The sequence below is a fragment of the Brachyistius frenatus genome, unplaced genomic scaffold, assembly GCF_029030835.1.
Source record: "Brachyistius frenatus isolate BFR_SWC_R1_liver_20210118 unplaced genomic scaffold, ASM2903083v1 Contig_32, whole genome shotgun sequence".
NCBI classification, from domain to species: Eukaryota; Metazoa; Chordata; class Actinopteri; family Embiotocidae; genus Brachyistius; species Brachyistius frenatus.
Window position 1 is genome coordinate 2,287,681 of NW_027210631.1, and position 288,358 is coordinate 2,576,038.

The 288,358-nt window shown below is 42.4% G+C and overlaps 6 protein-coding genes across 11 annotated transcripts in view; 2 read left to right on the forward strand and 4 right to left on the reverse strand.

Annotated features, from left to right (window-relative positions):
* Positions 1-4,785: 4,785 nt before the first annotated feature.
* Positions 4,786-69,868, reverse strand: LOC138621780 (chemokine-like protein TAFA-2). 3 transcript variants are annotated; one of them, XR_011310963.1, is made up of 7 exons: positions 69,316-69,860; positions 31,081-31,184; positions 18,667-18,822; positions 12,408-12,532; positions 11,747-11,803; positions 5,638-6,000; positions 4,786-5,258 (listed from the first exon to the last, which is right to left on the reverse strand). XR_011310963.1 is itself a non-coding variant. In XM_069700088.1 (6 exons), exons 2-5 carry the CDS (start codon positions 31,181-31,183, stop codon positions 11,774-11,776), a joined length of 411 nt encoding a protein of 136 aa, XP_069556189.1. In that variant the 5' UTR covers position 31,184; positions 69,316-69,868; the 3' UTR covers positions 4,787-6,000; positions 11,747-11,773. The 3 variants fall into 3 exon arrangements, 2 of the variants coding, with proteins under 2 accessions (XP_069556189.1, XP_069556188.1); XM_069700088.1 differs by having other exon boundaries at positions 4,787-6,000; positions 18,667-18,819; positions 69,316-69,868; XM_069700087.1 differs by having other exon boundaries at positions 4,789-6,000.
* Positions 69,869-71,300: 1,432 nt separating this feature from the next.
* etv6 (ETS variant transcription factor 6) lies at positions 71,301-99,077 on the reverse strand. Of its 2 annotated transcripts, none has more exons than XM_069700090.1 (8): positions 98,857-99,077; positions 94,894-95,020; positions 79,155-79,319; positions 76,041-76,175; positions 73,444-74,019; positions 72,832-72,974; positions 72,010-72,110; positions 71,301-71,873 (listed from the first exon to the last, which is right to left on the reverse strand). In XM_069700090.1, exons 1-8 carry the CDS (start codon positions 98,884-98,886, stop codon positions 71,771-71,773), a joined length of 1,380 nt encoding a protein of 459 aa, XP_069556191.1. In that variant the 5' UTR covers positions 98,887-99,077; the 3' UTR covers positions 71,301-71,770. The 2 variants fall into 2 exon arrangements, with proteins under 2 accessions (XP_069556191.1, XP_069556190.1); XM_069700089.1 differs by having other exon boundaries at positions 94,894-95,023.
* Positions 99,078-101,941: 2,864 nt separating this feature from the next.
* On the forward strand, positions 101,942-115,419 carry LOC138621700 (protein mono-ADP-ribosyltransferase PARP12). The gene is made up of 12 exons (XM_069699935.1): positions 101,942-102,442; positions 103,338-103,473; positions 104,443-105,280; positions 105,393-105,443; positions 105,541-105,667; positions 106,237-106,402; positions 108,519-108,639; positions 108,734-108,830; positions 108,995-109,070; positions 113,893-114,023; positions 114,452-114,603; positions 114,740-115,419. The coding sequence occupies exons 1-12, from the start codon at positions 102,174-102,176 to the stop codon at positions 115,417-115,419; spliced, it is 2,844 nt and encodes a 947-aa protein (XP_069556036.1). The 5' UTR covers positions 101,942-102,173.
* A 6,386-nt stretch (positions 115,420-121,805) lies between these two features.
* syn3 (synapsin III) lies at positions 121,806-234,227 on the forward strand. The gene is made up of 14 exons (XM_069700093.1): positions 121,806-121,934; positions 132,665-133,176; positions 143,088-143,145; positions 153,868-153,959; positions 168,365-168,521; positions 169,490-169,579; positions 212,742-212,804; positions 218,482-218,624; positions 220,136-220,210; positions 220,484-220,586; positions 226,896-227,027; positions 227,817-227,835; positions 227,926-228,076; positions 228,219-234,227. The coding sequence occupies exons 2-14, from the start codon at positions 132,725-132,727 to the stop codon at positions 228,340-228,342; spliced, it is 1,659 nt and encodes a 552-aa protein (XP_069556194.1). The 5' UTR covers positions 121,806-121,934; positions 132,665-132,724; the 3' UTR covers positions 228,343-234,227.
* LOC138621788 (metalloproteinase inhibitor 3) lies at positions 169,710-190,427 on the reverse strand. The gene is made up of 5 exons (XM_069700095.1): positions 190,041-190,427; positions 180,025-180,107; positions 177,861-177,972; positions 174,797-174,918; positions 169,710-172,659 (listed from the first exon to the last, which is right to left on the reverse strand). The coding sequence occupies exons 1-5, from the start codon at positions 190,168-190,170 to the stop codon at positions 172,462-172,464; spliced, it is 645 nt and encodes a 214-aa protein (XP_069556196.1). The 5' UTR covers positions 190,171-190,427; the 3' UTR covers positions 169,710-172,461.
* Positions 234,228-247,020: 12,793 nt separating the features above from the next.
* rerg (RAS-like, estrogen-regulated, growth inhibitor) overlaps positions 247,021-288,358 on the reverse strand; it is a 42,279-nt gene continuing 941 nt past the window's right edge. For all 3 annotated transcript variants that reach the window (XM_069700109.1, XM_069700108.1, XM_069700107.1), the window contains 4 exons: positions 280,106-280,253; positions 260,303-260,359; positions 252,339-252,412; positions 247,021-248,954 (listed from right to left, as the gene is read on the reverse strand). In XM_069700109.1, the coding sequence (XP_069556210.1) occupies positions 248,544-248,954; positions 252,339-252,412; positions 260,303-260,359; positions 280,106-280,166 (603 nt within the window). In that variant the 5' untranslated portion in view covers positions 280,167-280,253 and the 3' untranslated portion in view covers positions 247,021-248,543. The remainder of the gene's footprint in view (positions 248,955-252,338; positions 252,413-260,302; positions 260,360-280,105; positions 280,254-288,358) is intronic.

Consider the following 288,358-nt stretch of genomic DNA (forward strand, 5'->3'; position numbering starts at 1 on the left):
CACATAAATAATTCCACTACAGCGACTGTCTTGTTTGTCATTTGATGGCTTGATGAATGCAACAGAGGAATTTCTATTGCTGGATGCGAGGCACATCTATGAAAAAAAAAAAAGCTGCATTCATTAGTTGTATATATGAGGCAGTCACTGAAATGTCACACAGACTACGACGCTGCACCGGGAAAACAAATTACACGATCAGATGAAATGTTTCCTCTACATTGGTGCTTTGGCAAGTTACACTTTCAACTTTTCAACATGTGTCCTCCTGCCCCGGAAGTTTAGGATGATCTCGTGTCAGCGGATTCACATCTGTAATTCTCCCTCCAACATGTAATTATGACAAGTCCTTTTGTTATGTAAAAAGATTTAACGAAATTAAAGTGTAAAGCTGTTGATAGCATCGACGGTTTACAGCGGGTCTGCGTAATGAAATTTCTTTTCCCAGAGAATCGATGAGCTCCATTCCCCTGGTGGACTGTGTAATTACAAAACCCTCATTAGATTATGAAACTATACAGCATATGGTGAGAGGAGGAGATTCCTTTGATGTGCTCTTGTAATGACTGCAGCAAAAAAAAAAGAAAAGAAAAAAGGGTTGGAATTGCCTTCCTTTTACTTCATTTGAATCTCTTGAAAGAAATCAAAGCTTTGAAAGTGAGGTTGTTGTTTTTTTCCTGTGTTGTGCAGCTGCCTCACCCCTGGACATTATTCCATCTCCTCTGAACTGCCTCAGATACCAACCAGGAGTCTGGGATTGACCCTGGAAAGTGTTTTGACAGGCCGAGGCCAGCGGTGTCACGGCCTTTTGATTCACAGAGAACGTTTGTCGTCTTGCCAAAGGATGCGTTTGCTAAAGAAGAATGAAGCTTGATGTTTGAAGGAAGCACTCCCTCCTCGTAGAACATGAGAAAGACGCTTGAGGCGGCACTCGTCTTGTGTTCTTGGCACAACACATTTCACAGGCTCACTGTTTGGAAATGGATAGCAGGCTGGGAAACACAGTCATTCAGTGTAACTGTGTTTGACAGCCAGAGACGAGCAACAGCGTCTACAGCGAGCGCAGAGCGTGTTACAAAATGAAAACCAAGGTCCATTTAAAAACCTGAAGAAACAAGCAATATGCCTTTTTTAATATTTGATTTTATTCTCCAATGTGTCTGTTAGGTAAACATCTGCAGCTGAATACCCTCTTGATTACACTAACCTCTCTGCTGTGGAAACACGTTTCTGCAATTGCCTGTAAGAGAAGCATTTAAGAATAGAGAGGTGTCAGCAAGGCATAAAAAAAAAAAAAGGGTTAAAATCCTTAACAGCTATCTGAAGCAGTGGGTTGAGATCCAAATTGACTTAGAGGCTTGTTGCTTATGAGTCCCTTTATGACAAGGATATGAAATTCTTTAATAAGTCAGTTTCCCAGAGCGGGGAAAACTAATTTCTCACTGGGGTCCGAGGCTAAAAACATCTGAGGACCTCTCGTGTAGACAAACAGATTTCTGCATAATGTTGGAAAATTTATGGCCGATGTAGAGTCATGTTAAGGATGGATTTTGACAGTCGTATAGGGATACATTTAATATTTACTTTATTTTAACAATCTAAGCACACGGGCTAAAACTCATGGCACGAAGACATTAAGGGCGTGTTTAACGTCAGATAGTCTGAACACAGAGTAAAGTGCATGGTTCAAAGAGGTTGTATTTACTGCCCTAATTAACCATAGATGAGTTTTGGGCATAATGGGAAATACAACTAGTGTCATCTCCCCCTGCGTTTAGAAACCAGGTGTGCTTTCACCCTGATGGATTGCTATTAAAACTAAGGAGTTGCCAAATGGCAGGAAAGGACACTTCTTTGCAGAGGAAACCGATCTGCTCGTGTGCAGATTGACGCACACAATCGTGTTTTACGTTGTAATCTTTTCATAACAAGCAGAGTATACAAGCATTGTCACCACCTGTGTAGGCGCATATTACTGTCTGTGTGCTCGTTGAATATCAGACCACGTGGCGTAATCAGGAATATTCTGCGAATCCTCTCGGAGTTCCTAATTTAGCCGAACAATTACTATCCAGGAAAGCTGAGGAGGGATTCAGGAAAATTCTCTGAGCAAGGAATGAACAGAAACTTGGCTCATAGTGAGGAGGTGGGGTTGACCCTGTTGCTAGGTGTTACGCATCCTTTTAAAAGGTGTGATTGGTTGATCAAAAACAAATTGCACTCTTTGTGATAATGGGCACAGAAGAGCAGTGACCTCTACTGGAAGTGAAAGGAACTGTGTCCCAGTATGAGGCCATGAAAGCGCTGAAGCTATTTGTGCGATCTCTCTGCTGATGGAAGGGTGCGACAGACCTGAGTCAACACTGTTGTATTTGTGCAGTTTCTGGACATCTTAGTGCTGTGATCAGTTTCATTTATGTTGACCTCAACGCTGTGTTACAGGAGATGTAAAGCACGTCTATTATAAGATGTGACCACAAACATCATCATTACCTACTGTATTGATTTTTTTCCACTCAGTGTCAACTGGCCGTAAACAATAAACTGACACAATATCACTTTATATAGTTGATATAAAAGGTGTATTAGTTGATAGTTGCCTGTTTATGCATTGAGCAGACACATATCAATATCATTATTCATTTGTAATTAGTGTTTCTGGTTAGCCAACAATTAAAGTCCAATATTTAGTGTCCTTTTTCTTAAGTTTTAGTCTAAACAAACTCTTTGCATTTTTTTAAAAGCAGTTTACCAGTTCATTGTGTATTGCGGGGTGGTGTACAGTGGGTTGTGCCATCAAACCAAAACAATGACCTGAAAGATGCTAAAATGCTCTTTATAGCTGAGGGGAGTTGCAGAGTCTGTATGGGTTTATCACTAAAACGGACACCTTTCACATCACACAGTCATTTGATCCATTGTTGATTTAAAATTTAGATTATAGCAGTTTTGTGAGAATCCTTTTTGGGTTTCTGCTGCCGGGGCAGCAGCTTGAAAACTGCTGCTAAACCCAATTAATGTGTTTCTGCGTTGAAGCATCAAAGCAGGATTTTGGACCGCTCTCAGGAAGAGCAAGTTGCAACTTTTCCCCTCAAAGGACAAACATGAAGTCATTATTCACAGGATGGTTTCATTTTTCAAAGAAAAAAGGATTGGACTCGGAATGGGTCAACAGGATGATAACAGATGGAATTCTTGTTGTGGAAGGCAGGGTGAGATAAATAAGACCATCATTTTAACAACTGAACAAAAAATACAAAACAGGATTAAACTATGGCTCGGCTGCACGCTTCAAAATAAACTGACCGTTTTTCCTGCTGATTTACATCAAAACATTTCACTTCTTGAAACTGTGTGATTTCCCCCACTGTGATCGTAGGAGTCATGACGGGTTTCTGTTGAAGTGCTGAATACCGACTTTGGCTGTTGATTGCAGAACTTCAGCATTCGCTCTGAGGTGATAAGTTTGTAAAGGACCTTTGATGTTCTTGGGAAGTTTGAACTGACAGCAGAGCCGCTGATTGAACTCGAGTGAGCTCGCATTCACTTGGCCAGATGACTGTTTGGGTCTAAAAGTTTGGGATTGTCCATCCTGCACAGTCAAGTAAAGTTAGTTCACAGGTGTTGGAATCAAAAGGTCCAGTTGGACAAAGTCGTAACAATCAGTCAGCGTACTAATACTGAGACTAATACTGTGACATTTCTGTTTATTTAGCACACATCGCTAAGCATAGAGTCATAGCGCCTTGCTAAACCGTTATCAAGGCTTTCACATTCATGCTTTGATGACACTGTTTCTATTCTTTATTGACAGTCAATCAATCATATTAGAGCAAAACCTTCAGTACAAATCAGTTCTGTCCACACTTCCTCTGAGTATAGCTTCTACAATTAGCAGCTGAATCAACACCTCATGGACACGGTAGCATCGAAACCTGAACGATAATACACTCTAGAAAAGGAATTTATTGCAGGGCTGTATTGGATCAGGACAAGATTCAGTAGATGTGACTAATAACCTAGCAACTGAGTGTCGACTACGTCAGTAATACTTCTGCATTGTTCAAGATGAATAAAAGCAGTAATAATAGAAAACATAAAAGCAGTCCTTTAATAACAAGAAATTTTGAAATAAGTGGCCCCTCAGCTGGTAATGAGTGCTTCATTTGAAACGAGGGGAATTTACCTTTTTCATCCAGTGAAAAATATAATTCATTTCTGTTACGTGTCTCAGTAAACCATGACAGTGAACGTCACCTGAGTGGAAAGCAGCCATCATTGACACACCTATGCTTTTCCTATTATGACATGTCAAAATGTCTGCTGGGAAAATAGTCACCAGCCCCAGCATTTTGAATCAAGTCCACCATTGCGCTCACTGACTCTCCTTTAGGTAAAAGTGGGTGTTAAACACACATTTTAAGTGAGACTAAAGTCAATTTGGGGTGTGTCAAATCCTCACAATAAGAATACTAACATACTGACATTTAACAGGTATGATGGTTTTCTTTCTCACCATTTTAACCTATTGTACAGTTAAAGTAAATACCTCTGAGGTTAATAGTAATGTTGGTTTTGCAGGAATTAGTTCATAAACCAAAGTGTTGGAAGAACTACACATTTGACCCGGTGATTGTGCGCGACACATTTTTTTTTAAATATTTGTCTCGATTTTGAAAAGACTGTGAATAGCTGTACCAAATTCCATAACCAATACATACATTGAAACATTTCACTAAAATGTCTAAAGGTCAGCCTCATGGTGGCACTGGAGGAAAGGTCAGAGGATTTAGATTACTCCTCTGGGAACCATGAATGTCCAAAATATTTTACTGATTCATTCAGTAGACCTTAAGATATTTCACAGGATAAGTGAAAGGTTTGGCCACGGCTGGACTGGGAAAATTCAGGGGGATCACCAAAGACAGTGAAATTCATCTTCGAGGGACCTTCATATTTAATTTCATGAGAAAAATAAATCCCGATGTTGTGGGCACAAATTGGCAAAAATTCACCATTGTAAGCATAGAAATGGTTAAAAGACACAAGACTTTAGTTACACAACCATATTTTATTACTGATTTCATCACTTACACAGACAAAGGAAGTGTCAGCGATACCTACTGAAAGGTGATCAGCAAATCATACTTGAGTAACTGGTTGAAAACCGTTTTGGGAACGTCGCTGTCATCACCCAGCCGGCGGCCAGATGCTGCGATTCATTTACACTGCTCTTGTCAACAACCTCAACTCCAGAGCTGCAATACAAAACAAAACAAAACAAAAAAGTCTGACAGAAGTGGCAGGAGACGGCAGAGGGATTTTCAGAAGAAAAATAAAACCATGATTGGATTCAACTTGGTGTCTTTGGAGCGCTGGGAGGTTTGATCAGTTTATGCCTCTTTATATTTTCAGCAGTGTCTGGGTTGAATGAAACACTTAATGCACAGCTAATGATGAATGTGGTTGTGTTTTCCTTTTGAAAATCACCCTGAATGTCTGCTGCTCGGCCACACATTTTCACCTATATTTGAACTTTTTAAACTACACTTTGTTAGAGAAGTAAGCCACAACCAACTGATAAAACAGAGTCACATTTTGTGTTCAACATTTGCAATGCTTATACAACATACTGACCTGCTGTTCACGCCGGACAACTCGCGAGGCAAAATCCCCTGTAAAGGACATATTACTCTATAAATAAACACGTAGGCAATGTTCACCGTTGTCTTCCACTACAAGCAGTACGATGTCAGAGATTAAATCCTGTTGTCCGGTAAGGCTAATCATATGGAGTCCTTCAAAAAGAAGCGCTGAATGATCAGTACTTTGAAGAGGATCTGCTCCTCTTTTTTGATGTCCAGAGTTCAAGAAGAAGCATTCCGAGTTTTCCAAAGATTAATTGCAGTCCAGAAGAAAGGATATCTCTATTTACAGGAAGGTCCTTTGCATTACTCTCCACTCCTCAGATGAGCCGACAAACCGGAAGAGTTGGTTCACCTGCATCATCAGAGGGACATAAAGATAAAACAAAAAAATCAGAGCGCTGAAAGCCTCATTAACATCAAAACACCATAAAAGAAAAGTAACCCCACAAGCAGAACTGAATATATTTCAGTCTGATGGTTCACTTCATTTTCATATATGTTGTACATAAATGTATGAGAGGTATAACATAACCAAAGAGCACAGTAGGAATGCACACTTAACATAGGCAGACACCGATACCGCAGCTGAACAGAAAAACAGCGGTGCACGGCCCACGGTAAAAAAAGTGAACTCTATCAACAGAAAACTCCCACCTACACTGATCGACATGTCAAAGATGTCGGCAAAGCAACTACAAATTGGATGCATTTTTGTTTTACCTTGAAGCCCATTTTGATCGTTCTTGCTGTTTCCTTTTTTTTTATTTTCCACTGTGAGAAAACTCATTATCTTCAGAGGAAAAGTATGACTAAAGGTCTAAAAGCCCCACAAGTGACCCTCAGAGGAGAAACACCGTGGAGGTGTTGATGAAACAAACAGCACGTTGGCAGCTATTTGACGAGCCATAAAAGTGGTTTAAAGCTGACATTTATCAAAAGGGTTCCAGTGTGATGACAATCTCTCCAGTAAATATCTTGTGTTAAGTTGGTGATCTGAAGGTGGCACTAAAAGAAAGCCCACTTAGGTGGTGGGCATATAGAAATCATAGTCTGAAAAGTGAAGCCAATGCAGAAGTGCTTCAAATTCAGTACCACTGATGGCCACTAGAGGCTGGTTCCAAAGAAACTCTGGATCCAATAGACTCCCCTTCAAAAAGCGTCAACGTCTCTCAAGAAATACAACGTCAATACATGTTTTAAGTCATTATGGTGTCATTATCTAAATTCATTCCTTCAGATCAGTGTTCCTTCTGAAAATACTTCCATAATTAATTAGATATAGGGCCTCAGGGGGATACTTTTGGGGACGTGCTAGTTTGATTGACGCCTTGGTTGCAGTCAGGTTGCCTTTATAAGTGGGCGAACGTTGTAGTCTCAGATTCTCAGTCAGATCGAGGCAGATTCATCGCTCGCCACCCAAATATGGTCAATTTTAGTCCCCTAAAATATAAGATGATGACAGCCAAAAACCAGACTGGAGGCTTCAAGACAGCTGCTCACCAACAAGTGGGTGACCTCACTGTCTATTGCGAACTTTGTTACAGGCCATAAAACCAAAACTGGGAGCTGAAAGCAGTTAAAAGAGCACTTGGAGCAGAGGGGAACTTCAAGGTTGGTTGGTATTTCTCTGTGGGTTCATCGCTAACAACAAACATGTCATGTTTGTTTCATGTGATCAGTGCTATATGAAAACACTGAATGCTCACAGAAATTTTCCTGAAAAATAATAGTGATTATCGACCTGACAGATATTACCAGTGCTTCAACGAACAAAAAACAGTAGCTCCCTCTGACAGACTGAAAGACAGCAGTCAAGTCTAAGGGTCAAGTTTTAGAAAACGCCTGTGGAGTTCTTTCAGGTTTAATATCATTTCCATACATAATAAGTAACAGCTTTATATATCTGCATATTTTCTATCAGAATGTCGTACATTATTTAGGATAAAGCATGCTGACGTGTTGAGAGGTTTTTTTTCTCTCCTGGTTCGCCGCTGTCAGATACTCTGAAGACCTCCATTCTCCTTGAGATTAAATTGGCTGTCATGAAGCTCGGTGGCTGACTGGCAGCTCCTCTGCTCCTCTAAAAGTACATTCTGGAAAAGACTCTCGAGGAGCATAACATAACAACCTTCATAACGACGTCCGCTATTGATTCCGAGCGTCTGTCAGCCACCACGTAGGTTTTGACGGACTGAGGGGAAGCCGGACTTGTAAGGCCCCATTATTGATGCTGAACTTTTGATAGAAAACAGGCAGCGCTGACAGCCTGGTTAGATTAATTCTAAAATGGTCTGTTTGACACAGACCGGGGCAGAGCAGCCGCAGTGCATAGCCTCATATAAATCATCCTCAATTATGCAGAAAAGCAAAACAATCCAGGAACCATCAGGCGATCACTCGTCAAAAAAAACAACCTGCATAATCACATCAAACACGGGGTGAACAGTTTCCATAGATTTGAGTTGTTTGTGCGCTTTTGCTGGTCGCCGAAGAGGCGGCGATAAATTCCTCCCTTTACAGAGTCATTTACATTCGGAGCTGTCGCTGTGATTAATGTGGTACTAATTTGAGAATAATTTCAGGCTGAAAAGACAAAGAGCAGAGCTGCTTCCTGTCAGAGGAGAAAATGTCTTCAGAGATGGATCTAAACTGTGTCTCAGTTCAGGAGGGGTAAGGGTGGGATGGGGGGGGGGGATTTAACAGTATTTGAGTGTCTGTCTGAGGCAATGCTAAAAATACTGCGAGGGAAAAGTCAGTCTTCCCTGGGTGTTGCGTTCGTTTATTTGGTGGCTGACAAGCACTAATTTAACTGGCAAAGGATTCATTTCCATTTAGTGCCTGAAGTAAAGTTGGCTGAAAGATTTAACGCAGCAGGTGCAGGGCTTGTGTTTGTGTAATTCAGCTGTGTAATTGGCACACCGCGGTGTCCTTCTCAGCAATATGTTTTCTGTTATAACTGCCATGACTGGGCTTTTCATAGCATGGGCTTTTTTCAAGATGCACAGGGCGAGTCTGGCAGTAAAATCAGCAAAAAACAGGAAGCGTGAGCGTGATGATCCACCTTTCCCCGCATTACGTTTTACCGTCTGGACTAATGGGCGATTTTTGCCACAAATCAAAACTTAAAGTCACTTTTCTTGTGGGAAATTGATATAGCTGAGATGTTGCCCCGTATTCATTTGATAGTAGTGTAGGAACACAGCAGATTAGCGTCGAGGGAGGACGAGAAAACATTCAGCATTCATCTGTTGGTATGACATCTGCTACCAACACATCCAAAAACTGGACCAAATATACAGTATTACATCCACATGAAGGTTCAGTACCCGAGGTTGGGTTCCTACCGGTGGCAGATGAATCTTCACGGTATACAGAGCTCTTAAATCGGGTGCCTGGTGACATATTGCCGCTGGATGACCTGCTACTGGTCGTGCTCCATGGTCAGAGGATGCACGCTAGATACTTCTGCTGGTTGTACTAGTTAACCTCCATTTTAGCCCGGTTGATGCTAACTTGAATCGGGATAAAAGAACTGAATCATGCAGCTCTTCTAGACTTTTTACATGTAAACGGACTCGGTGTCTCAAATTCAGGTCGTGAAATAATAATAATAATAATAATAATCATCATCATCATCATCATCATCCACTGTTTTACAGCCACAACTGTAGTGGTAGAGTAGGCTATGACGTAATCACATACCAGCAAGGATTTTCTAATTACTCTCACTGGCGGAGGGGGGAGACAAAAGCTCCTCACTGCAGGTTTAAAATACAGTGAACCCTCGCTATAACGCGGTTCACCTTTCACGGTCTCGCTGCTTCACGGATTTGCATCGTGCATTGTGTTCTGCATTCTGATTGGCTAAACAGTCTCTCCGCTTCTTCTCTACCTGTTTGTCAATAACGTTGCGGTTTAATATGTACACGTACGTAAAACAGCTTGCCAAATTAAAAATAATCGATGGTGGCATGTCGGTTTATAAGAATCTTTTTGCCCAGAAGAAAAAAGAGCGACAACAACTACCGATAACTATGTTCTTCTCTCGAAAAACCACACCTGCACCGCCGGCTTTAGAAGAAAGAACCGCTGCAGAGCGGAGTCAGGATGCAGCGGCTCAGTCAGAAGAGCAGTGAAATACACGAGTCACTATTTGTCCTACTGTACTTTGTATTTGTTTTCATAATCATTTTTCATTTCCTCCCGTTCTAATCCAATGACTCGGGTCGCAGTGGGGCGGTGCCGATCTCAGCAATTTGAAGCCTTCAGTTCGTATTGATGATTAAAATTATTATTTTACAGTACAGTAGTTATTTGTAAAAAAAAAACATTTATACAGTACTTTTATTTGTTAAACAAATGCTTGGGCCTGTAAAAAGGTTTTGTTCTTTGGTTTCAATGTATTATGGAGTATTTCATTGTATAATAATTGTAAAAAAAATAAAGGTTACTACTTCACGGATTTCACCTATCACGGTTTCTATTTGGAACGTAACCCCCGCGATAAACGAGGGTTCACTGTATATACACTGATCTTAATTAAAAATTTTGACTAGTAAGAAATGCAAATGGAAAAAGCTCCAGATCCTGCCAAAAGGGCTCGCTATAGAAAAGATAATAAAGACGTTTTATTAAGTGCCAATCATAGACATTGATAAGACCATGGTGCAGTGTGCTGTGCTTCTGTTCTCAGTCAACAAAGCATGATTTAAGACCCTTCAGTTATTTATAACATTGACTCCCTGCAAATGTTTAAATTCCAAACCATCAGCTTTAATAAGGTTTCCAGTCGGTCGATTACAGTGCTGGATTCAGTTTTGATAAAATACTATTGAACCCCGACCCTTCACATCCCATCTGAAATAAATGAATGCAAACAGGGCTTCCTCTGTTTTATACTGAAGAAGGCCATCTTTGTTTTTGGAGGATTACACCGAGGTTGCAGTGTGTTCTGTGCTCTGCCAGCCACAGTGGTCGTATTAAAAAGACACAGCGGCAGAAAGCAGCAGAGCCCTCGGGTCAGATCCACGGGAGAAAATGAATGATCAGAAACCTTCCACTGACAAAGCGCGCTTCTTCCCGGGGACCATCTCATTTTTCTACAAGTTGCCGTCAGAATAATTTGGAAGATTCAGTAACAACAGCTTCATTTATTAGCTTTAAAATCCCAGAGTGCAACTTCAAGAGCCGAACACAAACATTTCTGACACACTGGAGACGTCTGCTCAGAAATGAATTGCGAGTGTAGTTTGTGGAGGATGAGCACTGATCGAAAAATATATAAGTACAAGTATAAACAGTGTAATAGAAAGCAGGTTTCTGTGGACAGAAAGCTGCACAAACATAAAGTTTATAGTCTGTCATCCCTCTGGTATAAAGCAACACAGACAGCAGGTTACTGATGTCACCTGTTCGGATTTCTGTATTTATCACTCTAGAAAATGCAATCGAAACTGTTTCCTCTTTTGGGGCTTTAAAATGTAAAAAAAAAAAAATTCCGCTCTGCAGCTCAACACTGTTCATCACACTGAGACGTGCTGTTCACTGACTGCATCCCCCTGCTGCATCCCACGCTTTGTAGTAGCCAGTCGCCACTTTGTTTACATGGTGAATTCTCACTGTGTTTCCGTTATCATATGGAGCCCTAGAGGTCAGTGTAGCTGGGGATTCCAGCTTCGTTTGCACTGTTTTTCCAAAAGCTCAGCAGAAGTAAAGAAGAAAGTGTGACACCCCCACACCCCACACACCCCACCCCACCACCACCACCACCCCCACCCCACCCAGCCTGCAGAAAGATGTGAAACTTAAGGAACTTGTTTCTCTGGCTGAGTTCAAAGGTGTGCAGGAGAAGTCATGCTGATGCTTTGAACAGGTTGTTGTTGTGCATTTGGATCGCAGCCTCTTCTCGCTCCTCGCTCTATCTCTGGTGTGGTTACACCACTGGGAGATGTGGTTAATAACACTGCTTGACAATGAAGTAATGATAAGCCACATTAATGATTCATGCCGGTCTCTATTGTTTTAATGGAGGTTAGGACCACGTCGTTAAAGGCAAGTAAAGCCTTCAAATGTGCAAATATTAATAACAGATAAATCACCTGGACTCCGCCGTGAAGCCTCTGACGTTACCAGAGCTGGTCTTTGTCAGCGGAAATCTTTCCAGGTGTCCACATTAAAAAAGACAAGAAAAGAAAAGAAAGGTTAGGTTTCTTATTTCGAGGTCTTCCCAAGATCTGATAATTACCAAACACATCACAAGACATTCCCGCTGGTCTCAGAACCCCGGACCTCTAAAACAAAAAGATGATTATATGGCTATATGTATCCCATTTTGAGGTCCCGACAAATCCCTGAATCAATAGCCCCAGGCTCCAGGCTCCCGGCTCCAGGCAGGTGTGGTGCAGGCGGTTTAAATAATTAAGTACATGGAGAGAGACAGAACTGAAGTCTACGGGTCGTCATAACACAGTGAAGGATATGGGCATCATGTTACGACGTTAAAAGCAGGTAATTGGAGTGAGTAATTGGCCAGTTTGGGTGCTCAAAGTGGCCTGAAAGTGCTAAGGAGACACAGCAGCCCATTGATCACAGCCCCCCAGGGTCCGAGCACCGACTGCAAACATGAGTTTTTAGGTAAAGGGAGGGGACACGACCGTAACAGAAGCCCCAGCCTGTTGACCTTGAAGTGCTGAAGGGCGTTAGGTCAGATTCAACAGGCTTGAACATCATGCAAGCGGCCGGATCGCTTCTTCCACTCACCTTAGTCGTTTTGATCTTGTTCCCCGTAGCGCAGCTCCAGCCCTTCAGATCAGGAAGAACTTTACATTCCTCCCCGTCAAGGCACGGATGCATCTGACACCACCACTTCTGCTCCACTATCGAGGCTAGCAAACACACGTCGAAGAGCAAATGGTCAGAAATATATTTGTTCACACTATCTGTGGTTGTAGCTTTCTCAAGGCATCTGTAAATTTGACGTCCTTTTATTTCACAAAACAACCAAATTCAAATGATTTACTCTTAAATTGAATTTTGAAAATAAGTGATGACAATGACAAGTAATTGTTAAATTATTTATTAGTAAAGCCAAAATAACTTGATAACATTGATAACTTATTATTATTTTATTGCAAAGCCGATGTAGGTTAAATGCATCTGTGACATCCCACATTGTAGCTTCACAGTTAAATAGTTTCCCAACACAACCTCAACTTAAAGCTGATGTAGCTACTGAGTTGACGCACTTTAAGCAACATGTCGCCCTTCAGTAACATTGTGTCTCGGCACGTAATGTCGGCTAAACTAACTGCTCATTCAAAAGGTGAAGAGGAACACTTTAAAGAACTAAAGTCATCCACAGTCCTGCTGAAAATTAGGATGAGTATATTAGTATGTTATTATGGTGTTTAGAGCAGCATTTGTTTTTCTCTCAGAAAGTGAGTTTGGCATTTTGTGTTTTTTTTCCAAGCTGAATTTTGTATTTTGACCAAATTACAATCAAGTGCTCTCCTCCCCACCTGTCTGCTACACCATTTGTATTTTTTTTTCCACATTTGTTTTTATCTTTGTTTGTTATTTAATGAGTGATGATGCCTTCATTTCCAGTAATTGGTCCAAAAGTCTGAACCATCCAAAAAACGTTTTCACAATGCAAATGAACCCAACCATGGTTCAGTTTGGTCTCGGACTGAGTCCCGCTCTCCTTTTTTTTTTTTTTTTTTTTAACCAAATCTTGGACAGCGATCTGATGCACCTTTCACACCTGATTATTTTAGTTCAAACCAAACTGAAAAGTCTGATGGTCCAGAACAAACAAGGCTGGTTTGAAAACACCCTAAAACTAAACTGAGCCAAACAACAATCACGGCTTAACTTTGACTAAAACAAACCATTTTAACTGAAGAGGGTTCAGGTCCCAAAATGAACACGGATTCACTCTGAACTACTGCAGAAATATGCATTTAGAGGTCCTTTTTTTATTCATGTGTGGACTGAGGTTAACAATAATTGTCATTAGTGGTTAATTCTCAGATTATTTTATTGATTTACCAATCAATGGTTTCATCTTTGAAATGTAGAAAACATGCCACAGTTGCCACAGAAGAAAAGCAGCATCTTTATCACGCAGCATCTGGAACCAGTGAATCTTTACAGTGTTTGCATAAAAAAAGTGACAGATAGATTTTTCACCTTGTGATTTAATCTCTCCACCGCTTGTGTTTATGTTTCAAACACATTTCCACATGACGTCATGAACCTGAAATATCAATCAAATCAGTGTGTCTGTGTCTCATCAGGCCATGTCATATTTTGACAGCTGTCTCGGGGAAAATGATGTAAGATTTGCTTTTTGACTGGTAACACATCTATTTTGAGTATTCTTACACACAAGACTCACGATCCAAGCGATACATGTCCATCACGCGTCAGGGATGGGAACTAGAAACGGATGCGACTGCAGTCATGTGAAGGTAAGACCTTCAGCTGCAGCGATAGCACCTCCGCTGCCTCCACAACAAAGAGCATTAAGCGTCTGCTCTCGTGACGTACAAGACATCATTTAAATCATCATCCACGTTCCACATCCCCCCCTCCACCGGCATCAGTGCTCTTCTTAATGAAAAGGACGGTTGTTACAATCCACACATGACACCGCAGCCTCACTGGAGTAAATGGCACAGAATATGGAGACTTTATGATAAGAATGAATCCATTTGTGTTACACAGTCACGGTTATAGCAGCAGCGCGGTGTAGAAGTGCATCAGGTCAACTGCCAGCAGATGGTGGTTGGGTAACAGCTGCTATTAAAAAGCCACAAAGGTTCCTCATGAAATGAAATGGGAGTATTAATGGCCAAACACAAAAAGAGTGTGGGATACATTTCACTTAACAGTTAATGATGCTTTAAAAACATGAGGGCAGCTCAGACCGAAAACATCTGGGAGCAAGAATTAGAGTTATTCTTTTTATTGGAGCTGTAAAAAAAAAAAAAAAAATATGTCGATGAGTCTTTGCTTTGACCTTGAACTCCTATTCAGAAATGATCAAGAGCTTGCAACTCTATTCTGATGTGGCCAGTGGTCGATGAGTGGTGTGAGCTTTGGGATTAAAGAAAATGATCTGTTCATTATTCATAAAAAACAGCTGCAGTTAAATTTACCCTTGTGCTACCAAGGAAGTGTGGCCACATCTCATAGTTACGGCAAGAGTGAGAGACCAGGAAGTTCAAACAGTGTATCGGATAGTAAGTTGTAATTGCGCTGCTCAGTGCTCAGACACCAAACCTGGAAACTCTGACTGACTGACAACATGTGACCTTCCAAAGGTTCTTCAACAAAGGTTGTGTTAAGCTTGTGGGTAAATATTGAGGCTCAGTATTAGCCTGGGTCCTCCTGAGTGGTGCTCAGACATTCAGTCTTTGTTGTGATTATAGTCTGGAAAGCCTGTTCGTATTCAGGTTTGCTCAACCGCACTGAAGGATGGACCAGTCATCGACCAGTGATTAGTCCCCACTTGAACAGTTCAATTGCGATGATGTTGAAGTTGTTCAAACGATGGCGGCGATGGCACAGTTTCGGCGGACAACATGTGTTATTTGGTGGCCAATGCCAGTTGGTTGAAGGCTGCTCCAATGGTTTTAAATTTGACCCCAAGGTCTATGTCCATTAGGATGCAACTAATGGAAACAATCCTCAGTGGAGGGTGGCAGACCCGTATATTCAGTGAATTTGGGTCTGGTGGCACCAAGATAGCTCGGCATACCTTTCTAATCTATTTTTAACCTGCTGTGCCTTACACAGACTAATTATGTAGGAGTTTGAACAATTAGCACTAAATGAGGTTAATGTTCAAACAGTGTAGAGTGTCAACTGTAAATCTCAAATTACAGTCGCGAACATGAAATTTCAGTTGTCATCCAAACAAGTTAGTTGTCAATTTTGTTGGTTTTATATCACTATTATAGTGTAAGCATGATAATTTATTTTATTAATAAATATGCACCTTGTGAAGAATAACAGCCATTTATTGGCTGTGGAGGTTTGCTTTTCTCCTGAATCCACATTGTTAATGTCAATAGATGCTCATGGAAATGCAGTCTGTTGAAAATTAGAAGTTAAGCACTGAGATAAACAGGTGGTGGAGAATTCTTAATCCATGTGCCATTAAACCACATCTTATGACAGCTTCATGTCAATCTAAGTCTCTACAAGAAAGCAACATTGAATTTCCCTCAAATCCTAATGTCACTCAACTAAAGACTCAACTGAGTCTCCAATATTGATAAACTGATATCACTATTATTCATAGAATGCATTAGGGTGAAATTCATCCAGACCTGTACTCTTCCACAACTATACAGTTCTTTGAATGACTAATGCTGATTTGACATTGAGTTCAGAGGTGAGACTGGAAGTCTTTGCCATCTGTTACACCCAATTAGTGATTCTTTAAAGTGAGTCTGCTAAGCTTTGCTGCTCTGCATAAAAACAATAGCAGAGTTTAGCATTCATAATGTGGTAATAGTTTAGGATTCATTTTAATTCTTTATCAACAGGAGACATAGAAACTGAAACTCCTATTTGTTTCTTGTTTTTTAGCTATTATCACATGTCGTGTTTTGACTCATCACCACTAATTAAAAGTGTTTAATTCAAAAGTCATCATAGAATCACATGAATGTACAAAACCCTTATTAGAAAATTCTCTCAAGTTTTCTGGTGTTTTCTGTAGCCGCCTCTAAATTACACCTTCAGATCTGCTCAAGTTTTCTCAGATGTCTGGAGGTGCATTTATCTTCATAAAGAGGAGATTGTCTCACTGAGTGGAGCTAAAGGTAAACCCTGCTTGCAGAAGAAAGAATAATTAAAAGGTTAAGTGCTGATCATTTTTTTCTGGGATCACCCGTCGAGCGTTAAACTGGCTCACAGCTCTAATTTGCAGAAAATGTCAGTAGTAAAATGTCAAGGAATAGGTCAAACACGACCTGGTCCAGAGTTTAGCCAGAAACCCGAGCTTTTCAGACCAAAGTGAAGCAGCCACTTCAGCCGAGTCGGGGGTCTGAACAATTAGCATGCTGAGAGACTTTCGAGGTCACGGAGTGCTGCGGACAGCGTCACATTCATTTATCCGCAACTTAAAAAAAGCCGCCAGAAGCGTCTTTGTATTCATCGCTGTCGGTATTCTGTGTTCAGATCTAACAACGCTAACACGGGTCAAAGTGTCCTTTAATCCCATATTATAGTGATGGCTGTTGCGCAATAATACAACACATCAGTTATGATCCCAGTTTATTGGTATCATCACTGATGTGACCACTACTGAGGGATACTTCACTTCCATGACTACAAGAGCTATTATTGTTACTGTACTACAATATTAGCCTACGACTACTTCCACTGCTACTGTACAGGATTAAACACATGATTGTACATTTTAAAAGGACAGTAGATGAATTAAACCTTTTAGTGGGCAATTAACAATCTATTGAGTTTATATAAATTGGAGCCTGACTGATACTGAATTTTTAGGGCTGATGCTGTGATCGATATTAGGAAGTAAAGAAGTTTTTCTATCGATATATCGGCCAATATTCCTGATATATTTTCTGTACATACAGCATATATATATATATATATATATACCCTTTTTGGAATCTTCAAATGTGGTTATCAAACACTTGTGATACTTGTGACACAAATATTTAATGCAGGCAGAACATTTTACAGTTTATTGTCCACACTGGCGTCAGTGCATTAAAATGTTGATACCAATATATCTGTAATAGGCCGATATCAGCCGATATACATCACTTGGGCTGTAATATATGTATCTTTAAAAAAAAAAATAAAAAAAAATGTAAGAACTTTTTAATACTTTTGTTGAAATAGATTTTTGAAGTCAGACAGATGTTTAAAGAAAACTAGAAATTGTGACTAATTTTGGAAAACTACACTCTATAGGCAGAGTTTGGGAGTTTACTTCAAAATGATTTTGGCTATGAATTTCTAACAATTTTATTCACACATATAGTGTATCGTGCACAGGAGCCATCCAGCTCAGAAACAATTATTGATTAAATCATTTAATATGTAAAAATAACGATCACTCTCTGGTTCCAGACTCTACTATTTTTACATTTGCTGTTGTTTTTAGTCTTTTGTGACAGTAACCAAAGTATTTTGGGAGGTTTTTGGTCAGACAAAACAAGCATTATGAAGGGTTTTATTCACCATTCTCCATTATGTAAAAAGATATTTATTTATCTAATCATTATTCTGTGACATCCTGTCCTCCAACAGTTTTCATGGCATCAAGTATGTTGAGCCTGAAAGTTTTTTTTTTCTTGAAAGGCGAGTTTATTTTGAGTGTAACGGTGAACACACTGAGGTGTGACGACATTTACACTCAATAGTGTTCATCACAGTATCCTATTGAATGTCTGTTTCCCTTTGTATTGTCTCGCACATTGCAAATATTATCCTCCATCTTTTGAGCGTGATCTTGTGTCTGTGATACACAAATGTTTTACACTCTGGATCTTCTTCAGCAGTTTGTGAATATGCATAAAGTTTTCCTTCTCTTCTGTGACTCTTTTTGTTGCATCTCCGGCACCTTTAAGTCACATGAGCAGTGAACAGTTTCGCCTTAACAGATTTAGACCAAGCAAACAGTAGTCGATCCGAACCCACAGGATGTGAAGATTTTAAAGTGTAATTTAAATTTAGAAATCTTTAACTAGACTGGCATCCTCGTGCAGTTATTATCTGTCCCTTGCTTATATTTGTCAAGCAAATCTCCCTTTTCCTTATGAGGATTTGTTCATGTGTGGTCGAACATGTAATTCCATGCAGTTGTAATCATAAGGCAAGTAAAAGTATTCTTAGAGCATCTCTTGAGATATGAATTCAACACTCAGCAAATGTATTCTTAAAGATGTGGAAAGCAGTATCATTAAAAAAAAAAAAAAAGACCACACACTCAACATAGTCAGTGAAATATCCAGTTAATGGAGCGTACCATCTACACACGACGGGGCGGCTCTGGTGGTGCCGGCCACTTGCCCGGGAAAGCAGGAGCACTTCACAGTTTGTGACCGCTCCTCGATTTTGTTCTTGTTGCAGCAGCGGTGCAGCGCCACCACCTCGCAGGTGCCTGTTCGGACATGGTGTGCTGCTGGAGAAATGAAAAGGAACACATTTTATTATCGTCGGTAGTGAATAATAAACTGTAGTTGTAACCCTCATTTCCACCCACAGTCGGCCTTGTATCGAGTCCCAAAAGAATGTCTTTCTTTGGTCTGTGTTGTGAGGTTTTTTTTTTTAATTTTTTACTTTCATCAGTTTCGGTAGTGAACAAAATTGCCAGGCAAAGCAGACCAATTTTCTACAACAGCCCATTCATGACACTAAGTTCCTCTCTCAACATGCAAAATCGCCCCCAATGGAAGCAGCAGAGACCAAAGTATACAGATTTGTATTCTCTCGTATGAGCCAAGCTCCAAGTTCTGGATCCTACATTTCCGAACTTTCTGTTTTCAATATGACATCAGTATTATAGTCTGAGCACTTTAAAAGTATTCATAATTGCGTTTCCTTCAGAATTTTCCCCTTACCAGGATGTAAAACCTTTCAAACAATGGAACATACAATTCCCACAATGCAACTGACTGATGACACCCAATTTGAAATGTGTTTTCTTAAAGGTACCCTGTGGAGTTTTTGAGTGCCAGCATCTCTTTTGAGATTCTTTTGATGTGGCAGCCTGCTGCAGCATCTCCCCCCTGAGAGCCCCCCTGCTGTAGTGAAGAAATTTCCCCTCGGGGATTAATAAAGTGTATAAAATAAATAAAAATAAATAAAAAAAATTGACTTGTAGGATGCACATGTAAAAGTGGTGGCACATTAACATAAACAAAACGGGAGTTCAAATATTCTAAGAATGTGAATAAAACATATTGTTAGTGAAGGATATCACACAATGTCTCACAATGTGTTTTGGTGATAAACACTGAATGTAAACATTACTTTTGTGTGTTTACATGAAAACTCCACGAGGCAATTTTAAACTTAATCCAGGAAAAATCCCGATGATGTCATCAGGGTCATGGTCCCTTTAAAGCCGTTGTAGAATAATGAATCCTGACACTGAAACCAAACTGCAGAAATGTACTAGCAACTCTTTAAAGCGGAATAGATAAGATAACCAATCAGGACCTGACGTCATAAAAACCATTAAGATCACCATTTGTATCATTATCACTGTATTTGAAAATGAATCGGTAACTTTTAAATGAATAAATACTCGAGTACGATACTCACAACAAGCAGCAGCCTTTTAAAAAACAAAATTGAGATGTGTGAAGGGGAAAGTGCGGCTCTGCAGTATTTGGAACCAATTTCCAGATCACGCTCCATTGTCTGAATTATTTAGAGCCCGAGCTGCTCCATTCTCTTTTAATTGCATGTGACATTTTCATGAGGTGCGTTTCTGCAGCGCTCCGCACATCTGCAGTAAACAGTAAATCTGAAACGAGTGCCTGAAACTGGCCCGGACTGTCTGCCCTAAACTTAATTTAATTCTCACTCCAGCTGGTTATACTGGTGAACAGCAACAGCTTCCAGCTGCTGTAGCAAGCAGCTACTGACACTTTGCAGCTTTGCTGAGGCTGATGAATATTGAATCTGATGTTTAACACATATACACCTCTGGGATCTGTGTTATTCTGTTTGAACAGTGTTGCTCAGAAAACACGACTTTTACATTAAAAAATAACCGAGAACCAGAAAAGTCCTAACACCATGTTTTATGTGATTGGACAGCATCAAACGTTTCACTGATGGCTGCTGCTGGAAAATATCAGTGAGCAGCAGGTAGAAAAGGACAATAAGTCAAATAAAAAAAAAAAAAAGCAAAGAAACTGCAAAGGAAAGTTCAGTTTTCATTATGAACCCTTTTGCAACTTTTGATAGCGTGTCTGCTCGAACAATCACCCCCTCCCTCTCCGTCCCTCTTCATACATCAGATATAATGCGGGTCGTCACCCAAAAGTAGCGGCACGCTTACTCACACTCTGCTTCCAAACAAGGAAAGATATGAAAGACAAACACACCGCGAGCCGAACTGCTTCAGATGTTTGTAAGCGAAGTGCTGCCAGTAGCGTCACACTGAGCGCCTTCGGTGTTTCTGACTGGATTTGGATTTTGGATGCCTGCTCTGCTTCTCCTGCTAGCAGATACAGAAAAAGGCATTTTCACTCAGGAATCAGCGTGTCCTGCAAACTCGGATTCCATCTTTCGGTCTACCGTTCAAAGTTTTATACGACGAGCACGATGCCATGACATTTAGATAACGGGACGCAGTGGCTAAACATGGCATAAAGCTGTCATGTCCCCAGTTGTATTCTCTCTGGGGATGTTTGTTAGATGCTGTAGCTTCGTCTTTTTACACGTTTACTGTCAGTTTAGTGTCTTCTCACTCCAAAGAAACGCAAGCCTGACATTAGAGAAAGGTTTTGGAGGACAATTAACTGGAGATTATAAATAGCTGTATAAATGGTGTAAAATATTTTGAATATTTACTGTGCTTTAACTTAAATGATAGCGTTTCATTGACAACAGGTTTTGAACACTTTTAAAAAAGATAACCAGGACTAAAACCAAACTTATGGACGTTTGTGTATTCTTTTCCATTGATTATTCCGTGTTTAACTCTCATTTGTTCTTCAAACATCAGGAAGACATGATGAGTTTATTTATTTTCAGTTCAGATAAGGAGGGTCAGGGAACTTTCTCGTGTTGTAATTAAAAATCACAACACAATCAATGTAATTGAAAATCACAACACAATCAGAAGAATCTACTGCAGTCTAATTCCAGTTACACAGAAAGCCCTCAGGTGGTTGACATGGCCTTGCCTGCAGATAAAAACCAAAATCATACATAGTAAAGTTGGACTTCAATAAAATATTAAGCAAACCAAAGAAGAAAGTGTTTTCGATATGAAACATGACATTAAAAACGAATGTGTGCACGGCCCATTTGCTCCCAACACAAAGGCTTTTGTATCGCAAACTGAGCCGGGGACTTGTCGTCGTGGCCGTTCACAAGCATCATTTACATTTATTTTTGAGTCAAAACTTGTCAGTTAGTGTGATTTTGGGAAACGTGGTTTTATTGAGTGAAAGATAGAGCTGTGAATAGGACAGCTGAACACTTACAGACTGAGCAGCCTGATGCTTTCACACAGTGAAGATATCCACTATTGTGAAGGTTGACTCCGATGCACTGATGGATCGATGTTTCTGTTTTCATGACATTTATCAAGTTTGTAAAAAAATAAGACACACATCATGTTTGCGTCAGATGTGTGACCTTTCACAACCCAGAACCAATGAGCTCACCTCACCAGAAAAGAGATAAACCCGACAGTGTACAAACACCTTTTCATGGCAAAACAGTACAAAATGCATCATCATAATTTAAAAATAGTACTAAGGACATAGCAGGAGACACTGCCAGATGTAGATTCAGTGAGTGCACAGGACGTGACGACTTTGACACGTCTACTGATTTGTAGTAAAATCGAAGAAAAGACCAGAAAACAACAGACTCCCAGTCTTCCTGCGTACAATGTGCTGCACTGGCTGCTGCACAGACTAGTCACATGACACGTTATTTCTCACATCAGGCGTTGTATAGCCTCAAAGCTGACAGTTTCTCCTTCTTCCTTCCAACACAACTAAAAGTCAAAGCTGACGCGTTATTACTTTCAAACATCCGAGACAAAGGATGAAATGCCATCGTCCTCTAAACTGTTAATTAAGTACTTGGTAAATCCATACCTTTTAAACGAGTAAGGATAACAATGTTTTGGTCATTTTCGACACGCCTCATTACAAAGATTACTGTTATATCTGATGATAGATCAACACCAGGGACTCGGTGATTTCTTGAAAAGGTGCCAATCCAAGTGACACGACTCTCACCGTCAACAACTCCTGAGACTTTGTGTCCACATATGAGGATGTTACATTTTGGGTGCGCTGCATCTTAATCTTAATCTTAATTCGACTCAGTTTTGGCCTGTCCTTCTCATTAGTGGACACGTTTTCCTGCAATTTAGTGGCAGCAACAACACAATACACTCATCAGAATAAACAGCTGAAATATCCATCCAAACGTTCCACAGCTGAGACCGAGATGGAAATGGAAAGGATACAAAACGTCATCAAATGTATAGTTAATAACGACTGTAGTTTGATATAGAAGACAAAATTTGACAATTTCTTTGCAATAGTAGCAAACTTGGACGCTGCTAATCAGGACCTACTCCGTTGAGGACTTTGGGACTTTATTTTTGCCCAGTAAAGTTGTAACAGTGAGGTAACAGCCCGGGAAGGTTTTAGAAGACACCAACAGTTTGCATGAGTATAAATAGTTATTGCATATATTACAAATAAATCTACATCAACTGATTGTCTTTTTTATGTTGATGATACATTTTTCAGGCCATATTTGTCTGTCAGGAGCAGAGAGACTGGAGTACAGAGTGAAAACATTTTTTTCACAGATGTACGAAACTTTGAAAAATCACAAAGCTTTTAGTTGTGTTGCTCGGATTGAAATTTTGTTTTTGAACAGCCACGTTTAGGCGTCGTTACAAACTCTTTTATACTGTGTTACACACACGGGACTTGAGTATTTTATGCAGTAAAATAAACCCATTGTTCCCGTATGAGGACTTAAAAAAAAAAAAAAAAAAGGTTTCATATGGGGAGTCAAAACTACAAAGATGAGGTTCGGTTTTTATACTTGTATGGCGTCACTGATCCCAAATAAAAAGGAAAAAAGCATATCAAATTAAAACTGGAGTCTTAGCAGGTTAAACTTCATTTCAAAACCCAGTACATTATTAAACATGTAAGGGAAAACGTCTGAAATGAAGTGAGGCAGAGAAAAGATGAGACGTTTCATAAATGATCTATAATTGCAGCATCTTCCTCTACTTCTTTTAAACCGTGCTTTATCTTTTAAAAAAAAGTCCTTTCACTTCTGTCCTTAACTCTCATTTCTGTCATTTCCTTTGAAAGCACCTCTCTGTTACCTGATCATAATGTACTCGCATGAATAGCAGGAATATTACCCAGGTAACCATGATTTTGATTCTCCTTTCTGATTCTAGTTTGTAGAGTCAATGCTCTGAGACTTTCAGCTAATTGTAGTCTCCTCTGCCATTCATATAGAAGAAGCAACATGTTGTTTAATTGTTGGTTGAAGCAGATGGTTCATCTGAAGTGGAAGGTGACAATGAGAGAAGTAAAGGATCAGATGTTATTGTTGCTCAATCTCATTTACTAGTGCATTAGATGGGAGGTAGCCAATGTTCCACAATATTCTTCATATAACTGTAAAGGCATACGATTTATACAGTATGTGAGTCCTTGCAGAGGAGGTGTAGCTAGAACTTTGTTGAACCATTAACTCCATGAAGGACTAGTTAATGCAAACTTGGCAAAATAACATATTTTAATCCAGTTTAACAGCTCTTCTGCGAATATGTCAAATTAGCTTTCTGAGCTAGCAGCTCTCCAGAAGCTTGTCTGACTGGTCGCTAGAAGGGAAACAGTTTTATTCAAGAGGCCATCAAATCCTGTCTGGGAACTATAGACTCTGTAAAGGAATTTACATTTTTGAGTCTGAAAAGTGAAGCCTGTGCAGATGAGCCTAAAAATGCAATACCTCTCAGGGCCACCAGGAGCTGGCTCTAAAAACAACAACAACAACAACAACTCTGACTCCGATAGACTCCCTTTCAAAAAGCATCAACTTCTATCTCTGCAACACAAAGTCCATATTTTTTTTTTTCCACAAGTTGGCTTGGTTTTATTTGCTAAACTCTCTCCTTCTGGTCAGTATTCTGGAGGTCCTTCTGAAAAGGTTTCCATCATTATTTAGATATTAGGCCTCAAAGAGAGAGTTTGATTGACATGGCTGACCCTGATAGTATCCTCGGGATCTCAGCCAGATCCAAACTCCTTCCCAGCTCCACCCTTTGGTCCAAATATGCTCACTTTTTTTGTTGCCAAGAAAACAAGATGGAGACGGCCAAGATACCAGACTGAAGACCTCTAAATGGGGGGTGAAGGAGAGTTACCACTTGCATGTAATATATTCCAAACCCTTCCTCCTTTCGTGCATTATATTTCACCAAAGTTGACAAATGCTGAAGTTACAGCCGGCGGCTTGTTAGTTTAAAGACTAGCTACCGTTAGCGTGACACTGTGCTGGTTAGCAGGCAATTCTCACAGCAGACAGACTCGATGAAGTCGCTGCTCCTGGTCGATGAGAAGTGCCGCACTTTAAACCACAAGGTGTTGTTTAAGGTGAGGGAAACAGCTCGGGGTCAAAATTAGCTTCAACCCTGTGAAGCAACTCCCGACACTCGATGCAGACCATCAGACAGTATTATGTTTTTCACCAGCCATTTGTTCCTTGCAGTCGATCCTTTGAACCGAAGCTGCCCTCGCTCAGAAGTGATGGGCTTTTTCTCCCTGTTGCTCTGCTGAAAGGAATTTGCTTGAGAAGCTTTTATACATCGATCTCTGGAGACAGGGAGGAAACTCCATACTTTGGATCATTGACGAAGCTGTTGTGAATGATAATGTCATCATTGCGTTGCTTTACATGCAGCGTTGTGTGCAGCCAAAAACACACGCCTCTCATATAAAGAAATTATCTGTGACAATGAGCTCACTCAGTGCAATTCCCTCTTTGCAAACCTTCGTACTGACGAGCATTGTGTTAACAGTGATGAACAGATTTTCCTCTCAAACCATTTGTTACTTTGTTTGGAGCAGTTTGAGGAGTGACAGATGACAAACCACTTCAGTCGATCTCTCGGCCACGTTCAGGGAGCCAAACTGCTCCGATGATGTCTCGTACTGTTAGTTACTGCTCCCTCAAGGGTGCAAACAGTGTTGCCCTTTCTTGCCAAGATGCTTCTTATGCAACATATAACTCATTTTTATTACAAAGTGCAGATAGTGGAAGGTGCAGAACAAGCAACAATCCTCGACGCAGATGACAGGATGTAAGTCAGACACCGAGGTCATACGTCAGTGTAACATTCAGTGTGGAAAACACCTTAATATACTGCAAAGCCAATTTGCACCTGTGCCACCTGTGCACTGCCTGAGTGCTACAGATGTCTAAAAATACTGAGTGCCAACCGTCCAAAATATTTCATTGCGCTCAGGTTCAAGTTCCCCCTCAGCAACCTGTGTGCTTTGATTCTTGCTAAGTGGTTTCCCATTGTGGACGCTGAAATTCAAGGCTGTAATGTGTCTGCAGGGATCAAACTAGCACCATTTGAAGGTCAGAATTTAAAACTCTCTACACCCACTTGGGCAGCCAGAGTTGCCGTGTGCAGAGATCCAAGGCAGTATAAGATTCAGGTGGAGGTGTATCCCTGCATCCCCGCCTCAGTCAGGAAGTTGTTTTTATTGAACAGATTGATGTGATTAATTCTCACATCGCAGCCCCATAACGTAGCTTAGTATTGTAAGGAAGTGCCAATGCAGGAAGTCGTGTGTCTTATCAGCCTGGTGTCACGTTTGGCCCGCAACTTCTTTGTTTTGGCTTCTTCTCATTATTCTTAAGTGCTGTAAAATCCTAACTAATGAACACGAATCGTGATTTTTATGCAGCTTAAAAAGGACATATGTTTTACGCCACTATACAGTATAGTGCTTGTAGGCTGAAATATCATTGGCCTATGTCTTATCTATGAAGCATTATGGTGTTGTCTCCTGCTCATGCTCAATAGAGTCTGATTCAAAAAGCGTCTTCTTCTCTCATGAAACACAAAGTCAGTCATTTTTTCCACAGGTCCTCATCATGTTATTTGCTGAATTCCCTCCTGATCAGTGTTCTGGTGGTTCTTCTGGAAATAATTCCACAGTTAATGAGATATTAGGCCTCAAAGAGATGTATGTTTGGGGGGGGGGGGTGTCTGGTTTGATTGACACCTGTATATTTGGACGGGCGTAGTGTCCTCGGGTTCTCAGTCAGATCCACCCCTCACTCCTCTTCAGCTCGTCCAAATATGGCCACTTCTGGCTCCAAAAAAAAAACAAGACGGATACGACCTGAGTGCCACACTTGAGGCTTCAGGGTGGGTGACGCCACTTGGTTTAGATAGATTATGGTACTTTTGGACAAAGCCCAAAGGTAACCATTTCAACTAACCTCTTATTCAGCTTTGGAAATGTTTTACTTGATAAATCTAAACTCCCCGACAAATCATGTATGCATACATCATTAAAATGTATCCAATAAATCTAGTTTCACTCTTTGCAAAGAGACACAATGCAAAAGACAAGAACCAGTTGAATTTGGAAAGGGTGTGTGTAGAAGCAAATAACTGAAAGGATCAATTCTAATAGATGCTTATTAAAATAAATCTCCCACATCTTTAGAGCAAAGACGGCCTAATTCCTGCCGGACTCCTCTTCCTGGTCGATAAAGGACAATTACAAAGATGCGCAGAATGACCACAGACACTTATTGCGTCATCAACTCGGTATTAAAGTACAGACTCCTCTGTTGCAGGCTGGCAGTGTCACTGTCTGACGAGAGTGCGAAGGCAAACCGTCTTTCTTCATTAATCAGAGGGAAAAATAAACTGCATTTACATAACTGGCAGAGAGTAGCATGTTTGATGGTGCAAACATGATCCCGTCTTTGCCGACACAAACCGGTTATTTAAAGAAGTGGAGTCTCATATGTGTATTAGTAAATCAACTTGTCTCCTTGTAGAAATGTACTAAATTTGCCCTGCTTCTCGGAGATTAGGCTTAGTTCTCTCTGAAGAAATACATTTCCTCTGTTTTGGATGTGTTCAGTTCATTTCATCTCTTGAATGATAACAGGTTTACAGCAACAGCAATAACACCCAGGGGAAATTAGGGGGCTGCGGTGGCTATCGGAGAGAAATTGAATGCGGGCGAGATTATTCTGATCCAGTTCCTGCTGAAAATGATGAGCGCCTTGAGTGGGGGGATCGCTGCCAATCAAAACCTAGCGCATCAAGGCGCCGCGTTCCTATCTAATTGGTGGACAAAGCGAAGGAGAGGTATGCGTGATTTCTATCATGCTCACAAATGGACATCCTGTCTGGTTGCACGACAGCCTGTGCACCGCCAATTACCTGAGACTGTGCATTGTCAGTGGGACTCCCGATGATGAAACATGTGGGTCGGCCTCTGCTCGTAATGTGCTGAGTCGCCATAATTGACCTCGGTGGGTTTACGAGCGACGACTCAACAACACTTTTAATTAGGCGAGAGGAGACGAGCTTTCAAAATAGCTGTTTCAATCCGATTACTCCTCCATTTATCACGGTGACATTTGGTGATGCAGAATAGTGAGAAATCCCTCTCCGAACTCCTCGCACAAGAAGTGGCAGCACTCCTCGATGCGTTGGTTCCGTGTGCTGCCTCGCATTGTGCAGCAGGTTACTCTGATTTTGGGCGAATTAAAGCGAGCCTCCAGAGTTCCCACAGAGCCGAGCGAGCAGATGGAATGAAACTCACCAAACTTGTTGACAGAGAAAATTAGTTTGTCGTGGCACGGTCGTGAACATTGACTTTATGTTGAGTGTCTTTGGTCCACCTGGCTGATTAATCACATTGAGCTCATAATGGGACCAAGCAGCGACCCACCGTGACGTCACCCATTGGTTTGTAAACTGCCCTTTCTTAAGCCTACGGTCTGGCATTTTTTTCTGTCATTATTAACATTTTTAGGGAATTAGAAGTGGCCATATTTGGATTAGCCAAAGAGGAGCGTGAGGTGGCGCTCACTGAGAACCCGAGGACACTCTGCCCGCCCACCTATATCAGAATCCTGACTGCACCACGGGCATGTCAATCAAACTGAACATATCTCCCTTTGAGGTCTTATTTCTAATTAATTAAGGAATTATTTTCAGAAGGAGCACCAGAACACTGATCAAAAGGAGGGAATTTAATTTATGACAACATAATTACATTTGGAAAAACTATACTGACTTATTGACGTATTCCATGAGAGAAGTTGATGTTTTTTGAATGGGAGCCTATTGGAGTAAGGTTTTTTGGAGTCAGCTCCTAGTGGCCCTCAGTGGTATTGCACTTTAACGCACTTCTTCATTTAGTTAACTTTTCAGATCCGGAGACTATGTCCATTTTCATATATAGGATGAAACTGAGACACCTGATAAACCTGCGTCTTGTTCACACTGCCAGCCCAAATCTATTTTTGTCATATCCAGATTGATTTTAGAAAATCTGGACAGCAAAAAAACAAATCAAATCAGTTCCAGACCACATATGGAGGTGGTTTGAAATGCAATTTCAATCAGATTTCTTAGTCCGGACGCTCTGGTGGCTCAAAAACATTTCTTGCATCACTCGTGACACGACACACAATAACGATGTAATTTTCTGAGTGACAGCGTGAGCTCAATCTATGCTCCCACGAGCAGAGCTATCAGAGAGTCCGGGTTTTGGTGCTGTGAAAGCGAGGGAGAGCAAAAGTCCGCGGACAGACGCAGAAATAAATGATCTGCTGGCAATTTGCTTCCGTGCGTATGTCGTTGCCACAGCAACCCATGCAGATAGATTGGGAAAGTGTGGACACACCAAATCCGATGCGCTCACTTGTAAATAACAGTTCTGAAAGCCTGTCCTAAAGATCTCATTTGAGAAGCAAATCAGATTTACCTGCAGTGTGAAAAAAGCAGAAACCTCTTTGTGTTGCTTTGCTCTTTATTGAATCTCTGGAGCAGTCGTCTCACATTTTGTACCTCCAGAAGGAGATGAATTATAGTCTTTGAATGACATCAGATTTTTCTGCTTCTTTCTCTGCCTCACCAATAGCAGCATGTCATCCTTACACATCTATGTCAATTTACTAGGCATGATGAGTCAGACTCAGCCTGATAAAAGCTGCATGATACCTTCTGTGGCCCTGCAGGAGCTTTGTCAAATCTAAAAAAAATACCATCTGATCATGTCATCATTATCTGAGGATGTTAGGTTCATTTTCATCTTTAATAGTTTGGTAAACCTGAGTTGAAAAACTGTGTACATTGAGTGTCACAGATATAGATGTTTACCAAACATGGAAAACAAAAATTGAGCTGCATTATGTGAAAATCTTCCATGAAAAGACTAAAAGCAACAATACTGTTACCTTCCTCCTTCTGTCTGTGGCTCAGACCAAACCACTTTGTTCCTACTGCAGACTTGGATCATAAAAACACTTTTATAGCTTAATTTTTAAATCAATAATTTCTTACGACAGCTGGGAAGCTTTTTAAACTAGCTTTTCCCAAATAGGAGTGAATAATGCGTTTGTTTGGGACTACTTTCAGCTGCGGATTAATACGCATTTTGGTGAACAGTGTATCCTCAAGGTAATCACCTCTCTCTTTCCCTTTATCCATCCTCCTGATCCTGTCAACAGTTCGGCCACATTCATTGTTAATATTTAATGTTGCAAAATCACTGAACTAACATATGAAGGGAAAGTAAATAAATTAGCTTTTTTATAAAATATTTTTTATAAATCTAGTTCTACCAATATAACTTGATTAAATGCATCTGTTTGTTAAAATCCCTCTCCGGTCAGAAACGTATCTTCATGTTGCCGCCGTTCACTTCAGTGTGCAGAATGTGCAGGTTTGTTTTCACATTTATCTGATGAAGAGGAAAAGTTTGTCGGTGACCCCCCCAAAACCTCAGCCATTTAAACAAGTGTGATGTGGGAACTTAAAGCCTTGAGGTCACACACACACTGAAAATCTGGATTTCTTTTAATTGAGGAACATTAATGAGAAGCCCGTGTCCGAGACATCATTTTATTCTGAACACATTAGTTTGTGTTTGTCTTTAAAACCTGTCAGGAACGGACCTTTTAAATTAGACTCGGTCTGGTCGGACCATCAACCTCACCACATTCACAATAGAGGAAAACGCTTTCAGGTATAACGCCGGCAATGGAAAATACATAATTTCATGTAAACGTGTTGTTTGTCTAGCTGCACACGTCTACATATAGAGATTGAATCATAACTGTTGTCACTGTCAAAATCAAGATAAAACATGGCACACAGTGAGCCGCTCACACGATAAGCAATAACTTCATCAGCATAGCCTGTCAGGCAGTATGCTAATAATGCTACTAAAACACAGAGGAGGTGACAGCTTCGTCCTTGTGTTAGGTCTTCTGACTGATACGCATTTTGTACCGACAGGACACATTTTTATCGATGAAGGCGTCCAGATGTTGACAGAAGCAGTTGTTGCCACACCTCCGACGTCACGGCAACGAAAACCTGTAGGAGACACTTCTGAAACCGGATGTTGGTTTTGTGTCCGTGCTCTCTCACCTGTCGCTCCCTCCGTGGGCACGGACATCTCCCAGACACTGATCACGAGCGCCATTAGAAGAAGAGCCACTTTGCTTCTGATCGACGTGTATCGCTCACTCATCCTGGAAAAGAAGAGGAGACGAAACGCATTACAGCAGTAGTTTTAACCATCTGAGGTGCACCTAGAAAAAGCGTACAACTGCAACAGAGGTCGGTTTATTTACGTTGACCGAACGACGCCATTTCTTAGCATCTCTGTCAGACTGCACTCTGACATTTTTCAGTGTTGGATTTGACGGTTTTATGGCCCAGAGCAGGAAGCCTTTGCTCCTCCACTAATTTAACCTCCCAACAGCTTAGCCTATCTGACGGCATGTTTGCTCTTTATACAGCACAGATGCAGACAATTATCCTCCCTCTTGCGTTCCAAAACAAACTACAGCTGTTAGATCACTGCAGAAAATCCTCTTCTTCTGCCCCTCCCGAGCTCTTACAGTGGCAGAAATGAACAGCAGGTGAAGACCCTCTGCCGCCCCACCAGGCTTCAGTAAGGCCCTCTCGGCTCTACAGCAGAGTGGAGAGCCGGCCGGCTGCAGTTAATCCATCCCCTCCGCAGTGGCTTTTTTCCCCCTGCGCTCTCTCTCCCTAATGAAGTGTGGTGGATCCAAGGCCGCGCTGCATAAACCATCTGGCACAGTGTGTTATCACCGACAGACAACGATCAAGTTTCAAACAGGGGATGCAGGAGCGGTACGGTAATTACTGGAAGAGGCGCGGTATCGTATGGCGGCAGCATACAATGTTACAAGCTGCGTTTACGCCTTATTTACAGCCTCTTATCTGCCTGCTGCATTGACATATAGATTGGCTAAACCTCATTGGGGAGCTCAGATTATTTGTGTAATTAAGTTTATTTTTGCAAAGCAAACATGACCTTTATCAAGGTTTTGTTATTCCTCGCAGTGCCACACAGGAATTAGAATTGAATGACGGGATGAAATAACGCAGGCAGGACTCGCATGTTTAGTGTGCCCTCTAAAAATTATAAATTGATGTCTATCATCAAGACTTGCAGGCAGTGACAACAGGAACACAAGGGGAAGCATTTCTCCGTTTTCCTGTCAACATATACACGATCTCTCGTGTATGTTTAAATTATGTTTTTTTTGTGTTTTTTTTACATTTAACATTTAATCCTCTTGGGTCAGTGCCTACAGAAAGAGGTGGTATGCTAAAAAATATCAAAGTAGATTTTTCAATCATTTACTCAACAAAATTATCATTAGATATAATTTTCTTCCATGGATAAAGTGAGTACACCTTTGGCATCAGAAGCTGTTGTTGTTCCCTTTTGTAGAAATAACTTCCTTTAAGTGTTCGGCATCATTGTCCACCACACGTTGCCTTGGTGTGATTGCGTGTCCGCTCTTCCATGACAAATTCTTTCAGTTGAAAAAATGTCTAGCTTTTTTCTTTTTTTTTTTGCATGTTTTTCTTGCAGTCATTGATATGATGCAGAATTCATAGTTGAATTAATGACTGCATGCGAAGCAACCGCAAACCATAATGCGACCACCACAGCGCTTCACAGTTGCTACGAGGTTCTTCTCCTGAAAAGTCTTCGGTCTGAACCCAACATATCTACCGTCTACTCAACCAAGGCCAAACAGCTCAATCTTTGATCCGCCCGTCCAGAGCACATTATTTCAAACGCTCTGGTCTTTGGCTGTATGTTCACTGACAAACTGACGTTTCTATAACGTCAAACAGTCTGCTCTTGGTTTGATTTTGCTGGAGCAGCCAGTCCAGGACAAACCGGCAGACGTTTAAAATCTACACCGCTGGTGTCACATTGAAAGGACTCTTTTCAAATGATTTGGCAATCTTTTATTCCAGATTTACCAACTTTGTTTCTGAAGGCCTTAGAGAGCTCTTCAGATCTCTGCATGACGACGCCACACACTTCAATAGCAAAGACAACAGCTGACCCTGAATTTAAGATGTTTAAATAAGAGGTTTTTACACGTCAATCCCTGAGGAGGTTAAATCATTTGCGGATTATACATGTTTGATTGACACCATATTTCTCTTATGAATATGCCTGATAGAATAAGCACAATCCACCTGAAGTATCTAAAGAGCACCTGGACTAATACCTATCCCACAAGAAAACCCAGCAGCACTTCTAGTCCATTGTCTATTTTTACAATCTTCATTTTCCCAGCCTGCCTTGCTTCCATTAGGTATTCTGTTTCCCAGCACGCTTGCTGCGTTTGCGGGAAATATCTGAACGTCGGGTCATTTGGCCACTTATCCACGAGACGAAGAGTAATACATCAAACAACTAAATGGACCTGAGCGATCCTTTATAGTTTCATGGTGGATTTTTCCATCACCAATATGACATACGGCCATGACTGCCAGCGTCATGACACTTAACTGGGAATTCAAGGTAGCCGGAGAGACACATGGAGGGAAATTTACAGAAACATTGAGTGTGATCGCCATGTAATGGCGAGGTTTATGTACTTTCTCAACCGGACCTCAAATTGGACACGTAGGCACTTGTATAAAAGCGGTGAGTGGTAATGTTCACCTTCGTGGCGACAGATTTATCGTTGACGGTTTGCCGAACATTTGGAGGCTGGGTTGAAATGGTGGGCAGTTGACGTTACTGTGCAGTTCACAGCGACGAGTGTGTGTGTGTGTGTGTGTGAAAAGGGTCAGTGTTGATAGAGTGCAGGGCAGAGCGCCGCGGCGTCATTTGTTGGGCGCTGTCTGAGTGTGCAATTCCATAAATGACATCTCATTGTCCCCGAATGTGCCGTGGTGTCATTGGCGCAGCAGTTTGCTCGACCGAGCGAGTCGCTTAAGATTTGTTACAGTTTGAGGCCGTTTCACGTCTCGACCTTGACTTTAGCAACTTCGGAAAAATACAAAGAGCGCTTATCGGTGATGTAACGCAACGATGTGATCCAGCCTGTATTCTGTCCATAGAGTTCATCTAACGTTATAAACACTACGTGGTAACTCTTTCACGCCTTTCAAAACTCTTACTGTATATCTATGTGTTGTGAAATTGATTCATGGGAAAGTTTTCTGATCTGCCTCCTCTCTGCTTGTTTACAATTATTGAACTTTATTTTAAGAAAAGAAACATGGACAACCGACTTTATCAGAGAGAATAATTGTGTAATTCAAAGCAGCACAAATTCACAATTTTATCTCAACAATGCATCAAAAAGTGAATCATAATCACACACCCATGGAGAATTATCCTCCGACCATCATTTGTCTGCAGAGAATTTTAACATTCGCTCGTTGTTGTGTTGTACGGCCCGCAATCTGACTGTTTGGGTTCAGTCTCTCGGCTCTCATCAACCTCGTTGCTAGACGCAGCTGGATGAACATTGCAAGCAAATGTACTATTTGATATTCGCTTGATACTTTTTGACAATTATTCCAAGACATGCCCAACATCAAACCGTGTCAGCTCGACATTGATTGTAGATCTGTGGAGGGACCGTCTGCTCAATCCTTTGTTCTCCTTTGCATAGCTGTGAACTTACAAAATGTGTTTGAGTTTCCACGACACCTCATCTTTGTTTATTTCTTTGAAGCAGTTCAATACAGAACTTTTTGACCGACGTTGTAGTCTCTGCATGTTTTACCTGTTAGTACCGTAACATCTAATCTCGTACCACCATACAAAGCCTGGTAGCAATGGGCTCTTCTTCTCTTTTCTTTTGCTGTTTAATGGCAGTTCCCAAACAGTTTGAGGTGCATTACTGCCCCCTTCCGGTGGTAGAAACACATTTCTACCAGACACCAGTAGGGAAAGGGGAATTAAAACAAGACGACGGTCGCATAAACAATTTTTTTTGTAGCGATTATTCGAAAAAATTTAAAATCGTGAGACATTGCACCAAAGGTAAAAACACTCAATGTTGCTTCATATCTGCTGGATGTGTAATTGGGCAATTATTTGTTAACATGAACAAAATAACGATTTTATACAATGATAATGTGTCAGAATTGTAAAATAGAAGTACATTTAAACCAATTAGTACCTACTTGTAATTAATGCAGACAGTCCAGACAGATGCATTAACTTCCTTTTCATAGTGGAGACCGAAACACTTCCACGATACATAAATGCTCGAATGCATTGCATCCACACGTAGCTACCCGTTTTCTTATTTACATCATGTAAATAATGTTACATAATGTAAATAAGGAGACTTAAGAGGCTCATTTTTTTTTCACTTTGGGCTGCCACTTCCTCCAGTCTTGAAGCTGTTGGCTAACTGTGTTCTGACAGCTCTGTACTTAATGCTCAAACATGAAATTGACTTCAATCTTAAATCTCATACCGCAAAAAGGAAAAGTGCATTTCCAAAGAAGTGGAATTATTTCTTCAGGTATAATCAGCTTTTGCATCATCCTTGAATGTTCCCTAGAATTTCATTAAGCTGAAACAATAAAGATAATTCTCTTGGCAGTAATTGCCCTCAGGTTTTATTCTTTCATTTTGTACATGTTCGACTAGTGGCGCTTTTATTAGCGGAGGAGACCTCATAATGCATCTTATAACAAACATTCTAAAGAATAAACAAATTCAAAGTTAGACTCAGAGACAGTAGTTGGAAGTTGGTTATCATTTAAGTCTGACAATATTTTATGTATAATGTATGCCTTTTACCACAGAATAAGCCCTGCAGTGAAGCACATAATATATGCAGATGATTGCCATAAGCATGAAATATGAACTGCATAATGAAGTTAGGAGGATAGCATATGAAAAAACAAATACTACTAAACTGAAGCTTAAATTAAATGTGTAATAATCCTCTCTGTATGGACTGCTTTAATTCTCCTCTTGCCAGCAGAGATGTTTTCCTGTCTGCAGTATATTGTGCCCTAAATTTGAGGACACTTTCAAATGCAAATGCAAATCTTTATGGAGGAATAATGCATATACTTTTCAGCGGCGCCACCTCAGTAGTTCTCCAGGACTTGTGTGTTCAAATTTATCCGGAGATTAGACTTTTATCCTTTTGTTGTGCGGCACATGAGCCCGCGGCGTAGATCATCGGATTTCCTTTCAAGAGTACAAAGTGAATTTGTTTAAAACCGAACGAAGCACGAATTCCTCGTCTCTGACCAAACCTCTGATGGCCTCAGTCGTCACCGTTCTGCCCTCCCACTCCTTTCCTCTCTGCGAAACCAATTGAATGGCAGCAGCTCAACGAGCCCGCTTCATAGAGACTCCACTTGAGGCTCTGACCTTGGCGGGATGACACTAGAAGTGTAGCTCGCGCAAGACTCGCACAAAGAGGAAAACACAACAATCGCGGCAAACTTCCACCTTAGTTCAGTCAAAGAAATCACAAGAATAGCACATCGCGGTCATGTTGTCAACCTTATCTCTGTTGCATTGTGGGATTAGTGTCCCTGCACTGCACACACATCAATAAACCCCAAACGGAAAAAATCCACATAAATTGTGAACAAAGCAAATTAGATATACGAACATGATTTCTTATTAGTAATGCAAATGCATTCATTTTATTTGACCATTTTAAGGACAGTTACAGTATAGATTAAATTCCCCTCAGTAGGCAGGTCCTGTTGTCACTGAGTTTTATTTTGAACTTGAACAGGGAAAGTGCTGCGCTGCCTCCACTTTATTGTCGTTAGTGGAGAAATAATAACATTTGGTATACTGTTGCTTGGAGACACAGTGAACAACCCCAAACTGGACACTTTGCCCAATCATTTTCTTTTCCCTGTACTGACAGTTTGGCTGAACAATGCATCGTAATGTTTCAGGTTCTGTTCCCTTCTCATGCTACAGTGTCATTAGCATGTTGACGAACATTTTGTCTCCCTTCTGCTGGTGAGAGTCATCACAAAAACCCTGTCAGCACGGGTTTACTCCGTAGCCACTGTTGTAACTGTAGATAAATGGTGGATAAATTAAATGAACGGTACCACAGACTCGGTTTCATTGTCGGAATCGGATCCATTTGGCGTGATAACATTTGGAAAGTCTAGAAGAGTGGCTTGATTGAATTGTGTCGCCTCCGTTCAGGTCAGCATCGGGCTGAACCAGATGTCAGCCGTCTCAGCCGGCGGAGGTCTTCTGGTGCGCTTGCTGACTTTCCATTCACACGGCTACCGCGGGAATGTCACCCGAGACGGATGTAAAAACGCCCAACTGTGAAATACAGAGAAGTCGTTATGGCAGTAGATTTAATCAGCACTGTGTAACTCGTTTAGCAAGAGTTTGATTGTAGCCGACGTTCATTATTATGTCAAAGTCCTACACTAAAGCTTTAAGCTCCAAAAAAAGTATTTCAGCAAAGACCAGAATAATGACTTTTAACTTGAATATAGAAACCTGAAATAAAGTCTTGGCTCACTTCGCTGGCTTAGACAGTTCAGACACACCATGACTTCAGCTAACTTTATGTTTCTAATGTCATTAAGCAGCCATTTTTACACGCCTGTTTCGTAACAGGGACGGTGGCAGATTTCTGATGTCTGCAAGGTCTGTATTTGTATTCACACTTTCAACATATTCAGTATCTTCAGCACTGCTAATAAGAGTGTGGAGAATACTGTTATACTATTATGCAGACATAACTTGATAGTGTTAAGACGCATAAGGAAAACTGACTGTAAAGCGTATTTGAGTTGGCAGAACAAAGCTGAACTTTAGTGAAGGACTGCGAGTAGATTCTGACCTGTTTTCTCCCTGTTGTCCCATTTGTGTCACTTGTTTTTTTAATTTGATGGGCTTGCGCAAAGCCACAGTACTTGTCATTAGTGAGTGAAGGACTCGACCGACCTTGGCCTACTAATAGCAAACATTATTTGTAAAGCAGGAAAAAAGAAAGAAAAAAACTGCGTAATTAATTCTTCACCTGCTCTGTGCACACTGGGGGGAAGTTGTATTTGCAGTGCTGAAGAATTCCTGGAAAAAAAAACGTGACGAAATAAATATCTGTTGACAAAAAGGGGCTTGATAAATGATACAGATCAGTTTTGTCCATTTTTTTCCACCATAAGTAAACATAATACACGCGATTGATTAATCTGTGTAGGCAACAAAAGGTGTACTGAATGTCTATAATTAAGCAGATTATTTTATGAAAAAATGAAGTCTCATCAGTCACCTTCTACTGAGAAACAACTTCTGAATTAGACACTGTAGATCCTCTTTATTTGATGCTCAATACAGAAACAATAACATTATAATTATGCTTTCAAATATTATGATTCTACAATTGACTATTTTTTAACACAGATAACACTGAATATGTTGTGTCTCGGTCCACAGTTTGCACGAAGGGCTGAATTTATGTTTTGACCACAACCTCATTAGGTTATAAACGTGAGCAGTTAATTAGTGAATTTATTGTTTGTCTTCTCAGGATGTGACGGAGGGAGGTGGTAAAGACGCTGGAGAGCTCGTGTGTCTTTGGAAAGAGAGTTTAATGAGGTGTTCTGGGTAGTTGTTTGAATATTTCTCTTTCCCATCAGTAAGCCAGTACTTGATACGTCAAGATTTCACATACTTTGCTTTCAAATGTTCAGTGCCAAACAGTTCGTTTACAACAAATAGGCAGAGCGGAGTAGACACATTTTAAAGGACAACAATATATTGTCAGTTAAAGGAAATCAAATCAAATAAATTTCATGTCCCTACTAATGACAACTGTGTGAGATTTCGCTGATTAGAAAAATATCCTATACGAAAAACGCGGAATAATGTTGTTGTATAAAACAACCAAAATGTAATAGATCATTTTTTGCCACTGGTTTGATGTGTTACCAACTTTCCCTCCAACTTCCAGCCTCTTTGTCGCCTCCTCGTTGGCCAGCTCAGCTGTATCACGGGTTTCTGTATTCCCACCGGAGCTCGTCACCTTTCTCAGCTCGGCTGCCTGCCTGGTCAGCTGCCCCTGTCATGACAGACCACTAACATCATGTTCATCTTAAACCTAGACTCCAGGTGTGCATGAGATTCAACAGGTGAATGTGACATCCGTCCGCCTGACATCATTCAGCACAGTGAAGGTCAAACATCACCGGAAAGTCACACATTTGTGAGCGGAGGGGCCTCATGTTTGGCACAATAGGAGCTTCTTTCCTGTTTCAGACACTTTAAGGCTCATAAGCCCGGTGTATTTTTGTAATAATATCCTGCCTGTAAGCAGCTTTAACAGTAAAATGTAAAGCGGCTTCCTTTCATGGCAATAATCATTTCGAAAGTGGAAGATTCAATTTTCACTTTGTCCGGTTGGAGCAGGATGCACAAGGCGAGTGTGTAATCCACAGTATCACAGAGATTGCACGGCGGGCGGAGGGAGTGTTACTAAACCAGAAAAGAGCTGGACTTTCCCGCTCTGTTTCTGCAGCTGGATTCGATACAGGGATTACCCCCCCACACACACACACACCCTCCCTCCCTCCCCCATCTCTATCTCGGTCTTTACTTGGACCGTGACAGAGACTGTCACCTCGGACGGCTGCAGGGAGCCGATTTCTCCGTCGCAGAACAAACATCGCTCATTCGCCAAAACACAGATGTTCCCTTCTGACAGTTGAGGAGGGACGCTCTCAACCCTGTCAAGCCAAACAAGGGAGTTTGCCCACTCTTTGTCACGCGTTGTGTGAAGCATCTGCCACAAATCCTGCTCAGTTCACTTCATAAACAAGACAAGACAGCTGTCAGGGCCGCGTTGAAGTTGATGTACGAACTTAGGGCTATAAAAGGAGCCCGGCTTCAGCACATTGTCCTGACGACTCGCTAATCAAATCATGATACACCAGCCTGCAGCACAAACCGAGATACTCCACTGTGCGATTCTCAATCCAAATTCTGTCATGAGAGACTGTAAGTGGCTCGGTTCACTCCTCAGGCCTTCATGCGCACTTCTGATTATTTCGGGATGACGGTTCATATCAAGTCTGGGATGTAATCCATATCAGGAACCAGGAGCCGACAGCTCTGTGAAAAATCCACATGCGATAAAGATAAATATATCAGTCCCTCCAGGATTTCACCCTGTTTGCATGTGATTGTTGGAATCAGAAATCAACAGCAGCTTTTCTCAACAATTTAGATGCTATTGACGGAGTTTTAAGGGATTTTTTTTTTTTTTAACATATATAATTGTCAGGATCGTAAAAAAACATATGTAATCACTTCCTATGATAATAAGCTTCCTGCATATCACAGAAATAGCTGGAAATGTTTTAGTTCTCATCTTATTTTATTTTAAGAATCACAGAGCTCAATGTTCCTACAAAATTGAGTAGCTTTACGAAATTAATATACACAGGGTGCATCTTCTGTGGAAATAGATGCTTTAAATGCTTTTTAAATAATCTTTGTTTTTGTGCACACAGTATTTGTTAAACAAAGTCTTACAACTGGAAGGGCACATAACTCATAATTTAACATACCGTGTGATTAAACTGACCCTGTCTCAGCTGCGATGTGGTTTGTTTTGATAATGAGAGGACAGGTTGAAGAGACTTGCCGACTATAAATGAGAAGTTATTTTTGTTGCTAAAGCGACGTTTTGTTCGGAGAGGCTTGGGTTGTGACTACTTGCCTTCGATCGAGTGCTTTTACTGCGGAAGCATTGTGGGAATTATGCTAATTTCCAAGCTCCTGCAAATAGTGTGGACATTGGTTGAATTTGCATTTAGTTGCGTCAAGCTTTGAGCTTTTTAAAAAAAATTTTTTTATTGCTTTTAATTGCAGTGTCTAGTAGTCTTCCACGCTGTTGTTTCTTCTGCTTCACAGATTCTGACTTTGTGATGACACCTTCGTCTTATGACACAAATCAGCTGATTCCATCTGCTTCTAAACTGCTAAAAGCCTCAGATCACAGCTTTCTGCTGCTGCTGATGACAGACTGTAATTTCTGAGTCACGTGTGAGGGAGGTGTGTGGGGGAGGGGGGGGGACAACGACGACTGGGCCTTGACTTCAAATTTCACCAAAGAAGAAGACTAGGCAGAGCAAATATCAGCGCTGTTACCCGACACTGACGCTGAGTGCCCTTTCAGAGAGTTAACCACCAGGACGACCTTCCGTAACGACACGTCGAGATGCTATCTGAGAGGCCGCGCTCATCAAAACCGCAACAGCCAAATGGTCTCAACCTTAGTTTTCCTTTGATCAAAGTGTCTGCGCATCACCGCCTCATGATCCAGTGTGCTATTTCAGTCCGTCCCTCCCTCGGATATCGCCGGGCACCGTCGGCAGGTAGGAGCATCCACACAGATCACAGTGTACCTCTCCTTTCTTTTTATAGTCAGGAGCTCAGAACACAACAGCGTGTTTGCCTCCCTGTAATTGCTCTCTTAGCTGAGACTTTATGAATTATCAATGAGCACAGTCTCAACATTTTAGTGAAAATAAACACGTTTGCGGCACATTAGAGAACAAGTGGATGATATCCAAAGTTTTGAGCAGCAGTTAAGGAACGTGTTGTGGAAACTTAAGTACTTTTATTTGATGAATTGTATTTCAGTTTGAGACACAAGTACTTTACTGTAATATGTAGTCAGTATTTAGGCTATCTTACAGTTTTACTCCACAACGGTTCGTGGGGAAATACTCTACTTTCTACTCCACAACATTTATTTAAAGACTTTTCAGGCAAACGTAGACTTAATCTATCTCAGTTTAGAATTAAAGTGAACTAACAAAATAGGATCTTGACCAAAAACATAGTAGTAAAATGCTGTTTGTACAGTTATACATCATTATAAACAAGCCAATAATATAATATATAATGCAGTACTAACAGGTGTTTTCAAAAGTTTAATTAGGCTACATTTTGCTAATAACATTTAGCACGTTTACTTAAAACGAGTTGCATATTTTGTAGAAATGTTGTCACTTTCTTTCCTGTAACCACTCTCATGTCCTTATGATAAATATATAGGTAGACCCAGCAGGTGGTCCCGAGCGCTTTCCTCCTTTTTCCCCAGAGGAAGCAGCCGGCTAGCAAAATCTGTGAGACCGTGTTGGGTTCACGTGTGATGTGTGCGACGAAACATCTTCATCGGTTGCACCGGTGCGTCTGAAATGTCTGAACAGCCAGGTGGCGGGTGTTTATGGACAAATATTGTAAACATGTTTTCTGACCTCAAGTTAAAGCAGTATGATTTGACTGAAGTCAGTCAACACGCAGTTTTGCATTATTTTCGTGTCATACGTGTGTGTGTGTGTGTGTGTGTGTGTGTGTGTGTGTGTGTGTGTGTGTGTGTGTGTGTGTGTGTGTGTGTGTGTGTGTGTGTGTGTGTGTGAGAGTGAGAGATCAACCCTTACTTGAATATTATTATCCACATTTTGTGATAAAAATAAAGTTTTGTGACTTTTTGACACTTGCTTGTTCTTCTGCCCTGCTTCAAGTGTTTTAGTTCAGATAAGCTGATCAGCTGCTAAAACGGAAAAAAAAAAACTGACTTTAAGGGAGTTTCAGGACTAAGAAAAGTAATGATCACACTTTTAATACACTGTGCTGACAGTACTTTTGTACTTTTACTTTACTCAAATTTGAATGCAGGATTTTCACTTTTGCAGGAGTAATATTACACACACTGTTACTTACTTAGAAACTTGAAACTGTAGATTTAAAGAGCAATAGTTGCAGTCGTCTTTCAATTAATAGACATTTCCACATTAAACTTGGAAGGGGAATTACGACACCCACTGAAATAGAAACCGTCAAAAAGTCTGTACCAGATAAAAAAATAAATCTCCATTACGAAGATAAAAGCAAGATTCCTCTGAGCGTAGCATTTTCATAATACAAGTGTCAGATTTCATAAACCAAACCAATTTCATGAAGGACACGCAGGAAATGAAGTCCAACTGTCAAAACGACATCGGGGTCCACAGTTGGTTAAATCACCAAGCGGCGTTTTTGTCAGTTCTTTAAAAAAAAAAGTGTGTTAATGTGACATTGAGGCGTCACTCAGAGTCGCTCCGACACTGGAAGGACGCGGGTTTGACCCCTGTGACAGCCTGCTGTCCTTGCACGAGACGCCAAATCCCCCCCGTCAGTGTGCATGAGTGTGTCAGCTCAATGACCGCCGAACAACACGGAGGACGATAAATAAATGATGTACGAAAAATTATATTTATCCCCGACAGCCGCTCAGGTGTGTGGGAGTCGGCAGGAAGCTCTCGGTCTGATTTAATTTCAGTTTTGTGGGTCACAGTTTCATACGGAGGCAGTTTCTTAATGTGTGCAGATGTTTGATTTGATTCAATCCAATTGTCTGTATTGTTTTTCTGCCGTCTCACTAACACCTCAAAGAAAATCATTAAAGTATTTATGCCATTTGATATTGTTCCTGTGGGCATTAAAAGGGGGATAACAGGACATGGCAACCTGAGTTTGAGCCTTGTTTCTGTCCCTCGGCTCAGTCAGTCCAGAGTTGAATCGCCAGCTTTGATTTTACATTCATTACAATATTAAATGCAGTTTTCTTTCGCCCAGTATGATAACAGTGGAAGCATTACGTTCTGTTTAAATTCATAGTTACTCCAGTTAAATACGACATGTTAGGTTTTTTGAAAATACATTTGAAGATATACTATATTTATTAAATGGTTGATAACGATAGAAAATGAAAAGGTGACTGACATGTAATGAATCTCTTCTGCCAGCTCGTTACTCACCTCGCAAGAATAATCAAAGAACACAAAGTACTCTATTTAGTTTCATTATTTCACATGTATTAATTTAAATAAGAAATAGGAAGAAAATCCAGTTGTGAATAAATGCTTATATTTGCTTAGAAAAACATTATAGTGTGTTATAAACCCGTTTTTATTACATGTTTAACGTCTGTTCATACTATAAAAAAATATTTTTTTATTTTAGGAAACATTCCTGCAAACCATGTGCTTATACTTACACAGACTGACCTACAAATAAAATAATGTTAAATGTTAACTTTTATATTCATTTGTAATCACAATACTAGTCTATTACAGCTGTGTTGTTTGATGTATTTTTAAAGAACCTAAAAACATGGTGTTAAATCTTAGTAGTTGTAATTAAATAGTTCCGATTTTTTTTTTAAATTTTTAAATTTTTTATTTCTTTCACTCTGCTACTTCTGCTCTGTTAATAAGTCTGTGTGAATGCGGTTTGATCAGAACTGATTGACAGTAATAAGTCAGCGAACCAGAAAATCACAACAATCAGGTTGAGACGCTGGGGTGCACAGACGGAGATGAGGAGCTTTAGTGGGAGTTTGAATGCAACACAATATCCTTCTGTCAGCTGATTTGTGTCTTGGTGCAACAACAAAAAAAGAAAAATAACAAAAGGAAGTCCCTTTTTCTTTAAGAGAAAATGTACTTTTGTTTCGAACAAATGAGAATCTGATGAGATTAGTTTTGTTTAGGAGCAGCTTTACGTTTTCTTTCTGTTTGCATAAACAAGCAAAACACAATCAAATTACAGCTAAATCATGACTCACACTGTGGAGGGAGCGATCGCTGCTTCTGTATCAGAACCGCTATTCATTTCAAATTCACAGCGGGGCCGGAGAATAGGAATATGTTACACTGAGGTAGCCCCGCCATTTATCATCATTATTAACCAAACAGCTGGTGACTGAGTCGTGCACCTGTGCGGATGGTCCCTCTCTCTCTCTCTCTCTCTGCCCCTTCTTACCCTTCATCCCCGACAACTTAAAGCTCTTAAAAACTTTTTTTCCCTCTGTAAAATGATACGTTTTCTAGTTAACAGTCCTAGCTGGAATAATTGGCTTTACTTTCACTGAGGAGGTATGCAGGAGCTTTTGCACTCGGCATGGAAGTAAAAGCAAAGTCAAGAAGCACCTCGCAACAGAGCCACATAATAGCAGAGTGCCAATCAAAACCAGATATTCATATACGCAGCTGTCGGCGCGAAACCGGCAAATAAACAGATACGAACAAGGAGCGAATGTGCGTCTAAATTCAGATGAGATCTGCGTAGTTGTGAAGACTACAGCAGAAGACAAGGTGCTACATGAGAAGCAGTTTTTTTAGCCACGTTTAAAAGCTTCTTTTTTTTTTCTTCCCCTCCTTCCTGACTCCGTCTCACTCGCGACTATAAATGCCTTCTTTGGTGACTGACTCGGCGCGCCCCAGACCCGCCGCGCTTCCTTCAGCGTGTGCGATCAGAAACCCCAAAATTCCCACCTCGGATTAGTTGCAGCCAATAAGCGGAGGGAGGAAACACGAAGAGAGTCGTCTGTCTTTGACGAGAAGAAAAGGTGAGCAGTGAGCCGTCGGGAGCGCGGGGGAAATCTATTTCTGGGCGCCTAATGAAAGTTCTCGGTGCCTCCCCGACAACAGCAGAGGAGTTGACAGGCGATTATGATGCTCTTTAATTAGCTCCCGCGCTCGGGAAGATGTGTTGGCCAATTATCATCGCTCAGCACCACGTTTGAGCCCTCCTCCGCAGGGCCGACGTCGAAAGGGCCGAAGAAATACGCGACAAACGTTGTGACGCACCGCGCGTCTGCGGGAGTTTCCATGTCGGGACCTCGTGACGAAGCGCGGTGGAATGAACAGAGTTATCAAAAGTAGGAGTCTTCATTATCTCTCCCACCGCTATCGCTGTCGACACACAAGGCAGACGTCTGCCGTGTGCTGTAAATGATGGTTTCCCGGACTAACGGGGGAAAGTGCAGCCAGTATGACATCCAGATATTTTCAGCAGCTACAGAGGAGTTGGAACAAATATTAAAAAGTGTGAAGGCCAACGGTATCTTTCTATAGCCGCCGCCTTTCAAGGCTGCTCAACATTCATGCAGAGAAATCCATCGTGGCAGAGGCAGAGAGGCCGGTTTTTTTTTTTCTTTCTTTCTGTACAGCCACAGAAGCAGAAAAAGACCAGCATGCAATGCAGCAGCCAAACAGGTGGAGTTGTGATCGGGGTCAGCTCCCGAAATCTCTTCACTGTCACCGTCTTTTATTCTCCACAAACCCGCAACAACTGAGCTTCACTTCGCCGATGCTGCAATTGCAATTTTCACTTTTAACTGATCTGTCAATCATTTTGTCAATTAATAGATTATTGTTCAGTCTCTGAAAATGTCAGAATACGTTTCCTGTGTCCGTGGCGACATCTTCACATGTTTTGTTTTGTCCAATCAGCAGTTTAAATCCCACTGATTTTCAGTTTGTAAAGATGCACAACAGAGAAAATCGGCAAATCCTCCTGTTTGAAGAGCTGCAACCATCAGAGGAGGTTTTGTCTTTCTCGGCTTGAAAAATGTTCTGGCAGACGATCGATGGAAGTTGTTTTGATTGGTGACAACAAAAAAGCTATAAATTCTCTGAAGAAAATGGATGTGTGCTCCCTGATAGAAATGTGTTAACACCTTTGAAATACTTTCACTTAATATTGAAAGAAGTTAAAGTGGGAGTTACAGTTATTTAATGAAACTGAGGAGTTGATTTGAAGTGTGAGTGAAGGTGTGAAAAGAAGTTGAAGTGTCATTTCAAGTGCACGTGACGAATGAGGCCGGAAGGGTCAGTTGAAATGGAAGTTTTGAAAGAAATTAGTGTCCGTGTTAAAACTGAAAGAAAAAGTCATTTGAAGATCTGATATTTTTCACATGTTGGTTATTGGCAAATTTATTTTGTCTTATTTTTTGAATTTCCGTAGTTCCGTGCGCGCTGCACATGGACAATTTGAACCCATGTTTTGGATGCGCTGAGTTTTGAATTTGCCGCAGAATAAAGTGGTTCTTATTATGGAGCCATGCTCATTGCTTATTTACAATTTAATCATCTGACCTCTTGTGTTTATTGGTAAATGCGCTTATATAGTGTGTATCACCTTAGCAGGTCTCAAAGCGCTTTACACCGTTTCCCATTCATGCACACATCCGCACACCAACGGTACGCCATCCGGACCGACTTGGGATTCAGTGTCTTACCCAAGGAAACTTCCATCTCATAGCCTGGTGTTTCCAGCCCGAAATACTCAGCGCGAATATACGGGTCTGGCGTCGCTCTGCAGGGAACTGTTCGCGGTTGTTGCATCCTAACGGGCGTAGACCTCTGGTTAACCTTGAAACTATTGGAGCAGCCTTCAACCGATCAGCATTCACCACCAAAACTGGACGATTCTCTGTCACTGCTGCAAACTACATTTTGACTTCATCACATCTCTGATCGGTCCGACCTTCAGGGTGGCAAACCCATGTTTCCAGACCGCAATCACAGTGAAGAAAACTGAAGCTGCGAGCAACAGTCTGGTGGAGCCGGACTAGAAATGTAACGATGTTTTGGCTCAAAAAAACAACTTAATATGATCCGAAAATCTCAACCTATGAAGTAACATTTTGTGACCTCGTTAACTCGTAACTTTAAGCGACCTTGCTGCAGTGACGAGGAAGTGTAACCCGGGTGTGTCAGTACGCCGTGACATCACTGCCGGGTGCGGTCACGGTGCAGCAAACCACAACCATGAGTCAGAGGTGAGTCAGACTGAACTTTAAAGAGACTAACCGCTCTTTGGATTTAGATTTGGTCTCGTCAGAGCTTCACTTGAGGTCTTTCAAACTTAATGGTTTTGTAAGTGTAGAATAATGTGTGAGTAAAACAGAGCCAGACAGAGAGGCCGGCTTATCAAAACTGATCCCCAGCACTCCTGCTCAGGTCGCATTCACATTCCGACAGTCTTTACACCAACGAGGGTCACGAACGCGTCTCGAATGACGAGCTCTGCCGACACAGACCATAAATCAACAACGCCTCGCGTCACTCTTATCTCCTGCTTTCCCGTGTCAGCCTCTCTCGCACGCGGAAAAGCGAGAACGCGGCGCCGGAGGCAGCGCCGCGCTGGCTCTGATTAGCGCCGCTCCGTTCTCCAAAACGCCGGCGGGGGCCAGCTGGGACAGAACGGGCGGGCCGAGGGGCAAAGGGAAGGTAAAAAAAAAAAAAGAATGAATTACACAAAAGTGATTGAGCAGAGCACACAAGCTTTACCTTTTTTTTTTAAATTGTACCTGTTTTTTTGGTCACGCTTCTCTTTCCGCTTTTTTTTTTTTTTTACATTTTTTGTGTGTGTGTGTGTGTGTGTGTGTGTGTTTTTTTTTTTTTTTTTACATCACAGACCAGCGAGGCTCAAGTTATTTTAGCCGTGGCCCTCGTGAGGCTCATAATCCAGGCTAAGTGACAGGCTAATTTGTGGTATTAGATTGCTTTCATCGGGTCGTTCGGGGCCCTCTTTGAACGTTAGCGGTATGAAAAGGCTCCTTTGCCTCAGCGGTCACATTGACTTGTATGCTTGTCGGGTTAGAAGTGGGAGTGGAGGAGGAGGGGGCGGCGGGGGGAGGGGGAGTGTTTGAGTCACAGCGGCTCTCGGAGGCCATATTTCCACAGTCGTGTTCAATCTTCTCGCTGCAGATAGAGAACAAGCGAGAGGGATTGAGCCGAAGGTAAGAAACCGGAGCGGCGCGGAGTCGGGGACGCTTCCAACCAGCCGAGATCAGTCGAGTGTTCAGTCTAATCATAGTGTGAATTTAGTCTGTTTATAATGAGTGCAGAGAGTTAAATTGAACTAAAGGTCCATGGAATGAGAAAATAGGTTTTTCTGCAAGAGTGGAAATCCATCAAAAGGGACAAGAGGCGACTCCAGTGGTGTTAACACAGCTCAGTTGAGACAAAAACATCCAGTTGAATAGGAAGAAATCAAAGAAAGAGTGTGTGTGTGTGTGTGTGTGTGTGTGTGTGTGTGTGTGTGTGTGTGTGTGTGTGTGTGTGTGTTAATTCCAGGCTAAAGCCGCAAGATATACCCTTAAGCACAGATACAAGACTGTTTTCTTTAACAATAAGATGGGACCCTTGCTAAGTCAACTTAATGCTGATGGCCATTCACGGTGTCAGAGGCCGGAACAAGTAATTAAAGGCAATAGAAAAATAGAGGATTAACTCGAATTAATCCTCAACTTTTCCCATTTTCCTGCAGAAAACGCTGAAATGGAAGGATATGGAAATCTAGCAGAGCATAGCAGAACTAATGGGTTGGCAGCTCTCCCCCTGAAATGAGAAGGGACTAATGGATCCGTGGCCCTGGCTAAGATGGCTGAGCCAGATTGCATGTGGATTTAAGTGATTAAGAACATGGTACCCCCCCCCCCCCCGGTCCTCCCTTTGTCAGAGAAAACCTAATATATATGAGAATGAATGCTAAAATATGACATTCTGTATTTAGATTCGGGAAAGATGTGCCATTTGAATGCATGCGGTTGCTGGAAACGACATGGATGCAGAGGGGCGTGGTGTCCGCAGATTTGTTCATCCATGGACAAACCTAAATAATAGTTTTGGGCTTGTTTGGTTTTCGATCAGAGGAGTTTCTCCGCAGCAACACAGCTTTTGCTCAGTTAAATATTTTCCTCAAGTTTCACATCATTCACACACGTTTAAGAACTAAAAACACTCGCACACAATCGCTTCGTCCTGTTAGCAGAATTTGTGTTTCAAGTTTAGTTTCGAAGGAAATTAAAAGCTGTTACTGGCAGTTTTCTGACATAAAGATAGACTTGATTCATTTCAGTTATTTAAAGGAGATTAAAGAGCGATTTCAACTGCGCTCTGCTAAAAATTGATTATTGATTAATGGTGCTAATTAAATCAGAGTTGGTGCACATTCCTGACTGAAGGTCCGATCGTAATACTGAATAGAATGTGTCAAGCTGTAAGACAAGAAGGAGCCCGTATTATTACTTTTAATATTATTGGATCATCATTTAACATGGTGTTACGTCTCACACGGAGATATGATAGCAGATAATGTAATACTGTGATGTTATGTTATCTGAGAATTGATTGCCTGACGAAACGTTATTGCATTTTGAAGCCATGTAAAGACACAATTTATTACACTGCACCAAGTTATGACATAATCTATCAACAAGTAATGGAACACCAGAGGCCTGTGTGTGTGTGTGTGTGTGTGTGTGTGTGTGTGTGTGTGTGTGTGTGTGTGTGTGTGTGTGTGTGTGTGTGTGTGTGTGTGTGTGTGTGTGTGTGTGTGTGTGTGTGTGTGTGTGTGTGTCTCGATCCGACGTATTTGGGAAACAGAACTCAAGTGTACAAAGTTAACAGGACAAAGTTAGAGCCAGGATTTATTTTACAGTTGTACAATATTTTGGCGACGAAAACTACCCGGTTTGAGAAAAATCATTTCATACGTCCTCCTCATAACTGCTCTACTGAAATGCGGAGAGCAGAGAAGATGTGATGTCATTGAAATGTTGGGGTAACGGCACAGATCGTCTCTCCTGGAAGAAATCGTGCAAAGTGTGGGGACGATAATTAGTCGTAGATAAGTTCAAACGCAGGAAGTGCGCGTGAATCTCAGATGGCCGGTTCGGGAAAAATAAGCAAATGATGGATGTGGAAACGAGGTGTCTGTAGCGATTGGACCGTCCAGCAAGCAGCTCTGAAGAAAGCAAGCCATCGAAGTGACCTTGTTTAGTGTGAACCTCCGCTGGCCAGTCATCAGGTTTCTCACCAATGTCCGCTCTTACTTTGTTATTCGGGGCGTCTTCGCACCTGAAAGTCCGGATGGATCCAGATTTGTTCCATTGTAAACATTCGCGTTCGTTCAAGTTTCACGTTGCGATTTTTTGCGAGCGCGCTGGAGAACTTTGCAGGACATGCGTACGTCCTGTCGTCATCACCTTTGTGGACAACGCCTCCCTCCACTGGACATTGATTGGCTGATCGACGCTTTGCGTCTGACATTGCCGTGTTGTCAATTCGGTTCAAGTTTTTCTGCTCGAATGGAGAGTGATGACTAAACATCTATGTTGTTGCCTCTGTACTGTTAATATCATCGCACTACTACAAGCACTTACTTTCTTCTGAGAAAATAACATTATTAATATAAGTATTGGCAACTTGACTTCTGAATTCTTTGTCGTACCAAATTATTTTTAAATCCTTTGTCTCTGCCTCTCCTCGTGTGCTACTGCAGCTAAATTTGAATTCCCATCTGGTCCTTTTTCTCCTGTTGTTTAAAGGGAGACGATAGGCTGCCTCAGCTTACTGTACTTGGTCTGAAAGTCCGAAGCATCTAAAAAAAAAAAAAGTGTCTCCGCTCTGCAACCGAACCGAACCGAACCGTGGTTTAGTTTGATCCGGACCGAGACCACCTCTGTTGGTCGGACCAAAACGTTGCTCCGTCGGTCCGGACTGTCGCAACCTTTTTCTTTTTGTTTGGACCGAACTGAAAAGTTCAAAGGTCCGAACCAAACACGGTTGTCGCTCATGCGCCCTCAGTAGCAACACAACAAACTGCATCTGTGTTAAAAGGCTGCAGGCACAGTGAGATCACTGCAGCTTCTCCTTTCAGCAACATATTCAGACTTCCTCAGGTTCATTTGTACTCACTCGGTTTAACTGCATATCTCTCCTTTTATTTTCTGCCCAGCTGCCGCACTGATACTTTACCTACCTCAAGTTTGTATCGTGCTTAAATGTAAAGAGCTGACTAGAAACCCGGTTCCTTGTAGACACGGTCAGAAACGGACTTCAGGCACGAGGAATCTAGTTGAGGTATCTTTAATCTTGAAACCAGGTTTGTTGTTGAAATGATGTTTAAGAAATCAGCTTCCTGTAGATAAGAGCGTCACTTAAGTATACGTATACACACACACACACACACACACACACACACACACGCTGTATTTTAAGGAAGATGTGTAGAAATTGACTGTATTAATTAGTCATTTAAGTTCAAATCTGTGTTCCCATTAGTGGTCGTCATCGTTTGTTCCTCTGTATGTGAATATATCGCTGTTCGGCAGCTGCCGTCTAATTAGAAGAGCTCTTCTAATTTAGATCAAGTAAACCTGCAGAGTGAAAGTCCTAAAAAAAAAACATGTGTTCAGTTCCGAATCGGACGTTCAACTACGGCTGCTAGAAAAAGAAGGGCAATTCAGAAATAAGCCAAAGTCTTTCAAAGAGCCTCTTTAAAATATACAATTCAGCAGTGTGCTTGTCCCATAGCACCCCCCTCCCCGCCCCCACACCAACACCCCCCCTCCCCACCTACCCCCTTCTCATTATAAGAGCGTGGAGGATATAGCGGAGGGGTGGGACTACACGCGTGCCGTTTTGAAAGCGCCACTCGGAGCCACGGCCGACTTCGACAGGTGTTGGTGGATAATTGGGCATCGAGCCGACTTCCAACCGCAGCGCTGCTGTCTCCGAGAGCTCATTACGATCACTCAGAAGTTCCCCTTAAAAACCTCCGCACCCACATGACTGCGCGTTCGGTAAACCGGCGACTGAAATCTCTTCAAATGCTGACATTAAAGGACCCGTCACTCCGCGATTTGTTGACGCGCTGTTTGGACGGGTAAATGATTGCGCTCAGCGTGGCGTCAGCCTGGAAAGCCGCAGAGCTCGACGCGCCGGTTCAAATGCGTGCAGATCCAACACATACGGAAACATAGCCCGTCCATTTAGGAAGCTGGCGATCACAGGTTTAAAGCAGGACTTTAGGCGCCCTCCCCCCTCTCCCCTCTCCCCCCGAGACGTAACACGAACCCGAAGCACAGGATCTATTATCGTGAGCAGATATTATGAACCCGGCAGTCCAGTTTAAAAGCTCGTCGGACGACGTGACGCTGCGTGAGTTTGTCGTACATTGACGCTGGTTTGTGCAGAAACTAGCAATATTTTGTTCCTCCGTTTTGATGCTCATAAATTAATGGTCAGATTAGGAGGAAGAAAAAAAAACACTACAAGCTAGGAATCGGCCTTTCGAGCAAAAATATTATTCGATAATCACTCTGAACTATTCAACTATTATTCCCCCCCAACTGCCACCACCACCTGCACGCACACACACGCACACACACACACACACACACACACACACACACACACACACACACACACACACACACCGAGAGGAAGAGAGACTCACTTGCTGGTGCAACAGATAACCGTCCACCTTCTGAAATCCTCACCTCGGACAGAGCCAGTGTTTGCGCTGCACATCCAACATCAAACTGACTTCGTGCGGCCACTGATGATTGATCGGTGGACGGACCGTGTGCTCGGGGCTTCACTCTAATGATCTGCTGGCTTTTCCTGCTGAGTTTGTACTGCCCCTCATCTTCGTTTCTGTTTTTTGAAGAAGTTCCACACCGAACCTTCGGGGCGCCGCACAGTTTTACCTGCAAAGCTCTTCAGCCTCCTCGCGTTTATCAGTGTCGTGTTTTCGTCGCCTCGTGTTGTTTAATGACAGCTTTCAGGTGTGTTACCACCTGCTGATGGGAGTAACTTATTACAACCAGGTGGCTGTAAAAACAGAGGAACGACACATGCACTATTCCATTTTTTTTTTAAATATATATATATATGTATATATATATATATATATATATTTGAATGACTATTCTAGTCTTGACCCATCCCTACACACCACCAGCTGACCTACCCAGCATGTAGGCCTGCACATTACTGAACGGCTGCTTGGCCAACGCAGCATCTTCATAAATGTCATCATTTTGCAGCAGAAGTTGGATCAACTTTTTTGTGGATGACCCTGGAGTTTTTTTCTTGTTGTTACCAGACCAAATGCAGCCAAAGTGTAACCGTATGAGCTTTTTTTTTTAAGCAGAAAGTGAACTTGTGTCACTTATACTGTTCCCAAGGTAAAAAAAAACAACAAAAAACATCCATGCCCACATGACCGTTATCCAGGAATGAAGGACGTTGCAACTAGTTATAGAATAGAAAGCAGTTATTTCTCCTTTTATCTCTCATTGCCTTTCTCACTTGGTTACAAAAGAGCCTTTCTGTGTCCAGCCACTGTAGCCCAAGGTAATGAGAGGAGGTTGTGGTAGTGGTTTAGTGTTTCACAGACTTTCCCCGGAAGAGATGAGCTTTTATCAATGTCACTGCAGCTCCCACTGCTTCCTCGAGCGGTGAATAAAATCTGTAATTACTCGGTGGCACGATGACATCAGAGTTGTGTCCTTCTATTGCGTCATGCTGTTATGACGGCTAATTTGATTTCTGTACACAACACTGTGTGACTCGGAGGCATCGTTAAGCTTTCGGACGGACACAAAGCGCGGTCAGAGAACAGTCGTGCACTTTGGCAGCGATTGTTTGCTCCGTGGACAGAAGCCAAAGTCTGGAGGGGAAAGTCCAACAACGTCCAAGTGAGCTGTCACACTGTGGGATGGAAGAAGCGCTGAATGTATTCTGACGGGTGGCCATCTTAAAATGTTTCCCATAATGCAGAGCGACCCATGCGAAGCTGTATAATATTCCATTTCTTGTAGTAACCAGGAGCTCTTTATGTATCGATTTACATTTTCAAAAGATCTCTCTGACAAGAAAACCTCTCCGCAGAGCAGAGCAGAGTTCCACTTACACCCCAGAAATACTTTTTGTCAGAGCAGATGTATTTTTTGATTTCTGTTTTTTTTTTTTTTTTTGCAAATCTGTTTAAATTCAAACCAGGATAGTGAATCAAAAATCAGTGGAACTTTTTCTAAGCAGGTTGGAAATGGTTTGAATCCTCTGGAGAACAATGTGTTCTTATTAACAGAGACTCTCATGCACAGCCCTCAGTCTCTTTACAAATAGAGACTGCTACGCCGAGCAGATGTAACGGTGTGAAAGCTCATACATCCTGACAACAGTATGTTTCACATCTCCCACCGTCGCATAAGACCTGGCGAAGAAAACCAACACCTCAGGAAGTGACTGCAAATTGTTAGAGTGCCGATCCCCAGCCTGCTTTCATGAAGCGGAAGCTGTGAGAACATTTATACTTTAAATTAATAAGCTTTTAATCTTTTCTGTCTCTGCTCGTGAAGGTTGATGTCAAATTTAAGTGTCTTTGTGAGCGGTGATGTTTCTTGGTTAAATTCATATTTCCACAAATGGAGAAATTGCATGTTCATAAGTGGTATTCATGCAGTTTAGAATAAAAGGGATATATTTAATTATGCTAGCCTAATTGTCATTTTAAGTTAACATTGTCAGCATACCATTGTGTCCTTTTTGTATTGTGTAATTGGTGAAATTCAATTCCAAATCCTACCCAGTTCATCTATTTTGTCAAACATTGTTTTGATGGGTCAACCTAATCACCATTACTGAGTTTAAAGGGGTCACGAACCAAATGGAGTTCAGGAGGTCGATATTATCTGTACACTATATTTCTACATGCCTTAATGTTTCGTTGTTTTTAATATTCAACACAGCAATTTCACTAATTTCACCTAATCTTCAGAGGCGTCCTTTCAACACAGACTTTGCCATGTCGAGTAAAGTCAAACCTTCTTCTTGAAGCTGTCAAAAAAGCTCTCATCTTCCTCGGCGGATATTCAAAGTTCAGGGATATTTTCCCACTCGGACGTCAGAATTATCCCAGCTGCTCGAGGACACAGTATAATCTCTACCGAAGAAGTTTTTGTGAGGTACAAGCGACACAACCTTCCACTGAATTCGAGATGTCTAGTTGTTCACACTGTTTGCAGAGAAGTTCAACAGCAAGACAAAAGTAAAGTTGGTTTCATTCCTCCGTGTCAGCAGAGAAGCTCACAGACGGCACCCGTCAGCGAAATACAGTTTGGACTAATGTGGTGAGCCTGTAGCGGTTCACCTGGTCACAATACAACAGTGTCCTCCGTTGTAATTCAGACTGATAAGAGGGGTGTGCTTTCCCACGCAGCTCTGCCCGAATGTGACGGCTCTCGGCAGTCAGCTGGGCCGTCTGAGAAAGAGAGAATGCTCATTGTGAGTGTTTCCTCACTCCGGGTTTTTGTAATTAGCTGTCAGCGCCTTGAGATGTAATTGGTTCAAACGCTGCTTTCGACTCATTAAAGCTGACTGTTTGAAAACTTGATTTACGGCGTGTCCTTCAGAGTGACTGAAAAGGAAACATTCGGCTCACAGCGGCGTTCCTGACATCGGAGAGGTTTACTGGCGTCTCCGGCAGACGGATCCACGACTGACTGCTCAGTTTGTTGCACTGCATTTCAACGTGGCGCTGATAAATATGACGTCCTGCAGCTGTGCAGTAAATCATTTATTTAGGACTGAAACTTCACCCCAGCCTGTCCAGAGATGGCATCTGCTGTGCCAGATAAATGAAATGGTTGACAGTAATTAAAGGGTGGTACCTTTTTCAAAGTCGAAGTCAAAGTTGACTTTTTTGTCAATTCAGCTTGTGCAAGACATACAGAGATCGAAATATTGTTTCTCACCGTCCCACGGTGTGCAAAATAACAAGGTGAAACAAGAAAAGTATAAATATGTAACAATAAAAACTATAAAAACAGACAACCACAGTGACGCTTAACTGCTATATATATATATATATATATATATATATATATATATATATATATATATATATATATATATATAGGGAAGAGGGGAGAGAGTTCAGCATCCCTAACCCTTTAGTTTGTTACCATCTGCCACTTTGCTTCGTTTCACCAGACCTGCATGAATTCCTGCATGAATATATCGGCATGTCCACGCTCCAGTGAGGATTGTTTCCAGTCATCGCATCCTAACGGGCTTCGACCTCGAGTTATTTTCAAACTTTTGGAGCCGCCATTAACCAACTGGTGGCATTGACCACCACGTGCTGTATGCTGTATGCCGCCACTCTACCGCCGCCACCGTTGTTACTTTCACGCCGTCGTACTTAACCACTCCCACTCGTCTCTGATTGGCCACCCTTCAGAGTGACGATGCCAACCTTAATGCGAACAGGGTTTCTAGAGTCTAACCGCAGTTTAGATAGATGCTGTGAGCAGTAGTCGCGTAGAGCCGGGCTCTCTGTCACTGCTGTCTGTATTGTTTGCTCTTGAAGAAAGGTGCCTTCTTCCTGTTTTGTGCTTTAAAACAATCAAAAACATTTCCCTTCGAATGCAACCTGGTGGTGGAGACGGTAATCACAAATCTCCCTGCTGAGTTTTTCATTTCGATCCAGACAGCCAGAGTTTTTTTTTACTTCCTCTGTGGTATAGTATAACATTATAAGTTAGATATAGTAAACAGGTTGACAAACAGTTACTTATTTACAAATCCAGCAGATACTGAGAAACGTTATTAGCTCATTTGGACTTTTGTTTTTGGCCGCTTGATGACTGTAAGACCAGTATTCTTCTTTTAGCTCCTTTTTGGTCTCCACCAGCTGCTGTGGAAACTCTCTTTCTTTCACTAGCAGCGAAATGCTCCATGAAGTTCACCAGCTGAGTTTGTCTGCAGTTTGGTGACGAACAGTTAGCACACGCTGGGTTCGTCAGAAGGTTTCTGTCAGAAACAGCAGCCAGCTGTGGTTGCGAACACTGTGGGTTTGAGCAGGGAACGCGCAGGCGAAGCGCTGCCGAAGCGCACCAGAATGACGCTCCACCAATTTCTTTGTCCAAGTGAGGAAATAAGGTGTCGGCAGTTTTCTTGTTCTGCTTCGATTTGCCCTATTAAGGTTACAGCATTACGCTGTTGTTACAAAATCAACACTTCCTGAATCCCTTTCAAATTATAAAGGCCTGATAGCATTTCAGTGTACAGAAGCCTTTCATTTCTTAACGAGGCTTTTATTTTGAAACATTTGTGGGAATACGTGACTGAAATTTGCCAAAAACCAAAACAACGAGCTGAAAGACGCTACAACTCTTCTTAAAGCTGGAAGGAACTACGGGCTTGTCGCCATAAAACCTTTCATGTCATTTGACCCATTGTTGATGTAAGAATATTGATTAGAGCAACACTCACTGTGGTTTAAACAGTGATTGCATCATTCTGTAATATTTCTGATACTCTACGGGCTAAAACACATTGCTAATTGAACAATTTGAGCATTAATCTGTCCAGCAACTGTAACAAATTGGCAGCCGTCTCATGTGGCAGCTGGAACATCTGGCTTGTACATCAACCGATCAACAGATCCCAGAGCCTTGAGACCAGAGCTCAGTGGGCTCTGCAGTCTGGAGGCTCGCCGTTACTCATTTTTGGCATGTTACTGTACTAGCGAGCCAATGCAACTCCCATCTCCCTGGGTTTTTTGGTTTTTTTTTTCCTTCTCTCCCACGAGTGTACGCTAGCCTGACGTTCAGCCAGAGCGGACGGGGAGCTTACATCGACGCCTCCACTGCTTCTTCTTCTCCATCAGTGATCCTTTTCTTTCCCCTCAGATTGAAAGAAAGGCAGCTGATGCAAGACGACAGTATCGCACTTAGATAGCGAAGACGTTCTGCGGAACGTTTCATTTTACGCTTCGGGCCTGCGGTGGAGCAGATTTGAAACGGTGCAACGTGAAGAAAGAAACGCCTTCCCATCGTGAAAGACGAGCGTTGAAGCGACCAGGTAAACCCAAGTTAACGTATGTGTAAAAATAGAATGACTTCCGTGATGGGTCTTTTCGGTGCTGACATCAGCGTTACATAACACTTTCACAGACGCAGTCTGGAAGAAGAGTATCACCTGAAGTTTGTTTCACACGGAGAATCGTACAAATACATGCTTAAAAGAATAGTGGAGCATTTTGGGAGATTTGCTTGCCTCTCTCGTGTCTGTGTTGTACACACAGTGACAAAAAAATGCATTTGGAGGCCGACAACACGTTGGGAAAAGAAAAACTCGCCCGCCCGCTGCCATCAAATATACTCGGTTTTAATGACGTGATCGAGTTTTCTGTCGGCGATCTCTGGAACTTTCAGTACGACATGATGATTGTAAATTACTTTTACTGATTAAGAGGCAGTGTTAGTATTATATTTGTGGTGTTGGCTGTGATATTTTCTATCAGATCATCTTTAGATTAATCTAAATTGACTTAAGCCTGTAGTCAGATATTTACCTATTTTTTGTCAAGTTTGAATCATTTATGTATAATTTATGTATAATAATCCCCCATATAAAGGTGGGATGGGCATTACAAGCAAAAATACTATTCTAAATGTACTCACAACTATTTGATTATTAATGAACAACCTGGGTTTCCATTCATTTGTTCTGAAGGAGCTCCGAGTGAAACGTTTTGACGGCCGTATTCGTCTTTGCGTGTTTCTCCTGTTTGCAGCGTGGCATCGAATCTCACAGTGATCTTCTTCTGATGTTGTTAAAGACTGGCAGACAGCTTTTAGGTGCATTACCGCCACCTTCTGACAGGAGTAACGCATTACAACCAGGCGCCGGTAAAAAAATGCGGGAAATAAGGAAGGATGGTAGTTGCGTATAATAACTGATTTTTTTTTTTATATATATACTTTAACGACTATTCGAATATTTGAAAATGATGTCCCATCCCTAATAAAAAGCTGATATTGAACAAACAGTACTGTACATATTCAGCGGAGCATCATTGGTTTCTGGCCACTTGATTGTAAATCCAACATTTCCTTTTGATCTCCAGCAACTTGTGAAAGAAAAATCTGACTCTCAGCTTGGTGGTAACTGTATTTTCTGTTTGGAGGTGGGCGTGGATCCTGCAGTTGGTTCATCAGAGCTGAAAGCAGCAGCCTGTTGCTGCAGGGAAACCAGCTTGATGAGAGAAGTGAGACTAAAGCGAAGTATTAAAGCGGCAGACGTAAAAACCAAAACAACGAGCTCCAAGACACTAAAACTCCACACAGGCCCGAGGAGAAGCGCATCCTGGTCATAATTTCCTGTGGGTCTTTCAATATGAGCGCAAGAAGTTTCATTGCATGTTGTTATTTTTTTTTTTATCTATTTTTTAATATAGAAATATTACTTAGTGCTGCTTTAACCAGAAGGAAATCAGTCTGTGGCCCCACCCTCTGAGGTTTAACTCCACCAGTGAGATCATTTCTGCTTCTGAGAAATGTTTGCAGACCTAAAACCAATATGTTTTTTTTTCTCCCGCTGCCTCATTTCTCCAGCTCTCGCTCCCTGCCTCTCTGCTTCCACCCCCCCCCCCTTCATATCTCCAGCTGTCGCCTAGTATAATGTAAATGAGCCTCTCAGCACAGAGCCTATGATGGTGTCAGGCCTCTCCTTAGTCTCTGGTCTCATTACAAGCCTAGTGTAGCTGACATTTACCCAGCTTCTGTGTTGACTAGCTCTAGATGTGGGGCACACGGGTCAAAACAATACACAGGGAAATTTCAACAATCCAAATCCACTCGGAGGGGAAGTTTGCCGGAGTCTCTGAGATGACGGGGTGTTGACTAAAAACACAAAAAAGGCCAAAGGTAAGTTTTGAAATGTTAAAAAAATAAATAAATTAAAAAAAAATCGTCACGTTTTCCAGTTGTTCTAATTTCAAGTTAAAATTTTGAATTGTCTCTGTTTTCACAGCTGGACTAATCAAGAATCTCAATTAACAGCATTTCTTTCACATCCCCCCCCCCCCCACCCCCTGGATTGTTTTGCCTGCTGATTGATAACGTCAGCGCGCTGCCGTCTTCATTTTGAAATTTGCTTTGATTTGGGTGGACAACAGCCGTCTCCTTCTCCCCTCGCCCTACGGTGAGGTGGGGCAACGGCTCCGTGAGTTTGAAATTAATAGGATGGCCAGAGCTATTTCCTGACTCCTCTTCCTCTCGGGACCCCGCAGCTCTGTTTTTCTGCGGTCCTCTCATCCTGTTACTAATGCCTGACTCTGTGTAACCCTTATCTCCATGCTCACTACACGGCCTGATAGGGCTCTGTGTGTAAGCAATTAAAACAGCTTATTTGCCAGATAAGTGGGGGAGAGCGGTCAGATTGAAAGCCACAGGCTGCCAGTATCGGGTCTTTAGGTTACAGCCCCCGGGTTAGATAGCCCGGGGGCGCAGAGAGAGCCGGGCGAGGCGTACGGCTCAGCGAGAGTGCGCGTAGAGGGAATAAAACTCTGCCAGAGGGAAAGACACACACACACTCTTGTGTTTTCCACATAACCAACATACACCGAACTGGATATTTAACCACCATCGTAAATAAAGATGCGTAGATGCACCGAGAGGATACCTTTTTCAGTTTCAAAAAGCTGCTCACGTCTGTGTGGATTTTGCAGTTAGGAAAAAAAAAATATATATATATATATATATATTCATAGTGTATGTTCATATTTAATGAGTGTTAAAAATTCTCAGCGAAGCAGTTTATTTCTGTGCATCGAAGCATGTTTCCAACTCATACCGACGGCTGCAATACGATCGCTCTTCGGCGACCGCAGTAAATGAAGCTTGCTTTAATATCACAGTAAAACTAATCACCACAGAGACATTAACTTTGGACTCTGGCGGCCATGCCGGAGGTCTTTAGCTCTAAATGTTACACAGTAGCTGGCAGCTGCGAAGTTCGCCCTCCCCTCCCTGCTGTGCCGTTTACTTCCCAGTGGGCCTAAATTCTGTTTTTACAACGTGTTCGGGATGAGCGGTCTCGAGCAAAAACACTTCGCTTTGAACTAATCTACTGTAAACAGGTTTTAGGTGCATTACCGCCACCTTCTGACGGGAGTGACGCAATACAACCAGAAAAAACAGGAGAAATACAGAAGATATATATATATATATATATTTTAACGACTATTGGAATATTTAAAAATCATGACCCATCATGGAAAGATCCTCAGGGAACAAAATTACAGCCTTCAAAGTGTTACAGTATCTTTTTAACAAACTTTTGACAACACCAAGCTTTGCCACCATCTTTACAGTATATCCTGTGTTGTTGTTGCACAGGCCGACATGTTCCTTCATTACCGCTACTGTGGTGTATTTACAGTTAACCTGCTGTCAGACGCACTAGTGCACCGAGCAACAAGAGCACCAAGTGTGTCTCTGAGTAACAGCTGCTAATATAAATACGTCTTCAGCAGGACAGAAATAACTGTGGTTAAGTGGCGTGCATTGGGATGACCCCTGCAAGAGCTGGGTCACATGACCAACGATAATTAGCAAAAAAATCCACACTGGTGGGCTTATTTGCTTTTTGAAAGGTGCCACTGTTGAAAGCGTTGCATTTCTGGTCTACTGAGTCGAATTAGTGACAGAGGATCTTCCCAGTGCGTTATGCAATGTGTGTATCTGCCAGGCACTCAGACATGCATATTACTTACAGCACTTTCCCCTACAAATGAAAGGATTTAGAGAAATATTTCTGTGGGATGACAAACTCACAGAACAATAATCGAACACATCATTACACAGTACCTCGTGTGTCCTTGTTATTGGGGTTCCTGTGTATTTCAATTTTCTTTTTTAGCCATATTTGTGTTGCCATTTTTTGGAGGGAATTTGGTTCTTAAGCTCTTTATAACGTACAATAACATATAATCATTGTTTTACACTTTTTTTTTGTATTAACATTTTAAATCATAGAAATAAATCACTGATTTTATTTAATAGTCTTTACCTCAGTTTAAAAATAAATACAAGCTATCACCTAAAATCTTTATGGAAAACGGTGCAAATCAATGTTTTGTATTGAATTATAATTGATACTAGCAGTTTGTTTTTTTTACTTTTATTTTTTATCATTCATCAACAATTATTTTGTCCACTTCTGCCATTTGCTTCTGACATTAAGTGTTGTCTGGTGGAAGTTGCTATAGGATACAACAAACTGGACTGTAATTGTTTAATATTGATTATTTGGGGAGAAAAAAAGAAAGTAAGTATAAGTGGTTTGTTCGCCTCCATTTGTACTGAACACACCAGCTAATCACAATAACACTGACTTTAATTAGGCTCTTGTCATCTCTACAAACGTTGTTTGACTACTTAGCCAGCAGTTTGTTCAGGTAACTCTGTTCTTTTGCTCTGTTCGGTTCATTTACCTGCGGTCTGATTTGATTGTCCTATCAAACAAAATAATCACTGCTATGACTAAAAATAAATATATAGCTGAAAATACTGCTCTACAAATCTAAAACATGATAACTTCATATTTGGTCAGAGCTGATATATGACCAGAAACTGAATTTTTCACATTTTATCTTTCCATAAAAAAAATTAAAATGTAAATCTGGGTTTAATCCGGGCTCAAAGCCAGCTGTTCCCTTTAGCTAAAGCTAATGTAGCCACTTTTTTTCCCCCCATTTCATGAAATGTTGACATTCAATTTTGAAGCTGTAAAACTTTCAAATGTTATTCTTTATAATCACACAAATGAGACAACAAAATATAACGTCTAAGTAGCACTAACCACTTTGACGAGTGGAATTCGTGCGATTGGTTGTGGCTAAGCACCTTTAAATCAACTTTTGTTTTTGTTCGATTCATTTATTAATTGAGTTCATTATAATAAAAAAAAAAAGCTGAGGAGAAATCGAAGACATAAAAAAAAAAAAAAAAAGCTCCTATCTGTTCCACTGTACGGCCGAGAGCCTCCAACCTAACCCCCCTACCTAACTGTTGTGCAGATGCTGCTGTGTAAGTCCTTCTGAAGGTACAATAGCCTCAATAACAATATAATGGAGCACTGTTGAGAGACATTCAGGGTGACACAAGAAATTACTAACCGAGATGGATTTTTTTTGTGTGTGTGTGTGTGTGAGTGAAGCGGGGCGCTGTAACTTTAAGATATCTGGGTCACAGTAAATCTACCACATCGGATTTATTTATTTTTTACAACGAAGTTCTGAATCAATCTACAAGCCACATCCGGCGGCTCCCTTTTGCTCGGGCTCGCTCACACGTCCAGCGCGACGGCCGTGGAGTCTTCGGACGTGGCTGCCGGGAGATTTGCCCCTCGAAGCACGACAAGAAAACATGTACATGTGGATGTTGAAAGGGAAACAAAAAACCAACACACAGCAGCGCGGTCCGCTTTCTGTCCACGACCCGGCAGAGCGACGGAGTCGGAGACGACTTCGACCTTGGCCGTGACCTGAACAAACTGTAATGAGTTCTGAACTTCTGACTCAGCTCAGTATTGTTGTGGTTTTCAGAGTGCTGAGAGCTGGTAAACAGGATATTGAGTCCCAGATGGGTTTTTGGCTCACATCATGAAAGTACTGCGAGGCCCACAGCTCTGCACACACCATCAGCCATCGCAGGGAAGGCGGATGGGAGGAGGGAGGAAGGGGACGGGTGGGTGGGTGTGGGGGGAGGGGGGGGATGTTTCTGCTGTCCAAAGTATGTGTTGGTGTGTTTGTTCGGAGGCTTTCGGGGGTGCTGGAGTTATCCCGCGTGACGGGCACATGTTTATAAGCCACCGGGCCACACAGAGCAACAGTCAGACGCCGCCGAAGAGATAACGCGGCCACGCGGGCCGGGAAAAACCTGGACACGGTCCAACGGATCTCCCTCGACGTCTTCTCTCGGTCTTCTTCTGGAGGAGGACGGCGCCAAAGTGGAAAGACCAGGACTTTCCGTGCAGAGTGGGTGAGGGAGGGAGGGGGGGTATTCTGGGACGACGGGGAAAATTAAGACCGTCGAGAAACAGGGAGCTCCTCTCTGGAACCACAACGGCTCCGTACGTCAACTCGCACCGCGATCACATCCGACGGCGGACAACCCTGACGTCACGCTTTGGCTTGTGAGCCTCCGGTTAGTATTTCGGCCGTCGCCGTCTTGCCGTTTTTGGACCCAGGAGGTGACCGTATTTGGACGAGCCGGGGAGGCACAAGTGAGGAACCTGACTCGACCTGATCGGGAACCCGAGGAGACGACGCGCGCCCATCTATAGGGGGAAAACCTGACTGCACCACAGGTCTGTCAATCAAACAGACACCTCCCCCCCCCCCCAAAACATGCCGCTTTTTGAGTCCTGATATCTAATCAATGACGGGATTATTTTCAGACGGACCGCCAGAAATCTAATAAGAAGGAGCGACTTTAGCTGATAACACCAAAGTAACTCCTGGGGACATTTTATTGACTCCGAATTTTATGCGCCGTCAAATGGGAGTTTGAGTCTTTGTGCAGCCTGCCCCTAGTGGACCGCGGCGGTGCTGCACTTTGTGGGACTTCTGCCTCACTTGTCCGACCCGGAAGCGACATCCATTTCATTTTCAGTCTTCAAATTATTCGAAGTGATTTTGTTCTATTTTTGTCATCTTATCATATCACAGGAGGAACCGAATGCGTGTGCATGTTTTTATAGAGGAGACCGTGTAAAGTTTCACTCCTGCGTTTTTAAGGCTTAAAGGGATATTCTGTATATTTGCCGTCCTTCTAATTAACGATTGACGTCACAAGTGCAACATTCAGTGGTCCAGCAGGAGGTAATGTGCTGCTTTAAAAGTGCGGAGCACCTCTGACTTTCATGGGGGAAGACTTTGCTGAAAATCTGTACTCGTTTCTTTCTTTTAAAACCGGTCTGCAACCACAGTGTTTACTCGACCTTAACCGAATGGTTTAGTACCCTGACCTCAACCGTTAACCGGAGACTTTATTTTCACTCAGCCTTACAGCAGCAACAAAGCAAATCTTAAGTGTCGACATCGAATGACGAAACAAACAACAACAAAACAAAATCCCAAAAGTTAAGAAAATGAAAACATCTGTTATTTGTCTTAATTTAAAACTAAGGTTAATATGTTGTGTCTTTGTAAACGTGACAGATATTTCAAATGTGAGTTCAGGACCTTCCTGCATTTCATCCCTCCTCTCTCTGCCGTCTCTTCCTGTCTTTTATCAAAAGAAAAGTAAAAAAAATTCCCCCAAGGAACAATTAAACCTATTGAGCAGAGAGAGGATGGTCAACGCTCGAAAAATGGGACCACGGTGCAGTTTTCCATTCAGTGTGTGTGTGTGTGTGTGTGTGTGTGTGTGTGTGTGTGTGTGTGTGTGTGTGGCAGGTTAGGTTGACTAGCCCTTAGTTTCATCCCTGTGATTGACAGGCAGCCTGTCCGTATGTCAGCTGGGAATCAGCCCGCGGTAATGGATCATTTTTCATTATCTGCTGTTATTTTATCAATGCTGGCTGCTGAAGATTGATCTTCATCATCATTTCTCTTAACGGGCCTATTTTCTAGTCTATAAATCATGTTAAAAAAAAAAAAAAAAAAAATACATTGAGAACATTTCAAGCACCGAATCTGAAAATTATTGAAGGGAACGGAGAAAATAAAGTCCTGTCAAAAACCGTCTGCAGGCGAGCGTGGAAAAAAAAAAAAAAATCAAATCAGAAGAAGACAACGGAGGTCAAAGTGAAAAACGTACAGGAACCTTTATGCTGTTTTTTTTGTTGTTTTTTTTAATCACTTCTTCAGAGCTGCTGTTTATTCAGCGGCTGCTGAATTTGTTTTACTTCAAATGAAACGAAGAGCGAGGAACACGCACATCAAATAGAATGTGAAAGAGGAGAGAAAGAAGAGGAGCTCGTACGTACATCAAACGCCCGCGCGGTCGTTGCCAATCAGCCGCCGATATTGTACACAAATTCCAATCATTTTCGGGACAGGAGAGCACAAACCGTCCGACCGAGGGGGGGGGGGGGGGGGCGCAGCCGAACACCTGAAACCGCTCGCGGGGCTTTCACTCGGACCGGCCGGGACGGAGATCGCAGCGCAGTTTGCTCACAAGCTCGTACGTTCCTGAAGCGGCTTTTTCTTCAGAAGAATGAAATACTTCTGTCCCTATTTTCAAAGGCTTCAAAAATCAATACTTACAGCTCTCGTATCTCAGGTCGGTCAGCTAAATGGGATTCAGCCGTCATTCATTATTATATTATTTACATCTGTGCTGCGACATGTCGACACGGCTCCCGTGAAAAAGGCCTTGCGGTCGGTCGCCTTCTGGCAGGACGACGTGTCCAGAACAGAACAAACTGTTTGGATTTAATGCTGTTGAGAATTTGTTTGTGTGTTTTTATGTTGTTGTTGTTGTTGTTTTTTTTTAGAGCAATAACTTCCATCGTGGTGCCTTTGATTTGCTTCTGTTGACTTTTCCCGAGCACCGGGCTGCACGTCTGGGTCCAAAATGTGTGCTGCGTTACTGGGGAGAAAAAAAAAGAGAGAAAACCTCCAAAAGCAGCGTGAAGTTTCTGTGAAAAGACCTGCGCTGCCCACAAAGTCAGACTAATTCAAAGACCCCCCCCCCCCCCCCTTCCCCCTCCCTGCTGCTTGTGTGTTGCCCGTCCCAGCTGTTGGGCGGCAGTCGGCCTAGTTGGCGAGGAGCAGCGGACCGCGAAGCCTCGGTGTCACCGCCTCGGATCGATGGCGAGGCTGCGCCAGGACGAGGTCACGTGACCCGCCGGGGAGGGGAGGAAAAAAAAAGAAGAAAAAAAAGGTGACATTGGCTGATCCGCCGGCGCCGGCCAGACGGTCGGCACCGGGTCGGCCCAGCTGGATGGTCTGACCCGAGCCAGGCGGCCCCGAGCCGTTCAACGCCGATCATTCACGGCGGAGGAGCTGCTGCTAACGCTTCCAGCCGGTTGGGGACCGCCACGGCTGCCAGTTCTTTTTCTGAGGGAAGCGGCGACTGGCTGCTAGAAAGTTGCCGCAAGTTGCCAGATGATGTCATGGTGTGGTTTTGCTGCATCCATCGGCTCGGTGCTGGCCCGGAGAGGGGGGGATGGGAGGGGGGAATATCCAAGACTGCATAAGGTGTTTGAAGTATTCTATGTACAGTTACGTTTAGTTTAGTGGTTCCCAACCTCGTGGTCGGGTTCCTCCAAAGACTGACACACACGTCTGAGAGGGTTCTTTAGAAAGTAAGAAAAAACATTTAGTCTGAGAGGTTTTTTTTTGTTTTTGTTCGTGATATATAATTATTCCTCTTAAAGGGGAAATGTCTCTTAACAGGAAGCCCTAAAGTACACACTGCTTCGTGTGTGCAGTGTGTCTTTAAAACTCACCGTGTATTTCATATGAAACGTAGGCGTGCAGTAGCTCTAGTTGTCAAATGAGGTAGTGCACAATATGTCCTGTTGAACATCAGCGAGCGGCTGAATCAGACATGAAAACATGAAGCCGGTGATGATATTTGGAGCTTCAGTTGTAAAAACCGTTGTTTCACGAGGAGTTTTGGAAAGTAGAACTGTTGAGTCGACTGACGATCGAGAAGACGAGGAGAAAGGACGACGCTGCTGCTCTGAAGCAACTGAAGGAGGACACGTTGAAAAACAAAATGATCTGGACTATTCTGATGAAAGACCGTTGCATTATGAGAGTTGCATTATGGGAAACGTAGGATCCCGTGGTTTTGGAGCTTTTCTGTCAAACGTCCGCAGGATGTGGCAACTTAAACACCAGTGAGTGAGTGGAAGTCAACGGCATTCACATCTTCCATTTCTATTTCACGCAGTTTCCTCGCAGCTGTTCAGGCTTGCTGATAACTCGTGTGTTCAGTCCATCGGTGTGCCGATTACAGACTGCACCTGAACACAGCCACGGTGTCCTCAGGAGTCTGCGGTCTAATATCTCAGCATGTCAGACTCTTTGTGTTGCTGCTGTACATTGAAGCCGCGTCTGTCTGTGTCAGCAGGCGGAGGCGGGAGAGTCGGGATCGGCCCGTCTCGACGTCGCCCCGCCGTGTCGCTGCATTTCATCGTCAGAGGATCCCCCGATACTGACTCCAGGTGAGCAGGAGGTCAGACTGCTGCCATCACCGCCACGCCTAACCGTAACCCACAAGATGCGTTTGGACATCCGGTGTGAACGCAAATACAACATACTGAGACTTGGGTCCAGAGTCACCTGCTCCAGACTCCGGTGCAGACTTTCTTGAACTCTACCGACTCCAGAAATACCCCTGATCTCCGTCGGCGTACAACCAGGAGTGCCTGGAGGGCAGCACTGATTTTCCCAGTGAATTAAAGTCAAGTAAATCGGTTGCCGAGGAGCTCAACGATGGGGACTGAAAATTAAAAAACAAAATCTGAGATCCTTGTGATTTTACAATAAAAAAAAAAAAAAAAATATGGGGTGTTTTGTCAAAAGATGACAGCAGTGGAAAATCATGTATATTAATATGAGCGAGTGAAATGAGTACATGATGTTTATTTTAAAACAGATTACCAGATGAAGGAATTTTTTTTGTTGTTTTTTTGCACTGCACTTTGCTCTGCAGGAGATGAAGGAGTGCCTGTCAGTGAAATTAGGCCCACACTCGTTATTGCGGTAATTGCTCCAGCCTTGATTGGATATCGACGCGGCGCTGATGCTCTACAAATGTGGCTGACCGGGCGCACTCACCGGCACACACACACACACACACACACACCACCCACCCACACACACCACACACCCACACACCCCCCCGAAAGAGGGCAAAAAAACAAACAAAACAAAAAAGAAGACCGCCGGGGTCTTACCTGTAATTGTCCCACTCCCTTCCCGCACCTTAACGCCCTTTTAAACCATCGGCGGGGCTGCTGCTGCTACAATCCAGTGGCGTGTCTGTGATGTGGAGACATTTGTGTCCTGGACCGGCGAGGGAAAAAAAAAAAAAAAAGAAAAGAAAAGAAAACCGGGAGTGGTGGCTGATTTTACTCCACCCGGATCAACCCAAACGGGCTTATCACGCTCGGTTATTCGTCTTCTAACACATAAGCTCGGGCATGTCCTCCACCGCGCAGCCGAGAGTGTCCTGCATCCAGACCTCCCGTCTTTTTCTTTTTTTTTTTTTTTTTATTCCGATAGTCCACAAAGCAAACAGATGCCTGTCACACTCATAATAAAGCTCGAACTGCGTCCCGTTGGCGCGCCTTCGGCGGGTGACAGTCAACCCGGAGGACCGGATCACACTGTTCAAATGAATGGAGTGAGATGTTCAAAGTGAGAGGGATCCCGATCGATCACTTCAGCCCCCCCAGTCTTCGCTCCGCCGCGTCTCTTCGCAGTCTGACAGCTCTGCTCTGTGCGCACCAACTTTTATGGAGACTCCGGAGCGCACGGCGCACCGCCGCTACCTCTGCTGGCAGCAGCGTTACAGTAATCCGATTACTGTCATGGATCTGTGGCCTATTTAGATACATTCGATTTGAATGTCACAGTTATCATCTCCAAACGAATAGCGGTGTCGTAGTCGATCATTATTACATTAGGATGAGCACAAGTTCAAATACTGATATTTTAAAAACGAAATAGCGCGCGATCAGACTCATTTTTGATTTCTCTGATTCACAATAGGGAAAACTAAATTGTTTTGTTATTGTTGTTGTTCTTAACAAAAAAAAAAAAAAAATCGGCCAAGTAGGAATATTATATCTTGTACCCTAGCCCTTTAATTGCGGTATATAGGACGTAAAAACGATGAGTAATCAGTGATAAGTTCTATTAATAAATACAAATCAGAGCCAGTGATTTCCCAGAAAGACATCAATGATGCCACCAAAAGCAAAAAAAAAAAAAATTCCAAGTCTGTGCTCCTTGTTTACATCCTCCACCCGTTCAGTCTGAACTGTAAGCACACATTAAAGAGGCTTTAATCGGGGAGGTGTTCAGTGAACAGTTGAACTGCAGCACGCATCCAAATGGCGAGTCCTCTCATCAAAAGTTGTCCACTACTGCCATCATGTGGAGACCGGATGTATTTCACTTACCGGCACAAACAATCAGTCTTCATCCGTATGAAGGGAGATTTGTGTCTCTTTATTGCAGCATAAAAAAAATAAAGTTTTAAGAGCTCATTTCTCACACTTGGTAATCAAAAAAAAAAATTTAAAAACGATAAGTATAACTATACGAACTGAAAATAAAATTATTAGGGTTGCAAACACATATTTTCCCTTGAAACTTTGTTATATTTCAGTCACAGACTCACAAAGCCTCTTTATTGTGTCACAAAAAGTTTAGATTGCAAATCAAGACCTCGTTAGTTGCGAGTCGAAACCTTTTCCCCGCGAGTTGAATTTGGATGTAACGGGCTGATGGAGAAACCGTCAAACCGAGTGTAGGTCCGGCCCATCGCGTCTAATTCAACTTGCAAGCAAAAGGTTTTGACTCGGAATTAAAGGTTTTAAAATGCGGCAAACGTTTTCACTCATAAAAAAACAAAAACAAAAAAAAAACAACCGTTTTTTACAAACAAAATGTTTTAATTCACATTCAGAGGCCTGATTTGGATCCAAACGTTGTTGTGATGCAAAACAAGGCTTCATCAGCAAACCTCTGAAGTCTGTGACTGAAACCAGCAAAACTGTAAGCGATCATTTGTTTGCTTTTTTTTTTTGCTGCATAAAAAGACACAAAACCTTCACACAACCAGAGAGATCATTAATACCAAGAAAAAAAAAAAGATGAATAATGTTCAGTTAAATCGGTTCCATTTGAAGTAATGCACACAAAGAACATCCAGTTTGATCAAAAATGTTTATTCCAGGGTGAAAACATTCCTGTCACACGCACACACCCAATTTTCTTTTTATAAACAGCAAAATTCCATATTATAATGCATGAGACGAAAAAAAAATAAAAAATCATAAAAGTGACTTAAGCACGAAGTGATTGGCTTTTGCAGCTCGGAAATAAACAGGAACACTAAAAAAAAAAAAAAAAAAAGTCCTTTCAGCTCTGTCCATGAGAAAAATCCAAACAACTGATGCTGTTTTTTTTTTGTTTTGTTTTTTTTTGTGTTTTTTTTTTACTTCAGGAAAACATCCAAAGCAAAGATAAGAGAAATCAGATTTCACGTCTCTCCCCGTCGGACTCAAACGAGCGAACGTCCACGCGCTCCGGATTCGATTTTTCTAGCTGCTTCTGAAAGGCATCAGCGGCTGTAGTAGTAGTAGTAGTAAGTAGTTCATGGACTCCGTTTCCCAGAGTTCCTCAGCACTCCTCTTTGATGTAGATTTGTTCGTCTGTGTCGGACTCCAGGTGCTCCAGCCGGTCCGTCTGTCCGTTCATGATCTCGTCGGGGGTTTTCATGAACCTGGGCGACGGGACGCAGACAAGTTTAACAACGTTTAGTCTCCTTCTCTTTCGTTTCGTCAGAAATTCAAAGGAAGGGATGATTTCGAAATGAACAAAGAAGACCTGCACAGATTAAGACGGGACGGCGTTGGTACCTGAAGAGGAGTCTTTGTCCAGGCTCTTTCCTGATAATGTTCAGTTTGTAGTAGTGTCTCAGTGCTCGTGACATCTTCTCGTACGTCATATTAGTCCTGTTCTGTAAGAGTTCAAACACAGCAAGACTCGTCAGCGATAATAATGTTGTCATACTGATGTGCAGTATATATTTGTGTCCCTTTACTTCTCACTAACAACGCGTCTCATCCCGACTTCTCCTCGACGCCTCGGCGATATCCAAAGAGCCGAAAACGTAAGTCGTCGCCGGACGAGGCGGAAGGAAGCCGCGCGGGCGACCGTTGACTACGTCCGCGGAGGACGGCTCTCTCCGTCCTCGTCGGCGCACTCGGCGGGCGGCCTCGGTGTCTTTGCGCGGTGCGGCTCTGCCGTCCTGCGTCCTCACATATCTGTGTCGACCGCGCAACTTCGGCCAATCGTCTTCTCGCTTTCTGAGCAGCGGCCCGTTTGTACTCGTGTCTTGGCCGATATCGTCGCATAAAAAAAAACAACAACAACGAGCATAAACGGGCACGGTCCCGATCGTTTTTGTTTTACGTCCTGATTGACAGCTGCCCGTCAGAAAGGAGGAACTTCTTGCTCCCTGTCTGACATCTTGTCTGCAGCTCAGGAAACAGATTTCACTTCACAGGTTTATCGTTTCTTTTGATATGAGAAAAACAAATATATATATAGATATATATATATATATCGGTCCGTGCAGATGGAAAGTGTGAAGAAATGACCAGCACAAGTCAGACGTTCATGCGTGTGTGTTGTGTGTGTGTGTGTGTGTGTGTGTGTGTGTGTGTGTGTGTGTGTACCTTGTGATTGCCCCACAGTCGGGCCAGGCCGTTGGGGTCCATGATGCGGAAGACTTTGCTGTCGGGGTCCTCCCAGCGGATGTAGTTCTCGTACCTGCTGTCTGACAGGAGCTGGTAGACGTAGTCCCACAGCAGCCTGCAGTCTGCGGGGAGCCGACATGAAAACGCGGTTCCGTGAAAAACGGTCTCGTGGGAAGTTTCTGTCACGGGGCAGCTCCGAAGGACGGAGGAGGAGGAGTCGCACGGGGGGTCATTTTTTCGACGGAGCGGCCTGCCGTCCCCGGAATAATCTGCTCGCTTCGCGACTAAAGAAACGCGTTTCGCCAGACGACGGGCGCGGCGGCTTCGACCGAGCCGGGGGGGAGGGGGACGCTTGACGGTCCATAAAATAAACAAGTCGATTTAAATGACGGTCAATTTCAATAAACACGTTTGTAATCTGAAAACACAATTTGTGGTTCAAACGGGTCGAATAACGTCTCGTTTGTGAGCAGATCTGAAGATCTGAAGCTGTTCCCTTTCTAGCGTGGTTCTGAAGGCTCGGTGGAGACGCTTTCCCACACGAGGGGGGCGACCCCACGGTGGGAAATGGGGGCGGGGCCTAAATCTCACCTGCTATCCGCCCGATGGGCATTTGCTGGTCCTCCAGAGGAGACACGGGCATGATGACGTGGTTCCTGTAGAGCGCCTCCTCCTGCAGCAGGTGCTGCTGCTGGACCAGCTGGTGATGGTGTCCGTGGACCTTCCCCTCTCGCCCGTTCTCCTGGGACGGGTTTCCTCCACGGCCGTGCCTGAAGTCCACGCCGGCCCCCGGGCCGCTCCTGCCCGGGCTGAGCAGCAGCGGGTTCATGATGGTGCTGGGCATGAGCTGGATGATGCGAGGAGGGCCCGCCTCCTGGCCGCCGGGGCTGCCCGGGCAGGGGGCCTCCCGGGGGGTCGCGCAGCGGCCGTTGGGCGCGGCGGGGGACACCGACAGAGGGTACATCTCCTCCGGCAGGTGGTGGTTGCTGTCGGGCAGCTGGGAGAAGGTCTGGAGGGGGTCGTCGGCGGCCGGGCGAGTGTGGTTGGGCTCGGGAGGGGACCGCCGTGGGGCCGGGTGGTGGGGGGAGCGGGAGCGGTGCCGCAGCTCGATGGTGGGTGGGTGCTGGGGGAGGGGCTCTGTACCGCGTGGCCCCCGCCGTACCGTTTCTGAGGACACAAAGGATACGACACGCGATGACTATCTGCAGCTACCGGACAGTTGTTGTTGTTTTTTGTTTGTTTTTTATAAATCAAAGTTGACATTTTGTCAGGAGGTGAGAGACATTTATTTACTTTTTATTCGTTTATATTTACTCTTTTATTGTCTCGCCAATCGCTTGAGTAATGAAAAAAAAAAAAAAAATCCAGCAGGTGAATCAAGAATGAAAATAATAATCTGTAAATTTGTGCGTTCAGCCCAGAATCTAGTGCTGTGAGTTGGTGTACATCATACGCTGTATACCGTCGCCACTGTTCGCCATATCGGTGTGTCAACAGTAAAGTAAATATTGACTGTCTGTGAGAGACTTTCAGCCACTGAGCAAAGAACGGGGGAAAAAAAATCCGGCCTCAAATATGACCGAAGAACTGAAGCAACATCCGTCTCTGGCCGTCAGCTGAGACTCGGCATTAAAAGTGATATTGGCTTTGCAGTTAAAAAAAAACAAACAAAAAAAACAAACACCCGATAATGTTCCTATTATTTTGTCCACCCACTGTAAGTGTATTGAACTTGTCTTTCCCTGAAAATCCAGCAGCCTGAATAGAAACGAGCAACAGAGCCTGAAATACTTTTCATCGTTTCCTTGTAGGAAGTGAAGCGGCGCTCATGACTGGAAGTTCCTCACTCCTTGGTACGACTTGCTGCGCGTGAAACAAACACCAGGTGGCACTAATATCCCACAGTCACATTCCTCATTATTTTGGATTCATTTATTAATGCAGAAGTTTTCTGGTTAATGTCAGGTGGTCATAAAAGTTAAAGGAGTAAAGGAGGCCAGAGTGGAACCCCAGAACAAGGAAGACGGTAGTAATAATAAGCAGCTTGTGGTTCGCTGTATTGTTTAAATAAAGCTGCGTTTCCTTGTCGAGCAGGTTTTACTGTCAACGTTTTGAAGTATCTAAAGTTAGCGCTCCGTCCCATCTGGTTGCTGTTGAGTCACATTTCCTCAGATCAGAGCCAGAGAAGTGTCGGGTATTTCACTGAACCTTATCATTACTTCCTTGTTGACAATAAACGAGCGTGCCAAGTAAACCTGTGACTCTGAGACAGACAGACAGGTTGCTGCCTCGCGGCTTTCATTTTAAGTTCCAGCCGTTCACATTCCTCGAATATCTATTTATTTATTTATTTTTTTTTTTTAATGTTTTATTCACTTTTTAAAAGACAGAAAGTTTTGTATTAAGATGAAATTTCAAATTGGACATTTGCGGGAAACGTCCGTCGTCACTGTGTCGGTGGTTTCGGTTGGTGGATATAAATATTATGGACTACGCCCAAACTTTACATTATTTTAAAAAGGATTTTACATTTGACACATTTAATTCTATGTTGTGTTTTTATTTTTTATTTATTTACCCCAGAAAAAAAGGATGTGGCAAAATCAACGGTCGAAAAGAGTTCGAGGGACTCCAAATTTTCTAGCAGCCTCGAGTCCACGAGCTGTGATGTGTCTGCTGACGTTTATGGAAATGACAGAGGTCATGAAAGGTCAAATATATCGTCATTTGAATCATGTAGAGTTTCTTTACAACTTCTTCGCCAGAGTTTCTTCCCTCCGTGTCTCTGTGTTTCCCGCATCGCGTCACCCACCTGTTGGCTTGCTAAACTGTGTTTTTACCACTTAACCACTTGAACGCAAAACGTACGGCGATGCATCGCAACACGATGTGCACGCGTTCGTCCTAGATGACTTGCTAATCGTAGCGCGGACGCTTGCTGTAAAAACGTGACGTCGTGGCTGCGTGTGAATCGCTTCGGGAAACATCCGAAACCTTCTCTTCATTTTTGTCTTTCTCACACCTCAACACGGCCGCTTTACACAGCCCAGAAAACCAATGAAGATCAAATACCCGCTGTCCCTTAAATCAAACAAAGGCCCTGTTGAAGACGGACTCGTGGGTCCAATGAAAATTCTCTCGTTGGTGAAAAGGCCCGAGAGCGGGGAAACGCGGCTTTCTGGACTGACCTTCGAGCTTCAGGTGCGGCACGGCGCCTTCGGGCAGCGAGTGGAAGGAGTTCCCGGGGAAGTAAGCCGACGGGTAAAACACGTGCGACTTCCTCTGCTTCAGGATGTGCTGCAGCAGCTCGTACAGGACATCACCTGCAGGGACGCAAAGGTCAGAGGTTACCGCGCGGCTCTCGGTGGCGTCTTACGTCTGCGTGAATCGGGGGGGGGGGGGGGGGGGTTGTCAGCGGGCGTCATCCACGGGACCGGGTTCCTGTTGTTCTTCCCTCTGCTTTCCAGGCAGCAGGGAGCTCGAGCAACAATGGAAGAATTACTGCAGAGGCGGCAGCCTCTACGTTCGTGTGATGCTGGCGAATCGAGACCTGTTTGTTAATAGAAAATATTTCCTGGATATTCAACACTTAACATGGATTAGGACGAAAAGGTCTGCTTATTGTTTGCCACAGGCCTGGATTTGTCAAACAAGAATAGAAGAAATGTAAATTCCTGCATATATCCGGCCCTGCAGGGCCGTGCAACTGAAAACGTGACCTACCTGTTGACACAGGTAAATGAACCGTAGCGCTATCTGACCCTGGTTAGTCTCCTTTAAGTGGTTATATAGTAGTGGTTCCTCAGCAGGAAGTTCACTGAATGATTTACAGCTGTCCGTTTGGCCTCAACACCGACACGCCAACGGCTCCGCTGCTGGCGTGATAAAACATTTACACTGTTAACTGATGACTGCAGCCACACTGGATGGGGTTTTAACAAAGACTGCCAATCACACTTTATCTCAAAGGCTTTATTACAGGCTTACCATAAGAAGGACATGGTTCTCATAAAGGAAGTGATGGGACACACACACACACACACACACACACACCTTTCAGTTCTCACTTTCTCAGTTTCACTGTGGGGAAAATTCCTGCTTCCTGGTGTTTGCTTTGTGTTTCAAAGTTACAAATTTAGAGCTTCACATTTTGTCTCAAACCTGCATCCAAAATGATATGTTGAAACGTATTCATCACAATTTCTAGAAGGTAACATTAGAAAGTGCCCCTAGAGTTTGTGGTAGCCGATACCTGCTTTACGTTTCCCGTTGCACATGTTGAAGTCTGAACGTGCAGCTTCAAACTGCAGCTGACTGTTGGACGTGAGGCAAAAGACGTTCCAGGAAAGAAAACGTGGTCTATTATTTCAAATTATTATTCCCCTGCTGTGTTTCCACGAAGGAAAATACGACACACAGCAGGGGCCGATGGGAACTGCAACGCTTATAATCACGCAAAGGAGGAAACATCAGAAGCCAGAAAACTGTTCGGTTCCCTAAAAACTGACGACGTCCACTGACAGCGGAGCCCGAAAAACCAGTGATACTGAAATATCATCAAGGGTATCATCGAGGCACGTTTTATCACTTCAAACATCAAATATCTGAAGCAGCTGATGCAGGAAACCACCCTACAACAAGATGCCCTCAGTGTCACGCAAGAGAAAAAGAAAACACCAAACAACAACTAATGAAACCTGTGATGATTAATCACATTTTCCATATTCTTCCCAGACTGCAAATTTCTTTACAGGATGTGAAAATCCTGCGCAGAGTTGAAATGGAAACATCCCGATATGAGAACAGCTGTCAGCTGGGTCACATCACTCTGTCGCTCCAGATTAGTCCTGACATGTAAAGTGATTCATAAAGACATGTAATATACACCCAACTGAACAGAGCAGCTTCAACACATTTACTGCACAGCTGTACGGAGGATGGAAAAATGACTGGATGAATCCATTTGTAAATCTATAGATATATAAGCGGGTGCTAAGATACATATTTTCGGAGTAAGACAGATTGAACACATACATTCAAAAGAAATAATGCTTAATCAAATGAATGAATAAATAGAAGCTGGCAATCAGTTTAGTTCTATTTATTTAAGTAGAGGAGCGCACACAGTTAAGCTGTGACTTGTCTCTACGGTGACAAGTTTACACACAATAATCAATCATGTTTATTTCCGTTACTTTAATTTAACTCAACAATCTAATCCTGCTATTTCCAATGGTTGTTTTTCACTACTCATCTGTTGTCCAATTTCCGTCATAACGCATAACTGCAAATGTTTCACAATAAAAGTCTCGTTAAGAATATTTCTGCCTTCTGAAATGCAACAAGGCTTTTAATGTGAAAGGGAAGTGTTGGATTTGTATAAACAGCGTAATGCAGTAACGTCAACAGGGCAAACGGGAGCGCAGCCAGACGAGGCTTTGTAGTAATTACATTAACTAAGTATACTTGTCATTTCTGCGACAATTGATCTGCAAAAATCATTTTTTTTTTTCTTATTTCATAAAACTGATCATTCATTTCATCCCAGTCATGTGACATCGTGGTCATCCTGCCCCCACACCCCGCAGCATGACTTCACCCTCGGCCGACTGTGTACACTGTAAACTTTCCCGGCGGCGACGTGCAGTCATCAAATCCTCTTTCATCTTTAGATCAGAAATCCAAAACTCGGTGCGGGAAAACACTTCGTTTTGTTAGGTTGTTGTTTTTTTTTCTTCCATTTCATTTCCATGCGCCTGACCGCTGGCGTTGCCGGGGTGACACATGAGGTTGCTTTGTACTTCCTGATCAACCGTCTCCTACTTCCTCCCCCGGCAGCCTCGCTGTAACGGTTGCCTCACTCGCACCGCCACCTCCCCTCTTCTGCTCCAGCTGACTTCATTGATTTGTGTTTTGTTTTGCTGTAAACAGATTTTAAAGCCGCCCCAGCTCCAGTTTACCAATACTGGTCTGAATGACAAAGCGTTGCCGATCAAAGGTCACATTTTTGGCCTCTTTAACAACTGTTTCGCTCATCTCAGTCATTTTGCGAGGGCAGATGCCCGTTTTTTGCCCTCGATTGTAAGCCATTTTTCCGATTCTTTTTCTGCAGCCAGTCCAGTGTTTCCATGATCTGAAACACCTCTTCCTACCGACTTTATAAATCTTGTTTTCCAGTCTGGGTTGGACAACAGAAATATCTAACGCAATCAATTGAAGTGACTCATTTGGGAAACATTTCACGAATGTCTCCAGTTTTCCCTGTCTGGAAATGAAACCAAGAAATGTATGTCGAGGAGTACCGGAGTGAGGGGATCGGTAGCGGAAGTCCTCCTTGGTGAGCAGCAGCAGGGCTTTGCCGTTCATCTGGAAAGAGCCGCTGGTGATCGTCCGCAGGGCAAACTCCTTCTCGGCCCATCGCAGCCACTGGGCCACGTCCTCCCTGCTCCAAAAGACTGGCTGCAAACCTGGAGGTGGAAGGGATTTGGGGGGGGGGGGGAGGGAAGGGAGAGGGAGAGGGGGAGGAGAGGATGGAAAATAAGTTGAGACCAGGTTTTTTTTTTGGTGAAGAAGCAACAAAATGGAGGTGAAAGGAAAAAGGAAGGAAGAAAAGAGAAGGATGAGCTCAGTTGAAGGAGAAGCAGAAGGACGTGGGTGGTGGTGGTGGTGGTGGGGGGGTGTTGGAGGCGAGGAAGGAAGAAAGAAGGAAAGGCAGGAAGGAGGTGAAGGGGGAAGGGGAGGGAGGAAAGGAAGAGGGGGGAGGAGGGTGTGTGTGTGTGTGGGGGGGGGGGGTGTGGGGAGGAAGGAGGCAGAGGCAGTAAAAAGGATATTGAGGAAGTGGAGATAAAAGCCAAAAGGAGGGAGTGATTACGGGGAAGGCAGCAGAGATAAAGGAAAAAGATGAAGGAGGAGACCGAGTCAGAAAAGCGAGAGGAGGTTAGAATAAAAGATTAGAAGATGATAGGTTGAGGAGAAGAATAAAGAGTGAATCATAGGGATCAAAAAAAGAAGGTAGTTCTTGGAGAAAGACGGTCAGACTGTTATTTTATTTGATCTGTTATGATCTGCTCTTTGCTCTCTGAACTCCAGACAGGGACATCAGAGGACAGACATTTCATTACTATTTGTATAAAAGGACCAGGACGCACAGAGGGAGCAGAGGACAGAGGAAACGGGAGTGAATAACTCTTTTTTTTTTTTTTTCCCTCCCTCGCACTCTGAAATGTTTCGTGGGAACAGAAGTGTAAAACATCTGCACTAGTGGCCGACAAGCGTTCTGAGGAAACAGAAAGATGACTGTGGAAAGTAAAAAAAAAACTAATAATCTGACCAGAAGCTCTGTCTCACTTCAATGTTGTGCAAAAAGGGAATTTTAGTCCGAGAAACATTTTTCACAACTTCCGTGGAGGCGGCATGAATCTCTGGACATCTGCTGACAGCTTTTCTTCGGGGCATAAGTCAGCTCAGGGGCAGCTAGAAAAGTCCAAAGTCAAAATACGAATTGAACCATGAATGGAAATACATTTTATTCCTGTCATTTATGATGCTGGAAGACAACTGACTGAACTTTCTTCGAGAGCGACGTGACGAACTTTATACCGCCGCCTAATGCTACGGCCATTTTATGGTGCAGCTGCCAACACGCTGGCCTTCAGAAAGCTCCTAATGTCCTGAAGGAACTGGAAACAAAACGCAAATGTATTTCATTTATTTATGAGGTATGAAGTCTCTAAAACGTAGAAGCGGTGGCAGCATTTACAGCTAACTTGACCCCAGGTACAACCCAAGCAGCTGAATGCTGAAGCTAACAATTAAACGCTGTTCCTGTAAAGGCCTCAAAGTACATGGTGCACGATGGCGGGGGGAAAACTGAGACTGCCGTAAGACAACTGAAAAGATGTCACGTTTTCTAGATGATCCTATTTCTATTCCTCTTTTTTTTTCCGATGAACGCCAGGATTCAACACACCAGCCTGCTCCTCACGTGACAGTTTTTAATTTTTTGTTTATCGAGAATCAATCAATTGTAATCACACCAAATGACTTCAGTCATTTTAGCCACCGTGCTTATTTCCAACATGTTTTTTTTAAAATTATTATTATTGTCAAACACAACAGGATGCACACATTTAGCGATCCACTTGTTTTTTTGTTCCAGTCAACACAGATCCTGCCACCTCGGCGCATCATTTTGTGCTCTCGGTGTAACCGAAGGATTTACTGTAGGCTGATGACTCAGGCTCACCTCCTTTTCTTTTTTTTTTTATATATCTTCTGTCTTTCACACGCATACACAAGACACACACACACACGCACACACACGCACAGAAAACCAGAAAACCAGACTTGCAACAGTGTGTAGCTCCGATCACAACCTCCCTGACACCCACACGGAGCCTAACTACTCATTTCTTACATCTCACTTATCGCCGGCCTCAAACACTTCCTCTGGGAGTCGGACAGCTGTTATCTTTGGCCGCCAATGTCACTGTCACGCAAGTAATAGGAACCTTGTGCTCACTTTCAGCCTCCCCCCGCCCGTCAAACAAAGGAAATTTTCAGCGAGCAATCAATATGAAATGAAACCCTGTCCAGATATTCAGCTTCTCATTTCTTCCCTTCGAGTCCTCTACGTTCAGATAGCGCCGCGAGCGCCGCCGATAAGCGCGGGAAGGCCGAGGTTATCTGGAGAGCAGCTCGCCGGCTGTCTCGCTCTGACCTTCGGCTCGTCAACACGCATCCCAAGAAAGTGTCAGGGAAAACGGGATACAGGTGTTTCACCACCGCAGGAACTGGTGGTGGGCAGATAAGATACTATATTTCTTCACATTTTCTTCCCAGAGTTTCTACTTTTTCTCCCAGGATCAGCCTCCAGGCCAAACCTGTGAACCCAGTCCAGATGATAACGAGGCCACGTTATCTGTAGCCTCTGGTACGCTGGACGTCACCGAGTCCTTCTCACCCTCTGATGATTAAAGGTTATTTTCAACATCGGTGAATGGGAGAACCCTTTTTTTTTTTTTTTTTTTTTTTTTTTTTTTTGCAGTTTGTACGAACTTCGACAAAATTCGACGAGACAACACGGAGAAGATCTGGAACCGACTGGAAGACGACCGACCGACGACGTCATCGACTTTCCGTCAATATTGAATCAAGCTGCCATCTGCACAGCGTGCAGCAGCTGTACGTTTGTCTCTCGTGGCTGACTTGAGAGCGGCGAGGCCGGGGCGGGCAGCAGTGCAGCCCGGGTCGCGAGGTCATGGCTCCGGTATGCTCTCTCCCGGGCCGGAGAGAGACGCAGCGCTGCCAAAACCCCTCCGAGATCCGGTCTGCCGGCCTCAGCCATCTGCACAGAGCCCGACGGAGGAAGCAACAAGAGGAGCAGAAGGGAGGAGGAGGAGGAGGAGGAGGAGGAGGAGGAGGAGGAGGAGGAAGGGGGCCCAAACAAACGTGTCCCACAACGCACTTTGGCAGGAAGCAATCCAGCGTGGGCTCCGTTTCAGGACAGGAAACTTCCTGCGGGAAGGTTAGAGAGCGACGCCGGGAGGCTTATTAACAGACAGCAGCGACGCACAGAAGAAGAAAGGAAGAGTGGAAACAGAAAGAAAAGAAAAAAAACAACAACAGCAGGACGGAGCAGCGAGAGCGGCGGCGGATGAAGACGTGAAGGCAGAGCAGGTTAACCAGCGAGAACGAGAGGACCAAATAAAGACGTGAGAAGAGGAAGGAAAGGCGAACAGGAAGGGAAACAGATACCAAGTCTTGTATACAGAGACGACGTTCACAGAGCAGGACATCACGCCGACGCCTGAATCCCTCTCCGACCCGATTTTCTTCTCACTTCTTTATATTTATTGTGGATGCGATCCATAAAGTACATAAAGCAAAGCCAAAGTCAGCTGGCGTCTCGTGACATAGTGACATCACAACATGAAGTGTAACCAGAGCAGCTGCTGCTGCTGCTTCACCTGGAAACGCGTGTCGTCGCCAAAATGATGCTTCGACACTTCTTGTTCTCCGAGTGAGGAAATAGAAAGCTCACAGTTCTCTCGATCTGGTTGAAATTAATTCGCATTTCTGTTTTGCTTGAAGATCCAATCACCTCTAAAGCAAGTATGCGAAACAAGAGAGCCAATGAAAACTTAAGTAGTCACGTTTACATCTGAGGTGTGTCGATTGATTCACAACTTCAACTTGAAGCTTTGTTTTGATCCGCTACCGTTTGCCCTGTTAAGAGTGACCGTCTTACGCGCGAACACAAACTCAACACTTCCTGTATCCATTTCAAATTAAAAGCCCTGAAGCGTTTCAGTAGACAAGAGACCCCTCGTTTGGTAAACAAGGCTTTTATTCTGAAACATTTGCGGGAACATGTGACCGGAATCGACACAATCCCACTTTAGATGAGAACAACCGATGAGAAAACAGCATGATTAAGTCGGTGGCTTTATTAAATTAAATATCTCGGCTACATTATTGATTATTGTGTGTAAACTTACCACCACAGCGGTTACACAACCTCAGCCACAACTCGACAGTGCGGGCGGCCACCGCGGTACGTCAACACTACGCCTCTGCCCATCGTGACGACCCCCCCCCCCCCCCCCCGTTACGCGGCGCTCGGTGCTTCCCTTCGGGGGAGCGATGACGCCAAAGTCAACAATGAGTTGGCTGACTGACCAAAGGTTGTGGTATTAATAGGCCGACGCTGTTCCTTTAACACATCCACACACCGACTGGAGCTCAGACATTTCTCCCTTTTTAGTTGTTTTTCTGTCAAAGAGTCTCATACAGATTTGTCGCAGGTTAAAGGAAGGAAATCAATTTGTGTGTGTGTGTGTGCGTTTCTGAGCATGGGTGTGTGTTTACATTGAATCAAACCCTCAAGCACGACAGCAGCAGGATCCCAAACCCCTGACTAAACCGTGGGCTCCTAATCCTCTCTGATGACACATAATTTTCACTCTCTGGTTTCTCAGGCCCCCGCTAATGCTCACCAACACACATGCATACGCGCCGCGCACAAGTTGCCACGGCAACTCATAAGCGCTCGGGATGAATGAAGGGAAGGGGAGGATGAGATCACTGGTATCTTGTTTCGTTGTTGCGATACAGAAGCCCTCGACTTCCCCTCGCAGCCTGACGAGTTAATGAGGTCCGTCGTGCTGCGCAGCCGAAAGGTCCCGTCCCACAATCACAGGTCCCGCTTATCACGTCTCGCCAACACTCACGCCGCCGCTCCGCTGCTCATGTTTCTGTCGCTCAACTGAAAACTTCCAACAGCTGCCTCCTGATTCTTGACTGACAAAAACTGGCTTCAGAAACCACCATCAATAGATGCGCAGCTCGCAGCTCAGCGAGGAAGAACTCTTAATTCCTCGGTGACCGTTTTTGAATTGGGAACTGATCATTTTGTCACCGATTGATTTTGGGTTCGATTATTTTGCTCGTGTAGATCTTCATCCAGGCATTTCGATTAGCACGAGTAGGACAGCTGCATCCCAGCTCAGATGTTCTGGATTACTAATCTAAAGCGTTATGGTCCGATTTCAGACACAACACATTCCTCTGAATGTTTCAGAATAAAAGCCTCGTTAAGGAATGGAGGGTTTCCGATGACTAATATATTAGAGGGCATTTACTTTGAAATCCTACAGGAAGTGTTGAGTTGGGTTTAATGCCTAATAGAGTGACTTCAGCGTGGCAAACTTTACAGATATAAACAAAGCTTCAAGTTCGATATCAATCAATCAATTAATCAATCAATTAATCAATCCAACTTAAACGTCTTTTCCATTCCATTTATTTATATCGGCTGTCTTGCATGACATCCACTTAAAAGATAATTGGGTCTTCAAACACTCAAAAATGTAAATGAATTTCAACTGGATCCGGAGAACTGTGAACATTTTATTTCCTCATTTGGCGGAAAAAAAGAAGAAGTGTTTTTAAATTTTTCAAGTGGTATTTGTTCTTGAAGTGCCCGTCCCCGAACCAGCCACACAACAAACTGTTTTCACCGAGTTGCTCATTTCTAGCCAGTTAGGTTGATAAACTTACACTAACTTTACATTAGCACTGGTTGATGAAACAGTTAAAGGTCCAGTGTGCAGGATTTAGTGGTGTCGATTGGCAGAAATGAAACATTATATTCATATTATTATATTATAAGCATTTAATGTCCTGAAACTAAGAATTGTTGTGTTTTTCATAACCTTAAAATGAGCTCTTCATACCTACAGGTGTGCGGGCGCTGTGTTCTTCCACCATGTTTCTATGGTAGCCCTGAAGGGACAAACCAAACCAGATCCAGAGGGAGCTTTTTACATGGTTCAGTGTTTTGTGCAGCCGCGGGTCAGGCGAGGGTTGTTCAGTTGGTTGCAATCCGCAACCGGAGGCCACTAAATCCTACGTACTGCTCCTTTAAGTCTCAGTTTCAGTTAACTTTTTAATTAGCAAACTATTCTAGACAACTGTGCTAAAAGGAATGAATTCAAAAAGCACCGTAGGTTTCCTATTGTTATTTCGTAGCATGACGAGGTGAAACAATATACATCTATATTCATATCTAATCGCTCCAAACAGCCGCTGATTGAACGTATTCAAGCTTTTTCTCGTGCGTCATACGTTTCTGAGCGGCCTGCTTTCTTTCTCATGTCTGTAAAACTGGAACCAAACAGCACACACGATGTATTTTGAGCCATAGTGAGATCCAAAGGACCGATCCAGACATTATTTTCTGTCAGCAACCGACTTTCAACAGTCTAAATTTACCCAAAGACACGATGGATGCACCATACTGTACATCTCAGACCGAGAGTTCCAGTGTGGCCTGACCTGCATGAACCAAAACGAAATAAATAAGAACACGGCTGCATCAGTAAAGCTGGGACTGAAAACTCGGAGCTCCTTAGTCACTCAGTTCTTCAGTAAATGTTTGCCTTTCCTCTCAAAGCAGAAGTAGGCGGATATTGGTCTTGCTATCTCAATAGAGAAAAAGTTTTTCTTTCTCCAGACAGAGGGGCAGGAGGAGGAGGAGGGGGAAGAAGAAGAAGGAAGGAAGGAGGAAGGAGGAGGAGGAGGAGGAGGAGGGTTATTCGTGACCTTCCGACACGCTGACTCAGGGACATGTGGGTATGAGAGCGACACATTTCCTCAGTTCGGCCTCGGGCCCGGCTCGCCTCCCCTCGCTCTGCATCAGTCTCTCTGCGCATCCATCCTCTGCCAGGTGGGTGTGTCAGGGGAAAATCCGCCCGCGCCGCCGACACCACACACACACTTTTACTTTTCTACCAGGAGAACCACCGTCTCTCTGCACAGGCCGCTCACTCTCCCGCTTCCTCCGCCGGCATGCACGTGCCCGTCCCCGTCCGGCAAAACTGGACCTCGTCCAGTTAAAACAAACATAAAACGGCTCGTCAATCACACAAAGGGCAAACAGACGTTTTATGGCCAGGAAGCAGCGCGACCTGTTTTTGATAGTTTGTTGTTGCTTGCGGGAGCAAGCCGGCTCTTGTAGGTTAGTTCCTGAATCCAGCGTCAACTGCCACTCTTCCTTTTGTTCGGGGGCCAAGATTTTCTCTCTCTCTCTCTCTCTCTCTCTCTCTCTCTTTTTTTTTTTTCTTTTGAAAATGCAGAAGCTTCAAAGACATTTGTTAACGAAATGAAAAAGCCCCCACTTGTCTGGAACACACACACACACATAAACGCACACACACGCGCGCACACACACACACACACACACACACACACACACTGTGCGAAGCCTAAACTCATTTTCTTCCTTCCAAGTGGAGGGTTTGACTGAAGTGATCATATCTAATGCAAACTGAAGTGAAACGTCTGCTTACTTTAAGTCTGCGTCTCCTGAAATCAGTTCAACTAATGACAGATTGTTTGATTTAAATAAATACAGGCGACAACTACACACAAGACAAGATACGATTACGTTTTGGGTGACCTAAAATGTTGGATTGATTTATCTTTCTTAATATTTCCCATGTTGGGAGCCACTGCTGACTGACTTCTTTTTTTCTACACCGCCGGGCTCAAAGACTTCCAGCGGCGCCATCTTCCCTGCAGAGTGTAAGTTTGTGTAAGAAGCATTCATAAAAAGCTGAGGACTAATTCGTAGACTAAAATGACTTGGTTTCTTTGTCCCCCATTGAAATGCATAAGAAGGTATACAAGCTGCTAAATGACTCATTAATTGCAGAAAATGAGAAGACCGCAGAATCCGGTGACGTTTGAAAAGTTTCATGGCGTTGGAAACCTGGAAACTGCGATCGGCTCAAAGTCTGACCCAACAAGGAAGAGGAGATTCGTATCCTTATTGTCGAGCTTTGACCTGCTGAACCAGTGGTACTTCATTAATTTCCAGAGGAGGTGCTCTCTTTTGTATCGGACACTAAACTACCAGACCATTCACGACAAAGATTTTTATACAGTAAATATTATCTATAATTAGCAGGCAGTAAGTGATGGGGACAAACGAATGATGTTTGACAGACATAAAGAGGCTCAAACAAAAAACGTGCTACAAATAGATTTTAAGGAAAATATTTGCCGGCGAGTATTTCACATTTCTGTCATTTTTTTCATCGCATACGGTGTTTAACGGCCGTAAAACTGAATCTATAGTGTATCAGACTCTCTCAGTTCTGACCATTAAGTAGCTTTACGAAAATGCTAAACCAAATTTCAAGATGATTGTTTTCCCAAGTTGTTTGTGTCGGTGGTCGTGGTCAACATTTCTTCTTCTTTGACTCATTCCAAACATGCATGAGGACACGTGAAGGAAAAGCGACTAAACCACGTGTTGTTTATAAATGACATGGAAACAATTCCATGAACTGGACATTCAGGAAGAGGAAGAGTATTTACAGCTTCTGTGACTTTTCCTACAACTTATAATATTCATTGTCATGTTTTGAGTACAGCAACTAACCCCCCCCTCCCCTCCCCATCCTCTACCCCCCCAACGCCGCCGCCCCCTCGTTAGAAACGCCATGTGGAGTGTGTCGCGAACAGGAAGAGAAGGGGGCTATGCTCAGCTCATTCGCTGGCATGTGAAAACAGTTTCCCTTTCAGAGGAGAAAAGAGTGAGTTCAAACACACACACACACACACAGAGACACACACACACACACACACACACACACACACACACACACACACACACACACACACACACACACACACACACACAACAACAACAACAACATTTATTCAGGAAGCGCCGTCTGCCCACTCAGGAAATTCCTGAGGACAAGAGCTGCTTCCAGGGGCAGGAAATTTCCCCTCAAAACGACCAAACACACACACGACATACAAAAACACACATATGCACACACACAGCAAAGAGAAAGAAAACACACACACACACACACACACACACACACACACACACATACTTTAACACCAATCCCCCTCACAGTAAAATGGGTAATGTACCACAAAGGGAGAGAGAAAGACCAAAGGAAGGAGGATCATGTACTGTAACGCGCGCGCGCGCACACACACACACACACACACACACACACACACACACACACACACACACACACACACACACACACACACACACGCGCGCGCGCACACGCACACAGTATACACCTACACTACCTCTGGCAAGCTTTGCACAAAGACACAAGATTCACACACTCATCCACCCACTCATACAAGCATGCATAGTGCAAAGCCAGCTGTGAGCGTGCGCGCGCACACACACACACACACACACACACACACACACACACACACACACACACACACACACACACACACACACACACACACACACACACACCAAGGAAACCAGCCAGTCTTGTTTCCATGGACATAAGATTTATTAATTTTTTTTTTTTTTATAAATCATCCTGGAAGATATTTCTAGTCGCAGCCACAGTGATCTTTTGTGTTTCACGCGTGTTTATTATAAAATAAAACACCGTCGACCTTTAAATAATTGACTGTTTTCCCACCGAGTATGTAGGCGCCATGTTGGCCGACGCTTCCTGGATTGCGATTGAATTAAAAATCCGACAAATCCAGTTCATCCGTTACCGTCGGCACTGCTTTGCGGTGTGCGTGCGCGCGTGTGCGTGCGTGCGTGTGCGCGCGTGTGTGTAGTCTTTAAAGAACTTGTCTCGTCTTTCACACAAACGGCTAAACAAAACAAAATGACATGGATGGTTGACAGCACTCCTCCCGAGCTGTTTGAAGCTGCACGTTTGTCTCCCGGCACACGAACACTGCTGCACGATTCCTGTTATGAGCGCACTTTTCTTTTTTTTCTTTTTTTTTGGTACAACATAAGAATAAAACCATTGAAGGCCGCGTATCTTGAAAACCCCCTTTAACGAAAACATCTAAGCAAACAGTTGAGACGTGCCTCGATACAACATTTCTGTTTCAGCCGTTCCCTGAAAAACTTTCAACTTCAAAACTCAAAAATGAAGCAAAGTATTGATTCTTTTTCCTCAAATAATCGATTTATCGTTTGTCTATAAAATGTCAGAAAATACACACCAAAAAAAAAAAATTGCCTGTGGCGATTTCCTGCAGCCGCAGTTTATGTCATCAGATTATTTATTAGTCCGACCGACATTTCCGGATATTTTCATCTTTCTTACCGTATAAAAAAACCCGAAAGTCTTGTCTAATGACTGGAGATAGGAATTCAAATCTGTACAGCAGGACGCCAGGAAATTGATCCTGTGACTCACAGGAGGGGTCCAGGGCCCCATGTTGACATCCGACCATCACTCACATCAAACTAAGATGAGCTGGAGAGTATTTGGCTGAATGACAGGAACGCATGATCGAGTTTTGAAAATAGCTGCAGGTTATTTGTTGATTGGTTAATAATTCTAGCTCCAAAAACAAAGTAACGAGAGGACAAAACACCGTAAGGAAATATCTAAACATTTGGGGATGTTGGGAAATACACAAAATCTTTTTTTGTGAAAGGAAAATACGGCTGTTGTGTGCTAAATACAAAGCTGCACATGGGAGATGGCGAGTTTAGCTTAGCATGAGGAAACGGGGGGGGGGGGGGGGCAGCCCGGTTGGGTCCAAATGCCAGAAAACGCACCAGTACTCATAAACTTCATACATTACGTCTCAAAAAGCGAAACATTAAAAATTAAATAAGTAGTTGTTTTGTGAGCATTTGGCTGGGTGCAATAATTTAGGGAAATGCTGTTACCACATTGAAGCTACCAGGAAACCAAAAACGGCCTCCAGGAAGTCACAGAGACAAACAAGATAGAGCATGTTGATTGGTTTAGAGGTTTACATGTGTTGATACGTGCATTATTTTAACTGGTCGAACAAAACCAGCTGTTTCCCCTTGTTTAGAGTCTCTGTGCTAAGCTAAGCTAACTCGCTGCTGGCTTTAGCCTCGAAGACACAGATATGAGAGGTTGTAATTTTCTCGTCCAGCTGTCGATTAGAAAAAAAACATTTCTTATTTAAATGAATAACTGAATTAATTAAATCAGCCCAGGGCTGGTTTTCAGTTTTTAAATGAAGCATCTCTGTTTTATTTTGAATAAGCATCATGCTATAAGAATGAGATATCAAATACCAAATATAATTACATGTAACATGTAGGTGTTTTTTTTACATTGTAACAAATGTTATTTACTTAAATGCACTATTGTTTATACTTATCTTTTTTTTTTAATTTATTTAATTCTATTTTGCTATAATATGTTTGTGTTTCATTATGTATATACACATCGTGTATTCATTGTGTGTATTTATTTTATCAGAACTTTAATGCATCTTGAGGCTCACAATGTCTTCAGAATGAATCAAAATCTACCTGGTCTGACGTCTTAGGTAGATATACGTTTTAATACCCTGCACAAAATCTGAGGTCTTCCTGTTGAAAAGTCTTTTTTGATGAATGGAAGAAAAAAAAATGACAGTGCTTTACTGCCAGTGCAAGTACAAAGAAAACAGCATAAAATCCTGCTCGAAAGACAAAAGAAATGACAAAAGACGGCGCAAGAGACCTAAAAGCAAGTGAACAAGAGATATTTTAAGGAGAAATCGCAAAGGAAGAGAATTTACTCCTAAGAAACCTTCACTGGGTTAGTGCTTGCAGTGTGCTCCACTGATGGAAAGGGTTAAAAATGGAGCCTGGTAGCATTCTTTGGTGTGAGGAGCAGGCTGCAACTCTCCCCGATCTAATCCACTTCCTCCCCAGGAAATGGAGAAGGCGGATTTCTGCCCACACTGCAATTTCCTCCCTCATTCTTTTTCTTTCTGTCTTTTTTTTTTTTTTTTCCACCCTCTCCTCCTCCTCCTCCTCTTCCTCCTCCTCCTCCTCCTCTGTCTCTCTTCCTTCACTCCCCCCCCCCTCCCAGGACAAATCTCCCTCTGAGAGCGGGTTAATGGACGGCTTGTTTTCCAGCACGTGTGTTTAGATAGCGAGGAGGAGAAAGGCCGATCGGAGGTGTTTTGGACTGTGTGACAAAGCAGCAGATCTAAACTAAACACTAAAAAGAAAAGACACCACATTTTCCGGACCTGCAGATGCTTGAGAGTCGAGTGACTGCTGCGTTTCACATCTGATTAAAATAAAGTGGGACTTCCACATGTCTGCGGATGTGACCTGACCCATCGGTTTGCTCGACAGGAAACTCGACGCGGACCTGTTGAGCGCTCTTCCTTTTTTTATGCAACAATACAAAAGAGGAAGTGGTCTGAGGAAGTGGGCTGAGGAAGTGAGTTTCCTGCCCGTCTCATTCAGCCCCCGCCTGTGCAGCCGCCCCGGCCCGACGCCCCACTGAAAGCCCTGAATTTCACACTTCAGACGCTCCAAAAAAAAAAAAAAAAACGGCTTAAATATTGACAGGCGCATGGACGAAGCAGCTCACGGTTAATCTTTGAACCGTGAGCGTATATATTGGCACCGCTCCAGCCCCGCCTCCTCTGTGATTGGGTAAGCGATGAGTGAGCCGATGCAACTGAACCTAAGTCCCACAGAGCTGCGAGTGTCACCGCGTTGCTCCATCTTGTTCTCCCAAACATTTTTCCCTCGCTGACTCACCTGCAGACTTCTCCTCACCCTGCTCTGTCTTCAGTTACCTCTACGGAGGGCAGGTCGTGTCAAACGCTGATCACGTACACTTCATCTAAGGCCTGCGCTTGCCTGTCATTGGTCGACAAGCTGCCCATGTTGCATTTCTACTGTTTGGTGTGTTTGGATTTGAAGCAGCTAATTAATAAGACAATAAAAGAAACGTATATATATATATAAAATGGAGAAAAGTCACATGATTTCCAACTGTTGACTGACTCATCAAAAACAAGTCTGAGTGCAGCGCCTGCAGTTTCCTCTCTTCTCTGAGGCGACAAAACAAACACACCTGAAATTAAAGACCCTCTGTGGAGTTTTCTCGTTAAAAACTGAATTTACATAATTCCAGTTTTATGCCGTCCTTCCTTGTTAAACAGTTGCAAATCAAATCTATTTGAATCCATGTGCTTGCGAACACTCTTCTTCCTCCCTGACTTTGTCGGAGCATTAACGTTCGATCAACAGAGAGGGCAAGAATGAGAATTGCGTCATGCGTGTACCCGCACGTCTTTATGGACAATAAAAACAAAACAGGGTCCCACAATGTAAAACAATCCTTCATAGTGCTACGAGTGGTCAACGACTCCTCTGGGGACCTTGAATGTGGACCATTTTAAGACTGATACTCAGACTCGATCGATGTTCATGACAACGATTTTCTCTCCGTGTCATCAGTAACTTTTGCAGGGTACTGCTAGAAGCCACCACAAGATACTGGTAATACCAGACCAAAGAGGGCGGGATCAACAAAACTCCTGGACTACTATTCATTCATATTCAGACAAGGATGTTTTTTTTTTTTTTTTTGATCCTTTCTAAAATTATTTTGCTTTACTTTAAGAATCATTACTTTAGTAAGTGAGCTCCAACAACCTGATGACCTTCTCGGGGTTATTCCCTCCTACTGTTTTCCAGCCTCCGGCTCGGGAAGGTGTCTGTTCATACCTCTGACTGGCTCGGGTGCTATTGAGGAGGGGAACGGTAGCCAATGAGTTTGTGATCTATTTAAATCATTGAAAGAAAAAAAAAAAAAAAAAAAAAAAAATCGGAGATGTCGGAAACAATTGAGACCTAATTTTGTAACATTTCACTGCCTCTATTTTTCCAATCATTCAATTACACTAGGAAATTAAATTAAAATTCCTTTTTGTCCTACCAACTGAGATAGGCCAACCTTATTGTACTTTTTAGGGGGAGTTAAAGTCAGTTTGTAGAATTATTCTATCAGGCATTGTTTTAGGTAACAGAGTATGTTACTTATTCATCAATAAGGCTGTTGTTACACTTCAAGTATGTACACAATTACTTCTAAAAGTTCAGATTTGAAGAGTTTTGCATATATTTAGCCCATCAGTCCACTAGAGGACACCGTGTCAGGGTCACCTGAGCCGGGCTGAAGAAGGAGGTCACGTGACAAAGTTCAAAAAATGATCAAGTTTGAGTAGAAAGTTTAGAAACCAGGACTTTCCCCCCGGAGAGCAGGGTTCAAGTCCATACGGACTTCTTTTAAGTAGCGTAAATAAGTTACTAAAGTAATGTACATTAAGTAACTCAACCAACATAATGTTACAGAACATTACTCTTTTAAACCTAACTGCGTTTTTTTTGTTTTTTTTTCCTAAACTTGGTGCCTAAACCTCCGGCACTACTGTTCACGCCTAGCAGACGTAAAACGTTACACGATAACCTGTAGGCGAAGGAACATCTCCCTTTCATATCCAGCAACAGTCTACCGCCATTTCGGGGCTCCACTTTCCTCTGAACCACTATTGCGTGTCAGTGTGAGGATACAGGAACAGACACTACGGGGCATTTAGCAATTCTGGAAACCTATTTGGATTCAGCACGAAAAGGACAAAGTCTCTGTTAACCAGTGTCATTTATATTCATGCTGAAAGCAGCGACAGACTTATGGTGTCGGTTCATTCAGAGATGTTCAAGTACGCCTCGAATTCACGTCATGTGAAGGTAACATCGTATCTACTGGATTAAAAATCACATTAAAACATGATCCTCGAAGAAGAAACATGCCGAAACGGATGACTATAAACATCTTCATTTTGCTGTATTTTTTGGTCTTCCACTTACGATGAGCTGCATCGGTGTTACTTAACTTGCAGGCGTCACACCTTCTTCTTCTTCTTCTTCTACCAGTTCCCCGCCCCTCTGCGTTCTCTGCTCCGTGTTATCTCTACCTGACTGCTGTGTAATTCTTATTTATTCCAGTGCAGTCGGTCTGTCAGCTCTGGTCCAGTGGAGGCGATATCCACAAGTCTGACTCCAGATCTGGTTCAACGCCTCCTCAGCTCGAAGGTACAGTGTGACTGGGCCGGCACTCATGCACTGCTAACAGGTGTGTGTGTGTGTGTGTGTGTGTGTGTGTGTGTGTGTGTGTGTGTGTGTGTGTGTGTGTGCGTGTGTGTGTGTGTGTGTGTGTGTGTGTGTGCCTTGATTGGATGTGATGGGTTTTAACTGTTAAAGTCGTCCTCCACATCATTTTTTGTTGCTCATCTTCCAACTTTGATAGCACTGCATCTGTTTGCTGTTGTAAACTCTCTGATATCACCGCCTGCGCAACCTCAAACTGTGTCAGCAGGAGCACCTGAAGATGTCACCGCCGCGCCCACACCGCTTGATCGACAGGCGAGTGCAGAGACAAATAAAACTCTTCATTTCCCCGATCAACGTTTAGGCCGAGCAGAAACATTCACAGAGCGAGATGCTTAAAAAAAAAAACAAACAAAAAAAAAAAACGCTGATACAAATCAATCTTATCGTGTTCAAACAAGCGACTGATCGATGTGTGGAGGAGTCACTGGTCATCTGTGTGTGTGTGTGTGTGTGTGTGTGTGTGTGTGTGTGTGTGTGTGTGTGTGTGTGTGTGTGTGTGTGTGTGTGTGAGAGAGAGAGAGAGAGAGAGAGAGAGAGAGAGAGTGCGTGTGACTCACGCAGGTGCGCAGGCAGCCTGGCAGGCTCGTCCTCCATTCGGCTGGCTGGCCTCGCGGCGGGAGCATGGACGGGGGAGGAAGTGGAGTTTGGCAGCGGGTTCGCGGAAGGACTGAAAGAGCTCCTCTCCTGCTATGAATAGACACAGAGACACAAAGCTTGGCTCACAAAGCTCCACGATGCACCGGCCCTGAACCCAAACAGCCCGCACGCCGACTCGCCTCACCTCGCCGTGCACCCACGGCGTCGGCCGCCCTTCGATTACGCGGAGAGGTACGCGCCTCTAATAAACCGACGCGTGGGCCGAGTCACCTTCTGGAGACCCGAATACGCAGAACGCCGCGCGCGCCTCGGCACACGTGTCGCCACGCAGCGCAGGAAAGTCCTGAGCTAAGCAACGCACCGGCGGGCAACATGTTAAAAGCGACGGCAGATCTGAAATCACAAAATCAGCCATTTATTCTGTTAAATGTCAGAACATTTTATAAAAATTTTTTTTTTTTTTTATAAAATGTTGCCACAATTTCACAGATCGGTCGAAAAACCTTTGAGTATTAAATTCAGCATGACATTAAACAGATTTGAGAAGCTGGAACCGGAAAATATTTGTTGTTCCTACAGATGACTAAAACATTTCATCTCCAATCAAGTTAACGGCTAAATTTGTCAGCAGTCTACATGCAAGTCTGAAACGACTTTCTTTCGCTGATATGCGTCTCCTTTAAATGTTTCACTGGATCGGTTCATGTCTGAGATGAACGGGGAACGAGGATCGTTGCCAGCTTCCCGCCGCCTGATATTTTATCCATAAGTAGCCCAGAAGAAATTGAACCTCCAAGATGACAACACACCAAAGGTTTCTTTTTTGTTGTTTTTCATTTTTACTTGAAAAGTCAAAATGTAAACATTATTTTCTGCTGCTTATTTTTGCTGATCGACACGTAGGTAAATTGACTAATCGGGAGCTGAAAGAATTAAGTCGTGAAATCAGCCGTTTGGTTCATTTACAAGTTATTTTTCCGAGGCAAATACACCGAATATTTGATGGTTACAAACACCAGACACTTGATTTTCTCTTCCAGTATGTTGAAGTCTGGGATCTCTGGGTTTGCGAGAAAGAAGAGCAACCTGAAGATGTCACTCTCACCGCTTTTTCATCTTTTCTGATGTTTTAAATCACTCAATAATTAGCTGATACATTTAGAACAACAACAAGCAGACAAGTTGATAATTAAAAAAGTAACTGTTAGGTGCAGCCCCAGACTGAAGAGATAGGGATGCAAATATTTGTTTCATCTTTTTTCCTTCAGATGTTTTTCAGGCTGAAAAAGCTTTGAAGTTATAATAAAAGATAAGTTTAGTTTTTCTTTAAAAAAAAAAAAAAAAAAAAGTGGAAGATCAATACATTGTTTTTTTTTTATCAGGGCGGGAATTTTAATGATCAATCAGATGCGATTCAATTCACTGTTTAACTGCGATCGCGTGTTTCTGGAATCTGTCATAATGCTGTTGTTCGCTTCAGGAAGGAAAATTCCACTTGTAAATGAAATAAATCTTTTTTTTATTATTATTATTAAAATGTATCAGTGTTATGCGAAAGGTCACGTGACCAGATGAGTTTTCACCTCCGGAAGAACACGTCTTCCTCGCACTTCCACCGAAAGTAAATAAAACACTTTAATCACTGACAGAGTATAAAACATAATAAAGCCTAATATAACTTTACTTCAAATTTAAAAAAAAAAAAAAAAAAAACAGCGTGAAGTGTGTGTGCTGAGGAGGTCCAAGTGTTCACGCGAAGAATAACAAAAAAAAAAAAAACACCAAAGTCTTCATCTTGTTAAAACTGAGGATTTCTCTGCTTATATCTGCAGCGTTTAGACTGACGCTCAGACAAACCCTGCAGTATAAATATGTCACTGTGGCCTCCTGGATCCTGGAACCGTCTGTTTTAAACAAATGAGCTCCTCCATGATGGAAACAGACGCTCGGAGATTTAAGACTCCGCGACCGTCCGGCACAGGAACTGCCTTTCACTTCAGGTATGAGCTTTTCCAGTTTGCGGTCGTTCTCTGTTCACTTCCTTTCCTGCAAACGAAAGCGGAGCGTGAAGCCTCCGAAGCTTCTTGAGGAAATGAAGCTCGGTGTTTTTCTGTTTTTTTTGTCCCTCCGGTTTCAAGCCCCGCTGTCACCGCCAACCCGGCCGCTCGCAGACCTGCACACCAACTGCATGTAGCAGGAATTTCCTGTGGAAGCCCAGCAATAATCTCTCAGCTGTCTATTTCCTCCTCTCAGAGCTGACGGCTTCTCTCCCTTCTCCTCTCTCGCCGCTGCGTCTTCGCTCGACGGGGTCGCCGTTTGTGCAAAGGCGACAGTTTGGACGAAGCTTGTGATGAAGACGAACGCTGGAAAAGGGAAAGTGATTTTTGACAGAACTGGGCTGCGGGATGAAGGTTTCTCTCTCTGCCTCTCTCTGCCTCTCTCTATCTCTGTCTTTCTGTCTTTCTGTCTTTCTCTCTGTCTCCCTGTCTCTGTCTCACTGCTCTCGGCGGCTGCGATGAGGAAACTTCTCCGAGTGAAGTGCTGATCCTTCTACAGCAATCGTGCACTGACATCAGACTCGGTAATGAGCCGACATCCCCCATTAAACAAAACACCATATTTCACTTTCAGTCGCTGAGCAGCTTGAGTTGCTTTCAGCTGTTTCAAGCTGACTCAGACACCCTGAATATCATTATAAGGCCCGATTAGGGCTGAAACTATCCATCAACCTGCTTTTTGCTTGATACATTTTTTTTTTTTTTAAAAAGGACAAACTGACACGTTTAAATGTCTTGTTTTTGTCTGACCAACAGTCCAGAAACAGGAGAGGATAAGTGAGGCAGTGTGAGGATAAATCTTCACACTGTGTGAACATTGCTTGTGTTTTGTTGGACGAATGCAAAATAATCGAATATGAAAATTGTTGCTAATCAACTAAAAAGAATTATAGCACTTAGAGGAAGTGTGCGCTGATCAATACTGACTCCAGCTGTTTCCCTTTCTTTGTCCCTTGGACTGCCACTATGGATTGTTTTCATTACTGATTAATGAATTGATCCCTCAGATTAGGACATGTCAAACATGGAGAGCACAAAGTGTCTCCAAAGTGTTTACAGTCTCACCAACAGCCACCAGAACCAAAAGATTCACGTATTAATTACATTGTTTTTGTTTATGATTAATTATTAGTCTGTAAAATGTTGCAAATTCACTATTTACTCCAAGAAGATGTCTTGAAATGTCTTATTTTGAAGTTAAAACAAAGCAAGGAGCTGACTGTCACAAACAATCAATCACCGGATTTCATTTTTCCATCAATCGACTAATCGATTCAGCTCAATAACAAGACAGGTGGAGCATTTTTTTTTTTTTTTTTCTTTCCCAGCTGTTGTAGCACTCGGTTCCGCCACAGTGAGTGTGTCGGTGTGCAGCAGCATATATCCCAATATATGATCCCCTACGGAGTGAGTTCAGCGGCTCCATTGTTCTGGTAAAAGCCGTATTTGTGTACGTTCACGTGTAGGCTTCACCACGCTCGTCACGCTTTTGGTCACTTTTTTTTTTTTTTTTTTCCTAAGAGGGCTTAAATCAAAGAGCCACACGCAGTCACGACTTGTTCTTCCCGTCATCGGCGGGAGTGGAGGCGAACTCGAAGCGTGGAGCCGTGAGCAACAGATGACGAGCAAAACAAACGCGCCTCCGCTTGAATGGCGCTCCGGTGCCGTCTGCGCGTCCTGCACGAGCCGCTCCGCAAACCCCGCGGAGCGACACATTGACGGGGCAACGCCGGGACCGGGACCGGGACCGGGCTTCGACACCGGAATGTGGTGGGGTAACAAAAAGTGTGTTCACACACACACACACACACACAAAAAAAAAAAAAAAAAAAAAAAAAAAAAAAGAGAAGAGGAGAAAGTAGTTACCTTTGTCGCAGCGGAGGAGGATTCAGACATGATCTCCCGTCAACTTCTCTCCGTCCACTTTTCCGTTGTGCTCGGCTCTTTCTCTCCTTTCCTTCCCGACACAAACCCGCACAGCTGCAGCACGAGAAGCGCCAGTCCGACTGCTCGGCGTCTTATTGTGGGACAAGTTGGTTTTTTTTTTTTTTCATGTAGCCCGCTTCTTTTCCTCTGGGGTTTTTTTTGTTGTTGTTGTTGTTGTTTTGTTTGTTGTTTGTTTCTGTCCGCTCGTGCTCTTTATCTGCTGGCCGCGTCCATCGCGCGCCTGTCGGTGTGAAAACTTCTTTTGTCTGCGTGTGTTTTCCTTCACATGTCGGCAGCGCGCTGGTTAATAATCCCTTCCTGGAAGAGCGACACAGAAGAGAGAGAGAGAGAGAGACGGACGCACGCACACACGCGCGCGCACACACACACACACACACACACACACACACTCTCGCTCTCTCTCTCTCTCATTGATCTGGATGTGTGTAAAACGGCGAAATGACGTGAATTCCCAGCACTGAGCCTTGCCCCCTTTTAAAGGGAAACCCGAAGCAGGAAATCGCAGCAGCGGCTCTCGTTGCAGACACAACTTGCACGTACAGACGGCTTTTCTGTTTATTTATTTTTTAAATCAGAGCTTCATGCAAATGTGGTTACACAACAGACAAAAAAGCAGCATACTTTAATTAGACAGCCCGCAGTGCAAAACGCGACGGTGTAGAAGAAATATCCTCCTATATAGGCTAATGTGTGTAGGGACTCCATATGAATTAACATGTTATGTAACTGGATTAAGGATCGTTGTAAAGTCCCCTCTATTATTAGCCTGCGAGGCCTATCATACAAAAGGCGTGTAGGAATACTGCAAGAGGAAAAAAATAAGATCACTTAAAACAAAAAGGATCCGTCTTTCAAGATATTTGTTGTGAACCAGGACTGTGTGATATGAAAAGAAAAAGAAAAAATCTAACATTGTAAATGTTTATGACCAAATATCTCGATATTGCGACAGTATTGTAGGGATTACTGTTGCACCCGTAACATTAAAACCATTCAACAGCCCAGCAGGAACTGCTGCCTTCATACGGAGTATAACATGAAGTGATTATGAATCTGACTGAGAGGTGTTGGTTATTTGAATGATCATCTCTGTAGCTGTCTCTAATATTTTCTCCCTCCCATGTAAGTGAGCTGGGTTGACAAAATATTAGGAACACCTCAGTGTGGTTCAACAGCACTGCAGATTAAAACCCGTATTACAAAGAGAGGGTTTATTTTTTTTTTAGCTGTTTCATACTTAATGCTTTAATGGTTTTAAGGTTGTAGCTGATCGGTGTATTTGCACAATGAGATTTTTGATCATTAATCGCTAGTAATGTGAATATAATGACTAAGTGGGTCAAGGCAAATAATATAACGGGGAGAAATTACATCACTTTACTGTAATAAATGAGGCCTTTAAAACCAGGTTAAAACAACAATTACCCCACATCCCGATATTCAGAGTCAAAGATGACATTGTCTCAAATTATGATATTAATGTAATATTCATATATTGTCATGTGACTCGAGATCATTACACCACACTACATTGAACAATTTCAGCTTTTATTATATATATATAGGCAATTAGGTATAATGTGGTTGTCAAAGTGAGGTCTGTGAACCTTATGGGGTCCTTCAGCGGGGTCCAGTTTTCTACAAGGGTGAAAAATGTAAAGATGGCTGTAACATTTACGCTTTTACTGATTAAGGAATGCAGTCGTATCTGAATGACTATACGCTGGGAGAAATAATAAACTATTTTTATATTAACAGTGAATGAAATGACTGTGTGTATGTGCTCACACTGACCGACCCGCAGGTCAATGTCGCCACTTTGCAGTCCTCCTCGTTTCAGCTTCTTTTAGCCATTTATTTTGATTTTACAGCTGGTAACGTTCCTGTTTTGGTTCACAGTCATCGCTGTCGTTGTGAAAACACTGTAAGCTACCTGCCAAACAGCAAACAGCACAGGTTAAGTTCGCAGCTTGCTGGTTAGCACAGTGGAGCTTTTAGCAGCTAAAGACAGCCAAATATCTACCTCGTAGTTGGTGGAGACCAAAACAGACCTAAAAAAAAGGAGGAAATGCTGGATTTATATTGTATTTACAGATTATTGAGTCTGAATTTATATCAGTCAATGTGATGGGATGTTAACGTGTCAGTTTGTTGTATTTACAGCTTGTTCTGCTGCCCCCAAATGGGCATCACGTTTTAAACAGACTTCTCAGCTGCACAATTAGCCCTTTGGACAAATTAATTCCCACTGAAACAACTATATGCAAGCAGCGTGATAGAAAGTGTGGCTCTAAGCATCTTATATACTGCTTGACCGAAATAATAACCCCATACATTTGTACGTAACTTGGATTTTGTGATCCTGCAGGTCCGGTTTGTCTGTGAATGTGGATTTCCTTTTTTTACGCCACAAAACCGAAAAAAACATGAATGTTGTTCTTTGACGGCAATGAAATCGAAAGCTTCTGAGTTTCTGGTGGCAGCAGATGGTGGAAGTAGTGACAAACAAACACTGGGGCGATTTGGTAAAGAAATTGTAATTCATATGTGGGAATAAAACTATAAATGTATTGGATTTAATGTTTCCACTCAAACACGAGGAGCTGTGGGCAGGACCCCTTCTGTTCCAGTTTTCTAGCGGGTGGGTCTGATAGATGAAGATTACAGTAATCGGATTTTTTAAAAAGTGGTGAGTGTAATCTCACACACCCACTGTAAAAACACAGTGATCAGATTACAGACACGTACGGGGAGGTGTGCATGCAGAGAGCTTTCAGATGAATGAATAAGAATAATTATTGTGTCATTTGAAGTTTATAATCATTACCAGTTAATATGACCACAAATGATTTTTGCTGTTATTTCTATTTCATTTTATCTGTAATATTTTAGTGTTTTATTAATTGTCACTATTTGTAGAAAACGTCTGCTATCAAATTATACTTTGACTCTATAGATATATTTTCCTGTCGTGTATTGTGTTGTGCGTTTCAGGTGTAGCAGAAACCTCTCCCGTCATATGAATCGAGGCCTGTGTGAAGTCATACAACACGGTGACGCCCCCAAGCGGAGAAGAGCAGCGTTGCAGCATTAAACCGGTTAAAAATAGTTAAGTTTCGGTTTCCAAACATCAGAAATGAAACTGAACGGTTCCTCCTCCCGTGATCTCAACAAGCCCTTCGTCAGCCGCTGTATCGCCTCGCAACTGGACGGAAGGAGGAACAGCCTGGAAAACAATGGACTCCGAAATCTTAAAGTTCATCTGCGCCAATCATGGAGCCGTCGATACCATTGAATTGATGTGTAATCTCTTCCCAGGCGGTACCGGGGACGTGTCGGAGGTCATTTCTGACCAAGAAAGGTTTGTGTCGTGTTTTCCAAACGGACAGCCGAAGGTGGTGGCCCGGATCAAGCTGAGGCTGTGCCGGCACAAAGACTGCGAGGGAACATGCAGAGGGCTACACCTGTGCAAAAACTACCTGTTCAGTGGATTCTGTCGCTACAGGTAAATAAATACGCTGGTTTATAGTAAAGTGAATTGTGCAACTGGCCCGCCAGCCTGAGGCCGAAGTTTGACAGGTCCTACAGAAATATGTTCCAGTTGACATTTATTGTTTGAAATTTTAATTATTTATCCCTTTCTAATTTGTTTACAAAGTACCGGAACAGTTTGTTATTTGAATAGACTGTAGTTTAAATAGATGTAGTTTAAATGTCCGATTTAAAGGCCTTGGCACACACGGGTGCGTTCAAGCACTGTTGGGAATGTCGGACGTGTCACTGGCGCTTCCGTCATAAAAAACTAACCCGGATGAAATATGGACTCTCTATCTTCACGGGTTAATTTAACAACAGCCGAAGTCTGGTTTCCCTGTATGTGGCTTCAGAGTGAGAATAAAACTGTTGTAAGGAGGAACATGCTCTGGTTTATATTGAGTGGAGAGTTAGCTGCCGCTTAGCTTAGCACAAACACTTAATAACATTATTTTATATGATATTTGTGCTGTTACAAATGTATTCATACATACATGTTGTTTATATCAGGCTACATTCATACAAACATGAAAGTGTAATTTAGCTCCTACTGCCCTTACTATAGGCAGGAAAGCATTTAAACACCCCCCCCTCCAAACTCCAAACAATTACTTAAAGCTGGACATTTATCACGTTTTTTTTTTATATAAATACTGTATTCTGTCTTTTACAATCATTTGCGTCACCGATTTCTGTTTTAAAACAGTGGCACTATGTAAGAATTGATTTTTGTACAAGTAAACCTTTTGTATTTATTTTACAAAGTGTCCTTTAAACTAATCTGAAATGGACTATATCAATATTTGTATTTGCGTGTGACCAATCAAAGTCCCGACTGAGCTCTGTGGATTGTTTTTTTTTAACAGGGGAAACTGCAGCTTCTGTCATGACCTGAACTCTGACTACAATCAAAGCAGACTGAGAGAGCACAATCTGGAGAGCCTGAGCCGGGCCGAGCTGTGCACGCTGCTGCTGCAGAGCGACTTCTCACTGCTGCCTGCTGTAAGTCTGACAAAGTAGTCGGGTAGTTTTCATTTGACTTCTTTTGTTACCACTTTTGCACTTATTGAGGATGTAAACAGCAAAAATAAAGCCGCATTTGCTACAATCACTCATCTATACACCTACATTTTGTATGATTGTTCTTCCGATATTTGTAATTGACCATACCTGCACGACCCTCAACCTTCATCATCATACACGGATCTGTGTGTTTAGAATTTTGGTCTTGCGTTACCCAAGTTGCCAGATCGTCTTTGAAACACGGCATACACTCGCAATCCGCACACCACATGTAATTTCAATCTAAATGTCATTACAACATGGCAATCCACAACCCGGTCCAAATGCAGCTTCTCTCTGTGCAGGCAGTTTCCACAAACAGAGACGATGTGAGAAAGATGTCCTGTCAATTCTAACTTTCTCTCTGACAGATCGTTTGTCTGACTGCTGGTTAACGTGTCGTCTTAATGGGCCGTGTTTTAGTCATCACAAACAGAAAAATATGTAAAAGAGAACAGCTTTATTGGGAATTTGGCTGCATAATGCAGAACACGCGAGCCCCCACCGCCCCGAAAAAAAAATCTTCCGAAATTGAAATATTGGCAGGTGCGTTCATCTACTAGCACCTAACTTTCTGACTGTGAAATATGTTTTGGCAGAAAAATATCTGCGAAAAGAAAAGGAATGAAAAAATGTAATTACTTTAGAGCTGTTTTAGATCTTACTATTAAAACCTTTACTCCAAAGTTGGCTATTATGAGCACTTTCAGTTTATTAAATACAGGTCCGACCAGATCAGACAAACAACATAGGTGTGTCTTCTCATTTGGCACATTTTCTATCACGTGTTTCAATCAATGCACACTGATGTCAAGTTTGGTCTGTCGTTCTCCCTCACTACACATTACTGGTTTGACTAACGAACATCTCAACATGTCGGGGTTTTTTCCCCCTTCCTCCCTCTTCCAGATATGCAATGATTACAACAACGGTGACGGAGAGTTCGGTCGGTGTAAGGAGGGTCACGATTGTGAGAGACTCCACATTTGTGAAAAGGTCGTGGTCTGCGACTGCAGCTGCTTCCGGAACCACAACTTCACTGCTCCACAGCTCTTAAGAAACCTGCGAAAGAAAGCCATTCCCAACAACCTCTTTCACACCTTGAGGTTTATTTACGCCAACAGACAGGCTTTGAGGGTCGCCGGCATCGGGGACGGCCGGGCCCACCGGGGCAACCGGGGTGGCCGGGGCGGCCGGGGCGGCCGGGGCAACCGGGGCGGCCGAGGCGGCCGGGGCGGCCGGGGCGGCCAGGGCAACCACTACCACGAGTACTACAACTCCTCCACCGGTGAAGGAGAGCAGTGCAACAGAGGGAGAGGAAGAGGTGGTTACCGGGGCAACAGAGGCAACAGCGGAACCACAGAGGAGTCACACGGCCTTATGCCAGAGCAACGAGCCTCTTCCCTCAGTGACTTCCTCGCCAACATCGACAACTTGGATCTGTACAGCAGCGGCGGACCGAGCGCGGGCGACGATTGGCAGCAGCAACTGAACTCTTCCAACAGCGACGTCTCCACTGCTGCCAACGACACCGACGCGAGCAGCGAGAGCGGTGACGTCAGGAAACGGGTACGGCATCGGAATAGGAATAAATCTTCAGAGGCCGTCAGAGGGAGAAGCGGCTCCAGGGGAAATCGAGACAACTACCAACACCGAGAAAGAACCCGTTCCCCCAGTGACATTTTTGCTGCTGTCAATGGTGCAACCGGTGACGACGGGTCATACAGGAGACAAAGACCTGTCAGAGGTAGATCACAGCAGCACTGACAGCTTTCATGGGAGGATCAAATATAACCGTTGTCTCTTAAAAACTGTACAAAATGTGAACAAAAACTGTTCTCTTCTTCTGTTCCTTTTAGATAAAAACGAGATATGCATGTACTTCATCAAAGGATATTGTAAACACGAGGGTGAGTAATTAGTCATATATCTTTGTTCAAAACAGCAGTCAGGAAACATTTTGTGTGATCAGGTGTCATTATTATTATTTCTTCCATGTGTTCTCAGAAAAATGTTTTAGAGCTCACGACAAGATGCCGTACAGGTGGCAGGTCCAGGAGGGGGACCAGTGGACCGCCCTGCCTGGTAACGAGACAATTGAGAAGGACTACTGTGACCCCAGCAACACCTACAGGTGACACCAGGCGGGATTGTAATTCTGTGAAGAGTTTGTTCCTCAACCCAATCAGATCCAGGTTTTTGCTTTAACATAACTAATCTTAATCTGAGACCTACATTTAAAGCTTCTGCTTTGGTCGATTACAGCACTTCTGCTCACGTATAAGGAGTTAGTGTTGTATTCCTTGAATGCTGCTCACAAGAGGAAGAGTCATCAGCAGTGAGCCACTAGAGCCCGAAATACCTGGAAACACTGGATCCTGTCATAGACCGGATAATAAAATGGACATGTAGTATTCAGGTCTGAGGACTGAAGCTAATACGGAAACAACTTAAAGTTCAATACCACCGAGTGCCACTGTGGGCGGGCTCACCTCTAATAACGACCCAGTTAGATTGAATTCAGGAGCATTTTGTTATGTTTCCATCCAGAACTGGTTTGTAGGTCAGCACATAAACCAGAGAGGTATGAAATATTCATCTGGTGTTTCAGCCATCTGATGTTTTGGTAGAACCCAACAGATGACTTGCTTCTTACATGACATGAGATTGAATTGTGTGTGTTTCTCTTTTTGGGCTCTTCAGTAGCGGCAGCCTTCGCGTGCATTTCGACACGATGACCAGCGGGCCGAACAAAGTGCGACGACTCTCCACCCTGAACTCTTTGATTCAGCCGAACTACATCCAAACCACCGAGTGGGTCTGGTACTGGGAGGATGAGTCTGGAAAGTGGAACATGTACGCTTCAGATGTGAGTAACTTCAGACATGATTGTACTCGTGTTTATTTTGTATATTGGACATGAGACAACGCCAGGAATCTTCACTGAATATGTCACTTTAGAGCACAACTCAAAATGCACAGTTCACTCTACATTCATATTCAAAATATTATCAATTGGAGACAGAGCAGCAAAACAAAACACCCGTAACTAATGTGGGAAATTAAACAAATATTTGAGGGGCAACTTTTGCCTCCACTTTCTAAAAAATTAGGGTGTTTCCAAAATCTTTGTGCGCCGTTTATATTTATCTAACATCATTTTTCAGTCACATATTTTGCACTTTGTTTAAAGAAAACTGCTTGTGACATGTCACGTGACTTTGACCAACAAAGGAAATTTTAGCCAACTGCATAGAAGATATCAAGATGTATATTGTGAATCGGCGTTCACCCTAAAAGTCTAAAAATATTGCATCACGCAGTCCGAGTCAGCGCTCTCTAATAAAAAAAAAATTATTTATGAGGAATTGATGTCTTAACTCTGCAGCTGAACTCCACAAAGCATGTTTGCTGTTACAGAAGCTAATCAAGGCATTTTTTTATTGACCTTTGTGACACGATCAAAGTTTCAAGTCTTTGATCCCAGCAACGCCTGTCACAAAACTCGTGTAACAGTAAAATAATTCCTAACACTGGAGATAGCAGCGTGAATTCACGAACAGTGGACCAGCCTGAAAAAAACGGCAGCAGCAGACTTTCATTGAAAATATGCACACTGACAGCATGTCTCAGCAAGCAAAGCTGGTGGAGCTGATTCGGTCTAAAAATGGCCGCTGTACCTCCGATTCAGTGACATTTAGGAGGCTTATAAACACTTTGAAATCTCACCCTGCTCCGATGACAACTGTTTTTAAATTCTAATACATGTTGCTCATGATAAGAGGGAAGGGAGGCTGTCAGATATTTACTCTGACGGGAAATTAACAATGTGATATTGGTCTTCTGATGCCATGCTCCGCTGTGTCAGCAGCAGTAGTTTCGGAGCAGTCGCCGATTCTGCTTTTAATTTAAAGGGACAGAAGTTTTAAAACACTCGCATCACACCATGACTGAACTTCCCACTTCATTCTTCCCACTCACGGTCTACTGAACCTGCGCTGAACTGACGACTGCATGTTTACATAACACTCCTTTATATTCTGTTTTATGTTTTTTTAGTTTCTTTTTCGCCGCTGTACTGTGTTGCTTAAGCTGCTAGGCATACAGCTCATCATTAAAGTTTAAATCTGATCTTTCATGGGTGTATGTCCACACACACACACACACACACACAAATCTAAAGAGACAGCGAGGACGCCACGCAGCCTTTGCACACAGCTCGGGCATCTCTGAGAAAAGATTACCTGCTGTGGTGATTTTATCCAGAGCGCACAAATCTGAGTTTGTCACGCTTGTATTGGACTGTTGATTTTTCTTTTTTTTTTTTTTTAAGTTGAAAGGCTTCACTCTTTAACTTTAAAAGCTGAACCCTCCTTAACAGTTTATCTTTTGTCCCCAAGGTTTACACTTTCAGATCGTTGAAGTTACAGATTTCAGACTTTCAGAGCAGCATGTGAGCACAGAGGCAGTGCTTGAAGTGGAAGAAGTAATCCCCTTATTCAAGTGTTGATGTATATATCCTTATCAGAAGTATTACTCTGAATTTCTGCAGTACATAAAAGATACTAAGAGATATTTCTGAAGTTCACAACATAAATGTATTTAATCAAGGGGACAATCATTTCAATTATTAGAGTAAAAAATGAGGTCAAAACCTAGTATGTGGCTGTAGTGTATAAAACACTAGAGGGCTTTTGATTTGACATTACAGCTTTTAATTTGAAACGGATACAGGAAGTTACATCATTTGACCGGTAATAGTGACTTCAGCCATTTTCTCATGTGAACTCATAAGAAACAATAGACAATTAGAATGTATAATGTGACTGGATATTTGATGGTAGTATAACTTTAGTAGATTTAAAGCTTCTGTTGCCAATCATTTTTTTGCATATCAACTAGCCGGCTTGAGGATGCTCATTGGTCGTCCGACACTGTAGATTTGATGTGAGGCTAAAAATACATTTACTTGTCTTGTGTTGCAGATTGGTGTACACAGTCCGGCCGACATGAACAGTGCAAAGCTGGAGCAAAAGTTTCTGGACAATGATAAAGATGTGGTGGAGTTCACTGCTGGTTCTCAATCATATTCACTCAGTTTCCAGGGTAAACAAACACTATCGAAATGATTTCATTTTACAGCCTTCTCCATTTTGAAATAGAAAGTGGTATCATGAAGTTCAACTTTCTTTCCCCTTAGACATGATACAAATAAACAATCACTACACTACTAAGAGGCTTGTGAGAAGACGGCCTCGCTTTGCCTCTGCTGCTGATGTTAAAACAAGGAAAGTGAGGTACGGTATCCCAAACACAGGCGCTTCAGAAAGTAATCAGTAATCAACAATGACAAAGTGAAAACGTGTTTTTAGAAATTTTATGATATTAAAAGTAAAAAACGGAACTTATATTTACTAATTAATCACCATATATTTCTCCCAACTCTTCCTCTCACCGGAAGGCCTCTGGGTCAGCAGAATACCACCCCTATACCAGAGCACTGGGACAAGACACGGCTCCCTCAAACTGGATTCTCGGTATTGTGAATACACCACGCACTCAAACTGCATGATAAAAATAATTTAAGAGTCTCTGCTTTTTTTTTTTTTTTTTTTTTTTTTTTTTTTTTAAGCATACCTCATGTTTAGCTCAGTTATGGCTCTCCCCAATGAAGCCACTGTCCCTGAGTGCTCCACCGTGGTGTACTGGCCATTGGGCAGACTAGGACAAGTACAAGTGAGCTGTGGACCGTCCAGAAAGTCCATGAAGTTTGTTTTGGCCCTCCGTGTGCCTTTCATTCAGGGTGCACATGAGAGTGTGCTGCATGCGGTATGGTCCCAGCTCATGAGTCCTGGACTGACTGTCTTTCCCAGTACACTTCTGGTACCCCATAACGACTGCTTGCTGTATTAAGTTCGAGCAAGTACATGTGTATCCCAGAGGATTACTGGTACCTGTGAACGTGTATTGTGAAGTGATGTCACCATGTTTCTAGGATGGCCTATGTTTTGTCACTAACTTTCCTGCCAAGTACTACATTTTAGCATGTACGGCATTTAGGAGGCCAAACGCCCTCTCCCAATGCTAATAAAAGGGAAAAATAATTTGTGGATCCGGCATGTGATTCGGATCTACTCCAAAATGATATGGGTTCTTCCAGGACCTGTACAGCAACCTGCCACCAACATTCATGGAAATTGGACTGTCTCAGTTTTCTTATAATCCTGCTGACTAACAAACAAACCGCACCAAATTTAAAACCTCCTTCACGGTTGGTATTAAAGAAGTTAACTAAATTCACATCATCCTCACTGTCCATATTTGTTTAGCGTTTGTCTTCCCACTATCATTTTCTAACAAAAGCAAAAAAAAATGAATGCAGTTTTTTTTTCAATCCGTTTTCCAAACGTATAGTAATCTACTTCATATACGACTTCACATAATCAAAACAAACAAAAGAAAACATAATCTAAATAATGACTACCACATTAAATGCCACCACAAAATTTACCAAAACAAAATTTACCAAACAGACAAGCTCAACTTATTCTTGATATAAACGTTCATACTAACTTCAACTTTAGCAGAAACACAGCTCGATCCTCAGTAAATATGAAAGCAAAAACTTAAAAGGGATGAAGATTCTGACTTCATAGTTTCTATATAAATTACTTTACTTTCTATATATACATGGATATATAGTGCTTAAGGATACCTTTCTTACATGCAATTGGTTATAAATAGGTTATGATTTGTTAAACATGGATGGTCCCGTGTTCATATGAGAAATATATCACCATTGACTACTTCTATTTTCTGTTTATCCATGCAGTTCAACTTAGTGGAAAGTTCTGAAGAGCTCCCCAACAACTGTTTCACCAAGTTGTACTTCCTGTACTTCCTGTTTTACTTTAGGAAGTTTGTTTTTCCCATAATATTCCTTTTTTTGCTTTTTTTTTTTTTTACGGTGGAAACAGAACAGCAGAAAATTTGAATTGTATATTTAATATCTGACAAGGATTCATCCATTACCTTAAGTCTGCTGGCATAATATTAAGTAATGGACAAAATAATCTATATAAATCTTTAAAAAAATTGATTTCTTGCTCATGTTAATGTTTGTTTGCATGCATGTCTTGTTTTTGTGTTTTCCTACTGACATTATTTTTTAAATTTTATAACCACTAATTATTATGGAGAAATAAATAGCGTGGGTTGTATTGATTTTAATTTTTTTTCAGAATGGGTGATGTACATTAAAATATCATCAAATACCTGAAGTTTATGTTGATATTTACCAAAACATTCAGTGGCGGTCATAGAGGGATGTTACAGAGGGACACGTCTTTCACTCAGAAATAAACTTTGGCAGAACTCTAGACAAACATGCAAAAGTTTCCGTGTAGTTGTTTTCTTCAGCTGATTTCATCGCCCACCGCTGGAGGTCAGAGAAAACAAGTCAGTCGGCTGCTAATTAGAAGTGTGCTAGCGTCACCTGGACGTTTTTGTCTTTGCTAACAGAACAAACAAAAAAAGACAAGTAAAAGGTTTGATGAGAGAATCTGAAGCTTGTCAGAGCTCAACAAATCAGACTATTTTACCAACCAGGAAACGAATCCAAAATGTGCCAGTTATCAGACGCCAGCCAGAGGCAGTCCTCTCTTCTGTCTCTTTCCAAAGTAAATTCCTCACTCGGCTATGAAATTATGCTTTTCTGAAAATGTTTAAGAAAAAAAAAACACTGAAGGGAACTAAAAGCTTTTTTTCTGCACCTACATCCATCACTGATGAATCAATCCTTTGGGTTTTTGCACCTTGTTTAATACTAAAGTGTCTTGTGTTTTATGAATCTGCAGAGCCTCTGCTAATTTATTACTCTGTTCATACGAAATTATCACAATTTATCAAACTTATTGGTCTAATTTCTGAAGTAGGCTCCTCGGGTTTATAGTTTGATACATATAGTTACAAAGGATTCAGTTATATGACAAATGAAATCTATCCATACCTGGAGCTTTTTTAGATGCAAATGCTTAGGTTTTTTTTTCCTCAGATACGTCTGAACCTTAAATTTGTTTTCTTTCGTCGGAAAGTTGTTTGGATTTGATTGCGTCCAAAAAAAATAGAAGTTGGATCTTACAACTATATTTTTTTTTTCTAATTTATATAGATTGAATGATTTAACTGTTTTAATCATTAGTAATCACATTTATTCCCTTGCCTTTGTAAATGTTTGTTGATTTCACTAGTAAAACTGCTCAGCTCTTACCCGACCTCAATGCCATCCAATAATATACTTTGTTTGAATTAGATCTTTAATTACTGGCTCTCTCAGACAAGATCCATTCTAACTCATAAGGATTTTTATCAGACTTCTAAAAGCCGGCAATATTTCTTTGTTTTGGCCCAATCTTACAGTCTAATTCAATTGTGTCTTTGCTCTTTGCTACTATCGTTCTTCTAATGTTCCCCCTAATGCATCCCAAACCAAATATCAGGAGATGGTTAGTCCATGCTTCCTCCTCACACATAAATATCCTCTTTTCTCTCCTTTTCTAAGCTTTTCTATCTCGACTTCATCTCCTTAACTCAAATTTATGAAATCTCCATACATCCAACTCTCAAAACCACACACTCCCTCACACACCGTTTCCGCTTCTTATCACGGACACGCGCGTTAACCTACGCACTCCCGCACAGCTGGAAGTATTCATCAAACACTTCAGAGGCGTTTTATCAAACAAAATAAGAGTCGACCTAATGGTAAATATTTAACTGGTTCCTCTATATGAAGACTTTTAAACAAAAAGCGCTCCACCTTGTGGATGATGTGCAGCTATTAAATTTGTCAGTAGCAAAGAAGTACAATGAGGATCCTTGCAAACCAGGAGCAATATGGTTTGTTTTGGAAAAAAGTGAAATATTTGGTTATCGTTCGATGTTATGTACTTGTGCATTAGAGACAGATTATATCCTTATCCATTAGTAACAGGGACACTTGTTCATGGCTTATGTGAGGATAGCTGCAGGGAGAAACAGTTTCATAGGCTGCTATTGTATAACCAAGGTTGCCTCACCTTTCTGCTTTCCTTTAATGGAGGGGAGGGATACATTTTGACCTTGCTCTTTATTCTTTGTCCTGTCTGTTTTGACGGTGACATTTTGGTCCCACTTGCAAGTGGGAATATTTACAAAGGGCAATCAAAAAATTCAGACTGTTCCTGTTGCTCACAAACTGAACGTAGCACAGTGATGTGGATGGAGCAGGGTGCAGCTATGACCTTCGTGAGGAAGTGACGTAGCTTGATCAGCACCTGGGTTGCACGTTGTTGTGATTTCACCATGGACTGGAAACTTGAGCAGGGAGCACACATCAAATTTGGTGTCAAACTTGGGAAATCATTAATGCAGGAACTTGAAATTCTTTAGAAACGTTCCTCTCCAGTACCAGTAGAAGTGGCACCAGGTTAGAAGCACAACTAGGTGGGTTTTCTCTGACATACGTGGGATTGTGCACCATGAATTCCTCCACTAGGGTCAGACTGTCAGCACTGAGTTCCACTGTGATGTTCTGAGGCATTTGAAGGGACAAAAATGTGCACAAACAACTTGAACAGTGGCGTGATGGTACTTGGGTTCTCCCAACGTGACGATGCTCCCGCCGACAGCACCATCAAAACCACTTATACTCCCTGTGACTTCTTTCTGCTCCCCAAAAATGTAACGCAAAAACCCGATGTGACTCTCTGCGCAGGTTTCAGATCCATTGTGAAATCACAAATGCGCATGAACCAATGGTCACGACAATGCGTGTTACTCAGGTGACGTTGATAAAGCGACAGAATTGAAATTCTCAAAGGTTATGACTTCCCCCTCCGTCTACGTCACGGTGCTGCACTTCGTTCGCATGCAACAAAAACAGTCTCTGAACTTTTTTGATCGCCCCTCGTATTGTGGACTTCCAACGGCATTGGTAAAGTAACAGTGCATTCAAATAAATAAATGATTTCTATTAACTCAAAGAGGCTGTAATTAAATATCCCTTAGCTATGAACTGGTGATCACAGTGAGCTATGAAGCACTTCAGACAAGTATTTCCCTCGGCGGTTGGTCGACACCAAAACAAAGCAAAAAAAAAAAAGGGGGTGTTTTAAAACAAAATGAATACTAATGTTGCTCCCTCGCTTCTGGTTGTTTGGATCTGCAACCAGTTTCCATATCACCTCAAAAAATGATGATACATCAACGCTGACGATCACAACTTGTTACCGCTGCCTCCAAGTAACACAAAAAAAAGAAGAAAATCAGCTTCTGCAGGTGATTGTGACTGAATATGTTCAATGTTTTTGTGTTTTCCAGCAAATTTCCCTCCAGCGCACCTCAGAAGAATTCAAGCAGCTTGAAGCTCTTTTCCGTAAAACAACGATGGGCTTTGATGTCGTCAAAATTGAGAGGATTCAGAACAAACCTCTGTGGGAAGTCTTTCAGTGGTACGTATAAGATTTTCATGTGTTTGGTCTGGAAACTTTTCATTCAATCACTTATTCGTCTGACAGGTTGTGTGATTAACTCATAGATCGTTAACTTGATTATCATTAGATCAGTGCAGGTAACCACCACTGTCTGATTAATAACTTAGACTATGTCACTTTTTTTTTTAGATCAAAGTAACACATTCCTATTCTTGGATAAGGAATTTTTGGTGGTTTTGTTGCTATAAGTAGCTTTTTGCAGTTAATAAAAACAAACTTTATGACTTTTCTCTACTTTTTTTTCGACTGCTATGCAACATTTTAGTATTTAGCATTACCCAGCAGTTACCACTTTTAGCCACAGAAACTCGTACAGCGACATAGTTTCATGACATCTGCACACATAGCTGTCAGTTTGATCGCAGTTTTCTAATTTCTTTCTGAAGGCAGAAGAATCAGATGAAGAACAAGAATGGAGGTCGCGAGGTGACTGAAAAGAAGCTTTTTCATGGCACTGATTCCAAATATTTAGACGCCATCTGCCTCAACAACTTTGACTGGAGAATCTGTGGAACTCATGGAACCGCTTATGGCAAAGGTGAGCTGAAGAAATATTCCTCCTGCGCTACTTAGTGTATTAAATTTAGACCGGCAACAACAAGTCAATTAATCATTTAGTTGATTGACAAAAAAAAATAACTATTTTAATTATTCGTTTTTGTTTTCAAATCCAGGTAGTTACTTTGCCCGGGATGCCAAATACTCCCACAACTACACCGGTGACAGTGTTGTCAAAACCATGTTCATCTCACGGGTGCTGGTGGGAAGCTACACCAAAGGATCCCCCGACTACCGGCGACCGCCTTCCAAGGACGGCGGAGACATAAACTTCTTCGACAGCTGCGTTGACAACACTTTGGACCCCTCCATATTCGTTGTGTTTGAGAAGCACCAGATCTACCCCGAGTACCTGCTGCACTACAAGACCACACAGCTGATCGTGGACTTGCACAGTGCTGCACCAGTACCGGCACCGAGACCGGTACCGGCAACAATAACCACACTGCCACCGAAACCAGCCATAGCACCGAAACCAGTTATCCAACACAGCACATCATCTTATCCATACAGCACAGTATCCTCCCGATCCAGCTCATCACTTTATCAAAGCAGATCATCGTCTTACCAACCCAGCACCGCTTCGTACTCGTCCCAACCCAGCACCCCTTCGTACTCGTCCCGACCCAGCACCGCTTCGTACTCGTCCCAACCCAGCACCCTTTCGTACTCGTCCCGACCCAGCACCGCTTCGTACTCGTCCCAACCCAGCACCCCTTCGTACTCGTCCCAACCCAGCCAGTCCTCACCAAGACCAGCAGCAAAGAAGCAGTCTGATTCCTGTGTCATTGCTTGATGATGGTTTCATAATATAACAGTTGATGGCGCTAACACACCGGTCAGGTACTTTTAAATCTTTTCACGTTTAATTTGAACAAAAACAATGAAAAAAAACAATGTTCAAGTCACACGTTTCCATTTGTCGACTTTAGTTTTTCTTGATTGACAGGGTGCTGAAGAACAGACTTACGGAATCACAGATGTTGAAGTGTAACATTAATAGATTTTAGAAACGGTCCGTGTCGTAGAAAAAAGTAAAGATGAAGGTCTCTGTGTCAGTTTAGATGATTAAAAAGCCATAAAAGTGTCGTAGTGACTTGACCGAGATGCTGACGGTCTACACGGTGCTGCCAAACCAGTACCAATACCAATACTACAGCTTGTAGTTTTTAACAAGCTGGACTTCTTCGGAAGGTGGTCGCAGGGACTAACGAATGGAAACGGGAACATAAGCATACAATGGTATCCAGAGCAGTGTGTATGACACAGGCTGCCTTGTGTTTGCAAAAGCCTGAAAAAAATAAAGGGAAAAAACAACAACTCCGGGTTGCACAAAGGTGACGGTATGGTGGGTTGTCAACTTCAACCTATCTTTTACTTCACCAAGTTGTGCACTGAAGAGCTCTCTAAGACTCTTTTTGGTCAGAGTTACTGACACCTTGTGGAAGTTATGATATAACGTAAAATAATGTCAAATAAATTCGACGGCAGAACCAGATGTGGCATCAGTTTGTCGTGAAATATGATACAAAACAATATAAATCGACAAATTGTCTTTACCGATTTTCATCACCAACCTGTAGGGGGCGACAACAGATCTTGTGGACATTCTGGTATGAAAAGCTTCATTCACAAAATGTAAACAAGGCTTCAGAGTGTGTGATGGCTTATTTGTTTTACACGATGTTTAGGGAGGGGAGTTATTGATCATTTAAATCACCACTTGCATATTTTGTGTTGAGTATCATTCATTGTTAGAAAACAGAAAGAAAAAAAAACGCTGCATTCATTTGTAAGCACCATTGATTTTATGCTTTCAAAATAAAAGTAAGATCCACTTTAAATGCAGATTAACGCTGTTTTATGTTCAAATTCACATTTCATTGCTTTTTAGTGTCGAAGCTGCAATTCTCTCTGTTTCTCTGCAGGTCTCTTAAGTGAATTGAAAATACCACCAGCAGTCAGGTGGGACCTCTTAGTGAAATGAGGCAGGGCATGAAAAATTATCAATATGGCTGCTGGTGCTTCCTGTGACATCATACATTAGGCCTGCATTTAACCCCCCCCTCCCACACACACACACACACACACACACACAAGCAGCTCTTGTGTTTCCTGCAGTATAAATGTGAATATGTTTGCATGTTAAAGTGGGATTTCACTGGAGTGATGTCATGCACATCATTTTTTTTTCCTGTGAGTTGTACTGTTGTATATTCAACCTTAATTCAACCTTAATTTCTTCAAAACCTTTATTTGTACCAAATAGACTTTTTGCACAATTACAAAACTATTTATCGTTATGTTATGCTTTTTTTTTTTATGTTCTCTGATCTCTGATGAAGAAATTTCCCCTCGGGGATTAATAAAGTGTATAAAATCACACACAAAAAAAAATCAAAAATCTGGCAACCTGTCATGGCCTCACCTATTTCTTTGTGAACTACTATTTTGAAGCGTTGAGTTTTACCTTTTGGCAGTTTTTTGGAGCCAGAAGTGACCACACTGGGGAGGAGCGAGGTCTGGATCTGAGAAGCCAGTGACGCTACGCCCGCCCACCTTTACTGGAGACCTGACTGCATCCCACACATGTCAATCAAACCAGGTACACGTTCACAAAGGTGGGGCAGGTGTTAAGTCACAGTAACCCTAACCTCTGACCCTTGACCTTCTGGCTGTAGCTATCACCGTCATGGGGGCATAACAATCACTAAAAATAAATTGGCTTGGTTCAGACCAAATTTTGAAAATGAAAGAGTTTCATATTAAGCGTTATCACATGTGCTCTGAACAGGTGACAGAGAATTATTAACTGACTCTGCAGTTGCCCTTATTTTCCATTGAGCGTTTTAGCTTCTTTTAGCTTATTGTTTTGGATTTTCCTCACCATCTTTTGTACACTTGTTTGCTTTAATCTCACAATATGACATTTTTCCAGAGTTTTATGGCTCCATTGTGTCCAGCCAGAACACCCTGGGTGACAGTTACCCGCTCAGCACTAAATGTCAGACGGACAAAGCTGCCAGCTCGCTGTGGAACATAGTGAAGCAGTTTACGACTGAAGAAACAGACGTTTCCCTCAGAACTTGTTGGAGATCAAAACGTGGAGATAAAAGGTGAGTGAATGTCAGACTTACAGTCTCATGCTGCCAGTTCTGTAAATGAGCTGGAACCTGGTGGCGCCTACAGTTTCTGGTGACAGTGGTGTTTTGGTGAAGTTGTTCATGTTCTGAATGAATTGAAAAAAAAAATGGTTTAACCTGATGCCAGCTGATTTTATATGTTTTTAATTCATTCAATGTTACATCAGCTAAAACTTCTGTATAATTTGAGTTTAGAGCAGTTAGTATAAATGATAACAAGACCAATATGAGAGGATTCAGTCGTGGTGGACTGACAGGTTTGCTGCACATTATTAATTAAAAGCACTTATTGCCCTTTGGTTTAAAACATGTCTTTTTTTTTTTTGTTACACTATAAAAAAGACAAACACCTCTGACTGTACATTAGATCACAAAGAGACGGTTCCCAGGGCGAGAATAGATTCCTCTTGTCACCGCCGCTGCATCCATTTAACCGCCGCCCGTGCTTCATTACGCGTCGGCTGCCCATTAAGCTGGAGCTGTCCAATGGGAAATGCAGCTGTGCCCTGCAGGATGCAACAGCCCACCCGGTGACAGTAAATATCCACTGACATTAAGCAGCCTAAGCAGCCACTTCCTGTCTGATGCGTGCCCGCGGCAGGCTGCTGTGGCTGTTATTTCCTGGTAGGCTGTAGCTGCATCCTCCAAAGCCGGCTGCCGGGAGCTTCCGCCCTCCGTATATGGGGAAATCTGGTTTTCCTGCATTGTACGAGCTTATGAATTAAACATGACTCCCTTTGTTCATGTGCACCCCTCCTGGTGTTGGAGATGTTTATGTTTCTGCTGAGTCACGGTGGTTTCGCTCCAGCCGATGCGAGAACGCCATGGCTGCAAAACCCCAGGGTGAGTGGAAGTGAGTCAGATCTTTATTTGGCCCGAAGCAAGAGAAGTTTTTGTTGAGTTTCAGAAAATGTTTGTGGTGAATTCAGTAACAGCTGCGGTCAGCAGATTTACTGTACGTGCAGCCTCAATAGATCAATAACGAACCTATTGATCAGCTGCCTATCAAAGGTGTATGATAGCAGCTTGTAAGTCTGTGTCTCTTCTATGGTCTTTGTTACTGTGTTTGTCTTTTTAAAGCTTTCAGAGATCCTGCTGGGTCGAGAGTTCAAGGTCAAGTATTCCCATTATGTTTATCCTCCGCCTTCTGACCAAGCGGCAGCCGACAGCGACGTCACCCATCCGTCTGCCCGTTCTGAAGCCTCGAAGTTCGCCCGTCACCATCTTACAATTTTGGAGCCAGAAGTGAGCATATTTTGGGCGAGCCGGGGAGGAGCGAGCAACCTGACTGCACTACAGGCCTGTCACTCAAACAGACACGCCCCCAAAAACACGGCTTTTGAAGATTATTTTATAATACTTGACGGGATTATTTTCAGATGGACGGCCAGAAAACGAACAACAAAGTGACTTTAACCAACAATACCGAAATAACTTTATTGACTTCAAATTCCATGAGAGAAGTTGAATGGGAGTCTATGGAGCCGGAGGCTTTTTGGAGCAAACGTCTAGTGGCCCTCGGTGGTATTGGAGCTGAAAGGCACTTCCACATCGGCCTCATTCATCAGAGCCGGAAGCTACGAACACTTTTATATAAAGTCTACGTGCAGGACGCATGTTCACGGTGTGAACAGGCCAAAGAGAGCCGCACTAACAATACCACTGCTGTCAGATAAGAGACTACAATCCTCTGAGGCTGCACCCTCCTGCCAGGGTCTGCTCTTGTGCAGCTGCTGCATGCAGATGTGTGATGAGGTAACAATCCTAGTACTGCACTTTGGGGATGCAGTCTTTTCTTTTCTCATTTTTTTTTTTCTTCGCATAAACAGCTGTTAGATTGATGCGGGATGTTCCCGGGCCGATAAATGGATCCTCAGCAGGAGGAGACACGGCATGAATTCTCACCGACACGTTCACATGAAGCTGAAATGAATCAATGAATAAAATATACATCCAAAAGTTAATTCATGTATGTGTCTATAAATAATCGTCACACCAATGACGGGTTTTTTTTTTTTTACCGCAGTGCAACATAAACAGTGGAATTAATTAGTTGGCATCGCAGCATCTGTGTGTGTTTGCATCCAGAGGGCTGCGAGCTGGACCACAGCTTCTCATTAAAGTGGAATTAGCCCCCACACGATGCATTCATTCACCGTTATCCATGAATTCATTAAAAGCTGTCTTAATCCGGCTTTGTGCTAATGATGCTGCTGTCTGAGACACCGACCGGAGAGTGCAAAGTCATAATTAGACTCCTCGTGTTCCTGTTATTCAGCGGACATTCTGACAGATGAACTTTTGAAGTGAAGACATGATCGAGCATTTTTTTTTTATGAGATCCTGCACCTTTACGTCATCGGCCTACAGTTTAAAGAAACTGACTTTTGACTCCACAGAAGCAAACTGTGAACAAACAGCGACTCGTGATGTTGTTGTTGCCCTTGGTTACGTCAGCGACAGCCGCGATTTGTTCTTCTTTTCCACCTGAACGCCTTCATCAGATATTCAGCTCTGCTGATAATCGGCACGACAGATTCCTCAATCTTTTCACTTTCTTCATCTGTTACTTTGGGACGAGGGTTTTACGTGGACGATTTGTCGGACACCTTTCGTTCAAGCGTTACCAGCTTGGTTAGTTTGCCAAGCTGGTAACCTTCGTTGCCACGGTAACCATAATAAAACGTGAAACGTTGTGACGCGGTTGCAGGTCGGTGAGGCTCGGGGACTAAAACTATTTGGGTACATGACTGATGTTTTACATGTTTGGTAACTTAAAAACTTTACCTACAATTTACACACAAAGAAGTGTATGTTGTGTTTTGTTTTTACGTGTTACACTTCATGGGTCACTTCACTTTCTCCTAATTAAACACCACTTTTGAGTTTGATTTTCCTTTTACGAACCTGCATAATTTATTATTATTATTATTATTATTATTGGCCACAACAAGCAGTAAACTTAACTTTGGCACTATATTAACTTTGATCTAAACAGTTGATTTATTGGTTGTGTTACCAAACAGCGTCTTGGTCACATAATCAGTTGGTGCACTACATTTATCTGACAGCTTTGGTTACTCATATCAAAGATTTTTCCATACCAAACATTCCAGCGCATAAAATAATAAGATAATCTTTCATTAATTGAACAACCCAATATTAAATACTGGTGCAGCTGAAACAATTAACTGACCACTTCATTGACATAAATTGGGATGAAAATATTTAGATGATCATTGTTTTTCATGCAAAAATGTCAAACAGCTTCTTAAATGTGAGGATTCATTTGTTTTAATTTATTTATCTCAGGCATTGGGAGGGTGATCAAACAATAAATCAATAATCCACATAATAATCTATCGATTAATCCTCTTTTTTTTTTTTAAATTCCTGCTATTTGTTTTCCATTATTGAGTACTTTGAAGTACATTTTGCTGACTGTAGGCCAGTTTTACATGAGTACAACTTTCACTGCAGAACTGTAACTTGTCATGGAGTATTGTTGTAGTCCCAGTAACGGTACTTTTAATAAGTAAAGGATCTGAAAGCTCTTCACACCATGAAATCACGGAGTTGGTCACTGCTTGTGCTCTTTTCACATTCCACATTTGATAATAATATAAAAAAATATTGACGAGCGTGGCTTTAAACAAAATGTTTAAATATTCGTTTTAAGAAAGCAAATTATACACATGAATCAGCCAATATATAGTCTACATAGATCATATATATTTTCAGTTTGATAGGAATATATTTAAGAGATCTTTCAGATAAATCACAGAAGTACGGAATTTTATTGATATCATTTTTTTGCGGGTTTTTTTTCTTTTGTTTTTTAGATGGTTAATTATCCTGTCGGCCAATGAGCTGCGTTGACCGACTGCGGTAATGAATCCACTACACCCCTCACGTTCCCAGCATGCATTGTGGAGAGAGAGAGAGAGAGAGAGAGAGAGAGAGAGAGAGAGAGAGAGAGAGAGAGAGAGAGAGAGAGAGAGAGAGAGAGAGAGAGAGGAGAAGGAGGAGGGGAGGGGGGACTTGGCTGGGAGGCTGAGGAGGACCTGAGCGCAGAAGAAGAAGGAGCAGCAGCATCAGAAGAAGAAGAAGAAGAAGAAGAAGGGTCATCCTCCGCCACTTGCTCATCACCCCACTGACAACTGTTCAGGTAAATTTGCGCATATTTGCGCATTTCTTCCCAGCATCATTCCCACCTTTTGTTTCCAGCCTTCTGTCGGTGTGCGCGCGCGCGTGTGTGTGTGTGTGTGTGTGTGTGTGTGTGTGTGTGTGTGTGTGTGTGTTTTTTTCCTGCTGCTATCGGTGCCTTATGCAGGAAAAAAAAAAAAAAAAAAAAAAAGAGCATCTGCTTCTCACTATCAAGCGTTTCTTTTTTCCGGGTCTTCGCCCCTCTGCACCCTCCCCGGGATGAGACGTGTTGCGAGTTGTTTGTCCGCAGCAGCTCTGTGATGTGTGTGCAGGGATTCCCCCCGCCGAGTCTCTGCAGCCTCCAGCCGGTCACTCCTCCGCTCAGGGGAGGAGGTGGAGGTGGAGGATGGAGGAGAAAGGGGGGGGGGAGGGGGGTCCATGTCATGACTGTGCAGCTGGATCATAAAAGTCAGTTGCACGTCGGCGCAGACGTCAGCCTTCATCGGACGAACTGTCTCATGTCGGAGACGTCAAACTGTTGCTCTGTAGTCCCGATGAAGCTCATGCACGCTAATAAGACACGTTTGAAAACAGTCACCACTTTGAATATAAATGAACGTCCTGTTCGTATGGGAATGTCAGAAAGTAAACAAAAAAATAGTATTAGAAAATGTTTTGTACTCCCAGTCAGCTGAAACATGCACTTACTCGTGTTTTTGACTCAAGGCAGTCTAAGCGGTATGAAATAGGACTACGAACCCCGTTTAATGGACTTTTATTTATTTATTTTTTAAAGCATGTCGTTACTTATTTACACACCCAGTATTTCAACATAAGCTGTCATTTGTACAATATTCTCTGTTTCACCTTTACAAACACAAACGAGGACAATCTCTTTAGCTGCGAGCTAATTGATCCCCCTACGCTAACTTGCAGTTTGTCGCTAAATGGATAATAAACAGTGAATTTTTAGAGGTTTGTCTCTAGTAAATGCTCCAAAAACACGTTTTATTAACCAGAGTCTCGCTAAAATCAACAGCTGTTGCTGTTTCACTCTCTTTGTTTTCCTTCTTCTACGTCACCTAAAGCAGCTGAGCGGTGACGGTTGATTGGTTAACAGCTTTCTGTCAACCAATCAGAATTCAGCAATATATTCCGATAGAATCTGATGACGGCGGTTGTTCGTTTACGTTACCTGGCTGCTGTCAGTCAAATCTAACCAAACCACGCCCACACAAAATAATTGAGCATATTAGCTGAGTTTTTATTGTACTTAACAATATTTCTAATATTTTAACTTTTTTTAATTTTATTTAATTTTATTTTTATTTCGATCGCTGCAAATATTGAATGTTGTCAACAGAACTTATCATGTGATGTCAAGTTTTTAGAGGCTTAACATTTTTTACACAAACACACTTACTGCATCTCAGTATTTAGCTATGGATAGACAGCGGGTGCGGTGTTGCAGCTGAGCTCTGAATATTGATTGATAATTATGCTATACTCCCAAATACACAGCCTGAAATATTAATGAGGCCATCAGGAGTCAGACACGAGTGTTGTGTCCGTAACCAGTTACCTACCTTTCTACCAACAGATGCTCCTCAGCATGAAAGGCTGGCGGCAGCCTCTAATGATCCCCGCTTTCTGGCTAAACGATGAATATCAAAATACCAGTGACCTTTTTGTCCTTAATTAGCCGCTTCTCCTTGATGTGCACCAGACTTTGTAAAGGGAGGAAGCTACGCCGTAGAAACAAGTTGTAGTGATGTGGGGGCTGGTTTGTTTTGAATGAAACGACACGCTGCTGATGCTGTTTATATGGTAATGATTCATCGACAGCCCGTTAGTCATAACTAAGACACGAAGGGAATAGATTGCCGTGTGGTCTTTATTTGAAGTGCTGAGAGGCAACATTTTGTAGGTCAGACCTTTTACACTTCTGGCATTTTCCCATTAAATGCTAAAACATACGGTTGTATGAGCTTGTTCTATCGATTCATTCATTGAGCTTCAGTCTAAAGACAAATATCTCTTGTCTGGGTCAGAAATTGTTGCTTTGCTTCCTGTGAAGGTTTTCTGAGAGTGTTTCAAATGAACGTGTCTCTCTGCAGTGGTCCAGCTGGTGTAGGCAGAGAGGAAGGTCTGCCCTGTGTCTTCTTGTGTGTGTGTGTGTGTGTGTGTGAGCGTGAGCTAATGTGGCGTCTGCAGTGAGAAGCGCGGTGAGGTCACTGCGTGGTGACTGGCCCGTGACTCCTCGGCTCAGCAGCTCGTCGCGGCTGCTCCGGACACTCACAGCGAACCGAGACCGTCGTGTCGCCGAACACGTTCTGGCTGTGCAGTCGTCGCGAGTCACAGCTCAAGGAGGACTTTCGCGTTCCTGCTGGCGACACAGGAAGAGTTTCACGTCAGCTGTTGAGCTTCATGGTTTTTAAATTATCATTGGATCTGGTGTTGCTCACGTCGCCTCGAGACGTTCGGGCTTGCTCGTCTTTGTTTCAAAATACCAGTACAAGCAAAACAGAAGCGGCGAAAGCGTTTCACAGCATGTTTGCATTTTGGTGCACTGAAATCAACAGTGCAGGTCTAATAGTGTCTTCACAAGCTGCCGTTTTACTAGTTTTGGAAAGGCTGATTAAACTTAGCACCAGGAGTCCACGCACCCTCCCACGGCAAGTCAACAGCGTCTCTGCTGTGGACGTCTCGTACAGACGAAAACATGCAGGACGCGCTGAGGCATCACGCTGAGTTCTGTTGACCAGTGACATAATGAATCTTGTGGATCAACGGTCTGGAAAAGATGTTGCAAAACTATATTTTCACATTTGATGAGTTTGTTTTGTGTTTTTTTTCTTCTTTTTTTTTTTTTAAGTTAAATTGAATTATAATACCATCATTAAATATCAATTTTGTATAGAAATCCTAGTAGTGGCTTCCAAAACTTAAAAGAGGTTCACGTAAGACAGCACAATACAATCGTCTCAACTGATTACACACACACACACACACACACACACACACACACACACACACACACACACACACACACACACACACACACACACACACACACATTATATAATCTAACTTCTTTATTACCTTGCATTAAATATAACAGAGTAAAAAAAATGTCTAATGTTTTCTGACTTCAATCATTGGTTTGTTTAAGTGGGGAGCCTTATTTTCTGTATTATTAATCCCTGGTGACAGTCGGTTGGAGCAGAGCTACAGATGCTGCTTCCGTCGGGGTTTTCAGCCTCTTTGTGTGCTCCTCGTATCAACATGAAGAAGGTGGAAGAGCGCTCGGCACACAATGATGAGTCATAATGTCAGCATCGCTGTTCCCTTAAAAGTAAGCGCCGTGTGTTACTTAAACGGGCCAGTGCCCCACATGTAGGACTGAAAGTTAAAAAAAAAAAAAAAAAAAGGTTCGGGTTGCTAGGCGACTGCAGAAACGCTGTAGCTCGTCTGATGCTGTTTTATTGTTACAGTCTGAATTGCTTTCATGTGTAAGGAACAGTGTGCGTATCGGAGAGCGTACGATACACAACAACCAGCAGCCCAGTCTGTGTTTGGTATACGTGACAAATATTATCAACAAGTACGTTGCAATTGACCATTATACCGTTTGTTGATATTTAGAAAATGACGGTAGTTCCTCAAGCGGTGAAAAACAAAGCGGAAGTTAATTGGAGCCGCAGCTTCACAAACTTCACTCGAAGGCAGAAACGGTCTCGTTGGTTGAGTTCATGTTTTGTTAGTCGAGTCAAGATCCCGTGAAAAGCTGCAACTGACCGTCGAGCTGAAGTTCATAAAAGAGCAATACGTGTATTCAATTTGACAATCAAGTAAATGTTTAAGCGGAACTGATCAAAGTTGACAGTGGAGATATTTCAGTCTGATTTAAAATGGAGGACCGAATGAGAAACCGACTGACGTTACGAGATGCTTCCATGGCTGAAAGCTAGCGTGGACGAGTTACTGAAAAATAACAGAAGAATCATTTTACAAACAGTCTAACTAACCTGAAGCTGCTTTCGTCCTGCAGATGCAGAAACGCTGGCAAGTTTGAGTTCACTGTTTGTACGTGAATTCATTTATATTACGGTTAAGAAGCATCATACTAAAAAAAAAAAAAGAAAAAGAAAGAGGAAGCCTGAAACAATTCGTAGTTTTAAACCCAATTACATTCATGTGAAAGTCCTGGACCGAAGCAAAAACAGATATGATGTCGTTATTCTTCGAGCCTGAAGGCAGCATGGTACTGCAGGAGGTAGACAATTAAAAAGGATCTGAGCAATCAAATGTATACTTCATGGCAGTCTGACCTTTAGATTTAGATTTATCTGTCTCTGTATCTTGTGGTTGCTCCTGAAATGTTAAACAAACTGTTTCTCACAAACAGGGAAAGGCAGGAACTACTTGGTTACCGTCCTCCGGTTGTGTCGCAGGTCACTCCAATCACGACAGACGGACTGACTGACCGCTACGATTGATAAATATAATCTATGGTAACCATGACAACAGTGCAGGAATTTTTCACTGTAAATCTCCGGGATAGAGCTCGTCACGAGCGTCCATCTGGCAGCGAGTCCCACACGTTTATTCATGATCCCCCAGAATGCCTCGGGGCAGGTTACCTCCACCTCCTCGTTCCTGCTCTCTCGCCTCTCCTCAAATCGCTCCGCCTCCCTCCGATCGGAGTCCAGCCGGCGACCCTCCGCTCCGACTGGTTGCGCCCCCGGCCCCTCAGCTTAGACCGTCATGAATAATAAAGGCCGTGCTCGGCCGCTCGCGGTGACACGCTGCACAGCGGGGAGGCGCACGCTGATCCCTCTAAGCTCGTTCCGGTTTATCCGTGTTGCACAATGACTGCGCAAGTGTTTCTGTGTGGGGCGCGAAGAGGCTCGTATGTTTTAGAGCCCGGGAGGGGACGCTGAAGGCAGCTATCATTTTAGATACATGTCGATATATTCGGATAAACCCGTCCATCCTTTTTCTGGAGCTTATCCAAGGTTGGCTCGTGGTGGCAGCACGTTAGAGGGAGATATCCCAGATGTCTTTCTCCGCGGGCAGGTTTTCCAGCTCTTCTTGGGGGATCGTAAGTCATTCCCGGAGCTGTTGAGAGTTGTAGTCTCTCCAGCATGTTGTGGGGTCTACAACAGCGTCTCCTGCTAATTTGACATGCCCGGAAAACGTCTAATAGAAGGCACCCCGAATGCGTCCTCATCAAACCAGCTCCCAAACCAGCTCGCGTAGATCCTCTCAATGCAAAGGAGCAGCAGCTCAGAGCTCGTTACCAGGAGCCTTTCTATCTGGGATCAGATCTTTTAAGTTTAAAACTAGCTCACAACCATACGTAAGAGTCAGAACGTAGATCGACTGGTAAATTGAAGGCTCGGCCTTCCAGCTCAACGACGGGACACCGCGTACTTCACCACGTAGATCTGCCTGACAGTCTCCTGCTCCATCTTAACTTCACCCGTGAATAAAAAAAAAAAACCCGAAATACTTAAGCTCCCTCACTCCGTCCTAACCAAGCGAGCCACCGTTTTCTGGCCTCAGACCTCGAGGTGCCGACTCTCATCTGAGCCCCTTCACACTCGGCTGCGAACCGACCCAGCACACGCTGAAGGTCACGGTCTGACGAAGCCTTTCGGCTTCCATCCACTTCATCTGAAAAGAGCGCGGACGCAGTACGGTTCCCCCAAAACTGGATATCTGCCTCTTTGATTGCGATGATCAATAACAATAGCCAATTATAAACTCCGTGCTTTTTAGTTTATGTCTAACATAAGCAGAAATACAAAATAGTGGAGGTTCTCTGCGGGCATCTGTGCTCCTCTTCACCAATACCCAACACTTCTATTTATAAACTCACACGAGCTGCATGTATTTTCAGGCTGAGACGGTGTTAAGTAGAGACACTTCAAAACCTCCGCGAGGAGCACTTGTTTCAGATTGCAGTCGTAACGATCAAGTTAGCCGCTCGTCATCAAGAAAATAAACATCCGGCCAGTGTTCGTCATGTGATGGTGAGAACGTGAGCAGGAGTATCGGCTGGTCGAAGAGGACGGCACAAAGCGTTTGTGTCGGGCTCTGATGCGTAACTTCGCAGTTCAGCCATTCAGGATATGTGCTGCATTCAACAGATTCACACACAGGATGTGAAAAGTGACAGAACAAGAGGGAGCTGCTGTGTCTCCTCGTGCTCTTGTTGAAGACCAATTACACCATTTTTTTTTAAGATAGAAAAAAACCCACACAGTGTACATCAGCAGGGGGTCCGAGAGTCTGCTGTGGTATTATCTTGCCCTCCCCCGTCATTACAGAGCCAAGCCTGTGATTACTGCTGAGCCGCAGTCCTGTTTGCTGCTGGAGTTTCAGATCTCCTCTCAACGCTGCTCACTGAGCCACTCGTTGGCTTTCAATCAGAGGATGCTGAGCGCAGTCTGGAAATATTGAGCTTCAAATATGATTTGACCACGACGGCCACACGGTTGCCGCAATATGTGCGGGAGCTTGCAATTTTTTTTAGACTCCCGGGATATTTCCGCTATAAAGGTCTTCAACAGAAGCCGTGCTGAAAGTCACAAAGTAGTCGTTTCAGACAAATAACACAAATAACTGAGGAAAAGCAGAAAACCCGGACGTGACGGGGTTTGCGGAAATGTGGTCTTAAAATTAAAATGATCGAATTCAATGCTTCTCATCAAAGGAAGTGATGTCATATTACTGTATGGTTCAAGTTGTCAGACACTGCACTTTGTTTTTGTACGTACAGCAGGCCTATGTGTCCAATTACAACTAAAGAAACAGCATCTGAAGCTCTTATTTTGACAGCAGATGTATCCTTTGTATTCTGTATTAGTCACAGTTTGTCTCTGAGCCCTGTGGTTCTGTAAGTTCATTAAAAGATTCAAATAAAAATGTTTCTGTGATGTGCAGCATGATTATTATCACAGGAATTGATTACAATCGGCCCAGAAAAAAAAAAAACCTTTTTTTGTTTTCTTCCACTTTTTCCTTATTCCTGCAATTTTACCATGAAAAACTCACCTAAAAATCTGCAAATTTCATCGCAAATTTTTAAGAAACTCCGCCACAAAATCAAACATTTTTGATCACGAAAAAAACCTCAACGAAATCCTGGAGGAACTGTATATGATTAGCATGATATAAACTTGAGATTTGTTGTGTCCATCTGGCACCCTGTCTGCCCTTCGTACTCGTCACTCTTTCTTAACAAAGCCTTATCAGCAGGTCAGCAGTAATACAGCACGGGGATCCTGTGGATTCCTCCCAGTGTGGGTCCACATGCAGAGAGAACCAAAGCCTTCAAGGGTTTAATAGCTTCAGATACAGAGATGAAAGCAGCTTATGGGGTGTAGAGAGAGTGGGGAATGTGCCAGTGGTGTAAAGATAGTGATTTTCAGCAGACAGCTCCTTATCTGTCTGATGGGATCAAGCGGTTACCAAGAGGACAGAGCCGGCGATCTGTGGCTGTGTGGCTGTAATTGCCACTGTTTGTTGTTCATCTCTATTCTTTCTGTTTTCCAGCAGTGTTATGTAATTTGGCGTAACCCCTGCTTGTTCGCTCCCTATGAGCCTTGTGTTGGTTGACACCCAAAGATAGTTCGCTGAGGAATTCCCCTTCGCTCTGTGATGGGATGCTCGGTTCAGGCTGGAAGGCGTCTTCCATCTCCCGTGTTGGTGTTGTTCCTCGTGACAACAAACATCTCTGCTTGTGAAATGCCTCGGGGCGAAACACTGAATCCCCAAACTCAAGAATTAAAGGATTAGTCTGATCATTTTCTGTATTTGCATTACTGTCAACTCACCCCGTGTAAAGATAACTAATTACGAAGTGATACCACTGAGCGTTGTTGCCTGCGGAGCCAAAACTGATGGAGCTAATTGTTCTGTGGCACGGTGCTCCATTGTTGTCCAACAATGTGCCTTCATTAGTCTGAACACGAACTACTTCTGCATCCGATGGAAATTTCAATCTGTTTATTTTGACTGAGGTGTTTATATTGAATTTTTTTTTTTTCTGTTGGAGCTTTTAAACCATTTTAATTAAAATGGTAGGTGAATGATCGGCTTATCTCCTCCACAGTGATCTTCAGTAGATGTGGTGAGGGGTTTTCTTTACCCAGGAAAGCATTCAACGATCATCCACTCAAGTTGTTTTTCTTGGTCATTCAGGCCATTTGATCACCAGTGCATTGCTTCATTCTAAAAATGTACCAAAAGTTTGATTAGTTCACCTGAACGGTGGCCAATCATGGAGAGCTGCCACATACCAAATACAAATTCAACAATTGAACTGCTTGTCAGTCAACTGTCCAATTACGTTAAAACGGAGGGACTCAGAAATGCCTGTAATTCCTAAACAGTTCATGCAATATCAGTTCGACTTCTTGAATTAAAGATGAAAGTCTGCTCTTCAGTCACACCTTGATTGCTTCATTTCAAACATTGTAGGATTGTAAAGAGGCAAAATTACAAGAATTGTGGCACTGTTGAAGTGCTTATGTAAACCGGCTGTATTTCCTTCAGGAGATGGTAGAGACCAAAAAAAAACCCAACTTGTTCAGAAGCAGGTCCAGTTGCCTTTGGATGACACCAACGATCTGGATGATTGACGAGCTTCAGATGTCCCAGTTGGAGAGGGAATGTTGGACTGCTCATGAGAACATAGCTTAAGTCTAACATTTGTGCACCCCATGTAGACATGCGATGCAGACCTCCTGAGTGACATTTGGTCTTCGTGTTGGTTTATGTAGATGATGATGAGGTCGTTTCTCTCTTCTCTGTTTCCTGACAGCTGAAACAGAGCAGATTTTCTGGCAGCTTTTTCTGAACACCCTCAATGATGAAATGTTTCAGTTCCCACTTTGGGAACTTTCTCAGTTCTCGAGCTGCCTGAAGGCACAATTATATTTACCACGTGGCCCCGAACTCGACTCCAAACGAATACTAATGCTGTGACTGCCGGATGTGTTCGCTCAGTTACCTGTGAAGTGCGAACGCCGAGCTCAGGCGAAGGCGCTTGTTATTGTCTGGAGCTGTTGTGGAAAGGTGTCGATTCAACTTCAAGGTCACTTTTTGTGTCCCTGCTGAACTGCATTGTGTTACACTCACAGGCGTTGCTGATATTTCGCCGACCTCACTGAAATAGAACGAGGTGTATTTCACGGCTCGCTGTCTTTCCGTCTGGAGAGAGTCCGTGCTCACAGCTAAGATCAGCACGGCCGCCAACAGCAACAGCAGCATACAGTTTCTAATGGCTCTGATGTCATGTTTTTCAGCTCAGTTTCTTGCCTGCAGATGATCAGGCAGCAGCTACAACACTCCCTCCGTTCAGAGGCTTCCTGATGGTGATCGCCCCGCTACATTAACTTGTCAAGATGAAACATTTGCCTCGCATCCCCTTTCTCCTGCTGAGGGCGCGTTACACCCCTCCTCACCCTCTAACTACAAAAACGCAGCCCCAAACATCGGGCACATCCGCCTGAGACACGACTCCTCAATAACCGAGGCACTTTCATCTCATCCGAGCTCCATTCACTATGAGCGCGGCCTACTTTTAATCAGGTTTAAAGGTTCCTTTCCCCTCCTCTGCTAGTACGCTCGCGTCATTGCAGTTTTATAGCTCATCTGTTTGAATGTTTCCTCCCTGCCACGCTGGGCTCCATGTGTTATATAACCGTTTCCTTTCTTCCAGCGGCAGATATCTGCTTCACAAAGATGTGAGCTGTGAATCTCATCCAACTTTGCATCATCACTGCTGCGTCACTGAACTATTTGCCAGCGGTTGTCGTCCCCCTTTTCCCTGCCTGGGTACATTGATCTTATGCAAATCAGGTTTTAGGAGATTCATAGCCGTGATAAAAATCTCCTTTTTTTTTTTTAACATTTACTGACACCTCAGTGTTTTCCACATCTGATTGATTTTTTTTTTTTTTCCACCTGAGATCTGATGTTTGTTAATTGGTGTGAAGATGAGAAAGTGGGAAAGCATCATATTTTTAACAACTTCCATCTGTTCCATAAAATCCAAGCTGTGCAGTAATGCACTGTAATGTAGTCTGCTGAAAGCCCTGAAGAAAATTCTGCCGTTATTGTGACGATGTAATAATCTCATTTCACTCACTTTAAGAACTAAAATCTATAACGTAGCTGCATTTTTCCGAGTGTTTATCTTCTCCTGCGTTTGTATATTTTTTGGCCACTTGGCGGCAGCGCAGCAAACCGTAAACCCAACTCTGACATAAAGTATTATCTTGTTAAAAATGTAACTGACCAGTGCTGGATTTCTGGGGCAGATGTCGATATAAGGCGGTAAAAAAGATTTCGATATCGATACATCAGCCGATATTCTTTATATATCGGCCTGTACTTTATCTACACATCATTACTTTTGACAAAGATATGTAATGGCGGCAGGGTACTTTACATCTGCCTGGATGGTTGGAAACTCTGCTGATTGGAGAGGATAGAATGAACCAAAATATGAAAGTTGATGGCTGTAAAAGCCAAACAATCAGTCAGAAGAATGTAAAATGCTCCTTAGAGGTAACCGATTGACTGTGAGCTCAACGCTGTACAATAACTTCCTTCAACATCTTTCCATTGATTCATGCAGATTTAATATGTTTTATAAAAAAAAAAAAAAAGTTCAAATAGATACTGGGGTGAGATAAAATCTTAGTGTGAACGAACCCTTTCTGTCTCCCTTCGCAGGACTTCAGGCGTTCTTCCCCTTCACCTCCTCTGGCCTGACCGACCCACCAGCCCATCACCATGAACTACCTTCGCCGGCGCCTGTCAGACAGCAGCTTTGTGGCCAACCTCCCCAACGGCTACATGATGGACCTGCAGAGGCCGACGCCTCCGGGTTCGTCCACTTCCTCTCCTGCCTCCCCGGCCACAGAGAGGCGGCAGCCCCCGAGCATGCCGATCCCGACCCAGGGCTCGGGCTCGGGCTCGGCTTCCGGCCCGACCTCCGGCCCGACCTCCGGCCCGGCCCCAGGCCCGGCCCCAGGCCTGGCCTCGGGCACGGGGAGCTTCCTCAGCTCCTTCTCCAGCGTGGTGAAGAGCGCACAGATGGCTCAGAACGCCGCCGCCGCCGCACACGCTAAATCAGCGGCGGCAACAGCCGCTGAAGGCGCCTCTGCGGGAAGCAGTCAGCCGGCCAAGCCTGTGATCCGCAAACCCAAAGTCCTGCTGGTGATCGATGATCAGCACACAGACTGGTGAGCGGAAGCTTTTATGGTTGGAGCACATGTGTAGTACTTTCACATTACGCTGCATGTTTCCTAAAGAAATAAGTCGGATCGGCCCTTAGTTCAACAAACACTGAACTGAGCTGAGTTATTTGTTTCTGAGTGTCACGGTGAAAAAAAAAAAAACAGCTCCAGTTCATTTCAACTTCTGTTCCCTTGAAAATCTCCTCAAACGCCTGTGATCATCTTTTCTCACCTGTTGTTCCTACTGAGTGGAAGTTACACCTCCAGCAGTAGATGACAGATCAAACTCTCTTCTCTAAAGGAAGCTGTGTTTAAACAGAATAAGTTTTCAACAGAATAAGTTTGCCCTTCTTTGGACATGTCTTTGAGTTGTCTTTAGTTGAACCTGTGGAAGGTAGGTCAGCACAAACAAATTTACACGTACTCTATTTTTGTTCATTAAATTGAACCAGCTTGTTGTTGTTTTTTGTTTTTTTTTTAATCATTAGACCCATAGTTTGATTTTTGGGAATACATGTATTTGTTGTAGGTGAAAGGATCCTTTTTTCTTTCACAAAATATTTAAGTCCCCAGGCATTATTGTTTTTTTTTACATTTTGTTCAGTGTATTTTTGAAGCTTGGACAGAGCCGTGCTAGCAGCCTCCACTCTGGATGCCACGTTAGGTTTACTGCTTCTTGCTCAATATATAATTCACAGACTTTAAAGTGATATTAATATTCTCTTCTAACTCTTAAGAAAGAAAGTTGGTGAATTTAACAAAAATACCAAAGTATTGCTATAATTTGCTAGTTTGGAAGAAGTAAACAAATGAGTCTTTCATTGGCTTGCCTTTGTTTGTTAGCTCGTGCTAAGTCCAAAAATGATTTGGGTTGAGTTTTGTAAGGAGTGAGACTTCTTATTGTCCGTGAGGGACGCATACGTCCTTTGCTTGAGCAGGCTTGTTGCTCTGGAAAGCTGCTGGAATAAAAGCTGTATTGCCAACTAGAGGAAAGTACTTTGATGTGGAGATGACATGACAATAAAACTGCTTTTATGAGGACAGATGTGTTCATCTCTCACCAGCAGTTCATGAATGTGAGAGATGGATATGAGCTGCCTTTTGCTCCACACCGTGGAGGTATTGATTTCCAGAGCTGCAGTCACGACACGCAGCTGCAGTTTATCATGTTTGTCTTCGTGGATCAATAAACCACTCTTGTATTTCACGAATTGTTATTCTTGTTGCCTGGCATTTGCCGGTAGACCGACCTCAGCGAGGCTGTTATTAGCCGGTTCCAGCCCTTTGAATTTATCTGCAGAATTAGCTGGGATCATTACGTACAGAAACGTGTCTCTCTGCGGGGGGGAGGGGGTCAGGTCGGGGTCTAAAAATGATCACCGAATTAAAGCGCAGCGCTGACGGCCGTGTCTAAAGCACCAACATTGCTCTCAATTTTCTCAAAAGCTTGGGTGGCCTCTTTTTCTTTTAAGCCCGCTGGCTGAAATCCCCAAAAGGACCGATTTCTCTTCCCTTCTGAAATGAGTCGTCGGGGGATGATCCACCCTCAGAGCTCCTCTGAAGAAGCCTCCTCTCTCCTGAGAGAGCAGCCGCGGTTTTGATGTTTACCGCAACAAACTCCGTTACATAAATAAAGACAGAATTATGGAGGCTTTGACAAGTGCTTTTTTGTGTGTGTGTGTGCGCACGCCAGGAGAAGTTATTTCTGTCAATGACTTGACGACGATATACTGCAATCTAGTGCAACATCCCTGCAATATGTGAAATTTGTAATGCTGCGTTTTTCATCATATTTTGACGAGCGGATTTGATTCGCAGCTCGTGGTTTTGTTGTCGAGGAATTGCATTATCTTGTGATGGGTGGCAGATTGTCTTCGTTGGCACTTCCTGTTCTTGTGAACACCAAAAGTGTCCCTCCAGTCAAAAACGCGCTCTGCTTCTTGTTACTTCGCTCGGTTTGAGACTAGAAAGCTGAGTCTGAGGTGGTGAGATTACTGGAGGTAGAAGTAGGATGTTGTGACATCACAACTCGTCTGTTGAAGAAATAATTCAGGAGGGGAACCATTTAAAAAAAGCCTTTAATGTCTCATTGTCTATGTATTTCAGCCATAAGGCCTTCACCAGGTCAAGTGCAAAATGGTTGCTTTTAGACTGTTTTTTATACCTGTTGGCAAGTAGTCATGTGATCAGTATGGACCAATCAGCAGCCTGTAAACCAGTCGCTTTCCAGTGTGTGATGTGAAAAATTATCTCTTCAGACATATTTCTGTGCAGGTCTGGAGGGAATGTTTGACATTTTTTTCCCCATTTAAAGCAAGACTCCAAACAACACTGCTTATCTGTCTGTCTTAATTACAGTTTTCTTTTTTTTTTCTCAGAGCAGTTTTCAGAAAAGAAGATAAACACGTGGCATTTGATAGGACAGGCGTTCCTGTTGCTTTATCCGCTGACAGATAACTTCGCTTGTTTTAGTAGAAATGTAATCTGAATGGGAGATAAGTGGATGTTTGTTTTACAGAGCTGCTTGTTTGGCTTTTTACTCCCTAATTCACCAGAACTTTAAACATCTTAAACACAAAAGAATATTACAGACTGCATGAAATAATCCTGACAGTTTATATTGTTTTGTTTTTACTGGTAAAAGAATTCAGACTCAGAAAATGGACCTGAAAAGTGAGTTCCAACCCGGTGCTTATATTATCGAATGGTTGTTCCTATAAACTGTGAACTCCACGGCTCGGTTTATGATTTTAGGGAGCGGTCCTCTGACAGTCTGTGTTCCACATCATTATCGTCTAGTTTTAAAACTATACATATTTCAAATCAGATCAGATTTGATAACAATTTCCCTTTATTTAACTTATATCTGTTCCATGAGTAGCCAGCAGGTGGCACTGTAGTTCAGTCACAGCCTCATAGAGAACTACTCATCTGTTCATCTCAGGCTTTGAGGTTTGGACGTAGAAGTGAAGCGCTTCAACCAGCAGATGGTGATATCTGATTACCTCTGAGGTTCTTGTGAGACAGTCTTCCTCTGCTGATGGACCAGGCCGCTCAAGCAAAGCAGGATATCAGTCACAAACAGATTGAAATACTCACCCTCAGATGATTTCTCTAAAAAAAAATATATGTTAGGTGGATTTAGGAGATCTTTTTATGATGAATTATGCGCTGACAGGAGAGGATGTCCCATACTGCTGTAACTTAATTCTTCACTCTGGAAGAGACGAGTGAAAGCTGCTCTCAGCAGTGTTTTTGTTTCTCATTACTTTGATTTCATTCCAAACCAACCTGGACTGTGTGAGACATCATCCTGCACGTCTCATCTTCGAGCTGTAAGTAATAATCAGTCAGTATCCAGTTCAAGGTTTAAACCTCGGACGTGTGCAATGAGAAACACGAGGCGATGATAGTGAGAGGTGCAAAGGGGAAGTTAGTTATTGTCGTCGCTCACTGACGTGGTCAGCAGCTGCAGCAGCCGTTTTTTTGTGGTTATTAACTTGGTGCTTCATTTCTGCACTTTGCATCAAAAATGGAGCTTCTTCTCAGAGATTAAATCAATCAGATATCAACACACTGAAATAATGTGATTACACTTTCAGACAATATAATGTTAATTCCTGATATCCATCACAATCTGCTCAGAAATCAAAGAAACTTCTTTAAAGTGCAGAACTTAACTGAGAATCATCACAGTTTCTTCAGCATCAAAGTGATGGTTGTCCACATCCAAAGATACATTGGAAACAGGATCAAGGGATCTGCGTTGGAATAAAATGAAGAATTTGACTTTACTGCCTCGTCAGAGTTATATGAAAGAAGCCCTTTGTATTTTCTTTCATCTCCAGAGCCATCCTTTCTCTGATGACTCATTTCAAAGATCTCATCATTGGTAAATGTCAGCTTTGAGAGTGTCTGTGATTCTGCGGCTGCTTTAACATCACTGAGGTCACAACTCTCAATGTTCTCATGTCCACACTGACATCATTAAAAAAAAAAAAAAAAAAAAGAAGCTCAAAATGTGACTGTAAATCTGCGACCTTTCTCTGCCTGTTAATATGAGAAATGCCACGGAGTCTCAGAGGCCATTTCAGATGTTACAGGTAGATCCTGAAGCAGCAGCTGAACAGTTAATGCTCAAATAAAACCAGTAAAAAAAGCCGACTATTTGGCTGCTGCTTTGGCAACGTGTCTGTGACATGGTGGGTGTTTAGGACACCTTGAAACCTTCTGTTTGGCAGCGAAGTCCAGTCACTGCGGCTGATTTATGAACATTAGGGAACAGGTCCACTCTATGCTGCTTTGCTTTTGAAATCTTTGTGTTGAGTTGCTCAAAGAAAAAAAGTTTCAATCGCACCGGCCAAATTTCTGACTTGCTTTATGACCCTGTAGTGATTTCCAGATGCAATCGTGGTTTTATTTTTTGAAGCCACACGCGTCCAAAAGTCTTCCAGCGGCCACTCTGAACAGATGTGTTGTGTTTTTCATACATTTCCATATATCAACATTGATTTGATTCTATCTGCCTGTCACCAGCAGAGCTGCTTTATCTGGAGCAAAACCTGTGACAGCACAACTTTGTTATACTGGCAGATGTTCAGCAGAAAAGTAATCTCAATAAACTGAAACCGTCCACCACCTTTTCTCTCACCATCCAGTGCAGCCGGGCGTTAAGTACATGATTTCAGGCTGCACTCATCCCCAGACAGAAGCTCTTCTGTACTCTGACAGTTTAAGCATCTGTCATCAATGTTTTTAAAATCAATGAACACATGACTAAACGTAAGGTGTGACGTGTTTCTCTACGAGGGGCAAGTCGTCTTCTGGTGCAGCTCCTACCACCTCTCTTTGTTCACTCCCTCAAAGCCCCGTTTCTGTAAACACGTCAAGCATCGTCTGTGATTCACCCCGGATCTCCTCCACGGTGTCCAACAGCGCCACTTCAGCTTGAATTCATTTTGAGGAAATGCAGACGTCTAACTGGTCAAAAAAAAAAGAAATCGGTGTAACACAGATGCTGATGTTGATCAAGTGACTTAACCTGTAATCTTTACTCATGACGGCTGTTGTTTTACCCTCCGCGCTCTGATCTGTTCACGCGCAACAGGGACAGTTTCCAAACCCTTCAATCGCTCCTCGTACTGTTTTGGATATCACTCACTGCTCCCGTCAACCTTGATAACAGCAGCAGGCAGTTTGTGAACGCTGTGATGCATTTATTAATTTCCTCAAGAGTTGGTTGAGACCAAAAATTTGCAAACAGTGTGGTGGCTACAAACTCGGCTCCGCATGAAAACAAATGTCGAAAATCTAATAAAATGGAAACGGTTTGCTCAGGTTTGCCTTGTAATCTTAAAAGGAAACTTAAAACCAATCAAAGCAGTCTACAGTTAAAAGTGTGTCCCTCTAAATGATCCAACCTAGAACGGGCACCGAAATGAAAAGGCATGACTTTTTTCCCACCCACATTTCTTTAAGACTCGCGCCTGCTCAGACTCTGATTGGCTCTGATCCCGATATGCTTTATCTAACCATCCCACTGCTAATGCCTAAACGTAACCCTCGAAGAAAACAAGAACTTGCCATTCACAGCTCTAAAAGGAATATAGGTGAGAAAAAAACAAACTTGGAAGTACTTGAATTTTGATGAACGTATTGTATTGATTTTTGCGAAGCTGTTAATATATTAAATATGATGCCAGGTTCTCAGCTTGATATAATTAAAAATCTTTTTTCAAGTTTGTACAAGTTCAACTCTATTTAATTTTTTTTTTTTTAACATTTAGACCTTGAAGTATATATTTTTTCTCATTCATTGGACCATGAATGAAATAAAACATGTTTTTTTTTTTTCATCTTCAGAAGCTTAAGAAGTCAACTTCAAATCTTTTGCCACAAACTCAAACCTTTTCCAAAATATCTTAGAAAATGAGAAAAAAAAAAAAAACATATCTTCACGTTTGAGAAGATGGAATTTATTATTAAATAAATACCAAAAAGCTGCTGATTAATTGTCTGATGTTGTCATGTCAGCCTCAGGAACCTTTCCTTGAGCTGTTGTGGTGATGTCATACAGGTTACTCATCAGTTAGTCCCGTGTCTCTGAGTAGCCCTGACTAGAGAGTACAGTGAACGCATCAGAGTGTGAGGTGAGGCTGTCCGTGCGTCCGTCGTGCGTGCGTCCGTCCGTGCGTCCGTCCCTCGCTCGCTCCCCGGGGCTGAATTTCCTCCTGGGCATTCCAGCGGAGAGGGTGAGGTCTCCGGGGAAACCCTGCTCTGCCCTGACAGACTTGGCCTCCAGCAATGACTGATGCACAATAGCAGTACACAGCACTGAGAGCATCACCGCAACCACCAACACTCCCTCCTTTTCTGCCTCCATGTCTCTCTCTCTCCTTCTTTCCCTCTCTTTCAGGCTGACGTGAAGGACCATTTGCCAAGTAGCTGTCAGTCTATTTGCACTCCGTTCTGAATGATATGAGCATCTAATTGCTCAATTCGGCCCGGCTCCAGCAAAAATGTTTACTTCTTCATGTATGCAGCAGAGTACTGTGAGATTCCCGGGTTGCCCTGAGCCATAGGAAGAGAGGTTTTCATTTCATATTTTGTCTCCAGACAAAGCAGGGAGCCTACACGCTGGCAAGAAGAAGCAGAAAATCCTCTCGCGGCATTTGTTAATCCATGCTGCGTTGCACGAAGAGGGCAAAAGTTCACAAACTGCAGAGTGCATGCTCTAGCAGGCCAACATCACAAAATGCTGAAACTATTTCAAAGAGTACTTAAAAGGTGAAGACAATAATGTACATATGTATGGAAACTTAATCCCGTTATCTCAGATTTGAAGGTCCAGCGGTCCATACACCGTGACTCTGAGACGGCTGCGGTCAGATTTTGAAGAAACCGACCGGGATGATGCATCTTCTTCCTTTGACAAAATCTAACAGGAAGATTCTGATGGTTTAAAAACAGTTCACACTTTAGACTATCCCAGCTAATAATTTACTCTATGCCCCTAGTTTTTACGCCTTGCCTCTTCATTGAGGATTGACCAATTCCCCTGGACTGTGGCCAACTCCATTGTTAGTGTAGGCAGAGCAGACCGTCATGCGCCTTCATCTATCCTCATCGATACTAGCTGCGTCTCTTTAACTCACCGGGAGAGTCTAAAAGTCTCGGTGTGCTTAGAATAAAGTATTTGTTGGAAATCCAATATAGTCCCAAAACTCCTGTCTAGTGTTGAAATCTGAGCAATAAGCTGGGCCTGTGGATGGGAAGGGAAACGTTAGCCCTTTTATCACTGTCGGTACCGCCTTCACTCTCCTCGTTTCTTTTGTTGTCCATCGGGTAAAAGCTGTCGAAGGCACCCGGTAGTATTTTTGAAATCACTTCTATGGAGGTTCCAAGGGAGCTGAGTCGATAGTAAAAGGTGTCGTGAAGACACCACGACTGGTCAGAGAGGATCATCAGAATCACAGGACCTCCTCCACAAACCGGCCGTAGTTATCAGCCAAGCTACTTTAGCACCTAGAATCGTTTTATTTCTGGACTATTTGATTGATGGCAACCTGCAAAACCTGCTGCGGTCAATTGAAGACATGTCTGGTTGCTGATGAAAGGATCCAGGGAGCGTGTGTTGTGTTGAACATGATGTCATGGCGGTGTGGTGCGGCGTTGCCATAGTAACGAAGCCGCATTGAGGCGGTGCAATCCGCTCTGGACAACGAAATCTATTACCTGGCACCGAAAGCAAGTAGAGTTGAGGCGGTACTGGAAGTGGAAAAGGGGCTCCTGTCGTTTGGGTTAAAATGACGAATGAATTAAGTTTAGGGGTCATTACAATTATACTCATGCAGATAACGTACTGAACAATTGTGTTCGTGCTTACGCAAAAGTAATGTTGGCTATCGGTAGGGGACTGAGAACAAATAACGGTTTCCCGTGTTTTGTTGATGTGTATACAGTATGTTGTTTTGGGACACATGCTTGTACAATTGACAACCTGGTTCGCATCAAGTACTCGAAGAAGTACCCCCGATTTTTTTTTTTCATAAGTATGTGACCCTTTGTAAACGCAGCAGTTTTCACATAACATGAGGTTCGGTGGAGCGGACACAAATAGAAACAGTGATAACTGTTCAAAAATGAAGCCCAGAGGGGCCGTTTGGTCTTGTCCCCATTGCATGACTCATCCGCGTCCTATTAGTGGTACACAAAAGAAGTCACATATTCTCATGGTAAAAAAAAAAACAAAGAAAGGAATTCAGCTTCACGGTGTTTATGTAGTGGGTGTGTGCAGAGACGGAAAACCCAGAACCTCTTAGCGGAGCTGAAAGTTTACATTTGAACACGTGTAAAGCTCTTGTTCAAACCAGACAGCCCAGCGGCCCGTAAATTAAAATCGATCACCCGAAGTGACAACATGTTTTGCAATACCTTGAAACGCATAACAGTCATTTTTAACCGGTGAGCCTGCGGGTCCTCCTTCATGCTCTGCGGCAGCGGAGGTCCCGAGTGACGGGGCATTGCTGTCTAGTATGTAGGTCAGCCATCCTGAAGATTCACGGCTTTTAAAATTACAGAGAACGAGACGGCAAAGGACCCGAAACAGCTGGGACATGTTAAGAGCAAGATCCTCCTCAGTGACCGTAATGAACGTTAATGAACGGACCTAAAAGGACAGATGTCGGCAGATGGAAAAACAAAGGAGGCCGGCGTGGGGAAGTCGGGCGGAGGAGGACAGCGGCCTTGTTTAGTCAGAGGCTTTGAGAAAAATGGTGCAAAAGGGAACTGCTGTATGTTTTTGTGCGTCGAAAGGGACTGAAACTCCCAAACAGCCTGTCCCAGTAACCGAAGGCCTCCAGCATGTAGCCTACATCCTGAGCTACTCACGGCTCCACCCTGGAGCCGTTGACAGATTGTGAACTGTCCCACGCCTGCGAGGGGTGAGAGTTCAACGCCGAGGCCCATGCAACACTGGGACATGGCTGAGAAGACCAAAGAAAATAGACGGTCAAAAATATGATCTTGAGAATGAAAATCTGAAGTATGCCACCTAATAATGCTCTTCAGTTTTAGATATGTAGTGTCAAATTTACACTCATCAATAATGGTGAGTTGTATGTTTAGTGTTTTCCTGAAAATAAAACCACAAAAAGTAGAATGAAACAACTTTGTGAGTCTAATAAACCGATCTTGGCATCAACAGGATACAGATTTTGAAATAAAGTTTGTCATCACCATGACTGAAGATAATTCATCTGCATCACCTGCTTAGTTACTCCTATTACTTCCTACCATACTGCTGCTGCAAATCGGTAACACAATAAAGATAGAAATTCAGTGGTGCACACACACACACACACACACACACACACACACACACACACACACACACACACACACACACACACACACACACACACACAATCAACAGAATATTTCAAGGAAAGAAATCGGCACAGAGGACTATCCCTCAATCAGTGAGTTCTCTTTATTAAAGGCACTTTATTTCACTAGACTCTCTTTGCCAAGAGATTCTGTTTATTTGAAGCGTTGCAAGGTCAGATTCTGTAATCTTGGAAAATGTGAGTCATTATTTTGCCTACTTGCAAGGTATTTTGGAAGGTCTGTTGAAATTTCAGTTCTCCTTCCATCAAATAAACAAAAAGATATTTTAAGGTTGTTTTGACTGTTGGGAGAGTTTGGAGCACGTACGCTGCACTGCAGGGCAGGAATCCACATATTGAAGTGCACACATGACCTGAAGACACACAAATCAATCAGCATTGTGATTTATGCTCTCGTTTCCACTGCAGAAATGCCACATGTGCAGAGCACACACTGTTTAAAATACTCCAGTGTGTTTGAAAAGCATATTTTTGTCCGCTTTTTCACGGTTTGTCTCCTTTTTCATGCAGGGCCAAGTATTTCCGAGGGAAGAAGCTGAACGGAGAGTACGAGATCCGAGTGGAGCAGGTACAGCATTGCTTTTTATGAAATATTTGAATTGATCATTTTAAAGCTGCAACATTTCCTTTTCGTTTCATGTTTAAGTCAGCCTTAAAATTTGTATAATTATTTTTGGATTATCTTCACACGTTTTTAGTCAGAGTGCAGAAGACTTGCCAATGACATTGATCAAACACAATCATTTTAATAAATAATTTGAATTTATTAGAGAAATGCTGTGGTTGGCTAACTGACAAGTTCAGAAATGAAGAATCGACAACAGTCTGTACCAAATCAAAAATAATGTCCGCTTCCCTTGCCGAGCTCTTAATTTGTCTTCATTAGAACAGAGTGTATTATCATTATATATATTATTTATACCATGTATATATCAAACACTATCCCGCTGATGAGTCTCCTCGTGAAACTCTGTCATAGACAAACTGAAAATGGAGGCTTAGACTCCGTCCTGACTCTTCAAACCAACAAGCTACATTTACAGAAATGCTTTAGGAATATGTTTATTGACCTCCTTGCTAAGAGTTGAAAGATAGCATTGGTCCCACTCGCACGTCTGTGCATTAAGCATGCAGCTAATAGCCAGGAGGTCTTAAGCTCACGGATTCAAACATTATATCGCATTTCTTTAGTGGAGTGGAGAACCTATAATTAGTGGTTTTGTGAGGAGTTATGTGGTGTAACGGAGTGTACTTTCATTTATTACCGTTCGCCACACAATGAAATTTGCTCGGTTCAGTACACGATGTGATGCAAACATCTGCTGCCAGTAGTCTTTACATGCCCACATACGCTGCAAGAACAAAACCAGAGTTTCGTTTAAGTTCGGGAAGCTGCACTTTTCTTAATGGACATTTTTTGATTTGATTTCTTTTATACTTTGCTTCTTTTATACTACAGCTCTTTTCTTACTGACAGTTTACAACATTTTGGTGTCTGAACTGTTACAGTAAGAATCAAGGCCAAGTAAGAACTTTTCAATATTAAAATTCTTTGAAAATATTTTTTTTTTTTAAGTTATACATTATTATCGTTTTCTCTGCTGTACCAAGAAAATTACAGAATTGCAACTCAAAAGCCGAGATTCATATTGAACCGTAAATGATGAGTATTGTTACACCCCTGATATCATTGAACTGTTTCCTCCTGAACTATTAACTCCTTCTTGTTAGCTGTTTCTGCCGTCTTCCAATTTCTTACGCCAATATTGGCCTAACTAACCACTTCCTTGCTGTAGCTCCAGTTTTAAGGAGTAGAAGTATCAATCTTCTTATTCAACTTTTGGCAAGAAAGCAAAGGAGCCAGGCTCCCCAAAATGTCGACCTATTCTTTTAAAAGAGCTGCCTAATTTTAATTCGATGCAGTTGTGACAATATTTCATACAGTGTGCACAGAAATATGTTTATGTGTCTAGACGTCCCGTATTTACGGTGTTTAGATAGCATCTAATTTACCTCAAAGAAGTCTTCCATCAGACTGTACATGTGCAAGCCATTGTTGAGACTGACGCTGCCTTTGAAATGGAGTGGTGGGTTTTTATGGGAGAAGGAAAAGGGACCACAAAAAGCTGGACGGGTGATTTTATAGCCTGTTTGCTCGACTCTCTACTGTTGTGGTCACATCGTCTTTCTGGGATGGTGTTGGAGCTGGAGGGGGGCGAGACTTTTCTATGATACGTGATTTCTTTTTTTTTTTTTTGTTAAACCTTGCGGTGTCATAGCTATTGAACCCCAATAAAATCTCGACAGAGTTAATTAGGCATCTTAAGTTGAGCCCCCACAAAGCTCAGCAACAGCTTCAGCTGACCTACTTAGATCTTGTTGGACCTTCCACTCTTTCCCAGAAGCCCCTCTGCATTGATGATAACAAGCCAGTCGCTAATTGCCTTCAGCAGCCAGACTCTTCATAGGCTGTTTGCGCACCTCGCTGAGAGCCTCGGGACGATGGAAACTCGATCTCTGTGTGAAAAGTTAGCGACATGCTGAGATGAACCCTTTTACGGCGTGACAATAAAAGCAGAGGGGCCCGTTGCACCCTCCTCCTCTCTCCAACCCCGCTCTTGTTTGGCTTTTAACATCGGCACCCAGCGAACATTTTGACATTGAATAGTCTTTTTACAACGTGCCTGCGCCAGTATTGAAACATAAGGTCAACTTTAAGCCGATACCAAACAGCTCCTAGGGCTGACTTTCTCACATCTTTGTCCCTCTCATATTGTGATTCGACTGTATTTGGATGGACGCTCGTCTTGGCCAACGCACGCTCGTTGTCATCTGTCATGTTAAGCTCTCTGAAGCAGAGCTCAGAAGCCCCAAACCGACAGAACTTGCCTGCTGCCATATAAGGTACGATCTTTAGACTGAAGCACAGGCTCACCACAGCATGTGATGCTGCAGTGGGGAGACCTGATGGCAGCCGGGATGAGACCAAGAACAAGACTTTGATTGTAACTATGATATCTCTCATCCACCTCTCCCTCCCTCAGCCGCTGCCCCCGTGGCACATTTGTGGCCGTTATTGTGGATTATTATTCCCTCTTATTTACGTGACCCACTTTTAAGTTACATTTCATAGACGCCTCAGGTCCTGTGTCCACTGGGTAACCCTTTTTTATTAATTTTTTTATTTTGTATTGCTAAACAGTTGCTTGTGGGAGCGCCGGTGGTGGTTTTCTTTGTGCTCCTAAGTGACGAATAAAAACATGCTCTTTCTTAAAATCACAACATATGCTTAGCAGTACTTCTTGAAGCTCTGGGTGCCAAAAACATGCCAAGCATTGCTCACGGTTTGATCTGTAAGACACCTTTGGCACCTTTTGGATGCCAAATGAAAAACAGCCAGAAGTGTGGAGGGAGGTTTCCTTCTGTGTGTATCTGTAACTTCAGGGTCTCTCGTATACTTAACGTGGAAAGAGCTGGGAGTTGTATATTCATTCGCCTCTGTCAGTTAGTCCCGGGTGGGCTGAAAGCAAAGTTAATGTGCACTTACATCAGGTCAGTGCTCGTACATTACGAGTCTCTTGAGTCACTGAAATCACGAGGTGCAGAAAAACCGACAACACCGAAGCGGCATTAATCACTGTCACACAGTTTCCTCTCATCTTCTTTATCTTCTCATAATATCACATTTCTGGTTATATTTGATCAAGATTAGTAGCAACTGTGCGAGGCTTGTCTCAGGCGTGGCTGTGCTTTGAACTAAATGCTGAGTGCGTGTAATGTTTACCCTGATAGTTTACCCCGCTATCAGCTTGTTAGCATTAGTGTCGCGTTTTACTTCGATTAGGCATGACGGGTACGGTGCCTTATGTTTAGGTACCAATGATCACTTGGTTAGGTTTAGAGAAAGGTCATAGTTTGGATTAAAGTAGGTCATTTTACCTAAGTGACGAAAATGACTGAACATACGTTATGCAATTTCCATGTGTTACATTATATAAGTCATTTGCTGATGCTACTTAAACGTTGAAATCCACATTGACTTTTGCTGCCTTATGAACTCAAACGCCTGTTTCTCAGGTGGAAATCCTTTGTTTGTTCCACCTCACCACCCCTGACCTCCACCCCACGCAAACTTTATCACTCTTTGTAATTCATCACATGACCTCCTTCTTCGACAGTCGGCGAGGCAAAGCGTAACACCTACACGGTATTCTGGATGGCGCTGACACACGATACGGTGCTGCAAAACCTCTCAGTTCAACAAATTAATCCAACAAGTATTTTATTGTTTTCAACTTGTCCTTTGCAAGAGAAAACTTGTACTGTTTGTCCTTTAAAGTTTACATAGTCTCACTTTCAAGGTTGACCCCAGCCCCTGACCTCCCTGCATGTTATTTCCTTTGCAGATATTTCGTCAGGGAGTTTTATCTCATTATAAATACCGGAAGATAATTCCTCCCATTGACACAACTGATTTGTTACCTGAGCACATACAGTATGCCTGCTGCTTCCATTTTGGACTCCGAGTTGTTGGGTTCATTCAGAAGAATGCATTCCACAGATCTCTGGAGCTTACAGGATTAGGCATCGCCTACAATGCCTTCTGTAAGCCTTTGAAGTATCTTGGATGTGTGCTGCCTGGTGGCAGTGCCAAGCTAAGAGCCTCCACATCTGACATATACGTATTGCTTATTGGCATTTTAAAACATTATGACAGTCGACAGTAAAAAATTTGAAAATGTTCACCAACTGCATTGAAAGTCGATCACCGACATAATGACGCCCAAGAAAAAGCTGGCAGATAAACTGCCTGTTTACTACCCACAAGTCATAAACACTGCAATTTACACAATTGGACAAATTAAACAGAGCTGAGGAGGTCTGTTGTTTGTAAAGGAACAAGAGAGCAGTTCTTTTGGGTTCCCGGCCCATGTGTGGTGCAACATCTGCTCAGCAGGCGTATGACCTCAGCGCTGTCCACGCTCCTCTCTGCTGTAGTCATGGCAGCTCACAGGCTGTTGGCTGCATGTTATCCGTACCCTTTTTTTGGCCGGTATTCGTCCATGTCATAGGGCATGTGGGCCGAGCTCGCTCACGACGGATGATTTCATTTGTTGCCGATCCAGCTGCTCTCATGCCTTCTGTCGCTCCATTACATTTAGCATCTGTGTTACATTTCAGCATTTAGTGCCACAATGGATTATTTCACTGTTGTACAAGGTGGTAGTGATTAGTGGCAAATACTTTCTCTGTGGTGCAGATGAATAGTCCACTGGACTTCAGACTTCTCAATTGCATCAATATGTGATTGAAACAAAACTTATCGAGAATTACAAACAATTCAGATGTAGTCAACACAAAAGTATCTGCCCTGTAACTACTGTGTGTTCCCCATGTGCTGAAGCAAATCACTGCAGTCTGTCCTCTCAAACTGAATAGCCCTCAGTCATGTAACTATAATGTGTCAACTCACCACAGGCCAGACAGCGTGGGACTAATGTAACAGGTACATTTATGTAATCATTTATACTCAAAGTTGTGTTTCATGCAGGCCTTGGCTGGTCAAGGTTTTTCCCATTAGAGCAATAAAAGAAGCAGAAAAAAATTATATTTTCACGTGAAAGGAAACCACACAATAACCGCCATGGGGAGGAAAGATTTTTGTCAACAGCTTTCCCAATTTGGATGTCCACTGAGGACCAGAAAAATAACAACTGTAATTGGAACCAGGTCAGCGTTAAAGGGAATATACTAGGCATTTGTTGGGAGGACAAATGCAAGTTCAGTTCGGCTAATTATAGTTTAGATCTGCGTAAACATTTCAGGGAACATCCTTTTTTCTTATTTGGCCTTCCTGGCCTCCCTGTAATACCTGAATGTGGAGCTGCTCTTTTTCATAAGCATATCATAAAGTATACTTTGATTTAAGTTATTTGATGTTTATTATTTTTAATGTCAATTTGTTTTTGTATATGACTTATATTTGTATACATACCTCCACAATATAATATTAGTATAATGATGTATTTCCATCTAGTGTAGAATTATCTAGAACGTCAGTCCCACTGACAGTTTCACTGCCTTCATTCTTACACTTAAGATGACACTTCAATTGTTTTTATATCTTTTCATTTCACATTCAAATAATTTATTTTATGATTTCATTTGTTTTGACCTTTTTTTTTTTTTTACTTTTTTTTCTGCTGCAATTGTAAACACAAGCAAACACACTGTTGGTCATTAAATTCAGCCTTTTCTTTTTGTTTTTGTCTTTGCGGCCATGACAAAGTTGCAAAGCAAAGTTTGGGTGCAGCGTGACTGCTACTTTCAAGTTGTTTTTGCCAAAGGACAGAAGGTCCTGTTCACAATTTGACTCATGACCAAACAAAAGGCACCTTAACCACCTGAACCTCGGTGACACGGGTTAGTCCGACTCTAAAAATACTCGCAAAAATTCCAGATAGGCTGCTGTCAAGCCGTGTTTACTGTTCTGTCCACAGGTTCACGTGGCTTGGCAGGAAGGACAGAGTGTAAACAACACTGCAGAAATAACTGACACTTGCCCGTAAATTGCTGTTTCCTTGTTCCAATATTGCCTTTCATCACAATACTGCCCGTCAGGTATGAGTTATTGTCCATTAAAATAGCAGCTAGTGTTGATTTAAATGCCATTTTGAAATGGATAAATGCTTTTCCATTACCTGATCTTATGTGGTAGAAAAAAAGAAATATGTTGGATATTCCCAGTTTGCTTTGTTTACTGTAAATAAACAAATTATGTAGCAGTGGGAGTGGCTGTAGCTGGCAGAAACTCAAAACCTCAAAACCTCAAACAATGGAGAAAAAAAAAAAAAACGTCGTTAAAGAGGACTCGTTGAGTTCAGCTTGATCCACAGTTGAACTTAATCCTACTCTCCAGAAACTAACTCTGTCCTTACAAGCAGCTCGGCGGAGAATCCATTCTTAATTCAGCCTGAATGCAGGTCAACAGATGAGAAGAATCAGCTCTGGGGGCAGTTGTCCCATGTATCACTTCCTGTTTTCCTTTCCCAGGGCAAGAGCTGCTCCAAGACAACAAGTGTCTGAATGTGTTACCGTGATGGTAACCATGGTGCTGTGAAAAGCCTCCTGTCCTGGCTTCTGGGCCTGTGCCCCGCACCAGCCACTTCATCCATTTACTGCCCAATGACATCGGCTGTTAGCACTGCTCTTACCCTTAACCAGCCAATCAGAGATGGTGTGGAGTGCCGAGCTTTTGCCAAAATGTTTGCCCGCTCTCTGGGTTTGTCTTCGTTGGCCTCCGTGGTTGGGATGGGATTTGTTTGGAAGGTGTGGTGATGTGTACATGTAAAGGGAGTGTCATGAGTCCAGGGTGTGTTACGCTGTTTTGGCACGGCATGCGCTGCTGAGCACACAGATGGTTCTGTAGGGGGACAAGTATCAGTAGAGAAGAGCTGAGCAACGGACTGGAGCCAAGTACATGTCCTTGAGGCACACTGAGCGTGAGTGGTGCCTTGTTGTCTCTTAAATAAGATTATGTCATTTACTCGCCCCCTGCTCTTCCTCTGAGAGTGCAAAACAATAAATAAAAGAGGTGGGTGTTTTTTCTTTCTGTGTCTTGGCAAAAAAAAAAAAGAAAAAAGAAAAACAGTTTTGTTATGTTGGCACATTCTTTCAAAGACTCCCCCGTACAGAGTTTACATGGGCCGCAGCACTGGATGAAAGGGAAATTCATATCTGAGAGTAACGCTGATAATATTCCCTTTTTATGTAGATGAAAGCCCATGTAAAGCTCAGTAAAGCAGGCTTAAAGTCTCAAATGACGATCACAGCATGAGAATGCGTAGATAGAAATTGATTTAACTTGCTATGCAAATGATCAGGAGCTGGGTTGAGTAAAGGGTCAGCTGCAGGATTTGCTTCAGTCTTCATCCATGTTGGCGTTTATGAGGGCTGATCTAAGCCGTCGCTCTGCCTGTTCATTGAAGCACACGAAGAAAAAGCAGCTTATTTCAGTTGTATATTGTTGTGAGGCTGTCACATTATCTGCTGTACTCTTTATTGCCCGAGAAATAAAGTTTCAGGAAAAATCGAGCATAGTTTTAAATTCTTACTATTTCTGGTTTAAGACTGGCTGATCTGGTTTGCACTCATTGGTTTAAAATAGATATGGTTAATTTGTAAGCAAACTCTTTCCTGTTTATAATATTTATAGTGACGTTGACACTTGATATTTGACAGCCAAAGTTTTGTAAGTTCATTCTTGGGACCAAGTAAACATTTGTGCCAAATTTGTAGAAGTCCCTCAAGGTGTTCCTGAGATGTTGCAGTCCCAGGAATGGGAGGACCATGCCCTTTGACCTTTCACCCCCAAAATGTTATCAGTCCACCAACTGAAAGTTTGTGCCAGATTTGAAGAAATCTCATCAAGACGTTCTTGAGATAACGCAATAAAACAGACGGCCAACTTAAAATACGTAATGCCTCCAGCTGTGGCTATCGCCGTTACGGAGGCATTAAACATTTGACTTGAGAAGCTCTGAAGCTCTTGGTTGATCCACCACATCAGCTATCAAGAAAACGAAGTCATCGCGCTCCGTTGGGTGTTAGCAGTATAAAAGACTGATCTTGACCATCTTTGCAGTCCAAAGAAAACTCTCCCAAAGTCTCGACAAATGCTTCATGCAAATATTTCAAATACAAACCAGCAACGAAGGGTTTCTTGCTCTTACATTTCTTTATCCAGCCAGTCCAGGATTTAATCCATCAACTCTCCAGTCACAAACCTATTTCTTCGATTAGTTGACTGCCACATACCATCAGCCATGTGCTGTACATGTGTGCAGGGCTCAAGTCCAAAAGGAAGTATATCCTTTTCAGAAGTTTTTCTACCCCTCTGTGTTCTTGGGAAATGTTTTCACATCAAATTGGGTCTTTAAAATCACTTTTTCTTAGATATAAAAACACCCTCTTCATCTTCAGATGTAGCCTGTTTGGTGATACACATTGATGCACTTCCCTCTGAGGGATTAATAAAAGTATCTGTCTATCTACCTACCTACCTACCTATTTCCAGTCATTTGGGTCAAGGCTCTCCAGCTGTGCTGACACACATGACAACTGAGTTTTTCTGTGTCCTCAGTAGCAGCAGGCAGCAGTCATGTGACATTACCAGCAGAGCTGATAAACAAACTGGCCTCTTTGCTCTAAGTTTAACACCTATGTTCCACTTTCACATTATTTCCCCTCTGAGTAAAGTGTAATCGTTACACACGGCGAAACGAAGCAGTGAGTGACTGGATCTGGTCCACAGCTGACTCAAGATTAGAGACCTCACAGACCAATGAGACGCAGCCAGGCTCTCTGTGTAGTGTTGTGTTTGGTAGTCGATCACGTCACGTCAAATTGAATTTTAGTTTTTCCACAGAGAGTCAGCAGGCTACTTGTTTAGGGCCCATTAAAGCCACTGCATTAGTGTCATGTCTCATACTTGAAGGCGATGTGAAGACTAACAAATGGCAGCGTTTCATGTCTGAGGTCAAACCGGCTGCTGTTTCACGTCCCTGCAGGGCGTCCTGTACCTGCAGCAGATGGAAGTTTACGATGACGCAGCCTGACCTCGACACAGACCAACTCCTGTCGGGGAACATGGGATACGTGTGATCAAACAGCGCGTTCGACTGACTGAAAGCGTTCTCTGTGAGCACTCGGCAATCCCCCCCCTCCTCTGAGGTAGCCTGCTATTACCAGGCCCAAATTCAGAAAGACGGGTCTGGCTACGGTTCATTGGGGAGTGTTTCCAGTCATTGCATGATAATGGACCTGGAGATAAATTTAAAGCTATCGGAGCAGCCTTTAACTAATCAGAACACCATATGACGTATGTTGCGCACAGAAATTCACCGAGTAGTACAACAGAGACCCCAATAACAGCAGAGTGCAATGCAGTGGCAGTAAATTATTATTGCTGACTCTGCAGACTCCAATTCCTGGATATTTGCTAGCGTTGTTGTAACTGTTTGTATCTCTTCACCTGGTTCAACCACCGCCGCCATTGTTGGAACTACATTTAGAAACAAACACTTTGACTTTTTGGGAATCATTCCCAGTCGTTGCATCCTTCTGTGCGTACAGTTCAGGTTAATTTTAAACTATTGTAGCGGTCTCAGCTGATCAACATTGACCACCACATGCGACAGACTGGCCGAAACGCTACCACCACCACTTATAAAAGAATGCTTGGCCTCAACTTCTTTAGCTGTTTGGTCCGCCTTTCCAAGTGGGCGAGCGAACCTTCATGCAAACAGGATTTCCAGACTATAATCACAGCAAACATGAAGCTGTGAGCAACAGGTGGGCGGAGCCAGACTACCTGTGAAGACTAGGTTGAAACCTAGAGTGTAGCTGGAATGTGTGTCAAACCTACATGGCTTTTAATTTGAAAAGAGGGCTTTTAATTTGATATGGATACAGGAAGACGCGGCATTCGGCCAACCAATCAGTGGCAGACATTCACGTTCACAGCTCTCGCACTGCAGCTGCCGTGCAGCCAAAGAGCATGAGAGCATGTTCACAGTGTAGCAGGGGGGTTTGACAGAAGAATTTGGTTCTTGTCAAACCTTTACAGAAAGTCAAGCCCTTTTTCTTCTTCCACATCATTTTCACTGTTACATAAAAACGATTTTTTTTGAAACTGTGATCATCGATGTGACACAATAATTCCTTTCAGGAATGCTAAAATTGGTCAATAGTGTTGACATCAGAGTATGTCTGGACCGCGGTAACAATCATTACAAGGAGAATAGAAGTGTCCCTCTCTGGTCCCATCCATCCAAAAAGTCCATTCCCAGAAGTCGGCCCCTCCCCTCTAGTGTCTCTGGGAGTTTGACTGAGTCATTAGGTAGCCGGGTTACGGCCTTTCACAAGGCCCTCACTGTCCAGGAGGCCACAGACTGGGGATAACTTGATTTGCCTTCTCTCACCAGCTCGCTCTGTCTCTCTGACCCCTGTCTTCTCCTCGATTCTGTTCAAAAGCAAAAATGTAAAATGACTCGTATAGAAGATGTACTGAAGCTCGCATCTGCAGCTTCATCTCATGACTTTCAGGAGTCAGAGGCACGACAGTAGAACACATTTTACCTTCACTTTTAAATAAAAAATATTTCTGTCAGGAAGCCAGGAGAAATAAGAGCACCGAGTCGGGTAGTTCAGTGACTGTACGCGAATACTGTGTGTTGTTGTAGGATGGAAGATATAATCTAAGTTTGTCTTTTGTCTTTGTCATCCCCAGGCGGAGTTCTCCGAGATCAACCTGGCCTCCTACGTCAACTCGGGGTGTATGGTGGACATGCAGGTCAACAAAAGCGGCACCAAAGTGGTCAGGTGAGACGCTGGAGGAGAAGCGCTGCTCCTTTGAGGCACGGGCCCACACAGTGTGTTATCTGCCACAGTGAGCCGGCACAGAGGCTTCGGCTCTCCTCTCTCTCTGTGGTGATGAGCTCGGCTCTGGGTAAAAACACAGCGCCTGCACTCAGAGGAATGAGGGCTGTAATGTGATTATGCCGGTGCAGAACCTAAAAACAGCTTCGTGACTCGGTTTTAACCTTGCTGGGAAATTTGCATGACAGTGATTAAAAAAAGGACGGTTTCAAAATATTTAATCTCGTTACCCCTGACACTGTTTTCATTTGCTTCTGAGTGCTCTCGTAGCTCTTGTTCTCACAGTGTCATCGTGATGTTATTCTGTGTTGCAAAATTCACGTTATACAACCAGTTGTTGCTGAGTGGTCTGTTCAGTGCTCTGGCTGAACTAACGGGTCCCGTTAGGCCACCGGTTCTGCTGTCGACCTGCTGTGGTAACAAATAAGATAGTTAGGAGATAGTTCATCTAGATTTTGCAGACTAATCAGTCTGTAGACATCAGGGTTGCTTTTAAGACGTGAAACCCTTAATTGCAGGTATTGTGGACTGACGCCAATGAGAGCACCTTGCACATACTGGCTGTGAATGTGCACGGTGCAGGGGAAAGCTCCGTGAGTCAGTATGATCAACATCAGCACCTGTGTTCAATACTTTGTGCCCACTGGAACGTTTGCATTTCTGATTCCACCATCCACCTAAAACTTGAGCAGAGAGCACACGTCAAGTTTAGTGTCGTCAAAGAAAATCCACCTGGTTGCACTCCTGAACCGATCTGATGACAGTGTTCTAACCTCCTGAACTCCTGAATGCCACTCAAACACCTCGCCTTTCTAACTGATTAATTGCTGCAGGCTTTCTGAAACATTTCAAGGGTCTCCATTGTCGATTTCCTGAGTTTGGCACAAACGTTGCTGTGTACTCTCAAAGTTTGTGGTGAAATTGCAAATGTTCACGTACCAGTGGTCACAATGACACGTGTGTGACGGGCTGATTTTGATCGAGTGACGTAGCTTGAAAAACGTACTCATGAATCTTATTGCTTCCTCCTGCTCCATTGTGCATCTCTGTCCTGCGTCTTGGAGCTTTTTGATTGCATCTCGTGGATCACGTGCATACCAATGATAACAGCGGAGCGTGAGATATCTCCACCAGCTGAACACACGAGTCACATCTTTGTGTCAGGAATTGAATTAAAATCAATACGTTTTCATTTCTGCTTTTTTATTATCAACACGAGTGTACAACAGTCAGACATCCCAGCTGTAAAACAGCTATGATCAACATTTTATATCAAGGATGTAAAAGTGGTCTTTCAGAGTGATGATGCTACAGTTGCTGCTCACCAGCTGACTTCCTCTCAGCCTTTTGGTTCATTCTCACCACTCTTTGGCTCATTGTTTCCAGCCTCAGCTGACTGCTATATTTAGAGAAAAAACCCTGACGGTTTACCACCTGCCGAGCGCCACACCGCACACACAAAGCGTTAGCAACTGGCTAAAGTCTCCAGGGCGAGATCGGGGTTGGTGGAGACCCAAACAGAGCTAAAATGAGAGTAAATGTTTCAGGTGGCCAGAAACATGACCTCAAATGAATGCTAACGTTGCTAAATATATCTGTTGGACCAATGAATAAGCAGCTGTTTCGTAACATGTAATAATAATAATAAGTAACATTTTTAAGGTGTCAAGGAAATGAGACACTTTGTCACATATGTACCATTTGACAATATGATAAATTCCCCAGCAGTGTTATAAAAGGAACGACATCTTTTAAAATATTAATCAAATTAAGCTGTAACCGTATGCTGTAATATCTAGATATGTGTGCATGCGCATGCCACTCAGTGTCAGCCCACCAGTGCTCATTCTATCCTTATAATAATCAGATAATCTGTGTTTCTGGCCACGACTCCGCTCAGTTACGGGAAATGGTCCGAGCGTGCACCACAAATCAAGTGAGAATAATCGCCGACACAGGGGCACTAATGCGCCCGACGTCACAATGCAACCTGTTGTCAGCACCGACACTGAGGTTATTGTGTGGGCTGAATATTTACGGCGATATTGCTGTAATGATAGAGAGGCCAAATTGGATGCAGATGGCGTGACTGCTGCCGTGCTCACAAACACTGACATTCACTGCCAAATTGTTGTGGTTTAGCTTATCATTTAAGACTCTGAACTCCACTACAAATAGTTGCCTGGCTGTTTCAAGAACTGGAACTGGAAAAAGTTCAAAAGTTCCATCAGTCGTCACGGTTCATCATGGAGAAAGACACCGGAGGATTATTGGGATAAAATCTGCCCTCTTCAAAGATCACGGCCGGTGAAAACCAATTATTTATTGTTTTATCGTGGCGTTTCATTCCAAGCCAGAAAAATTGTGTAATATGTCCATAGATTGACAGAAGCCGGACACAACACTAACTTCTGATATGCCCTTTGTGTGTGTGTGTGTGTGTGTGTGTGTGTGTGTGTGTGTGTGTGTGTGTGCGTGTGCGTGTGCGTGTGTGTGTGTGCGTGATGCGTGTGTGTGATCACGCGGAGGCTACACACATGCATACGGGCACGTTTACGGCGTATATTTAAAGCAGCTTCCGGCTTCTCCACGTGTCTCCCGGCTGATGCGTTCACAGCGCTGTGACCTCTGACCTCTTTCTGCAGGCATGCTTTGCAGTGAGCGCATCTCCTCTGCCGGCTCCGTGCGGCAGCACACTTTCTCACACGTCTGTGGTTTCACTGCTGTTGATGCAACCAGCTGTCTCTCGCTCTTATCTTGCTGTGCATTAGAAAAAAATATGAATCTACTGTACGGTTAAATATGAGCGATGAAATGGAGACAATGGATCTCACATGATGCTGTAAGAGCTCAGAGAGGAAAACAGGTCGCACACAGTGTGTAGTATATGTGCGTATCAGGTTTTATACACTCTTGTTTCTGGTTGTGAGCGCTGATAGAACAGATTTAATAAGTGCTTCATGATCAGGTCTACATTTTATGACACCGGCAGGTCAGCTGTATAAATGTGAATGCACACGAACAATGCAGATGCCATTCTCCACACATATGCTGATACTAATACATGAACGCGTGCTGAGCTCCTGGTCACACATTGTAATGAAGTACAGATGAAAAATAAGGTTTTTGTAAAACGACGATTTGAAGGTGTTGTGTGTACTCTCCAGGCCAAACGTATTTGAACATAACAAAGTCACGCTTTTTTCTGTCCTTCAGGCTCTTTGCTTCTGGCCTGCAGCGACACTCTTTAGGGAATATTTCCCAGTTGTTGCATCTTACGTCACTTCGACCTCTAGGCCATTAAGCTTTGTACACTGCGTGTTGAAAAGGCTGTATCTCCCACACACTTCTATCTAAATCAGGGGTCTCCAACCCAGAGCCCACGACCCGGTTCGGAGTAGATCATGAAAGGTTTGAAGAATATGCATTGTTTTTGAATTACTTGGGACACTGCCCGGGTTTATTGACAGTCGCCCGGGTATATTTGGCGATCAATTTTTATGAATTTGTTTTTTGAACCTGCCCGGGAGAATGACTCGATGAACAATCTCCCCCTGCTCCCGTTATCTGTGTGAGTGCATCAGAGGTTAAGCTCCGCTCTGAGTGGAACACACAGAGAACAGAGGACAGAAACACAGCGGAGACCGTCACACTGAGCAGAAAAGAAACGGGTGCTCATAAATTAGATAAAGAACACAAATACAATATTTTTCTGCTGGACTGCAACAGCGGGGCCACAGCTATAAAACGAATGTCAGTCACTGAGTGAGTGAGACATCAAAGTTACAATGCAGCAACTTTTCACATTAAAAGCCCTCCAGTTTCACACAGGGTCCGGCCATATGCTAGGATGTGACTTAGACCTGTGTTTCTATCAGGAGGGGCGGGGGGTCTCGATCAAAGGGGAAACTGAATTTTCCTTGTTAAATCTTATATTAGAAGGCTTTATTTGACACTTTCTAATAAAGTTTGGCCACACACGAGCTGCATGCACTGCAGTAGGCATTTTAAGCACATCTGTGTAGATACAGGAAAATACTCCCTCTCCCTCCCTCCTTTCAATTGAAAACATGCAGAAAAAAAGCATGCACATGCTGTTGAATTTAATCTGTTGTGATACGGTATGTTAATTGGGTATCAATTTGTTATTGGTCACATAACAGAAGCTTATTCAGGTGGTTTGGGTGGAGCTCAGCTATGTAAATAAATGTTACTAAACATGAGTAGCTCTCGGACGCTTTCATTTTGTCTAAGAGCTCTCTGAGGGGGAAAAAAAAACCCGATATATATTAACGCAAACCTCCTCATATTTAAGCTAAGACTTGGCTCTTGACTTTAGTATCCATTATTTGGTTTCAAATTAAGTTCGCCGGTAATCGCGCAGTCTGAATGACAAACTAAATATGTGTGACTGTCCAAATACTCACGCTCTGGATTGCACATATCAGTGCGTACGAGGTGCAACGTGGCACGCGTTGTACAGCCTGCAGTACAGCAGAGCGACACGCCACAAGGTGCAGCAGTCATGGCGTGTTGTGCCCTGCTGCACTGCTGTAGTCAGCCCTTTGGCTCCTCCGCTCTCTGCTGCCAAAACCTCGGCTCGAAGTGGGAACGCTGGTCTGGCAGCCAAAAGTATGATAAGCCACAGAGCAGCGTTCCTCTTCTCCTCCGTCCTCCCAGAGCTCCTCCTGCGGTTAATAAAAGCGGGTGATAAATTAGCGGTGATTGATGTCGGGCAGTGAGCGTGTTAACGCTGATTGAGGAGTTTATTGAGCTTGTTTAAGTGTTGCACTCACTTGAAGGAGTTTTGGTAGCGACCAGATGCCTAAAATGAGAATGTACAATTAAATATGAGGCGGAGGTTTTAAACTGTTGGGAGTGCTTTCTGTCACAACTATCAGCATGGCAAGCATCAGCATTCGATAAAAGAAGCTTTTACGGGTCTTAGATGGGCCTAATTAACACTGCTGCACGCAGTACTGGACCCACGAGGACACTGATACTCACTAATACTGAAACTCAAAGGAACTCATTTCAAACTGGCTCTTTATATGAAGCTCTGTTATAGACTTGACTGATGATCATGTAATGACCATTATGGTTATTATTAACCCATTCAGCCCCGGGCCATAAGTTGCAGCTTTGTACTACTTCCTTTTATGTGCCACTCAAAAGTCTCTCATTATGTTTCAGAACAACAAAGATTACGTGAAACAACATTTGATTTGAAGGGTCCATTATAGATTTGTAATGGATTAGAAATAAATTAAATCCAATGACAGGATGCATTCAGTTTAACTCTGAATGAATGAATTAGGATATTAGCTTTAATAAGTTCTTAAACAAATCAGTGAAACCTGTGAGTTTTTTTTTTTGTAGCTAATACAACTATGAGCTTATAACAGCATCATAAAGAAAAATAGCAGTTAAGCAACAATATTATTTGCACACGTTTCTTTGCGAACAAAGCAGGTACAGATATTGAATGGATGTGGCTATGATAACTATTACAACACACAGTGATAGCTTTTACTATAGATATGTATCGGGACCAAGTGACGACTCACCGTTACCTCAGCCATTGGTTTGTGAACGGCCGTTTTGAAGCCTTCATCCCGGCATTTTTGCCACCGCTGTCTTGGTTTTGGAGCCAGAAGTGACCATATTTGGATAAACTGGGAGAGGAGGAAGGGAGGGGTGGGTCCAAGTGAGGACACTAAATCTGGGCCCCTATACCAACAAGCTCACTCCACCCTGGGCATGTCAATCAAGCCACGCACACCCTCATTATTTTCTGAAGGACCACCAGAGCACTGATCAGAAGGAGGAACTTTAGATAACGACACCATAATGACTTGTGGAAAACATGAATTGACTTTGGATTTCATGAGAGAAGTTCACGCATGTTGAATGGGAGTCTATTGGAGCCAGCCCCTCGTGGCCCTCAGTGGTATTGCACTTCAAGGCACTTCAGCATTAGCTTTACTTTTCAGACCTGGAGACTGCATCCATTTTCATATACAGTCAGTTGTGGTAGCTGTCACGAGGAGCACTGAAGGTAATGTTTTTCACAGACCAAAAAAACCATACAGTTCTTAGCCTCACCTACTTTGGTCTGATTGGTGGAATGTTTTTTCTAAATACAGTCAGTGGGCACAACATCAGACTTATTTGAACTGTGGATCAGATTAAGGAATGCTGGGGGGGTGATTCAAAGGTGTGCAAACACCTGTGGAGTTTACTTGTAAAGAAACAAACTTTACATTCGCTGGTTCTCATTGTGTGCATCTTTGAGAATCTTGTTTGGTTTATACTCATGTTTGCTTGCTATAAATGTTCGTTGTCGAAATACAAATTCCAAATAGAAAACAGGGTGTGGCTTCCAAAAACATGGCTCCAACAGAGGGCCATTGTTTAAGTCAATTTAACATGTGCTCTTTGATGCTCACTGGGAGCCAAATGTAGGGCAATTACACGTTTATTTATTTTTTTGTGTAAAAGTTATCACATACAATTTCATTCCCAAATGCAATTCTGTAATTTTCTGCGAGTATAAATACGCGTTTTAGATTAGCCGACAGGACGGGATTTGAGAAAAAGGACCTGAATTTGTTTCAACAATACACTGAATCACTTGTTCAGATGGGAGTTTATTTTTTTCTTTTGCTGTGTGGCCAAACGGCCTCGTCACATTCCTCACCATTCTCAGCCCCACAGATGGACGGATGGAGGGAGGCAGCCAGATCACATTAGCAGATCCTTGTCTTGAGGTTTTTTTTTTTCTTCTCCTTCTATTTAATTTTCTTTGCTGAAAGCCACCAGTCTCAGCCAGAGAGAGCCACCCCTTCTTCACTCCACAATCCCATCAGCACACATAACGAGACTCTCCTCCTCTGGTTACCTCAGGTGACAATTTACCACTTAGACCACACAAACACACGCACGCACGCACGCACACACACACACACACACACACACACACACACACACACACACACACACACACACACACACACACACACACACACAATCTTAAACCCCATTTTAATCAGGAAAGGAACTGTCTGCTTGGAGCAGCCTCAACGCCTAATACCTCAGACAGGTTCATCTTGTTACCGAGCAAATAAATCCCGCTCACAGACACGCTGAGTTCAGACATGGCTTTGAGGAGGCCTGAGGGCGGTTTTCCTTCAGGAGCGCTGTGACTGTAATGAAAGCATACAGCATCCGTGAGGCCCGCTCCGCCCGTCTCTGCTTTTGTAATACGGCCATGAATACAAATGGCCCCGGTAATTCACTCAAACTCCTAACAACGCTCATTTCCCTTTCTGCCAGAGGTCATTTGGCGCTCTATTGCTCTTGCAGCTCCTCTCCTCATTACATCGGCCTCCCGTGGGACTCTTCTCCAAATCCTCAACATAATCACTGTTAAACAACTAAACACTCTCTAATTTGTTTTGCTGGTAGATGTGCTGAAGTTACACCCTCTCCTGTTTAGATTTCACACGTGTGATTGAAATAAATCTTTCGCGGCTGGCGCCCCTTCATTTATTTCCTACGTGACCTTCGCAGCGTTCGGTGTGGTGCGCCGATGAGCCCCGGAGTACGAGCTCAGCTGGAGGCAATCGAGAGCGCTGGCAGCCCCGACTGGGCCACCGCCCAGGTTCTCAGATGCTGCCAGGTCACTCTGGTGCCACCAGGCCCCGAGCCAACGCCGCAACCACAAGGAGTCCGCAGGAGTCGTAGATCCAGGCCAGGGGACCACAACATGATGATATAGGCTTCAGGAAGTCACTGCACACAGCTGTTTCTCAGGGCTCCGTGGGTGTGGTAGATTTAGCTGTACAGTCGTTGATACAAATCCCAATAAAGGGCAGTTTGATTTGTTTCAACCTTTCAGATAAACGTCCAAAAAAATAATTAAAACCTTAACATCAATATAATGACGTCAACAGTCAGGCTTATCCTGTTTACATTTCTGGTGTTTTTCAACTTTTACAGGTTGATCTGTGTTTTCGCAAACCTCACTAAGTCCACCTCTGATTAAACTTGATCAAACTTGGACTTAGCGACCACCTAGTCTCTAACTTCCTTTGGTGCTGTGCTGTTAGCGTGCTGTGGTTTTTGTTTTTTTCTCTGAAGTTTCCTGTGGCTAGAAACCACAGCTGAAGAGCACTGTGAGTTGCAATGGTAACGTTTCGGGCCACAAAACCAAAACAATAACCTCAAAGTCAGTAAAACAGGCTATGGCGCTAAAGGCACCTGCAGAGTCGGATTACGGTTGAGTCACAATGAGTCCCTCTCTCATTATATAGTAATTTGATCCCCTCTAATTAAAGCCTCTTTAAGTAATGAGATCCTGAGGTGTTTGAACTTTGGACAGAGCCCGGCTGTTTTCTCCTGCTAGTCCTAATGCTAAGCTAATCGTCTCCCAGCTCCAGCTCCATGCTTAATGCACAGACACAACAGTGATATCAATCTTTGTATCTAACTGTTCTGATACCATAAAAAGAGAGTTTAATTTTGCTCTGTGCCCTCATAACAATGTTGTGGCACCATGTAGAGTTCATTTTTGCTCCAGAATCTGACCTCCAAACAGGAAAGCACAGACTTTTCTCTCGAAGGTACGTTTCCCTCTGATGACGGCGAGCCACCACAGCACAATGCAGCATTGTGTACGAGCACTGTGCTGATCCTCGGTATGTACTGTTTGACATTTGTGGCATTCCCGCCGAGGTCTATCCCGATTATCCTTATCGATGAGAGACAGACTGATGGAGGAAGATAAGGCCCTTACCAGCTTTTCGAGCCAGGCACAGGGCCATTATGAGGACAAATGTTCCCTACATTTCAGACAGCCCTGTGGAGCCTATTAGAAGGTCAGAGATTCTGTATGATTAATGGATCTGGAGACCAAATGGCAGCATATTGTCCTGAGTTTGAATAGTTTCCCACTCAAGGAATGCTGATGAAAACATCCTGTTGGCACTGTTGTACAGTATATTGAATAATGCCAGTTGTGTATTCAAAACCAGACAACTATAATGTGGAGTGTTCTGGCTTAAACAAGTTTTTTGGCAATTTGAGCGTTACCCTTCATTCATTATCACTCTTTATTTCTGCCTTTTCTTTCCTTCTATGTTTCTGTCTCACAGGATAAAACTATCATTGACCTTTCTTCTGTTTTTTTTTTTTTACTCTACACCTGTGAAAACAAACCGTAAACTCAACTCTAACGTATCACATCATAAAGCTGACGTCCTTAACAAACTGTTTATTTACACTCTTCTTTGAGCTCAGTTTTTGGCCACCAACTTCAGAGGGAAAAACTTCTGCTTTATTTGCTAAATGCTACGTTATGTTGCCTCGATCTATGCTCACTTTATCTGTCTGGTGTTTTGTGCTGGACGAGTAAAATGGGTTTTCAGAGTGGCGATATGGAAACCAGCCGCCTGATGCGTCTGGAAATGACTCTGATGAGAGCTGTAAGACTCAACCGCTCAAACATAAAAGCTGGAAGCTATTAAACCAAAACATTGAGCTGAACGATGGTAAAATGCTCCATAGAGCTGAGGGAATCTGCAGATCAGGTGACTATTCTCTGAGTAAATCACATCATGCTAACAGATAGAAAACAACAACTTGGCAAACACAGTACATTTGGGCCAAATATAAACACTAACGGTGTGTAACATAAACATGAAGACTATTCGATTCACATTTCCATGGACACACACTTAAAAAAAAAAAAAGTGGATCGTGAGGTTGGAGAGGTCCTGCTGTCTCACTCACTGAATGGACAGCTGGCGAACATTTGATTGAATAAGAATCAACTCCAACTTCAAATGTTTTTTTGTTTGCAGGCCATAGAGTATAAAGAAGCAGACTTAGCCTCTGGTTCTGAAAAGTAAATTAATGCCTTAACATGCAATACCACTGGGGGCCACAAGGGACTGGCTCCAAAAACTCCTCAGCTCCTCCAAATATGGTCACTTCTGGCTCCAAAATACCCAAGATGGCAACGGCCAAAATGCAAGAATGGAGGCTTCAAAAAAGCAGTTCACAAACTAATAGGGGACATCTTTGTGGGTTGCCATTTGTTTGAGACATGCTACAGTTCCTCATACACAGCCCATAACTAATCTTCACATCAAGCCACAAATAGATTTTTTTTTTCTTTAACAAATCAAAAATAGAATTTAAGCTTGATTTAAATGCCATTCTCTTTTCCACAGGTTTGTTGGAATTGACTGCAGATTGACTTGTTATGACGGACATGTTTTTCAGCTCGTCGAAACCTATCTTGCTCAATTTGCTATTGAAGTGTTATGTGTGGGCGTATGATTCCACATGGATCCTTTCTGTCCTCATGTCCTTATCTATAACCCTACTATCCCTCATCAGTGCCTCTTATCAGCCTTTATTGCACCACTGATAACCTATTCAAAGGGTACATTTGCATATCGCCCGAGAAGTGGTGCCTCAAGAGCCCGAGCGATTCGGATCGTAAAGCACAAATGTGCTGCTTTAGCGTTAATTCATGACTCGCGGGGAGCCGTGCTTCGGCAGAACGAGTCCAAGTGAAGAGGCACAAAAACAAAGTTAATGGGTGACGAACCTCAGTAATGCTCTGCTGCTATAGGGCGCCGCCTCTATTAACGGTAGCCCAGTGAAAGACAACCCGCTGTGCAGAATGGCATCTGGTCTTTCTGTGGTAATGAGGTAGCACAAAGGTTCAGTCCGTCTGATACACGCATGCACTCAGCAACACATGGACAAAGCAGTTTTCCCGTAATGTCCCAACAGTGAGGAGATCTTAATATAGAACAACGAGAGATAAGAGCCTGTTCTGATTTATGTACAGCTGCGATGAGAATATATCAGACACATGGAAACTCTGTCTGTGAGGGTGTTAAGTACGTACGTCGAATTTGATTTATTGAGCAGCGTTTAAAACAAAGTTACAAAGTGCTGCACAGGATATACAGAGAGAAAAATAAACGACTTGTATACGTAATATTATACTCAAAAATAGAATATTCACTGCCCCATTGCAGGGAAGGTAAATTGGGGGAAAAAATGGTTTTGAGAAGTTTTTTAAGCTACTCGTGGAATTAGCTAATTTAACAGATAGGACAAAACTGTTCAAGAGCGATGGGCCCTCATGGCGAAAGCACAATCGCCTTCGGATTTGCAGAGGCTGCTGGGTGTAGCAGGGAGACCTTGGTCGAATGATCTGAGCGGCCTGGAGGGGAAATAGGGCTGCCAAAGTTCAGAGATGCATGATGGTGCAAGATAAGTTGGGCCTTGTAAGTGATGAGCAGTATCTTAAAATCGATTCTGCATTTGATGGTAAGCCATGTGAGGGATACGATGATGGGAGTGATGTGGGATCCGCAGTTGGTTTTGGTTAACAGCCTGACATTTGAGATGAGTCAAAGCTGCTCGGCTGAGACAGAGGTGAAAAGCATTGCAGAATTCAAGAAGGGAAAAAAGATAAGAGTATGGATTAGAAGTATAGATCACGGCAGTGATCATTGGCAATGCTCCGGAGTTGAGGATGAGACTCGGGACCGAACTTGCAGAACTCCATCGAGTGAAAGACACAAAGGCATGACTGTAGGGTTCAGGTTTGTTTTCATTCAACCTATACTCTCGGACGTACTTCAACCAGGAATGCCACATGGTTAGTTCATCAGGTCATTTCTCGGTAAAAATGCCAAAAAGAAATCAATAAATAACTGCTTTCAAATGTGACTATATGGTGGTTTCACCGGTATTCTATAATAGCAAATGTAATACTGTTAAGTTTAGTTGATTTAAAGATGCCATTTTTTCACTTTTCTGACATGTTATAGTCCAAACAACTAACTGAATAATTGTTCGGTCAACCCAATTAATCATTCAAACCTTCCAAAACTTGCTTCCAAACCTTCCCTCAGCCGAGCCGATTTGTGGTCTGAGACCAAGTTTGACTGAGAATAACTAAAGACTTTCTTTTGTGCATCAGCGTCCAATCTTCACTCTTTTTCCTGTGCATGTAAACGCTCTCACTTCATATAACTACTAAAGATTTGTTCTTGCCCAATGGCAAGAGTTTAACATCAGGAAACGGAGAGAGTCTGCAGCGTTAGTCTGTCGTCATGGCATGTTCTTCTTGGATGCAACTCTGTATTTTGTTTCAGGCCGATAAGATGTATTAATAGCTGTCTTGGTTAAACTGCTCACACACAGCAGGATGTTGTTCTCTTTCTGGTTGCTAGAAACAGCACGTCACACGGATCGGCCCGTGTATTTTATCATGAGTCCGTTGAGTGTGGTTTGGTTCTGGAGCCTCAGTAAACAGCTCCATCCAGTATAAATAGCAGAGCCTTTGGTGTGTTGCCACTGCGGCTGACTGCAGCAGCAGGGAGGAACAGCTGCAGTCGCTCTGTCGCCGAGACCAGATCACTCCTCGGCCGTCTAACGTATGCAACACTTGAGGACGGCCCGGCTGTAATTTCAGCTCTTGTGTACCTGTGCATGTCTGATGAGCAAGTTACTATATCTGCAGGTAATCTAGTGACAGCTTTGGCTGTGTACATGTTGGATCTGGTGTTGGATCGTTTACTTGTCATAAACAATATGGTCTTTGTCTTATTAAAGCTGCACTCGTCAGTATTTTTATTTTAATGGTTTAGTAAATGTAATATGAAAGATGTTGCTTGTAGTGATGAATCCACTGACAGTCACCACTTAACTCTGCAGGTTTAAAGAATGTTTTAGTGTCTTTCAGCGCAGTGTTTTGGTTTTACGCCCGGCAACATTGCTTTGGTTTAGTGTCGTTGCTTTCATCAACTGTTTCCAAAGGCAGCCGTGTGAAGTTTGTCTTAATTGATTAAAAGTCCAATAATATACATTTTATAAAGATTTGTACTTTATTTCCCCGGGGAAGTGCAGATGGATATTAGCTCCTAGCTAAAACTGGTACGATAAAACTCTTCTCCTTGGTGAGTGTTTTTCGTACATGGTCCCTGACAAATACATATAATAAACTGAACTATGTAACTATGTATATAAGTAGAGTCCAAACACGTGCTGTAAGTGTGTCGCACTAAATCTGAATACACAATCCAAATAGTTTAAATATTGTACATGACATTTTATGTACATTTAAAAAGAACACTACATATTGTAAATTAACATTTTTCACCTTCACTGTATTCGCTGATTAAGAAAAAAATTCACATTTTGGGATAAAAGAGTCACAATGTAGAAATCTAGTAAACGGGTCTTTTAACAGACAGAGATAAATTCCTTATTGTCCTATTGTTGCACAATACCAGAATCAAAACGTAAAACATTAATAGGTAAAAAAAAAAGAAAAAAAAAAGGACTTCAGTCTAAGTGAATTCCTGGTGTTAATGTGAAATGTGCACCTGTTTAGAGAAGGCCTGCAGGTGCTGGAAGGGCCACTTGGCCCTGCTCCCAGAACAGTTTGTAAAGGAAAGGATTAGGCTGTGTTAATTGGATAGATGGTCCAAAAAGATTAGGTGCTAAAGGAGCATTTCTTCACCCTTTCAGCCAGACACAGTGAGTGAATAATGGAGCCCTGGACTGTAAACACAAGGCCCAGATACAGTGTGCTAATGTGCTGACAGAGTTATCAGCCTGGGATAAGCCAAAGTGCTGGAGGTGTCTGACTTTGGCATAGTCAGGCCAGTTGTTAAGCATAAAGGTGATTCTTGGACATTTAATTTAAAAGAAATCCTTTGTAAACATGCATCCACGTACTGAATGACAGTAAAAATGTACTGTATTTGCCCGCTCCAACTTTACATGTCACTCTTTTTGTGGCATGTAAAGTACCAAACTGCTAATGTCGGCATGCCAATATATTCAGCAGGTATTACTTACCGTATTCAAAATGTATGTATGTAGATATAAAGGGCTCATACCAAGGAAATGAAAAGTCAATGATTCTTAGTTTCAGGTGGTTATACACTCATGAAACCACCTTTAAGGGCTCACCAAAGATGTTAAAATTCATTCTGTGGGGATATGAACGTGTGCACCAAATATCATGAGAATATATCAAATAATGTGTGGGCCATTTAACAAACACTGTCAGCCTCATGATGATGCTAGATCAAAGTGAGTAGGCTTCATCCTCTGGGTGCTTTGAATGTCTGTTCAAATTGGTTGAGATATTTCAGTCTGGCTTTTCCACCTTATTTTATTGAAAACACTAAGCTGCCTTTATTTCAGTCAAAGTTATTTCCCATCTCCCCGACCCTTGAAGATCGATCACCTGAAGTCCGCCAACATCCAGTTTGACGGTTTTCTTTTCCACGTCCGTCCTGCTGCAGGTCCTTCAAGCCAGACTTCGTCTTGATCCGCCAACACGCCTACAGCATGATCCCCGGTGAGGACTTCAGGAACCTTGTGATCGGCCTGCACTTTGGCGGCGTCCCGAGCATCAACTCCCTCTTCTCCATCTACAACTTCTGCAGCAAACCTTGGGTGGTAAGCGGTCTTTAACGGCTCTCTTTGCTCTACTTTAACCCACACAAAGGTGCCACGAGTCCCTCCCTCGGCAGCTACCTTCGACTGATTTATTTGGCCTATTAAATGGAGCTGTAACACCTGTGTCTGGAGCCTCCACCGCCGCACATTATTGGTCACTCTGTACTGAGGGAAGCGGTGAAACTGGATGCTCGGCTCTGCGTGAGTTCATAATTGCACTTTTGTCACCTACAGTGCAACAAGTGTTCTCCAGAAGAGATGACACGCAGAGCCACATAACTTGGTGGAAAAAAAAAAACGTTTTCCTTCACCACATATTTGCAGCTCTGTTACCTGTTTTAAAAGCATAAAAAAAAATGAAGACCTTCGTGATCCGTTAATGGTGATGAACCTTGAATTTCTGGATCTACTTGGTATCATAGATCTCAAACATCAAAAGTAAATCACCGCTTTTATTGTCAGTACTTTAAAATCGAGGCTCGTTTTTACAGCTGCGATTTTCTACAATCATACAGAGAAGAGCACCCGTTATAAAGGAGGTGGTGTGGCAGAAAATACAAGCAGCTTCAGCGTCACGCTAACCTCACATTTGTGTTGACCCACCGCTGCAAGCAACACGTTTAAATCCATAAACTGAGGTGACGCAGGTAAGAAGTAGGTCCACGAGAACGGAAATCACAACACCTCGAGATTTAATAACTCCTAGAAAAGATTACTTTTGAGTGGTAAGGATTCACAAATGGATTCATCCTCGTGGAAAAACAGGCGTTCAAGGCCACGCGGTCAGAGTTTTGTCTGACTGTACCGGGCCGCATTTCATAAGCGTCTAAAAGGGTCAAACAAATGAAGAAACAAACTCTGCGTCTAAATGTCATGCAGCGAACACAGGAGCAGCTTCTAAAAGCTTCCATCTAACCTCTCCCGCTTCAATAATGACGTTCGACTGTCTTGTTTATTTGTGCTTGCAGTTTTCGCAGATGATTAAGCTCTACCACTCCCTCGGCCCGGAGAAATTCCCCCTGAATGAACAAACCTTCTATCCCAACCACACGCAGATGGTGAGTGCCTCGCAGATATTCTTCTTCTTCTTCTTCTTCCTTCAAACCGTACGGAGAGCAAAGAAAATACACTCTCTCTCTCACACACACACACACACACACACAAAAAGAGATCCAATACCTGCAGTGGTCCGGTTTTCATTAAATCTTTATTATAAAAATATAAAACACAGAAATTAAGTCAAACATTTCTATAACCCCGTACAAGGAAACACCCCCACAATTCAGAAATCAGTGTTTACACACAGACGGTACACAGCTTCCTTGATTGGATTTTTTTTTTTTTTTTTTTGAAGGATCAAACTTGACCGAGTGTTTCTGTGTTAAGCGGACAGTATATTTACACAAACATGAACCACAGAAATAATGACACAGAAACGCCACAGCTGGAGGAAGAGCCTCGTATGAAGACAGAAAAGAGATTTGTAAAAGCATAACAGTATTGAAAAATCAGCTTTTCTTTTTAGCTGTTTTTATTGTCAAGACTTCAAATCAGAAGTTCAATCAAAAAGCAAATGAAAAAAATTAAGATTGATGGAGGGATATTAAGCGGGTATAGATAATGGATGGATGGAGGGATATTTTCTTGAAGCCTAGTACTTAATCCTGGATGCAGATAACGGGATCAGATTATTTTACGATCATTTCCATCAGATTATTTAGATGTTTAGCTTTAAATTTGATGTGACGTTAGCAGATGGATAAAAGATGGTCCAAATGCAGTTTTTACGAGTTTGTATTATCTTGGAATTTAAGTGATTAGATGAAAAGACACTTTTTCACTTTTTTTTTTTTTTATCCAAGAGTTAGATAAGATTACTGACACCACTTTTATATCTGTCCATTAAATATGAAACTAAAGCTAGCAGCTGGTTATCTTAATTTAGCGTTGTATGAAATCGGGCGCAACAACTCGCTTAGTTCTGACCAACGGTGAAAATTAAAAAAAAAAAAAATCATACTGAACCTGAAAGGAGCCTGAAAAGCTTATTGATTAACACTATTTTTTAAATCCTTTCAAAACCAAAGTGTAAAAATGACAAGACTTCAGATAGCCACGGCGCCGGGCTAAGAAATAGTCGTGAACATAACTCTCTGTAATATTTCAACATGTAGTTTTTACACTTTAGAATTTGTACAAATTAAAGAAAGACATTTTTTTTTTTTTCCTATTGTACTTCATTACAGTCGAGTAAAACCAGGATAGCTGCTTCCTGTCTGTTGCCTGTTCCTTCATATGTAGCGTACAGACATGAGAGTGGTGTCAATCTTCTTGCTCTAAAAATAAGAAAGCAAAAAGGCGTGTTTCCCAAAATGTTGAACTGTTTTTTAAAACAAACTCTGTGGAAGCAACATTTAGTGCTCTTTTAGCATCGTGACGAAGTGGCTGTTCCTCCCTCTGAGGCCGATCTGTGTCTGTTAATGGAATGAACTGAAGGGAAAGAAAAATCCCAGATGGGAACAGGTGAAAAAGAATGAATTTAGTGACAATATTGTTACTTTCATTTATACATACATATATATATATATATATATATATATATATATATATATATATTCATATTCATATATATATATATATATAAATATATATATATATATATATATATTTATATATATAATGTCCATTTCAAATAGTTAAATACAAAAGATTGAATATACACTTACAAAATATCTCATTCTCTGAAACCTCTGCTTATTACTATACTTTTATTGGAGTGGTGAAGAGTACCAGTGGGGAAAACTATGACCAAGCAAAAGAAAAAAATAAAGTACCATAATATTTAACTTGCAGATGCTTGTCCTTCATCCTGGACGGTTTAACATGCTGCGGTGGTTTTCACAATGTAGTTTTGGCCTCTTATTATATATATTTTTTTCTCCTTTTTGCTCATATAATACACGGTTACTGTGTAATCCAAATAACATAAATAAATGCATCACAGAGGTTTCAGCTGAGTTGATAGTTCATTTCTGTAGCTTATGTTATATACAGCAAAAAATAAAATAACTTTCTCTGCAAGAAAGGAGCTCCTCCCTGCTTTGGCACTGCATCGCTTTGAGCATTTTCTCTGATATTCATCAGTGCACAACAGAAAGGGTGCAGTTTGTGATGCAACTGCAGAATGAGTTACACTACAAACATTCAGGGAAGTGAGATACTACCATCATAAAGACACGTTACAGGCAAAGCTGTGAACACAATCGATGTATACTTCACTGTGGAACGATATCATTTCTAGACAGTTTTTGAAGCCAGATAAGAGGTGCAATTTTCAGAGATCATAGCTCACATATTGGCACTGAATCGGCCTTGAAAAGATTATTGACGCAATGCAACAGCTTTTTATCTTCAATTTACATTGTATCATTACGGCTGTGTTGTTTTTCACTGATTGAATTTCGTCCGATACTTAAATGCTTTCAGTTTTGAGACTCCTTGATTTGTTTTGTTTTTTTAAGGATGAACCGCCTCAGTGTATAAAAGACCGTGACACTAGGTTAGCAGTAGGCTAACTGCAGGTTGCTAATTAAGGCCAGTTGAACTTAATTACTTCTTCAATTGTGGCGATCTCAGCAGAGGTTGATCAAAGTCTTACACGTCAGCTCGGTGCAGGGAACTGTTTGATTGTAGCGTGGGGAAAACATTGTAGTTACAGGGCGATCTGTACAAAACGAAGAAGGTATTGATTTCTATCAGAAGTGCTACGAACAGGCACTGTAATGAATTTGCTCTTTTCTGTTTGTTTGCCCCTTTAAAGGGGGTGGTCACCCAGCTCAGCGAGCTTGAAGAGTCCTGTAATACTCTAAAAGCGATCAGGGTCGGGACGGAGTCGAGGCGGCGGCGGCGGCGGCGGGTTTCGGGCGGGGTGCGTTCGGGTTCAGGGGTCGGTGGTGTTGATGGTGGTTTTATCGCGGGTGGTCATGCCTCGGTACCAGCTGCAGTAGCCCTCCTTCTGTTGAATGCAGGCGTAGTGCCGGGACTGGTAGCCGGGATAGCCGAAGTGCGACAGCATGTCCGTCCATAGGCATTCGTTCTTTGAGGTCACGAAGCAGGGCAGGTAGTGGCAGGGCTTAATCTACAGAGACAGAGTGAAACTAAAGATGAAGCAGGAAACAAAACGGTGCCCGGGCAAGAACGAGCGTAGACTCACTGTTTTTATTCATGTTTTCCTCAAGTTTTTCTGATGTGATGGAAAAAAAGAAAAAAAACTAATGTGAATGATACAGTAATAACTTCAGGAATAGATTGACTTCTGTGAAATACTGGCTTCCTTGGTGAGTGTCAGATGGAAAGTTCACTAAATATGTAGCTACAGCCAGCAGATAATTAGCTCAGCTGGCATAACGATTACAAATGGAGCAAAAATAGTAACAGTAGTTTCAAAAAAAAAAAATCCACCTACTGCACCTCTGACTAGTTAGTTTTCTGGTTTGTTTAAATGATTAATTGGTAAGCTAGTTGTTTTTTTAATACTATGGAAAGAAAGCGAGCCCTCTGCTTACAGCCTGTTGGCTCTTGCTTCATGTTTAGCTTACAGATGTGAAAGCAGTGTCAATTTTCTTCTCTAAATCTCAGCAAGAAAGCAAATAGGCATTCAATTCAAAACTTAAGACATTCCTTTAGTGCTGTTTAGCAATTTACTGGTCTTATCTTGATGAAGCGTAATGCACTTGGCAGCAACAGTGAGTCGACAGCACTGAAGTCTGAGCGCAGGCCAAAGTAGAATCAGCTTAATGAACCATTATCGTGTGAAAAGAAATGAAATGTGTACAAGAGAAAAGTGTTTGGAAGGAAGTGACTATACCATGATACGATTGAAGTAGCAAAGTGGGAACATGCGCTTGGTGAAAACATCTCAAATGTGAAATGTCATCTTTGCTTTTCGGCAGATTAATTGATCAGGTGTAAAAAAAAAATAAAAAAAATAGGAAGCAGCTTTTTAAATAACTAAGCACAAAACCAGTGAGCGTTCCCCGGCAGCTGTATGCTTTGAGCTGTGAAATGTTAATTGAACTTCAGCAGTCTTCCTGAAGCAGTGAGGATTTTGCAGTTTTTCAAGGATTCAATTAGGTTTTACTCTCGTGCGTCACTACTGCAGGTGCTCGCACAAAAAGCAGCTTCACGGGTGAATATCCAGCTTGAACTGACAGGAAGACTCGCATGACTACTCGGAGAGGTGATGAACGGAAACGCTGCGTTTAGTGACAACAAAACTGAGTCATCAGCTGCGAAGAGAGCTGCACTTATCTGGATTTCAATGCGCCAGCAAATTCAACTAGCACATTAGAGGGCACACTTCCTATTTTTTTGGGCTGTTTTTGTTATTCAGGCCTGGAGAGTCCGTCCTCCACAGTTCGACATAACTTCCTGGTTGGAGTGGTTGTAATGATCTGCGGAGATTAATTTTCTAACCGGTACGACACGCTTCCTGCTTTCCAACGCCGTAAATCATCATTTGCGAAGGAATGCGGAGGACGGCAGGGCGCGTTCATAAAGTGTGATGATGTTTACTCCTGCTTGCGCTTACGGACTCTCACTCTGAAGCCTCGGGGTGATCTATGGCCTTCTCTGGATGCCTCTGGGCCGTTGCCACGAACACAGTTTACAGGCTCTGGCCCGCATTCGGAACAAATAGGTCTCTCTGCTAATCCACTTATACCGATAGGGGCCGATGGTGTTAGCAGATGTCCGGGACACTGCTGTACAGTAGGACGTTTATGAGGCGGGTCAGCAGCTGCACAGCGGCAGGCTACAAGTTTGAGTCACATGAAACTGGGAATGAAGACTTGAGCCCATTCCAGACATGTTACTTAATAATTCCCAGTGATGGTAATAAAACTTGTTTTTTTTTCTCCATTTCTATCTCCGCTGAACATTCATGATGTATATTAGTGGAAATGAGCCTCTAAAACTGAGCTCATAATTCAATCGTAATAAAAATAATACCTCTATTTGTTGCTTTGAGGAGTGTAATAGTAGAAATAATGAGTCTGAATTGATTTGACCCTTCACACACAGTGGCACCGTCAAGTATTTCCTTCCTTCTGTAATCATTAATAATCAGCTGGACTTTACATAAGTGTTCGACCAGCCGTTTCCTCAACATGGAGGAGCAGTAAGCTCTAGCTCTTCATTCTCTTGGTCCTCCTCCTGCCTCCTCTTCCCTCATCCCTCTTGTCCTTTTTGGCCAGAGGTTGTCTGCTCTCACTCACCCTGCAGTTGCAGCCCAGCTGGTAGCGATGGTTGATGCCTTTCTTCTGGGCCAGCGAGAGGCGCTCCCACCGCTCGTTGAAGTTGCACAGCCCCGTGTACACCTTGCCATCGTACACTCGACCTGCAGAATCAAAGAGCGAAAAGGATAGGTCACCAGTTGAATCCATGAGCTAGATTTGCTTTTAGAAAGACATTTTTTCGAAGTGCCACTTGAAAATTCTGTCGATTTCTTCTGTCTTAAGAGGCTGTAAGAAAAACATTCTCAGCCCAGACTGAACTAGGTAAGGTTGCAAACCTTTCCCTTTGGTTTTGATGCTCCATTCAGAATCATTTTTTGTGGATGCAGTTTGTGCCGTGTTCGTAATGTAGGTCTGGTTTGTTGGTCAAAACCTCAAAATTATGTTTATGATCACGTACGTTTGGTGAAAAGCACCAAATCCTCACATCAGAGAAGGTAGACACACCAAACGTTTGGTATTTCTGCAAAATATATGATTATTCAATTCTCTGAACCCTGTCGAAACGCGCTTACCTCATAGGCTCCTCTTTAAACTATTCAGTTACGATGGTGGCAGCTGTAAAATGGTAGCTTAATTATTTTGAGCATCACAACTCTTGATAAATAGCTTTAAAAAAATAAAATAAAGGACATGCTGGCTTTGCAGAAACATATTACTGTCTTACAGTCATATTACTGACTTAACAGCTGCTGTCAGTAGCACCGAATGAGATTGTTTTCTTAAACTAAACGTGAAGAGGATGAAGATGAAACACTAAAAAAAAAAAAACGTGTTTTCTAATTTAGTAGACATAATATTTATTACGTTCAATCGCACAAAGCTGATTAAATCTATCACTGCCACATAAATCTCTGTATTTCAGAGTTTTCATATCTGGTGTCTGGTGTGAAATACCGTGCTGGCAGGATGAATGCATACCTCGCATGCTTTGATATGTCTGATCTGACTTGTGATCCGAGTATGAGCACCAGCGACTTTGCTGGCCAAGCTGGCAACTTTCAGCTTCGCCCTATGCTAATTTGAATTGGGATCAAATAAATCATTCGAATTGTAGTAACAGGAGCTATTCATCAAGAGTTGTGATGCTCAAAATAATTAAGCCACCATTTTGCAGCCGCCAAAATCGTAACTGAATAGTTTAAAGCAGAGCCTATGAGGTAAGCGCGTTTCGACGGGGTTTAGAGAAATTGAATAATCATATATTTTGCAGAAATACCAAACGCTTGGTGTGTCTACCTTCTCTGATGTGAGGATTTGGTGCTTTCCGCCAAACGTACGTGATAGTAAACATAATTTTGAGGTTTTGACCAACAAACCAGACCTACATTACGAACACGGCACAAACTGCATCCACAAAAAAATGTATATACTGGCCTCAAGGAAGCCGGCAACTCCAGTAATTCTAATCTCACTGGCAGTGACTTGATCGTACTTTGCAAGACAGCGTCTTTACTCGTTTGATCCGTGAAGAGCCACACCAGAGAATCAGGCCATGAGTACACACACGGTATTTCATTATTTGCCTAATTTCATTATCCTCCCCGTGTAACACAGGATACTGTAAACACACCACTCAAGCAGTCCCACTTGTTTATCTATGGTAAGACAATCTCATACAGTAAGCCCATATTAAACCAACACCCCTATTTCTGAATATCCAAAGGTCAGCAGACATCTATTTTTAGCGTTGGACCGTTTGCAGCTTACGGACTCTGAGACAGGTGCAGCCCGGCGGCCTGCGAGTGCTCAGGAACATCACGATTTGTCACCACATGTCTCCTTCACGGTGTTGTCACCACTTTGGAATTTGACAGCTCACAAATATGTGCTTCTTCAACCCCCGTCCCGAACCTCCCGCCCGGCCTGCATCCCCCCGCACTGGGATTACTGGAGTCACTGGCGGGCTTATTACATGGTGTTGAGTGTGTGACATGCTCCTAAAATACTAATCAGGGCCGGAGCACTCGAGGCCTGATCAAAGGCAATTCATGCAGTCCCTGGTGCGTTTAAATTGCTCGTAATGCAGTCCTGATCATAGGCAGGACTTATTATAGACGCCCTGAGAGCAGCAAAAGACATCGGTGATGTCACTCGCACCCGGGCTGGGTAAACATAGCTACCGCTGCCTGGCAACGCCGGCTCGTTGGCTTGCACTGCGCGACGCAGTTACAGTATTTACAGGTCGGGACTTAGCGACAGTTATATACACCGAGCACTGCCGGGTCCAAAGTAAACTGCACCTCTGTTGGAAATAGCAACTCATAAAATGCTTCTGCTGGAAAATGCCAGTCGCTTCCTGCCGGCTGTTAATTACAAGTTGTGAGGGAGAGAAAAGTGCCGTTTCTGGCCTGAGAAGCTGGAGGGAAATGAGTGTGCACAATTTTAAAAAGGCCCCCTGCTTTGCCTCCTCGCACAGTGGCAAATGGTGGCTTATACAGTTGATAGTGGGAAAGTTTGTGTCACAGGACAAATGAAGAAGTCCTTTAGGAGGGAGGGGAGTGAGGAGGAGGAAACAAACTTGGATCGCTGTTAGCTGGACTCTGAGTGCTTTTGTTGGCAAACTAAAATGTTTCCAGGGTCTTTTTGGTGGAAATGGATTTTGTTTTGAGAGTCGTGTTGTGTCACTATTGTAATTTGTAATTTATAACATTCATGGGTTTTTGGCTTCCACAGCCTTACTCGGTCTAATGTTACCAGCAGCCTATGGTGGCTGTTTTTTTGTTTTTTTTATAATCCTGTGCTGTGTTTCCCCAAGGCAGACAGCCATGGCAGGGCGGGATGGGATAGTAGTTACTGGATGCAACTGCAGTTCTATGAGTACATTTGTATTTTGTTTCTTTCAGGGGGGGTGCGGGAGGTCCTGTTGGCGGGGCGGCCCCCCCTCCCAGGACAACGGTAGGGGAACCACTGGCCAATGTGGCCGCAAGTGACAATCACAGCAGAGTTCAGTAAACGTCAGACTCGACTGGTATAAAACTATTTACGTGCCGAGTAAGACTTAAGCCTGCAAAAATCGGCATGAAAACAAAGTCAAACCGCTCACCTGTGATCAGGTACTGGTACTTGTTGATGTCGAACTTGACGCCGCACAAACTCTCGGAGGCGTCTGTGTAAATGTGCTGCACGTGCTGGACTTTCTCAAATCCTTTGTACATCTGTAACACATGAGAATACAAGACGGAGTTAAGACCCGAAAGAAAATATAACGGTGCTGTAGCCGTGACCCTGTCACCACATCTCTGACTCAACGTCCACACATAAATAATGAAACATGGAAACAGTGTTCTGGTTTTATCAGATGACATTTCTCAAGGAATGTGTCGGGTTGGGGGGATGGAGAGTGTGTGTGTGTGTGTGTGTGTGTTTGGGTGGAGGGTGGGAGTACGGCGGGGTATTAGGTTCTGCCCATAACTAAATCACAGACAACACGTTGTGTAATGTGCTTCGGCTTTGATGCCGTTTGGCCAGCGTCACTGCTGAACCGTAGACCACAGCTCCTTCCATTCAGCTCAGGTATGCAGCGCCTGAAGTCAGTGTTTGCCCTGAGAACTGTTGTTTTTGTTTTTTTCTCCCTGTGTAATTTATTTGTCTGGGAACAACAGGAAATCCCTGTTTAGACGCTTCGCTCCCAGAAAAGCAGAACAAACTGGTACTTAAGCCAGAAACTGTGGAGCTTTAGAAAAGCCAAAGGCGTTGGTCTCATGGGATTTGTTGAAATTTGGAGGGAACGGTATTCTTTCAGGAAAACCCCTGTTTGCAGTATAAACCGGCAGACTGTAAAACAGCTATAAAAAAAATAAAATAAAATAAAAGTCCAAGAGGTGCAAAGGTCACATCTAATTCCTAAAGATAATCCTTACAGCGATGATAGCTATGCTTCACCAACAAGAGGCCACTTAATGTTTTTGTTACCAGCTGAGATTGTACTGATGCAGTGCATGACTGTTGAAATGTTTACACTCGGAGCGAGGAGTTTGGTTGAGCTGTAATGCCCGTAAGCCCACTAATCCTCCGGCCTGGCTCCTGTCTGAGCAGCAGGCCGATGTCAGCATCTGTCAGAAATATGCAGCGTTATGTAAGAATATAGAGGAAGTGAAGAACGGGCTTTCAGGCTACGTATCCCGAACTGCTCTGCAGCTACTACGCAGCAGCTGAGGGGGCGGAGAGACAGCATTGTGACTAGGGAGTCCCTGCAACATATAGTTTATGATCAGGCAGATATCAGCAGTCATATCTGCCCGTGCATTTAAAAAGGAGACCAAAGATCGGTCTTTAACGGAAGAATTAAAAAATATATATATTTACAAAGATAACCTATTAATATAAGAGGCAATAATAGTAATAAAAAAGGCTCAAGTCTTTGAAAAATGAGCCGATTACCCTAATCTGTTGCTGTTTGTTCATTCCTCCAATAATGTTATCAAGTTTTTTTCTATTGTACAGTGACGATCACATGACCTGGTTCGACCCATCCCGTGTTTGTTAAATAGACCTCATTGTTGATGGACGTTGTGAATTTCCGGAGCACAAACTTTAAAAACATGGAAAAACCTGACATTAATTTAACTTTTAACGTCATTACTCGATATCATTTCCATTTCCAAACCATTTCAGCGGCATTATTCATCCTTTCCCTCCATGCGAGCTGAATAATGGTGAATGCATTTCGGAAAATACCCTTATTGACTCTCTGACAGATGTTAGATATATTGACGATCGTGTGCTAAATTCAAAGCTGGGGGCAATTAGCTTAGCTTAGCTGAATACTTGAAGCAGGTGGAAACTGCTTGCCTGGTTCCATAATTAACTCGTTGTTTCTTCGCCCGAGGAGAAGTTGGGTTGTGTTGTTGTGTCATGTAGTGTTGGAAGGCTTCCCTGTGCTTCTAGTTCACTGAAGCTTAGCTCATCATGAAGACTGAAATCAGAGGGCAACGTGTGTTCCTGTGTGTGCACAGGAAAGGATATAAATCTGCATAGGACACAATTAAGTCCCGTCTTGTTTGTAAAACGTGTTGACTCATGAGGTGGGGGTTTTCTAACTCTGATCAGAGCCAGCCCAGCTGTTCGGTCTTCTGTTCTCTGTGCTCGTGCTAAGCTGAGCTAACCATACCGGCTCTAACTTTATGGTTAAGTGTCTTGAGTCATTCCTTGAAAGCTGAAAGAGATTCAGTGTCTTGCCCGGCAGCACTTCAGCAGAGGACTCTCACCTTCATCTGCTTGACCGTGTAGCGCATCGTTCCAAAGGGTCCGTCTCTCAGCAGCTTCTTGCCAACCACTTTAGCTCGAATCACTGCGAAGAAAGGAGAGAGTCACATTCCTTTTAGTACACAAGTTTAATCTTTCCTTTCCAATCCATCAAGTACAACGCCGCCTCGGCCGGGAGGAGCCCCGCAGCAAACCCCTGATAAATGCCATTTCAGAACCAGGTTGGCCACACAGTTAATCCGTTTATCCGATTTTCTGCATTGCTGCATTGTTTGCCCGGGAGGGCCGAAGGGGAAAAGCACAAAAGGGACTTTGGTACAAAAATTTGGTGGAAAAAAATAAGAGGTTTTATTAAAGCACACTGATTTGTTACTCAGATTCTTGGATGACTGCATATATCTACTCTATCAGAACCGTCACATGCGCTCTTTCAGACATTCCCGACCACCATAAGAAAAACATGATTTTTGCCGATTAAAAAAACAAAACAAAAAAAACAACACCACAAGGGAGTGTCTCCTGGTTTAAACAGGCTTCTGTCTGTATTGGGATCAGGGCTTAAAAAAGATCGTATCTGTGTGCAGGACCTTCATGTAAACATCGGCGAGGTAAAAATGCTCGGTGGCGACTTTGATTTGTTTGCTTTCACTCGCGTTGGAGTAAGAGGGCTCATTGTGAAAGGCCGAGGACAGGCAGTATAGAAATGAGTGATCATTTGAGCTGCCGGTTAGGGAGCCCAACCGGAGCTGCGGGCCCCGCATGAGCGTTCAACCCTCTGTGAAGTTCACCTGCTGCCCGAAGCCGAGCGGCCGAAGACACAACTAACACTGGCCATGTTTGTTATCTTCTCCCAGTGGAATTTCCTTCCCACATTCTTCGAGGGCTCACATTCCCCAGAAGGGAAAAAAAAACGAGTGGCCTTTCAATCTTTTCAACTGGAGAAAGAAATGAGGCATGTGGCATCTTCTGTTAGGTCTGTATTTGTCTAGCTGTCCTACTTCGCGGCAGAGGGAAATTGGGCGTAAAAATATGACTCAAACAGGAAGCAGTTGCAGCGTGGCCACCCAAAAGCGGTGACCACAAATTTATTTTGGACATGTGGTTCCCGACTTGAACTGAGAGTTATAAATAACCTCAAAAATCGTATTTTGAGCCACTATGAACTAGTTAAAGACAGATGGCCATCCAGCAGCTTATCAACAGCAATACAGAATACTGATCATCACACAATCCACAATATATTTTCTTATTCTCAATTATGACCAACGGGACAAGGAGATCCAGCTAAACAGTTCTACAGCTGCGCTTAGCTGCTCTGTGAAGTTGCACTGAGGTAGCCTGGTATTACCAGGTCAATATAAGGGTCTGGCTACGCTCCATTGTGGATTGATTCCAGTCGTTGCACCCTACCTGGAGTAGTCAGGCTGATATTATGCACCATGGTGCTCTGAGCTAAATGCTAACCTGAGCATGTGGACATATTTACCTACTATGACGATGCTACCACGCTAATGAGCTCTAACAAACGAAGTAAAGCTGAGGCTGATGGGTATGTCATTAATGTTGCAAATATTTGGTCATAAATCAGAGTTTATGCTGTTTCTCGAAGCGTGTGTGTGTATATATGTGTTTTACCTTTCATTCATTTATATTCAATATCTAGATTTACATTTACATTCATTTTTACAAAATATGTTCACAAAAAGCCTCATTGTCACTGCCGATTTTCATCTTCAACCATCTGCTGCAAAAGCAGCTCAACCAAAAATGAAAAATGCAAACGCTTTCACACTGCATGTGAAGCGGCACTCTGCTGCCTTAGCAGCGCTCACAGTTGATTTTTGCCGCCTGCCAGCATTGTACTGTCACTCACTGACTTCCACTGACAGCTTCACCGAAAATAATCAAATCACACAAGCAAGCAAACGTGGGTTGTTTCATTCCTTTAAGATTACCATACAGACCCCCATGTCTGCTCTCCGCTTTCTGACCTGCAAGAACATTTCAACCATTACTCTGTCAACTCTTTTATTATGAACTCAAGAGCGCCATTACGTGATCGACCTCTGCTAAATGTACCCAAAAGCTGTTTGACAGACGTCTGCCGCTGCAATTACAGCCAAACCGGGGCGCAATTATGCAGGAATGTGCGGACAGAACGGGATACTTCTGCCTCGGTTAAATACGCTGCTGTCGTTATTTTCAAGCGTCACCCCAAAGCCTAGTTTCCTTCTCTGCCCTGACCTCAAAACCAAACCCCCGGGAGAAACAAATGTTCGCGTTTGAAGGGCCTCAGGTCAGCTGATTCAACTGAAGTACATCCAGAAAGGACCCCTCTTGTTGGACGGCAGCCACTAATTGGCCGGCGACGGTGCCATCACCCAGAGGAATGTGTGAAGGGCCTCAGCTGCTCCGGAGACAGAGGATTTGTGTCATTCCCCTGCGGTGACCTCTTGGCCTCCTCCGCATTCAGCAGTTATATTTATGTACAACGGCAGGGCTGCCTGCTCACGTCAAAAAGTCGACATTACGAGTGTTTGTTTAACCCAGATTCATCATGCGATCTCGCATCACCTCGGTTCAACTGCAAACTGTGGACGTATTGTGTAGATAAAGGTCTCGTTTCTCCAGTCGTTTCTACCTTCTTAACAACTATTTCTACGTACCACCTGTAAATATCTGTTACAACGGCATACAGACACCAATTTCTGCATTCAGATGTGTGGAGCTCATGCTGACACCACCTTTTCTTTTTTGTTTTATTCTCGTGAGTCATCACACGTTTAAACACACATGGAAACACAGAAGCGTGTGGACATTACTCGTATTGCTCGGTGTGTGTTTTTTGACAGGATTCAGGCAGCACACGTGCTTATACTCCGAACCTTTGAGTCTTCAAAGTTTTGCCTACAACTGTTGATAAAAGGCGTTGAGCTCATGTCGCAACAGACATTACTGAGTAGCAATTTCAATTATTCACCTCTGCAACACATCCAACTTTGGGGAAGACTCAACGGGCTGTTAAGTTTGTACTCCATGCGGAAAGTGTAAGCTAACGAGCTGAGCTACTTGGCTTCCCTCACAAGTTAAGGCAAATGGTGCTTCTGATTTCCACTTAGTGGACTTTGTTTCATGATACGAAGTGCGATTAAAAAGTTCAGAGACTGTTGTTGTTGTTGTTGCGGTCGAACGGAGCACAGCACAACGATGCCCACTGAGCCGGGGGAATTAACTTTTGTGAGTACATTTTCTAAGTAATGTGGCTTAACCAACATCAGCATCTGTGTGAAGTATTTTTGTATTAAGCATGGACTTGAGCAGAGAACAAACCTCAAATTTGTGCCAAACTCGGGAAATCAGCAACAGAGTCCCTCGAAAGGTTTCAGCAAGTCTATGGCAACAGAGCGATGAGCCGGGCGAGGTGTTTTGAGCAGAACACAACCGGTACTAGACCACAGAAGGTTTGTCAGGTCAGGAGCACAACAACGTGGATTTTGTTTGACATTCACGGGGTTGTGCTCATTGAATTTGTCCCCTGGAGTCAGACTGTCAACACCGAGTTAAAATGTAACATTCAAATGACCTGAACTTTGACGCGACGCTTGAGTATTTCGCCTGTAACGTTACAGTCGTTGCTCCCCACCACACAGAGGATTTGGCCCCCCGAGTGACTTTTTTCTTTGACACAAAAATCAGACACAAAACCTGATTTGGGCTCTCTGATCAAGTTGCATCTACCAGTGGGCACAAAAACACATGTAACACGCGTGCCCGTGTTGATCAAGCGACATGACTTGGAATACTTGCTCAGGAAAGTTGCCGCTTCGCCTCCTGCTGTGCATCGCTGCTGCACTCCATTCAGGATGTCTCATATTTCAACACCTGCCAAATCATTTTTGCTCATAACAATTCTACACAAATATAAAATACAAGCAAAATTAATTGACCCAGTTATAAATCACAATTTGTTTACCAAAATGTGTTTTAATTTCAGGGTACCAGCAGGGTCACATGAAAGTTAATAATTCTGTAGTTAACTGTCGAGAATATATCTGCCACTCTGCACTGAGATGTGAGTTTCTCTCTCTTACTTTGCTAAACATGTGGAATTACAGACCAGCGCACTAGAATCCATCTTCTGCAGAGAATCTGACAGTATTTTAAGAGTGGGAGGCTTTTTGTGATAACAGAGGTAACCCGGGTTTGACAAAAAAAAATAAAAAATAGGAAGTGAATCCAATTTTCACTCGGCATCTCTCGCCCAAAGCAGGAGATTACACAGGCGTGAATGCAAATTCCAAATCTTAAGGTGAGCATGTCATTTAGTTAAACATTTATTTCAGCCTACGTACAATGTGGCAAACTGCAGGCATGACAAGAATTAGGTTACTCATTGTGTGTGTGTGTGTGTGTGTGTGTGTGTGAGAGAGAGACCGACAGCGAGGCGCAAAGCGGGTGACGGTGATTTTAGTATGCAGAAAGTTGTCCAAGCTTAAGGAGGCGAGTGGGAGGAAGAGGAATTGTCAGGACGACACACTACCACGCTCAAAAATAAACACAGAAACTGAAGCCCTGCGGTTAGATGGAAAACACTGGAGCAGAAAGCGTTCACACATAGGTTGGTGAAATCCGTAGTCGAGTGCAGCAGTGTTCATTTGGTAGAAACATTTAAAATTACTCAGAGTTTTAACCAAACAGCCTTCAAATAGGGTTTAAAATGAGACCGTGTAACTTGCAGTACACAGAATCACTTGGTCTGGGATTTTAAGATCCCTTATAATCAATCAAATACAAACAGCAGCATACTGTGAGGATAAAAGATTGACACGTCAGCAGCTCATCCCAAATTTGAACCCTAAACAAACGGACCAAATCTACAGTATAATGCAGAAAAGGGTCAAAAAAAATATCCAGGAATGACTTTGCCTTCAGCCAAAAAAGTAATGTTTTTACTAATTATACAGCTTTTATATTTCCACTCTTCAGTATGGAGAGGTATCCAATCTTCAGTAGAGGCTGTTGGATCAGGTGATGGGAACCTCTAACCAACTGCTCATTTAAATGTTAGTGTCACACTAGTAGACCTAAAAAATGCTAGTTGTCTAAACTAAAATTGGTACCTTCTAACTTGCTGTAGCCAAAGTCTTAAAGATGTATCGCTTCACAATGAAGCCTGGTGTCCAAATTAGGGAGTTTCCATGACAGACGAGCTCAACCGCAACACCTGAAGCTGCTCACTGTTATCTGTGCACTCTGCTCCCCTCGTCGCTGCTTTGGATTTACCTCTTTCACCTCTTTATCCGTCTCACTCACTTTCTTTTGGTAACTTCCTCACCAGCTGCTTCTCACTTTTTTCTTTGTAGACTTGTTGGAAAGAGGAACTGTTTGAATGTCAGTGACATCAAAGTAAATCCACATCTGTAGTCGGATTTTGCATTGATTATCTAGCTGACTTCTCTCGTTTGTGAAAGTCTGATGAGTCTGATTCTGGTGACTATTGTTGAAGGGTCAATAAAGGTCATGGATTCGGCAATTTTTGATGAAAATACTGAAGGCGATTAAATCATTGTTTTATTAGTCATTGAATTTTCATGAGTGTGTATTGGCCCATTGTCCATCGGCCCTGTGCTGGCCGGCTGCTGGAAGCAGTGAACCCCAGGGTGTCCGTGGGATCATCAGAGCAGGGATGGGTGGGCTGGAGATTTGATACGTCCGACTCAGGAGACGAACATCCCAAGATTGTACGGAAATTGAGACCTTTTGACATCTCATTGCATTTTAACTCACTTTTATGAAAACTTCGGATATCTGATCCAAGCTTACATAATTAATCTCAGAGGGGGAGTCCTGGCTCTGCTCAGGTTATCGTAGGTCACCTATTAACCTGCAGATGAGGAGGGGGGGAGGGGGGGTGGCTGCCAGAGGGAGGCTCGATCTTACTAAAGGCAACATAAGTCAATAAGAGGAGGAGGAGGATGTATCGGTACCAGGAGAACGCCGTCCCAAAACCTCCGGCCAATCATCGCTCATAACCCAAGATGCTGCACTTGTTTGACGAGGCTCCCCCGTGCATCACAAAATAGCCTCAGCAGGCCGGGATCCGTTGCTCTCGACGGCCTGATCCCCGATCCCAAACCGAGCATAAACACATATCACGCTAATCCTCAGCAACTAACCCGGTTTACAGTGCAAGCAGGTAAAGGTTTGCTCCAGTCACCCCGAGCGCTCGGGGAACGAGTGTCGTCACGAGGCGATATTAAATTTCGGGGTCAAAGCTTACTGCCGGGCCACTAATCTCATTTTGGGAGGGCTTTCAAAAAACAAGCGCTGCTCATCCCCCCCCTCCCCGTAAACGGGCTGCTTTAACTCAGCTGCTTAAAAGTGGCCAACTAGGTCTCTTCATAAGCCAGCCGCCACATCTTCGCCCGGCGCTCTGGTACGTAGCAGGGCAAACTGACGGGATGTGTCCAACCTGATCTGAACAGAGTTTAGATGACCAAACTCACTGAGGAGGATTTCCCACTGAGGTTTCAGATGGTTGTCGATACATATTTGGCCTCTCTGACATACCAGCAAAGAAGGAGCGAAGAGCCAGAAACTACAGCCGTCTGTTCTAAGAGCTGCTTTGTGCTCCGAAATATTTAAATTAAAATTTTGTCAAGTTAAAAAGAGACAGACCACAATAACCCAATTTCCAACCCTTTAATCTAATTGTGATTCATCCGGTGGAGTGACTGTGGGTGATTATGGGTCAGGGCCAAGAAAACAAGAGCAAAACGCTTTGAACTCCATTGCGGGTCTTAAATTGGGAAGATCCAGGCCTGTTGTCTTTGATGCCGACGGTGAGAATTAAAGGGTTTCTCCCTCGTCGTATTAGCATTTCAAACCCATACCTTTTGGTTTTCTCCGTGTTTTAACTCGGTTGGGTGATGAAAGCAGAAGTGCAGGTTTTAGTTCAAGGTCAGAAAAAGAGGTTGAGTTTAAGAATGAGGCTGGATTTAAGGATCACATTTGCTATCAGACAAACGTTATCATGTCCTGTACACATTTTACCTGTGAAATGATGCAATCCAGTGCAAAATTGGACCTTTTGCAGCTATTCAAAGTCTGAACTGTGTTAATTCTAGCCAAGAAGCCTGTTTCGTCACAACCCTAACTTTAACTGCACATCCAGTGTGACTAAACTTGACCCAGATTAACCAATGACACCCGCTGTGTGACCGTTCTCTGAGCACTGAGGTGTAAGAGGGACCGCGAGCATTCAAAGCACACCGCGAGCTAAGCCGAGGACCTTGAAAATGGGATTTGCCGAGCTCACAACTGATAACTGCCCCCATTGAAGTCAGTCCCAGATTTTACACTGGCAAGTCTCAGCGGGTGCCAACACCGTGAGCTATCTGAGGATCTGAAGGACTGCGAAAGGCAGCGCTTGGGAGTTTGTGGAAGCGGCATTTTCGCTCTCTCCAACCGGGTCACTTGGCCGAAGAGGCGCCCACTGGCCTGGTGATCGGGGGTTACCGAAGAGCAAGAGTGGCCATTTGGGCTCTGTAATGTCCCAGTATCTTATTTCACAGGCTTCCTCTTATAAAAAAACAAAACTAAAAAGTGGGATCCTCAAGCGTTTACTAGGCCAAGCCTGCACTTCCTCGCCTCTTAAGACACTACAGAGGATTCACCATCCAATTACCGCCCACGTCAGAGCTAAATGAAGTGACTTACGCCTACAAAGACACACTGATTGTATCCTCCAAATTTGGGCAAAGAAGCCTCCTTTTCACAGGCACGTCTGGCGAAGCCTTTGGAAAAAGGAAAGGCTTGTAGAGCGATTATGACACACTGAATCTTGGAAAAAGGAAACTGCAAATGAAGAGGCATTTTAAAGGCACACTGTGTGCTCAACAGGAAGATAATTATGTATAAATCAGTCAGGGAGAGGAATGTAGTTTTATCTCAGGGTGGAAGAGAGCGTCAGGATGGTTCAAAAATAAGTTATTAATGGCTAATGAGGGTTTACATGCACATCTATTCATACAATATGACAGCATTAAAGGAGCAGTTCAACATTTTGAGAAATTTGCTTATTTGCTTTCTTGCTGAGAGTCAGATGAGAACGATACCAGTCTGGTGTTTTTATGTTAAATAGAAAGCTACCATCAGCACTTAGTTGGCTTAACTTAGCATAAAGACTGGAAACACGGGGAAACAAACCACCTGCCAACATCTCTAAAACCTCTTTTAATTTGTACAAAAGGTGTCAAAGTAGGCAACAAGACAAATAAGTGTATTTCCCAAAAGTATTCCTTAAATATCTGCACAAGATTCCAAAAATAATATGATTTAGTTTGAAATGAAAAAGTACTTTTAAAAAAAAATTTCATTGTGATTTTAGAGCATCAATAAGTAACATTATCTACCATCGCTATCAGCCTCTAGTGGTGACCAGTAGTAAGTGCATTTTCAATAATGATGACATCAGCGCATGTGTACGTGCGTGAAGAGGCATTGCTGCACAAACTAAAAAGTTAGTCAACATTAGGGTGAACACATGGTTGCAGTGCTTGTGTGTGTGTGTGTGTGTGTGTGTGTGTGTGTGTGTGTGTGTGTGTGTGTGTGTGTGTGTGTGTGTGTGTGTGTGTGTGTGTGTGTGTGTGTGTGTGTGTGTGTGTGCTCGGTTTGGATTGAGAGATTATTGCTGGATTGGAGGTCATCACAGTTCCACATTTTGGGGTCAAATAATATTGGAACAAAATCTGAGCTCTGCTCAGAAACACTATTAGCTTCTGCCTTTCTAAATGTCAACGTATTCTTCCCTGCAAAATAACCCCAAAAAAACTCTGCCCTCCTGTCCCGTCTGAGACACTGCAATTACCCCCAGACCTACGGCAACCCCCAAAACACATTCCCTCCTTACAAGGCAGATAATTTAATCCTCTGGTCTTTACCAGTGTTATCCAAAAACGGAAGCCAGGTTGGACTGGCGTTCCAGGCTAAGCCAGGTCCCAAGTTCAAATTATTCTGAGGAGTCAAGAGAAATCACAACAAGCCAGTAAAACAAGCTGCTATGTAACACACACACACACACACACACACACACACACACACACACACACACACACACACACACACACACACACACACACACACACACACACACACACACACCCCTCCACCACTGAACCAGAGGCCAGGCATACACAGAAATACCCCAGGGTGCAGATAAATACACAGATCTGAAACATGTAAGCTGAATATGGGACTTATTATCAACTGGTGTCAATTCACAACATTCCCTGAAGCACAGAAAGGTACGTTTTCGAGAGATGTGAACGTTCCCAACAGACCAGAAGCTAAATCTTTGATGTGATGATAAAAAGCAAACCTAAAACACACATAGGAGGAGTTATCAGGCTTCAGTGCGGGAGATCCTCAACATGTAATCATCATCCGATCGAATCACGAAGCCAGAAAGATGGAGAAAAAAACCATCAAGACAGTGGAAGTGAAGAAAAGTGACGCGCTCTACTGATGTGCTGCTTCACTTCACTGATTTAGACTGAATGTGAAGCAATCTGAATCTAACAGCCTGGAGTCTTCATCGATTTGGCTATGAAATACATGGCTCTCTGGGGGGGGGGGGGGGACTTAGTGTAAATCAGTAGAGTCTTTTACTGACCAAAAACTACCCAAGTTTGTTAGAATACAAGATATCTCCCTAGAAATAGTGAAAATAACACCTGACGACAGTAGTATTCTGAAAATTGCAGAAGCAGAAAATATAAGCAGATCGTTCAAAATATCTTACTCGTCTTCCCCCCCCCCCTCCAACTGACTCTCAGACGGGAGATTTAGTAGAAAACGAGCTTTTCCCAAGTGACGTGTCTGACAGCAGGTCTCTGCTCTGCCCTGCGCTGACTGACAGGCAGCACTTTCATCGTAACGTCTGCTCGCGCTGCGTAAATGAACACGAAACGATCGGTGTTTCCGTCAGTGAAAGGCTCCATGTGCTCGGTTTACTCACCTATGTCGGAGTTGCAGAAGGCGTCCTGCGGGTGCGTCAGAGCGCACGAGCAGCCCTCCGTCAGCTGGTGAACCTGCAGGCTGCTGAAGACGAACAGCAGGCTGATCAGGTGCTGGCGCACTGACTGCATGTCTCCAAAGTTTCCCCGCTCCTCTGTGCTGCTTTGAATAAACCGTATGGATCCGCTCCGTTCACTGCAGCAGCAGTATAGTATGTTATAGTACAGTATGTTATAGTATAGTATAGTATAGTATAGTATAGTATAGTATAGTATAGTATCGTAGTAGTAGTCTGTCTCTGTGTGTGTAACGTCCGAGGTCTGCGTCGCTCTCGCTGCTGCTGCTTCTCTCCGCGCTTCAGCGTTTGTCTCTCCCTGATCCCGGAGAGCCGCTCCGCGGTACATATAGCGCGCCGGAGACACGTTCACGCCCCCGCTGTCAGCTCGCGCCCCGGTCAGCCAATCAGAGCCCGGTGATGCCATTAGAAATCGCGAACACGATGACATACTGGAACTTTACCATGCGTCAACTCATTTTCGCAGACTGACCGAATACAAAGTGCACAGAAAAACAGTGAATGACTTTGGGTAAAAAAAACAAAAAACAAAGAAGAAAAACTCTGCGGTCTTCTTTTCTTACACAGGTGAAAAAAGAGGCTTAAAAAAAACAACAACCCTGAAAAGATGTGTAATAAATTATACATTTAGTTATGTAAATATGTTGTATTTCATGTTGGTATTTCATTGTATTTCTTCCCTATTGCTGCAGTATAATCATGCACACACCCCAAAACACCCTCCCTCCTTACAAGACAAATACCATATTTTTTATTTAATTATGTCAAATAAATGACAGAAACTTTATTGATGTGAGATTCAGTTAATTGGCAACAAATTTGTCAAAACATGACATTAATCTCACATCCAGCTATAACAAATTAAGGAGTAGGAATGAGGTCATTATGGAATAAAATAGTTGCTGATTTAAATGTCGATTGATCAATCGTGTGGTGTTGCAGCCTGGAAACTCATTATATCCTCCTAATACACACAAAATGATACAACAGACTATCTGATTCATTCTTTTATTTTTCTGAAAGCCTTTTTCTTTTTGCTCCCTTCTCACCCAGGAGTCTCACTTAGTCATCCTGCCCACCCTCCAACACCCCCTCAATTAGTAATACTTAGTAATATTCAATACAGTCTGCAGCAGCAATCAGTGTTCATCTTTAAGCAGTGAAGTCAATAGATGTGGAGGCTTCAGTCCTCTTTTTAAAGCAGGTTTTCTTTTTTGTTCTCCACAATAATAAACCATCAAATCCCTGAACTTAAAATACAAACCCCGAACACCTGCGGCTGCTGTCCCTAACACTTTATTTTATTTTGAAAGGGACCTCACTCAGCTCACTTTCAAAGTACAGTCTGTCAAAATTAGCCGATTAAACCGTCTTTTCTCTCCTTCCTGACCGTGTTCATGGAGCTGCGTTATCGCTGCAGAGGCTTATCTGCTGAGAGACCGAGGGAGTTATGGTGAGAGTTGACGCTACCCACAGTTATATAAGCAAGCCAGAAATAATCAGGTTGGGGAACTCTAACCCTTAATGTGCCTTCATTAACTATTTTTATCAGTTAATGGCCAGATAGAGACTTTATTTTGTACTTGGCATGGTGCTGATGAGCTTCTGCTTCAAATGCCTGTTTAAAAAGTCAGTTTAATTTCAAAATAAATGTTTCTTATACATTTGATTAAGAAAATTAAGTAATTTAATGGCCACTTAATGAGACTATTTTGTCAGTGTTTTACAAACCGAGAGATTAGCTCCGGATAATATTACAACAAAGAATATAGACTGAAATAATACACAGCGGAACGGTCATTAGTTTCCATCATTCGCCATATATTTGTCCTTTCAATAGGAAACAAGACAGTGTTTGTTTAGCGGTACGCTCAGGTGTGATACGTCAACACATTTCTGGTTTCAGACCAGCAGATAAGGACATTAACAGTCGGTGGAAATTCAACATGATCATCATGTTTTATCAGAGTTACGGCCTCCACAGAAAGTCCAACAGCTACAACACACTTTCCTAAAACGGTCGTTAACCATTACCCGGTCAGATATTATTTCAGCCTCCACCTTTTCAATCCGAGCCAACACATTCGTGACATTCCTTGGTTAGGCAGGGGATCTGCATGTGTGACTTCTGGATTTATATTTTGTACACCCAAAAGAGGCGACGAAAACAGGAAGTTGCGGAACTCACAGGAAGTTGTGGGGAGGCTGGAGAAAGGAGTGATTCATTCAGGCAGTATTACATATGACTTCACTCGTACATAAAGAGATAAAACAGCCCGGCATTCCTAATATACAAGCCAAAGATAACAAGAGAGCGGAAACTATTCTAATGAGGTAATTATTGCATCAACTGCTTTAAAGGGATATTGACCCTATCAAACACTAGATACTGTATAGATGACTGCATTTTGTCTCAGCATCCTTTTATGTGTTTTTGTTTTCCCATTTACAACTGGCCGGATTGTTACTCTGTACGGTACACTGTCATGGTTTAAAACAACACATGACAGGCCTGTGGTGCAGTCAGGTTTTGTCTACAGGTGGGTGGGGCGTGGTGTACTCCCAACCAGATCAAGTCAAACTCACCGCTCGCTCTTCCCCATCTTGTCCAAATATGGTCACATGTGGCTCCAAAATAGCAAGATGGTGACGGCCGAAATGCCGAACTCAACGCTTTAGAACTGCAGTTCACAAACCAATGGGTGTCGTCATGGTTGGTGTCAGCTTGGTTGCACATCAGAGACTAGAGGATTGACCTTCACTGAGTGAAGTATTGACCTTGGCGGAGGTCCGTGGTATCCGAGTGCCCTTCGAGGTCTTTATTTGTTTGGTTCTTGCTGAGTTATCAGCAGCCCTTTGTGATAAAGAGCTATAAATGTACTTGAACTTTGCAACTTGCGTTGCAAACCAGCTCGTCTTCTGGTTTCTGTCAACAAGAATTCTTGAAAATGTAGAAGTTGCAAACTGAACGTTTCCGAGGAAGGCTGGTGGAAAGTTGCAAACTAAAGTGTAACAGTGCAAAAACATCAAACAGTGATTTATTTAGTGTAAAACTACAGAAAGTAAAAATGTTCCTTTTAGTGTGAAAAGTTGTGAACAGGAAGAGCTGCTGACCATGTGTGTGGGATCAATGTGGCTCTTTGTGTTGAACTGTCATCACACGATAGCTTAGAAAGTAATACAGATGAAGTCAGATGCTTTTCAGCCCAAGAACAAGTTCACTGTGTTTGTTTTTTGCATCTATATCATTAAAAATCCTGGTCCACTTATATACTAAACTGCATGCTCTACTTTAGCTCGACTGTCAGAAATGGGACAAGATAAAACGGAGGATAGTCTCCAGAATATTCTGGTTATATGTGTCCCTCACAGCTTGTCACTGTGACTTGATCCATGCAGCTAAAAAAATTAATTAATTGATTAAAAAAACTCAAGACCCTCTGGAAATGATGTCGCCAAAGTAGGCCAACATACTGTAAGCATAATACAGAGTGTGTTGCATTTCATCTAAGAAAGTTCAATGATAGAAAAAAGGCCTGTTTGGAGGATGGTCGGCCTGCCGGGGATCAGCGTGGCGTCGTGGAGGTCTTTCAGCCCTGCGTGGTTCTGGTTGACAAAAGAGAAAACAGAGCTGTGACTCAGAGGAAATACCTTTCATCCGACTGACATGCCGCTAAAGAGACACAGGAAGAGTGAAAACTTGAAAAGATAGCACCGCCGGGAGCGACGGTCACCGAGGGAGAGCGTCCAGCCCTGACTCACTCGGCCCCGCCGCACGGCCCACATGCCATTCCAGTTAAGTGGGACAGACAGGATGACCCTCGCTCTGCGGCTCTGCGGCTCTGCGGCTCCGCGCTGTGAGGAGGACGGGTAGGGGAAGTCGTGTCGCAGGAGGCAAACATTAATTGGATGTTTTCTCGTTGCACAGAGAACTGGCTGTACTTCTCAGGACGTGAGGAGGATTTGGGATCTTGTGGTTTGGTGACGGATCTCATTCCAGCTTGTTGGGTGGCTGCTCTGACAGAAAGGAAACACCTGTAGTCAAATGTGAATCCACTGCACGGCGTACTGACCACTGCTATTGACATCTGACACGGTGCTTTTTCATGCGTTTATTGGATGGTTTGATAATGACAGAATTTTTCATGGTTACATCTTGTCATTGAGCCCTTCATGCCTACATAGCGGGTCCTCTACCAAGGACCGCACCATGTTGCAACGCCATGTTTCTACAGTAGCCCAGAAGGTACAAACCAAAACTCTGGAGAGGGCCTTTCATGGTTTTCATGAGTTTTTCTTCCACAGATGAAATGGGAGGATGAGGCGAGGGGTGTTCTGTTGGTAGCAATCTGCAACGTCTGGCTCCGTTTACAAGATCATTTTGTTAATTAGCAACTTTGTTTTGTGCTGGGCCGGTAATGTAAAATAGATTAAAATTATGGCAGCGGTGAGAGTGAATCAAAACAGTAAGTTGCTGGCAACAAAACCAAAACATTGTGCTGAAAGATGCTAAAATGCTTTGTACTGCAGAGTCAGGTAGAAAATGTCTTTGCTATGGTCACTATCAGCATCCAGTTTGAAATGACATGTTTGTTTGATCGGTTGTTAATGTAAAAATACTCTATAGTGCAGCTTTAATGTCATTTTCCATTGCTGTTTTTTAGTCAGAATGGACAAATGATTAAGAAAGGAAATACAGTTTTTGGGTTCCTTTATCGGTCATAATTTTGTTGTCATGTTGTCACGCCATTCTGAGTATATGAAAAAATACAGCGACTCAACTGGCAAAATACATTTTACTTAAATGCTCAATAAATGCTCATTACTTTCTAAGGTTAGGGTTAGGGTTAATTAAAAGTCACAATGGTAGCGTGGTGGTCTTAGATTTGACTCTGCTTGCCCAACAGTGATCTGGTAGAAGGAGGTAAAAGCCAGTTTGACTCTCATGTCTCCTTTATAAATGTCGAAGAAAGTAGCGTAAACGAAGAAAGACCTGACTTGGACAGAACGCACACAAGTGACGTTGCTGAATGAGTTATCGCTGTGGCTTTTATCCGAGCAGTGGAGTCTGAATTGTTGGAAATGAGCTCAAAGCTCAGTATCTGAAAACTGTCAGTACAGTTAGATATCGGTCGTCGCTCTCGTCCATTCCCCCCCCCCCCCCCCCACCCCCCTACCCCCCAGTTGAACAGGAAATTATATGAAGGCCTGGTGGGGCATTCGTTAGCCGTTAAGTCCGGCCTCTTCACTGAACATTTCAACAGATGCTCGCTGGTTTCCACCCCCAGCACGTCTGTCATCTGATGTGAAGTTAAGACATCAGAGAAGAAAACGCAAACATGGCCCTGACCCGTGATCCCGCTCACAACGGGACTCCCACTGCAATAAAATATGATGAACGGTCAGTAACTTCCTACTGAGGCGGGCCAAGTGCAACCACAGCGCTCGCTGCTCAGACGCAGGGTCCCCTGCTGTACTCCACTGTACATATTTGGTGTCAGGAAACCCCACAAAATGACTATGTTGTATTACGGCATGAGACAATGAGACACCAGGCCTGACCATAAACAGGGCATATGACAGCATGGAAATAGCTTTGAAGAATTCCTTCTGGTTGAGGGAATGCCTGAAGTGGGTCCGATGCTGAGCACAGTAAAACAAAAAATTGTTAGGTCTATTCTTATGGTGCTTTTTCTCTGCAAAGATGCTCTCGAACTAGTTCATCCTGGTAATAATACATAATATAAACATTATAAACAAAATCTATATTTTTTTTATTTGACAGTTACGCGTATTCTTTGGGTTGACAGCAGTATAAAGCGGAAGTCACAATGTGGAAAAGTTTGTAATCTTGTCTCACCAACATGGTTTCAGGTGTAAGTGTTTTATTATACACAAGAAAATCAGAAATTTGACAAAAAATAAGTCAAAATAGATGATACAGGATCAAAAGAGACAATATAAGAAGAATACATCTGTTAAAGGACTTAAAGCTGCACCGATTACCAAAGTTTTGAATGGCTCTGTTAAATGTGAAGTGTCACTTATAGTCACCAAACCAGAGACTTAATACTCGTCTGTGCAGCTCCCCTCGGCTCTGTGGAGGTTTAGCATTCTCATCAACCTCCTTTACATCATCAGGCAGCTATTTTAAGTGAACAGAAACGAACAAAACTAGGCTGAAAGGCGAGTGAATACTGTTTCTACATTTATCAGGCAGACTGGTGCTAATGTTGTTGGTCTATGTTCTGTTAGCATATTCAACTGAGGGTCAAAAAGTATCTAAGTGCTCCTTTAAATAGGTCAAATGTTTTCAGATACACCCGACATTGAATGAGAAATATAATGTTTCTTTTTGTACGGTTAGTTAGTTCGTTCGTTTGTTGGTCCGTAAGCAACAAGAAGTCAAGGCTAATTAACTACTTTTATGTGATTTCTTTTCCTGGTAAAACTGCGGGAACTAGCAAAAAAACTACAATCTAATAAAGAAAGAGTCATATGTAATCATTTCCTATATAAGCATACTGCACATCACACCAACAGCTAGAAATATTGCACTTAAAGAACCATGTATATAAAGTTAAAAAAAAAATGATAAAAGTGACATTTAAAGAGCAGACAGTCTGTGACTACAGTGTAAAATACATCAAATGTACATCAAATAAGTGTTTCACATGCATTTTAAATACTATTACTTCCACACATTCTGTATACTGAAAAATCATTTACAATTGTTAAGGTGTATATTTTGTCAGGAAAATGTTCTAAAGATTTTGTATTGATTGATTGAATTTGAAATACTTATTGTGATTGTAAGATCGTGATTTGCTGGAGGGACTGATTATTAGTGATACTGTTTGAGTCACAGGTCACTTTTGGAAGCACAGTTCATAAACAACGATGTAAATTGAAAGCACAACCTGCTTATCTGAGAATTTCCTTAAAATATTTAGGGCAAGGAGCACAACGGAGAAGTCTGTTTACTCACATTGCCTCAGTGTGTGATTCTTTTACAACTATCGTAGTGTGCCCTATTAAGTGCTTTAAGTAGAGTTAATCTGGCCAGTGCAGTAAATTGTACCGGTTTCTCCCATTCAGAAAACCGTAAAAAGCCGACGTTTCCCAGAAACCTGAGAAGCGCCGGGGGGAAGGTGTGTGTGGGAGGAGGAGAAAGAAAGTTAAATTAGGGAAGATGGTCCAGTGAGTCATCAGCAGATCAGAGGTCGAGGGTGTCAACAGGGTCCACAGGATGCTGACGTCACACGCTGGGAGGGTGGAGGGGCTCAGGGCAGGGTTAAATTTAGAAAAGACATCACTTTATCAGGACGCCCCTGCCAAGTTGTTTTTTTTTCCACTTGTGTAAGCATACTGTATGTAAAGTTTCATTCCTAAACCTTTTACGAGCTTTTGGTATCGACCCATAATATTTAAATGGAAACCCAGACAACTCATGAGTTATTGTTTAAGGAGTGAGTCATCTAACCTTTGCTTTAAAAAGTGGTATTATTTTAAGAATCGTAGAATTTCATCGTCTCTGTGGGAGATGAGAAATAACAGAAATGACTGTTAATCATTTAACATTTAACAAAAACCACAGCAAGCGTCGGAGTTCTGGGGATTACCACTTAATTCAAGAAATATGCATTACTGTATAAGAGCCATATTCAAGCTCTTTAAAGTACATTCCAGCAGCAGGAGGGCATGATTGCACACACATGACCATATCAACCAGTGTGTTTCACTCTATTATGATCTTTTCTTTCCTATTTGAGGGGAGGCACAGACTCTATAAAGATTTAACTCTTCTTTTAAAGCTGCACTAGTTAGTATTTGTTTTTTATTAACAACGTGTCATGTGAAAGGTGTCACTATAGTAACAAATCCACAGAGAACCACCACCTGACTCTGCAGCACCTGCCCAGTTCTACAGAACAGTTTAGTGTCTTTCAGCTGGTTGCTTTGATTAAACAGTTCGTAATTGTACTGTTTTGGTTCAGTGTCACACTTGTTATTAACCTCATTTCCAGGAGTTATATTATTGGCGTTATATTCACCAAGCGGCCAAAACAAATGACTCAATAGGCAACTGTTTGCTATAATGTCAGCATAATCATTTCATAAACTGCTAATTGTGTCAGTGTGATGTCCCCAAGTGGCCAAAGACTTCCTGTTCTTCAGGTGGACGTGACCAGCCTCGTGCGAACTGCGTGAATATCGGTGTGGTCGCTCTCCATAGGGAATCGTTTGCAGTTGTTCCACCCTACTGGGCGTAGACGTCCAGTTCATTTGAACCATTTAGCATGCGCCGGAAGCGTCCGACACTCAGCCACCACGGCAACCACCGTGTCCATCAAAGTGTTTTTTCCTAAATACGGCATTTAAAAAAAAAAAAATTGTTTCAGTGAACTCCAGCAGCTCGACGAGATGCTGACCGTTTATTCTGCGCTGACATCCGTAGATTTTCTTCCGGTCACCAAGAGCTAAGAAATGCGCTCGTCACCGTCACCGGCCGTTCATTCACAGTGAAAGAGGGGCGGGACAAATGCAGTTGACGACCGACGCTGGTCGCTGATTGGTCCACCCTTCAGAAAGGCTGAGCAAACGCCAATGCGAGTTCCCAGACTGTTATTACAGCAAAGAATCTGAAGCTGTGAGCGACACTTAGTGCAGCGATGCTAGAATGAGACCTGAGAGGGATTTTCCCTTTTCAGATTGTTTAATTTAAAGGACTTTTATAAACCGGGAAAGTTTTTCAAATATTTAGTATTTTACAAGAACAGAGGAAAACATAGTTTTGTGTAACTGAAGTATACTCGTGTGTTTTTCTTTCTTATCCTTTATTGATCTTTTACCTCTTAGGTTTATTTTACGTCCTGGCCCTTGGACAGCCCGGTTGAACTCTTCACTTCTTGCCATGAGAACACTGTCTGCTCTGTAAATGTCTGGGCCCGGCATTTCATGTGCGGAGATATCCCACATATTTCACCGTTGTTTGTTTGGAGCCATGACAAACCGTTGTTGGGAGTTTTCCCTGTAAACACTCTTCTTTTGGATGGCTCAGCTTTTCTCTGGGTGGTGATGAACCGGTCCCCGCTGAGACCAGAGGGTGTGGGTTTTGTTGTCCGTCGCTGGCCATGAGTTGCTGTACAAACCGCAGCAGGAGGTCCGTCATCCCACATTTATATTTATGGCTGGAATCTCCCGTTGACCAGACAGGAGACTCTGCACAAACATTTACACACAGCAGGGAAACACGCTCACATTACACAATTCTTTTTTTTTTTTTTTTTGCTGTTAAGAAATTCATAATGTTGTTTAGACAGCGTACAATAACAGTGTCTTTGTCAAACTTATCAAAAGTCACATCGCAAACACTTGATCCTCCGGTGTGTTTGGACCTTTCGGGTCTCCCAGAATTGTTCATTTCATTTCGACATAAGTATCCCTTCTCTGTTTTGTATGACACAGTCTTATGTCATTATATATTCATTACTGTGTCGTTTACATTTAAATAGGGGAAAATGATCAGTGTAATTTGTCAAAATTCATAGACATCGAATCTGTGATTAGGTGTTGGGAGGAGACAGTAGTTTAAATGAAAGGGTAACAACCAAAACGGAGTTGGGAGCCAAGGCTGGAAAGTTTAATGAATGCAGTTTAGTACTAAAATATGTCGATTAAAACTGCTGGACAATAGCTTGTGCAAGATTCAAAATTAGTTTGTGATGCTCAACAAGTTTTGTGAGCTAGTGACAACAAAAACACAAAACTCAGCTATCAGGTTACGATCAGGAAAGGTCTACAAACATCAGCTAGTTTCAGTTGACTGTTGGATAGACCATCTGTATAGTACTACTGCGGTATGGGATATGTTCTAAAGTATTTTATCTAACTAAAGTCGGTTAAACAATTAAAAATGTCCTCATCCTATCTCGAAACCCATTGACTATCAGTCTGAAGACATTTCAGCCTCCGGGGGCAACGGCTAGTATTATGGGGGTTCTCTTTTAGCCAGTTGTTATGTACAGTCTGATTAGCAAAATGAGACACGAGAATGGAGTTAGACGATGTCCACGACCGGGTTTATTCACAGGTAGCCATGTTACACTTAGTTAACAATTCAAAACCACAACAAAAAAACTACTAAAAAGATAATTAAAAGTCCTCCACTGTATCAATATACACTAACCATTCATTTCTTAACAAGCCTTTTATTGTGAAACATTTACAAGAAACTGATATGTCTGAGACATACAAATCAGACAATAACATTTTAAATGTGTGACCCAGCAACAAAAGTGTATTGAATTAAAGCAATGGACAAACACAATGTTGACTATTGTGTGTAAACTTTGTTCAAAGTCTTGATAAGTATGTATCTAAAAATAACACGACCTTCAGTTGGTTATCATCGTGTGTATTTTCAAGCAAATCCAGATGGTGACTTTTAATTCCAGAACATTTTCTGTCATTCAAATATATTTAGAGGACTCTACGCCCTGACTGCTCCCAAGTTTAATTCAATTTGCAGTAAATTTGTTAATATTGCTGCAGTGTTTCACAGAGTACCACCAATCCCTGCTGCTTGCACAGCAGGCACATGAATACAGACAAGCTTTGCCACATCCAGCTGTTCCAAAATCTCTTCCTGCTTGATGTCCTGCCCTCCCTCCTCCCTATGTACCGTGTCTTAATTGGAAACAGTAATGGCGCTGACATTCGGGCCGAGCCCTGGTATGCGCTGTGCAGAAGCCCGCCTTTCCTTTCCTTCCTCCGCTGTCAAAATAGTCGCTGACTCCTCCTGCCGCATGAATCTCCTCTCATTTACAGCACCTTATTTAGACACGCAGAACAGGAAATATTTCTTTGAAATACATCCTAACTCATTTGTGAGCTTTTTTAAAATTCATGAATCCAGACTGCAGCTTCTGTGTTTGCACCTGTTGTACATTTTGCCTGTATTTTCCTCTGATATCTAAATCTTTTTTTTTTCTTATACATTGACCTTAATTCTGCAAATGAAACAAAATTCCAATAAGGCTTTGTGTAATACAGTAATATAGTAATCCTTTCTCCGAGTAAGCCCGAGTCGCTTTATCTACTCAGTAGTTTTATCTTATGTTCAGGATATAATTAAGACCTATAAAGCTGTGACTGACTGTCTGTTCGGAAAATAAGCTGAAACATGCTGAGGTTTCAGATTGTGCAGACTTTCATTATTTAAAACACTTTATTACTGATTATCCTAAAACCCTCTTCAAAAGAATGTGTTTACATTTAGGACAGATTTGCATATTCATGCAGACAGATTTTTCTCGCCTTGGTCTATATTAGATTGTCAACATGAATGAGTTTGAACAGTTTAACTTCCCACTCGGCCTGTTGCTGCATTTGAAAATAACTTGATTTATGATTTATGCCTCGGCGGGCTGTAATTTTCTCGACAGTGTTGCATGAAACTGTGGCGAACCACGAAGTTAAAGCCCAGCGTAAGTGTAGTTAAAACAACACTGCGTCCGCTCCATCAAGTCCAGACTCTTGACATCTGCTTTATATCCTGAACGTTACAATGAAGCTGCATATTTAGAGCGTCCAGCTTCCTTCGTTTGAATGTGTTTTCTGTGGAAACAGGATATCAGGGCACAGCGTAGTGCAGGAAGGAGGTATTCAAAGTAAGAGACTTCATGGACGTTTTCTTGGAAATCACGTTTTCAGGGAAGCAGCTAAGTGGCTTTCATGGACGGCAACAACTGTCAGCCGTGTGTCACAGCGAACCTCTCTGAGTGTGCGCAGGCACGGTTAGGGTCGGGGAAAATGAGACGTGTCAAAAAGTACGACGGCTCACACGTCAACGTTTTGTCCGTACACATTCATCGGTCACGTTGCTCACAGGTGCAGGTCTGGATCTCAGATTGTTTTCGCCGGCATCACGAAGCTTGAAAGGATTGACTGAATGATTCCATTCACTCCACGCATCATGGAACAGGGAATCCAAAACTGCACACAGCCACCTCATTTCTGCGCAGCCTTTTCCGAGACCTAATGCTGCAGGAGCTCCTGGAAAATAGGAAAGAAACATCGCTTTTCCTCTTCGACTGGGAGGAATGTGGCATGGCGTTGATGGTTTTTGCAGGATTGGCTCACCCGAAGCCCGTCTGTCCTTTTCTCTTCTGAAGCAGGAATGTAGGTTAGTGAATTGATTAGTGCTAATAAGGCCTGTCCAGGTCCCTATTACAGCTGAACCGCAGAGAAGCTGGACTTAAATAGCTCTACTTTAGAACAGTCTGGACTTGTACTTAACACTGACTTTCAAACAAATCTGTGTTTATTTAAAAGGAATGGACTGGACTCAAGTCGAGGCTGTGTTCTGTTATTAAAACATATTGGTTAACCATCTGTAATATTGACCAGCTGTGAGATCACTGAAATATTAGTACTCTCTCATAAGAGCAGTTTGTGTTAATATTCTCAAAGACGGGATAAAAGGGCATTTATAGAAGATTTAAGGAGTTTCAGCAGAGATACATCTAAGCGGACACGTGCCTCTTCAAAAATTAAATTAGAAGTCGGGCCGACACCACCTACAGAGATACCATATGGACACCACAAGATGTGTGTGCACAGCCATTCATTGCTCTGTATCATAGATGAGAATGGAGGAGATATAACTAGAGCGGTGGCTCAGGAGGGAGGACAGGTGGTCTATCTGTCCTTGTGTTGAACTGTCCTCGGGCGGGACGCTGCTCCCCAGACTGCTTCAGACTGTTGGACCTGCACCTTGCGGGGTAGCTGGCTATCATAGATGAAGTGGACAATGAGAAGAATGAGAGGCAGACGGGAAGCTGCTTGAGACAAAAGTCTTCATTACATTAAAATACGTCCGTTTTGTTGTCGTGGTGACGTAAAGCAGCCAGGTATCAAAGCAACGTGTCGATACAGCAGTCAGTCTACCAGAGGATATCGTGTCAGTGTCACGTTTTGCCTCGCCTCGGCGTGAAAAGCACGTCCACGTATGACTAGCCATTACAAAAAATGGTGTTAAAGTTCACATGGGAAGGTGATCAAGGTGGTTGGATGGAGCAAACAGGAATTTCACCCTGGAGTTCGGCGTTCGAGGGCGACAGGCCATGAGTCAACGCGGGTTTATTTACTTATAGAATGTCATGTATTTAACTTATGTAGCATAGATAAAGTAACTGTGACGTATGTAACGTTATTTATGTAAAATGACTTATTTGATCCCAAACCATGATCCTAAACCTAATTATAACATTTTTGGTGCCCAAACCTAAGGCACGTTATTTTCATGCCAAGCTGAGACAAAAGGTGTCCCTCCAATGCTATCCTGTAGTGGACTGATGGGTGTATTACACCCTTTGATGTATCTAGAGGGGACATCTGATATTTAAGTATAACTCAAAACCATAGCTATATAATATGCTGATGTTTAGTAGATATGATTTTACAGTGTTCACCATGTTAGTTGAGCATTGTAGCTTTCTAACATTTGCTAGTTTGCTGCAAAAAATCTTGACAAATACAACGTTTTCCCTTTTGTTTTGACAAGCAATTAATCCGGAAAAGGGCAAGAAACCGTCTGAACCACATTTTACAGCACTCCAGTCAATAGTTGTCGTTTCAACAATCCAGGATACACCGTCTGCACACCGTAGATATCAAATTTAATAGTAATTCACATAAAAGTTGTGAAAATATTTTAGTCTTCACAAAACTGCTGGACCAGCATTGCCATCACTATAAACATGCCACTAGCCTGGCTGAAAAATGATGGGGCACTCTGATTTGCCGAGTGGTTATGTTTCATACCACATGGGGGCGTACTGTATGTCTGAAGCAGTGAGTCCCAGGTTTGATTCCTGTGGTGGACAAACCCTTACTGCATGTTATTTCCTGTTTATCTTCACTGTCATGGGCAAATAAAAGCCCCCAAAATGATCTAAAAAAAAAAAAAAAAAAAAGACTAATTGACATTAACATAAAAAACAGGAAGGAAGGAATGATTTTCAGGCCCTGCATTGATCTCATACCTAATGTTTAATATTTATGATGTATATGAAGGTTTTGGGCAGCACGAGCTATAATTTGTTGTAGATATATTTGAATTCTTAACTGTCGGTCTTCAATAGAAACTTCCAGAAGGATACAGTCATGGAAACGTCCCCACAACAGATAGTCAACAAAGATTTCTGATGTTGAATTTGGTGACATGGAGCTTGTTGGAGCTGTTTGACTCACTTTAGAGTAACAGATAACTGATTATTTATAGATGCTGCTTCATGTAATTCACATGGAAATTAATTTGAAACAAATTATACAGCTTGTAATGTCCCAAAAAGTTCTAAACGACTCACAACTTTTACAGAATCAAATTAAGGACCTCTATCTGTAGAAAAAGTAAAGGCTATTTCCATCTCACCCCCCCCCCCAAAAAAACCACCAAACAAGTTGTGATGACAAAGCAGGTGGCTTGACCATCAGAGGACACCACCGACCATCTCGGTCACTTCTCCATCAGCACCTCGGTGTTGTTAAGGAGCATCCGCCCTGGAAACTTCCACCCTCACGACTCAGTTGTGTTTTCCAGACAGCTGCCTCACTCATGGAAATACACCAGGACGGACCCTAATGGAAGCCAGATGAGCTTAAATTCCACAACAATAATTACCACGCCGCATTACAAAGCTTTTACTGTAGACACTTTAATTTAATACAATGGGCATCTACTTTAGGTCTGGCCGGATGTTAGCCCAGGGTGTTACTATGACAACTCGTAAATGTCTGTTATGGGGGAGTTGGGGCTTCTGTATGTGTCATGCTTATGTCACTCTTAGTTTGAGGACATGTGTAAAATTTCTTTTGAAGTTACACAGTCTGTTGAAATTAGCCTGCTGGTGTGTAGTGTACTAGAAGCTCTTCAAGTTTGTCCTCTTAATTAAAAAAGCCACAACAAGGACATTATCAGTTATAATTTAGACCAAATAAAGGCCTCATATTGACATGAATTTGAATAGTAATAGACTATTAACTTCAGATTAAAGGAAGTTTGATACCTTAACTTGAAATATAGTTGTTCCAGTTTAAATATTCTCATGCCTCTGCTTTATGTTTTTGGGTTGTCCATCCGTGCATCCGTCCCGTTCTCCAGAAGGCAATATCTGAGGAACACCTTTAGGAAATTTCCTCAAATTTGGCACAATCGTTCGCTTGGATTTTGGTGATCAAAGGTCAAACTTTAAGGTCAATGGGACCCCACGTCCATCCCATTATTGTGAACTTCATTTATCTGGAGTGTCTCGAGGGAATTTCTTCAAATTTGGCACAACTGTTTAGTTGGACTCAAGAATGTAGTGATTCACTTTTGGTGGTCAACGGTCAACCATAAAGGTTAATGCGACCTCAAGTCTGTCCCAATATAGAGCACGTTGAGGGAATTTCTTCAAATTTGGCACAAAGTTCACTTTGACTCAAGAATGAACTGATTAGGTCATGTTGGTCAAAGGTCAAGTTGACACTGAACTCATGTCTATCCCATTCTTGTGAACATGACACCATAACTTGTCACATTTCACATTTGGTGACACTAATCTTGAGTGTCCACATTGAAACTGTGCTGATTGTATAGATCTTCTGTGCTTTTGGGTTGAAGATGTGTGTGAAACATCCTTGTTTAAGAATTTGTAGCTTCTTTGCAGCAACAGCTGTAATCGAACTATTGTTTAACTGTCATGACTACAACTTTGTGTTCTATCAGAATCAGCTTTATTGGCCAAATTCCTTCAAAGTTTTCTGTACATTTATTACATGAGTCTGGACTGACGTGAATGGAAACTGCAATTTGACTGGTTTGGCAAGGCGGTAATAGTTGTGTTTTTGCTTTGTATGTGTTTAGATTCAAAATACTCCACGTGATAAAAGTCTGCACTTGTACCTTCACACTTTCAAAGCACGTCTTCCGAGGGGTTGTCGGTGTAATCACTGTTTATTTCGAATGGACATCTAATACAGGAGCAATCACTTATGACTGCTTAACTCTGCTCTTAAGTGAAAGGTTATACTCCAGCCTTCGTTTAAAACCCACTCACAGTTTTACATGCGACCCTTTCAAAGAGCGCTGCACCTATTCCTGTCAGGTGCATGAATTCAGTCGGTAACTTAGAACGGACTCGTGATAAACATCACTGGTCTCTTGAGGCTCACTTAATGCGCGGGCACAGTTTGATGTGGGCAGGCTGTCTTTGGTCCAGCTGCAGTAGGACTCTTGAAAAGGATTCTGGGTCGGGGTCCCCCTGCTCTCGCCGCCTGCCTAAACCATCACGCCTCATGTCTTCTCCTTGATGTGGAGTGGCCATAATAAAAATTAAGAGATCATAAATGCGGGATGGATGCACCATGTGTTTTGCTTTATAATGCACGTGTCCCCAAAGAGAGCTTTAACTCCGACTGCTCTGCCACTAAAGCACTGCACCGATCTCAACAAGCTTGTCATTGGATATAGTGTGTGTGTGTGTGTGTGTGTGTGTGTGTGTGTGTGTGTGTGTGTGTGTGTGTGTGTGTGTGTGTGTGTAACCTATATTTGTGAAGCTCTAATTAGAGCTTGATTAATACTTGATTCTTGGTTTCCATACCGAAATCAATATTAGGCAGTACAAAAAATGATTCTTCTAATTACGCCGCGCTTCCTTTTTTTGCCTTATGTTCTGTAAAAAAAAAAAAAAGAGTTTTCATATCAGCGCATATCTGTCAACATATGCCGATACCGTTATATGTGTGATGAACCTTATCGACCGATAAAATATACCAATATATCAGTCGAGCTCTAGTTTGAATTAAATAGCCATAATCCCAAAAAGAATTAGGGTCATCGATCAAACGTCAAGCCTGTACTGAGTTTTAGAAATACACACTTAAATGTTATGTGTTTTGATCCCAGTGTTACTGCATTTAAGTCACTGACAGAATATAGTAGTAGTATAGTGTGTTGGTGCGATTTTTATTGGTTGCCTAAAAATGATGAAGTTCACTGTAGGCTGCATTAATATACTTGCTTACAGTGACAATGAATCAAATGACGGTGTAATTTGAAATAGGATTATTTCAGTCATGTACCCACAGTGAATTATCACCGAACTTAGTTTCCAACAGTTCTTTCAAACTTTCAAAGATTAATTTGAGCTAATTGCTGAATCTATTTTCAAACCATTTTCATTAAGTTGTGATACATTTTTGTAGCATTTATAGAAGAGATACTGTCACTTGTTATTGATCCTGTATTTGTGACTTCATGTTGGGACGTATTAATGTGTTTCCAGTGGATGCAGCTCTGCTCTCCAGACACAGATCCACTACAGATGGAAGTTTCCAGTTTTCCAGGTTTCGGAGATGTTTTGAAGTTACAGAAGCACGATTCAGACGCTGACTTGAACAACCATCCTACCGGACTCGCATACTGTTTACAACAAGCTTTGCACATGCGGCCAGAGGGAGGGATTTAGGGTGGATGGGTTTCCCTGAAGTATGTCCACCACGTGCCAGATCTGCCGTCTGGCAAATTTACTGTAAATGAAGGAAGCCCACGTGTTCCAAAAGAAAACCTAGACTGGTAAATTCACCCACCGTATAATTAGCTTTTTTAGCATGTGACTTCTTAACATCTTTACCACACTGGATGTCTTTTACAGACTTCTGCTGGGAACAAAAGGCTGAGTGCACGTCGCTTAGATGAAACAGAAAGCTGAAGTTTTAAACACAAATTTCCACATCTGAGAGCTAATGGCCACCGAGGCTTTTTAAGGACGGAAACTTGTCTTGTTGAACAATCTGGTTAAGAATATCAATCACTGTAAAATGAAGGTTTTTCCATAAAACAGACTCCCTCATGCCGTAAGGGAAGTCAATGCTCTCCGGCGGCTCTATTTTAGAGCTGGAAGCTTCAGCCTTGAAATAAAGTTATTTAAAGTCACAAATAAAAGTTGGAAAATACTACAAAAATCAAAATATACTTATCTCGCAAAATGAATAAACTGCTCCACAAAAATGGAATGATGTATCCTACACACAGTTTTGAGACGTGAGTCGATTGTACGAATAGGACTTTTAAATAAACTGAGCTCCTTTTCGTGTCAGCGACCCTTTTATCGACCGAGCTAATGAGCTTGCTAAGTGACAGTTATCCGGCTTGCTGGCTCAAAGAGCTTTTATCCAGCCTCAAAACTCTTTACTGAATGAAAACATGTTAAGAGAACAAAATGCCAGAGAGGAGTAAAAACACAGACATTAAATAGTCAAGCCGTTTATTTAATGGCGTCGCACTTCTACTTTCTAATAACACCCATCGTTCCCTTTGAGCCTGAATGCAGTTAATTAAAAGTCGCCTTAAACAAAAGTATCTGTGTCATTGTGTCATTTTTGGTCATCGTTGTCATGACAACGCGGGCAGATAACGTCAACTGCACGCGTGAGGCATAATGAGAAACGTGTGTCCTTAAAAATAAAAGCGTAGCAGCAGAAGTTCTGTAGATTTGAAAATAAAAGTTAGTCTTTTTTTTTCTTCTTTTCCCTGCACACACACCTGTGACCCACTCACGCTGGTCCTGGTTCATAACGCACCTGAGAGTCATTGATTTAAGGAATGCTTGCACTACAATGTCCCTTGGTTTGACAGCATGTTAGCACATAGCTCCACAGATGGCAGTTTAATAAACTAAATAGTAATTTAAAAATAAAGGAATTCCTAAAATCCCCGACTGTATTTTGTAGGTGTTACTAATAAGTGCTCTTGAAGTGAGCCAATCTGTTGTTTCTGTTCATCTTCTCTGATAATATCATATCAGTTCAGGGGACATCTTTTGTGGTCAGGGCTCGTCTCCGTCCGACGCTCCGGTTTGTTCGGGGGCAGAGGATGTGGTCGTCTCGCCTCAGCACGTCTGCCGTCATTGCCGTGCAGATGGGAATGACTGGAAGGAACGTGTCCAGACAGAGTGGGCGGCTGCAGCCTCTTCCACCCCGAACACACTCTCCGACAGACAAACACAGACGTCCACGTGATGTGTTACCGCTGGGCTCTTCTCAGTTACTTGTTGAACCTCAGGCATCTAATTGTTCGTCATGTGACGCACATGTTTAACTGCTGTACAACTTCTGACTGGCCCCTGAACCGCCCACTGTGCAAAGAAAACACGTAGATCTCACTTAGATGTAAACCGTTAAATCCACTTCATTCCTGTTCATTAGTGTTACGTAATGAAACCTCATAGTTGAATCTCCCAAAACATCCTGAATGTGATGGGGAGGTGCCGGATTGCGCAACAGGTTGATCTGTATGACGGGAAGAAATCATATGATGATTTGGGCATTAAATAATGAGCTGACGCAACAGAAACTTGGCCCCTTCAATTAACATAGTATAAAGTATACATTGCTAATTCCTCAGATTTGCTGTATGGTAATTTGGGTCATTTGGGGATATTCAACACAAAACTGAAGTGGTGATGTGTCTGGAAGCTGCAGTGTAAAACTTTGGTGTTTGCCGTCTGCCAGTGAGAGTAATTACAAAAACCCTGCCGACACGCCTCAGTCATCGGCTCTGCATTAGGCGACTCCGTCACTACTAAATTGTTGATGAATGAAGTAACTTCTTTCACTGTACGAATTTGGTCAATTCGGCCCGATATCATTTGTAAGTCAAGAAGAGCCGCATGAATTTTTGTTCGTTCCCAATCAAGTTAATAAACTGGACGTTAGCCACCAGAAGTCTCTGGCGCGCATTCTCTGCACGTACGCGTTCTTCCGGCCAATACGGGAACGTCTCAGCAGACACCACATCAGATGTAAAAACTCTGTATACTGAGATAGACAGATGGATTTACCTGGAGATTATTGGCTTAGTCAGCATTGTTTGAACTCGTCTGGCGAAAGCTTGAATGTAACTGATGTGATTTAAATGTAAAAGTCCCGCATTAGGTTTAAAAGTAGATTTTCAAGACCTTAAGGCCCTCGTGTCAGTATTATTTATTAGTAGTGCATATTCCCAAATCCACTCAAACAGCTGTACTCCATAAGATTACATTCCTCCTTATGTGTGAAGGCAATTTTAATTCTGTGCAATAACCATTGACTCCATCAATAAAACTATTAAAAACTATCTCCATATGATTACAGAAAGTAAATCCAATGAATGGCTTTTTCTGAACAAATGTTGACCTCAAATCTGAAGGAACTTTATTCCAGGGTGTCAGATTACAGAGTAAGGCTCATATCAATTGTATTTTTTTATGTTAAATATGACTTCTTACATCACTATCTTTCCACTTTGCATATTCTTCACTTTACGAAGTGCTTCATTCGTGCTGTTCAGCACTTAGAAGTGGATTACAAGGAGGACTCCTTGATGCTGCCTCGCCTTCTTTCTGTATTCTGGCACTCGTAAAGTGATAATGGAGACAATTAGAGGACACTTTATCTTGGCAGCATGTCGGCCGGGCCTGTATTGTCAGAACCTGTCAGCATAAGCGGCGCTTACACCCTGGAGCAGCTCCGTGTCAGTTGAAGGCTCCGCTCAGAACAAGCTCTGACTGAAACCATAGCAGCTGTTTAGGCGTTCACTTCCTCCTTGGCAGGTCTGATCTGCTGGCCTGAACATCTTCTGTTCCTGTGTTTAGTTAATTCACCTGCAGGTGTCTGCGGAGGAAACTTTGTGTTTGGAATCTGGAAGATGTGAACACATAAAATACGTTACCTGCAGCTCTGTACCGTGCTTGAACACAACACAGATGGAGCACCTCAGGTACACCTTCGATGGAGACAACAGGCGTTTTCGGACCGCAGGAACTAGTTCACATTTATAAGAACAGAAGGAGGGTGTTCCCCTTTTTGTGTCTACCATTCAGTTTTTGAGGTACTTTTTCGACCTCCTACCCCTGGGTAGGTACTTTACTCATAACAATAGGAACTGCGGTGACGCAAGTGCGCAGTGATTGGTCGAACACGGGAGCACAGGCAGCCGCCTTGTTTAAGACACAGTGTAAACAGTTAGCCGGGTAAACTACAGCTACAAACGAAGCTGTTTAAAACAGCCGAGGAAAGAGTTTCAAATGGAGGCAAACAGGCCTTAGAACCTATTTGGTTCTTGGGGAAACTCTCTGGGGGGTCGTTCCTCTTAAAAGTCCTTTAAACTGTTCTGAAAACGCTTTGTAAGTTATTGTTCATTTTCTGTAAAGGTGACCTAAAGGCTACTCATGCAACCTGGCACTGTTGCCTGAGAGCTATTACACACGAGCGTGGGGAAAGTGCTTTTGAAAACTGGAAAAGTCCCTCTTTAGATTACATCGCATTAACGATCATATCATCAGAGTTATCAAAGGGCGTCTCAACCGCAGGGAGATTTGAAGTAATCTGTTGATGTTTCAGTCACTTTAATTCTACACATGATGAGAAATAGCATGTTTGTGGTCTGCCGGGTTTGTCCAAACCCATCCCAGAGAGCTGTGTTCTTCCACCCAGCTTCCCAGAACCTCCACAGTCTTTTGTGTATAAACCAACATTCTTCCGACTCCTCCTCAAGCCTCCTAAACCGGGCCGCTCTAACGTCAGTGGAACGGCACGAGAGCAGGTGCGTTTCTTTACGAGGCCACAGCTCTGGACACTTCGTGTATACATCCAGCTCAGCAAAGGAAATAGTCGTCCGCTTTTGGTTTTCGTCTCTGTGGTGTTTACCACATATCGATCTTACAGTAATATTTAAAGCACCAAGTACAGTTTTGAATGGCCAAATTCAATGTGGCATAATTTTCCAGCCTGATGACAGTTGCAGCTTATTTTGCCTGCTTTTATTCTGAAGCTTCTCGTCTTAGAACTGTTCAATGCCTATTTTTCATAGTTCTTTCAACACACTGCCATTTTATTTTAGTTAAAAAATTAATACATGAAAGATGTAGTTTTTTGTATTGACAAACCCACAGTTTACCATGATAAATCTGACTCCGCCCACCTATTGCTCACAGCTTCAGTCTATGTTGTGAATATAGTCTGGAAACCCTGTTCGCGTGAAGGTTTGGTCACTGGGCCAAACAGCATCCAGTAGTTCCAACAATGGTTGACTTTTGCTGAACAACATACGTCATATGGTTGTCAATGCTGATTGGTTAAAGGCTGATCCAATAGTTTCAAAATGAACACAAGGTCTGCATCCATATGGATGCAAGAACCGGAAACAATCCCCAATACATTCACTCAGTGAATCTGGGTCTGGGAATATCTAGCTATAACAAACTGCACTTGGCAAACGAAGTGAGCTTTTAGCTTTAGCTGTTAAAGAGCTGAATTAGAGTGAGCACTGGACCAGAAGAATGAGTTGAAATGAATGGGTGTTAATGTTGCTCCATATCTGCTGGATGATGTTTAAATGAGCAACTTATTGTTAATATATATTACTGTTGTGTTTACGGCTGATTTCTGAGGTTCATAAGTGGCCAAAAAAAAAATTGTTAAAAGGAGTGCAAGTTTAAGCAGAGAGTGTAGAAATAGAACATTTAACCATTGAACTCCTTGTTGGTTGTCCAAGAACGGTCCAACACTCAACTCATAATGTGATGCTGTGTTTGTCTGCAGGTTACGACCCCTTCCTACCCTGTGGTAGTCAAGATGGGACACGCCCACGCTGGCATGGGAAAGGTGAGTTTCTCAAATTATACTGTCAAACACACTGCTCTTTTTTTTTTTTTTTTTTTTTTTTTTTTTATCTTTGTGGGAACCAAACATCTATTTCATCGTTTCACACTTTGGATTGTAACATTTACCTTATTCCCAACCTCAATGCCGAAACCCCAAACCGAGAAACAAAAATTAAAGCTGTAAGCAGCATTTAACGTGAACTTACACATACCAGATATACATTTTCCCCACTTCTGACACGTGTGCCAGGTTTCATGAGTTTTCAACAGCTTCTTGCGTCATGGCGAAACATCAAAATCTGCCACATCGCCATGGCAATGCCCTTCGATGAAAGCTCACAGGATATGACAATATAACATCATCAAAGTCTGACAGCTTTTCTAACCCAGATTGAGGTGGATCTAGTCGACCTGTTAGGACTAACAAATGAAATCATAAAACATGTCATTTCATGTTGCCAGTAGTTGGCGCTGTGATTACCACGTGGATGTCTTTAGGTCAGGATTTTTATCAAAAATGTAGTGTGGGGAATGTTGGATAAAGGACATCAAAGTTTTCATCACAAAGATCTAAAGATTGCACGGACTAAATTTAAAGTCGGTCTAATAAATTCTGTTGGAGTTTGTTAAAGTGCAACATGTGGAAATGACCAAAAATGGACAGCAAATAAAAAATGGACGACTTGCTGTTGAGTCATGAGGTCATGGCAACAAGAGAATGTTTTTGTAGATCTTGGTGTGATACACATGTTGACCGGTTCTGGTCCATTTAGGACGTGAAAGTAGCTTGAGAGGCTGCATTTTAGCTACTGAGCTATTACTTCACACTCATGCCCGGGACCCATATCAGATGTAAAGTTTCACAACTTCTGATGCGTGTGCCAAGTCAGTTCATTTAAGAAAAGAAGAAAAATGAAGAATGTTTTATTCTCTTTACCTTAAGACTTTTAGCTGAAACAATGGACTTTTGTAGACAAGCCCGCCGGGTGAAATTCAGCCTCACACTGATCGGTCGAGATTCTAGCCATGCAAATCAAACCTGATAAGATCACGGCAGCTTTGGCTAGTCTGAATTTCGCAAACCTTAAAACCTTCTCTGTGCTGGTCTATACAGACCGTGTGATCTCTCTATCGGCTAAAATCAGTCACAGGCTGTAAAACATGTGATGTGTTCCTGAGCCGCCCATAGTGTCTGAGGACGGGCCACCGGGAGTTTTACTTTATTCTGAATCTGTCTGTTTCAAACCATCTGACATTATTGTTGCATGGAAATAACTGCAGACTCACGTCTATCTCTGCTTATGACAGACAAATGAGCAACAAACAGCGGAGTCCCCAAAACTCAAGTGTTTGTAATTTATTTATATAAAGACACAGAGTTCTATCATTGATACAGCAATGAGAAAAGTTCTCACGGCTTGTCTACCAGTTCTTTTAAGTTTCTGGGGGAGACACTTCTTCTTTATGTCTTTTGCTGTCGTCTGTCTGGATGGGCTTGGTTTCCTGTTCAGGAGCCAGACATGCTTTAGAATTTCCCATAAGGGTTCAGGGGGAACTTGGAAAGCCTTTGTAGAGCAGGACCTCGTTTCGCCCCTCAAACCTCACAGAGCTCTGACAACGGGCGGGAATATGTGCGATTTAGGTCGCTGCTGTCTTCTTTGCTTTTAACAGAAATCTGAAATACTTTTGTGAGTTGGGAAAGAAAAATTGATTTGAATTTTTTTTGCTTGATATTACCACCTTTACTTTTCAAATTTTTACCTATATATTGCTTAAATCAACTAAACTAAAAGTTGCTACATGTAAAACTTCAATAACTACATTTGTTTTGGTCCCTTACCATTACTACTGCACACATACATGATAGAACTCGTTGAATTTCTGAGGATATCGGCATCATTTCTTGCCAACATAAAACAGGAAGAAGGTGCTTTTATTCTGAAATTAAAGCTCAAGCACTGAAAGCAAATCTGCAAATTTTCAAAAAACAAAAACAGAGCTTTTTTGTTTTAAATAAAAAGTTGAGTTTAGAAGCAATACAACACACCCTCACTCAGTTTGTTACTGACACACGTTTTGCTGCTTACATCCTTACTTAGTCTGGTATCAACAGGAGCTTATGGTGGCTAATTTGAGCTAAAATTGGCAAACCTAAATTTCTTGATGACTTCTCCAATGGTGGCCAGAGTTGGCAGCGTTCAGCATAAGTTACATCGTCACGTTTGAAGTAACTTTACAGTAAAATCTGTCTTAAAATAACAAATGTGTTTTGAGGTCAACAGAAAGACCAAAAAAAGCTAACAGTACAACTGGTTATTCGGATGGTGATTGTAACTTAACTAAAGATTTATGTTTTAAATGTTGCTACTTATTTAGCCTTCGTCCCTTCGTGATTTTTTTGTTGTTGTTGTTTTACGACCAGCGAGCTTCTGTATTGTAGCGAGTATTTTGAATTTTGTCTGAACACTGAGCAACATGACATGACTTTTTCCACCAGGCGCAGCTCTTCATCTCGCTGCCAGTGCTTCACCTTTTCTGGCGTTCCTTCTGTTCCTGTTTGCATCATTACGGTTTGTTTAGTTTCTCCGAGGAATTGCGTAATTCTCTGGATGGATTTGTGTGCTCAGAGCTGGACATGCTGCTCGCTATCAGGTTCTGCCTCTGGAGTCGTGATGTGAACTGTGAGTCACATCCCGTCACTCAAGTTGACTTAGTTGTTTTAACTTCTGCCCGCTCGCTGTAGACGGGTAAGGTTAAGTTCTCGGATGCAAAACGTTCGGCAATCTGTTAGCAACATGAAAGAAGTTACCTGAGTGCACATGTTCACATTAACATTGTAGGACATAAACATACCTTCATGTATTTTTATAATTAATATAATATAGCAGGAACAATAATACACATTAAAAAACAACAACACTGTGATGACACAAGGACAACAGAAGCTCTCTGTAAACTTTTCAAACCACATTATACTTCACATTAAATTGACCCTAAGTGAAAAAAATTACCCATTTCTCACTTTCCAAAAGAAACACTGAATTTATAACCAATTAAACGTACCTTTTCTCACTTGAGTACACTAAGTGGCTTTGCTGCTACAGCATTACTTGGTCTGACCAGGAGCCACGGATGACTAATGCTCGCTAAAGTTAGCAACTATAAGGAGGATATGATGTCACTGAAATAGTTTGGTGACTTATTGGCTCCTCTTTGGTGGTGCTGTGGTTACAAGAGTTTTCTTAGTCTAATGCTCTGGGGATGTGTTTACAGTGTTCACGAGAAGAGTCCATTGAATGAGCCCCTCTTCTGGTGTTCATGACATCAGAAATCAAAATGTTTAAAAAAAAAAAAAAAAATGGTGGAGGTCACCAAAGTTCATTTTATGTTGGATGTTAAGTTTAATAGAATGTCATTTTTGTCATTTTTTGTCACGTGTTTATTAACCTATATAACGTGTCTGAGGAAAATGTTGATGTTTCAACAACCTCACCGTCTCCGTCCGTCTTGTTGCTGTTGCATTCCCTTCATGTTGTTACCGGTGTGCTAGTTACCTAACTTGTTAGCCTGTGTGGCTTCCAGACCATGTTGCTGTTGCCTATCAACGGTGTTCTCACGACTTAACCATTTGAAATGCCAACCATCCAATGAACGTGACTTCCCATGTCGCCATTTGAAGGCAGCATAACTAGAAGGTCACATGATCGAGTCAACAGATTCTGGATGCTGCTTTTTATTCTCAGCCATCAATGGCTCAACTAGAGAACCTTTCCTGTCTTAGGTCCTTTGATTTTAAAACATATGCATCTACTGGATATATTTACAATTTTAATAACGTCTCTGTGTGCAGTATACTCTATACTCGTATGTTAGCGAAAGTGCAACTACTGAAGTCAAATCTACCTCGAAATTTCCAGTCTCAAAATCCATCATGTCCATAGTGATCAAGCAGTGGATCAAAGATAGTATCACCTGCTGCTGGTCCCTGATACCTGCTGGTCTGCAGTATGGATGCCAGCCTGCATGCTCTCAGAGAAACAGATCTTGATTTAAATTCTCTTCAATGTGTTGTGCTTTGTTGGCTTGAAGACATTTGCGAGTCTGCCTACTTAGCTCATTTGAGAAACTAGCTGATTTAGTTGCAGGTTTTTATGTGGGTTTTAACAGCCATATTTATGTTATTACCCATCAAAATGACAACACTGTTTACTGGACCACATGAACCATCAAAGTTATCCGCCCTTCTTTTAAAGGTTCAACCCTACTTTTATTGTTTTGGTACTGTTCTCACTCCTGCTCAGCTTTTCTTTATTTGTTTTTTTTTTCTATTGTTGGTTCCTTGGAGGGTTGCATCATGTTTAAAAGCTCTCCGGGACTTCTTTGTTCCACCCAGACCAATGTGTGTTTCTTTCTCAGGGATTTGTTTGTGTGTTTAAGTGCACTAAACTTAAATGCCTGTAAAAACACCAATTAAACTTGTCCCTAAGACCTCACAAATTGTCACATGTAGACACGCGTGTCTTGTGTCTTACCATCTTCACGTGGCTTCCAAACCTCCTTTATCTTTGACGCACGTTAAAAAAAAAACAGGGAAAGTTAAAAGAGTGGCCCGATCCATCACCTCATCCATCTCCCAAAAATAAGATCAGTAAAGCAACAATCTGAGTCCATTCTCTGACTGTGGTTGAACTTTTCTCATGTACAAAATCAAACCTTGAGTCATGCAATGTATTAACCTCCAGCATGACATAAAACAACATCTGGAGCAAAACTAGTGTCCTACCCCGCACCTGTAAAAAGGACACAAAGCCGACTTTAGATCTCTTTTCAATACCATTTTTGCACCCACTAAGTTCACTTAAACATATATTTAAAGACGAGCAAAACAGAGCGAAGAGTTCAAACCCCAGTGGACGAAATGGGACGTCCTGTTTTTCTTATCTGGTTTGTCTTTTTTCACGATGGGACATCGCCGTTCCCACCATCACCTCCGTGATGACACCAGCGAGAGGGGTAGCGATGAGTGAGTGGAAGCTCTGGACTGAATCCTTTTGCATCTTCAACACTGATCACTGACAGTTAACTGACACCAAAGCTGCTGATTGATGAGTTTGCCTGCCGAGACACCCCGTTTCCCACGACCTGATGGAGCACACCTCATAAATCTTGGAAGAACACCACCCGCAGAAAAACCAAAGAAGAAGATGGAGGAAAGCTTTTTTGATTGGCAGGTGATCCCTGGGAATTGTCAAGCATTAGATAGATAGAAATGAATGAGGGTCTTAGTTTCCCACCAATATTTGCCCTTCATATTACCAGAGGGACAAATATTTGTTTCCCTCCTATGTTCTAATGTCACACCTCATTGTTACCTAATTATCTAAAGGTTAGAGTGAAAACGGCCTTTGAGTTTTATGCAACAGACATGTTTTGCGTTGATTGGCTGCCATTGCGTCATTCCCCCTCAGTCTGTGTCTACAGTCTGCAGCCTAATAACTTGATGGGAGCGAGGTGACGTAGTTCAAAGCCGCTACTGTCAAACTTACCATCCAGGGACCCTTCATTATCCCGCCTGTGCACAAGTGTGAAATTCCTGTGGCATTCGAAGCGGCCACTGCCAGCTTCGACAGCATGCTTTGTAATTAACCGCTCGCTAACAAGCGGCGTCTCTCCCGCAGATTAAAGTTGAAAACCAACAGGACTTCCAGGACATCACCAGCGTAGTGGCGCTGGCCGGGACCTACGCCACCACCGAGCCCTTCGTCCAGTCCAAGTACGACATCCGCATCCAGAAGATCGGCAACAACTACAAGGCTTACATGTAAGATGTTTCACACCGCCACCTACCGGCAGTCGGAGTGTGTGGTACATTTGAAAACTGTTAATCTAGTGAATAAAAAGCTGAAGTAGCTTAAATTTCGATCAAGTAAATATAAACGAAATATTGCGTGAGGGCAACCTGTGAGTCTCATCTGTAACCACAACCACAGGAGAACGTAGTCGGTAGAGGAATCACTGCTTCCTCTTTAAATACAGCTTCCAAAAGTCTGAGCCAACTGTCAATCGCAGCTGTAAATCAATTCCTACAAAGCAAACATGACAGCTTTCTACAGGGTTTCAGATCTTATTAATAGCACAATAACCACCAATACACTTATTAGAGACCCCAAGTTTAGGACAAACAAAGATTGTTCAATATTATTAGGCAGAAATTGTTGCCTTTTGAATGTGACTCTGCTTGAGTCAGGGATTTTGGGCACATTACAGGTGTATTTCACAGCCATTAAAGGACGTGTGTGTAGACCTGTTGGTAGAAATGGAATATAATATTCATAATTATGTTTTCGTCAATGTGAAATCACATGAAAATAAGAATCGTTGCGTTTTCATCACCCCAGAATGAGCCCTTCATATCCACATAGGGAGCGGGTCCTCTTCCACGGAGTTCACCATGTTTCTACAGTAGCCCAGAAGGGACAAACCATAAATTATCTTACATGCTTGTGAGGGGAGGGTGATGGGAGGGGTGTTCTGTTGGTTGCAATCTGTAACCTCACAACTAGACGGCACTAAATCACACACTGTGCACATCACGTGGACTTTACTCAAATAGACTTTATCAATTCTTGACTATAAATCAGATGTGACACTTCAACTTTGTTATGATGTCGTGCTATTCATTTTGTTTTTTTTGTTAAAGCCTCGTGTTAGGACACAAAAATAGTCACCCTTTGTGTTTCTTGTTTAGAATGAAAATTAACTGTGGTCCTATTGACTTTCACTTAAAATGGAGTTGACAGACATTTAGAGGCGACAACTCATCACCAAGAATGAATTAATGTAAAGAATTGACCGTTTTTGACCCAGTGCTTTAATGTTTGGCTTATAAATGCAGATAACAATTTGAAATAGCTCTATTCCTCGATTCCTGTATCAATATCTTCATTTTCATGATCTCACTCCTCCTTCAGACACTCACACCCATTTAGGAATGAGACACATTGGTCCTTAAATTCAGCCGAGCAGATCACAATATAGGTTATCATCCTCTTTACTTTCAAGTCTCTGTATCTAAACAATTGCTCAGCCAACAACAGAGGAACAGAGCAGCCAAGCCTTATCTCATCTTGTTTCCCCCTGACCTCACCATGAAAGTATGTTTTTAATTGGCTCTGACACAAACATAATGTAGGTGTGGATGGTAATCATCGACACTGATGAAACGACGATAGCATAACAAGCTAAAGTTGTGACTAACTCTTGGTGGTTTGTAGCTTTCTGTCCGGAGGCAGCCTGATTCATATCCTGATGCTTTTCTTTTCTGATTTTCAGGAGAACGTCTATTTCTGGTAACTGGAAGGCGAACACAGGTTCTGCCATGTTGGAGCAGATCGCAATGACTGACAGGTAAGCTGACTCAGGGATTTGTTGGGAAAATGCAGACCTGTTCGCACAATTCAGTACTATTTGCTATAGACCTTCAAAGAAATCTATTTTCAATTTTACAGATTAACACAGCTTTTAAACACAGATCTGACAGTTGTTCTAAAGTTTTGGGCTTTTTTTTTTGTATTATAGTTCAAGTTTATTTATAACTGTGAGTCCCCCCCTGCACCATATCCCCAGAGATGATTGGGTCTCTGATTTTTTTTGGTTTACGAGTTATTGGTGTCCTTGCAGATATCGGATGTGGGTGGACTCCTGCGCTGAGATGTTTGGGGGCTTAGACGTCTGTGCTGTGAAGGCCGTCCACGGAAAAGATGGCAACGACTACATCATTGAGGTCAGTGCGTTTCCAGGATAACCCCCCCACTTCAGTCAGACTGTGTAGCTCAAAGACTTTCAGGAAAAGTCTGGAAGATATACAGAATATTTGGCACATTTTGTGTATTTTGGAACACCAAAGACTAAAATGTGTCTTACATTTTTTGTAGAATATTGCAGGACTTTTACAGAAACTGCACCTGTTGAAGGAAATGTCGGTGCAAAGACAGATATCAGGTCTCATTTTAAACATTCGCTGCGTTCTTGGCAATTTACCAGAGCAGTTCTTGGCAGGATGGTAAAACACCAGTCGAGTGTAAACGTTACCTTGAATCCGGTCTCTCTCCCCGCCGATAATACTTTTCATGTCGCGGTAAAAGTCAAGAGGGAGGGGTGTAGCCAGACTTGATGGCACATGAACATGAAAGCCTTGAAAGAATGATTGGTGTGTAGACCAAACACAGGCAGAAGAATGAAAACAACATGAAGAGGCAGCGGTTGAATCACTGTGTCTGCTCACGCAGCTGTTTATTTCAGTCCACTACTCAAGTTGGACATTGGTCTTGTAGATTTGTAGACAAATAAAATTGCAGTGTTGTAACCTCAGAGTTTGGTTTGGAGGTTTGGGGCTTCATTCCCCAACAGCGCGAGCATGCCGGTAACACTGCCCACCGAGGCCAGCTCTGGGGAAAATGCACGCATTTAAAGGTCTGTGGCATCACATCATGCAACGTATGTTAAAGCTGCTTTAATCAGTAGTTGTGGCTCAACTATCATCAGCCTACCATTGTATTTGTAATGTGAGAAAGAGGTTGCCCATAGAAATTAAACCAAAGAGAATCATCGCTCAAGTGCAGTTCCTGTTAGGTCTACGGAGCGTGTTAGCATCTTTCAGCGAATTGTTTTGGTTCAGTCTCACTGCTCATGCTCGGCAGTTTTACTGAACACAAGAGGAAGGTTTCAACAACAAAAAAATAGTTCTAATAAACCCACTTTGTCTATTTGTTGTTGGAAAGCTATCTCAAAGTTAGCTTTAAGCATTAGCTGCTAAATCGTCCCTCAAGATTTGATGGAGGCCGAAGCTCCAACAGACAACAGAGTTAGCAATGAGCTGATAAGCATAGTAAAGTATTGATCAGCTAAAGAGTGAGATATGTCCTGCAGGACCAAACACAGAGCTGAAAATAGGGGACTAAAAACAAATGAATGCTTATGTCGCTCTGTGTTTCCTGGATGAAATTGTTTGCGAACAAGGTGATAATGTGTCACTTTTGCATTCAGAGCTTGTTTCCGCTGCCAGCAAACAGCCTATAAAAGTTGTTATTGCAGGTTTAATGTAGAAATAGTTGGGGGAAGAGACTTGATAGCAAGATAGAAAACCTTTAGCTCCTGGTATTGTTTTTCTCCAATTTTCCACAATCATCCAGGAAGGAAATTATATTAGAGGGAGCACAAATACCAAAGTCTACACCTGCAGTGGCTGAAAATAGACTAAAGCACAATACAGCAATAACACAGTTGAGTTTTTGAGCGAGGGGTATTTTTGCTTTCTCACAAACGGAAGACATCTCAGTGTTGTTGTTACTTTCTCAACTGGATTATATTGAAAACGATGTTAAAACGCTGCGACAGTTTCAGTCGTTTACTACGGGAGTCTTTGCAAAACAGGAAATCAGCAACTGAAGCGGAAGGTTGAGAGAACAGTCGCAGCTCAGTAATGATGGATGATATAATATGTAAGAGGGCGATATTTGACGGTGTTTTCCTTTCAGGATTATACCCGGGAGACAAACGGTGGTATCATCCGCAGTTGTTAGAGCAGCTTCCTATGCCTTCAAATCTGAGGAAACAGGCCAGTCTGGGACTTGCCCATATTAAGGCTGATAGCATGACATCCCTCATCTATGTCTACACACTGGGTGAGGTCAGCAGTGAGAGAGTGAAAAACTCAAACTATCACAGGAAATATCTAGCAGCTCCCCGAGGATGTGCGTAGTCTGATAGCTGGACTGTTTGGACAGACAAACCACAGTTGGGTAACAACGTTCCCCTGATAAACAACTCTTCCTCCTCCTCCTCCTCCTCCTCCACTCCATCTAGCTGTAGCTGCCTCTCTATGGGCCCTGATGGAATTTAATTAACATGGGAGAGCTGTCTGTCAGTCCATCACGGTGGGAATCTGTTTTCTGTTTAGGACAAAGACAACAGCCATGACACCTCTCCCTCATGAAAAGTAATGAGCTGCTCAGAGGCACGCCATCAACAGTTTACTGCAACTGGTATTAACGTGAGGTAAACTCCAGCTTTTTGGCCCTTCACAGGAAAAAAGTGTGCAGACAGTGAGTAAATCTCAAGTACATCTCGCCAGCTTCAGTGAGCCACAGTGTTTACCGTAGATAGGCTTTGTTGTTGTTGTTGTTGTATCTACAACGTAGATAAGATGACTCGGTTTCAGTCAAGCGGTTACCAACAGTGACGTCACACATCGGTTTGTTAACGGCCGTTGAAGCCTCGAGTTCGGATGTTGGCCGGCGCCATCTTGGTAGCTCGGAGCGGTTTGGAGCCAGAAGTGACCACATCTGGATCAGCGGTGGACTCGGTCTGATTGGAAACGTTGGCGGCTGACGCTAATCGATGCATTTGAGTTTGATGTGGGTCCCCTCACTCAGGTTCATGTAATGACACAGAACTTAACCAAACACAATTCATATAAATTATTACGAGTAAACACTTCCATTGATAATGTGTCACATGTAACATGTTTAAGTAGCTCCCACTTGTTAGCATGCTGATGATAGCGTGTGCCTTTGCACAACATCACAGAGATGTTGTACAGCATGGCTGTAGACTCTTGTTCAGGGCCACATGTGACAGAGAAATATATCACTTACCTTCTAAATGCCTAAGATTCAGGACTTGCCATACAAAACATATGACCACTTTATGAAATATGATGTATTTGTAAGCAACACATTAATGCATTAGTAATACAGGTTACAGTAGTCCAATAATATCATCTGACATAATACTCCAACGGGAAATATTCTGCCTCTTAATGTAGGAACTTTTACTTTGAAACATTGAATGTGTGCAACACAACTATAACATAACAGGACATGACAAAGACAATCGTGGTATTGTGATTAGAGCGACATGGGAAATATTGGACACATGATATGAACAAAAAAAAGTAGCGTCATCAAAAATAATCTAGCACGCGGTCTGAAGGCTGAAGTTGTTTTCCGTGGAAAACATGGCTGCACTGCGACTGCTGCTGCAGCGCTTTCAATGAGCACATTTCACGTGTTGTCCTCATGTGTGAACTTTCCCATGCAGCAGGCCACAGTGTCCAAACAGTAAAAAAAAAAAGTGGCGAACAACACCTCTGTGTTCCCGCGTTGAAAAGGCCAGCGGCAGCTCCATTCCTCTGCTCGGTGACTCCGTATCCTAATAAATCAGCAGGGTGGATCCCGGCTCCGCTTGCCACCGCACGCCGTTTGAAGTGGGGCCTGGCTCTCGTTTGCCAGGCCTCCGCTCAGTCCCCTGTGGGAATGACTCAACTGGCCAAAACACGGCACCACACCCCGCCCTTCACCGCCAAATCCTCGCCAAGAAACTGGGTACGCACAGAAAGGGAAGGGATTTAAAGGGTGTTCTGGTATGGGTCGTGGTTCTGTGTCCAACAGCGTGAACCCAAATTGACATTTCAAACAGCTAAAAAAAACAAAAAACTCTGGCACATAAAAACCTGATGTGGAAAGTCATTTCAGTAGTCCAGGTTTGTTTTATGCATTCTTACAGGTTTTATCAAATAGAGATGTTGGTTTTTTTTTGCCTTATAAGGTTTGCAGTGTTTCTACATTTTCTACATAAGATACATATGATGTTGGGAGAAGCTTTGCTTTTTGATAAAGTGATCGTAGCTTAGTTTTTATTGTATGTAACTTTAATACACCGTGCTGGATATATTAAGACCTCGACATGTTGCAAAAACCAGAAAGAGCGTTGATTTTAAACAATTCGTTGCAGAGTGATATATTCTGGGACAGAACTTCATCTGACCTTTAAATGGTTCTCTAAATGTTTCTTCAATCCCTCCTGAGAGGTTTAAAAAATAAAAGATGAATTGTTATGCAAGTTTTTTTTTTTAACTCAGGAAAAATAGAAACTCGTCTCTGTTTCCAGAATCTCATGGATAAAGATTTGCTGCTTCTCTGTGTTTTAGATTTTTAAATGGATGTTTGAGTTTTTGCACTGAAGACATCTGTTTGAGCTCCCTGACCTCGGCATGAACGTCATTCACTACGTTAGACATGCAAGCATTATGCATGCTAAACTCAGATGGTGAACTTGGTAAACATTACACCTGCTTGGCTTCTGCATATTAGCATGCTGACGTTCGCATTGAGCTCAACACACTGCTGTGCATAAGCTGGATCATGTGACTACTAGCGAAGGCAGTCAAGTTAGCGTTGGTGCTTCTGTTTGGATGAGATAAGCTAGTTAAGAAGCCATATTTGTGATGCCTTTTTTGGAGGAAGTTTGGTTATCAGGCCCTGTCATGTTTTCGATGTATTAAAATGGGTTCTACATGATATTTTGTTCTCAAACTTTACTACAATTAAAACAAATATATTAACTGGCTAAAAAAAATTGTTTAAATGACTAACCTTCATGAAATATGTGGTATACTTGTATTCTATTATGGATTTCAAAAACATCAGAAAGAAGCACCTGTGGGTTTTTTTTTTTTTATCATTATCATTTCCAGTGATTGGCTTTTTACAATAAGTGTTTGCAGCTTAAGGGCTAAAAGAATCAGACTCATAATTCAATGTGAATGGAATTTTAATTACAGAAAGATCCTCGAGCCTCCGTTGCTAATGTTCTGAAACAAGCCTGAAGAACAAGGGAGGCTGTAGCTCATTTGGTAGAGTGGGTTTCACACTAATCAGAAGGTTTGGTGGTTCAGTCCCCAGCTCCTCCTGTCCACATGTCTAAGTGTCCCTGAGCAAGACACTGAACCCTAAAAAATTGCTCCCAATGGTGTACCATCGGTGTGTTGTAAGTCGCTTTGGATAAAAGCATCAGCTAAATGTAATGTCACAGTAGCAACAACAGGTCAGCACCTCAGCAACACCAGTCATTTCTTATGTTATTAAAAACTCACGAAATATGAATCTGACCGAACACCACACCACCTGAGGTGTTCTCACAAAGAATCACACTTGAGAGAGTATTTTGAATTGAATTGAATTGATGCTGCTAATGAAAGCAGCCTGAACCACAGTCAGGGCTTGTGTAGTGAAAGTGCTGCACATGATCTCTGCGCGGTGCAGCATCGTCACCCACCACACGGGGCATCATCCACATCCAAACCATCAGCCGCACTCCTCTGCTGCTGTTTGTTTTGGTCCTCGGGGAGGAGGAGGAGGACGGCGGGACTCCGAGCCCCGTGTGCTCTGTGGTTCTGCACTACACGTGTATGTGCATGTGAGCCCAAGTGATGGGAAAGTTTTGTTTTTCTTCTTCTTTTCTTAATTATCTGTGCGGCAGTGGATTCGGTCTGTGGCCTTCCAAGTCATGTCCCGGCAACTTAATGTTTACAGAAGGAGTCACATTTTATCTGCTGTTCACTGGAAAGTCTAACTTTGGTTCTTTTTAATCCATCAGAGGGTGGCACAGCAAAACACTGTGTTCAAATATACCTATACAGTGAAGCTTAAAAAAAAAGGCAGAGGAGGGCAGAAACCCGAGACTTGTGTCGTGAGCTCTTTAAATGAAACTACAGTGAGCTTCGTATCAGGCTGCACACACAGAGTAAACAACCGGAGTCTCTTTAGTTCATGTGGTTCATTATCAAAGCAGGCGGAGAGGCTGACGACTTCAAAAAAATCAAACATTAAAAAGAAAATCGTTTCAGTTTGTTTTTTTTAATCTCAAACCGCTGAATAAAACCTGCTGAAGCAGCCTGATGTGGTCTGAGGATACACAGATGTGGAACAGATGCATGATGGGGGGGCTTTCTGGTGACTACATGGGAACATTCAGAGCAGTCAGTGTCATGCTCAGTGCATCTGCCACCTAACTGGATTTAAGGTTGTAGAGCTCACATCCTCCGACATCAACGAGGACAAACATAGCTTTATTTGTGATCTGCTCAAAATGACTCATCACTTTTGGCCACACACCAATGAGTCCATTATCGCTGACATCATTTGGAGTCTGAGCAGATCCAGTCCTCTGTAATACAAGATACAGTGCTTCCATCTAGTGGGGACATGATAACACTTCAAGAGGCTGACCGGCTCTTTGTTTCTGTCTGCAGGTGATGGACAGCTCGATGCCTCTGATTGGTGAACACGTGGAGGAGGATAAACAGCTGATCACAGAGCTGGTCATCAGCAAGATGGCCCAAGTGCTGCTGGGAGTTTCCACACCTCAGCCTTCTGCTGTCAAGGTGCAGTGCTACGTCACTACCAGGAGACAAACAGTAACAGCTGCTGCACCTGCCGTTACCTGTACTGGAACTACAAACACAACTAATTCCACCTTTAACACTATTCGAGCCGTATTGTTTCTGCTACATCTACAAAAACTAAGAAGCCAACTTCATACTATTTCTGCTAACAGTGCTAACAATACTGCGGGGATAACAGTACTGTAACTATAGATAGTGGTCCCCTGACTATCTCTACAATAGACTATAATGCACACTTTTACATGTGCTTCTACTGCTGCTGTTGTCACTGTAACTACTAAAACCACTGATGGAGCGACACTTGCGGGCCGCGTCATGTGACGTGTCCTCTGTCCCACTCCATATTCATCTAACGCACACACACACACCCTCCCAATGTTGTGGTCTATTTAAGCTGCAAAAACTTCACATTTCACCCCGTTGCCTGTCAGCAACACTGCTGCCCTGCGTCAGCACTGCTGCGTGTACGTCCAGCCCCACGTCTACCTGCCGGCTCCGGCATCCCATATGGTATCCCATATACTTGTAGATGGGATTTAAAATGACACTAAGTTTGTCATGTTGGTCACAGTGAGGCAATTATTTATAAAATGAAAATTAGGTGTTGGAGATTTTGTTTGTGTGTGTTTTGGGGTAAAATCCTGGCTATAAAAGAAAATACCATATTCACCATATTGTAGTATTACACACACACATACAGTATAAGCTGTTTTGTTTTGTGGAAATAATGTTATATCTGTGTCTTTTACTGCATTCCTCCGTACTCAGATCTCACAGCCCAAACGAGGTAAGAAAAAACTCTTCATTACTTCAACTGTTTTGCAGTAATACCAGTGAACTAATTAATATATGTGTCATGTGTGTTTACGTCCTGCAGGGGGACATCGCTCTGGTTCTGCTTCTCCGTCCCAGTCGGGGTCACCTCAGAGAGCCCGCTCAGCATCCACCTCTCCCAGCCAGGCCTTCCAGCCCGGTCCCATCCCCGCCTCCTCCGGGCCTGGAGCTCAGAAACAGTCACCGCAGCTGAAGTATGTCCGATGTCTTATATTACCTCCTATCAGCACTACGTTAACATTTGTGGAGTGATGTTTACATTCAGGGCTTCTCTTTGCAACTGACCTTTCCTCTTTGACTACAGCAGCTAAACTATTGTTGTCGTTCACCGTGCAGCAAATCCCAGTCGCTGACCAACACCTTCACAGAGACGTTGCGAGGAAACCCGACCGACGACGAGGCCAAAGCTGAGAACATCCGCACCCTCCGACAGTCCTTCGCCAGCCTCTTCTCCGACTAAAAACCTCCACAGAAGCTTCCTGTCAGTGGTCAGGTTAAAAAAAAAAAAAAAAAAAAATAGATACAAACCCAACTGCTTAATCTGTCCTGGAGTCACCTCTCTCCTCCGAAACCTCGGCTTCCTCTTCCTTCTCTTTTCTCCTCCATGTTTGTGAAGTTGAACACCCGGTGCAACCCGCTGCCCACACACCAGCGGTGAATCTATCACTAGAAAGGCCAACAGATTCTGGGAAGGTGTTGACTGAAGATGTCAAATGCTGTTTTCTTGCTTATCAGTAGAGATGTGGGATGTCAGTGCAGAGAAACATCAAACAAACCAAACCCCATTCGCTTTTCTGTGAATTTTACTCATCTGATCTCTTTCTTTTTCTTCTCTGCTGTTCACATACCAGATAAAAAAATTATGATGACTTTTATTTTTATCAGTTTTTCCCTGTACATGCGACTGCACCTGTCTCTTTTTACCCATAATCCTTTGTGTTTTTATGAAACTGCTCTGCAGAGCTCACGTTAGGGGATTGATACACTTTTCAGCATTCAGATGCTATAATTTGGTGTGTTTAAAGCAGAGTTGAAAAGCGTGATTGCAAAAAAACACGAATGCATCTTAGAAGTTAGATCAGCTAAGTTTGGCCTTTCTAGTGGTAAATAATTACAGTAAATAATCATATTCTTGCTCGTACTTTCTGGTATATAGTCGTTATTCTGCGTTCTCTTCGTCTAACCAGTGAAACTGTTCATGTGTTCGTATTTTGACATTTATTTACATATATCTTTGTAATCTTAATTGACACACAGCTTCCAAAATTGTTTGCAGATGTCCGCGGCAATATTCTTATCCGAAACGGTTCCACTAAACTCGTGACTGATGTACTGAATCCTCCCGGTTCACCAGCGACGTCACAAGCATTTAGCCAGCAGACACATTTCTCAGACATCCGTGTGCTGTAGACACGTATTGGCTTACGTAGGGACTCCTCTGCCTTGGCCGAACATTACCAAAGTGCTTTTTCATAAAAACATTTAAAAAAAATCCCTGCTCCCTCCCTCCCCTGCACTGGGTCAAGAAAAACAGTCACGCAGCTGACAAAACCTCTGAGCTTGTGATTTTTACAAGGTGCAAACGCTGTACTGGTTTACAGTCCCCGTCTTCCATCACAGCTCAGATCTTCCCCTGCAACTCTTCTTTTTCTTAATGTTTTGTGCTTTGTGAGTAGCACTATGAAGTATTTGTTGTGGGGGATTTGTATCATAACTACTACTGCTGGGTCTATGAAGGCGAACAGTGAGGATGTAATCTTTTGAGATTTAAGATGTGCTTGAATTTCCGCTGACACAGAAAAGGTTTTGCTTGTATTACATTACTTCTTCTATCTTTATTCTCGACAACCAACGTCAGCTGATATTGCAGATAATGTATCATTGTCCTTTATTCGTTTTTTTGGTATATAGCAGCTATAATATACAGACATGGTGTGTATGTTATAACTGCGGTGGAATTTTCTGGGAATTTTTCTTGAAAAAACAATGACATTTTGTGCACGTTATCGTGAAATTAATAGAAAGTATTTAAAGCATATTTTAGATGGATTTACTGTAGATTTTCAGAAAAACTTCCTGCTGAAGAAGATGGAACATGCATCCACAATGTTGCAGCCTCCAAACAAAAACAAGTTATTCAGATTGAATTCATTAAAAACACTGACAGACCTAAACGAATATTCAACTTTCAATATTATTCGATAAAAACTTTATTTAATAGAGTGTGTGCTACAACGTTGGCTAAAAAATGTTTAGGCCCCTTGTTTGCTCTTTAATCATTTGTTAGTGTACCGTCTGTCTTGATTTCACCTTTATAGGAAACATTCTCATTTTATAATATTTAGGAAACAGTTAGCAAGATTTTCTTTTCCAATATAAAAGCGCATATGTTGTTGCATTCAGCTCACAGAAGCAGATTGACTGTATATTTGGCTTTCCATGCAGAGAACAATCACAATCTCATGATCTATAAATTGATCCTTCTGCCGGAAATGATCAAGATGCCTCGTAGTTGGCCCCATAATTATCTGTGCTATAAGCTGAAAGGGTTTCCCCCTTTAATTTCATTAAGAGGGACCTGAACAAACATGTATTGATTCTCACATAGTAGTAATAGTAATAATGTTACTACTAATAATAATAATGATAATAATGGTCCCTGTTTTATGGTTAATTCTCTTCAAATGCATGAAAGTGTATCAAATTTGGAGTGAATGTGTGTGCAAAGTTGTAAATTTGCTATTATTATTAACAGTGATGACACCACAAAAAAATAACTAGCCATTTCTGCAATAATTTCGTGAATAAGTTTTGCACCATTTCGGTTTTAACTATGAAACGGGACACTTTAAGAGACGATGTTATTTTTGATCAAACTTGAATTTGGGACGTTGCCTTCTAGAATGACTGGCCGTAACATAAAAAGCAGCTTTGCTTTTACAAACAGTTGCTCTGGAGGCAGAACTAATCTGATTGGTTGCATTTATTAGCAGTGGGTGGAGCTACAGATTCACGGTTGTTAGTTCAGTGTGTTAAGGTTTGCTAAGCCCCGCCCCTTAGTCACTGCTACTGCTGTTTTTCACCTTTTTCAGGTTTACAGTGATAACGGTGGAACATCTTTTGTTTTTACTTTTTTTTTTAACATTATTTAAAATTATTCAGACAGAAAGGAACTAGAGTGAACTAACAGATTTAATCAGTCCTAGCTCTGGTTCCCATGATCTGGTTGAAATGAAGTCCTCTACCCGACCTTAGTTCAATGTTTCCATTTAACTCTGTTTAAAACAGGTGGAAGTCTTAAATATGCACGTTTGAGAAGAAAACACTCCAAACGATTGATGCTATTTATTGCTAATTAGCTCGAGAAAGGAAAAACGTAGCCATGGATTTTAGTCAGACTGAACACTGTTTAGCTTCGTAGCTTACCTATTCTGCCAAGAAAGTCTGCTGTACTAGACTGTTTGTATTTTCAGACTGTATGTTCCAGTTTTGTAAAGGATTTAAAAAAAAAAAACAACAACCAGTATATTTATCTAGGATAACGCCAGTTGTAAACGTTACCAACGTTCCTAATAAAGAGGAGAACAAAGTCGCTCACTTAACCTTTAGCACCGTGCAGTACTTTAACTTTTTTTTTTTTTTAAATGCTCTTTAGTCCTGAAAGTAACACCGCAACACTTTCCACTGTAGGCAGGAAGCTATTTATTCAGTAATGCTGACATCAGCTGATGCATTAGCGCAGATAAATGGTAATTTATGTTTTCCTTTTGGATTCCTATTTCTGTTTTTGAAATCACCCAAAAACATGAAACACCGGCTGTTCAGAGGAGGAATCTGGTGAACTGTCAATAAGACGTCGTCCCTCCTTCCACCAGCAGGCCGTTTGCCACAACTGTGCTTCTTTCTCTGCAGTCGCTGGCTGTAATGATTCTGCCTCAGCGGGTTGTCGTTTGTAAAAGTAAAAATTCTGATCTGCAATCAGCTTTATCTCTCAGTTAATGCAGTGTGTTGTCAATCGAGCACTTTTGCAAGCATTTCAAAACCTTTGGCACTGTGTCGAAATGGACCAAATTTGCATCTCATTGTGAGACCCCTTGAAGGTTTAAATCATATCGTTTTGTCTTTATTGTAACGATTACTACCACTTAGTATGTAATACTGCAGTGTGATAAGCCATAACCAAACCGGGGGGGGGTTTACTATCCTTTATGTGCCACGCAATAATGGCTGAGACATCGCTGAGAAACTGACGTATTAACCACTGTGTCTGTGGCCTGTCCTGCCCTGCAGAGACACACAGCAGTAACTGTTTCTGATTTTAAAATCAAGAGAAATTACACACTTTATTTATTTTCTACTAGTTCTTCTGACAGGATGAAAGATAAACTTTGATGTCACTTTTCTCAGTTTTACCGCACTTTGGATTTCAAATGCAGTTTACGGTCGAGCCGATGCCATTGCTCATCTCTCCGGCCAGATTATCGTCAACGGCCAGATGTCAGATGATTTTAGATTTTTTTTTTTTTTTTAGTGTAATTTGCTCACGTTTTAGTTAAGGAACAGATAAAAGTCTCTCGCTCGGCTGCTCTGACAAAACACACCTGATATTTTTTTTCCGATTTGGAAGTGAAGGTTCACAGGTAACTACCTCAAGAAACTGACTACAGAGTGGTAGTGATGGAGAAGATTGTCGTGAAACGAGCAGCGTTTCATGTCGTACCTGATGCGGTCCGCGCAAACGAAGAGTTCCCTCCATGCAGTTTGACGCACGGACTGTGTAGCGTGTGTGACGTCAACCTGAGGAAGATCAGCGTCTAGATTTCCTGCTGCATCCGAACGTTTGGCTGCCGCGGGATGGAGTCTGCGTGCACTGCATGTAACAACTAACAACGTTAGAGCTACTCAGTCATTCCCCCCAAACCGCACCGCTCGTGAAGGTTTTGGAATCATAATTCGGTTAAACTAAGACAATAATTGATTTTCTCAAGCTTTAACTTATTTTGATGAAATAACTTTCTCCGTCTATAGCATGTCAGTTAATAAGTGACGTGCTTTGTAATTTGACCAGAGCACAATATAAACTGAAATGATGGGAGCCAAAAAGCACCTCCTTCATTTTTTTAGTTAATTTTGGTTTCCATCTTGAATGGATCTTATATCAAAATTCAATTCAATTTATTTATATGGCGCCAAATCACAAGACAAAGTTATTTCAGGGCACCTAACATAATAAAGTCCTTACAACAGAACTTTACAGCGTTATACAAAAAACCAACAACCGTTCAACAATTCCCCACATGAGCAGCTGGGAGGGAAAAAAAACTCCCTTTTAACAGGAAGAAAAACTTCCAACAGAACCAGGCTCAGAGGTCAGAAACCATCTGCCTCGACCCCAAATCTAGTATAAAAACTGTACCTTTATTCTTTCAGTTGATATTGTGCTGACTATGCATGGTAGATAATCCATTTTGATGACAGATAGCTGATGTTAGTTTTTTCAAATTTACTTTGTTTCCGTTAAAACCAGCAGGATACATTTTGTTGTTCTCTCTTTATTAGCATCCAGAGGAACAGTTGAAAGATCATTTTCCATCATGATAACGATGAGGCTTAAAGCGAGGTGTGTTTTACACTTTTTTGTGATTGACAGCTGCCTCAGCCAATCGCAGCACCACCTCCACTCAAAAACCTGTAATCTTCCCAGACCTGTTTGCTGATGTCACGTGTAGCCGTGTATTTTTACAGCGTGCGCGTAGTTCGTATGCCACATCACATCACCCCCATCTTTTATCACGATGATGATTTAATACGTCATATTATTTTGGAGCAAAAGGCAATACTCTGCTATGTTTTGTTTTTTTCTGTTAAGCCCACTCTGGGTGTGTTGAAGTGATACAAAGCCTAATACTGAATCAATATGCAGCCACAGAGACTTGCCATGAAGTACAGCTAAATACTGCAAGCAAACTCAAGTCCACTTTAAACGTGGCCTCTGTACAGTACACGAGTGAAACAATGTCATTGCACGGGTTTATTTTCCGATCTTTCAGCCGACTGTGTCCCTTCCTCTCTGCTGAATGGTGGGTGGTATCGTATGGTACTTTTAAGTGTATTAACGTTCTGTATATCGGTGTAAATGTGGCATGAAAACCAACCCTTCTCGTGTGCCTCAGGTGTGTAAATTTGGTCGTCATGTGATCTCAATGTCTGGCTGCTTATTTGTGAGAAGTGTGATGCATCTCATGGGTTTCTGTAATTTATTAGTATTAATATTATTTCTGTACTTTTATTCTTTTTGTCTGAAAATCCAGATTTCTGTTATTAAAAGTAAGAACTTTTATTATACCTGCGGCTGTGCATTCCAGTCTCTCCCAGTCATCCACACAGCTGAATGTTTTTCTCCATTTATGGTCATTACAAGAGAAATCTTGGCTCTCACTTATCTTTTTAAAAAGTCCTGCTTGAAAAGTACAACTTTCAGAATATGCAGTGATAATCTCCAAATCCCTTCATCTTGGATTAGTAGCCTATTTTATTCCTCCTGGCATGAAGCTGCGGGTGTTTTAAAGCCGACTGGCAACACAAGGCCACAGGGAGGGAGACCCGCTTCGCTTCCTTTCATCTGCGGCCCACTTCACGTCAACTTTTGAAATTAATTACATTAAGCGATAATATGAAACACATTCAGACGTGAATATGTCACTGCACACGCTCTCTCACATTATGGCTTTTCAAACAATGCAATCATCACTCAGATATTTCTGAGACGACTCTTCATCTCTGAATGTGGCCGCTGGGCTCGAAATTTGAAGATTGAAAGAGAAATGAGTTCTTAAGTCAGCAGTGATAGATAACTTCAGTTTAGTTTTTTTCTTGGTGCCAGAGCACTGACATTTATAAGCATTTAAAATGACATCTCTTTGTTAATAATTTTCTTTCACATTGTACTTGGGTAAAGAATGCTTGAAGAAAACATCGAGCGGTGATTCTGTCGAAAAGCTAGCAAGCCACAAGACCTTAGAAAACCTGTGATTAACCTGAGTGTGTGTAGCGCTGGAAAGAGTCAGCCAATCAGAAGAGAGGGTCATTTATATAAATGCTCCTTTAAAAAAAAAGACATAAAAAAAATGCCTGTTCTTGGTGGAGCTCCAAAGAGAGGCTTAAGAAACCAGATGTAAAACTTCACAGAGATATTTGTTGTGCTTTAAACCACAAAAACGTCTTCTCATTGATATCAAGCAAATACATCACAAGAAAAGTGTCAAGTGTGGGGCCTTGAAGTTCGCTGGCTGGGTTTTCAGTAGCTCAGGGAAGCTTTCTCTGGAACTGCCGATTTATTGACTTAATTTTCTGAACTCATTTAGACACCACGGTGTGTCGTGGGGATGCACTGTCACCGAGCCAGCGTGTTTTTCGGGTGCACCGGTGGCTGCAGGCGGGCAGGGACCTGCGGCAGATCAGAGATTTGGCATTCCACCTTAAGAATGCAAGAAATCACAGAGGCAGCAGATTACCATCAGGCTGCCAGCTGCCTGGTATGCAACACGAGTCTGGGTATAGGCTGCCGTGAGGGGGTCAGATGTTGACTCTCATTTGAACGGTCAAAATTAAGAGTTTAATGCCTTTATATGGATAATCTAAATAATACACATGAGGTGAGGTCTTGGTGAACATGGCAGTAAATTGCATTATAGAAGCTGAAGATGACAGCCTTTTCAAGAGCAGCATGATGTGATGTGATGTGATGTAATATAATACTATATCTGCACATCAAATGCTGTTGAATGTAGTCTGTATGGTCTGTAGTCTACAAGCTTCACATGCTGTTCTGTGCAGGGTGTGATGTTCTTATCATAAAACAAAACTGTTTTTTTTATGTTTAACTTGACATGACTGAGTGAGATTTCTTGAGAGACCAACAGGAAGAAGAACAAATCGTACCACAAGAAAGGATGAAGGAGAAGCTTTGATTCACAGACTGGTTTTGAGTTCAAAACAGTTTAACTCAGATTAACTGAACTGTCAGACAGGAGTGTTGAAAGTCAGCTGGATCACTCCGGCATCACTTTAATAGGCACAAATCAGAGGGTTGTTACACTCTCAAACCAGTAGGGGGCATTGTCCTCCTAAAGAAAACAAAAAACAACAACAACAACCCATCCTCCTTCTTATTCATCCTTCTTCCTGCATTTTTCAGCTGTTTTTGTTTTCTGACTGTTTTGTTTCTGTACAAACGTCATTTTAACTCCACAGCTCTGATAAACCAACTGTAGGCTGCCCGTCCAGAACCAAACTCAAAAAGTTAGCGACTCATCTGGGATGAAAGTCGAACATCCACTAAGATCCCGATGTTTCTCTCACAAGCAGACAGACACCAAACAATCAAGGCCACACACACAGACGCAGAGCAAACTGAATGCTAATGTAGCTCTGTGTCTGCTGAATGCATACAAGTCCAATAAATGATATTATAAGACGGCAATACGCCAAGCTTTCCAAACAAAACTGCATTCTGCTTCAAGTCCAACTGTGATGTGAATAGGAAGGATGCAAGCCAATGTTGCTTAGCAACATTACACATATTCATTCACGTGGATGGGTTGACAGACAGGCAGCTAAATAAACAGATAAATAGATAACTGTTTATATATGTATACAGCTCCATTGTGTGGGTTGTGGGTTGTGCAGTGCTACAGGACTCTCAGAGAACAAAATGACAAACTGAGACCGCCGTTTGGATTTTGTTCGTTTGAAGTCAGTCCATCATAATAAACACTTAGTGAGCTGTACATTGCAGAGCATTGCATTGTGGGACTGTTTGCAGAAACTATGTCACAGACACCACTTCTTTTGTTCCACTGCTGAATTTCCAAGGCTACTATACACTGCATACAATCATACAGTGTAATACTTACATCAAATGAACTACAATAACTATAGTGCACCACTGTATGTAGCCTAGTTTAGTAGGAATGGATTTTGGAAAGAGCACCTTAATTATTATACCAGTGTTTGACAATGATGTAGCTCATTCGGATGAATGCAATTGCACCATTGTTTAGGTGTATATATGTATCTATTAATTTCTTCGCTCTATATATGTCTATTTATGTTCTATATGTCTATTCATGTCTGTCTGTTTTTGTTATTTGGCACGCTGAGAGAGAAGCTACAACCGGAGTCCAATTCCTTGTATGTGTAAACACACCTGGCCAATAAAGCTGATTCTGATTCTGATTCTGATTCTGATTCTGATTCTGATTCTGTTTCTGATTCTGATTCTGATGAGTGTAAACCATATTTCCTTGTTGTAGCTGGTGTGTCTACACTGCAAGCGTAAGTGTGTACGCAGACAGCCTGCGAGAAAGGAAGCTTTGATTTTAAAGGGTAGAGTGGCACAACTATATTCAACCTGCACTGTGTTGTATTCTTCCAGTGTCGAAGCACATGCGTGTGGGTGGATCTGTGTGCACGTACCTGTAAGTATCCTGCATCACACATTTGTGACTGAGTGTGTGTGTGTGTGTGTGTGTGTGTGTGTGTGTGTGTGTGTGTGTGTGTGTGTGTGTGTGTGTGTGTGTGTGTGTGTGTGTGTGTGTGTGTGTGTGTGTGTGTGTGTGTGTGTGTGTGTGAAACCCTCTTAGCCCCTCTTCCTATTGTACAATAAGGTCTTGGTCACCATAGTGAGAATCTTTAAAACAAGGGAAGACCTTGGTTGTCATGGCAACTGCAATGCTTCACAGAGCACAGATGGGCAGAGAGAGATGGGAATCCTTTTGGTTTCCACGCTTTGTTGTATTTCCACTGCTGACGTGTTTTTTTGTACACAGAGAAGGATCTGCACACATCTCCATGTGAAACTATGTCGCATTTACATCCAAATAAATGTGTTGCATATCGGGTCTTCCTCGAGTCTGTAACAGCATGTCGGCCGGAGGAGCAGCACTGCCGACCCTGCGACCAGTGGACGTGCAGGTTTACTATTTAATTCCCTCACTGCAACTTTAATGTGATGTATTCCCCCCGTTTCCACAGGGTGTCGGTTAAAGACATGGGCTGAATCCAAATGTCCGGACTTCACTGCCCTTGGAGGTCCAAACAACCATTGATGAACTCCACAAGGGGCCTCGACCAGACTCTCTGCAGACGGTCCAGAGAGTCAGCTTGGGGTGCCGGACTTCACCAGACTTTACCGATTTAATCACCCGTAATTCAGAATAAAATCACAGACTTGATTCTCCGTAACCTTTCACAGACGCTGAACGATGAACCCGAGGTGATGTAGTTTTTCTCCTCCAAAGCGGACGTGCTGTATATCGCTTTGGAAATAAACTCTCCAGGCTCAACTTAAACAGCGCGTCAGTGCATCGCCGAGCCCACTCAGGGGAGAAGTATGTGTTATTTGTAGGAGATTGGCCTGAAGAGGAGGGAAGAGCTTTGGAGAGCCGACGTGTTTACAGAGGCAACGTTACCCCTCTCCGCGCGCCTTTCATTTCCTCTGCTATGAAGCTGTCACGCTTTCCTCTCTGGTTTTTTTTTGTTGTTTTTTTTTCCCCTCCTCTGCTGCCCTGTAAAGGACATTACCATCAAGAGGGCCCGGAAAGCACGTGTGCTACAAATAAGATCCTAAAAATAAACACGCAGGACATGCGGACGTCCCAAATCTCTTGTATTCACTTGTAATTGATTCATCTCTGGTTGTCCGCGATAAATAATCATCTGCTGTGTTTGCATCAGTCTTAATGCTCCTTTGTGATCGTGAGCCCAAAATCACCGCAGAGCTAATCCCCCCCCCCCCCCTAATTGCATATCTAGACAGGATGTATGGGGACATCAGCATCTGCAAGGATAAGGGAATTATTTTTCGCTCTACTTTCCTCTAAATGAACACAGTGCCAAGAAAGACTACAAGTCAGTTAATCATAGATACAGCGGTGATACGGACAAAACTATCTCACGTCAAAGTACATACAGTAGCTGCTCTGGAGCTTTCGATCACATCACATGATCTTCGTCAGCTGATAAGAAGAGATTGTTTTGTTGACTGTTGTTTCCAAGGGTGAGAACGAACAATAAACTTTTCTGTGTCAACACGGACACAAAATTCCTGAACATATCTTTCTAAAGAGACCTTTTTTCATTAAATGTTTTCATGACAGCCAAACTGTATTGTGTATTAAAGGATGTCAGGAGAAAAAGAGAAAGTGAATGTTGGCAAGTCATGTGGACATAAAGCTCACTGTTGTTTAGAGGACACGGATTCATTTCTTTTGATATCCTGTTTCTTCACTTTAGAGGAAAGAGGACAGAGAAGGGAAAACTAAATAAAGATGAATTGTTTGGAAAGAGCAGTTTGGGGGGAAAAGCAAGAAGTACTCCAAGTTAACTGATCCTTATATGTTGTACTCTGCTCTTATTTTGTTGGTGTTGCCTGATTGTTTTTTTTGACATGCATGTCAGGTCAAATATATATATACAGTGGTGTGAAAAAGTGTTTGCCCCCTTCCTGATTTCTTTTTTTTTTGCATGTTTGTCACACTTAAATGTTTCAGATCATCAAACAAATTTAAATATTAGTCAAAGATAACAAGTAAACACAAAATGCAGTTTTTAAATGAAGGTTTTTATTATTAAGGGAGAAAACAAAATCCAAACCCCCATGGCCCTGTGGGAAAACTAGTCAAAGTCCTGACCTGAATCCTCTTGAGATGCTGCGGCATGACCTTAAAAAGGCGGTTCATGCTGGAAAACCCTCCAATGTGGCTGAATTACAACAACTCTGTAAAGATGAGTCGGCCAACATTCCTCCACAGTCTGTAAAAGACTCATTGCAAGTTATCGCAAACTCTTGATTGCAGTTGTTGCTGCTGAGGGTGGCCCAACCAGTTATTAGGTTTAGGGGGCAAACACTTTTTCACACAGGGCCATGTGGGTTTGGATTGTTTTTCTCCCTTAATAATAAAAACTTTCATTTAAAAACTGCATTTTGTGTTTACTTGTGTTATCTTTGACTAATATTTAAATTTGTTTGATGATCTGAAACATTTAAGTGTGACAGACGTGCAAAAAAATAAGAAATCAGGAAGGGGGCAAACACTTTTTCACAGCGCTGTATTTTTAAAAAATATGTTCTGGCTCAATAATGTTTGCATTCATGGGCTATGGTGGTATGTAAGAGCAGTCCTTGAACCTGTTACCTCCTATTTCCTTCTTGTATCATGGTAAACCAGGTGTCTCACTTGTGTATTAGCCAACCAGTGATCAACAGAGTCCACGATGGTTGTACTTCAGGCAGTTGGGAATTGGAAAAAGTTCCTATTTAGGAACGTCCTATTTCTTGATTGAGCGTTTCCACAAGGCGTTCAAGTGTGTTTTTCCAATAGGAATCATCCAATTTCCCAGGTGCTCCTGAACGCATCTTATGATAGAGCGATATCTAGACCGAGGGAAAGAGGAGAAACCAGTGGATGAACAGGGAAGTGTCTCAGGTTCATGTGTGTCACTTAAGTTAAAAGCCAGAGGTTTGGTATAACTTGTGTAACACTGTAAAGCGTGAAAGTAAGCTCGCGTGGAGCCGGTGTTTGGTTTGTATTCTCGCTTGAACACCTTTACCACCTCTGGACTAATTAGCGAGCTTCGCTCAGGCCCGCAGTAGCTTCCTGTGATAGGCTGAGCCAATGTGCGCGTGGGAAACACCTGCTGCAAGCGTTTCTGCGCGAGTATGTTTGCTATCTATAAACTGGACTCATATGGACATTCGTAGTTGAGAAGACACGAGGTTTAAGTTGTGTTTGTGTTTTTTCGTGTAGTGTTTGTTGGGATGTTGACACACACACACACACACACACACACACACACACACACACACACACACACACACACACACACACACACACACACACACACACACACACACCGCTGCTGGAGAGGTGGGCGGGGCTAACAGCTGTCGGGAGGAGCCGGTCTGCTGCACACACAGGTAGGCGGAGTTTCTTCACAGCACTGCTGGTAAACGGTATCCATGTGCAGCCATGACTACACACCACTCCCACTACAGGTAAGTCCTGCTATAAGACACGCCCACTTTATAGACACCATTGGTTGGTTTTATTTCCAACTTTAAACGTGTCAACAACACTTCTCCTTAATGAGCCTTATCTGACATGTCTCCAGAAGGTTAAAGGCCGAAACAGACCGATCGGTGTTTGTCAAAGCAACTATTCTGTTAACAACCTGCCGTGAAACGCCAAAGTCTCTGCGATGGGGAAAAACTCGACATGCTGGAAAAATAGTTTTGAATTGACTATACAGATCACACTTTCAGCAACAGAATAATAACATCCCGCCAGCTGTGGTGAAACTGAGGACTCGGTGAACGGCTGTTGTGTAACAGATTAGCTGAAGTGAAGCGGAGCACTCAGTATAATTTGCTGTCCGACCCCGACGGATCCTGCCTCTCTGTGCTGATGATAATTTACAGTGTTTATGATTATTAAGTAATTCATGAAGTTAGTGCTGTTGTGCGACGTTTGTAAATGCATCGGAGACGCTCATATAAATCCTGCTGCTGAATGATGCTGCATGTTTTTAATTAACCGTAACAAAGTGTTGTTTTTTTATGCCTAAATTTAACCAGGGAAGTTAGTTTAGGAAACACTCCTGGTAGTTGTGTTTTGAGGGTAGGAACAAACAACCTACATGGTCGTAGAGGTTGGGATACTTGTTGGTTAAAGACCAAATGAAGGAATCTGTATTTTGTTTGACAGCGTATCTTGAAAGTAAACTAGCCAGGCTTCTCTACCGCCAAGTCATTCATATGTTCAAATTTATATCACGTTCTCTGTTTGTTGTTGTTGTTGTTGTTGTAAATGAATCTTGAACGTAACATTATTGCTGACCCCTCATTGATTAACCTGCCGTCAACATGTCGTGCTCTTCACCCGGTTGACGTGAGAGGTTCATGGTTCATCGGAAGTGTTTTGGTTTTCCAACAGAGGACACTTGGTTTCACGATGTCAAAGCCCATGTTACAGTGTTGTGCAGTCGTTTTCCAGACTGCTCTGCTCTCCGTCTCTGCTGCTCCGCCGCTGTCATGGCAGTTGCCGTGTGGAAACGTTGGATTGAAAGGCTTGTTGTTTTTTTTAAAAGAAATGACATCCACATGTCGAAACCACAGCAATGGTAGTCTGGCATTGTTGGGCTGCACCCATTGATCATTCTGGTATTGGTGGAACATTTGCACGTGGGAGTCCAGGCTAAAGCCAAGCAGGCGACTTTTCAGCGTGTAGCTCGGCGCTGGATGTTCGATTTGGAAAACGGTAACACGGATGGTGGAAAAGAAAAGAAGGAGAGCATCACCTGAAGTATTCCACCAATGGCAGGTTTCTATATTCTCCAGTGATTGTGACCACTCAGAAAGGAGCTTTTTCTGCTCCTGTTTCCTCTGGCGGTCCCTTCAGTTCTCTCTCTCTCACTGCCGCCTCCTCTCCAGCGCCGATGGAAGAAGTCGCAGTAACAGACGTTTGGTGTTCGGCTCTCGGTGGTTCTTCCGTCACAACCGCAGAGAGGCGGACGACCCCGCGGGCTCTGAGATCTGTGTGTGATCAGCCCTCTGCGACTTCCAACTCTCTACCCACTCTGTGAATGAAGCACCTTTTTGTTAGGCTGCCAAGGGTTTTTCAGACTTTAGAGTGAAGCCAGATTTGGCATGTGGGCCAACACTTCCTCCAACCTCCGAACCTAATTGGCACCAACTTTGAGAGAATCGCAGCACGACGGGATTCAGAGCTGTCCACGTCCTCGCAGAGTGCTGTGTCCCCGTCCTTCCATGTGTTCATCTGTGATCGTTGCATAGAAACATTTTGATGCACCAAGCAACCAATAAGTCTGTTTTTTCACTGTTCCCTTCAACTTTACTGAGCGTTTTAGCATTTCTCATTTAATACTTTTAGTTTCAGTAACCACAACTTTCACTTTGTTCAATTACAATCACATTAAATGTTTCTTATTATTAGTTCAGGACCATCAGCTTTAAGTCAGCCCAAAAGTTCAACACAGATTACGTTGAATAAACGCAGACTTCAGTGTGATACAGACTTAGTTTGATGTTAAATTGAAGTAATGAGGGAATATAATCCTCGTGTGTGTGTGTGTGTGTGTGTGTGTGTGTGTGTGTGTGTGTGTGTGTGTGTGTGTGTGTGTGTGTGTGTGTGTGTGTGTGTGTGTGTGTGTGTGTGTGTGTGTGTGTGTGTGTGTGTGTGTGTGTGTGTGTGTGTGTGTGTTCAGCTGTGTGTCTGCACAGCACACTCTCAAACAGTGTGAAGGAGTTTGAGAGCTGAAATTTAGTTTGACCCTTTGATTCTGTTCACAGCTGACATTAAAATGCATCCTGGGTGATCCGGTCACAAGTGGACAGCTCTGAGTACATGAATGAATGTATAGTAGGAGCATTGAGGGCGCATTAAGATCTGATCCGCTCAGACCACATTCAGAGGTGCTCTGGGTTTCATATGACCACATTGTTTTAGCAGCGTGAACGCAAATGCATCCCGGGCCACATTAAAGGACCACCTACTCATTTTCTCTGTCTATAAACAATAGAAATATCAAGTAGAAGAAATAACCAGCACAATCCTGCTGCATGGACAGTAAAGCAGCTGTTTACCGGATAAAGAGACAGGCTGTCTACCTGACGCTTGTTTCACCAAAAGCTACTTTGGGTTTAATAGTTCTAGTTATCTCGTCTGTGATTTCTGACACACATCAAACCCACATTTGTGGAGGAGCTCCCACGTTTGTACCTTCAAGTTTAACTTCAGGTTCTAGTTCATTCCAGTCTTAAGTTTTAGAATCCAATGGACACAACTTGCGTCCAAATTGAAAGTGCACGACTTGAAGCTTTCCAAAACTGCAGGTGCTTCGTCGGCGTGACGCAGCGTTGTGGAGATTATCCAAGATGAAGCTGAGTTGTTGTTACACTGGAATTATTAGATAATCTAAGCGTGAACCGACGTGATTGGATCGAACCTGACAGGGTTGTCGCTGACATTTACAAACTTTAGCTTTCAGGCATTTATATTTTCCTACATTGCATGTTTTAAGAAAACGTTTTAGGTTTTACTTCTTTCAGTTTGCGCTTCAAAATACAAACAACTGAAGCCTGACGCCCCAAATTCACTCAGTTCATTTTCTTTATCAGGTTATTTGTCTGGTGCAGCATGCATTTGCTGCATCTGTGCCTCTGTAATGATGAGAAACGATGTACTCACAATAGAGTATTTCTTAAAAGCAATATATCAGGTCAGGGGTCTGAAGGCTCTCAGACACTTCTCCATCAGCATCATCATCAAAATCTCAATGTTTTTTTAAACAGCAATTTTTAAAAACTGGAAATAGAAGTAAAGAAAAGCCGCCAGGATACGGGATCATTTCTTCTAGTTTTCTAAGAGCACTTCAGATTTAGTCTGACAACATAATTTGTGAGAATAATTGACAATAATAACTTACAGATGTGAAATACGTCATAAGTAGACTCATTGAAGGAGCATTAAAATGAGGCTTGAGTGAGTGAAGATGTCTCATTCCTGCCTGTTGCTGCGAGTCGCCCTCCTCATGTGCATGTGTTTATTTACTTGTTTATTCATGTGTGTTTATTTGCATATAGAGTGGAGAAGTGAGATCTGATCATTAGAGGTTAAAGACTCCTGTGTTGTTTGGAATTGAACTGGTTTAAAAACATCTGAATACAAACTGCCGTGATGAGAAAACCTGAGCTTGTTCCTTTTCTCCAGCTGGTCAGGATGAGGAGGAGCTGTGGCTCCTTTCACTGGTTATTATGAGATTTTTCGACTTGTAATTATCTGCCAGATAGATGGGCCACTCCTCTCCCTGCTTCACCCAAACTAAAGAAAGCCCGTTTTGTTTTTGTGTTCTCTCGTTGAGCCTGAAGTCCGTCTGAAGTAACAGGGTGTATTTAGTGGGAGGTTTCCTTTTTAATCCTGCACACTGTCAGAAGTGGGTAACCCATAGCTTTGATTTTCTGGACTATGATACTGTGTGTGGAAGGAGGAACAACTTGAAAAGGTTTTTAATGCAGGCCTTAAGAGGATAAAACCTATAATCTGAAAGCAAGTACAGGACAGTGGTTTTATATTTATATTGTACAGAAGATACTCAGCTGCTGATAATAGTGAGCTGCAGGAGACCTGCTTTCACTCAGCTTTGTCGTTGACTGTGACATGATAAGGGAAGTTTTTCCAGTAAAAGAAAACTGTGTAAAAAGTCACGTCGTCTTTTTCTGAATTAAACAAAATTCTGATTAAACTGACCAAAAATAACATTAGTAGAGACTTAACTGCACCAAATATACCAAATTATATCCATTGACTGTGTGTAAAAGTGGACATAGCGTCCGGGTCTAAAAAATTAGGCCAAAGAGGAAGTGCCTTAAAGTGTGATACCACCGAGGGCCACTGGAGGCTCTATAGACCATTTAACTAGTCCCATAAGATTCAAAGTCAATACATTATTTCCAGTAGTCCTTTTGGTGTTGTTAGCTAACGTTACTCCCCTGGCGATCCATCTGAAAATAATCCTGTTTTAAATTTGAAAATAAACCTCAAAAAGTTGTGTTTTTGGGGGCGTGTCTGTTTGATTGACAGGCCTGTGGTGTTGTCAGGTTTCGCCTATCGGTGGCGGGACGTAGTATCGTCGGGTTTCCAATCAGATCAGTCAGATCCACCGCTGGCTCCTCCCCCCCAGCTCGTCCAAATATGCTCACTACCGGCTCCAAACCGCTCCCAACTAGCAAGATGGCGCCGGGCAAAATCTGAACTCGAGGCTTCACAACGTCTGTTCACAAACCAACGGGCGAAGTCACTGCTGGTTTTCATTTAGTTATTTCCCCACATACAATTTGACTATTAAATCCCCTAATACACAGACTCTTAATGGAACTCAGCCATCATTAATACACTTGTGCTTACGCTGCAGTAACAAATGAAAAGGTCTGTTGACTCCTGTCTTTTACACACTGAGCTGCAAATAATACACAACTAACTGTTAAGCTAACTGGTTTTGATGAGGGTCATTATCTAACATTAAAAAGCAGGGAAAGGCTGCCGGAGTATGAATATATTTGAAAGGTTTTATTATGGTTTTTAGTTAACTGCATTATTGTGGGAACCCCCACCTGTCTGTATGAAACTAGAGAAATGAAAGTGTAATTTCTCATCAATGGGTCAAATGTGTTTCTGGTAAAAAGAGAACTTTAGTCTGTTTTCTCTGGAGTAAAAAAGGAAAAAGAGGAAAAAGCGGAGTGCTCCACTTTGTTGTTGTGAGCATTATGTCTGCAGCAGTCGAGAACATTTGTACTTTTGGTTTCAGGAGAAGTCCTTATTATCCCAAAACGCTGGCGCAGGTCTGTTGAAATTGAACAGACTTCACATGGAGTCATGTTCTTTGCTTCCTCCGAGCTGTTTGAAGTTCTTCTGCAGGGCGTGATGGCTGGTTGTTATTGCTGGAGTTCTCCACTCTGCTAACATGAGTCTGTTGGTAATGGGGTACAAAGATTTCACTAAATATTTCATCTTTATCGTTCAAAGCTATTTATTCAGCCTTTATCCAAAACATTTCCCTTTTTGAGGAGGGAGATGATTTGTGTATTTGTGGCTCTGTATAACATCTCCATGTTGCACTGCTGCGTTTGTTTGTGCCGGTATGGTATTTCAAAAATAGCTTTTAGTTGTCTGTGAATCTAGTCCGAATTGTTCACGATAAGAATCAGGATTCTCATGTGAATTCATTCATGAATTGATTTATTTTTGGAGTGTCGGGTGTAGGTAGAGACGTGCCAGAGCACATCTGTAACCACACTAACCACGCATTTTATTTGAGTTTGAGTATTGAGTTTGATCAGAGGTGAAGCAGACCTAAATCTTTCAACCAGAGAGGAGATGAATACACTGCTTTTAAATTATGCGTTAAAGATTAAATTAATCAAACTAATTTCAATGTATGTTATTTTTCGACACCTTTATTATGTAAGGAACAAAGAAGCTGTTGAACTACAGATCTGAGATCTGAGTCAAAGCCAAGTCAATGGATGCAGAGTTAAAGATCTGTAACTCGTACCATCGTACAGGATCTTATTTTTATTGAGTGAGTAGTTCAGCTGAAAACTAATTGGTATTCTACAAGAAAACCAAAGAAAAAAAATCGAAAGAAACAGACATAAATTTCTCATTTTATTACACTGAAACATCAACAAGTCATTAAACGTCCCAGAACTGTCGCCGAAACATTATCGGCCTCCTGCTACTTACAGTCATTCATCATTTAATCACTTAAGTTTCATTGAATATATTGATGTCCCAAAGAAAAAAGGTTTTAAATGTAAAAATACTGGAATCTTCCTTCGAGAGTCAGATGAACCCGAAGGTTGAAAAGGAGTTTAAAGAGGATATAAAGTCTGTCTCTGCTCATCAGGAGACCGTCACTATGTAAATGTGGCATTTGATGTTCTGCCTCCGGACATTTAATGGGCTGTTTGAAAGCCTCCGTATCAATCACAATGGTTATTATGTCAAACGTGCACTGCTAAGTGCTTCTGTTGAATATCCTGATGACATTTACAAACATTCGGACTCATTTAAGAGACAAACTACGATACATCAGTTTTGAATTACAAGTGCACATCTGATTGTTTTGATCAGAGACAGCTCACACAGAGATCACATTTGAACAAGTACAGTATATTGTACTGTAGATACCTCACAGCTGTGCTTGGGGACATATTCTATATCATACATGCTGTAGTTTACAGTATATTAACATTACAGCCGTGAAGAGCATCCCCAGAATGTGACGTCGCTTCCCTTCAGAGAAAAAAGTTCACTGGTGAACCTCGACATGTTCTGAACCTCGACTCTGGTTCCTCGAGGAGGAGATGTTGAGTTCACATGTCCTGGACAGACACAGGGAGCCTTGACGGTCTAATTCAAAACAGAACATAGTAGACTTCATCACAAGGTTTGCTTTGCAGAACAGACATGGACGAACTCCAGGGATTTGTCTGGGATTGACATGAAGCACAGTGGGTCTACTTTTATCTACCAGTCGTTCTCTGTTCTGAATGTTCTCGGACCGCTGCTGACAGAACAGTAACACGTGTGGACACATCACATCATCCCCCTACAGACAAGATACAGAGAGGAAACTATAAATCTTCCCGTTCGTTATCAGCAATTCTGTGCATGCTAAATAAGACGGGTCGCATGCATCATTTTCAGGCTGCCCTCTGGCTTCTGGAACACTTTAAAGAGATGAAAGAATAAAAGAAAGAAGTCGAGGACCTCATCGAACTGAGTCATCGTGATTTTAGAGAGTCGACAGTCTCACCAGCATCCAGAATTATTTTCATCCAAATGAACTCAAAGCTTTTATTAAGAAATCATCAGTTGTGGCTCCCACGCCAAAGTGACATTGTTTACTTCTTCCAATCAGAAGAAACTTTGTTTTTTTAGGTGGAAAAGGATCAGAAGATAACAAAAGAACACATTCCACATTAAATCAGTCCTATTTCATCCATTTTGAAGCTAAAAATCGTCCAAAACGTTGACTTTCTTCCTTGTTCTTGTCGTCAGACGGTAGCGTGGCTCCATCCTAACTGCTGATCTTGGTCAGCATCTTGTTGATGGCCTGTTTGACGTGGGTGGTGGAGCTGCGGCGTCGGGCTTTGCCCTGCACAGCTTTGCGGCGCCTCACCTCTCGGCAGAGCTCGTGGAAAGCCTCGGCCACAGTTCCGCCCTCGTCCGCGCAGGCCGAACATTCGTAGAAGGCGCAAGCCATTTCGGCCGCCAGTCGCTCTCCTTCCTCGGTGCCGACCTGCCGGACGTGGTCCAGGTCGGACTTGTTGCCCACCAGCACCAGAGGGACGTTCTTCGGCTTCTTCACCTCCTCTAGGAGACTTCGGAGCGGTGCCACCTCCTCAAAGCTCCCCCGGTCTGTGATGTCGTACACAATGACGAAGCCGTCGCCCCAACGCATGTGACCCTCCTTCAGCTGGATGTCCTCCTGACATGGACACAAGAAACATGATGATGAAACTGCTGCTTCCAAGTTTTGGAGACTCTTGAAGGAACAGTTTGACTTTTTTGGGACATTCAGTTTCTTTCTTGCCCAGAGTTAAAAGAGGAGATTGTCGTGTTTGTACGGTAAATACGTAGCTGGCGAGCGGAGATGCTGCGTTCAAATATGTTTGTGTTTACCGTGTAGACGAGAAGAGTCCGTATGAACCCTTGTGGTATTCACAACGTTGGAACTCAAAGTTTTCTGTAAACCTCGAGTTCACAATTTGTGACGTGTTTGCTGACATTTCAGGAAACGGCCACGGAGGTTCATTTTTTTCATTTTTTTTTTTATTGGATGTTCAGCTGATATATTGTAATTTTAGTCATGTGGAGTTTGTCTTCATAACTTGGAAAATAGAAAACATCTGAGGACGGCCTCATCCTTTCCCTCCGTGTCTTTGCATTTCCCGCGTTATGTTCCCCAACTGTTAGCTTGCTAAATTGTTAGCCCCTGTGACTTCCAGACTGTCCATGGCGCTCTTGCCTGGCGACGTTTGTTTTACGACTTAACCTTTTGAACGTCAAACATACGATGCACACGACTTCCCATGTTGTAACTACGAGCTCACAAGTTCCATTTGAACGCAGCGAGACAGCCAATCGCAAGAAAAACAGAAACGGATAGACGAGCTTTGTCATTGATTAAAGAAAATCTGCCCACCAGCAAAAAAAAACAACCTAAAACTCACCAACTAACATGCTGAATGTTATTTGTTGAGTCTTTATGGACTTTGTGTTTATGTGACAGTTTCTTGCCTGGAAGCTTTGAACAAATCAATGACAGCTGTTCCTCATCTTCATGCCAAGAGAATGCTAACTGACTGTTATTCATATTCATATTTACCTTAGAGATTTACAAGAACCCAGTTTTTTGTTGTCAAAATATGTGAGATAAAGAAGAAATAAAACCAGAGTCAGGGTAGCTGTTTCCCAGATTTTGTGTTCAGATAAGATAAGCTAACTGAGTGGTATCATGTTTCTCAATCTTTTAATTTATCTTTTGAGAAGAGAAAAACAAGGATTTTTCTTAATTTCTTGCATAGATGACAGTTTTCAGCCAGCATCTTCAGTCTCGGCACATTTAGGGCCTGATTTACTAAGATCTCAAATAAAGGGTAATAAATTGTCTGTTTTTTCCAAAAGTTTGCACGTTCATTTTTCACCCGTTTTGCGGGTAATTTACTAAAAGTAATTGCGTCATTAATATCAATGCAATTTGCTGTGTTTAAATGAAGGGTTTGTGTGTTGAAGTGATTCCAGCCATGAAAAACAGAACGACGGCAAAAGGAACAGGAAATCTGATCCCATTGAAATTTAGAAATATAAATATAACAGAAAGGCAAAAAGACACGGCTTAATAATAAAACGTTGGCAATAAAACCGTTTTTTTTTTTTTTTTAATTGCTGGTATTTCGTGGCTCCTCTTTGTTGTTGGCTGTCAATCATCATTCAGTTCATTCAATAACTCAGAAATCTCATCGCTGGACAAACGACATGTCTGAATATGTTTTGCCTCTGACATCTCAGAAATGTTTCCACGGGTGTAAAACCACGTTCTCAACATATTCTTTAGTTTCCTGCGTCTCCTTCTCACCTCAATAATAAGAGCAGCCGTCTCTCCACATTTGCTCATCTGATTAATAAATGCCTTTCAGTCGTACTAAAATACACAACAGTCACTTCTCCCGTTTCTACTTTCAGGTTTAGTAAATATCGTTGCGGGTGCTAAATTGTTCTGTTTGCATGTTTCCCTCCCAGTATTTTGCACCTTCAAGCAGAAATGCCCAATATTACATATGATGCAGACAACGGACATGAATGGACAACGTGTGTTAAATTGCACATTTAAAAGACCCAATCCTCACAGCACGTCGTTCGTAGAAGTTTTAGACATTTTTTTGCGGCGTGATGTGATTTTACACACGCAAACCTTCAGTAAATCAGGCTCTAAATATTTTCATTTCTTTTGACATCAGAACCAGTCACGGCTGTTTTCAGCCGTGTTAGCAGATGTAAAACATTTAGTTTCTTCATGGAAAAGCAGTAGTGTTGAGTTCCCGACTCTCTCTGCTCTCTCCCACACCTTCTAAAGCCATAAATTGAATTCAGCAGACATCTGAAGAACGCAAACAGTCAAGCATGTGCTCCTAATTTGATTACGTCAGGGCATAAACAGTCGGTCCGGTTGTAGCAGGACCTGACTGGTCGTGTGGCAGCGCTGAAATCCGAACCTGACTGGGTGGAGGTGCACAGATTCTCATCTCAGTTATTGGGAGCTTAAAAAACAGCACATTCCTCCCGAGGACGGACGAGAGGGTTTGATGTTTGTGTACCTGACCGACTTTTGAACCTGCAATTTATGAGCCATCAGGAAGACTCCGCCTCCTCAAATCTTGAGGGTTCGCTCAATGTTTCGATACAGGCCTCACATCCACTGCAGGAAACATTCAGACCTGGTCATCATGCCAGCTCAAAATAGACTGCAACGTAATGAGAGAGAGATGACTTGCTGAAGTGTCGCAGGGGAAATCAGCCGCCAGCAGAACACCTACGCAGCACTGCAGCATATTTATCTTCAGCCTGACGACTTACGCAAGCTCTCCCTCATGGTCAGAGGACGGCATCGCTTCTGTTAGACTGCAGGAAATTAGCATCCTTAAGTGCCATTCACTCTCAATTCCACTCCAACAATTCTTCAAACAAGTTTTCAATGTTTTCAAGAAGGGCAGCAGGAGGAAGACAACGATATTCAGAGGACAATTTTATCCAAATCAGAGACGAGCAGAGCAAAAACATTAAAAGAGTTTCTCCCTCATGTCCATTGTGCCATCTGAAAATGAAATTTAGTTCATTTTTAATTAACTTATTCATCACCTCTATCTGAGTGATACAGAAATTGAGTTTCACTTGGTTTCTAAATTGTCTCATTCAGAACTGCGCAGCAACGCTGAGAAGAGACATGGATGCTGCATGAAGACTGAGCTGTCTGTTCACACTCAAATTAATAGTTCATCAGTTCACATTAGTTACAGAATAATATGGTGGGTTTTCATTCAAAAATGATTCAGAGTAAATAATTGTGACGGTGAGGTGAGGTTATTGGTGTCCGACATGAAGACAAGCTGGTTGATCTCACTGAAGCACTGATTTGTGGTTCACGTTAAGTGTGTTTATTAAATTGTTAAATTATAAAAGTTCTGCTTTGTATTACTTCCTATTTACTGCTTGATTTGCTTTGAGCATATTTAGTGGCGTCACCGATTCCCGTGTGCTTTTACTCAAACAGTACTTTAGTGGATGTAATGACGACATCGATCATCCGTCTCACCTGCCCTGCAGTGTCCAGGATCTCCATGGTAACGACCTCATCATCTATGCTGGCCTGATGACGATATGTTGATTCTGTAAGGCACAAAATAAGAAGAGATTGTTAGTCCATGTTTAGAATTCAGCCCAGTGTGAATCATCATCTGACAATAGTGACACCTCCCAAGAGCTCATTGTGATGCACGTTTCAGAGTTACCAGATGACACATCACTGTGAAGGTGGGCGGATACTCATTGTGGAAATAAGTCATCATGACTGAAGGGGTGGGTGTGATTCTGCCTACTGTTGTTTTGAATATTTAGAGGATCACAAGTTAAACAGATGACGAGTGTGGGCAGAATGTTCGCAGACCAAAACATTGCTTCTTATCTACTCTTGTCTAATATAAAATAATATTGGTCGTAATGCTGCAGGTAAGATTTTCCTGAAACCTGCGTGACTGATGCATCTTGTTGCGTCACTTCCTCACCATGGAAGTGTTCAGCCTAAAAAAATGATTGGCCTGAAAAGTCAGAATTTCATGTAGCTAATGATGGATGGTCCAAACTGTTGTGCGCCAAAGACAATTACACAAGGAATTAAGCATTTATTGGAAATGGTTTGAAGTGTGGGGATCACCAAAGTCAGTAGGATTCATGAATGTGATTGGATGTTACCAGTCTGTTGGTAGTTGACCAGATGAGGCTTCAGTGTAGCTGATCAGCAAATGCAAGCATGATATAGGTGCTCTGCTTTTGTTTGCAATCACTTTGACACAGCCTGTATCCAGCAACAGCAAAAAGTGGACGTAACTTTCGGGTCTGAAAAATGAGGCCAATGCAGAAGTGCCTTAAAGTGCAATACCACCGAGGGCCAATAGGGGCTGACTTTAAAACACCTCTGGCTCCATAGGCTCCCAAATTTGCTCATTAAATATAAAGTCAATACATTTTTCCAAGTCATTATGGTGTTGTTAGATAAAGTCACTTCTTTTTATTAGTTTTCGTGTGGTCCATCTAAAAATAATCCCGTCATTAATGAGATATTAGGCCTGAAAAGGTTGTATTTTGGTGGGGGCGTGTCTGTTTGATTGACAGGCCTTTGGTGTCATCAGATCTCTGCTTTAGGTGGGCGGAGTTTAGTGTCCTCAGGTTTCCAATCAGATCGACCGCTCGCTCCTCCCCAGCTGGTTCAAATATGGTCACTTGTGGCTCCAAACTGCTCCGAACTAGCAAGATGGCGTCGGCCGAAAAGTCAAACTCGAGTCTTCATCTCAGCTGTTCACAAACCAAATGGTGACGTCACTGTTGTTTGATTACAGCAGTGGGTGTCAGTTGTTTATTGGTTGCTATGCGGTAGTTTTCCAGTCCTTCCAGGTCACAGGTGACCTCTTTAAACTTTTCCCTCTGCACTGGCAGCCTGTCCTTTTGCTGCATTTCTCTTTAAAACATCCCATTAGAAAGTTTTTATGTTAATTACATCACTGATGTCCATGTTTCTGTGGAGTTCTTCAATAAGTAAGGAACAGCCTCTGCTGAAGGTCAAACAAGGAGACGCTCTTGTTCCTGCCTGGCTCAGACAGACACTGCATTGCTTGTTCTTCCATTAAATCATTATCTCACATGTAGGAGCCAAGTCCTTCAGTTTGTTTCCGCACGTTGCCGAACCCTCCTTGTTACTCGGTGATCGTTGACCCCTCCGATGACCTGAAATGACCTGAGCTTCACCTTCAGGTGATTTGAAAAACAGGATAAGAGCTTCTTATTCCTGGCACGCGAACACAGGTGTGAACTGTGACCGTGACCTTTCATTCCACCTCGGACGGCGCTGGAGTTATCTGCCTGAATTGCCCCCTTATAAAAATCCCATCTGTGTAAACACCTCAGAGAGCGCCAAAGCCCTCTGAAAACCCTCCTCGTAAAATCAAAGTCTGCTGGGTTTTGCCAACATCTTTACAACAGCGCTCGAGCAGGACCTTTCTTAAAGCCCTTTGACTTTGTGAATCCAATCTCACAATTGCTTCCAGCGTACGAGCGATGTCCTGCCTGCCCTGCTGCTATTGATGCACGATCGCTTTGTGAAACTAGAATGTTTAAAAGGTTTTGTTGCATTCACAAGTGTTGCAATTCAAGAAATTATTCTTTTATCATTTTCTGTTTAATATTCTTTAAAAAAAAAAAAAAACATGTTGATCTTTCGGGTTTGGAGGTGGAGAGAGGGCTCAACCTAGATACCTTTTTCTCACTTCCCACTTCATTGTTGTCTCTTAATGTGACTTTCCAAATTTCACTATGCTGTTAAATGCTTTTAATAGCTTTTTGTGGTACATGCAGGAAAATGTGAAGCTTATGATTTCACACAGTTGCACCGTGGGAGTCATGATTAACTTCTCACTATACAGTGGGTATGGAAAGTATTCAGACCCCTTTAAATTTTTCACTCTTTGTTTCATTGCAGCCATTTGCTAAAATCAAAAAAGTTCATTTTATTTCTCATTAATGTACACCCAGCACCCCATCTTGACAGAAAAAAACAGAAATTTGTGCAAATTTATTAAAAAAGAAAAACTGAAATATCACATGGTCATAAGTATTCAGACCCTTTGCTGTGACACTCATATTTAACTCACATGCTGTCCATTTCTTCTGATCCTCCTTGAGATGGTTCTACTCCTTCATTGGAGTCCAGCTGTGTTTAATTAAACTGATTGGACTTAATTAGGAAAGGCACACACCTGTCTATATAAGACCTTACAGCTCACAGTGCATGTCAGAGCAAATGAGAATCATGAGGTCGAAGGAACTGTCCAAGGAGCTCAGAGACAGAATTGTGGCAAGGCACAGATCTGGCCAAGGTTACAAAATAATTTCTGCAGTACTCAAGGTTCCTAAGAGCACAGTGGCCTCCATAATCCTTAAATGGAAGAAGTTCGGGACGACCAGAACTCTTCCTAGACCTGGCCGTCCAGCCAAACTGAGCAATCGTGGGAGAAGAGCCTTGGTGAGAGAGGTAAAGAAGAACCCAAAGATCACTGTGGCTGAGCTCCAGAGATGCAGTAGGGAGATGGGAGAAAGTTCCACAAAGTCAACTATCGCTGCAGCCCTCCACCAGTCGGGGCTTTATGGCAGAGTGGCCCGACGGAAGCCTCTCCTCAGTGCAAGACATATGAAAGCCCGCATAGAGTTTGCCAAAAAACACATGAAGGACTCCCAGACTATGAGAAATAAGATTCTCTGGTCTGATGAGACCAAGATTGAACTTTTTGGCGTTAATTCTAAGCGGTATGTATGGAGAAAACCAGGCACTGCTCATCACCTGCCCAATACAATCTCAACAGTGAAACATGGTGGTGGCAGCATCATGCTATGGGGGTGTTTTTCAGCTGCAGGGACAGGACGACTGGTTGCAATTGAAGGAAAGATGAATGCGGCCAAGTACAGAGATATCCTGGAAGAAAACCTCTTCCAGAGTGCTCTGGACCTCAGACTGGGCCGAAGGTTCACCTTCCAACAAGACAATGACCCGAAGCACACAGCTAAAATAACAAAGGAGTGGCTTCGGAACAACTCTGTGACCATTCTTGACTGGCCCAGCCAGAGCCCTGACCTAAACCCAATTGAGCATCTCTGGAGAGACCTGAAAATGGCTGTCCACCAACGTTCACCATCCAACCTGATGGAACTGGAGAGGATCTGCAAGGAAGAATGGCAGAGGATCCCCAAATCCAGGTGTGAAAAGCTTGTTGCATCATTCCCAAGAAGACTCATGGCTGTACGAGCTCAAAAGGGTGCTTCTACTCAATACTGAGCAAAGGGTCTGAATACTTATGACCATGTGATATTTCAGTTTTTCTTTTTTAATAAATTTGCACAAATTTCTACATTTCTGGTTTTTTCTGTCAAGATGGGGTGCTGAGTGTACATTAATGAGAAATAAAATGAACTTTTTTGATTTTAGCAAATGGCTGCAATGAAATAAAGAGTGAAAAATGTAAAGGGGTCTGAATACTTTCCGTACCCACTGTATATTTTTACAGTATGTAAACTTCTACTTTTTAAAATAAAAGAACAAAACATTGGCTGATACGGTTGTTCATACTTTATCCTGATGATTTAACGAGAGTGCATCAATCTGCAGTCCCATAGCCTAAATGTGACAGTGCAAGTAACTCTTGTATTTTTGGCGCCATATTGCTGTTTATGCTCCCAAATGTAATATAAATGTAGTGAACAAATGATTAGGACACTTAAATTCAATTCAGTTTATTTATAAGACGCCAAATCACAAGAAAAGTCATCTCAGGGCACTTTAATTTAAAAAATATCTTGTGGCTATCTCCGATTAAATTCATAACTTTATCATATATTTTTTTCCTTTATTGCTCATGTGGACATGCGGTAGTAGTTTTAATCACTTTAGTGATAAGAAGGAAAACTGGAGCCCAGAAATCTGTGACACAGTCAACCTGTCAGACAGATGTTCAGATTCTCAGTGACAGAGTTTAAAATGAGTCCTGCACGTCCACCCTGCTGCGTCCCAGGTGCGCCCACGTCTCCTGGGGACAAACTGCGTCCTGCGTGACGTAATTGAAATGTCACAGAGCCGGAGGCAGACGTAGCATGTACAGCTGTTTGGCTGGAGGCACGACGAGCATCTCTGAGCAGAGCCACAGTCTCACACTGAGACTCGAGGGACATACTATTTCAGGAGCTTTCACTCTGTCAGCTGCAAAGTTGCTAATCTGTCGACGTCCAACACCCCCCCAGGGTATTTGTTGCTAAATGCACTGACAAAGGGTGGTGCTGGGATGATTTAACCAGACGCAACCTCCTCTCTAAAGGTCCTGGAAAGAAACAAAAACAGTAATTTTCCTGGCAGCAAGCCGTTCAGCCCTCATAATTTAAAACCCCTCACCGCTCTGATTGGCAGAGAAAGTGTCAGCCCGAACTCCAAGTGTTGAAACTGGAAACTATTCAGTTTGTTGATAAAGCTCATCATACACACTTCCATAAACTGCTGCAATAAACCTGGAAAAATATTCCTCGCACATGCTGTACAGAACTTTATCTCCGAAGCGTTCCTACATGTGCTGTGATACCATATTAAGCACAGTAGGAGCCTAAACAAATAAAATCTTGAATGAGGCTGAAAATGATTGCAACATTTTTGCCACAGATCTTCCTTCTTTGCCTCATTCTGTAGAAATGGTTGAGTTTGGATTTGGATTTCATTCTAAAACATGAAAGTCTTAAAGACCAAGTGGGAACCCACTGTGATGTCACCCGCTGGTTTGTTTTTTGAAAGCGTTTTTTTTTTTTTTGTTTCCTCAAAGAGGTCAGCAGTCTGCTTTCGCTTTGGTTGCTTGCATTTGGAGACGTACGAGCCACCTCTGCTCGGCGGTCATACAAAGTAGAGATAATTACATGTGTCGATCATCTTCATCAGCTGCCATGCTTTTTGTTTGGATTTCTACAAAAACTAAACTCTCTGAGGCTCGTGATCGCCTCGCTCTGTGCTGAAAGGAGTCCATCTCCCAGTGAGCATCAGTGGATATTCACTGTAGCAAACAACATCTGAGCCCGTTTATAAACCTGACGCAAATGCAAATAAATAGATAGATAAATAAATGCAGATGAACGGCGAGATGAAGCTTAAAGAGGTTGATGAGGTACACCTCACGTTCTGGCAGTAATCCTGCGTGTGAGACCGGCGCTCAGCGCTCTGCACGCACACACGCACGCACGCACACACACACACACACACACACACACACACACACACACACACACACACACACACACACACACACACACACACACACACTCACTCACTACCTGTCCAGTGTGCCCATAATAGGGTTTTAATAATGTTTCAGCCACCTCATGGGTAATTTCAGCCAGGCAGTCTGATTGGTCGCTGACACCCTCCAACCGTGCTGTTATTCCCATTATGTGCCTCAAGCTGTGCTTTCTTGGTTGTGACGCCAACTCTTGTGGTTAGCAAGGAGGCAGTAATTGCTCTTTTCTTCATTTTATAAACCATGTACACGAGTGGGAATTTATGCAGTGCACATGTAGTATGAAGATGGTGTTGACGTACCGGACGTGTTTGTCCAAGCACAAACTTGGCAGGTTTCTGTGTTGGCAACTTTATATGTATTAGTCACCAATGTCTATTTCCATTGCTTTGATTTAATGAAGTCAACAATATAATCCAGCTAGTTTCATCGATTGTTCTGGATTAATCATTTAAAGTGTTATTGTTTGATATCAGTAACTGTTTCCAACGAATGTTTAAAGGAAAAAGCCTTGTTAAGAAATGAAATGTTTCTGTCTTCTGAAACGTGACAGGGCTTTTACTTTGAAACCGATACAGGAAGCATTGAGTTTGTATTAAAGTGTAAAGCAGTAACTTTAACAGGGCAAACTGTAGGATCAATACGAGGCTTTGAGTTGACGTTGTGAATCAGTCAATGCTCTTTCAACGTCAATACAACAACTTTGACCATTCTATGTATTTATATTGACTCTTGGCTCTCTTGCTTTACGCACACAAAAATAAACACAAATCAAAATGTATACAATATGGGACCTTTGATTTTGTTTTTTCTATTCAGTATCTCGAAGTTCAAAGTGTTTCTGTTTTGTTGCCCTAACAACTGGAAATATCTCATCACTCTCCCAGCCATATGCTGAGATGTGGCACAAAGGACCTAATGGCTATAAGATTGTGACCATCATGTCGTTACGTAAAGAACTGATTAAATGTGTTCCTGATGTGGTCTGATTGCGCAACGCTGCACTTCGTAACACCAAAAATAGTCGCACTATGGAAAAGAGCAGCATGTGAACAATCCGGAGGCTCTGACCTGCCTCGTGTAGTCAGGAAATGAAAAGCACCATACATGGGAGACGTGATGTCTTTGTGCCCTTTAATTACAATGTAGGAAATTGGTCCAACCTGCATCTTTGTATTGAGGTCAGTTCTATGTTATACACTAGTGAGAGAAGAGAAAAGCCTCGTCTGCTTTAAACCATGTAGCATCACTTCAAGGCGTTTGCATGCCTAAACTATGACATGATTGGCCATTGAATACTCATTGTGCCTTCCCAAACAACGGCACCCTCCACATAATTTTCCATAAAACCACCCAATTGTTTTTGGTACAAAAAACATTTAACATGTTAATTAGTGAGCTATAGAAGCTCAAGTAGGTGGATTACCAGGTTAGCTGATTTCCCTGTTGTAGAAATGTATTTTTCTTCTGTTAAAATTATTTTTCCTTCACGCCCCCCTCAGTGGTTTTGGCAAGATTCAGCCTGCATCTGCTTTTTGCCTACAAATTTCTCTGTAGAAATTCCCAACAAGTCCATGACCGAGCAGCTTCTTATTTAAACAATATATTTACATTTATTGGTCACAGTTTTAGGTCCATATTTAGGAAATGTACGTGTTATTATCGAGGGATGACGAGCTATTCTGTCTTCTTGGGGAAAGGTCTTTTGAAATTACACATGTATTTACCAAAAGATCAGATGTCCCTCTTTTCCAATTGCACTTACGACCGCAAGTGTTCAGGGAGTGAAAAGGGACCCAAAACTCCACTCGCAAATGTAACGTGATCTACGCACACACATTTAACAGTCTGTTCACCAACATTTCTAGACATCTGTCTCCACTGGAAACTCTTCGAAAGAGGAAACGATCAGATCTGTGACGGCAAAGTTAAAAATCTGCACGTAACATATTAATGTTGGTTCAAGCTGTGTTCATTTGTAGATCATGTAATGTGTATTTGTGACCATTTTGAGACGATTTTCTCTCCATGGTAAGAGTATCAGTTGTGACTGTAGTAGTGGCACATGGTAATGATAAAGCAGCAGTAGCATTGTAGTTACTATTGAAGTTGTAACAGTGCTAGTAGAGCAGTAGTAGTAGAGAAGTTGTTAGAGAAACAACTTGTTTTGTGAATCTGCTTTTCTTACCAAGCGTCGGGTCGTACTCCCAGATGAAGCGTCTGGTCAGAAACCTCACCACCAAAGCTGCAAAGAACAAAAGAAAAAGCGTGTTCAGCGCATGAAAACAAGACAGGAAAAGCTCCGTTTCATATGTGGATTTTAGTTCATGAAAATTACACTCAAAATGGATGACCATCGTGACTTCAAGAGCTAATCAGCTGTGGATAACCCACCACGAGGCCACCAGAGGCAAACCACTTTAATAGTCTTCTCATCTAAATTCTAATACATTCAAACAGCCTGTGGACCAGTGAGTCACTGTTTTAATGGTTTATTGTCAATAAGTGATCTGCTGCACGGAAATGCTGATGTGTTTCGTTCAGACAGAATAGAGGGAAATGTCACACAGAGATCCAAACCAAACAATCTGAGCTGTTTGTCAGAGTAAAAGTATCTGTAAACACCTGTTCAAAATGTGGCTGTTTATCTGAACACAACAACATTTCTCCCTTTAGTTGGGTTAATGTGTCGTCAGGGATCCTCTCATGTGAATCTTCTACCTGAGAGCAGCTATAACCACAAAAAGGAGCCGGAAACGACCCAATATGTCAGTTTACTCAATATAAAGGAGCATGGGCATGCACAGACTTTCATATGGAGATATTTCTTTGTGGGCTTCCCAGAGGAAAAAAAAAAAAAAGTATTACAAATGTTAAAGGAGTAGTTTGTCATTTTGGTTCGTATGCTTGTTGACTTTTTTCAGTGAGATCAGATTGATACATTCATGTTTCATGTCTGCGTGTGAAATATGGAGCGAGAACCAGGAGGCGATTATATATTATATTATTGTATTCTTTTCACATCATCAGTGAAAGTAGGAGCAAACAACGAACCTGGCTCGGTCCTCTCAACAAACAACATATATGTCATACGCACTTTAATTTCTCTGAAAGGCAAATAGGATGTAATGCAACCATGTAGAAACAACACAGAGAAAGATTGAAGGTGTGTTCACAATGCGCTGCATGAGATTTAAAGAGAACAAATCAACATATCAATCTGTTGTTGTCCGAGGCGGCTCACAAGTACCTCTACATGTACGCTTCAGCTGCAGCGTCTGAACGACTCAGCGAGGATCAGTCAATCAAAACATGGACAAAGTCGATATGTTTGGCTTTTTTTTTTTTTTTTTTTTCCGCAAAAAACTAAGATGATGGCTTGACCTACGTTATGTACTCTAAAGTAAAGGATGGTCCATTTTCCACTTCCTGCTGGTTTGTACAAGCAGATTATTCAGCCTTTTTATTTACGTATAGATATTGTTTTCATTTTTCCCCCTCGTATTTGAACAGGGAGGCAACAGAAGAGAAATGTGGAGGCAGAATGATTGATGCTACAGTCAGTCAGTCACTTTTAACACCATTTAATTCCACTTCATTCATAAAGTTACAAATATCATCTATTATCTTCTCCTTTTAAAATGAATTAAGTATTTATCAGTAACAAATACCTTCATACAGCATACACCCTGGTGGCATGCTGAGAACGTCCTAAGATGTAAAAGATGGATACCACTCAAGTCAAGTGTTCACACTTCACAAAGAGCCTCTCTGCAGGAGCTGTCATGTGGCTGAGTGACTCCCAAAAGGGACTGAGTGGTCCTTTGAGTCCAGGCGGGTATCTGTGTCCTCATGTCAATTTACTGAGCTGCTGCTCGTAGGAAAGAGACAATGAGGGACCAGCTTCGGCTTAGAAAGCTGCCTTTGAATTGGAGGAAAACATCCATCTTAGCCCGGCATGTTTTCCAATTTACCGCCACAAGGAAAGGGAGGAAAACCTATTAAGTCAGCCGGAGTGTCTCTGCCATGTTTCATTACCCTCCTAAAGAAGTCGAGTCCCGCCTGGAGCGCAGGACGGTGGTTGATGATTGATCTGTATGTAAGAATGATGATTTGTAACTCGCACTTATGGAGTAGTGAGGACAGCTTCATCGTAGTCTTCACCGGAGGTCTTTTACTTCCCAGTTTTTGTCATCCTCTGATTAATTTTGTTCCAAACACACTGGATGTGTTTTCAAGCAGAGGAAGTCTGTGTCATGCAACGTTCAATTATTCCCTGAAAGCAGAACAGCAGTACATGATTTGTCAGGCTGTTGACACGCGTGTTTCTTCTTCAGGCACGTTTACGCTTCGTGTTCGAGCCCCAAATCTCCAACTGGGGTTGTTTTGTGGTGTTTCTGCCGCCCGGCCTGGATCTCCGGTAGACAGAACAACCAATGGGGTGTGAAGTCCTCTCCTCATTAGAGGTAACTGTATCTGCTGCTTTTAATCTGCCACCGCACAGAAATGTGCACACGGCAGAGAGGAGCCTTTGTTTGTGTGTGTCAGTATGGACACTGGCCCAGATTCACTGAAGGATAGCAAAGGGAATAATGTGCACTGTCACCAAGCTGACCACATGATGAAGGCAGATGAAGGAAAGCTGTCACATATTGCTGCTGTGGAAAACTCCCTGCAGCAGGTTTATTCTTGGTTTTTTTCAATTTAATTAAATGATTATATTCATTGAAATTAACCTCCATTGAATTAGTTTCACGAATTCATGATTTTAAAGGTATTCTTTAATTTAACACATCATTTAAAAAAAAAAAAAGCTGAGCAAGAATAGATGTTTTCCAACCTCAAATTTCAGATCGGATCAAAATGCTAATTTACCAAAAGTGGTTCTTTGGATGTCTTCTTTGTGCAATGCTCCTTGATTATGCAGTTAAAAAATTATTTTTTTTTAAATTACACCAAACACCTTGAACACAGACGTGTCACCTGAGCAGTGGTTGGGAATAGACCGGTAATGATGGGGTCTGGCTGTCTGTCTTTTTCCAATACGTTTTGTAATAGTTTACAATTTTCTCAAAACTAATCATAAGATCTGCACCAACCATTATTTTTTTTTTTATCTTTTAACTATTAACTCCAAATGACTTTGTGTAAAAGATGGCACTCACAGCAACAACCCACCTGACTGGTTCCCCCTCATCTCTACAGACCAGGACATCAACCATTTATTGGGTGGCTGATTTTATCACACAATATTGGCTTATCACAGATATGTCGGTATCGGCCTATATGTTGTCCATAATGTAAAACATTTACCGTATATAATGCACAAAAAGATGCTTGGAGTAATTTATAACTTTTTTTGTAATCTTTTGTTGCAATTATTACATTTCCAGTGAAGTTCACTGTTTCAATGCACTGATGTCATTTTGGAGTTTATCATTAAACTGTGGAGTATCCTGCCTCCATGACATATCTTTGTCAAAAGTGTTTGATGACCACATTTCAGTCATTGTCAGAATTTTTTCACTTATTAATATCCTTAATATTAGTCCCATAAATCCAGCATCGTTTGGGCTCTGCTAAAAGCTGTTTGTCTTTCAGCTCTTTAGATTTTAAAGCTGCAAGTGTTGCTTCAGTCTCATGGCTTTCATCAACCTGATAAACTCACTGTTCACCTCCTGGCCAGCACCCAGCAACAGACACACAAAGTTAACAACCAGCAGAGGAGTCTTAACGTCAGTCCCCTGAATCAGTACAGTGATATGTACCTGTTAGTATTAATCGACCAATGAAATGCTGCTGCAGCAAAACCACTGAGAGTAATAGATCGAGCACGGCAGCACAGACTGAAGTCATCTTTTCATTACGAGGATTAATGTGTTTCATACTCATTTTAATGCCCTTCAGGGTCGTCTTTCATGTTGCTGTCTGGTCTCTCCGTTTGCTCGAGTACTTCAATGATCCCAGATGTCGGTGTGGTCTGATATCGCCGCCTGTTTGTTCGTAGTCTACTGTTTAGGTTGCATGTTACAAACACAATGCTGGCAAAGGAGTTCAATAATGACTTTGACAAGCTCACTGTACTGACAAAGAATAGTAGAGCCATGTCAGCATTATATCACAAATAAAACACAAGTTTCCAGTTGTAGCATCCTGATGGGCGTAGACAGCGGGTTCATTCGGATTGGAGCAGCTTAACTGTTTGTTGGATGTTGTTGGATGCCGTTGTTGCAACTACATTTTGAAACAAACGCTAGCCTTCAACGTCCCCACACGTAGCCACGCCCACTGGTCGCTGATGGGCCCCAAGGGTTCGAGATCATAATCACAGTGAAAACTGAAGCTGAGTAATAAGTGGGCGGGGCCATGCTGGAGTAGAGGCTCCTGTCCGTGGCACTCCTCCAGCACAATTCCCTGCCATGTGAATTCCAGCTGTTGTCTTGTAATATCTGATATCTGACATGTTGGAGAAATCAATATCCCCGTCGCCTTCGAGAGCTGCTTCTGTCTTCCTCTCACTCTCAGGCTGCAAGCTGGATTTCCACAACTTGATAATTCGGTTTGAGTCTGAGCAGAAGGAGTGATCGGATTTCATCAAACTGTGCCGAGCAGAGCCGCTGTGAGTGAACGGGTGGCAGAGTTGTAAAATTGATGTCAAACATATTATCCACGGGAGGTGTTTGCCAAAAAGCTACTTTTATCCGAAGTGACCTGATCACATTAGCGACAGAATGTTGGACTAATTGCAAACAAAGCAGGAGCAATTAGTGGCAGACATGGCCCGGCTCTGAGCCAGGGTTGTGTTACTCATTGAACAGTCTCTATTGATTCCCCACGGCCATCAGTCGGACACCCACGGCTCTTTGGTTCCCTTCGGCCACAAAAACACCTCCTTACCGCCACTCCCAGAGCTGTGTCACCGCAGCCAGGTTCTGTAGCTATTGTGTTCATGTCATGTCGGGTCATGTCATACAGCCAGCTGTGCTGATAAGACTGGAGGAGACGTGGTTAGACTGAAACTGCTGAAAAAGCAGACGGCAGAAGCAAGAAAAGATTTTAAAGTGGAAAATATAAAAGAGAAATTATAAAGGGAAAACTAATATGTAATGCAATTGTGTGATTTCTGTGATAATAGTTTTTGAAATGTTAAAACCAAGCTGCAGTGAGTTCCCTCTGGCTGTGTAGTTACTGCTCTCTGTCTTTGTATTGCTGCCCATGCTGCAGGACACCCTGTGATAGGTAATAATCTGTTAAATCACATCTTCTTCATTGCCGGGGCTAGATTGGATCAGCGGGAGGAAGGCTCTGCTTGTGATGGGTTGCTATGCTGTGGAAGGGTTTGTGATAGTGTCCAGTTGATTAACGGTAAAACAATCAATCATAGCACGGAAAGGTTTAGAGCGTGCATCCCTACGGCTGATCCAATCAAGCACCAACCTTTACTGCACTCTATCACAGAAAAGCAGTCACTTAGACGGCTAATGCATTAGAGCTATATCAAAAGAAACGTAGTTGATAGGATAGCTAGCCTTAGATATCACAAACCAATAAATTAACTGAATTTGAATTGGAAAAATGACTTTCCTAATTCGAATTTAGATCATTATTTCACATACTTTAATGCAGGTGTAGTTAAATCCAGTCATAATGTAAATTATAAACCGAGTTAAACTGCTGTTAAAGCTAACGGCGCCATCTCAGCTTTTGACTACATGTGAATGACAAATTTCAACATATTCAATTAAAAATTACTTTTATTATTCTGATCAATATTTAAATACTAATCGTATTTGGATGGACAGTAATGCAGAATAGCATTGAAAATACATTTTGTTTCTAGATACATCATTTATGAAAGATTGTCCAAAGAGCAGTAGCTGCATTTTTTAAAGTATTTTCTAGGCGATATAGTGAATATTTTGGGAGGTTAAGTCATCCATGAGAAAAGGCATAACATTAAGCTATTACTTTTTTATGGATTACACAGTTTGCCAATGAGAAATTCAGACTATTTTCTCTTAATTATTTATAGCAGCTGCCCTCTAACTTTCCAATGCATTGATTGCCTTATTGACTCAGTGTCGTCAGGACTATTTCTATTACTTTCATGGGAGCTGAGAAATGGTAAGAAATGCAGGAAATCAGTCGAATCAATCAGAGACAGCAAATCTCATTAAAAAGAAATCAAGTTTCAATTATCTTGAAGCATTTTCAGTTCTACTGTACACAGATTTCAGTCTTGGGTCGTATTTGTACTGATTATGGTACTTGGTTCTGGTGATTGATGTCATCAGAGCTGTTGTTGTAAATTTGCTTCTCTGCTGGCAGGAAAAGTTTTTCAGATATAAAGTTTTCCCCTCGTGTTTTATGCGAATAGAAGAGCAGTGAATCATTACCCAGACGAGCCGTTTCTGGGGTTTTATTGCCTTTCTGTCAGAAGAAATGCAGACGATCGCTGCCCTGCTGCTCTGCTGGCAGACAAGCAGCTACAATTTACGCACAACATGGCCCCAAATGCTTGTAAAGGACCAACACACTGAAAAATAATTTAACAGGAATCTAGACAACACGGATCATTTTGTGCCAATTCTGTCAAGTCGTTTCAGATTGTAAGACTCATTACGAGCTCATATGACCATGAATTGACTATTTTTGTAACAGGCCTTCACCTCTGATCAACGACGTCAGCCCTCATCACCAGAGATGTTGACAACAGGATTATAACTGGCAGTACTTTGTGCTTTAATTATTGATTCATGGTTTCGTGCAAATCCACTCAGCGGTTAAAAAAAAGGAAACTCAGAAAATGAAAAGAACATTTTAGCTGTGCGGTTTTGCCTGTTTTGTTGAAGTCCAACGAGTAACGCTGAACATCTGAAAAGATTCTGCTGGAACTGAATCACTGAGACTAAAGAAGAGTTTGAAAATCAGCATAACGTGAACTAGAGGACAAAGACAAGAGGAAGGAGGGTGGGAGCTCACATGGAAAAGAAATGAAAACCTGCTTCCAGAGTCCATGTAGATTTATATAGTTTTTTTTTTTTTTTTATTAACGTGACAGATAGAAACACTTTAAAATACTCTGATAAATCTGTTGGGAGGAAGACAGCAGCCCGTTGTTCCTATTTCCATTATTTATTTAAAGAAATGGCAGATATAAACACATTTGTTTAAATGCCCGTCTGTTGCTACTTTCTCCTCTGGCATTATAGTGTGGGATTGTTCCTTCACACAAACACAGAGTGACAGCCCTGATGCAAGATGCCAGCAAACAAATGAATTACAAAAACCTCCCAAACCACTTCCTGAGCAGTAGGTCAGGCCACTATTCCCAGTCTCAGAGCTTTCCCAGATTTCCTTTCACCACCGCTTTCTCCCTGGGGCTCATCTGCATCCCGTACCGCAGAGCCTCTTTGGCGCTGCTGAATAGTTGTAAACTATTTTTCTCACTATAAGGAAATATACTGTATGTATGTCCGTGTTACACGGGCTACTGGGAGTCCCCGTGGTGTCGGAGGAAATATCCAATCTATCTCAACTGCCTAACGTAGAGGGACGTTAAGTCAGACATCGCATCGGTCCCTCTCCAGATCAGATTGCAGCTCGCCAATCAGGCTCCATTCATATTTGTATAGCCCTTAAGGACGGATGTGGGAAGTCTGAAGTGAGCAGAGTAACAATAACACACGAGGCAACAGTAAACATGTCACTTGCCAGGATTGATGGCGTCACTGTCTGGAGCAAATATTTCACCCAGTGTGAGCCGGGGTTCAGAGGAGTCCACAGTTTGAGCCTAACAGTAGATGTGAATAGGATGTATGACAAAAAAACAAAAACCTTAACGTAACAAAGAGCTTTTAGTGATGGATATTTCAAGCAAAATTACTATTCAAAATTTGCTCTGGTTTTTTTTTATCAGTGGATGGACCGTCTGGTCGGTGCTTCACTCTGACGTCGGTGCTTAGCTGTGGTTGACTTGTATGCTCGCTCTACCTGCAGAGTTTAGTTTTCTGGCGGTCCATTTGAAAATAATCCCGACATTAACTAGGAAATAAGCCCCAAAAAAGTCATGTTTTTGGGGGCGTGTCTGTTTGATTGACAGGCCTGTGGTGCAGTCAGGTTAAAGCTGTCGGTGGGCGGGACGTAGTATCGTCAGGTTTCCGATCCGATCGAGTCAGCTGGCCTCGGCCCGTTTTGTCTTGTAATACCACTTTGTACCACAAGATGGGATAGCGAGTCTGTTCTCAGTGCAACATGGGAGGAAGAAGAGGTTGTGTATTCTAACTTGTTGTTATGATGAACTGAACAGTGAACACAACGATGGCTGAAAGTTTTGGCAATCGGAATCAGATCAAGAGGCAACGTTGGTGTCGTTTTCAGCTGCTGCTGAAAGCTCTGGGCAAATAAAGGAAAGACGTTTCGCGCTCAACTTGCATAAAGGTGACTAATAACGGGTTCTTATAAAGACAGCTGATAGTACAACATCAGGGCTGTTCTGACCATTTGGCATACTGGGACAAATTCGGGGTGGGCTGCTGGACTGTCAAAAGAAATCCATGAAGTGTTTGCAAATGCCCTCTAAATCTGTAACTGGTCCTTTACTGGGTGCATAAGAGAGCGGCTGCGGGCGGTCCGGTTGTAGCTAAAAAGTCCAGGGCTGAAATTCTTCCCTACTACACCTCTGTATGACGTTACCAACAGTTTTAATGTGTTCAGTTTGCTGTTTGCTGATACGTAGTTTAGACCAGTTAGAGTAGCTGTGTTTGATGAGCTCAATCAGCTTGCCATCTATCTTTATACCAAACTGAGGCAACGTTAAGTAACAAACAAACCAGGCAGGCTGACCATGTTTGGACCTGCACAAAATGGATATTTAGAGCAGCCAATGACAACACGACCCAGACTGGAAAACACTCCAAATGCAGTCGATGTAAGATTTTACTTTGGCTGTTTCCTTGCTATTGCGGTGTTGCTCAAACGTCAGCTGCAGATGATAAAAATCTGCTGGCAGAAAAATCAATGGTTGTCATCAAGAAATTTAACGTCTTCTTTTATCTTCTTTTGTCGAGAATCAAGCCAATGTTCAAAACATGAGTAAACCAGAGCTATAAATCTGCAACATTGTGATTTTAAGTGCATGCGAGCTATGTGAGACTGAAAAAGCTCGACAGGTGTCACAGTAAGTAAAGAGGAAGATGCTTGTCCATCAGTCAGATCAGCCTCAGCTACATTTGCTTTGCTCTCCTCTGTTGTGAGTCATCGGTCTTTCTGCCACCTGTTCGCATTTGAATACCCGTATGACTCAGATGGAAATTGAAAACGATGAATTTGATGCATCTTTTTGCGGCACACAGAAAATTACAGATATGAGAAATAAGCATCATGGAGGAACGATATCTATCTCTAAATATGAAACCAGTAATACAGGAAGAGTATGACTGGTTCTCTGTTGGTCTCCTGATCAGATTACAGCTGGCTAATTATCATCACATGACTCATCACGGTTTTCTCCATGCCTGTGAGCTCATTTGTGACAGAGGCTCACAGAGTCCTGGTTATTATAGACCATTTCATTTAATGAGACGTGGGGCATAATCAGCACAACTGCTCTTCTGAGAGAAATCAACCTGGATTCCATTTTCTGCCATGTTTACTTTGTCATGAGCAAAGCTACAATTAATAATTAAGCCTGCATTTTGTAAACAACATATTAAAAAAAATACATATTTTACATAAACAGCTCTTAAGTTCTGAGGGGGTTTGTATGAACCCCTCTTAATCTAGACTAAATATACCAATATAGACCAAATTAATTACCACTTAAGCTGTAGTAGGATGTCAGCACGCTACATTTGCAAACTGATCATTTGAATGTTAAATGTTGTTGTGCAGTAAACACGTTCCCTGTGTCACAGGAAGGTATTTTGGCAGCTAAATTGGTTTTGCTGCCTCGAGCCAGGTTCTCGTAATAAATCATAGTGTAATTAAACCATCAGGTGTCGCAGTGTTTTACTCTCCGGAGCTATTAAATCGTTTCCTCTGTAAATCTCTAATGCAGAGGGATTTGCTGCAACCATAAGTGATGTAATTAGATTCGCCGGTAATAATGGAAGGACAGAGGAAGACCATGTTTGAATTGTGTTGTGAATATTCAGATTATGTACACATGTATGATTAACAACATAAATGATGCTGAGAAAGCTACCTTCATCAGTATTTTCTTATTAACTATGACTTTGTGAAATGTTAAAGAAGGTGAAGCAACAGATATTTATCAACATACTCTGCAGTAGCTCTCAGCTCTATGTAGCGTTTTAGCATCTTTCAGTTCATTGTTTTGGTTTTACAGCTCTCGCTGCTCTCATTAACCTTGTTTCCATCTCGAGCAAGTAACTCTTCTTAAAAAAACATCTAATAAACATACTGTAATTGACTAGTCTGGCTCCACCAAACTGTTGCTCCCAGCTTCAGTTTTCCTGGCTGTGATTCTCGTCTGGAAACCCTGTTCGCTTTAACGCTTTGCGCAGCCGTTCTGAAGCGCGGACCAATCAGCGACCAGTGTTGGTGCCATAGTGCGAGGACATTCAAGTCAAGGTTTTTTTCTAAACGTAGTTGCCCCAGTAGTTTCAAAAATTAACTTGAAGTCTACAAACATTAGGATGCAACGACAGGAAATGATTCGCTGAAAACATGATGAGACTCCTTACAGCCTCTATAGAGAAGAAACCATCTCGCCTGCATCAGTGAACAGCTCGAGTGAAACAGTCTCGTCCATTATGAAAACACGCGGTAAAAAGAAATAAATGAGAGCTGTGACGTCATGCTTTATTAGAGCAACCCAGGCCTGCTAATTGATTCAGTTAAAACCCACTTTGCTCAAAGTTTTTTGTCCACCCGCCTGCCTTATATAATACTTCAACTGTCCAAAACCTGTGGTTGAATGCACTTTTCCTTCGCACTATGAAGATGGATTTTGTTTGAACTCCAAAACACATATCAAGTTCACTTTGAATGGCGGTAAAGGTCAGATAAACTCCCCTTCAGTCGGCTTTGGATGAGCTCCATGAGCCACACAATGGCAGAGAGGGAGGCAGTCTTTCTCCTCAGGGCCCCGCAGCTCTGTAAAATGGGACACCGGGGAGGCTTTGATTTCACGTCTCAGAAGACGCAAAAGGACAGGGAAGCTCGCAGTCGTGGGGTTATAACAGGAAGGGCGTGAGGATCCCAACGCCACATTCATCCCTTTAATTTAGTCTCTAACAATAGCAGCACAGCACTATTCATCAAGGCAAAGGCAGATGAGGGCTGAGATGCTGTGGTTACCACACCTTAGAGAGCGATCCTCACTGTGATTACAGGCATGAAGGTGAAGCTGAGAACAAGGGAAGGAGATATTTTCAGCAGGAATACAGTCAACCTGGATAGTATAGGTTTAATACAAAGAATTACTGCAGGTACTGAAAGGCCTGTGGAGCTTTAACAGACTCACATCATTACTTTTGTCTCTGATATTAATTGTAATTATGTAGGTATAATGCCACTGGTAAAAATCTGATTTAAAAACTAGCATGTAACTTAAAAAAGATGTTGCGCTCAGTCAGTTCTTTTGATGGCAGCAGCTTGAAAAGCAAAGACTTTCACCCCTTCAGAGGACCTCTGCACATGCAGGTGAGCAGGGACATTGTGCTTTAATCATATTCCCCACAGTAACCCTGTTTGGATTCTGTTTCATCTCGTCTCATCACTGAAGAGGAGACTGTGACTGTGCAGTCTTTTATTTACTGTGGTAAAGAGCCCCAAATCATGTTTCATCTCAGGGCACTTAACAAAGTAACGTCAGGATCTTCCAGTATTAAAGTGTTATAGCAGGTTTGTGGAGTATCGCCTTGAGGAAGATCTGTACCCAGCACCACCCTGAAGAGGCTCTGTGGTGCTGGAACAACAATGCACCACCAGGTTTGCTCCTCTCAGCTTTCATCATTCACACAGACACAACAGGGACATGGAAGGACGGTCGAGATAGATGCTGGTTTTCTTCGGTTGTGACAATCTGCCTTCTCTCAGACACCAGAAGGTTTCGTGAGAAATTTGAAAACTTGTGAATTTTTCATCTCTTAATCTTCTAAATTCTTCCAAAAGACATGAACGAATGTGTAAAGAGTAAAGCTTTACATTAAAATGTGGATATTATCAGGAGAAAGTGTTTCATAAACTGATCTACCAAAAAAAAAAAAAAAGCAGGGAAGGAACAGTGCTGGATAAATCAAATATTGCTGAAAGTGGCCCAAAATATTAAACAGTAATCCTATTAACTTTTTTGCCTGCAGCAGCAAAAGAAGCAAATACTGGATCCGTCATGAAATTTTAAAAGCGTTTCTAATCTCCGGGGTGTAAGGTTGTTAAAAGCAGGGAAGGAAATAATCAGCAATGACTCTGCCGAGGACGGCCGCGGCCGTCAGACAGCACGAGTGGAGAACGGACAATATGCGGGGGTTGAGGAGAGTCAGAGGTGTGCTCTAAAAATAGTTCACCAGAAGAAACAAACCATTCGAGAAGCCCACCTTCCTGTGACACACTCACCCCCATGTATGGGTCCACTGCGTCCGTGTGCGTCGAGGGAACGCTGATTCATTTGCTGTTATTCACAGTGAATAAAGACACAAAGCGTCGTCTGCGTCACTTTGCGAATGCATCCTTTCTATAAAATCCAATATTAGTTCAGCCTTGCGTGAATGAGCACCAGGTGAATAGAAAGACGGAGGAGATTTAGACACTGGAGCAAGCAGATGGCCTTAAAGAGAGCTCAAACAGAAGAGGTGAATGTAAAGACACTCGGTTTCTTTGTGAGGATAAAAGGAAGCTGCAGGTGGCAGATTGTGCGTTCAGAAGAGGAGGACGTGGAGGAGGATGGAGAGTAACCAGCGAGCACAATGAGGGAATCCCGTTTCTTCGGCATTTTAGTGAAGCCTCAGAGCTGTCGCAACAGAGGGACTAATTACGTCTGTCCCCTGTCCACATGGTCCTGCTACTTTAGAGAGGAAATTATCAGTGAAGAAATAAAAACTAGATGAGAAAAAACATGATCTAAAATTAAAATGACACTTTACTGTTTAAAAAAAAAAAAAAAAAAAAAAACGTGCAAAAGCTGTAATTAACAATAAGACATATGACTCAAAACAGGACAAAATGGGGTGCTGCACCTCAAACAGACCGATACAGCAACAATAGTAACAACAAGAATAACAGACCTCAGCCTAACAAACTGGAAACAAAACATGTTGCTCTCAATAAAATGAGGCTTTACAAATGGCAGACTGGGAAAAAAAAAAGGTTCTAATTATGCAATGTGAATATCATTTAGCTTTTATAAAAGCAGTCCAAGCATCAAGGCGCCTGAACTTTCCTTTATCTGCTGCTGTTTTCTGTATTAAAGACAGCTGGAATTAAACTGAGAAATGTTATGTATAAAGGATATTGTTTTATATATTCTAAAATACATTTTCTTATTATTACTTTTTAAACATCCTGCAGCAGCTTCCTTTTTTTTTTTACCTCCAACATATTCATGTATGCACTTGGCCGTGGGAGCAGATTTACAAGAGCCTACTTAACTTTTCCGTGACGCTGTAACGAGATGCCACGAGCTTTGAAACTCAACATGAACTGAACAAATAAGCGCATTTAAAAAAGAATATCAAGTCTTGGAAGTTTGTAAAGTCTTAAAGACTTAAAGTACTTAAAGTACTCAAGAACATAAAAGTCACCTCACGTTCTGTGCAGCACATCACTCGCGCTGAAACCCTCTCGGGAGCCTTTTCAGATCACTTATCTGAAAGAGTGAAGTCAACCTCCAACGCGCTGATTACAGCTCTTGTGCGGCAGCATAATGCGTTCGATGAGTCACGCCTCACGACGGCTCACCGAAGGATGCAATCAGGAGGTCGAAGGGCAGAGATGACTTGGCTCTCTCTGCTGTCAGAGGCTGAAGATGTGGCGGGAAGCCCGAGCAGCAGGATGAGCAGCTCTCTGCGTGCTCCTGCATCCTGTGTATGTTCGACTGTGCAGAGCGACAAGCTCCACGCAGTCACGCTGATGGATGTCAAAACCAACAAAGGCTTATTTTATCACTCTCCAGGAGTTTCATTTCCCCCAGTAAACATCACAGGTAGTTGATTTTAGAAGCAGCGTGATTCCTGCAGCCGGGATTTATACTGCGGCATCTTTCAGCATGACGCCCGTTTCAAAATTGTAAAATGGTCGTGATGTAATATTTTTTTTTAATTACCGGATTATTGCCATTTTTAAGAATTTAAGATATTAAATGTTCTCTAATTTTTCCACCTGTGATAGAGTCCAACACAGTAGCCGTCTGTCCTGTCGTGCGTTTGTTTCTGTGGCTCTCTCTCTTGTCTGCCCTCTGAGGGACTGTTTACATCAGGCGGATACACGCTTGCTTCCTGGCGTTGGAGGTGGTAAACGGTAGTATTTCTGAGGCAGACACATGTTGGCTCGCTTCTGTTATTGTTCTGCTGTCTAGCCGTCTGACAGGCCGAGAGAAGGAGGGGAAGGCGGCGTGTTTGAGTGAAGCGACTGGACGAGGTTTTTTACATCCGGCACTTCGCACTCTATAAAGTTAATTTCCCAAAAGAACTTGCAGCCATCTTCTAAAGCGCGCTGCTCGCTGGATGTGAAAGGAAATATGCTGCCAAGTTTTAGTCATATCATTGATGAAAGTCTTGTAACTAACATTTAGGGAAGTTTTATGAGTAATTACTGACTGAATTACTACTGACAAAAGTGCAAAAGTAAAAGTAAAAAAATATTTTTGATTAAACAATCTCAAAGATTTTCCTTTAAATAAATGTCACTATCGCTTGCCGAATAAGGTATGATGGAGCCTGTGACCTGCTTCATGAAATTTGCATTTGCAGTATTACGAACTGTTACGAAAGTTTTTATGCAACCAGCGGACAACGAACAACAATTAGAAATCATTTTGAACGGAACACGTAGCTAACAGTTTAATGTGCCCAAGTATGATACAGTCCCGGCCTCTCTGGTTCTACCAGACCGCACACAGTGTGTTTTTACCTTTTCCTTTTTTTTGACGGTTGCAAAAGACTGTATTCAGAGTGAATCTAGACAGAAAAACCAAAATAAAAACTTTAAAGATGCTAAAACACTTAGCTGAGCCAAAGGTAACAACAGCATGTGATAAGTGTCAGTCGGTGTGTTACTCCTCACGCTATCTTTCTCTCTACACAGAGTCCTTTGGTTATGTTGAAACAAAACTTCTGTTTGATGGGGCTAAATGATGTTCGGTCCACACTCATCACTTCAAGGGCAGCTTTAGTGGCGGTACCTCTGGCTTATCTGTGAGGCTTCCTCGATGTTTATATGAACATGCAGACTGTAATAATCTGTCAATGTAAACAGCAGAGAGCCTGTGATTCATTCCTGTAAACCTTCACACACTCAAAGCTGGTGAAAACAGCAGAGAGATCAGATATTGATTCAGGGGCTCTGCAGAGCTGCACAAAATCATCTGCTGTCTTGTTTATTGTCATAAATTTCGATGAGATTAAAACGGTTCTCTATCGTCTGTATAGTTCTCTTTACTCAGGGAACCAAGGTTACAACATAACCATAAGCTCTTAATCGTCTCAAGACTATCTATCCAGTCTGTTAAATATTTAATATGTACGAGTTGAAGAGAAATACTCTTCACTCAGAAAACCGAGGTTACAACGTAACCATACAATATTGTCGCAGGCGAAACTAGTGAAAAAGCTTGCAGGGGAGTATTTCATTGTGTGTGTTTGTGCAGCAGGGATTAAGTTGGAGGTAGAGCATTTTTCATAGATTTATCTTCCTCGCTCGTTTCCCTACTTTGAGTCAATAAACCAAAAGGCTAGGAATCGCCAGAACTCGTCACACTCGAGTTGATACGCTCTGCTCTTTATTAGTGTAATATCACTCTACAGGAGTCCAGGTCAGACCATCTCAAAGAGCCCAGAAACCCCCGGCAACACTGAGACACCCAGCGGGTCTACTGCTGCTCATTAGAAATGACCACCACAAATAGTCTCAAGTCCAACTAAAACAGGAGCCGCTGGCGCCACGCAAGTACTGCAGTCCGAACTGAAGATGGAAACAGTGGTGCATGGGGAACGTGAATTTTGTCCAAGTCTTAAAAGTCTGAAGTGCTTACCATGTAGGCTTTTAGAAGGAACATTTAATACTCTTGGTCTGATTTCTGTGGGTTGTTGAAGGCTGATAGGGAAATTGATTGTTTCGTAATGAACCTGGAAAAAATGTGGCCGCATCATCGCTTGGTGTTTTGTAGTTTTTCTTGTCGGCGTGGATTTTCGCATCTGGACTGTCATTAAAGTTGAGAACGCATGAGATTCGGTCAATAAAACAGCACAAAGCTGCTCCTTTACACAAACAAACAAACACACACACACACACACACACACACACACACACACACACACACACACACACACACACACACACACACACACACACAAATGCTGTTTAACTTTTATTTTTTTTAAATTGTAGCTGATGATAGTCATGTAAGGGACATTCAGTAATGTGCAGTTCTCAGACTGCAACTAACAGCAATATTTACAGCACTGTCACTCAGGCCCTCAGTCCATCAGTCTGGTCCAGACTGAGCTATTTATACAGCATTCATGTTTGCCAGATGATTAATTCTAATAACTCTGGTGATCCTCAAACCTTTTTCTTTGTAGCGCAACAATGAATTTGACTTTTCCGAACCAATATTGGTTGGAATTGGTACCAATTGACACAGAAAAACTGGTGCAAAAAAAAAAGTTACCAATTATTTTAGTTTGAATACCTAACTAATTAATGATACTCTCCATCAGCCTCAGCTGTACTTAGTAGTAGTTAATAGGCAGATGTTAGCATGCTAACATGCTAAACTAAAAATATGAACAAATAACAATTATTATACAGGCTAAACTTTAGCATGTTATCATTGCCACTGAGAGCAAGCCGGTGTATTGATGTCAGCCATTATACTTAAAGTTATAAAATAACAAAAATAAATTGTGAAAAATTCCCCTCACAATTTCCCGTGGCTTTTTCTGTCTTGTTTTGTTCAACCAAAACAACTTCATTTTAAACAACAATAATAATTTTAAAAAAACACAATCCTCTATAGTTTGTGAAGATGGAAGCAAAAGAAAAAAATGCATGATTTAGATATGATATACGACTTTTAATCCAATATCAAAATAATATAAATATCTGAACCCCTCCTGACAAGCATTTACCTGCATTACAGCACATGGACTGAATTAATTGTCTTGCCCAGCGAGCCTTCAGCTGTGTTGGTAGATGAGAGGTTGAACTATCCAGTGTTCCAGCTAAAAAGGCAGTACGGGTAACAAAGATTTATATACTACAAAAGAGGGCTCGCTCCCAACAGCATGTAAAAGCTGGATAACATCATTGCTTTGTTTTCCCTCCCTGTTATATTGTGCATGAAGTGGAAGTGTAATTTACTGCCTGAATCCAGATGTTTTCCGACTGAGGAGAAAACGTATTCATTAGCATCTGTTGGGTTCCATTAAAGGGCTTTGTTTAGATGCGAGCTGATCATTGTTGGAGGGATCACCAGGGCTACATGTAGCCTCAGATGTGGCAACAATGCCCACTATCCTGCTGTGTGCTTAAAAACAGAGCAAAGAGAGGCCCGCTGGTGACGGAGGAGGGTCGGGCGACTGCAGTGTCCACATGTCCATGTGAGAGGGACGGAAGTTGGTATCGAAGAGAGTTTTCCACTGAGCAAGTAATGAGTTTATCACCAGAACTGGAACACAAGTGGGCTGAAAACTAGAATATCGACATACTTGTTTGGCTTGACGGTTGGCAGTTAATTTTCACTGTTCCTCTTCCACCCTGTGCCTTCAGCCCACACAACACCTCGGGAGACAAAGACACCGACTAACTGTCTGTCTGGCAGTCTCTGCAAACCAAAAACGTTAAATGTGGTTGTTTTCTCCCGGCAGTCGTGACTGTCAGTCGTTGCTGTTCAAGGCTGAAACATTGTTGTTGGTTGGGCTGCTGTAAAGTTTTGTACAGACGTGCATGGTCCCCAGAGGATGAAGTCCTGGCTTTTTCTCAGTCACCATGCACCATGAGCTTCACAGTGAGTGAAATGTCTTGATAACCATTTGATGGATTGCTATAAAACTTGGTAAAGACATTCACGACCTCTTTCGGATGAACTGTAATCTATTTGCACTGTCACCTGTCCAGGGTGTACCCACCTTTGCTCAAAGCCAGCTGGGATAGGCTACGGTACCCATGTGACCCTGTTCAGGATGAAGTGGATATGATGGATATGATGGATGGATGGATAACATTGGCACTGGTTCTCTCCTTACAGTTCACTTAGCACCACCAACAGGTCAAAGTTTGATTTATCTCCAAATATCTAACACCATCAGCCTCGACTGTGGCTTGTTTTTAGTGCTAATTAGCAAATGCGATCATACCAACACACTAAACAAAAAGGAGCAACGTGGTGAACACCAGCATGTTAGGAATGACATTTTGAGCATATTAGCAGGCTGATGTTAGCATTTAGCTAAAAGTCCTGCTGTGTTACCATGGCTTCAGACTTGTAGTTTTTTTCTAGTGTTTCGACTTCAGAGGTATTTTCATGATGCCACAGATGTTTTACTGAAATAGGAAATATTTGCTCAGGGTGAAAGCCAGATCCACGAATTGCACAGCTGTTCTTCTTCACTGGACATACTGTACGTCCACAGACCACCAGTGAAACACTTTATTACTCGGGGCAGAAAATAGACAACTGTGAGGTCACCAAAAGCTTTGGACTGCTGGATGACAACAAAAAGTGATGATGTGAAGAAGACAGGGCTATTTTTCCCAGAGGCCTGGCTTTATATCTGCAGACTAAGAAGACATCTCGCTATCTACGTTTTCCGGGAAAAACCAAAAAGGTGAACAAGTTTTGCAGGTTTTTGAGTTCACTAGTAATCATTGAGGTGCTATTTTTAAAGAAAACTAGCTGCGTCGGCAGTTATGTCTGAAGCTGGGACAAAAGCCTGATCAATCATCTCCATGGCGACCGCCACAGAGCAGAAAAACACAGTCAAAACTGGAAGAGAAAGCATAAATGACAGCAGAGGTGAAGGATCAGGCAGCTCGTCGAGGTGATTAACAGGTTTTAGGGGGATGAACTTGACTAAATGAGGAAGAGACGGGCAGCTCTAACAACACTCTTCTTAGTTCATGGAGAAGTTACTGATTGAAGCCTCCACATTTACGGAATAAGATTCCAGACTTTCACGTCATCTTCGCTGTCATGTTTTGCAGCCGCGCTGCGTTCAGCTGAAGGTTGTGAACTCCTCAGTCATTATACTTCTGAGTGCAGAACTCGAGTTGACCTCCTCTGACATTTTAATGGGCCTCCTCTGACATGGAAGAGATCCCGAGGCATGTTTTCGAACATCTGATTGCTACATAGAAGCAATCTGTCTTGATTTGCAGCCGACAGGAAACACATGGTCTGTGTTATTGTGGGGAAACGTGCAGTGTGCCAGCTGAGGCCGAGCTGCTGCACCGAAAGGAGGAAGGCCGAAACCAAACGATAATGACTCGACGGACTTATCTGTGGGAGTGAAGGTATTTAAACCAGACCAAAAACAACCACCTGCTGTCATGTCGACTATGCAAACGAACTGAGCATGAAGATAATTGATGGCTGACGGGATGATGGCGGAAAACACTGGAAAGCACAGCTCATGGTACAGTGGAAACATACAGTAAAGGAGGCCGAAAGAGATGAAACACGGTAAATACCCAACAACAAATCCTCCGTTAGTTGGGTTTAAATCATTTTTAACACCAAAATATGTCAATTCACAATCGAAACCAAACTTTGTAAGAGCCTCCACGTAAACAGACAAACACTGCAGCTTACCTGACTTGCCCACTGCCGCTCTGCCGAAGACGGCCAGCTTCACCTCCGGACTTTTGGCCATGACAGCAACCAGCGAAGCTCGGCGAGCCAATCAGTGTGCTCCGAGGTCAGCCGACCATCCTCTCGTCGACACGGGAGGAATCAGCGTCTGAGGAGACGAGTGGACACACAGAAATGCAGCTTCAGTTTTCAATGCTGCAGTTTCAACAACTCGGTTGTTCAATCCTGCGTGTTGTCGACAGCAAAGTTTCCTTTTTTCAGGTAATATTTCTTGAAGGTCCTCCAGCTTTCAGCTCAACAAAGGACGGATTTCTTTCACCACCTTTTGTGATTCATACAGAAATTTCTCCGTGGCCTTCAGGAAACAAGCAGAAGTGTCAGACTGATTGAGTGCTTTGAAAAGGGCAGGAAACGTACAGAGAAATATTTTGGATTTGGTCCTGCATTTCACAGTATTCAGAGTTTTTAAATCGGATATCTGGTGAGACATTACCACACTGGCGAGAAGGATACATACTGGGCATGCTTTACGGACCAAGTGACAAACAACAGTGACGTCAATTTATGAACTATTGTTCAAAAGCCTTCAGTTCGGCACTTCAGCCGTCGCCATCTTGTTATTTTGGACCAGAAGTGATCATATTTGGACAAGCTGGGGACGAGGAATAGGAGTGAATAGGAGTCTGTGGAGCCAGAGGCTTTTTTGGAGCCAACCCCTAGTGGCCCTGTGTGGTATTGCATCTGACGGCACTTGTCAAATTGGGAAGCTATGTCCACTTTCATATACAGTCTTTGCTGTGGAGAGAACTAGTGCACCAGAGATTTCCACCCGTTAATCCAGCTAACTTTTAGTTTATCCCCAAATTAATTTAAACAGGGATCACAAAAATTCAAATATGCATCTCTTCTAGATTTTCCTAATGTTGTCGGTCTGAATGGATCAAATTGTGATCGTGAAATAAGTCATTTGGTGGATGGGGTGGTTTTGGTGCCTTTTTATTTCATTCATCCAACGTTCAGCCACAATTTATCCTCCACTTTACAGCCAAAACAGTAGTGATGGAGAAGGCTACAGCGGTGCTTATCACATGAGCATGTGTTGCAAGTGTTTTTGTTGTTACCTTCACTGGCAGAAAGGGAAGACAAAAGTATCACACTGAAGGTTTAACCGTGACCATGAAATTTCCAACTACGTGCTCTGAGTGTCGTAAAACAGCCACAAAAGACTGCATCACACTAGAGCTGTATGAGCCGATGTTACAGATATATTCAGTGGGAACATTCTTCAAATCATCATAATGTTTAGATAACATACTGTTGGTTAATTGGATCATTAGTGGTGTATAAATGTGATTTCTGGGACACAGAATTGAATGGATAACGTAACAGGACTGTCTTCCTAACTAAGAGATGATTGTTCTGTTTTTCATGAGGCCGGGCACAAATTCAGGACACGAGCAATTTTTGCAATTTGGTCCTGAAAGGAACCCCGGCGATCGTGGCACGACACGGCTCAGTCTGAAAAAAAGAGGCTGGAGGACAGTGAGTGCATTGTTCATCGGTGAGAGACAGTATCTGAGAGAAGACTGGCCACGCAAATAAATGCCCGTCGCACGAATGTGACTATATATAACTCAAATATGAATATGCAGAATTTAAAATATGCTTTTGTAGGAAAGTGATTCAACTCTGGACAAAGGTTTCTGTTAAATTCCAGAACAAGATTAACTCAATCTTAATCAAAATGGAGATAATAATAATAGAAAGTGCTGTTTAAATTAAACAAAATCTTAATTTAAATCTCACAGAATGTGTTTTTATACAGGAGTTTGATCTGAAAAGTGAACAGCAATTTGATAAATTCATGACTTTTGTCTTATCTAAAATTAACACCACTTTTAGTATAATCAGGCATATTGTGTTATTTACTTTGTTGACTATGTTTATTGACTTAGTGATAAAAAAGTAACTTTTTAAAGGTATAGATTCCAGTCGAGTGTGTATAAAATCACTAAGAATTCCTTTTATTATTTTTCATAAAAGCGGCCATTCTGTTAGGCACAGAATTGATCGCTTGTATTTAACACTGTAGATGAAACACCCCATCTGTCCATCCGCAGGAGAGAGCAGATACAAAGACCACAAATCAATAAGGTTTCAGTTTCTAACACCACACGAAGCAGTGGTGTTAGAAACTATGTAGGGCGGAGACAACGGTGTCAGTCTGGTTTTCGGATTCATTGACGTCCCCTAACTGGGATTTTTTCATGCAGGTGCCTTAAAAATGTGAAAGGAAGATAAAGACGGAGAGAGCAGGAAAGTGTAAAGTAAAGCGAAATCGTCCATTCAGAAAGAAAATACAACTGCAGCCTGATTAAACAACCAATATCCAGTGTGTTTATTAAGAAAACAACCCACTGTGAAGTTATCTCGGCAGGTAATTGACTCCAAACTTCTGGCCTTGACTCACTGTTTTTCTGCTGGCTTCTGCTTCTATTTTTTTTATCAGAAAACAAACAGACACAGATGACAATATAATGAAAATCTGTACTTTGATGACTCCAGAGGATTCCTGGGACACACTGGCTCGAGAACGATTCATTTCCAATTAACAGCAATGCTGACTGAGATAATACAGCAACAAACACTGAGAGGGGAGTGTGTTATTAAAGAGGTCGCAGATTAGAAGCCCTGCGGTTTTTATAGCTGCATTTTCCTCAATGGTTGTACAGTGCTGCAGTGTCACAACAATAAATTACACTTTTATATGGTTCAAACAGGAATAATTAGGCAAGATTCCTCCAAGTTAATGCAGTTAAGTTCCAAAAAAAAAAACCTTTGTAAATTAAATAATGATAATCTCACAAACTTCTCTCTTAGTTGTACAATAAATATCATGAAAACCATTAACTGTCAGTTGTGTTTCACTTGCAGCTCAGTTGAGCAAATCAGTGAACTGGAGTTAGTCATTCTTTTGCCAAGAATCCTTTTGAAGTGAAAATTGTTTCTTAATCTTACTGTGAGACCATAAAATAAGCAAATAATCAGATTGTTTAAGCAGCAAGATAATATCTAACTCGAAACCTGACACTAACTCCTTACACACTATAATGAAACATCAAATTAATAATTGTAATTGGCAGAAAATTTCCCTCAAACATTGTGCTAATCAAGACAAGTGATTTATAGCCTGCTGTAGTGTGTCAGCCATGTTTGTGAGAAGATCAATCAGCGGTCGCCGATGTGTACATTTAATCACACGAGAAAATCACTTCACTCATCTCTCTCTTTATTGGCTGAAATGAGATACAGCAAGAAAATGAGAGGAAAGTGAAAACAGATCACAAGTTCAGTTCACTCAGTTCTGCCCAGCAAAATAAAAAGCTGAAAAATGTGTTTGGGTGTGTGTCAGTGCCAGAAGCATGTTAGAGCAACATCATACTGGTTGAAGTTATGAAATGGCAAACTTCCAGCTCTCTGCTCCTTCACACACACACACACACACACACACACACACACACACACACACACACACACACACACACACACACACACACACACACACACACACACACACACACACACACACACACACACACACTCAGAGCTTAAGCTAACCTTTTCCCTTTTGTACCAACACACACATGCCCATATATGGCGTGGCTGTGTGCCGCTCAGTGTGGCTCAAATGGAGGTCGATCATCCGTCTCTGTCTCTCGCTCAGCAGGGGTCATCATGGCAGCCGCCAGCGTCTTTAAATATTTGTTTTTGTCATTATTAATGTCGACTCCACCAACCAGACGTCACAGACCAAACACTGTCGTGATGTTGTAATAATAACCGTGGCAACAGTAACGTTTTGTTCTGTGCTACTTGTTTGGGAATTTGTGGAGCAAAGATGAACTTTCTGGTGGAGCCGCGAGAAGGAAGTTTGAAGTGTGCCGTTACACCATCCATATCATCCTTTATGAGGTGGTGACCTGTTTGGTCCGCAGTGATCCGGGACTGAAGAGTTAGAAAGAGTAACTGCGACGGTTCAAGAGCTGACCTGACTCTGCCCACAGCAAAGTGCAACCAGTCGCTCCAAAGCTCATAAGTGAGCACATATTATCTTGATAATTTGAATTTGTACAGAACTTAAATGTACAAAAACTATTTGTGGTTTGGCAGTAAACGGGCTGATAGACCTCCTGCTAAGCAAAGGGTGTCGTTCTTACCCTTTGATTCTTTTATAGATTGAACAAATGAGATAAATCCCCGCTGCAGCCCACCATGATGACACCCACTGATTGTGAACAGCCATTTTGAACGGAGTCTGGCATTTCAGCTGTCGCCATCTCGGTTTTGTGGAGCCATAAGTGACCATATTTGGACGAGCTGGGCAAAATCTGACCCCAAATTATTTATGAAAAAATGTTTCGTGAGAGAAGTTGAATGGGAGTCAATGGAACCAGAGGTTTTTTTGGAGCCAGCCCCTATCGGCACTCGGTGGTATTGCACTTTAAGGCACTTCCACATTGGCTTCACATTTCTGACCTGGAAGATACATCCATGTTTGTCTCCAGTCTTTGGATATCTTGTACTTGTAGAGCTTTACGCCTGCGACACACTGCCTGCATGACGTGTGTGACGGCTACCTCGCTGTACTGCTGCGGCACATGCAACTCAGGCAGTGTGTTCGCGCTCTCACTTCCTCTCGCTAAGCTGATTTTGTTACCGTTACAAAGGCAGGCTAGCTATTTTCCTCCGTTTCCAGTCTTTATGCTAAGCTACGATAACTGGCTGCTCCATACTTCGCGTATAGACATGAGAGTGATATCAATTCTGAACTAACTCTAACACCATGTCTACACAGAAACCGTTCAGACACTTTTATAAGTCGTCCATCTCCTGCATGTCTAAAGGAACAATAGGCCTCTGTGTTAATCAAACAGCTGTTAGCAGCTCACATGTCACCCAAATCAAATTATTAAGCTTCAAGTCTAATTCTTTCCATGTTATACATGTAATAGCAGTCGCCGTGTGAAATGCTGCTCTCAGTAGTGTGGACACATTACGGAGCACTGGCTTCTCTTTTGGTGTAAACACGACGTACTTGGCGAGAAAGCAAGCAAATATATTTCCCAACATACTGACCCACTCCTTTTTTTTAAAAAACACACACACACACCGTCCAATAATCCTCTATGTTAGTGTTGGTGCCCAGATCACACCTGCAGCATAAAAGTTTCAGCAGTGGAGCTCTGCAGATGCACCTCACAGACACCACACACCGGTCGAACGGCAAAATCATAACTTTACTCAAACACTTTATTCACCTCATCCGAACCGTTACTGTACGAGTTTGCTGACATGAGTGAAAACCACCTTCTGCTTTCTAGGAACTGAAAAGATGTTTCCATGTTTAGTAGCACAGACAACCACAAATGTCGCCCATAAAAGAACGGCCTGTATGAGGGAGAGTCTTCAGGAGAACGTAAACACACGGAGGACTGTGTGGCTCTTTACTGCTACAACTGAGAGTGTGTTTGTTTGCCTCGTTTCTCACATTTATAATCTTGTTTCCTCTCTATCGGTTTTACACACACACACACACACACACACACACACACACACACACACACACACACACACACACACACACACACACACACACACACACACACACACACACACACACACACACACACACCACCCACTGCAGTGATCCCTCGCTCTCCCACGCAGCAGCAGGGAATCTCCAGTGAGAGGAAGAAGAGGGACTCAGCAGTGTAACGACACGGTCTCTCTCTCTCTCTCACACACACACACACACACACACACACACACACACACACACACACACACACACACACACACACACACACACACACACACACACGTCTCAGTTATGTAATGAGGACAGCGTCAGTGAGGCTAAAGCGTCTGCTAACCTCGGCACATGTCAAGCTCCCTGCTTGAAGACACGGATCAAAGTTGTTCAATCTGCACACTGCCAAGATGACACCACATGAATCCAGTGTTTCAGCCGGGATCAGAGGCCCGAATGAAGCACCAACACGATGTCAGCCAGAGACAAAGTCAATCAAGGTCCAGGACAGATACTACAAACAGACACCAGTAGCATTTCAAGGAGCAAACCAACATTCAGGGAAACACTGGCGGCCTTGTTTTCCACCTTTCCGTGTCTGACGAGATGATCTTTATCAACTTTATCTGGTCTGCGTCCAGTTCACAGATAAACAGGCCGAGACAAGTTTAGCTGAACTTAGCCGAAAAACCGGGAATCAGGAGGTTTGTAGCCCTGTGGCATCAGCAGACGTGTTCCTCGTCAGGCTAACGTGTCCAACACAGTCTCTGAAGAGTCTCTTGTTTTGATTTATTTCTGTGTTTTTATGATGAAGCAGGATATTGCAGTTGTTGGACAACAAATAACTGCTCCTAAAACCTCAATAAATTAATATTAATCTTCTCAGCTAGTGTGGTGAAAAAAGCATATTTGGATCTAATATATTTTAATAAATAAGTCTTTATTGTGGGCTCCTTTAAAAAAAACTAAAATAAAAAAAAAACTAATCAAAGCAACACTTTCATGTTCTGGACGTGATCTCTCTCTCCTCTCGGTACATTAAAAGAATAGTTTAGCATTTTGGAGAAGATTTTATTTGCTGATCGATTTAAACCCTGATTTGAACCTCATGTCTTTGGTTTAGCTTGACGAGCTTCACATAAACACTTGAAACGTGAGGAAACAGCTGCCTGGCTCCGTGCAAAGGTAAGAAAATTCAACTTCGAGGCTCCTCTAAGCCTCGCTAATATACTTGTTTACGTCTTGTTTGTTTAATCTATATGAATTAAAACAGAATTTCTGGTTTTACAGGGAGCTATTTGATGGATTGGACTTCCTGGAGTCTCAGTTGGTTTCCAGTCAACCCGTCGGTGACAGGATCTCCCCCGCATCAGCTCCTCCCAGCTTCACGTGGTTACAATCTTTTCATCAAACTCTCAACAGCTGAAGAAATGAATGCGTTTCCCAGTTTTGCCAAATTTTGCCACTTTAAATTTTGTTATTGAGAAAATCAACAAAGGAGGCAAAATAAATACAGACAGTAAATACTAACTACACCGCTAAAGGACAGTTTCATGATTACTAATAATAACTAAATTACTAAAAGACAGCATACAAACTGAATATACTGTCTTTTTTTTTTTGTCTCATTAGGTTTTTTTTCGCCATAAATTGATGTATAATTGTCTCCACGCCCACCGTAGTCAACGTGTTTCTTTGACTATAACTATTTTGTTGTACTTTTGGGGAGGAAAAACTTCATCTTGACATGACCGGACCCGATGCCCTCCGTCCTGGATCTTTTTTTAACCCGAGGACCTCTGCTCCACAGGGACTCCGTCCAAACTGTCAAACTGAGCACGTGTATACTCTTTTTCACTGTGTGCCCAGCTGAGAAATGAATCTGGGTGGTGGTGCCGTGGTTGAGCGAGATTACAGACCTCGGAGCTCCAAACCATGGGAGGAGACCCGCTGCACCGCAGGCTATAGAAAGACGGCAAACCGCAGACCTGTCATCAAAATACATACAGCGAGATGGTGCTCTACTTCTGCAGGGAAACCAGGGGGGGGGGGGAAAGATTTCTACAGAGTCCTGCTTTAACGGAGCGGTTGCATTATGTTGTAGTCAGCTAAAAGTGAAACAATGTTTTCAGTCAATTTAAATGCTGAATCTCAGAAATTACTCAAACAAATTGTGATTTAAAGGGTTGTTCAATGAAAACGGTGTTTCCACGGTTTAAGACGACTTTCTCCCAGTTACAGTTACATTTGATGTTTTCATTCAGTGATTGCAGGTCTCTTTTCAGACGACCCTCATCCTGATAGACTTCAACAAGTATATAAATTAGAATTTGATACCGGTCATCCATTTAACTTTACTCACATTGATGCCACAAATTAATGACTTAAAGGTTCCCAGTTTATTCCTTGTAAACAAACAAACTCATGAAAACAACAACAGTAGCTACTGGCACTCAAAAGCTGCTCAGGGTACCTTTAAAATACCACAAATTTAATTATTCATCATGAACAGCCTTTTATTATTGTAAATACTACATTATGGATGTATTACTATTATATAGGCTATGCATTCATCTGCAGGGTCAAAGTGGAGATTTTTGTAAATTGAAATCTTATCATGGCTTCATTCCCTCCTGCTGCTGATTTCTCTGTCAACACATCCA

Coding starts and splice junctions, on each gene's coding strand:
- LOC138621780 (XM_069700087.1), bottom strand. CDS start 31,183: ATGAGTGAGCGATACACGTCGATCAGAAGCAAAGTGGCTCTTCTTCTA. Junction 18,823..31,080: donor GCCCACGGAGGGAGCGACAG/GTGAGAGAGCAC, acceptor TCATTTCTCCAG/CAGCACACCATGTCCGAACA. Junction 12,533..18,666: donor CGCCCCGTCGTGTGTAGATG/GTACGCTCCATT, acceptor TGTGTTTGCTAG/CCTCGATAGTGGAGCAGAAG.
- etv6 (XM_069700089.1), bottom strand. CDS start 98,886: ATGTCTGAATCCTCCTCCGCTGCGACAAAG. Junction 95,024..98,856: donor CCTCCTCCGCTGCGACAAAG/GTAACTACTTTC, acceptor GTCTATTCATAG/CAGGAGAGGAGCTCTTTCAG. Junction 74,020..76,040: donor GCCGCACCTGAAGCTCGAAG/GTCAGTCCAGAA, acceptor TTGTGTCCTCAG/AAACGGTACGGCGGGGGCCA.
- LOC138621700 (XM_069699935.1), top strand. CDS start 102,174: ATGGACTCCGAAATCTTAAAGTTCATCTGCGCCAATCATGGAGCCGTC. Junction 105,444..105,540: donor AGGATATTGTAAACACGAGG/GTGAGTAATTAG, acceptor ATGTGTTCTCAG/AAAAATGTTTTAGAGCTCAC. Junction 105,668..106,236: donor GACCCCAGCAACACCTACAG/GTGACACCAGGC, acceptor TGGGCTCTTCAG/TAGCGGCAGCCTTCGCGTGC.
- syn3 (XM_069700093.1), top strand. CDS start 132,725: ATGAACTACCTTCGCCGGCGCCTGTCAGACAGCAGCTTTGTGGCCAAC. Junction 133,177..143,087: donor GATGATCAGCACACAGACTG/GTGAGCGGAAGC, acceptor TTTTTCATGCAG/GGCCAAGTATTTCCGAGGGA. Junction 169,580..212,741: donor ATCCCAACCACACGCAGATG/GTGAGTGCCTCG, acceptor GTTTGTCTGCAG/GTTACGACCCCTTCCTACCC.
- LOC138621788 (XM_069700095.1), bottom strand. CDS start 190,170: ATGCAGTCAGTGCGCCAGCACCTGATCAGCCTGCTGTTCGTCTTCAGC. Junction 180,108..190,040: donor CTTCTGCAACTCCGACATAG/GTGAGTAAACCG, acceptor CTTTCTTCGCAG/TGATTCGAGCTAAAGTGGTT. Junction 172,660..174,796: donor AGCTGGGCTGCAACTGCAGG/GTGAGTGAGAGC, acceptor CTGTCTCTGTAG/ATTAAGCCCTGCCACTACCT.